This window comes from Cydia amplana, chromosome 9 (assembly GCF_948474715.1).
Source record: "Cydia amplana chromosome 9, ilCydAmpl1.1, whole genome shotgun sequence".
NCBI classification, from domain to species: domain Eukaryota; kingdom Metazoa; phylum Arthropoda; class Insecta; order Lepidoptera; family Tortricidae; genus Cydia; species Cydia amplana.
Window position 1 is genome coordinate 14,418,146 of NC_086077.1, and position 288,358 is coordinate 14,706,503.

At 37.5% G+C, this 288,358-nt stretch overlaps 7 protein-coding genes, 1 long non-coding RNA gene and 1 other non-coding gene across 13 annotated transcripts; 4 read left to right on the top strand and 5 right to left on the bottom strand.

Moving 5' to 3' along the window:
* Positions 1-1,925: 1,925 nt before the first annotated feature.
* On the top strand, positions 1,926-60,880 carry LOC134651186 (dihydropyrimidine dehydrogenase [NADP(+)]). 2 transcript variants are annotated; one of them, XM_063506229.1, is made up of 23 exons: positions 1,926-2,084; positions 6,076-6,186; positions 6,986-7,156; positions 7,440-7,601; positions 8,280-8,467; positions 9,143-9,269; positions 9,736-9,886; positions 10,540-10,709; positions 11,026-11,103; positions 11,417-11,549; positions 11,737-11,924; positions 12,433-12,639; positions 13,545-13,709; positions 13,966-14,118; positions 14,443-14,563; positions 14,869-14,952; positions 15,298-15,476; positions 16,296-16,472; positions 16,787-17,020; positions 17,458-17,522; positions 18,679-18,771; positions 21,212-21,305; positions 60,871-60,880. In XM_063506229.1, exons 1-22 carry the CDS (start codon positions 2,046-2,048, stop codon positions 21,300-21,302), a joined length of 3,087 nt encoding a protein of 1,028 aa, XP_063362299.1. In that variant the 5' UTR covers positions 1,926-2,045; the 3' UTR covers positions 21,303-21,305; positions 60,871-60,880. The 2 variants fall into 2 exon arrangements, with proteins under 2 accessions (XP_063362299.1, XP_063362300.1); XM_063506230.1 differs by lacking the exons at positions 1,926-2,084; positions 6,076-6,186; positions 6,986-7,156; positions 7,440-7,601; positions 8,280-8,467 and adding an exon at positions 8,536-8,655.
* Positions 21,561-177,193, bottom strand: LOC134651191 (alpha-(1,3)-fucosyltransferase 10). 3 transcript variants are annotated; one of them, XM_063506245.1, is made up of 4 exons: positions 31,531-31,645; positions 31,365-31,438; positions 30,395-30,610; positions 21,561-23,379 (listed from the first exon to the last, which is right to left on the bottom strand). In XM_063506245.1, exon 4 carries the CDS (start codon positions 22,944-22,946, stop codon positions 21,618-21,620), a length of 1,329 nt encoding a protein of 442 aa, XP_063362315.1. In that variant the 5' UTR covers positions 22,947-23,379; positions 30,395-30,610; positions 31,365-31,438; positions 31,531-31,645; the 3' UTR covers positions 21,561-21,617. The 3 variants fall into 3 exon arrangements, with proteins under 3 accessions (XP_063362315.1, XP_063362314.1, XP_063362313.1); XM_063506244.1 differs by lacking the exon at positions 30,395-30,610; XM_063506243.1 differs by lacking the exons at positions 30,395-30,610; positions 31,365-31,438; positions 31,531-31,645 and adding an exon at positions 177,181-177,193 and having other exon boundaries at positions 21,561-23,481.
* On the top strand, positions 25,574-25,681 carry LOC134651278 (U6 spliceosomal RNA). Its single transcript, XR_010097098.1, has one exon. It is a non-coding gene; the product is annotated as a U6 spliceosomal RNA (small nuclear RNA).
* LOC134651170 (uncharacterized) lies at positions 33,919-35,178 on the bottom strand. The gene is made up of 3 exons (XR_010097082.1): positions 35,099-35,178; positions 34,935-35,008; positions 33,919-34,250 (listed from the first exon to the last, which is right to left on the bottom strand). It is a non-coding gene; the product is annotated as an uncharacterized LOC134651170 (long non-coding RNA).
* Positions 36,308-44,062, top strand: LOC134651169 (DNA-directed RNA polymerase III subunit RPC5). Its single transcript, XM_063506206.1, has 8 exons — positions 36,308-36,440; positions 36,534-36,752; positions 37,113-37,275; positions 38,042-38,157; positions 39,047-39,187; positions 40,783-40,951; positions 41,843-42,030; positions 43,438-44,062. Exons 1-8 carry the CDS (start codon positions 36,411-36,413, stop codon positions 43,855-43,857), a joined length of 1,446 nt encoding a protein of 481 aa, XP_063362276.1. The 5' UTR covers positions 36,308-36,410; the 3' UTR covers positions 43,858-44,062.
* LOC134650853 (multiple inositol polyphosphate phosphatase 1-like) lies at positions 49,492-96,133 on the bottom strand. The gene is made up of 10 exons (XM_063505785.1): positions 95,908-96,133; positions 92,284-92,440; positions 57,848-57,987; positions 56,732-56,908; positions 56,114-56,233; positions 54,684-54,782; positions 52,996-53,124; positions 51,807-51,957; positions 50,902-51,100; positions 49,492-49,732 (listed from the first exon to the last, which is right to left on the bottom strand). The coding sequence occupies exons 2-10, from the start codon at positions 92,438-92,440 to the stop codon at positions 49,492-49,494; spliced, it is 1,413 nt and encodes a 470-aa protein (XP_063361855.1). The 5' UTR covers positions 95,908-96,133.
* Positions 105,585-123,656, top strand: LOC134651188 (eukaryotic translation initiation factor 3 subunit B). Its single transcript, XM_063506236.1, has 10 exons — positions 105,585-105,770; positions 105,975-106,290; positions 106,854-107,040; positions 108,370-108,596; positions 110,034-110,210; positions 111,764-112,343; positions 117,655-117,773; positions 118,634-118,787; positions 120,371-120,479; positions 123,207-123,656. Exons 1-10 carry the CDS (start codon positions 105,644-105,646, stop codon positions 123,296-123,298), a joined length of 2,088 nt encoding a protein of 695 aa, XP_063362306.1. The 5' UTR covers positions 105,585-105,643; the 3' UTR covers positions 123,299-123,656.
* Positions 177,194-238,871: 61,678 nt separating the features above from the next.
* On the bottom strand, positions 238,872-239,621 carry LOC134651206 (uncharacterized). Its single transcript, XM_063506274.1, has one exon. The coding sequence runs from the start codon at positions 239,546-239,548 to the stop codon at positions 238,892-238,894; it is 657 nt and encodes a 218-aa protein (XP_063362344.1). The 5' UTR covers positions 239,549-239,621; the 3' UTR covers positions 238,872-238,891.
* Positions 239,622-242,451: 2,830 nt separating this feature from the next.
* On the bottom strand, positions 242,452-247,429 carry LOC134651201 (uncharacterized). 2 transcript variants are annotated; one of them, XM_063506264.1, is made up of 5 exons: positions 247,153-247,429; positions 245,725-245,844; positions 243,578-243,728; positions 243,033-243,149; positions 242,452-242,877 (listed from the first exon to the last, which is right to left on the bottom strand). In XM_063506264.1, the coding sequence occupies exons 1-5, from the start codon at positions 247,273-247,275 to the stop codon at positions 242,474-242,476; spliced, it is 915 nt and encodes a 304-aa protein (XP_063362334.1). In that variant the 5' UTR covers positions 247,276-247,429; the 3' UTR covers positions 242,452-242,473. The 2 variants fall into 2 exon arrangements, with proteins under 2 accessions (XP_063362334.1, XP_063362335.1); XM_063506265.1 differs by having other exon boundaries at positions 242,453-242,877; positions 247,246-247,426.
* Positions 247,430-288,358: the final 40,929 nt, after the last annotated feature.

A 288,358-nucleotide genomic window follows, 5' to 3' on the forward strand; every position in this document is an offset into this window, starting at 1 on the left:
AACGCTGTCGAAGTAATTCTTCCAAATATTGTAAAGCCTCTGAATAATTCAAAATATATTTATATTAACTGTTCAGATGTTTGTTTTATTTTGTGACTGTGGCATACTTTAGGTACTTACGTAACTTACGCAAGATAATTTTGCTCATTAACCGTTTCGTTGCGTGTTCTATTGCCGAAAGTTTTTGGCTGAATAATTCGAACAACAATTCGATTGCGAACAATTCTTTCATGACACGACAGGCGTGCCGTACGCCATAGAATATAATGGCACGCCTATCGTGTCATACGCCACACGTTAAAAACATTGATGACACCAATCCGCACCGAATCGGTTAAGTCCGCCAAAAAGCTGCTCCCATTCGACATTAAAACGACATGGAACTTCATGCCAAGTTTCATTCATGTTATTTCAGCTTTTCGTTATTTTCCCCGCAAATGTGTTGAAAAACGTCGTATGAGACACGTGTGCATGGTCATTACACACACCGACTTTTTTATTACGCGCTTTCAACTCACGCGCCCTATATCGCCTCGAGTGTAATGAGTGTATTTATCAACTATATTTTTAGGCTTTTTAAAGTGTTGATTACGCTATGCGATATTGGGTAACATATAGATAAATATATTCGATATTGGGCGTAACTGATTTAAGATAAAGGCTCCACGTATAATATCAGAGGCTTTACCTATACCTAAGTAATTCAACTATTATCTAAGTACTTACTATAATATTTTAAACAATGGTTTGACCCGCCTACAGCAGTTTTATTTCACTTGGGGGCTGTTCATAAATTATAACTTAGTCAACCAGATCTTGACAGTAGAAAAAGGCGGCAAATTTGAAAAATGTAGGCGCGAAGGGATATCGTCCCATAGAAAATTTGAATTTCGCGCCTTTTTTTACTGACAAGACTTGGTTGACCAGCTATACGTCATCTATTTTTGACGATTTTGACCCCCCCTCCCCCCCAAAAATAATCCAAAAATCATGCATCGAATGACCCCGTTTCCTCCTACGTTATGCTACCATCATCCGATGTCCAGACCCCCCCCAATTTGAAATGACGTAATTTATGAATAGCCCCTTTTGCGTAAATTAAACGAATGATCGAAGTTTTATTTGTGCGTAATTTATCGAGAATGGGATAAGTAAGAGAATAGTATTGGTTAAATATCAAATTCTAGTACATTACTATAGGTACTAATAAGGTTAGGTATTTACATAATGTGTATAGGTAAGACCATACCGCAAGTACCCACCTATACCTTCCCTAGAAATTGATTTAAGGCCAAACACCTCTTTTCCAAAGGTACCAAGTAGGGTACCTTCTTACTATTCGCAAACCAAACTTCTCAATCACTTGCATGATCGTAGCTTCAGTGTGCTTCAGTGCAACAGATGTCCTGACCCCCTTATTTTGGCGGATAGAATCTAGCTATTCTATCCACCTAGGTAAAGTCGCCAACAGATATAACGGAGGAGTGAACGTGTTACAAAATTCTGAACATAGCATCTAAGTGATCTAAGTATTATAAAGCCGTTAAAGATCAAGTTCAGATCTTTTTGACGACCTTGGCCGCTCCCAGACAGACATCTGATTGCGACTATACTGATGACAGTTAACAGGCCATTCGTAAACCTTAATTACGACGTTATCAACAAACACTGCGCCTTGCGTAGTCGCATCGACATAATTCAACGAATTCCACTCCCACCCATTGTTGATAAAATACCGCTTGCAAACAGACGCACGTGCCATTATAACATGACCTTCGCTTAACAAGCCAATCGAACCAATCGAGGTCTCTATAAACCGGTCGTATCCCCTCAACAACAAAATGACGTAACTGCCTTTAACAGCCCGTCGCTTAAGCCCTTTTGACTTAATGCTAAAGAACCTAGTATAGTTGGAGAACAAATGTACGATCAGTCGTAACTGAGGCGCTGCCAGTGAGTAGTCCTCTACGATAAAATTGGATTTCGGAATTTACGCGTTTTAAAAATAGTTTTTATTAAGTTGCAATAAAGTGCAGTTTGGCATCATGGCGAAATTATTGAGCAGAGAACTACCGGACATCGAGGTCAGTTATTCGAGACTTGTTATATTTATATAAGTGCGTAGGTATATGGAGATAGTAAATATGTAGATAGCGCCATAGCAACCATTTGCGTGATATCGATCGAGATTGTAGATCTTACTCATATTATATCTAAAATATCTGGGTGAACATAAAAAAACTCGAAAATGCGCGTTTTTCCAGAGATAAGACCTAGCTAGATCGATTTTTCGCCCCCGAAAACCCCCATATAGCAAATTTCATCGAAATCGTTAGAGCCGTTTCCGAGATCGCCGAAATATATACTTATATAAATAAATAAATAAATAAATACATATATAAATAAATAAATCAATATATATATATATAAATAAACAAGAATTGCTCGTTTAAAGGTATTAGATATCACCTGTATTTAGTAGATTAGGCCATTTAGGCCTCTCCTAATATCAAACTATCCCAGTTTTTAGGGTTCCGTAGCCAAATGGCAAAAAACGGAACCCTTATAGATTCGTCATGTCTGTCTGTCTGTCCGTCCGTATGTCACAGCCACTTTTCTCCGAAACTATAAGAACTATACTGTTGAAACTTGGTAAGTAGATGTATTCTGTGAACCGCATTAAGATTTTCACACAAAAATAGAAAAAAAACAATTAATTTTTGGAGTTCCCCATACTTCGAACTGAAACTCAAAATTTTTTTTTTCATCAAACCCATACGTGTGGGGTATCTATGGATAGGTCTTCAAAAATGATATTGAGGTTCCTAATATCATTTTTTTCTAAACTGAATAGTTTGCGCGAGAGACACTTCCAAAGTGGTAAAATGTGTGTCCCCCCCCCCTAACTTCTAAAATAAGAGAATGATAAAACTAAAAAAAATATATGATGTACATTACCATGTAAACTTCCACCGAAAATTGGTTTGAACGAGATCTAGCAAGTAGTTTTTTTTTAATACGTCATAAATCGCCTAAATACGGAACCCTTCATGGGCGAGTCCGACTCGCACTTGGCACTGTCCTTAATCAAGTAAGTAGTGAAACCAGATGCATCATTAATTTGAAAGTAATTAAGTGCCTAAATAAGTAAGCTTCCGAAAATAGACAATAAATGACACTGGCCCTCGCTTTGTGGCATTTAATGATTCGCAACATAGATCGAGACAATTTAATATTCATTAAACTAGTTTCTCTATTCAAGGTTTTTCGATCTCTTCCTACGAGTAATATCTTTAATACGCAAGATTATGTTTACGCTTATATTTATAGTTACATAATATTATATACCTAATTGTAATTACCAGGGGTCGGACAAAAAGTGCGGATGACGTAAAAATGACGTAATCTTGCACACAGGATGATGTTTGAGTTTGTATTTAAACTTCCGTGTGACATGTAGTAACAAAGTAGTATTAATGAAGTAACAAAATAATCGTAAATAAATCCATGGAATTAATAATACAGGTGGTAGGGTGATGTAGTGAATAAAATAAATTTCACGAAACTTGCCACAATATTCGAGTAAAGATGACATTTTAGAGCGTTTTCTTATACATTAGTTTTAGCTAAATATAATCGTGAAGATACAATAGCTAAACAATAACGAAGTCAATTTATTGTTCATCTGATTGACAATGTCTGACACATTGTCAAAAACGTACTTACTCATTTCAAGTGGCGATATCGTTTAATAAAGAGGTTGATAAATGATAAGTGATAATTGTTTATGAAAATCAAAAATACTATTTGAAATCATCCTATAAGTGGTTTGACGTCATCCGCACTTTTTGTCCGACCCCTGGTAATTACCTACCTACTTTGTATAAGTTTATGATCATATAATATACCTACTTACATATTATCACAAATAAACTGTTTATATTTTATGTATTTTATATAGTGCCTACACACACATTTAACATTCTAAAGTCCGTCCGTTTTTCTAACTTAGTAAATGTAGGGCGAACTTGATCTTAGAAATCGGACAGGCCATACTTTACTGTCATTCTTTTGTTATTTACTGCAAAACGTAGATGTATTACATACCTAATAATTAAAACATTGTTACAATGCACTAGTATAAGTATAATAACTACAAACTACAACGTTGCACTTAATCGTCTTAACTAGCATAATGTAACGCGAATATGTTTATGATCTATACATCCATAGTATCCAACAGGGCTAGTATTATACGGCTATCGCCAATAAACACTAATCATTCAATCTGGTTCGAAGGACCAAAATTTTATTAAACCAAGTACTTACCTACCTACGTATTTAAGTAAATTCGATAAAGTTTCCCGAAACTGTTATTGTCCTATGTCAACATTGACTTGATCAATGTTGTAATTGGCGGTTGAGGACGGGCTGATTAGTGATTACCAGTGTGCAGCTTCTGCCGGCACAAATTCGTCTGCGTGGAATAATACAGACCTAAGTCTGTATCATTCCACGCAGCGTACCTAAGTACGCATTTATAATATTAGTAGAAATTGAGATATATCAATGATATAAAATCAGGGGCAATTGATACAATCCATTAATACTATATTCCTATACTTGGTCAACCAGATCTTAGACAGTAGAAAAAGGCGGCAAATTTAAAAAATGTAGGCGCGAAGGTATATGGTCTCATAGAAAATTTGAATTTCGCGCCTTTTTTTACTGACAAGATTTGGTTGACCAGCTATATATAAAAAGATACAGAAAATGATGTTATAGCGCACAACTTCAAATAGTACTTATTTTACGGCGGGGACCGGTGACAAATTGTCATGTTTTCCATTTTCTTTACAACTGAAAATAATTGCTATTTATTATCTATTACTACTACTTGACAAGTCATTTTGAAACAATATTTTCATAAAACCTAAAAATAATGTTATTGCTATTGTATTGTATTGTTCCGAATAACAAAGTATTGTAAGAATGAGAAATGAATGACACATTTAAACGTGCCGATTACAGAGTTTAATAGACAATTGTGCACGCGATAAGGCTTATAATAGTATAAAAGCGTATTATTATACATTGCTATTGTACGCATTAATTTACTGCTAGTTAGTGCCTGGACGAAAATTGAGCACAGTCAGTTAAAATTTCTCGCATTTTATCAAACTATATATATTTATACTTATTTCATTTGTAAATGCCTAAACGGTAATTCGTGACGGCAACCCAAGTATAGCACAGAACTGCTGTATGGTAGTTGAATTATTGTCCACAATAGAACCCTAAGCTGTATAAACCAGCTGAGGAAGTTAGCTATTGTTCCAACTTTATTGGAAGGTAGGACAGTTTCGTTAAATGTTTCATAGGTTGACGAAGCTAACAGCAAGCACGAATGTATATAAACGCAGACTTAGCTCAGACCTTGATAAATTTAAATAAATCTGTATTTTTATATCGATAACGCCGCTGATTGTCACTGCTATGACGCGATATATTAATAAACAATAATGGCAGTCTTTGTTTGCTTCGTGTTATCAGTTACTTTGGGTCTAAGGCTATCAGAATTCTGAACTTTCATTAGGTAATTTTGTATCATTGTTAAATCACTGTTATTTACAATAGTTACTCAATTAAACATATGTTTTAAACAGACAGCTAACTACCTACACACTCATTGGAGGTTGTGCTTTTCAAGTAGGTTGCTAGCCCTTCAGTGCCATACATCTTATAAATATTATACCTAATCTTAATCGACCCTTTCCCGACATCTTGCCACACTAAAGATCCTTTTCCAGGACACTTTCTGTTGAGAGGGAGAGCAATAGGAATGTATTGTTTCTCCGTCCCTTTTAGCAGCAAGATAACAGAAAGTGTCTGGCGAACGAAAGGATACTTACTTAGATGTAATATGTTAATAACCCCTTAAATCTTAATATATAGGCTAGTAGACTAAACTACATAATATTAGGATCTAGATCTAGACTCGAGTTGAGTCCCTAGGCAATTTTTGTAGGTTCATAAAAACTGCATAGATTTAGATAACCTTTATTTTCATTTTAGAATCTGCTGCGACTCAACCCTACGGTAAAACCGTACACCAACCTCGTGCCTTCCGCGCAGACCAAGAAGAACAAGCAGCACTGGAAGAGAAATGCCGACCGGAAATGCACCGTGAGTGGCTTTGCATACTTCTACCTAGCTGCTATCTATTTTCTTATAATTTGATAGGTATACTTGGTCAACCAGATCTTGACAGTAGAAAAAGGCGGCAAATTTGAAAAATGTAGGCGCGAAGGGATATCGTCCCATAGAAAATTTGAATTTCGCACCTTTTTTTACTTACAAGATTTGGTTGACCAGCTATATCTACATATACCTACTAAAGTAAAGTAGGCAAAGCAATTATTAAAATATCATATAAAGTAAACAATTAAACATTTTCAAAACATCACGTTACTTTTATGATCGAGTCGAATTTTATCGCTTATCGCTAAAGAAAGATACATTATTACCTGTCATATTCTGACAATAATAATAGCTTAATTTGTCGCCACTGCCCGGCAGTATTTACGTGTGTGCATGACGACCACATACGATAGTGACTCCTAGACAATACTTACATCGATAAGTGATATACAATCGTTCGGCACCAGTATCATGCTAATGTCATATCCGACTTAAATAATCTAAACAGGCATTATGTCAATTCCAATCAATCACACATCTACCTACAGATGTGCAAGCGGAAAGTTTCCATAAAATTCTATAAATTCTCGGAAATTTCATGAAACTTTCACTAGAAAATATGGGAAATTTAAATTTAAAATTGGAAAGTTTTAATTCTCATACAAAAAAAAAAAAAAAATGTAAAAAAAAAATCCCAATTTTTCCTACGTTAAATTTCCGAAACATTTCGCAATTTTGGAAAGTTTCCTTAGGCACATCAGTACACAAATCTAATTTCCCTCAGACATGTCCGACCCTGGAAAAGAACTTTGAAGACATCAAGCACACGACGCTGTCGGAGCGGGGTGCGCTGAAAGAAGCCGCCCGCTGCCTTAAGTGCGCCGATGCACCTTGTCAGAAGAGCTGCCCTACACAGATAGACGTCAAGAGCTTCATCTCCAGCATTGCTACTAAGGTAAACGTTACAATAAGGAATCGGTGGGACATCAAAAGTTCAAAACTGCTATGAATTTTCTCCCACCGGTCCCACCAATGAGGAATAAAGTGAAAAAAGAGTTTGCTCATCTAGAAGCTCCTACATTGGTACCAATCGATCCATTAAATTTTGTACTCACTGCGTATTTCGTGCTCGTTTTTCAAAACTTCACAATCGAGCAATCTGTTGTTCAATTAATAAACTCTAGCAATATTGAACGTTGTGTATTTGCGTAGGACCATGTATATATACCTATTTCCAGAACTACTATGGCGCCGCCAAAGCCATCCTGTCGGATAACCCGCTCGGTCTCACTTGCGGGATGGTGTGCCCCACCAGCGACTTGTGCGTGGGCGGCTGCAACCTCCACGCGAGCGAGGAGGGCGCCATCAATATCGGGGGGCTGCAGCACTTCGCTGTCGACGTAAGTATGAGAATGTCTTTGTGTAAGGCCTGAGTGGACGCTCGAAGCGGAGCGTTCGGCGGGGCGTGCAGCGTGGCGTCGGGCTCACAAGTAATTTGAGCAGCGTGCACTAAGGCCGCTCCTATACGCTTGCATTTGTTTAACATGCACGCCGCACGCCCCGCCCCGCTGCACGCCCAACTTGAGCGTCTACTCAGGCCTTACACTTTAAAGTTCACCATAGACTGATATATCAGTCAAAAGAAATCCACAGGGCACAAACAGAGCCCGATTTTATGATGCTTCAAACTACAATCAGTAGGTACTTTATGAACCGAGAACGCCGATTAAAAGACTCGATAAAATTGCAATCGCATCAACATTGGTACCTATACAAAATTGGAGCTTGTCAGCGTGGTGTCCAAAATAGTTCAAAATCTTTTCTAAATGTGAAACAAAGCGCCTTTTAACCTAGAATGATGAAAAAAGAATTTTCCAATAAATTATCATTTCGCAGGTGACTTATTAGGTAGGTCATGCATTAAAATTGGAGTATCATCAAGTTACATGTTAATTGTAAATTTATTAGAAAATGTTATTAAATTACAAATTGATTGTTTAAGATACAATGTACCTACAGTTCTACTTAAAATAGTACAAAAAAAAACATATAATGTTAATTGTATGTATTTTTAATAGATATTCATGAAGATGGGCATCTCGCAAACCCTAGATCCCAACACTAAGCCGTTGCCTCGCGGCGGTGACCAAAAGATCGCGCTCGTCGGAGGCGGCCCGGCCAGCATCAGCTGCGCCTGCTTTCTGGCGAGGCTTGGCTATAAGGACCTCACTGTTTACGAGAAGGAGGCGTATTTGGGTGGTCTGAGGTAAGACATCATCATATATCGTGAATCAAGTCCACTAGTTAATACACACATACCTATAAGATGATCAGAAGATCGCGCTCGTCGGAGGCGGCCCGGCCTGCATCAGCTGCGCCTGCTTTCTGGCGAGGCTGGGCTATACGACCTTGCCTCGCTGTTTATGAGAAGGAGGCGTATTTGGGTGGACTGAAGTAAGACATCATCATATCGTCAATCAAGTCCACTAGTTAATACACACACATACCTATAAGGTGATCAGAAGATCGCGCTCGTCGGAGGCGGCCCGGCCAGCATCAGCTACGCCTGCTTTCTGGCGAGGCTGGGCTATACGACACTCGCTGTTTATGAGAAGGAGGCGTATTTGGGTGGTTTGAGGTGAGGCACCAAAGTTTCTTGACCCCTATATGCTAAGAACACCATGACAGGCGAGCTCAAGATCACACATTGTATAATTTTGGTGAGGAGTAGCTGTGGTGGATGATCGTCATACATTTCCGTTGTCTGATAGACAATTCTTAACCGTTTTTTAATTTTGATATTCATCCTTTTGCGTGTGTTTATAAATATAAGTTACGAGAAATGCAATTCTTGCAGACTACACAGATTTAGCCCATCAAATTATCACTTTCCACATCTGAAAGCAAATAACTCATAACTTCTATGTATCTTGATTTCCAGTTCTGCTGAGATCCCACAATACCGTCTTGGCTATGATGTGGTTCAGTTCGAAGTGGACCTGGTGAAGAACCTCGGAGTCAAGTTCGAGACCGGCAGAAAACTTTCTACCAAGGACATCACGGTCGAGGTGAATCTCTTTAGCTCCCATTGTTTAAATCACCGTGATACAAATAAGGGTTTAATTTAAGGAGGCGCCTCAAACTTTAGGCGGCGTTTCTACCAGAGATGTGCGATAGGATGCGTAGCGAGGGATGTGTTTGTTAAGGGCCAATAGAATCACTTCAGCCTCGCTCAGCGTGAAGTGATTTTATTTGGTTCTGAACAAACAAATTCCTCGCTAATACGCATCCTCGCACATCTTTGGTGGAGACGCAGGTTAAGATTAAGATAAGATTAGCGCCGGGTCCTAATAACTATAGGTACTTGAAGTACCCATTATAAGGTTATAGCATAACTTTGGCATTTCGAAAAGAAAGTTGGCTTTGCAAGTTTGTAGGCGTACCTCTGTACCTACCTACATTATACGAGTACTCGCTCTAATAAATCACTTATCACACAACATCGCGTTCATATATTTCTTCATTAATTTCCAGGGTCTAATCAAAGATGGCCACAAGGCCGTGTTCCTCGGCATTGGGCTACCGGAGCCGACCACCGTGCCTATCTTCAAGGGCCTCACGGCCGAAATGGGTTTCTACACCAGCAAGAGCTTTTTGCCTCTTGTGTCTAAAGGCAGCAAGAAAGGTAAGAATCCATTTCATATAGAAATGTACTTACAAAGTACCACTTTTTCATTGCCCCGCCTGCGATGCAGCCTAAAGGTAACTGCATATGAACGCTACTGTACTCTCATCATACAGGCCTTTGCGTCTATTGCAGACGATTTACTTACTTACTGCTGTTGCTGCCGACACCAAAGACTGCCATGCTACTCTGTTCAAAGCCGTTTCTGTCCAGTCGACGGCGCCGAGTTCGCTAAAGTTTTTCTGCACTTCGTCTCTCCAGCGGTACTTAGGGCGTCCATTACTGTACTCTATTCGCGTGCTTTATTGTGTAACTAGCTTAATATTTTTTAACTGTAGGTAACTGGTTCCTCGCGATACAGGCGTAGCCTAGTGCGGAGACCCTTGACATATTCTGCTATGTGTTTTTTTGATAATAAAATTTATTCTTATTATTCTTATTTTTTAACCTGTGGGTCGTGACTCCCGGAGGCTTATGGTTCGGCCACGACATTGCGCGACTGGCGACAACCATAGGTGGGAACGAAAGGTCGATCGCCGTGTCTCGTTCCAGCCTATGGTTATCGCTGCCGCCGTCGCAAGTCGCTGAATGTCGTGGCCGAGCCTTTAGGAAGGCTAATTTGATACAATGATAACCAGCACGTTTGTCGCCAGGAATGTGCGCCTGTAAGTCCGCCTTGCCCGAGCTGCATGGCAACGTGATAGTGCTCGGCGCCGGCGACACGGCCTTCGACTGCGCCACGTCGGCGCTGCGCTGCGGCGCGCGTCGCGTCTATGTGGTGTTCAGGAAAGGCTTCGGGAACATTCGTGCCGTTCCAGAAGAGGTAACTTCGTGTTAACCAATGTCTGTATTGTAAGTCCGCCTTGCCCAAACTGCAAGGTAACGTGATACAGCATTCCAGATCACACAGCATTCGAGTGCACCACCACAGAATAAGTAACAGAATCATCATAGTACCACGTCGGCGCGCCGCGCTGCGCTGCGGCGCGCGCCGGGTCTATATGGTGTTCAGGATCATTCGTGCCGTTCCCGAGGAGGTACCTATAATCATTCAAATTGTACTACATTAAGTTTCTAAACTAATCCCAAACACACGAATCGTAACCAACAGATTTGTTAAACATTTTGTTTGTCCTTAGGTGGACTTGGCTAAAGAAGAGAAATGCGAGTTCGTCCCATTCATGTCACCACAAGAAGTCATCGTCAAGGACGGCAAGGTAAACCAATCTATCTCTTATCCAATCACCTACTTAAACTTAAATATAAAGCACGTATCTGACTCAAGTACCTATGGATACAAGCTGTGAGCGAGCTATTGAGGCAATTGAAATCCATCGGGATTTAGACAGGAAGGTATTATACGGTACGGCGGTACGGTACGGTACGGCTGCATAGACAATTATGTTACTAATAACTAATGGGGTTAGTCGATTTGTGAAAACCTGCCCGTTTATGAGTAGGTATATAGGTAGCTAATGTGCTCACAAATCTCACAATGTGCTTTTGTCAACGTGAATATTTCTTTTCCAGGTGGCCGGTCTAAAACTCTGCCACACCGAACAGCTGGATAATGGTGATTGGATCGAGGACCACGAACAAGTTCTGCAGCTGAAGGCCAACTTCATCATTTCAGCTTTTGGCTCCGGATTGTATGATAGCGATGGTAATGGTCTTCCACATATTTTCATAACCTTTGTAGGTTTGCCAAGATCTTTTAAAGAAAAATAAGACGTTCGGTGAGGTTCTGGTTAATTCCGACCGCAGCTGCACTACTGCGGCAGTATTACAGCGCGATCGTCACCTTTATTCAGTAAAACTTTGTTCATCATTCATGTTCATCTTAATTACAGTGAAGGAAGCTATGTCCGGTGTGAAGCTAAACCGCTGGGGTCTCCCAGAAGTGAACAGCTCGACCATGCAGAGCGTCAGCAACCCCCATGTGTTCGTGGGTGGAGATTTGGCTGGTGTGGCTGAGACCACAGTGGAGTCAGTGAACGACGGAAAGACTGCGGCTTGGTACATACACTGCTATCTTCAGGTCAGTCCTTATATGCCTACTGTAATGTCGATTAGATCTAGATGTAGTCAGGACGGCGGGCATATAGCGCACTACACTATAACGATACTCGGTCTTCGGGTCACAAAATTTAGACGCGTCTGTCTGTAGTGTCTGCTGTACTGTATCCGTGGCCATTGTCCTAAGTACTCGTCTCTGGTTTTGTGTATAATGTTTCTTCCTCAGATCCATTACTCTGTCATAAGAGGAGGCTAGATCGGACTGTTCGCAATATATTGAATGGGCCTGGTGTCATGAGCAGCCCCATTCAATATCTTGCCGGCAGCTCGTTCCGCCATCTGTGAATCATCAATCAAGATACTTTGATGAAATGTTGAAGAAGAAGCAATTCATATGGTAGAATGTATTTTTTTTTCGACCCTGATCTAATGTTAGGTGAAGAGTAATATACCTATTGGCTAATAGTTACATCGGAGAACTGAGAAATCACTTCCTAACCAAATAAAATACCTAACTCCATTTTTTATAGGGCATCCCATTCGACTCCCCAGTGGAGCTGCCCAAGTTCCACTGCCCCATCGACGACGTGGACCTATCAGTGGAAGTCTGCGGCATCAAGTTCCCCAACCCCTTCGGGCTGGCCAGCGCACCCCCTACCACCAGCTCAGCCATGATCCGCCGCGCCTTTCAGCAGGGCTGGGGCTTTGTCGTCACCAAGACCTTCGGTTTGGATAAGGTATATAAGTTGTCTCCTCTTCGGATTGGCCAGTGCACCCCCCACCTCCAACTCCGCCATGGTCCGGCGCGCCTTTCAGCAGGGCTGGGGCTTTGTCGTCACCAAGACCTTCGGTTTGGATAAGGTATATAAGTTGTCTCCTCTTCGGATTGGCCAGTGCACCCCCCACCTCCAACTCCGCCATGGTCCGGCGCGCCTTCCAGCAGGGCTGAGGCTTTGTCGTCACCAAGACCTTCGGTTTGGATAAGGTATATAAGTTGTCTCCTCTTCGGATTGGCCAGTGCACCCCCCACCTACAACTCCGCCATGGTCCGGCGCGCCTTCCAGCAGGGCTGGGGCTTTGTCGTCACCAAGACCTTCGGTTTGGATAAGGTAAGTTGTCTCCTCTTCGGATTGGCCAGTGCACCCCCCACCTACAACTCCGCCATGGTCCGGCGCGCCTTCCAGCAGGGCTGGGGCTTTGTCGTCACCAAGATCTTCGGTTTGGATAAGGTAAGTTGTCTCCTCTTCGGATTGGCCAGTGCACCCCCCACCTACAACTCCGCCATGGTCCGGCGCGCCTTCCAGCAGGGCTGGGGCTTTGTCGTCACCAAGATCTTCGGTTTGGATAAGGTAAGTTGTCTCCTCTTCGGATTGGCCAGTGCACCCCCCACCTACAACTCCGCCATGGTCCGGCGCGCCTTTCAGCAGGGCTGGGGCTTCGCGGTCACCAAGACCTTCGGGTTGGATAAGGTACGTAGATCCATATAGACTGTAACAGTTAGTACCTAATTCTTGCCACATAATTCTAACAGATGGCGGCCTACTTCCCGGCCGCACCTTTTAACCATAATGAGTAGTGTTTATTTATGTTCATGTTCTTGTATATTAAAGTCAGAATCATACGAATATTTCTCTACCCTCAGGATCTAGTAACCAACGTGTCACCCAGAATCGTGCGAGGAGTAACATCAGGCGAGAACTACGGCCCAGGACAGGGATGCTTCCTCAACATAGAGCTGATCTCCGAGAAGTGTGAAGCCTACTGGTGCCAGAGCATCCGCGAGCTTAAGCAAGACTTCCCTGATAAAGTGAGTGGCTTACAACAGGCTAGAAAAAACTTTGGCCGATACGTAAAGGCATCTCCCAGATGTGCTAACCTAACCTATTTAAAACAAACTTTGTTTATGCAACTAAGTGGATCTGTTACGACTAACGATAAAGACCATGCATGCAAAGATGGTCTGAACGGACCAGACCTCCCATGCACTTAAATAGGTTATTAATGATTTTGATGGCATTGTAAATTGTTTTTGTATTGATTGATGAATGTGCGTTACATTTCAGGTGATCATCGCATCGATAATGTGTTCGTACAACGAAGCAGACTGGACGGAGCTGGCTCAGAAGGCCGAGGCAGCTGGGTCTGATGCACTGGAACTTAATCTTTCATGCCCGCACGGCATGGGTGAATCCGGCATGGGGCTTGCTTGTGGACAGGTACCTATAATTTGAACCGTTTTTAATGGGTCTTTTGATGGACGTGAACTTTTGCACAGTGATTTATTTAGTAGTAGCCACTTGTTCAAACTAAGAGCAACCGCATAACATCCATCCAAAATCAGAGCCTGACTATCTAGATTCGTCTGAGGATCTACCATTTCCTTGAGGGTTGAAATTATTCAGATCTGAATTTATCAGGATCAATAGGGCAGGCCCTAAATTCAGATGTGTTCTTAAATTCCTTATGTGCCCAAGAATTCGCTTGTCTCGGCTTACCAAACGAAGTATCTTTAAGTAGGTTGGACTTTTCTTCTTCCGCAGGACCCGGTCCTAGTGAAGGGCATATCGCAATGGGTGAAGAAAGCCGTCAAGATCCCGGTGTTCATAAAACTGACTCCGAACATAACGGATATCGTCAGCATAGCCACGGCGGCGTATGAAGGTGAGATTGGACATTGTAGAATCCGTTTTGTAAGTTATGAAGATTATGCATAGGTTTGAATCTTGTTATACTGTGCTTGCACACGGAGTATGTTAGCTTGCGTATATGGAGCAAATATGGAGGCACTTGACATGGGTATATGATAGCGCAAAAGCGTGTCCTGTGACTCGGAGAGCATGCATCAGCATGATCCCACTCAAAGACCCGTGTTATCTGCATGCTCTGCGAGATTAAACCAAGGAGCGGGCTAATATGTACATACTAAATACTAACCAAACAGCCGCATTGAAGAAGTTAAATTGCAGGTGGCGCTGATGGCGTGTCAGCAATCAACACCGTGTCTGGCCTCATGTCTGTGAAGGCCGACGCCACTCCTTGGCCCGCAGTCGGTAAGCGAATTTCCAGTCCATATCTACTTAAAGGCCAAATTTACATGCTATGAGTTATGCTATGAGGCGAGAAAGCGTTTGATACTATATCGTAGAAGGGCATTTACACTTAACTGTGTACCTATCATTAACGGCCGGTTAGCAATCGATACAAAACTGACGGTTAATGTCAAATCCCATCCATTTTGTCAGACGGTTAGACGTTACTGCAACACAACTTAAGTCGCGCTTTAAAATTAAATTGCCCAGACGATAATCATCGCCTCAATTGGAATTTTTGGGGGGCTCGAAAGTACTTAGCAGATGCCCCTACCGATACAACTCATTTCATTTTCTCGTTTGCAGGACGCGAGAAGCACACGACATACGGCGGCGTATCCGGCAACGCCACACGGCCCATGGGCCTGCGCGCCGTGTCGGCCATCGGCAACAAGCTGCCCGGGTTCCCTATCCTCGGCATCGGCGGCATCGACTCCGCGGACTCAGCGCTACAGTTCATGTTGTGCGGCGCGCCTGTTGTGCAGGTATACTTGGTCAACCAGATCTTGACAGTAGAAAAAGGCGGCAAATTTTAAAAATTTAGGCGCGAAGAGATATCGTCCCATAGAAAATTTGAATTTCGCGCCTTATTTTACTGACAGGATTTGGTTGACCAGCTGTAGATACAAGTCTAAAGGCCGTAACAGACTATCGCACCGCACCGCGACCTTGGTGCCTCGCACCCATAAGTGAGAGAGAGAATATGATATATTTGTTCTCGCTCTTATTTAACCTCGTGCCGCCTAATGTACATTAGGATGTACAATTTCGATGCAATGTCAACCTTAATTAAAAACAAAGTAGGTAGCATTTCATTTGTCTCGTAAAATTTTTGAGCAAATGAAATTCAACCCAAATGAAAATGCAACAAGATTCAAACTTTCTTGGCTATAATGTTGTATGGTGGGCGGCACTGGGTGCAGCGCACCGTGACCTTGAACGGTGCGGCAATGTGTTACGGCACAGAATAAATAATAGTACTAAGTACAGAAGACTCACTCTCTAACAAAACGCGTCTGACGATCAGCACAGATATGGCCGCTAGGTGGCGACAGCGCCACGCGCGGCTTATGGCTTTCCCCAAAATTGGGGCCGAACGGATGTACTTTTAGCTACCTGTAGCAAAGCGACGAAATCGCGGAGTGAGACACGCCTGGTTACGGCTATAACAGAAGCAGCACACAGTGTAACGTTATACGCTTATCAGTCACCGGGTAAGTAATAAGCGCTTATGCTAACTAGTTTGCCCATCTGCTAGATGTGGTCGTACCTTTATAAGTTTCTCATATTTTTTTCTTTGGCAGATCTGCAGCGCAGTCCAGAACCAAGATTTCACCGTGGTGGAAGACTACATCACAGGCCTGAAGGCGCTCCTGTACCTGCGCTCCAAGGGGCTCCCGGGCTGGACCGGCCAGTCGCCGCCTACGTTCAAACACCAGAAGGGAAAGCCTGTGCAGACCTTGTATGACGAGAATGGAAAGGTAACCTCGGATGTCCACATTCCCTGTATTAACATAACATCCTCCACCGATAAACAGCTGCCAGACGCCCCCCATTTTCCGAGACTAGCTCTTAGTCTACTTAGTTAGTATCTAATACCTACGTTAAGACTAGTTTCATTAGGTTCAGATTTCAGACTGATCTGCAGTTCTGGTCGTCAATACCAGAATCTTTTTACCCCAGCGCGCAACGGCTAACAATTCTACGAACAACTAAGATCTACCTCACTAGGTTTTAAGTTTATTTCTAACTCGATCTTGCAAATAAACCCGCTAACAAATATTATTTCTTCCAGGTTCTAGCCCACTTCGGCCCCTACAACAAGATGCGCGAAGACCAGCTGCACAAGATCAGGCTAAACTCAGACTTATTAGCCGACAACACGGTCGACAATTACTTGGCAAACGGCACATCTAACGGCCACTGCCCAGTGTCCAGTATACGGGATGTGGTGGGCGAGGCGCTGCCCAGGATAGGGACTTATAAACAGCTGGATAACACGAAGCAGGTCGTCGCGTTGATAGACGATGTAAGTGCATGTTGATGACTGACATACTTATGTATGACTAATATATGTACTTACCTACCTATAGCTATTCTTCATTCTAGTTCTAAGAGCCCGGGCACACTTAGCGTATTTCGAACGTCGGCGTCTAGTCAGCGTTATGGAAAATGCCGTTACCGACGTTGCGTCGAGCAGCAGCCATAGAGTTGGCTAGACGCCGACACTCGAAAGACGCTAAGTGTGCCCGGAACATAAAGATTAAGTAACGTCCGTAGTTTAAGTGAGTTTAGTGTGAACACATAATTCTGGTAAATGTACCTAAATTGTAGGTAAGTATGGTTGAAATTTAAGCACCGGATTAAAGACGTAACTTACCGGTAATTTTCTGATCCTTCGAGATAGATTTTTCCAGTGAACGGATTTATAAGATATTGCCAATTCCTAATGCATTTTTTTTTCAGGATATGTGCATAAACTGCGGAAAATGCTACATGGCATGCGCAGACTCGGGATATCAAGCAATCGAGTAAGTATATTACCTACTTACGATATACCTAACCTTACTGAAGTAATGAAATATGGAATGAGTAGCTTGCGCGGTAAAAACTTACCCCAAACCCCAATACGGGTAAGTGTGGCTGGCTTTCACATTGATTAGTGTTTTATGGATTTTTTCAACCCTACTTATTCTAAAATAAAGTTTTTTGAAGTGAAAACTTCTTTAACGGCGCTGGGCACTTTTTGAGGTGGGGAAAAAATGATAAACTCGATACAGCGTAAGGCGATCACGTGACCGTAAGGGGCGTAAGGCGATCACGTTACCGTAAGCCCCGTAAGGTGGCCACTCATAATTTAAATGGCATTTAAATCAATAAAGAAAAACTCAATTTTATTTGACATTTATGTTGCGGACTCCTTTTCAAGACTCTTTACCTATGTTCAAATAATTTGACGTTGTCATGGCAGTATGTAAATAAACATGTCAATGAAAAAGTGTGATCTTATTTGAGAATGATAATATACAGGGTGCCCAGTAATTAATGGATAACCTTCTAACCACCAACAGGGCACCTTAGGCTGGCCCAGAAAATGCACTTATAGGTCTAGTAAAAGTTTCGTGGTTTTCGAGATAAAAGAACTTTTCTGTCTTTTTTAATAGACACCATACTTCAAATTAAGAAAAGTGCGATTATCTCGAAAACCACGAAACTTTTACTAGACCTATAAGTGCATTTTCTAGACCAGCCTAAGGTGCCCTGTCGGTGGTTAGAAGGTTATCCATTAATTAAAAAGGCGCGAAATTCAAATTTTCTATGGGACGATATCCCTTCGCGCCTATATTTTTCAAATTTGCCGCCTTTTTCTACTGTCAAGATCTGGTTGACCAAGTATATTTACGGCTGTAGCTGATGGTCAAACTGTCAATATGGACCGTATGGCCTTTGCTTAAAGCCGTAACACACTACCGCACTGTTCAACCTCGGTGCGGTGCGGTAGTGTGTTACACCACTTACGGCTTTTATACTACCTGCCTAAAGGCGCCAGTACACAATGGGCCATCGCCAGCCACCCCAAGGGACGCAGCCATGCCTAAAGCCAGCCTCTAACGCATAAATGCGTCCCTTGGAGTGGCCGGCGCTGGCCCATTGTGTACAGGGGCCTTAATAAACTTGTGTTGACAGATTCGACCCGCAGACCCACATTCCGCACGTGACGGACGACTGCACTGGATGCACGCTGTGTTTGTCCGTGTGCCCGATCATCGACTGCATATCGTAAGTAGACCGAGGGCCTACCGCGAGCCACGTTCGACGTGTTGCCTCTCTGTCGCACTTGTAAATTCGTACGTAAGTGTGACAGGGAGGCAACACGTCAAACGTGATTCGCGGTAGGTTGTTGTATGGTACATATATACTTTTTAATTGTTGGATTTTTATAGGCCATTGTTATACCATCACTAACTGACACTTGTGGTTTTCTAAAGGCCCCAGTACACAATGGGCCATCGCCGGCCATTCCAAGGGACGCAGCCATGCGGTAGAATGAGATAGCAATATCATTGGCCCCCTCTAACGCATAAATGCGTCCCTTGGAGTGGCCGGCGCTGGCCCATTGTGTACAGGGGCCTTATCAAAGAGTTGTAAGTACTTATAATACAGTATATTTTTCAAACAGCTGCGGTGACAGATGTCGTCTCAATACAATTTTGCGTTTTGAGGTTTGTAATGATATGGATACGACATCTGTCACCGTACCCAAGCTGTTTGTAAAATGCTATATATAGTACCTATATGTAGGACACATTGTAAATATCCTGCCAATACTGCCATATAGGTACAATTTTGTGTGAAAACTGGCAACACTAGCAGGCTTCATTTAGGGACTTTTTCTTTTGTCGGTTAAAGGGTTAAAGCAAGAACACATTTAGTTCGTAACAAATCTTTGAATAAGTACGTACTTAATTACTACATTACACATGTCAGGACTATTAAGTGAATGCAAGCCTGCAACAGAAGTTGCTAATAGGATGATAAGTAATTATGGTCAAAATTATCTACACGCTGTTGTTCTCTTCTGTTATCAATAACTAGCGACCCGCCCCGGCTTCGCACGGGTTAACAAATTATACATGAACCTTCCTCTTGAATCATCCAGATCATCCTATCTATTAAAAAAACCGCATCTAAATCCGTTGCGTAGTTTTAAAGATCAAAGCATACATAGGGACAGACAGTGACTTTGTTTTATACTATGTAGTGAAGTAGTGCTCAGATCATTTTGAATGCCTTATTCAGTTAGCAACTCCTGGCCTATAAGTGATATAACCGCGCAAATCGAGGTTCAAAAATTGCGGGCATCTTTCTCTGTCACGCCAGTCACTCTAATTACGCCTTCATTGGAGTAAAAGAGAAAGATCCCCGCAATTTTCAAATTTCTGTTTTCGCGGTAGCCCCTCTGACTATTCAAGACAAAAGAAAAAGTCCCTAAATGAAGCCTGCTAGTGTTGCCTTTTTTCACACAAAATTGTACCTATATGGCAGTATTGGCAGGATATTTACAATGTGTTAGGACACTATATATAGCATTTTACAAACAGCTTGGGTACGGTGACAGATGTCGTATCCATATCATTAAAAACCTCAAAACGCAAAATTGTATTGAGACGACATCTGTCACCGCAGCTGTTTGAAAAATATACTGTATTATAAGTACTTACAACTCTTTGATAAGGCCCCTGTACACAATGGGCCAGCGCCGGCCACTCCAAGGGACGCATTTATGCGTTAGAGGGGGCCAATGATAGCAATATCATTGGCAACACTAGCAGGCTTCATTTAGGGACTTTTTCTTTTGTCTTGAATAGTCAGAGGGGCTACCGCGAAAACAGAAATTTGCAAATTGCGGGGATCTTTCTCTTTTACTCCAATGAAGGCGTAATTAGAGTGACTGGCGTGACAGAGAAAGATGCCCGCAATTTTTGAACCTCGATTTGCGCGGTTATATCACTTATAGGCCAGGAGTTGCTAACTGAATAAGGCATTCAAAATGATCTGAGCACTACTTCACTACATAGTATAAAACAAAGTCACTCTCTGTCCCTATGTATGCTTTGATCTTTAAAACTACGCAACGGATTTAGATGCGGTTTTTTTAATAGATAGGATGATCTGGATGATTCAAGAGGAAGGTTCATGTATAATTTGTTAACCCGTGCGAAGCCGGGGCGGGTCGCTAGTTATTGATAACAGAAGAGAACAACAGCGTGTAGATAATTTTGACCATAATTACTTATCATCCTATTAGCAACTTCTGTTGCAGGCTTGCATTCACTTAATAGTCCTGACATGTGTAATGTAGTAATTAAGTACGTACTTATTCAAAGATTTGTTACGAACTAAATGTGTTCTTGCTTTAACCCTTTAACCGACAGAGTCTGATATATAAGACATTAGATATCCAGCTCATTTCGCCACAGTCTGATAAATAAGACAAAGATCTGATTTGGTTTTTACAGCACATTTATAACTCCCGTAACTATGCCATCTGCGTGGTACAATTACTGTCGGTGGCGACACGAGCACGCTCGATCAAAAATTGCTGGCGGTTGAAAGGTTAATACCCTCTGGTCATTGGTCACTGTCCCCTGGTTATCAACCACAGATCAAGGCTTCTTAACCAATTAGTAGATTTGTTAAAACAATATTTTAATTACAGGATGGTGCCAAAGACAATTCCACACGTTATCAAGAGAGGTCTCCATAAACAAGTGCATCCAGTACATCCCTTGGATGGAGTGTGTCAATAAAAATTTAAGAATATGCAAATAATATATTAAATATATTAATAATGATACTGCTGATGAAATATAAAGAAATTCAATATTGTGTCTTGGTTACTTTAAATTACCTTTCTTTGGCCATTATTCTGTGCAACTCGTTACCTACCTACTTAACTAGACCTCAAGTCCCTATGTATCCAAGTAGGTAATCGTTTCGTGGATTTTAAATAAGGCAAAAAAAAAAGAGGTTTTATAAAAGTATAAAAATATATTTAAAAAAAATACTGATGCTCTATCTCAATTGGTTTTTAAACTTAATGTCAATATGATCATCAGTTGATCTCAGTTCGTATTTGTGACCCTTTTATATATTTCATTTGCTCTCGTTTTAGCTAGTTCCCAAGAGAAGACCCAATCGTTCTGTGGATTAACATCCAATGACAACGCTGATAGTGGCTTTGGACAGTTGTAGTGTCTCTTGTCTACAATTCTCTTATCATAAATCCCTTTTCTTCGTTTGTGTAGTTTGTCGCAAATGAAACATTCAAATTCTTCAATAGTCTTCAATGAATCCATTTGATGGGGTCTCATTCTGAAGTCAATTATCAACCGTTCATTTGTTATTATTTGATAAATTTTATGTTCTAAATATTGCTCATACAATACATCATCTTCTAACAACTTGTTTAAATGTTCACTTAAAAGCTTTGGTGTGGGAAAGTCTTCCAGTAAAATCGCCGATTTTTTATTAGGTAACCAGTCTCTTATAGAAGGAGATCCAAAGTAAATAGGTACAGTACCAACTCTTATTGCTCTCCAAAACTTTTCAGTGACATAATCTTCACACACCCCGTTTTCTATAGCTATAATAAACTTGTATCTCGAAATAAACTTTAAAAATTCGTCGTCACTCAAATGGTTCAAATAATCATCAACAAACTTGGAAGGCAATTTTTTGTTATTCAGACAACTTCCGTAAGAATCAACTTCTATGTATTTCATTAGTTCTTTCACATAGGCATCTCGCTCAGTGGATGTCTCACAATCACTCTGTAAATACATAACACGAGCTATCTCATTCAAATAAATATTCTTTTCAAAAGTTGTTACAAAGTATTCTTCATTAGTAATATGTTCAATAGATTCCAGATGTTGTAAAGGGAAAGGCACATTGCTGTATCTACTTAAGGTAGAGGAGTAATTGAACATTCTTAGTATTTGTTCATGCATTAGCTCCTCTACATTCCTCGGGGATTCTTCATGGTACAAGCCCCAAGTATGCTCCGACTTCTTTGGTAAGGGTAAATGGTTAAAGTCAATGTTACTCCCATAGAACAAATAAGCTTCAACATTATTTCCATGTGGAACAGTTCCATTGCTGTAAATGGAACATCTTATACCTTGTGCACAGTGTTTAGTTTCCAAAGTGCCAGGAAATCCTTTAGTCCACCACAATATCACTGGATATTCTGACTGTTCAAAATTATTAGATCTTCTATAATCTTTTAAAGTCCAAATTACAAAACAAACACACAGTAATAATGATGCACATAATACTTCATTCAAAGTAATTCGCAATAGTCTTTTGTATATTTTTAAACACAGTTTGATGATGAAAAACATAGCAAATGTCGAGTACTGTTTACGTTTATCAAACTTATTACCACACATGTCTTATCACCCACTTGCTTATCAGTTAGCGGGGAGCCGTCACTTATTTTATCAACAGCTAGCTTCCTACCATGTTTCTATATTACAAAATAAAATACTACTTTTTAGGGAAACAATTTAATTACAAAATCCACCCTCTTTCCCGATGCATATAATAAATATCAAATGAAAGAACTATAATTAAGTCTATGTAGAATATTACATAAATGCTCAATACCCATCTGCCACTTGTAAAAACACTAAAAAGGCTCAGAGTGTTGAAAGCTATTTGTGAGATAGCATAATACATTTCAGCTTCAAATGGTACCTGGTCGACGAGGTAGAGGATTATGAATATTAGGGACAGCACAAGGGTGGGCCCGGACGCAAGGCAGTGCCAGAAGCCTGCTGACTCCACCAATAATGGTAATATATTGAGAATGATTGCCAATACCTAAAAGTAACATGACACTGTTCAATTTTAGTTTTTGGATACAAATTATGCAAAAGTGCCAGTGTCATAATAACCTCTAATGTCAGTGGAGGAGTTAATTTGCTTGTAGGTCTTGTAATAAACAAGGGGGTCAATTAATAATAGCAATCTTGTCTCTAAAAACATTATTTTAGCTTGGCCAGAGCAAACCCCCTCTCCCTAGTAATCCAATAAAGATCTATTGTCAGAATAAATATTAAATGACAATTTAACAGTCCAATCAATGCGAGTGACGCGTTGTTAGACATCAGAGTGGCTAAAATGGCTAACACATTACATGTTATTTGGATAATCAAGTATGACTGCTCGGCTAGATCGTGCACTTGGTCCACTAAGTAGAGTATGATGAACAGGAGTGAGAGGACGAGAGTAGGTGCCACAGCCAGGCAGTGAAACGTCGTACTTGCCGTAGTGCCGGAGATCATGAACGGCACTACCATAAGGGCCAATGATATAACCTAAAAGGAAATACCAATAACTTTCTAACATACGCAGTCCTAAAAGTCAAGTTATATGTGTCATATTGACTTCATCTAATATCAGACAGATTCTTAATAGTGATAGGTATTTTAGATTTATTAAAAAAATTGCTTCACTGCACTGGTTAATATAATAAGACATACATAAAATGAAATTATAAACTGTTCATTCAAATTGAGTTCTTGACAATCTCGACATTGACAATAAGACAGTGACATCCGTCAAAATATGTACGTTCGGATAAATGGTTATATAATGATAAGCAAACCTATTGGCGGGAGATGTTTAAATTTGTTGTGAATGTTGTGATCAAGTAAATCTTGTCAGTAAAAAAAGGCGGCACATTTGAAAAATGTACGCGCGAAGGGATATCGTCAAATAGAAAATTTTAATTTCGCGCCTTTTTCTACTGACAAGATTTGCTTGACCATCTATATTATTGTTATTAAAACAAAACTCGTGGCTATAGGTTTGCTCGGTTATATCGAAATAAAAAGAAAATACTTTAATGAAAATAAATACACATAGGTTGTGACCTAAGTTGTAGTAAAAACATGCAATGTACTGTCAGGTGAAGTTATTTTTTTAAATAGCTGGGGCTACTAGAAACCATAGGTTTTGTATGAATATATTTTACCTTTAATAATTTTATTGAATTTTTTGGTAAATTATATTGAAACATAACAAATGTATTAGGCCGCAAAGCTTTCTGGTTCCAAATACTCCCCGAGGTTCCAAATAGCCCCGTGTCATGATGTCTATCTGTTGTAATACTTGTAATTTGGTATTAAACAACTGTACCGATATTCGGAACCTAAAGTAATATATTGAGAGTGGCAACACTGTAGTTAGTCGTATTGTCCTTTTCTAGCATATACGTCCATCTCTCTCCCACACCCCCACCACTTCAGGCAGTTGCGTTTGACAATTTTGACAGTTAGAAATAAACGCAAATTACCTCATTGGCTTGCTGTTTTTCCATCTGGAAGGTCGTGAAGCTAAACTGCTGGTGAGTTTTTGAATTTGTACCCCAGTTTAGCTGACTATATTGAAAAACAGTTTCTAACGGCTTTTGCCGTTCGAAATAAATATTTAAATTTAGTTGTCCGTTAAACTATCTAGCAAATAAAAATGATCCGGAATAGTGATGTGCAAGTGTTTTCAAAGGCTGCCTGCGCGCACCGTGGCTATGCCAATGAAAATACTAAAACACATGGTAGAAAACACATCGAGCTGGTAAAGCGTGCACGTGTCACCATTATAATTTAATTTTATTAAGTCTCTTCCGAGTCTTGTTAGTTTAAATCTTTGTGTGGGTATAATAACGGTTGAAATTATATAATACTTAAATGGTGATGTGTGGAGGTATACCCTTTCAAGTGATTTGTGTTTTCGAATACGAATGGATCGGATAGTTAATATTACGTAGAACCTACGTATTAAGGTAGAAGCTTATAGACGTGTAGGTTTTTTATCTGTCCAAGTATCTATCAGCAATTTATCTTTTTATCCCGTTCCGGGTTAATATAATATTTCAAAATTAATTTTTTGGTAATAAACTTGCTGATAAATAACGTGTACCCGAATAGGAGTCGACGATATTTTCGCTCTAAGGGACACAAGGTAACGAACAAACCTACATCGCAAACATTGCATTTATTTTTGTGGAAAGTGAGTACTTCGGCAGTAAGTACATAAACTTAAATCTGACTAGACATAGAGAGAGATTAGCATGGCTCTGCGCAAGAATGACATGCGAATTCGTGAAGTATTTCACTCTGTATCTATCAACTTATATCTCTCCAACTAGATCTTTGATTTATGTAGGTAGGTACCTACTTAAATATATAACTTAGCAGGTACTTACAGCTTTAAAGGTTAAGGAAAAGAACTCTTGCATGTAGGTGCTATATGTGCTTGTGTTATTTTGAATTTGAATAACTTGATTATTAATTCTATACGTAACTACATACAAGAGGGTCAATTCTTAAGCCTACTTACCTACCTACATAAATAGTACACTTAAATTAAACGTTTCAAATAAAATCGGAAGCCTGTGACATGGAAGGGCATTAACGATACGGGAATCTTTAGATTGATTCATTGACGAAGACGCATGGTTTGGTTCATATTGTCAAATTATATTAGTTAACTGTAGAGTTAAAGTTTAGTTTTGGCAAATCTGCGCGTCACCGTGAATGACACTTTCTAAAAGTGCCTGTTAAAGCCGGCGTAAAGCCTTTCACCTTGTCGAGCAAGGAACCCGCAACTTAGGGAATATTACCCATAAACTCAGGGTATTTGATTTGAATGATACTTATTCTTAAACTTACGTTTGTTATGGTTCCACCTGCTAAGGTGCGCCTAAGAGAATCTTTTATTCGTTCACAAACTAACGTCAAGTTATTTGTGATGAAACCAATATATTATGTACCTATCTAAACCTGCGCAAGGCTGCCATGTTTACACCTGCGTAAGGTGTGCCAAAAGAATCTTTGATTCGTTCACAAACTAACGTCAAGTTATTTGTGATGAAACCAATATATTATGTACCTATCTAAACCTGCGCAAGGCTGCCATGTTTACACCTGCGTAAGGTGTGCCAAAAGAATCTTTGATTCGTTCACAAACTGACGTCAAGTTATTGATGATGATATTATAACCTATGTAAGCCTGCGCAAGGCACGTCAGACATATTCACAGAAATATAAATGATATGGTCATAACACAGGCGTGCGAGTAGACCACAATCACAAAAATATTACAAAGATTAAGTTGTAAATATCTCTTTTTAGAGAATGTAAAAATGGTTTAAAATAATGTTTTGGGTAAAAATCAGTCGAAATAGGCAAGGCTTCGTTATTAGAGTTTTCATTTTTGTTTACCAATCTATTTCAAGGGTCCCGAACACCCTATTGGCTAAACCCGAAATTGGGCTAATTAACTGTGGTAAAAGTGAAAACTGCTTTCCATTTACATAACATTTCTAAAATTATAATAGGTAAAATAAAAACCTAAGATTCCAGGCCTATCTCGACTCATTTTTATTTTAAAGATGGAAAAAATCTTTGCACCCTAATATAAAATTGTGGTCTGGAGACGCTAAGCCTCATAACTTGGGTGGCATAGATAATACTAAGAGATTTAGTCACCTAATTTCGACTATAAGCCCAGGCAGAATATTGATAATTAGAATAAGGAGTGGTCAATCCTCCAAGGTCCATACAATCTGTGGACTCTAATTAAATCAGGCTCGGTAAGCTCACGACACGACAGAGCTTACGATTCCATTCTGAAATAAGCTATGTTTACAATATATATTACCCATGGTGTGGAACAAACAGCCTGCTCAAGGTGTACAAAGGGTCCGTTTAACGGCCCTATAAACATCTACAAACCTTTGAAGTCTAGGCCTGCTACAATATGACAGACTAGAAATAAATACATATGATCCCAATGTAAGAGCAGCTCACAGTTGCATAAATTATATTTGGCTGGAGAGCACTTGTCTTTCAGTTAACATGTTTACGAGTACCTACCTATGTACACGACATGACCAAGGTTACCTACCTTTTTACATAATTATTATATCCCTGACTGCCATGGTATATTAGGAAAATTATCATGTGCTGGCGGTGCTGCACAAGCATGTTTGAAATAAAATATACAAAACTGGCCTAACGGGCGTTTATGAATTATGTATTTTACACCCTTGTGTCTGTATTGTGACCCTGGAAGTTTTAAACCACCTGTATCGTAAGTGCTCCTATGCACGGATTAAGTTTATAATAAACTACCCATGCCCTAACCTCAAGGGCAAGTGCTTCTATGCACGGACCAGATACTGTTGTCACTTATTTCACTTATCATGACTTGTCATAGTTTGATACTACACGTTTAATAAATTTAAGACCGTGGAATGTACCCACTACAAAAGGTTTTTAAAAATAGTGACTGAATGGTTTGCACGAACGGTTCTAGCACAGTTTCTGGGCGGTCACGTCTAGGGCATGACCCTCTAGTTCTCAATTTATACAAAATTATAGCATTGTGATACTGTTCGCTTTGCACAATAAAATAGGGGAACAGGAGCACGCCTTGCGAAAAGGCGAAGCTATTTTGAAACGCAAACCTTTCAAAAATAGATTGAAATATATAAATAATTATGTTTTTGGTGTGGAACATGTAATTGTACACCCAAACAAATGCAATCATTTATTATATGTTAGCAAAACTCTGCCAAAGTGTTAGTCTGTCTCTACAGTGTAACCTGAAGGCATGAATGCACATGAATCTCTTGAAACATGGTGGATTAACTAATTTACACCCCGTCTGTGTCTTGCTCCTACCAAATCCACAAGTTGAGGACCTCAACCTATCTAGGCACCCTTCTTGCTCGAGACCTGAAAAAATAATCTCATGCAGTCAAGTGTCGGAAAACCAGGTCCACACTCTTAGCACTACTGCCTTCCAGGAGGCGGGATGTTAATAGACTAGCCTATATAGTAGGCCAGAGATATAGTATACAAAAGCACATTGGCCCAAATCCAGTAATATTATATGCACTTCAGAATACAAAATAATTGACTATTCTGCGTATATTTGATATCAAAAAGTTACAACTACCTACTCTTAGGTCATAAGGAGGATAAATATACATAAATATCAAATATATTCGACAAAGTGTTGACCCTAGCATTGGATAAAATAGAGGTTCCTCTTAAACGGCATCTGCGCTGTTGGCTTTGGGCCCACGGGTGCCCGGCAAAAGGTCGGGGACCCCATGGTTCCGCACAGTTATTGCAAATAATGTAAAATCACAAAATAAACACAAATTTTCATTTTGGTTAAAAACACATATGCGATGAGCTAAGGTTTCGAATTAAGTACCTTATTCTTAATCTGGAAAGAGAAGACTGAATATTCAGAATTAAGCTATGTCTATGAATGGTTTACATAAATTAAGCCACTTTAGCGTTCAGAAACAATCAAGTTTATGTCTACTAGTAGGCACCAGATAAGGTAAACTACTCATACTGCATATATAGACAATAATGAGTACAATTAAGGTCACTTGATGATAGCTAAACATGAACATAAGCAGAATGAGCTGCACCTATACAAATATCATTGATAAAGCTCTGTGGCAATTCTACATTTACCATTTGAACGCCAAGAGCACCAAAAAGCGTCGTAACTAGTGCCCACATGAGTATTATGATATGGCTTAAGCTCTCAAAGTAACCTTCACAATTTTAAGTAAGGTTTGTTTAGGTCCATTAGCTCGCGTTCGCGTTAGTAAAGCGTACAAACGATTAAATGCATTTTATAGCTATAACCAAATAAATAGCTCACACTGGCTCACAGTCATTAAAAGAATTCAGTAAAATCATTAAAAGTATTCCCTATGATATTTTATTAAGTACCTACCCAATATTAACTTTGTGGGTAGTGATAGTGATATAACGAATATTTAAAATATTCGTCTACTTAATCCTGAGGGATTCTGGAAATAAGAAAGGTCTTGTCCTTGTTATATCCTGCAACTGCTTACCTTACTAGATAATTATTATCAAATTTGTCAATAATTGGGAGTTATAAATAAAAACTACTCGAGTACTTTATGATTTTTATCTTTTCATATTTTAATTACATCACTCCATATCACAGATGTTGTATGCTCCCTGAAGAGTAGACTGACTTATCTTCTTTTACATAGTCTCACATACATATAATTAAGTACTATAGCACCCTTGTGGTGACTCACTTATTTTCGTTGAAAATGTATAAGTACCTACATTAAATACGTATATAAAATGGAAAGTTAGTATCATAATATAATGGTATATAAAATTGTATGCTTTACTAAATACCTCTCTCCTCACATGTATTAAAATAAAGGGTGTACTACATAATTAATTAAACACTCCTAATATAATAATATTACATATACATAATATGTAAGTACATGTATAATCACATTGGCTTGGCGTCTTCCCACCACCAGGCGATAACAAACACGTCTCAATATATTACTTTAGGTTCCGAATATCGGTACAGTTGTTTAATGACAGCGTTTTACACAAAAATAAAACGCTAATTAAATAACTTACCATATTCGGAACCTAAAGTTTTAATCCTGCCTGGTGTAAATATGTATAATTTTGAGACAATGAGGTAATTTGCGTTTATTTCTAACTGTCAAAATTGTCAAACGCAACTGCCTGAAGTGGTGGGGGTGTGGGAGAGAGATGGACGTATATGCTAGAAAAGGACAATACGACTAACTACAGTGTTGCCACTCTCAATATATTACTTTAGGTTCCGAATATGGTAAGTTATTTAATTAGCGTTTTATTTTTGTGTAAAACGCTGTCATCTAAGCAAGACTGAAAGTACAACCCCTTTCCCTAGCAACTAAAAAGAAATCAATTGATAATACTACTAGTAAAGCTAAGTAGAATAAGCAATATAAAAACCATAGCCAAACTCTCACAAGATTTAGAATAAAGCATTGGACAAATGCACCAAATACGAATGCTATTTGAAAGCATAGGTATAGTTTTTCCATGAATATGGGTACTTTTTGTCGGACATACAGTATCACTAGAAGAAGCGATATGACGAATGTGGGGCCTGTTGCTACGCAGTACATGTGGCCCTTTGGTTTCGTTAGAAAAGCCGGTAAAGTCATAATTATAAGTGAAAGCCCCTACGACAAAATAAAGTCATAAGATTCATATTCAAAGAACAATGTATAGTTTTATTTCAAATAGATGAGGCATGGTAATTTCGAATAAACACCAGCAATATTGTTTATGATTTGTTATTTAGGGTTCCGTACCTCAAAACGAAAAAACGGAACCCTTATAGGATCACTAGAGCGTTTCTCCTAATGGGTCCATTAGTTTCCGAGAAACGCATTAAGTTGAAATTTGGCACACATATGTATTACTGAATCGCGATTAGAAAGAGATTGAGATAGCTGTCAATCCATATTGATTTTGACGTAAGCGTATGGAAATCTGTTATTTCTAATCCCTTTCTGATCGCGGCATGATAATAAGTTTGTGACCCAAAGACGGACGTTTTTTAAAATACCTACTTCATAAGGTAAGAATATTCTGTAGGTACCACAGAACAAGTTAGAATGGCGATGCGAGCAGGGTACGTGTCGCCGCGGGGTTTTGAGCAAACGCTCGCATGCTACTCGCCCGCGCTGACCGAAAATGAAGTAAACATGCCTTTTTGCGCTACAATAACGTTCAGATTAAGAAGCCAGACATCAAATCTGTCTAAAGGAGGCGTATTCATTCACCACGCACACAAGGCGCCAGCTAGTTTTTACTACCGTTGCGCGAGTGTTAGTAAATGTGGAGAAGAACGAGCGGCGACACCGGTTCCGATACTAACTGCGCGCGATAGCCATTCTAACCTCTTTAATATGTTCTGTGGTAGGTACTTACAAACTCGACCAGTTTCATTATAAATATATTATATTTAATAAGTTCATTCCATTTCTTATCTACTGGCACAGAATCTGGAAAAAAAGGCGAGATACTGGTAGTTTGAGACAAGATAAATCAAGAAGGTATGTGTTACAATAGATTGCTGGTTATAGTGGTTATTTACCATTTATAATCATGTCCGACATTTTGTAGATTTGTTACTGGCGCTTTTCTTATGCGTGAAAAATTTAATAATTATATCATTTGTTATGAGATTTGTACGTAAATGTATACATATCTTGCTGAAAAATCGTCAAAAATTTAATATAAACCTATATAATAAATAATACATCTATGATATAAACAAATATACACTTCTAAGCTTCATAATGACGTTGTAAGTTTTTTTGAGTGATATAAAACCTTATATAGATTAGTAATAAATAGGTTTCATTATATTAAGCGACCCGCCCAAGACCCGCCCCGGCTTCGCACGGGTTTAGTTATACAAAACTTTAGCAAATGATACACCAAAACCTTCAAGAATCACTCTATTGGTAGGTGAAACCCGCATGAAAATCCGTTCAATATTTTTATTTATCGCGGAATTTAATTTAACGCAGCTTCTTACATAGGCGAATAACGCGCGAAAGTAAAGCGACGCGGCGCGACGCGGATAAATCAATCCTTTGATACCCATAGGAGTGTCCTACGTAAGCAATCTAGTTGCGAACGCGGCGCGGGGCCGACGCGGCGCGAATTGCACGCGAATGTCGGGCGGCGCCGAAGAAGCAAACCGTGAGCGGTCTTGACGCGATGACGAAGCGGCGCGGCGAGGAGCGAACGCGATCAATCCATTTGATTTTTAGACGCGAATACGACGCGGCTAGAGTGAAATACCGGATTTGATTTGATTAGTTGACTCACATTTGATACTTTATAGGTTTTACTGTAATCGATAGGGAAAAGAAAAAAAAAATTTTTCAATGTATGGGAATTGGCATAAAGAACTTAGGGGCCAATGAGGTATATGGCACTTATGACTATTGTGAGTTCGCTGTGATAATGACTCGACAAAGTAATTATTTATTATTATTACATCTTTTAAGCTAATTGCGACTTGCGAGGTCTACAGCTCACAGACAACTAGTACTTTATTAAATACGAATAAGGTCGATATCTTTCTAACATCTCTCTAGCACGTGTATTATAGACGCGCCCACTTCGGACAAGGCCATCGCATCGCGCCGCGCTACGCCGCGCCGCGTTCGCGCGAAGAACGCTCACCAAGGACGCTATGACATTATGAGTAGGTATATAGTTCTCGAGAGACCTTGTAGAGTGGTGCCCTAGATATAATAAAAGAAAGAGTGGCCCACAAAAATTTAGATGGTCGAATGATTTAACAAGAATAGGAGGTAAATGGATGCAAACAGCAAAAGAAAGGAACAAATGGAAAGCTATGGAGGAGGCCTACGTCAAAGGACGAGTTGAAGTTAAAGTTGATAAATCAAATTAATAAATGTTATGTATCAGCTTCAATAATAAAGGCTAATTACAATTACAATATAGTTCTCGAGAACGGCACAACTATAAGTAGGTACCTACCTATACCTACCTAAAGTCTATTTTTTAATTCGGTAGACTAAAATGACATTTCTTAGTATGAAATGACATTTTATGTTCATACTATGAACTGTCATTTCAGTCTACCGAATTAGTGATGGGTAGGACATCAGTTTAAAATGAGTTTGTATGAGTACCTCATTTTCTAAAATGAGGTGTTACAATGTCTTACTTCAAATGAGGTGAGGTACTATATTTTCAGCGTCGACTATTCCATGAATTCCAACAGCGACATTTTTTTAAATGTATATTCATTTTTATGTATTCATCACTTCCTTTATAAATAAATAAATCTATCTATCTATATATTGTTATACGCTACAGTATTATAGGTAGTGGTTTGTGATGCGCGCGAGTAAATGAGTATAATGAATAGAGGAGTGAAGTAAGACATTTTTGCGGTACGAAGTATTGCGACAAATTTACAAAATGAGCGGTACAAATGAGGTGCCTCACGAGTGAGCGACTCAACACTATACCGAATAAAAAAATAGATTTTAATTCACATAACTGCCGGAGAAATTGCCAAACCTTGCAAACATCACTGTAATAAAGCTTAGCAAAAAAGAAAACGAAAATAATTAGAAAAATAGTTATATATTGGTTATTACACGTAGTTATCGATTTAACGTGTATTATAATTATAACATGATTAATCTGAAAGCAAATTGCTTTCTTCGCTTCACCATTTTCACCTTTTAAATTTGCTTTATCAGCCACACACCTCCCCCCTACCCTTACATGACCAGCCAAATTTCAGCAGACATGCATGCGTTAGAGTTAGACCGAGATAAGTCTGCAACAATTTTGATAGCACACGCAGTGCAAGTGTTATTTTAATCGTCAAACTGATATGAAATTATGACGTATAAATAACACTTGAAATGCGTTCGCCCTCGAAATCGCTGCAGATTTTCCTTGGTTTAACTCTGCATCTGCATATTACGCAATATTTATTGTGCATCCTCTTTCATTAGCAATCAGGACTAAATCCAGTACCAAAACCGCCAATAAAAACAAGTAACATGCGCCGTAGAACAAAAACGTCCACATCCGAGTTAGATTTAAAAGAAAACACTGAACAAACGCTCCAAACGTAAACCATATTTGAAAGAAAAGGTACATTTTTTCCATAAATAAAGGTACTCTTTTAAAAATGTACAATTCTATAAATAAAAGTGATATAATTAAAGTGGGGCCAGTTGATATACAGTACATATGCCCTGACGGGGGATTCAGTATGTTTGGTAAAATCACCAATATAAAAAAGGAGGTTGTCTGAAAAAAAAAAGGAAATATTAGATCTTGTTATGTCTTGTCTAGAATAACTTTATTATATGTCAGATTTACAGATCTACACATCAAAGTAACTTAAAAAAAACATACGATCTAAACTAACTAACGATACAAGAAAACTTAAAAAATAAAACACAAATTACACTTAGACTAAATTTAACTAGCTAACTGTCTTGTCTTGAAACCTGGAAAACTAATTAGAATTTTTAAGAATCTTATAGATTACAATAGCTTATACTCTCTCGCTATAGTTAAATATATAGCTGTTATTGATATGGTACGTGAGACTTCCCAAGAAGCCCCTGTTCTTAGTTCTAAGTAACCCCGCAATACGGTATTATTTGCTCCTTATCACGTTTATGATTATTACTCACATTTGAAATTTAAGAAACTTGAAACATGGTTGCATACTCTACTGTTTAACTGAATCGATTATAAGAAGGGCTTGTTAGAATAGATTTTTTATTTATAGTAAGTTACATAAACCAGTTTTACGTAGTCCCAAAACTCAGGTAGCTTTTACTAGATAATCTCTGTGCAACTTTTTTGCTAACCACCTAAAATAAATGAAAAACCTATACGTGATGTAGTATAGGTAATCACTTTGGAACTCCACTGACCATGTGATTCTGATTCACGGTATATAGATAAGATCTTAATACTTACAAATTGAATTATTTTGAGGATAAAAACTTTGTATTTTAATAGTTGCTTTACATTTATATTACGAGGAGCTTGTGCTGAAAAAAGAAAAGTAGGGAATATATAATGAATGTGGTGTATAGAGGTACATATTTAATTATTGTAAATAATAATACATAATTACATACTATTCATCGTAACTAACGCCTAATTTTATCTTAATATACTCGAAAATTAATTGCATTATCTATTTATTTTCACATTTCACACAATACTTCTAAAAATATAATAATTAAAATATTATATGTATGATACTTCTAAAAATAATAAACAATCCTAAATGACGGACCCATTTTTTGTGTAACGTTTATCCGACCGCCGAAGGGGATGCGAAGAGAGTGTTTTTTTTAAGCCGTAACACACTATCACACCGTACCAAGGTCGCGGTGAGGTAGTGATTTAAGGCCAAATATACTGGGTCAACCAAATCTTGTCAGTAGAAAAAGGCGGCAAATTTGAAAAATGTAGGCGCGAAGGGATATCGTCGCATAGAAAATTTGAATTTCGCACCTTTTTTTACTGACAAGATTGGGTTGACCATCTATAGTAGTATAAAGTGGCTAACACACTATCGCATAGTGTGTTACCCACTTTATACTACTCTTTAGCCCCCATTCGCACGGGAGCTTTTTCAACGCGCGTTAAAAAAGCGTTTGAATGACACAAATGGATAACCATGTATACATGTATTCACACACCAGCGGTGGCGCTTTTTATCAAGCGTTGTTGGATTTTCGACTTTAAGCCTTGGTCGTTAAATCGAATTTTAGAGTGCAGACGGATTCAAGCGCTTTTTTGATGCGCGTTGAAAAAGCTCTCGTGCGTATGGGGCCTTAGTGGAGTCCAGACGAGACAATTTTTCGCCAATCTGATGATATTGTCCGATCAAATCAGGACGTGCGGACGCAAACATCAATTTAATTCTCCGATCAAATCAGTAGGTGCGGACGCAAAAATGCCAATTTTCGAAGTTTCTATCTGTGGAATGCAAAGGTGATTAAATTTTTGTACGTGTGGACGCTAGATCAGATTGGCGCCTATTATTTTCCTGATCAAATTGGTCGATTTGCCCAGGTCGTCGCTCTTTTGTTAAGTTAAGTTAAGTTGTTAAGTTTGCTCTTTTGCTCTTATACGCTAATCGGCATAAAGTCCCTACTACACGGCTGGCTACTAACTAACCACGACTTTGGTGCGGTGCGGTAGTATGATATGGCTTTTACAAACGCCTGTGAATAGCTATTTGAGTTTATTATTCGAACGCCATAAAAAGAGCATAATATTATATTATGACTCAAACATCCACGAACCGAACTGACCGAACTGTCCAAGTTGTCCAACCGAAACGAATAGTCGGATGTAATTTGGGATATTTCTCTATTATATTTTCATTTAATTTCATGAAACGCCTATGTTATTTTTGCATTGAAAACATTGTTAACAATGGAAGAAGAAGATCCGGTTGTTCAAGAGGTAAATTCCCTTAAAAAAGAGCTTTTACAACGTGGTATGCCGTTAGGTTATGTTATTGTGCACGGACTCGGTTTCAAATTCTTTTTATTTCAGATCCCAGTGTTTCTATCTCAGGCGTTGGCTAGTAACTTGTACATATATCAGTACCCCGTGAGGCCGGCGAACAGAGAATGGAAGGATGTTAATGTGGTCAATGCATTTATCAAGCCTAATAACAAACTGGTACGGTTGGAAGTTGGGCTGGACACCTACAGCGATAAGTACTGCTCGTCCAAAGGCGAGCAGATCGCCATAAATACTGATGGCCAACAGGTAAGCTCTGGTAATACATAAAACGACTACACAAATATACTAACTCGTGTAGGTAGGACATCATTGTGGATTGCTGTTACTTCATAATTGTAAAAGTTGTGTTAAACAGAAACTTTAAAGAGTCGTTAAACATTTAACACCTGCACAAACTGCTGTGCTGTGCTGCAGTGGTCAAAATGGGTGATCATTTTCATATTTTTTACTAGTTTTAATTGTTTTAATTGTTAATTCCAAATCATTTATATGCTTGCAAATATGGTTTACAAGGTATTCATTACAACTTTCCAAAATATATCAGATAGAGAAAATTACAAGCACAACATCAAAACCTACTTTTATTTAACTATTTTGTTTGTCCAGGAATCCAGGTACATTAAAGACAAAGAGCGGGAGAAGGCTCAGTACTTCAACAGCGGGATTATGGATAAGATGGTATTTGAGAGCAGCGCACCCTGCCCGGACACACAGCACTACGCAGTAGCCATTTTACAGGACAAAGAGCTGCACTGCACACCAATTAAAGGTATTAGTTAGTTTGTTTTACTGGGCATTTTCCGCAATGCGACAACCATTGTTTTACTGGGCATTTTCCGCAATGCGACAACCATTGTGCCTATTTTGCGTGAAAAATGAGGTAGCCACCCCAGCTCCTCCATGAAACCTAGCAGTGTCTTCAAGTTGGTAACTACGTCCTTCAGTGTGCATGGAGTCCCTAGGTATTGGTTCCTGTATACTTCTACCTGTTAACATTGTAGGAGAATATGTTTTGCTGTTTCCTCTTCTTCCATGCACACTCTGCACATGATGCTGTCTGTGTTATCAATATTATGTAGGTGTTTGTTTAGTGTGTTATGTCCTGTTATTAAAGATATACAGTAGTGTGCAATATAATAGCAGTGTATTTATAAATAAATAAATATCAGGGGACAACTCATAAATCAACCTAATTAATGGGAGGGGGTTTAGGGTTATACTAAAGCAGTGTTTTTCTAGTTAACTAGTGAAATTGCTTTATGTAGTAAACCTTAGAGTATATAACCAAACAGAGTAGCCAATAAACAGGCAATCCCGTCTGTCGAAAATAGGCGGCCAATCGTCTTACACAATGTATGGACTGAAGTTTATCTGAGATGGCTATTTTGACGTTACGCATACATTTGACGTGCCCCTCCCCCGCAAAAATTGGCAGAATGGTTTGTACGGAAGATTACAGACAAGGCGTCTCTGTTTGGTTATATCCTTTAAGTAGTAAACCCAGCTCTGCAATTATAAAATATTGTAATTTACAGGGATTGTGCAAATGAGACCATCTTGCTCTTATTACGATAAGCAAGACAAGCGGAAGAATGATAAAAACAAGGCTGAAAACTCTGATGATGAAGAAAAAGAACCGGAAGCTCAACAGGTCGGTATAATATGTATTCGGTAATCTATTTTTTTTTATAGTATTTTAATAAAATAACGAAAACTGACGAATTTTTGAAGTGAAGAGAGAAAAGTGAGTTTACAATCTTAAATGTGACATTATTTTACACCAAACATTCAAATGAATAATAAATAAACCCAATCCAGTCCGCCATTTTGTAAAATGTTAATGATTTGAGGTTTGAGGGATGACAAAATTCAAACTGTTATTCTACGGGTAGGCCTCAAAGGCAATAAAACAGGTACATAATAGGGTATTTTCCTACTAGTCAAATCAGCTTCTTTTTTAGAACTGTCAAAACGATTTGCTAATATGGAATTTATATGAAACATTACATCGTGACGTCATGGTCAACTCACCTACTTTTTATATTTCTATCCGATTTATTAAATAGAACTTGTGTTTAAAAATATGTAACTACTATCTATGTTTTTCTATTAATTATCTGATGCTTTATTTCATGCATGGTGTAAAATAATTTATTTTATATACAGTCAAATACCCTATGCTTCATTCATAATATTTATTAGTGTTACAAGGGGGCATAGTTTTTGTTTAACTCATGCAATTTATTATTGATACCCGAGCAAGCTTAGTTTCGTTATTTAGTGGCCATACTGGCCTTAAGAAAAAACCATTACTCTATTGGGAGTATCTGGGAGTAACATCAACTTCTCTAAGTGCCAGTTGCACCATCCGCACTTGACAGACTGATGAACGTCACCCGTCGCGCCGCGGCGGTTTACTACGAAACATTCCATACAATAAAATTTAGCGATGACAAACAGTTTGGTGCAACCGACCCTAAATAAATCAGTTTTGCCAATGTGATTTTATATCAACTTTTTTGACATATTTTTACTAACAGGTAACAGTAAAATTCGCCCGGCAAGAAACGGATGTTGCAAAGAAGGCCCGGGAGAAATCTTACGAGTCCGTATCTCAGCGTATCGCCGAGGAGCCCTGGTACCACGCGCTATGGAAGCATGCGGACACGGACTATGCAGATGTGAGTAATGCTCTTGTAGATTGTAAAGCATGTTTTACATACACCTTGCTGTCTTGTAGGTTTAATAGGTTGTGTGTTAAGGGCGGTAAACAAGAATTTACGAACGAGCGTGAATTGAAGACCGAAGCCGAACGCGAGGGCTTAATTAACACGACTTCGTAACTCCTGTACCGCCCATGACGCACACTATGTTTTTCATCACACTTGTAAGGATAAAACGGAAATAATGGTCTGGTGTTTTTCAGGAGCTTGACTTGAAAGTTTAACAGTGTCAAAACAAAACAAATATCAACTTGTAATAGCTTTTTAGAAAAATAAAAATATTAATTCGTAAACGATGATGACGATTGATGAAATGCTCGAAAGCTTTCCTCAATGCCATCTGACGCGATATCGGGCTTACCGAAAAATTATCTGTAGTTTAGCGATTTTAGAACTTTTGAAACCTACACCACACTCCGAGAAAATACTGGTATTCGAGATTAAGGGCTCATTTAGACGGCGCGCGAACTCGTATACGATTTTAGTTACATTGCGGACCATTGAGGCTACATCGATTCAGCCGACCGATCAAACGACGCAATGTAATGAAACTCGCAAGAGAGTTCTCGCACCGTCAGGCGTGGCTCACTCCGCGATTTCGTCGCTTTGCTACAGGTAGCTAAAAGTACATTCGTTCCGCCCCAATTTTGGGGAAAGCCATAAGCCGCGCGTGGCGCTGTCGCCACCTAGCGGCCATATCTGTGCTGATCAGAACAGACGCGTTTTGTTAGAGAGTAAGTCTTCTGTACTTAGTACTATTATTTATTCTGTCACTGTGGCACCGTCTAAGTGAGCCCTAACCTAATGTGTGTCGTCCCAATTTCACCACGGTGACAGGTGCGACAATTGTAAAACATCACCGTTGCTGACGTCACAGGCATCCATGGACTACGGTTACCGCTTATCATCGGGCGGGCCGTATTCCTGTTTGCCACCATCAGTGTATTATTTAAAAAAAAATTATTATATGGGAAAAAACAGATATTTCTCTTACCAAGTTTCTGACAACTGTCACAAGAAACACGACAATTGTCACATAATTCCGACACAGAACTCATTTCCTGTCAAGAATTGCCGACAATTCTTTTAAATCTTGTGACAATTGTCAGAAACTTGGTAAGAGAAATGTCTGTTTTTATCCCATATAATAAAGTTTTTTTTTTAATAACACACTGATGGTGGCAAACAGGAACACGGCCCGCCCGATGGTAAGCGGTAACCGTAGCCCATGGATGCCTGTGACGTTAGCAACAGTGATGTTTTACAATTGTCGCACCTGTCACCGTGGTGAAATTGGGGCACAGACAAGACATCCTCTAGACTGAGCATAGTAACGCTACCCCCTCTGCCACTTATACGGTAGTTTTACTCCATCTTCGAGTCAATCCCGTGCCGTGATTGGTCCGTGTCTTTGAACGGACCAATCACGGCACGGGATTCGCTCACCTCGTCCCCCCGCACCCCCGTATTTTTGGCAGCATCGGTTTCATGAAATAATTGCTCTAAACTCCGTCTAGAGGATTCCTAGTCTATGAATTGGGTCCTGTTGTCAGCTGGAGCGCCTGAAGTTGTTCAGCGCGGCCACGGGCCAGGGCTCGGCGCTGGCGCTCCGCGCGCGCGAGTACGTGCGCGCGCTGGTGCCGCCGCCGCCGCCCGACGAGGCCCAAGCGGCCCCCAAGCGACCGGACCCGGTCGAGCAGCTTACTGACATACTTAACAACGGTAAGTGGATATTCTTTATTCAAACAAACACAAGTATATACAGCAACCTATGGCGAGACTTTTACTGCTAGTACATAGCAGGAATGTTGCGAACATCCGCATCCGCAACCGCGGAACTTCCGCATTATTTTCAACATCCGCATCTGCATCCGCATCCGCATAAAATCGATGCGGAGCTTATGCGGATGCGGATGTCAAACAAGTCGGTACAGGAACGTCTTAGCGGCGGCGTAAGTGCTAGGTAATTTCGTCATTACCTATAACGAAATCGTCTAGATCCAGAAAAGTCGGCCAAGTTACTGTTTATTAAATATAACGCACCTATATTCTTGCTCAAATACTAAACGTTTCGTTTTTTTTTTAATAAAAAAATACTTAAAATGTAATATTTGACGTTTTCTAAGTACCTAATCTTGACATCCGCATCCGCATCTGCATCCGCGGATGTTAGCCTTTAAATATCCGCATCCGCGGATGTCAAAAAATCTGCATCCGCAACATCCCTGGTACATAGTCATCAGTATTATAAACATGTATATAATTTTAGAACTATCTCTAAGAGGATCTTAAATTAAACATATCTACATATTACTAAGTTACATAGGTAGAGTTTCAATAAATTCTTATATCTACGTTGTAAGGTCGGCGACTTGACTGCGAATATGTCTGCGTTTCGGACTGTAGCTATGATATGGTTTGATAAATAAAAATATTACTTATGGGGCAATCAATCAAAGACAGACACTCAAAAAGATAAACGGGTATAATAATTAAATACTTACTATACATAGGAAACAGCCTTAACTTAGAAAAAATATCTGCAACCATCCTCATCACACAAGTACCTACTCCGATTCAAACTTCCAATATTTCCACCATTTCTATTTCCAGCCAAACTCATGACGTTTGACGACCTCCGCTCGCTGATCCGCACCGAATCCGGGCCGCTCAGTGAATCGGCCCTACTCTCCCTGCTCAGCGGGCACGCGTGCTGCGTCCGCGGGCTGTGGACCGCGCGGTCCGCGGCCCTCGGCGCCGGGGCCACGGCGGCGTTGTGGCGCGCTGCGAGGGACCATGTGGTGAGTGCACTTCAATCTTCCAGCTAGCCGTCATTGCCTATATATGTATTGCATTGTATATATGTATTGTGTATTGGCCTATGCCAATGAGTAAGCCTAAGTTCATTCGGACGGAAACCGGCCCGCTTATCGAATCCGCACCTTTGTAGTCACACGTGCTGTGTACGCAGATTATAAAGCCCTTGCTACACGGTCGCCGACAAGCCTTCAGACCGCGTGGCCTTGGTCCGTCCCGGACCGTGTAGACAGTTGTTTCCAACAAAATTTGACCAAAACTGACCAAGGACAGACCAAGGACAGACGGTTAGAAGGCTTGTCGGCGACCGTGTAGCAAGGGCTTAAACCGCGAGATCGTCGGCGCTTGGTGCTGTAAAATGTAATCGCATTTGTGATCACAATAAAAACTCTGAATTTTGCGTTTTTTCTACTGATGAAGCATTTTCCCGACTATAGTTTAATCTACTAGAGAAGCTTTAAAGGCTTCGTCACACAAGCGCGTTTTCCGGGCAGGGCGTGAGCGCGGCGCGCCGCTTTTACATATAAAACGCTCACGCCCCGCTCACGCGCCGCCCTTGCTGGAGCCTATAATATGGTAAAAAGTTTAGTTCAGTATAGGCTTCACTATCTATATGTCCAATGTCTTTTTTTTCTAGCTAGGTCAGTTAGCTAGTTCAGCTCCGAATTGTAAACTAGGTACCTATCATTTTTTCATCAGATTGAATACCTTTCTTACTAAACTAAAGACTCAGCATGATCAAGCTGTGAAAGTACATCCTCAAGTAAAAGTTTAGAGATGCCATGAGGTTCACAAGATGCCATGTTGAAAAGCAACTGTTAAATAATAAATGTTGTACCATTACGTTTAATCTCTATCGCTCATTTTGAGCCGTTTAGGTTTATCAAATTGTAGATATACCTCTAGGGAGCGTTCAAGTATTACGTAACGCAATTTTTGGACATTTTTGACCCCCCCTCCCCCCATGTAACGCGCCGTAACGTTTTTCTGTACCCCCCCTCCCCCTAGTAAAACGTTACGTAACCACCAAGTGACCATTTTTTTACCTATCCTGTAAAGCAAGCAAAGCAATTGCAAAAGCAAAATTTTGTGAAGGTAAAAAAATTTCAAGTGGTCATTCCATCTGAAATTTTGAGAAAAAAAAAACGTTTTAAAAAATGCGCGAGAGAATCTCTCTACGCGACCGTTCTGAAGGGTTAAAAAAAATGTTACGTAACGCGGAGTTCAAATCACCCCCTCCCGCCCCTGTAACGCATCGTAACGTTTTACAAGACGCATCGTAACGTTTTACAAGACGCATCGTAACGTTTTACAAGACGCATCGTAACGCCCCCCAAATTCGTTACGTAATATTGAACGCTCCCTTACCTATTATTATATTTATTTTCCAGCTTTACCTGTTCACCCAACACTCCTACATCGACCGGCGGAAGGTAGCGGCATCCGTCCGCCTCCCGCCACAAGACGTACTCGCCATCATCCGCTCCGTCGCCAAGTTCAACCCCAAGACCGGCTGGGAACTCCTCATCCCCCCCGACTCGGCCTTCGAGGCCAAACACCCCGAACTCATCCAACGACAAAACCTCTACTGGGAAGCCAGGCAAAGATTATTCAACGAGATGCTCATAGGAGAAACGGTCCCCAAGCGACAGCGGAAGAAATCACAAAGAGACTCCATCAGCTCCGATATCATGAGCCCGAAAGCCAGGGCCAATAGTGTAAGCGAAGAAGACAGTGGAAAGAGAAAGAAGTCTGTGACCGGTGGGAAACGGACTAGGAATGTGAGTTCTAGTAGTGTGCAGGATACGTGATTGTGTGTGTAGATAGGTTATCAAATTGTGTGGTGACGCGTTGTTTAAAGCTGATGGAGCTGGGCTGGATGCTTTAAAGAGGTATGGAATATACAAGTATTTAAAAGTACAGTAGGTCGCCATAACCATTGGCTACAGTTGCATTGTTAGTGTAGTTTTAGTTGACAATATAACGACTGAGAAATGTACCATGCGCAAAATGGTCTGTTTTTTCTCTGACAACCAATTTATGTGACTTTTGCATAACTAATGCTGCTGCTGCAATGTGAGAAAGACCTTGTAGGGTTTACAAGTAGGTCTCTATTTAGGCCGGGTCTTCGGTGCTGCTGTGTGCTGTGCATAGCACAGTGTAACATTGTATTTGAACTTGGGAACAGCAAAATTTCTATAAAAATTTACGTAGCATACGAGTCGACGGGAGATCAAGTAGGCCTGAGAGATCCAGATCGCCATCAAACATTTTACAACTCACACTGTTCATTGATGAATGATGTATTAACATCATCATTGATGTTAAAATGATATGCTCTAAAGAACATATGTTATTTGTAACATTCTAAATAGCTGGAATAACTGAATGTTGCTTAGGTAAAACCTTGGTGAAAGTAAATATTATCCACGTTTTTATCATGTGAATTTATAAATTTTATGTATGGTATAAAAATTTGCTTAAATTGTTAACCACCGGTATTCGAATCAGCCTTGAATATAAAATATATTTAAAATACAGTTATGAAAATCGTGTTAAATTGGTATTTTAAATTATATCAAAATGTTATTTTATTGAACACTTATTATTTTGACCTGTACTGTACCGTCTGTCTGTACCTAATCAAATTAACCTTGCCAAAACTGTGGCCACATTTCGATTTTGCCTCCTGTAGTAAATAATAATGTATTTTGTATGTATTTTCATTTTTATATTCAATTATAATAAAATAAAATCCATAACAAATGTAAATAAGAAACTGCAGTGAAATTAAGCTCATTTCTGTTCAATTGCATAAATATTAATTTTCTATTGTAGTGTTTCCAACTATTGTTTTGTTAGGTATTTAAGATACTTTTAGATAGTCTGAAAAAAACAACATCTGTATAAATTAGCCAAATACATTATTTATTAATTGATACAAAAACACCCAGTCTCCAGTGCAAAATATTGACGCTATTCTGTATTCAAGTCACCTAAATAACAACTATGTGATTTAATTTTTTTAGGTTGTTACTTTTTTTAACAAAAATAAACTATATTATTTAATTACAATGTTTTTCTAAATTATACCTGAAAGTTTTTATTAGCCTAGATTTTTTAAGCGTGGAAATGAATTTTAAGAATATTCCGGGTGGGCCACGACCTTTATGACGCAGGTTGTATGATACATGTTGTATAACAGATAAATTACCATGTGGTTAGGATTTTGCTAATTTAAATATGCTGGGTTACAATATTATAATTCGTCAATACTTACTCAAAAGGGTTGAAACAAAGAAAATTTAGTAACAATAGTTATTTATTTCTGCTTTGAACAAAAACATTGATTTCTTAATTAATACTAACAAAATATTAATAAGTGATGGGTAGGGTAAGTTATCTTAAAACTTCCACATATACTGTCATCAGCAAAAATACCTGATTATGATAAAATAACATGATACTAATCCAAACACTCAGTTTCAGTAAGATAATTTTATCTAAAACCAAGTGTTTATAATTTTTTTTCACAATCCGTTTAAATTTTATTCAAAGACTCAAATGTTCGAAAATGGATACCTACATCCAACGAAAAATGGACTAATGTCTATGCGAAAATAAAATCATCATATTAAATATGTTTTTCAACTATTAGCCATAATCGCTAATCATTGAAAACAAAACAATCTGTATGTAGGTATAGGTATAGAATACGTTACCAGAAATTTGTTAACCTAAGAAGCTACTTAAGCTAATCAATATTATTTAATAAACTATACATCAATAATGCGTGTAAACTTGTGATTTAGATTCGAAAAATATTAAGTTATGTTTTCCTTAATTTCTAGATTTTTTTTTCTATTTGGTGCAATATTCTCATAAAATATGGATCAATATAATTGTAACATTTACAGGACACAACTGTTGTAAAATATTAGTTATTTGTATTAATAATTGTTATATAAATGCTTTATTCAAATATAAAAAAAAAATAACAAATAAGAAAGACGAGGTAAAATCAAGTTAAATAAAAGTGTAGAAAATCAGTAATAAAATAAAATCTGATGTTACTCTAATTGCATAATTTATAAATCTGTCTATATATTTTTATATTTTTACGGAATTTCAAATAACTACTTTCTATTTTGGCCCTTAATCTAAATTGATACAGCTTTTACGTGATGACATCCATATCCAGTAACAATAAATATTACTAAATTCACAAAAGAATCGCATATTAAGAATATTAAGATCTATTAGATCTTGAATAATTTTACGGTTTAGACTCACTTGTTTTAAGTCACTCGCGCTGCGCTGCACTGTAAGTGCTTGAGAAAGGAGACCTAGGCTCTCCGAAACTAGTCGCGCGAGTGACTTAAAACAAGTGAGTCTAAACCGTAAAATTATTCAATGTTAGTATGTCTCACAACAGTTTAAATTCGATCTATTAGATCTAGAAGTTTAACATGGTTCTAATCTTGAGAGTAATTTTCCCCAACTTGTATCTACCTATCAGGTAAGTATACTCTTTTTTTAAAGGCCCCTCTACACTTAGTGCGTGAAGTACAGCGCAAAACGCGCAAAAGTGGATCCGTACATTATGTACGGATCCACTTTTGCGCGCGAATGCTATGTGCGGCACATAGCATTCGCGCGTTGGTACTGAGCTTTATTGGTTTTTTGTTCAGTGACATTTTTGATTCTCTTAAGCGAAATCTTTACTAAAGTAAGGATGCTAAGCACGAAGAATTTCGTACATTGGTCCGGCATTTCCCGTCTCTATTGCACGCGAATAATTATAATGCTATTGCTATATCGCTCGCACAGTGGCATTGACCGCCGGCATTATCGGAGGGACAATAGAGAGAGAGAGAGATAGGAACAGGCAGGTCAATGTATGAAATTCTTCGTACTCAGTGTCCTTACTTTAATCATCGTCTTCCCATTGGTGGTCGTGTCCATCCGTGGCTTTCGCTAATGATTAGCGCACAAAGTTGCAGCGGGCTTAACAAATTGTAACATACAAGCTTTGGAAAACTACGTATAAAATATTAACATTAACAAGCATAGCTAAACAATGGAAAACAGAATGTAAACTGGGCACGATCGGCGTTTATATGTATACAATTATACTCCTATATCTATAGACTATGACAAGTAAAAGAATAATACTTACACACAATTACGCTCACGACTGCTCTTAATATTTACAAAATATAACGTTAAAAACTTAATCGAAATTGAAAACGCTTAAAATAATAAAGCCTATGATTACATCGTAAGCGACCACAAATTACAGTTAAAATGCATGGTATTAAAATATTGAAAAATCTCACAGCAAAAACTATATCTAAGTACTAAAGCGACACTTATAGGTGGCCTAGAAATCTAGGATATCTAAGTATACAGTCACACCAGAATAAGCCAAGCGGGCGAGACGTTCAAAATTACTTATAAACGCAAGTTTATTGTGAAGACAATAAGAGCATGTGCGGATAATTTTGAACTCCTCACACGTTTAGCTACTTCTGCTGTCGACAGTACCTACATTCAAAATTAATATTAGCGACAAGAAATATACTTTTTACGTTTTTTCGGATAAACATCTAAAACTTCAAAAGGTGGTTCCATATTACTAAAACTAGTAGCATTATTTCAACTGTCTCAAAAATATTTGAATATGATACATTATTACCATGAATATTGAATTACATAGGTACTTTTGGTTCTTACAAAGTAAAATACGAATTTACCGACACAAAATGTGGTGCCTTTGATAGGTGAGTCTAAAAAGTTATTCTGTTAAAATCCTAACGTTTGTCCGAAAGCATGACACTGTTTGATTCATAGTGAATTGATAATTAACGGGACAATACATTAGCAATACAGGTAAACAGACTCAGTTATGGAAAACGCTGAAATTATACCTACTCGTATTATTCATACCACATTCATAATAACTGTGAAGATTTTACTAAAGCTTAGAAAATGCGTATTTGGTGTACTTGTACTTAAGTGACTGGACCGATACCTACATACTTAGGTATAATTGCATCAATCGCAACACACATGGCCGTTATCCTCAAATACCTACTCGTATTCGAGTTGCATCGTTTTCTTTACACAGCTGAAATCAGTGTTAGCCGAAACGTTAATGCAATTGAAAATGTTGGCCATTATCCATTATAAATTGAACCGTAAACCGTAACGGACGATTACAATTTACGGTTCAATTTATAATGGTGAATGGCCAACATTTTCAATTGCATTAACGCTTCGGCCAACACTGGCGGAAATGTTTGAACGGAAGTATGTTACGGAGATTAGTAGCCAGCGGTGATAAAATCAATCAATAGCTAAGCGTCGCGGGTTTTTTAACCTTTTGGACGCTAATGACCGATATATCCGCACCGTAGGTTCAACGCCAAAGACCGATTAATCGGTCACAGGCCACAGAGCAACATAGACCTACGTGCATATGCATAAAGTTCAATTTCAGTTTTGACACTTCGGTGACGTGGCGTCAGCGTGACGGCTTTTGTGTTTGACACGGCGTCGAAAAGGTTAACAGACTTCATTCAGGCCTAAGGTGGATTTGTTGTACTCATTACTTTAAGTACGGACGCTTCGCCACCTGCTTTCTCTCATAACATAGCCGACATTGTACTCTGGCAAAACTAATATATGTAGGTACTACAGATGTAGTGTATAATTGTTAGGAAAACGTTTGTATTTGTCATGCTACTTCAATCAACCTCAGTACTTTTTGTACCGAGGCTGACTGAAATAGCAAGACGCATTCGTACGTATCCATAAAAATACGAAGGAAAATATGCACTACATCTGTAGGTACTCAAGCATCACGTTCGATCATATTATCATGCCGCGATCAGAAAGCGATTAGAAATAACAGATTTCCATACACTTACGTCAAAATCAATATGGATTGACAGCTATCTCAATCCCTTTCTAATCGCGATTCAGTAATACCTGACTTGAGTGAAAAACACGAACTTAAACCAGACCAGCTATCATGGTCATATTTTTATCACCTGTCATGCCATGCGTCACTTTCGCACTGACATATTTGTTAGAACGTGACAGCCATGGTGACAATTGATAAAGAGTCGGCCATCTTAGCCCTACCATAGAGAAAAAAATACATAGAGTGCTCACTCCATATATCAGTTTTAGTACCAAAAAGACTATTAGCATCTAGCATCGAGTAGCGGAACTATCAGTACTGCTACTTGACAATAGATGTAGCACCGACCGGAAAGTCTTATGCTGTTGAGATAAGACTTTCCGGTCGGTGCTACATCTATTGTCAAGTAGCAGTACTGATAGTTCCGCTACTCGATGCTAGATGTAGGCACTGAAATTAATAGTCTGAACTGATGTATGGAGTGAGCACTCTTGTCTTACTATATTTCTCTATGGCCCTACAGATATCTCAGAAAGAACGCAAACAAACCAACAATTAAAGCCACAATGCTGCTCAGAGCCGGGGCTCCGCTGCAGAAGTCTAGGTTGCATTTGCTCGCGATGTCGCCAAGGCGGACCTTGAGGTCGGGCCACTCGCAGAGGCCCACCTTGCAGAAAGGCAGGTCCATGGTTTGCTCGTTCTGGAGGAAGAGGATCTGGTGACGGTCCTTGTAGCCGAATTTGCCGTTGGGGTTGCATCTGAAGAAATGAGGAAATGCACATTCACTACCAGACAAAAAAAGCGGCCAAGTGCGAGTCGGACTCGCGCACGGAGGGTTCCGCACCATCAACAAAAAACAAGCAAAAAAACGGTCACCCATCCAAGTACTGACCCCGCCCGACGTTGCTTAACTTCGGTCAAAAATCACGTTTGTTGTATGGGAGCCCCACTTAAATCTTTATTTTATTCTGTTTTTAGTATTTGTTGTTATAGCGGCAACAGAAATACATCATCTGTGAAAATTTCAACTGTCTAGCTATCACGGTTCGTGAGATACAGCCTGGTGACAGACGGACGGACGGATGGACGGACGGACAGCGGAGTCTTAGTAATAGGGTCCCGTTTTTACCCTTTGGGTACGGAACCCTAAAAACGGCGCACTACCCCAGAAACCGGTCGTCTATAGCTGCATATAAAACGACCCGTCCAGCGGGTTGTCCGGCATCTGAGCAAAGTTTACGAGCGCCCACCAGGTGGGTTCCTGGTAGTGAATGTGTTAAAGATTGTATGGTTTACGATGAAATACTTTTATTTTGCTTTTTATTGAGGTCGGATCCGGTTCATTTACGACTTTCTATACTTGTACTGCTTACAGAATACAGGTAGCTTAGTGGCCTGTAAAGGCCACAGGCACAGTTCGCCGGACGATATTAGCCTGTCAGTTAAACGCAAAAGGCGACAGTTCCGAACAACTGACAGGCTGATATCGTCCGGCGAACTGGTAATCTGTCGCCGCCGTAAAACTTCTAGGGGATTTTGGAAGGTTTTAATGACAAAATGAATTGGACTCCTTTTTAAAGGAGTGGCCAGACATAGCACTATAGTTCGTTTTTTTAGCATTAGAAAGAAGGTAAGCGATCTTAACAAGTCTTTTAATTGAAAAACGCTTTTTAAAAATCAATAACTATTACTTATGAAAGCAAAATATTATAAATGTTCGTATTAGATTAATTCATAATTGTTACATACTTGCCGTGACTTATTTTTAAAAAGTGTTTTTCAAGACACGTTAAGATTGTTTACCTTTTTTCTAATGCTATAAACTATAGACAGAGATTTGTGGAGAAATTGGGGGGAGGCCTTTGCCCAGCAGTGGGACACGACAGGCTCCAAATAATAATAATTTAATGACAAACGGATAGCTTACTTGTACAGAACAGCGGCAATGTTCCCGTTAAAAGGCGAGGCGGCAGATGAGCTCCATTTCCGACTCTGAGTCGGGACCGTGTGGAAGTTGTCCCCGGTGAGAGGCGCCTCGTCGCGGCGGCCGCCTAAAGCACCTGTCAGTAGAAGCAAGGCTGGGGACTCGCCGAACAGGATCTGCGAGACCGGCTGCTGGGGAACATCTGCAAAGAGAAAATTAAGTTACTTCGGCCACAAAAAAGGTGTATTATTTGACAAAAAAAATGGAGATAGACACAACGATGGAAGTGCTACCATCATCATTGGCCTTAGCGTCTATTGCAGACGATTTATGGTGTAAAACCGGAGGAATATATACACCGCCTGGGACGAAATTAAGAAAACGCAGGGATGCCCAGCACCTGCATTACCCTCTCGGCTTCACTGTCTTATCCCACAGGAAATGCGAGCCAATACGTGTGGAGACAGGTCAGCTGCAGGAATCTGCCGCTTATTTCAGGTTGGAGTGGTTGGACCCTACTCGCGCCTTACGGAAACTCCATCCCGGGTTTTATTTTGGAGTATCCTTCTCCTAGATGGATTGCAAACCAATGCTAAGAGGACGACCATATCCCCTGTAACGAAATACTTTCTTGCTTCGTTTGTGGACTTAGTCGCCTCGCCGTGTGCCGTTTGCCGTGTGGTGGCCGGCTTTAGAATAGCGCCAACCCTCACATAGGATAAGGGAAGTGCTATAATTAACGTTATATTTACCTACGTAATGTCATCATAATGTTCCCTTCGAGGTTTTCAATTACTTTGAAAGCCCGTTTGTTGAAATGAATAAACCCAAAACCTTTCTCTAATTTGCTGCTGACTTACAAAACCGATGCAGGTCGTGGTAATGATTGATGATGTTAGAAGACTTACTTGCGTTGACATGCTTATTGAAGAAATCCATCATATCCTTGATCAGCGGGCAGGCCAGCTTGGGGCTGGTTTCAGAACCGTAGCCATACTTGTAGAAGGTTTCCAGGTCTTCGGCATACTCGAAACGTCGGAGGTCTTCGCGGGAGAACGCCTGGAATGCCATCGTGTCAATCAATGAGCTGTGTTAAAAGTTTCCGACAAATTGAGAACCTCCTGTTTTTGAAGTCGGTTGTAAAGAAGCTTGGGAGAAATTGCGCAAAAACAGATTATCTTAAGGCTTATTCACACCAAAAAGACTTATAAAACACGGACACTCATCCACACAAAACAAACGCAAGGCACATTTTGTCATAGCACAAATTTTTTGTGGGTTTCATATATCTGAGGCGTTCGAGCTTTAAAAAAAAAGAAAAAAGTAATGTACAGACTAATTACAAATCGTGTGATTGTACGCAGAATAAGAATGTTATTTACAACGCTAAATATAGAACACATTAACCTATTGACTCAAGGGCCAGCTCCTTTAAAAATGAGGCCAGACTCGTTTGAAATCTGATGCTAATTGTTTTATTATTGGTGATCGGGTCGGAAACCAAAGGTTAGGGTCAGATCATCAATTCCTAGGCGAGCTTTTGGGAAATGGGATATGTGATTATGGTTAGTTCAAGATTTTTCGGAGTTCTGCAGTGTCATCCAATTTCACTTCAAAATTATTTATAAATAGGTACAAATATTGGCAGGGGTTTCACAGCGCGAGTTTTCAGCCGAAACCAAAACGGGACAAAGCCCTTTGGCCTCGCTATAATTTAGACTTTTGGTCATTAGTTCACGCTTAATAGGCCTGTGTACACCGAATGAGTGCGTGTAGACGTGCACGTGCGCATTATACAGATCTTTATGAGAAACAGCACAATACTTGAGTGACGTGTGCGTGCACGGCTCTAACATTTAAGAGCACCGCTTTTTCGCTCTTATTTCGCGGACATAAAGCTTTTTCCTATCGGCTTTTGCCGAATGCGCGTCGATATATCTGGGGAGACCCTTAAGCTCTGCTTTCCTTCAGCGTGCATAAGCCGTTACACGTATCTACTTCATTTGATATAATTAGGAAAGAAATGTCTACACGTAAACACGTTAATAAAGTATTGTTATGATCCTGAAATATTTTTGGCTGAGATAAGTGACTTACCGAGCACCAGGGCGATATCTGCGTGATGTCCCAAGCCTTGTTGTAGCGGCACATCTGGTAGATGTTCTTAATGATGCTACGGTCGATGTCGTACGTGAAGCCAAGGCGCGAAGATATGTTGCTCACCATCTGCATATTGAAATTTAAGAGCTTGGAGCGGTGGAAAGCGCCGAAATTTTAAAACGTAATAAATATAAGTAAGAAACCGAGGCTCGGTTGATACCATTTGGAGTTGAAACTCTAGGTCCATATGGGGTCCCAGCGCGCATAAGTAGTTTGCAGAAATGGCGAAGCGTCTGATTGACGTAACTGGTGACCGAAGAGCTGGCGGCTACTTCGCACAACGTATCAGCATTGTTTACAACGAGGAAATGCCGCCAGCATCCTTGGTACAATGCCTCTATTTATGCTAGTAGTTATTAATCTAGTTCAGTAGTACAACTGTATATATCTTTTATGTGATTTCATTTTATTGAGATGCTTTATTTTATTGCAAATGTAACGAAGTCAGTAAAATGAAAAGGAGCCCTTTTTTTTCGTGGTATAATCGAGGCAGTCAAGTATGTACTTTAATAGGTTATAAAAGGTTAGGTCACTTAAACCGATTATCCTAAAGGTCAGGAATTCAGTATAGAATTGTATATAATCGTTTTCCTCGAACGTGAAAATGTGCAGGTTATTTATTTGGATTTATTTACTATTTAGGACTTTTCATGGACCGGGTCCATTTCATTCTAGGTACCTACAACCGAAACAAACCAATCGACCTTATTAAATAACTGGCCAGTTAGTCCAACTACCTAATCCCGCATACCAGAACAATTCATTAGCTCCATTAATTGTGTTTGCGCTAATGACAATTTTTTTGACCCATAAAAACACGGACAAGGTTACAATATAATTAAAAATACAAATTAATTTGGGACATCTAGACTGGAATTCGTGACATCCGCAGAGGTTGGGTCATGTTATTGTCGTAGGACACGACACAAAATGTGTGGTCACGAGGTCACGACAGAAATGTAGGTAAGTTACAAAACATGGTCATTGTGTTCTACTAGATATTCATTATGCCCACAGACAAGACATCCTCTAGAGTCTACACTGAGCATAGTAGCGCTACCCCAAAGAATATAATACTCACCTCGCTACCCCCTCTGCCATAAATATACGGTAGTTTTACTCCATTTTCGAGTCAAAGTGTCTTTGTGTGACGTCCGTGTCTTTGAACCGACCAATCACGGCACGGGACTCGCCCACCTCGTCCCCCGCACCCCAGTATTTTTGGCAACATCAGTTTCATGAAATAATTGCTCTAAACTCCGTCTAGAGGATTCCTAGTCTATGATTATGCCTTAGCCACGAAAACTTCCGTAGGTGTTTATCAATAAGGGTTTTGGGGCGGGTTGGGGTTTAATTTTTTCCTAAAGGCTAAACTCTGTCTAGCCCTCGGGTGCTTAGGAAAAAACGAACTCGACTACGGTCACTCAAAGTTCTGTACTCTGAGGGTAGGTAGGTACAGTCAAAGAATTTATTTTCCGTACCATTTCGTACCTTGTCACAGTGACAATCACTATGAAAGTCGCTAGGGACCTCATACTATTGTCACTGTGACAAGGTACGAAATGGTACTGAAATTAAATTCCTCGACCGTACTAATAATGTACCTAAGTAGCTGAATGACTCACCTCCGCCCACTCGTGCTTGGACTCAAAGATGTCCCGCTGTCTGAGGGTCTCATTGCTGTCTCCGATGTCTCTGCTCCACGCTGGGCAGAATTTGTCCGGCTGAAAACAAATCGTATGTTAACCAAAAGTGAGGTGTGGACAGGGTGTTAGTGGCATTAAAAGGTACTGTAGGGTGGGTAATAGAATAAAAAACAATTAATCGATAGCTGATAAAAGCCAACGTTTATTTATTTAATCGTATGGCAAGATTCGAGTCGTTTAAAGTATTAGAAAGTAATAAATAATTAAAGAACTATATCCAATGTCTTGGCCCATAGGGCTGCGTCTTCACTAGAAGCGAGCAAGTCTTCATGGTTGCCAATAAACTTTCTCTTAGGGCAGTCGACTGTTATGTGGCGGATAGTCTGCTTTGGAGCTCCGCAGTCACATTCTGGCGAGTTCGAAGTCGGTTGATCTGGTACCATTCCTTTCTGGGAGCCGAAAAAAATCCTGGCTTTTTTGTAGGGTCGAAGTTCGATAGGGACTGTCTATGCGGATCTGACATCCATTCTCCATTCCTCATTTATATTGAACCCATATTCCCGCAGAATTTTTGCTGTTTCGTATGGTCGGTTCCGAGATTTCAGGCGGTGCTTTGGTGGGTGTAGGAACTCTTGATAGACGGGTAGGTTTGGGTGCTGGACTATTTTCTCGCTTTCCCAAGCTTACCAAGGCGTGCTGTCATCTGAGGTGAGGAGGTGCCAACGTAATGTAATGAAAGTCGTTAAGTCGCTCTTGAGGTTTGTCTCTAGAGGTCACGGTGCTGCTCCTAAATAAAACCGGGACTTGCCTGTATTTGACTGGCCCATCCCTGGAAGAGGTGCGGGGTAAAACACCTGAGGGGCCTATGGAATCTGCGCCGTATTTAGTTCAACGTTCTAACAACCGTAAATACTTATACGCTACTTTGCATTGAACAATAAACTTAAAGTGCCGAGCCTACGCTTTCGCCGTGAGCTTTCGCTGATTGGTTATATCAATTATATCTTTGCTACAAATTGGAAGAGATGTAAAGGCGCTACCCGAGAAACCGCGCAGTCGTCTATAGCTGCGTATAAAACAACCCGCCCAGCGGGTTGTCCGGCATCTGAGCAAAGTTCACGAGCGCCCACCAGGTGGGTTCCTGACAGTGAATGTGTTATGAATTTTTTCTGTGGATATCAGAAAAGAAACGGGACAACAAAGCTTAATTATTATTTTTTGGGCTCTTTACACGCCATGTTCAAACTTTGGCATGTCAAACCTTCCATTCTTTAATGCTGTATCAAGAAAGCCTCAGTAAAATGTTCCCAATCATCCATATGTAGATATTGTCCACATGAAAGATCCCCCTTTTCACTAAACCTTTTTGACCTTTGACCCGAAGTGTCTCAATTGAAGTTCATGCATACCTTAAGCAGTTCCTCATTATTTTCATGCGGCAAGTCGAGATCTTCGGGGCGCGATCTGAACAGGCCCGCAGTGAAGGCGTGGAAGGACTCCGAGGAACGCTTGTCTTTCGCGAACTTGAACTGAAATTATAATCATAATCTAAGTAAATGAATAACGACCTCTGATAACATGCAGATAGAGAGAAATCACAATTTGTCATGACAGTTACCTTTTGACTTGAAAGGAATATTGTGAATGTCGAGAAGCACTCTCTTAAAAAACTTAATTGCTCTGTTATACCTACATAAGCCGTATGCTATGCGTCGGTTCAGAATAGGAAATAAAATCAAGATGAGTCACGATGCTTTGATTCACAGAACTGCTTCATAGAGAACACTCAAGTAACGGTTGCTAAGGAACTCACCAAGTAATCATGCTTGTTGTCAGTCAGAAGACTAGGATAGGGATAACGGCTAACCCAGTTGTGTGCCAGCTCCTCAGTGCGCATCATGTAGCCGTTGGTCATGACGTCGCCAGCGAACGTGAGGTTTTATAGTACAGCAGGAAACAGTATTCCGACAGACCGACACTTCGATCCTCATCAGTTTGTGAATGATAACAGTTGCTGAAGAACTCACCAAGTAATCATGCTTGTTGTCAGTCAGAAGACTAGGATAGCGGGAAACCCAGCTCTGTGCCAGCTCCTCAGTGCGCATGTAGCCGTTGGTCGTGAGGTCCCCGGCGAACGTGAGGTTCTGCCGCGGATTCCACGCCCAGCGAGCGAGCAGCGATTGGTCGCCGAGGCACATTCTGGGCTGGAACCAAGATTGAAATGGGCGTTTTCTAAAATAAATATTGAAAACCTGATTCTCACAGATCCTGGTGTTTTTGGGTTCTTTCAACTCAGAATCACTAGCACAGGCAGGCAGGTTCAGAATTCAATTCTGATGATAAAAAAAATGTCCCAAAAATTTGTATGAAAATTGTACATTCCACAATTCCACTATGTCACGCCCATACAAGTGAATTTTTTTCTCATATAACGTGACGTAATGGAATGGACATTTTGGGACATCTTTTTTTAATGGCGGGATGGAGAATGCTGTCGATTCTGAGTAGAATGAGCCCAAGAATGTCCAGATCTGATAGAATCAGGTTTTTGATATTTATTTTAGAAAAAGCCCAAATATTGCATTAGAGCAGCTAGTCTCTAGCATGTCTTGCCGCGAGTTGACATAATAATATGGAGTCACGCGACTTTCGACAAAATTTGCCAGGCGTGCTGTCAGGCGTGGAGTGGAAGGCAAGATTTACATATGAACTGGATTGCGGATTTATCCAATAATTTAGTCTTGGTTGCTAGCAGAGAGTGTTGTAGAAATAGTTGATAAATTATAAATATAAGTACCTACAGATGTAGTGCATAATTATTTTCCATCGTATTTTCTCGTACTTTTTGTACCGAGACTGACTGAAATAGCAAGAATTTTTCGGGTGCCGACAATTTTGACAAACATTTCCTTGCTTACGGCCTTGTTCAGTGTCTCAGAACTCCTGAGAACTATTTCCATATCTCCGTAGTTTTAGATTTCGCTTCACACCTGCATTTTGGAATCTTGTACCGTCAAAGATTTTAAGTTCAGAATCCCATTTTGTACCTTGTCTCAGTGGCAATAGTATGAGGTCTCTAGCGACTTTCATATTGATTGTCACTGTGACAAGGTACGAAATGGGTCACTATAGCTTAGACCTACCTCCTTGTTGTAGCCATTGTGGTAGTTCTTCACAACGTTGTCCCGGAAGGTTGTCAAGTGCTGCAGCTGAGGCAGTTCACCCGCCTCTGGATTGGTAGCACCGTGCCGGTTCAGTAGCCAGATAGCTTTCGCCTCACATCCTGGGGACAACATTATTGTTGGAATATGAGAAATAAGGAAAATGTTACCTATATATTACACAAATAGAATGTAATTTCCCGTGTCAGTCGAGATTCGTACTCGTGCTTCTGGTATAATAATCCAATAATCCGGATAGAGGTAAGGAGCTAATAAGCCGTCCGCGGTTTAGCATGTTGCGTTCTCGCGCGCGAATCCATACCTACTTGAAGTCGCGCTTGATGTATCATACATCAAGCGCGATGTATGGAGTCGCGCGCGAGAACGCAACTCATGCTAGACCGCCTGATAGGAGTGATTATTTTCAACTGATTCTTTTAAGTAGAGCGATGGGCCGTTATCTCAGAAACGCGAGACCAAATCCCGCCCCAGACGGAATGTTGACTACTTAAAATTTGTTTTTCGTTAGCGGACGGTTTTGCTAATACATAACTATTAAAATACAAATAATTTGGATTTTAATTTGGCAATAAGTGGGTACTTCATCTGGAGGCCTAGCCGAAATGCTAATTTCATCTCGGGCGCAGCATGGTTCCAGTTTTATCGCCTGTCACTATGCCCGTCACTTTCGCACTTATGTCTTACTTATTAATAAAAGTGTTAGCCTGTCATGGCATGACAAATGATAAAAAAGCGACCGTGCTACCGCCGCTGATCTCACTTATTACGATTTTCGCGCGTTATTTCTTACAATTCAATAACTCAGATCTCAAAACATTAGATACCTTTAACAAAATATGTACCTACATACAGGATGTTCATAATAGATTACAGATATAATTGAATGAAACTTCATTTCTCTTATTTAGCGTCTTAGTATGAGGTGGTGATATTTTATTTCTTTTTACTATTAATAGGCGTTTAATATTCAGTTTAAGTTTCAAAAATTTCAAAATGATAAGGTTCTGATCGTAAGTAGGTATGCTCTGATGACTGTTGAGATGATGACGTCAATTCATTTTATTGGGAAACAAACACACGTAAAATACAAGCTGTTATTTCACTTTCAAAATCTTTAACAATATAAAGTTACTATCTTAATATTGATGGTTCTAATGTATCCAAGTTAGGTACCTCTTGAAAACCGGCTGTGAATAAGTACCTATTTTTTTTGCTTGTTTTTTTAACCCCCGACGGAAATAAATGTCTGTCTGTCTGTGGCATCGTAGTTCTCAAACGGATGGACCGATTTCGATGCGGTTTTTTTAAATGAATGCGAGATTCCTTGCTATGTTTGATAGAAATCGAACCAGCAGTTCGAAAATAATCAGCTCTTTACCAAAATAATGTAGGGCATTTTTGGCATAAAATGTTTTTTTTTGGCATAATAGCGTAGGTTTTTTATTTATTTTTAATTTAATAGTTATACTATACCTACCTAAGACATAATTTACACTTTGTAAACTATATATATGTACATACATATAGGTACGTTCATAACTTCATATACGAGTTCGTGGTTCTTTATAGAGTCTGTGCGGAAAGAGAAGAGTCGTGGAATGTAGGGGCCCTATACATTCCACGACTCTTCTATTTTCCGAACAGACTCTATCTGCTGTATGTGCTGCATCGTTCAAACGTTATTAAACAATGTAAAAGATGTTAAACAATGTAGAAGATTTACACTTCACAGTAATGTGTATACCGGACCGGACCAAGAAACTAAATCCACTTAGTTAAAAAGAATCGTTAGAGACAAACGAAACATTAAGGAGAACCGTATTTAACAATCTCGATTAACAATTAAAATGTTCAAGATTGCTCTGTTTACAGTGAGTGCTATATGTGTAGTAGTTAATCCAGACAAAGTACGTTTAAAAAGCAGGTCCATGAAATGTTGGGATAAAAGTAATACTCCAGTTCCTTCTTTCTTCCGGCTAGCTTTGACCACGCAACAGACGCCACGGTGGTTTAAAGAATCTGAACAGCGTACACTGCCTTCAATGACAACTGCAAGAAGATTATTCTCGTACCTGTATGGACCTATGATGGTAGTCTACCCCTCCGAGCGGGTAATATTACGAATCAATGTTGATAGAGACAGGGACCAGCAAAGATAAAATTACTATGATGACTAACAGTAATGATCAGCGAAATATATGTATACCACAGTCATCTTAGGCAGTTTATTGATAAGTTTTGCGGTGATTTTGTGTTTTGGGACTATACTTTTTGAAATTCGCTGGAACAGAGCCCTCATAGGAATAACTTCTGACTTTCAAATTATATAATATCTGCTGTAACCTATACGTATCCTTGTTTCGTATAATAAAGTGTCTATTACTTGTTCACTTACTTTTTTTACCAACTAACCAAATTTTAGAAAAGTAACATATGATAGTCAAATAGCCTTTCGTTTCACATGCACTAATCAGCGTGAGCGATCTTCGAGGTCGTATCAAAATATGATCAAAACCATAGCAAGTTATTAAATTTGAATCGGGGTCCAAGGCCTATAGCGATAGCGTAAACGGTAGGTTAGGTAAGTACCTACCGGAAAGTACGATTCATATCCGGTGCCAGTATTGTAAGCTTGTAACTGAAAAAAAAGCTCATAAAACTACGCACCACAGGAAATAAAACACTATTTCAAACAGATCGTAATACACATAACGTAACGTCCGCTCGTAATTAACGAAGGTATAAATAGTTCATGCAATCTGTCGGCCATAAATAAAGACTAAACGATGACCTCACGGTCCGCGTTTGACAGTGCTAAATGGACAATAGGTAGGTTTGTTCGAATTGATTGTCCTAGGGTGGCCCTAATCACCCTAATGAGTGTTCGAAACGGCAGAAATTCAGGCATTTTAGGTCGCGCTCTAGATTTGGGAATGAGCCAATAAGTTCGCATAGCCAACGCCTGACTATCTATTGTTTTTACCTATATTCTACACTGCCACTAGACCTACATTTGAAAAGTATCACCGAAGCATTAATTATTATCATAGGGCAGCGGTTCTCAATCTTTTTTTTTGATGGAACCCTTTTGGGAAGCGAAATACTTGATGGAACCCTACAATACGGTGGCGGCATAGTAAAATTTTTCGAGGCGACTAAAGCATAGTGTTCTAAATTCTTGCGGAACCGCTGCAGGGGTGTCGCGGAACCCTAGGGTTCCGCGGAATACACTTAGAGTATGGCTATCATAGGGGATTGGGCATAAAGTCTTCACGGCTTCACGTCTCTAGTACGCGCCAGAGCCTACCCGCTCGGGTGCTACCTACTTAAACTCCTAAATCGAAAACCCATGTACATGTTATGATGACTTTACCAACAAATGTAAAATACTTACAAAATAAGGTGGGCAGCAGATGTTTATTTATGTCTGTGGTCTAACACGCCTTGCCTATTAGCCAAAGACGTAGCAAATAGCAAACCCAATGCCTGAGGGTTCGGGGAAAGTCATGAGATTGCAATCGAATGTGATTTTTTCTTTTGCTTGACCGTAACTGGTATAATAATTATAATATATTTAAGTATTTGATGCATAGCGGTTGAATTGTGTGTAATTAGTAAAACTTAGAAAAGAAAATGATAAGAGCCCGTACCATGAGTCACAGACAGTGTCAAAACGGACATATACTTACGCTATCGAGAACGTATTTTACTTTCTATACATCTCGTTTGCACTAATATGCGAGTACGAGCGAGATGTATAGAAAGTAAATTACGTTCTCGATGGCGTTTATGTCAGTGCCAAGCTGATGGTAGCCGTACTGAACGTAATTTGAACGTGATTTGAACTAAAGGATGACTCGCGTTAGACCGGGCCGGCCGGCCGGCCGTTTTAACGTACCTATAAGATGTGATCTGATGTAAAATGATGTTATTTTTTTAATCAGTTTACGCCATAATCTACACGTTTATGACTGCCCTAGAAACATCAAAAATCGATTTATAAACCACATTATTCTTACACTCATGGGCACTTTATGAGCTCACCCCCGCAGAGGGTGGCATTTCATCACGATGCACATCTGGGTCAAGCAAAAATATATGCGTACGACCTAGACCGATATCTACTCAGGGAGATGAGCCTGTCAACTGGAAGCAATTGGGTCAGAATTGCCCTTTCAGAATCAGTTTCGATTGAAAAAAATAATTAAAAAAAGTTTTTTTGAACAATGATTTATAACTCAAGATAGGTTATAGGCGTTCCAAAATTGAAACGCTTAACTTGTGACAAATTGGACAAGTTGCCTTTAGACGCGGCTGGACAAGCGATAAATGTGCACGTGTTAACGAGCTCCCGCACACCGAAAGAGAAAGAGACGACCTTATGTTTAACAACGAGTGTGACAAAGATGGATGGAATGAGAAAATTAATCAAAAATAACAGATTTCTTCATAGGCACAGAAATAAATATGGAAGTATTTTTTGTGCTCCTCAAGTATGAGTATAACCTATCTATGGTTATATAATATCATGTCCCACAACTTAAAAGCATTCATAGGTTACATAGGTGTGGGTACTTAAGTCATCAACTCATCATGTATTCCGTACTGCGACTGCGTCTAAGGTTGCTAAAAGCGATAGTTTTAAAATCGCATATGAAACAATTTTTTATCAAGCAGATACGTCTGCAATCTGCAAGCCATACTACAAATTTTTAAATGCAAAAAAAGAAACATGGAAAAATTTCACCGTCTCAGACAAAGCTCGAATCCACGAAACTCATGAAAGTACTTAGAATTATTCCGACGTCCAAACATTGTCCTGGGTATGCAGCCTGGCTGGCACATAATTGGCGCGACAGTATCTCGCGGCGAGATAAACTACCCGTCCCTCTTTCAGAAAAAGACGGGTAGTATATCTCGCCGCGAGATACCGCGCCAGTCATGTGCTAGCCCTACAGCCCTAAGTACATAGCACGGTCGCATTTTTATCGTTTATCACCATGCCTGTCACGTTCTAACAAGTATGTAAGTGCGAAATTGACGGTCATAGTGATAGTCGATAAAAATGGAACCGTGCTGAGCCCGCAGGATATGTAATTTGTCGATGGCCTAATCACTAAGGCTTTATTGATGGTTTCATGTTAGAAAGAGCAGATTGTACCATTTGTACCTACACGTGGAGATGAACTCACGCCCGTGTTTGCCCGGCAAACATAAACTGGGTCACAATGCTGTGTTCTGTACCTAGTGACGTTATTCAGGGGTGACATACTTCCACAATCGGAAAGCTTTTAGTATTTTTCCTATTACTCGTGTCAGACTTGTTATATCGGAAAATATTGTTTACTACAGCAATAGTGTTGTCCTGTGTTTGTCCTTGCTTATTACTAAGACAATATTTTTTCGTTAGGCTTTGGATTGACGTCGAATGCTGCGCAAATCGTCATTCAGTCAGAAGGCAGCTTTCCATTGACGCTGCAGACTTACGCAGCGTACTGCCTCAGAGATCAAATTCTAAGGCCCACTTGCACCATTCCAATAACCCGGGGTTAACCGGTTAAACCTGGAGTTACCATGGTTACCAGTACAATTTGACACTGGGTTAACAGTTCAACCGTTTAACCCCGGGTTAGTGGGATGGTGCAAGTGGTGCTAAGGAAAATTATGAAGTTCCTACTTTTTTCATTCAATGCTCAATTGCTCAAAAAATGCAACAATAAAGAATATACTTATGTGATACATATAAACGAAGGTTTTAAACAAAAATAATAATAAAATCATTGTTTTATAATAGTTAAGTTCCTTCCATATATAGGCCGCAGTTGGTAGAGCGGTGGGCGTCGTATAGACCGCGACGCGATCAATTTTCCAATTTTCCTTCGTAGGTATCAACATTTCTAAGAAAAGAACCCATTCGTATTTAATTGCGTGTGTAGCCCGTCTATACTGTGCAATTAAAATATGCCAGCGCGAACCTATAACCCGGTTATATGGTGTACGCATGAGGAGCACGTTTCACCAAGGTTTACGATGCCATACGATGTACAATAATGAGTTGGGATGGCATCCAAACGACTCGCTGTCAAGAAAACTAGTAATAATTCAAAGTACCGTTTCAAGTTCTGATACCTAACTCATCTTAAGGCTGAACAGACGACATTCCAACGAAACCTCAGTTTAAAATTTTTAAATCTCTACATTTTCTCAGGCCTACATTGCGTAATTTACATTTACTGACCTATCTCAACAAACCATTTGTCGAAAAGTCAATAACTATTGAATAAAGTATCATCAATACACAAAGCTTAGTAGTGCGTAACCATTGACAAACCAAATATGTTGCACCGTGGAAAAGGGACCTATTAAGAATGCTTGTGCTTACGTTGCGTAAAACGTTGCTTCTATCTATACAAATGATACGACTTTTGATGAGCGTTAGGCTATCTCCATATATGGTACTTTTCCTAGTTTCCTACAGAATCACATACATGGCATTAAGTATAGAAAGAGAATTGTTTCAAGGTCACAAAACATCAAAACCTAACACAAAAATCTGCCTACCGCTCCCAGTTACATCAACACTTTTTAAGTGGTCACGATGACCATTAGTGGACTTTATGTATTTGCAAGAAGGTTTACGAATTGTCCCTTAACTGATGGAACACACCTTACTACAGATAAAAGGGTTTGCCGCGGCCGCTTTTGTCACGTAGGTATGCTTAGCTTAGCTTAGCCTATAAAAGCCGTTTTTATAACCACAGAACATGGCATTATAAATCTGGATTAAGAACTACAGGGTGCCCTGAAAACATGGTTCTAATGAGTGGTAAAGTTTTACTATTGGAATTCTAAAAGTATTACGTAGTATTTCTAAGATATTGAATAAGATAGGTACATAGAGTTGGCAAATATATTTTAGTAATTATGGTTGTGGGAACATGACGGTACTATTTTTATACTATGAACTAATTTAGCTAGTTGACTAGTAAATCCTAATTCAAAAATTGTAATAAGTACACTGCTGTTACCCACGTTCATATAATTGAGGAATATTCCTTTGTCCAAGGAGGGATACCTGTCCTCAGTTTATCCGACTTGACTGAAGGTAGTGCGTCCAGGGACCGGAACCGGTTACCTTAACCGGGGTTTTTCTTAGGGTTATTTTAGAAGTGGTTATAAAAACCCCTACCATAACGGTAACCGTCTGATAAGGTAACACTTTGATTCGGTAACCGTATCAGATCGAGTTAACCCCTGTTACCGGTAACCGAAATAAAAACCCAGTCTATTCTGTTACCTCATAATAAGGTTTTGAACAAGTTCAAACGATTGTAATCTTTACGCAGACTTAAATTCAACTTATTATTGAATAACCGTGGTTGGCATGGGCGGTCTATGAAGCCTCCAGCACAAACAAGTTTTTTTGCCGGTAACTTCGCTTATTGTCAATTCAAACAATATTGTACTTTGAGTCCTTAAGCTAAAATTGAAAACATAAGTGAGCGACAGCTGCAGCGCGGCCATTCCTTTGTTTATCTTTATACCTGTGTGTTCCTATTGTTTTTGTTAATTTCGGAGCAGTTCTAGTTTAGAAATTTTTAGAAAAGGGGTTGCAAGTAAACAACATCATATCCTAGTAATATCTGCTATTATTTAGTTATATTTTATGCTACTTAGATTATTATTTTTATTTTCGGGTTCACACTTGGTACCTACAGATTAAAGACTGATTTAAAGAAAAATTTTCACCTAACTAGTAATTTTACTGGTACCTAGTTAGGTATAATTTATCTTAAGTGATTAAAAAAAAAACACTTTGTGATAAAGATACATGCGTTAGCGGATTGTGGTAGATATTTTACCATTGTTAACAAATGACATATGTACTAGTTATTATGAGCTTATTTTATAATAAGCAATTAAAGTCTATTTTTTTATTCGGTAGACTAAAATGACATTTCATAGTATGAAATGAAATGACACATGATGTTCATACTATGAAATGTCATTTTAGTCTACTGAATAAAAAATAGACTTTAGTTTAAAATGTTTTCAGATGCGGTGAGTTGTATGAGCTAAAAGTCTTAATTTACCTTGTACCGCTTAATGCAGCGATCAGAAAATATATATCTATAGCAGTTATAAACTTATTTTAATACTACAAATCTTTCATTAATACCAGAATTCATTATACATATTCATTGGGTATCTATAACATTGGTAGGTGAATTAGTTTTGATTAAATTAAATAGATACATACATACTAAGTAAGCAGTGTTGGGCATTCAAGAATAAAATCATTATTTAAATAAGAATTCCTAAGAATAAAATCATGTTGATTTTATTCCCGTCAAAATTATTCAAATAATTTTGATCGGAAATAATTCGTATGTGAAAAAATTGAATAAGAATAATCTCATTCTTAATCAAATAAATATAATCATGATTTTATATTCTAAATAATATTCCTGGATTAAACATGTAGTCTGGGTGCCGTATAGGCGTTACGTATAGATAGAAGTAAATTAGACAAGAAACTACTATGTTTCTTGACTAATTTATACCTGATTTTATGCAATAAAATCTTACAAATTTAATTTACTGCCGCATAGTCTTGGTATTGGACGATACCCGTATTTATTTTAATGTGATAACTAAATCATCAGGTACAATTCAGCTGCTCTGAACGGATGGTGGATAGCGAAACTCTTCAATGGCTCACTGTGCCTAAATTAATGTAATAAATAAAAAACCGGCCAAGTGCGAGTCTGACTCGCGCAGAAAGGGTTCCGCACCATTACGCAAAAACCAGCAAATAAATCACGTTTGTTGTATGGGAGCCCCACTTAGATATTTATTATATGCTGTTTTTAGTATTTGTTGTAATAGCAGCAACAGAAATTAATTATTTGTGAAAATTTCAACTGCCTAGCTATCACGGTTCATGAGATACAGCCTGGTGACAGACAAACGGACAGAGGAGTCTTAGTAATAGGGTCCCGTTTATACCCTTTGGGTACGGAACCCTAAAAAAGATGTTTTTAAAGGTAGGATAAGGAATGGCTCGATATGGTGTATTCCTATTTCTCCCCGCCGGGCACAGATGGGAATAGGCGCTTCATTTGAATCATTCCCATATGTCCCCGCCTCATGTATCGCGGCGATCACGTTGGGCAGGAACAAATGGGAAAAATACTCATTTTCTGTTTTCGAATTATGTTTATAGTTCGTTTTTTTTTTAACATTAGAAGTATAATAATTATGGAGTACCGCAAGGCAGTATTTTGGGACCTCTGCTATTCTTATTATACATAAACGATTTGCCAAAATGCTTGCCCAGTCATGATTGTCTACTGTACGCAGATGATACATCTATTATTGTAAAATGTAAAAATGTATCAACTTATAACGATGACTTAAATACAGCGCTGATAAGCACTGTAGAATAGTTAAAACGAAATAACTTAAAAGTAAATGTAAATAAGTCTACTTATATCCAGTTCAGTACAGCAAGAGGCAACACACAGAAACTGCATATAACTCTAGATAACGAGCCTGTAAAAGAAGTGCAAAATACAAGGTTTTTAGGCATAATGATTGACAGCCACTGTAATTGGACGGAACATGCTGCTAATGTACGATCCAAACTAAATAGTTTTATTTTTGCACTTAGACGAATTAGCCAAACTGTTTCGACCCAAGCAGCGCTACTTGCTTATAATGGCTACGTAAATTCTCTCTTACGATATGGACTTGTAGTTTGGGGAAACTGACGCAATATTTATAACACAGAAGCGTTGTATAAGAGCCATATTTGCCATACACTATATGGGCTCATGTCGTACTCATTTTATAAAAAACAACATACTCACTTTTCTTAGCATGTACATTTTCGAAGTGTGTGTTTTTGTACATAAGTATAAATACTTGTTTGTGGAGTTTCAAACAATGGGTCCACGCGCGACAAGAACACAATATAAGTTTACTTTACATAAACCTTCTGTTAATTTGGCACTTTCCTCAAGAAACTCGTATATTATGTGTATTCGTATTTATAATAAATTACCTGACATTTTTAAGAATAATAATTTGAATATATTTAAATCACAAGTCCGTGCTTGGCTAATACAGAGATGTTTTTATAGTGTTAATGAATTTTTAAATAATGATTTAATGGGATTTGACTATGTATGACTTCGACTTTAAGATAACATAGGAAATATTCGTTTGTACACCTGTAAAGGTAGAGTCTTGGTGAGTCCATGAAATATTGTTACAATAGTAATTACCGGCAATGTAACCCATTTCTCACAAACAATAAAGATTATGATTATGATTATGATTAAGAACTTGAAAGAAGGTAAGCGATTTTGACATGTCTTTTAATTGAAAAACACTTTTTAAAAACCATAACTATTACTTATGAAAGCAAAAGACTATAAAAGATCGTATTAGATTCATAATTGTTACATATTTACCGTAACTTATTTTTAAAATGTGCTTTTCAATTAAAAAAGAGACATCAAGATTGTTTACCTTATTTCTAATGCTAAAAAAAATGAACTATAGTATGTGGTTTCAGTATCCGAGTTACTACCAAGACTTATGGTGTTTTTAAAAGCTCTTCTGATATTTAAAATTTGCATTTATTATTTAGACGGAAATTAACAGGTATTAATATCGTTTGACACAACGCTTGCCGCACGTGTTTAGCAAATTCTGACAAAGAATTCACCACGCCACGACTTAATCCTATTGTTATTGCCAATGAGTAATAAATGACGGTCTCAAGTGGAAACACGCCTGCAACTTTCTGCAAATCTATTTAATTATAGTGATAAGCGTAGGACTCTTTTCTTACCTGCAGTAATTTACTATCTCATTCACTTTCCGTAGGTGTGAAAGAGATAGCATACGTAAGACCTCAAGGCTGATAGGAATAATAAACAAAATACTTACTTAATATGCAAAGAAATATACATTGAACCATCATAATTATAATTTCGCAGTTTACTTTCTATGTAGCTTCATTATAAAATTATCATCACCGTTTCGATGGCTTCAAAAAATTCAAATCAATCCGACCATTGAAAAGAGGGGTGAAATTCATTTTACTATCTATATACATTGTACTGCATATAATATGACGTATAATATGACCAAATAAATGCCATTTAACCTTGTTACCACTAACTCATGTATCTACATTTACATCAATTAGTCATGACACGGCAGAGCACTGATAACAATACTGTAGTGTAGTACAATAATAAGGCTTTATTGTTGTCACTATGACTCTCACCGCATTCTGCTTAATCCTAAATATCCTAATACAATAGAAAATACCACGACCTTTAAACATTCGGTGCACTTGCGTTGTAGCGCGTGCCAGCGGAGCGCAGCGTTTCGATTTAAATACGCATGTTGCTTCGCCTGTGTAGGTATATTTATTATCTTCATGTTATTAGGTACTAGGAAGTGCAAATAATTGACTTCATACATGAAATATATTTTGCAGGTTTTGTTCAATAGTCACCTTCAACAACACGAGAGTAATCTAGAGCAGAATTTGGCAAAAAATAACTTGAATAAGAATAAGAATAAAAACAGAAATTTCATTCTTATTCCAATCGATTTGAATAAGAATAATTCTTGCACTCGTTATTTTAGAATAAATTGAATGTGAATAAATCATGACACTTTTATTTTAAATGAAAAAGACAAAACGGAATATTTATTCCAGATGTAGGATTATACTAAATAACGTTTTATTCAATTAGAATGTTATTCTAAATTAATTTAACTTTTGCAGTTACTACTACTTTTAATTTTGTAAGTTTCTAAAATAAATAAAACAAATAAAATAGATAAAACAAATAAAATAAATGAAATAAATAAAACAAATAAAATAAATTATATTATTTTCATCTATTTTATTAGTATTGCATTTTAGTTTTTATATAATATTATAAGTATTAGTTTAATTTTTAAGGAGGTTTATTTTAATTTTAGTTTAGGTTTTAAATTTTTAATTCATAGTTGTAATGTTTTTTTGTAATGTTTTTTTTATTATTACCTTTTAAGTTAAATAAATGAACTTTATCCTAATAAAATAAATAAGATAAATGAAATAAATAAAATAAACAAAATAAATAAAATAAATAAAGTAAATAAAGTAAATAAAGTAAATAAAGTAAATAAAGTAAATAAAGTAAATAAAGTAAATAAAGTAAATAAAGTAAATAAAGTAAATAAAGCAAATAAAGCAAATAAAGCAAATAAAGCAAATAAAGCAAATAAAGCAAATAAAGCAAATAAAGCAAATAAAGCAAATAAAGCAAATAAAGCAAATAAAGCAAATAAAGCAAATAAAGCAAATAAAGCAAATAAAGCAAATAAAGCAAATAAAGCAAATAAAGCAAATAAAGCAAATAAAGCAAATAAAGCAAATAAAGCAAATAAAGCAAATAAAGCAAATAAAGCAAATAAAGCAAATAAAGCAAATAAAGCAAATAAAGCAAATAAAGCAAATAAAGCAAATAAAGCAAATAAAGCAAATAAAGCAAATAAAGCAAATAAAGCAAATAAAGCAAATAAAGCAAATAAAGCAAATAAAGCAAATAAAGCAAATAAAGCAAATAAAGCAAATAAAGCAAATAAAGCAAATAAAGCAAATAAAGCAAATAAAGCAAATAAAGCAAATAAAGCAAATAAAGCAAATAAAGCAAATAAAGCAAATAAAGCAAATAAAGCAAATAAAGCAAATAAAGCAAATAAAGCAAATAAAGCAAATAAAGCAAATAAAGCAAATAAAGCAAATAAAGCAAATAAAGCAAATAAAGCAAATAAAGCAAATAAAGCAAATAAAGCAAATAAAGCAAATAAAGCAAATAAAGCAAATAAAGCAAATAAAGCAAATAAAGCAAATAAAGCAAATAAAGCAAATAAAGCAAATAAAGCAAATAAAGCAAATAAAGCAAATAAAGCAAATAAAGCAAATAAAGCAAATAAAGCAAATAAAAAAAATAAAATAAATAAAATAAATAAAATAAATAAAGCAAATAAAGCAAATAAAGCAAATAAAGCAAATAAAGCAAATAAAATAAATAAAATAAATAAAATAAATAAAATAAATAAAATAAATAAAATAAATAAAATAAATAAAATAAATAAAATAAATAAAATAAATAAAATAAATAAAATAAATAAAATAAATAAAATAAATAAAATAAATAAAATAAATAAAATAAATAAAATAAATAAAATAAATAAAATAAATAAAATAAATAAAATAAATAAAATAAATAAAATAAATAAAATAAATAAAATAAATAAAATAAATAAAATAAATAAAATAAATAAAATAAATAAAATAAATAAAATAAATAAAATAAATAAAATAAATAAAATAAATAAAATAAATAAAATAAATAAAATAAATAAAATAAATAAAATAAATAAAATAAATAAAATAAATAAAATAAATAAAATAAAATAAATAAATTAAATAAAATAAATAAAATAAATAAAATAAATAAAATAAATAAAATAAATAAAATAAATAAAATAAATAAAATAAATAAAATAAATAAAATAAATAAAATAAATAAAATAAATAAAATAAATAAAATAAATAAAATAAATAAAATAAATAAAATAAATAAAATAAATAAAATAAATAAAATAAATAAAATAAATAAAATAAATAAAATAAATAAAATAAATAAATTAAATAAAATAAATAAATTAAATAAAATAAATAAAATAAATAAAATAAATAAAATAAATAAAATAAATAAAATAAATAAAATAAATAAAATAAATAAAATAAATAAAATAATCAAAATAAATTATATTATTATTATAACAAAATTAACCAAAAAATAAATGAATAAAATTAATAAATGAAATAAGTAAAATAAACAAAATAAGTAAAATAAACAAAAACATTAAAATAAACAAAAACATTAAAATAAGCAAAATTAAAAAAAATTGACAAAAATAACAAAATAAACTATTAACTTTCTATTAATAAATTAACTATTTCTTTTAGTAGGTATTTGACTGACGGCACATCGCTAAATACGAATGTAGCAAACCAATAAGCAACCGATAATAAAGGTTACCATAACTGAATAAAAACCGGTTAAAAACCCCTAACAAAAACCCTAACGCGATGGGGTTTTGAGATTAACTCGGTTAAAGGTTAAGGTTACCGTTTCAATAAGCTTACCGTTACAATCAGGTAACAGTATGATAGGGTTACCGAATGATACGGTAACCGAATTGATTGGGTTACCGAATGGATAGGATTAAGCGTAAAGAGGGGTTTTCCGGTCCTTGAGTGCGTCATATTCGGTGCATAGTTAGCTTGGCCCGACTATAAACAATTCGTTACAATGAAGTCAGTATGATGTACCTACCGTCAGTCTTTCCAGGACGTTTCCATTAAGATAAATCCTTTTAATAAGCTTTTATTTTATTAATTAATGATTAAAAACACCAAAATAAACATTCTTTATAATGGTTTTCATTGTATTTCTATAGATTTCATGACCAATTCGATTTGGCTTATAAGTACGATAGCGATAGCGTAGGTAGGAAACAACCGTTTTCTGAACACACCCTGTATCTTTTATACTGGCGCGTTATGATACTTAATGTGTATTAACTATTGCTGGAGCGACCCCACACGCGCGTTTGTCATACTATGTCCTTACATCATAATTTTTAATTACTCATATTACTTAAGTGTAATTACTTAAACGTAAATGAACCAAAAACTTAGAATGACACGACAAAGTAACAAGGTACACCTGTCACTTTATAATGAAATTTCCATGACCCTTTTTAAATTCAGAATTTGACCCCTGATTAGTTTTCTGGCAAGTTATTGGTAAAACTCGTGCGTCTGTCTGTCCGACCATTCCCCCCCCTCCCCTTTTTTCTCCGTAATGTACAAAACCCTTGGCAGCTTGGAACGCGAGTCCGACTCGCACTTGACCGTTTTATTTTTCATAAAGTCTATTATGTGGATTCTCGGGTGAAAATTTAACATATTTGTGACTGAAGTAACGACTAAGTAGGTACCTAGTTAGGTACCACCAGTTAGGCAAACCAGTTGGTTTGCAGTAGGATTCAAGATAGACTGGGCTTAGAGTCTGTTCGGAAAGAGAAGAGTCTTGGAATGTATTGGGCTCCATACATTCCACGACTCTTCTCTTTCCGCACAGACTCTACCCACAAACGCTATTGCATGCGTTCCGCCGTTCCGCGGGCTTCCTTTATTTTATTTTATTTTATTAATTCATAAAATTTACACAGCATTACAGCGGACTAATACATAATATGACCTTGAATATGACTGTCCTTTAGGCACCTTCCGCCATTTTAATGAGAACATTGCGGCGTGTTGTAATCTTAAACGCGATGAGGGTAAACTGGTTTTTAGGGGATATTTAGATACGCTTATTCTCCACCTTAGTGACAGACGTCAAACGCCGAAAATGGCGGACACATGGCGGACAGAATTTGCTCGAGATAGCGTGTCTAGTTTACATATTATGTCTATGCCTTTAACAAAATATGTACCTACATACAGGTGTTCATAATAGATTACAGATATAATTGAATAAAACTTCATTTCTCTTATTTAGCGTGTTAGTATAAGGTGGTGATATTTTATTTCTTTTTACTATTAATAGGCGTTTAATATTCAGTCAGTCATTCAAAAATTTCAAAATGATAAGGTTCTGATCGTAAGTCATCACCGCCTCCCTGGAATGGGGTATCCTTTACGCATTTCGATATCTGTAAGCCGATGGGAATTGAGCTATATGAACAATAAACAAACGCCCTAAACTGGCCTAATTATGTTCTAGTTTGTAGTTACGTACACTGGGGGCTATTTGTTACAAATTGATTTCATTTTTAACCGACGAAAAAAACGGAGGAGGTTCTCAACTTTTTACAGATTAGTTCGATTTTGATAATTATTTTTTTATTGGAAAGGGTATATCCCGAAGTTGGTCCCATATAAATTTGAAAAATAACCAACCTTAAGGGTAGGAAAATAGGGGATGATTGATTTTTCACTCACCGATTGTAACGTATGACCACGCATAACAGTACTTTTTTTACAGAGTAGTCCGATTTTTTGTGTTTCTGTAGTGACAGGAATGATTTCGAAGTGATACGCATTATTACGCTTTTCATTCATGCGTCACGCGTCACTCAAGCTTTTAACAGTGCCTTAAAACTAAAAATGGAAAAAAATAACTTTTACAAAAAAAAAAAGAAAACTGACTTCAAAAAGGATAAAATAAAATATGATACGTTTTTCAGTATATGCGTGATATGTTTGAAGTCGGTGCCAAGACAAATACGTAACAATACCGGTCATTATCGAATCGCCCTAAAATAATGGTATGCTTCAAATTTGGCTTGGCACCGACTTCAAACATATCAGTTGGTAACGCATATACTGAAAAACGTATAATATTTTTTTCACCTCAGCAGCTCGAACAAGGGTACTTTGCTACTTAAAAACAGTGAGCAAAATCGCATTTTGCTCACTGAGTGACACAAAATGAGCAAAATGCGATTTTGCTCCCTCAGTGAGCAAAACGCGATTTTGCTCACTGTTTTTAAGTAGCAAAGTATCCTTGTTCGAGCTGCTGAGGTGAAAATTTTATTGTTGGTATATCTTAAGAAAACATGAGTGAATAGAGGTAAGTGATGAAGAAGGAATACATTTTTTGGGTTCTCTAATATGTTCTCACTGCTGAGGTGAAAAGTTTTGTGAACTACACGAGATCAAAGTTATTTACATCTCGTGCGCTTTTGAGTCCCTTACTACGCTCAAGATTCTAAATTAGATTCACTCGCTACGCTCGTGAATCTAGTATAGAATCTTTCGCTTGCACGGGACTCAAAATAAGCACTCGAAGAAATATCAAACTTTGATCTCTTGTTGTACAAATAACTAATTTTATCCTTTTTGAAGTCGGTTTCCTTTTTTTTTGTAATGACACCACTTATTGCAATGAGATTCGCGTGAATATATAAAATCTCAAAAAGCGGCCAAGTGCGAGTCGGACTCGCCCATGAAGGGTTCCGTATTTAGGCGATTTATGACGTATTAAAAAAAACTACTTGCTAGATCTCGTTCAAACCAATTTTCGGTGAAAGTTTACATGGTAATGTACATCATATATTCTTTTTAGTTTTATCATTCTCTTATTTTAGAAGTTACAGGGGGGGGGGACACACATTTTACCACTTTGGAAGTGTCTCTCGCGCAAACTATTCAGTTTAGAAAAAAATGATATTAGAAACCTCAATATCATTTTTGAAGACCTATCCATAGATACCCCACACGTATGGGTTTGATGAAAAAAAAAATTTTGAGTTTCAGTTCGAAGTATGGGGAACCCCAAAAATTTATTGTTTTTTTCTATTTTTGTGTGAAAATCTTAATGCGGTTCACAGAATACATCTACTTACCAAGTTTCAACAGTATAGTTCTTATAGTTTCGGAGAAAAGTGGCTGTGACATACGGACGGACAGACGGACAGACAGACAGACATGACGAATCTATAAGGGTTCCGTTTTTTGCCATTTGGCTACGGAACCCTAAAAAATGCTAGTCTCCATACAATTGTCGAAATTAACCTGTAACTTTAGTACCTATATGGAACACTTGTTCTTAATTTTTTGCAATTTCAGGGTGGTTCTTATAACAAAAGTAGCTTATAGTAATTAGTACAGTCGCATATAATATTATATCTTGTATTTGTATCACCAAAAAATTACACTTCGTATACCTACAAGCGGGATACACTGCGAATGCTGTCAAAACGACTAAAATCAGGTAAATTAGTAAAGTTGAAATTCGAATAAGCAAGCTACTATGTTTACTAGACTAGACATAACTCGACAGTGTTCTAGTTTCCGTACCTATGAAAACTGTGCCAAATATCGCCCATTGTTGCACAGATGCGCCGCCAACGTTCGAAATTATAGGCATTTGCCATACCTATGCACTAAGTAATACAGACGATTTATGGGCGTTAATTTACCTCGTCATATTGGATAAGGGCTATTCATAAATTACGTCATTTCAAATTGTGGGGGGGGGGGGGGGTCTGGGTCTGGACTGGACATCGGATGATGGTAGCATGACGTAGGAGGAAACGGGGTCAATCGAAGCATGATTTTTGGCTGTTAAAAAATCATGAATTGTGGGGGGGGGGGGGGGGTCAAAAATCGTCAAAAATAGACCCGCCCCGGCTTCGCACGGGTTACACATTACACAAAACCTTAACAAATTATACTTACACCTAAACCTTCTATTGACAGATGAAAACCGCATGAAAATCCGTTCAGGCGTTTTTGAGTTTATCGCGAACATATACACAAACAGACAGACGCCACGGGAGACTTTTGTTAATTTTATTGACAAGTGAAAAATTCCAATTATTGTGGCTTTGGAAGTATAGATAAATAAATTAAATAGTAGATTGTTAACCAAGGGGTGAAAGGCACTCATTTATGCCGAGGTAGTTTGCCGCGTGCTCGAACGCAGTGAGAGCGTGTAAAAATAATAACACCTTGAAGATATTTATCCATTTATTTTCTTGTCTTATTCCAATTCACAATAATCTCGTCTTATGACAACCGTTCGCTAGCAGGACTCAACAACCAAAAGAGAGCTGTCCGCCAAGTGTCTTTCTTTTTATACCCAACCAATAACAGTCTTCAATTTCAAACTACCCTTAACTTTAAAAACTTATTAAGTAGGTATGCTAGGTCTTATTTCAAACTACCCGTAACTTTAAAAACGAATTAAATAGGTATGCTAAATACCAAAAACCCTACACTCGTCCATCCTGACTCCGTGTATGTCCTCATACACGTGCCAGGTGGAAACCCTACACTTGGCCGACAGACTACGTATACTACGTAACAGTGGATACACTAATCGCATAGGATACGAAACAGTTTCAATCAGGCATCAGCAAGTCAAAATCTCAAAAACATCATCTAAATAACATTTCGTATGCCTGCCACACAATTTGGACTAGAATTTACAGTTTCAAGGTTATTAATTCAGTGGTAAATTTTGACTAAAGCATACGAAGGGTTAAAATTGTTACTCTTCTGCCGGAGACATCCTGCTGGAGACGGCTCGCACCGGACTCTGGCGGCGCGAGGCGGGCTCCTGCTGGAGACGGCTCGCACCGGACTCGCACCGGACTCTGGCGGCGCGAGGGGGGCGGCTGCTGGAGACGGCTCGCATCGGACTCAGGCGGCGCGAGGCGGGGGACGCCGGTAGAGGTGCGGCGCTCAACTTGCTAAAAATATCCAACATTGGGTTAATAATCACAACAGTGTACACCTTGACTAGTAATTCAGGGTAACAGATCATTAAGTGCCATTTATTATTCGATTTTCATGAGTAATGATCATCTCTATCTGCAGGTAGATAGTACACGAACCAATTCAATTCTCGTGACTGAAACAACAGAGTACACGAACCAATTCAATTCTCGTGACTGAAGCACTATCAATCTTCCTGCCATATATAATATGAACCAGTTCAAATCTTTTCTAAAATGGTAGTACTTAGCTGTGTCAGCACACGAATCAAATCAAATTCTCGTGGCTTCAACATCATTTTCCATTATCATGTCAAGAAATCTTCAATTATAAACCTCACTCTTGAAACAGGAATATTTCCCGAGAACCTTTCAGTAACTTTAACCCTGACTATAATTTATAAAATATTACTATGATGAATAACAGCGATAATTAAGTAATTATTGTGTACAACTTGACCTATTATGTTCCCATTATCAATGCATTAATCATCTGGTACTAAAAACCTATACCTAATAGCTCCCCTCCCAATGTTTTCAGAGAAGGTCGTATATTCTAGCTTGTTAGGATTTATCCAAGCTGACAAAGTACTTAGTCCATCAATTGCAAGACGCGTTGGGATTAATATGCATATTGTTTTATGAAAGACTTGAACAGTATATTAATTCACTAAACGTCTTTATAGCATACCAAATCCCGCAGTTCGGGAATAAACATAGCACCTAAATAGGCGTGTTTCCGCAGAAAAAGGACCAGTAATATTTTCTCTACACGTTGAATTAAATAAATTATACGTTTCAAATGTTACATGGCAGACATAAACGATAGAACTGCAAAAACCTGATGTTTTACCTATCCGTACCTTCAGACTTGTTCTAGAATACAATCAAAAATGTATACCATGGAATCGCATATTTTGTAACTGAAATATGGTATCATTTAACTACTGGGGTGATTACGACGACGTTGTAATTATGTTTAGGTTGTAAGAAAACTGCCCACGCAATATGTATCACCAATATCCACTCAGAGATTTCTTCAAGGAAATACTTGCGTTAATTGAGATCTACATACTGGAGCTTCGCCTTTTTGTAAACATAAAATATTAAGAATAAATCTTTTAATTACGATTTGCGCACTAGTATAAATATAATTATCAAATTTCAAGTTCGGCAATAAGTAAAAGTATAAAAGTGAATTCTTTACCGCAATACGTGTCTTTAATAACCTCCCAGTTGAAATTAATATCTCTTATTATTAAATTATCTCTTTTAAAAACTGCCTCAATGGTAATCTACTATTATTTGACGAGTTTTTTATAGTTCATGCATTATTTAATATATCAGCTTATCTAGTAATGAGATAATGTTTATTATTGTACATCTATTTTTATCAAGTCTTAATTTAAACATAATAATATAACCAATAAGAGGCCATCATTCCTCCTCGATCTCGGTTTAATTGTGGTGAGTTCTACAGGTTCAACCATGCACTCTTCATTATCGCTTATATTAAAATCATCATATTAAAATAATTTCAATGTAATGCTGCAACATTAACTGCAGTAACCTATGAATTAAAAATATGATTCAATAATTCAATGATTCAATAATTCAATAATTCAACGATTCTACAATTCAATAATTCAACGATTCTACAATTCAATAATTCAACGATTCTACAATTCATTAATTCAACGATTCTACAATTCATTAATTCAACGATTCTACAATTCAATAATTCAACGATTCTACAATTCAATAATTCAACGATTCTACAATTCAATAATTCAACGATTCTACAATTCAATAATTCAACGATTCTACAATTCAATAATTCAACGATTCTACAATTCAATAATTCAACGATTCTACAATTCAATAATTCAACGATTCTACAATTCAATCAACCAACGATTCTACAATTCAATCAACCAACGATTCTACAATTCAATCAACCAATGATTCCCCAAGCAAATGAGAGCCCAATAACTATAATTCAAGCCCAATGACTATAATTCAAGCCCAATGACTATAAATTATGACTATAATTCAATCAACCAATGACTCGATCATTCAATAAACCAAACGACTCGATCATTCAATAAACCAAACGACTCGATCATTCAATAAACCAAACGACTCGATCATTCAATAAACCAAACGACTCGATCATTCAATAAACCAAACGACTCGATCATTCAATAAACCAAACGACTCGATCATTCAATAAACCAAACGACTCGATCATTCAATAAACCAAACGACTCTAATTCAATAAACCAAACGACTCTAATTCAATAAACCAAACGACTCTAATTCAATAAACCAAACGACTCTAATTCAATAAACCAAACGACTCTAATTCAATAAACCAAACGACTCTATAATTCAATAAACCAAACGACTCTATAATTCAATAAACCAAATGACTCTATAATTCAATAAACCAAATGACTCTATAATTCAATAAACCAAATGACTCTATAATTCAATAAACCAAATGACTCTATAATTCAATAAACCAAATGACTCTATAATTCAATAAACCAAATGACTATAATTCAATAAACCAAATGACTATAATTCAATAAACCAAATGACTATAATTCAATAAACCAAATGACTCTATAATTCAATAAACCAAATGACTCTATAATTCAATAAACCAAATGACTCTATAATTCAATAAACCAAATGACTCTATAATTCAATAAACCAAATGACTCTATAATTCAATAAACCAAATGACTCTATAATTCAATAAACCAAATGACTCTATAATTCAATAAACCAAATGACTCTATAATTCAATAAACCAAATGACTCTATAATTCAATAAACCAAATGACTATATAATTCAATAAACCAAATGACTCTATAATTCAATAAACCAAATGACTCTATAATTCAATAAACCAAATGACTCTATAATTCAATAAACCAAATGACTCTATAATTCAATAAACCAAATGACTCTATAATTCAATAAACCAAATGACTCTATAATTCAATAAACCAAATGACTCTATAATTCTATAAACCAAATGACTCTATAATTCAATAAACCAAATGACTATAATTCAATAAACCAAATGACTATAATTCAATAAACCAAATGACTATAATTCAATAAACCAAATGACTATAATTCAATAAACCAAATGACTATAATTCAAGAAACCAAATGACTATAATTCAAGAAACCAAATGACTATAATTCAAGAAACCAAATGACTATCAATACTAGATACTCGATACTAGATACTCGATACTAGATACTCGATACTAGATACTCGATACTAGATACTCGATACTAGATACTCGATACTAGATACTCGATACTAGATACTCGATACTAGATACTCGATACTAGATACTCGATACTAGATACTCGATACTAGATACTCGATACTAGATACTCGATACTAGATACTCGATACTAGATACTCGATACTAGATACTCGATACTAGATACTCGATACTAGATACTCGATACTAGATACTCGATACTAGATACTCGATACTAGATACTCGATACTAGATACTAGATACTAGATACTAGATACTCGATACTCGATACTCGATACTCGATACTCGATACTCGATACTCGATAATCGATACCTACTCGATACCTACTCGATACTCGACCAATAAATAAACAAAGCAACAAATCAATCAATTCACAGAAAATGTGCCGTTAATGAGCTAATTATTGTCCAATTTTGTTTATAAACAGATGGCATTATAAATGTGGAGCTTCCTTGCAGTTCAAATAGAAATCACAAAAGTTGGTCAAAGGCCTGACCGGCTGAGAACCACTCATAGATCGTATCTATTATTTCGTAAGATAAGATATATACGCGTTATTATATCGCATTGACATATTTAGGCAAAAATTTCTCATAATTGGTACACAAGTAATAGTTTCTATCGGTTCATCAAATTTATTTTTCTCAACTTATCCTCTGGCAATATATTCATCTTATACTTATGTTATATGTGCTAGATGTCGATGAACGAGATGAAGTCAAGCAATTCACGGTATCTAACACACATTACCATATCAATTCATTCATAATATAATAGTAAAAGTAGGTGTACATGACCTGATGTCCAGTGGCGCGTGCCTCTCGCTAAGGCTGTCGAAGCGGGGTTACTCCTGACTTTCACAACAGGACTCTGCTTCGGTCTGGATTCCTTTTTCACTGCCGCTGTTATTCCAGCTACATTCCCTTTCGCGAAGACCGAGGCTTCTGGTGTTCGCAAGCGCCGTTGATCATCATGAGTCATCGTCAGCCATATTCTCCAACAACTCGGCATGAAACGTAAAAGTATCCGGTGTTACATATACCTATATACTATATCATAATACCTTATAAACTATAAAGGAATTATATGACAAAATAATGTTTAATCTATGCGTCGTAGCAAAAAAAATGACTGAAAATTCAATGCCCCGTTTGCATAGTAAGCCATCTACTTATATTCCACAAATTTTAACATTAAGGATCAAAATCAAAACTCAAAATCTTCAATTAAATTGCGAGACCTGGTTATAAATCATAAATATCAATTTATCTCTGAAACTATGCGCCGTAGTGAAGAAATAATGAAAATTAAGGCACCCTTGAATACTCCAACCAACACATATCAAGACCCACGTGTTGACATATTCTGCCTAATTCCCACATGTGTGTGGGTAAGTAAGTAGCAAAGAAGTTAATAACTACAGTCACGTATCTACTTATTAAGAAGAACACGTGTACTTGATTTTGTTAACTGAACATTATTATGCCTAGCTGTCGGTGGCATGGTGGTTAAATACTTTGAATTCTCGACAAACTGACGCATATATTCTTATGATTACACATTGATATTATGTCCATTTAATTACATTTATGGGTCAAACTAACCTAAGTTTAACTGATATGCAATTAGATAGCCTATAATCATAATCATCATAATATTATTAATAAATGATGCAGGTACTCATTTAAATTAAATAAAAATGTTACCAGTACCATATTTCTTACGTAATCCATTAGAATTTCGTATAGTTAATTAATTATCTCCAAGCTCAGAATAAGGGTCATGTTATCAGTTATCTCACTAAATCAATAAGTAATAGCAGTAGGCGTGTACTTACGTTCTGCACACTTCTGAAGTGTAAAAATAATAACACCTTGAAGATATTTATCCATTTATTTTCTTGTCTTATTCCAATTCACAATAATCTCGTCTTATGACAACCGTTCGCTAGCAGGACTCAACAACCAAAAGAGAGCTGTCCGCCAAGTGTCTTTCTTTTTATACCCAACCAATAACAGTCTTCAATTTCAAACTACCCTTAACTTTAAAAACTTATTAAGTAGGTATGCTAGGTCTTATTTCAAACTACCCGTAACTTTAAAAACGAATTAAATAGGTATGCTAAATACCAAAAACCCTACAAGCGTCAATAGTCCGAGGCTGAAATAATGCCTTTCACCCGAGTTAAACACTCTACTTTTCATTTCGAATACGAGGAAAGTAAAATGCATGTGATTTTTTAAAAAACATTGACTGAGTAAAAAAATTTATAGTAAATCTTGAGGGTACTTTCAATTTACAATTTAGTCAAAAGTATCGTTATTTATGGAATAGGGAGTTAAATATCAGAATGGAAATTGTTTAACAAATCCATTATAACCCAAATTTCAGTTGCTTATCGTAAGAAAAATCATAAAATCGTACTTGGAACGTTAAATGCTATAGTACCAGTATAGTACAGAAACGTATCATTTAGAACAACAATGACCCATTTTCAGAGCATGAGAAATGAAAAATATAAAAAACAACACCTAGGTACTTTGTACGTGTACGACTCTGACGCTTAAGGTGACGGTAGAGGTGGGTAAATTTTCAGATTCTGTCAATTTACCCCATTTCACACACAAGCGCACTTCACGCACACTACCTCACTTTACTGGGATAGGTCACTGACCCATCAAGTTTTTTTTAAGATAGCGTTTTGAGTTTAGTGCAAGTTTAGTGGCCTCCTTTTAGGAAAAGCGTTCCATTGAAAGAAGAAAGAGAAACAATACATTTAATCTTGCTTTCCTTGTCTGTTCATGTCACACGTGACGTATTTAAATTCTAATAATTCATTTGGTTGTTGACAATTTTCTACATTATGGCTTTGTCGAGATACGCGTTTTCTAAAGTTAAACCGAATAAAACCAGATGTCATTAAGTCAGATGTAAAATTTTATTTACTACTCTATACGACTTTTCATAAGGCTCAAAATCAATTAAATGAGAATTTAAATAAATAAAGTTCCGGCAGGGTGCAAAATTTAATTAAGGCGGACAAAATAAAATTTGAAAATATATGGAAACAGTGTTGGCTAATGTACCCCTAATATCTTTACCGATTTACTTTTATGTGGTATATTCGCCTTTTGTTTCACTATTAAATTAATACAATTAAAATAAAAAATATTATACCGGTATTCCACCGGTATTATTTCAGTGCTGAAGCGATTATCTTCGATCGTAGCCTTGATAATGTAGGTGTTGATAGTTACTTACGGCGGTAGGAGCGGCAATGAACCCCGTGCAGAGTAGAACGTGAGGTGCGTTGGGATAAGTGCATATATCTACTTATAATTCTTTGGCTGGTTGGTAACCCTCTATATTTTATTTTTTGTTTTACTGTTATTAGGTTAAGGGAGTTTTAGGGAGTGAAAAAAAAATGATTTTCGTTTTATGCGCTCGCGTGATTGCCGATGGATTATAATTAGACAAAAGAACTTGTTTTCCACGCATCGAATGTAGATCCCTATGACACTTCCTCCAAGTCTTCTCCAATAATGTTTATACCGTATTTTAATTACCTACCTTAAATGTTACATTTCTAAATATTTTTTTGTGCTATACATACTTCAAAAAATCGCTGGAGGCCTAGCGGTAAGAGCGTGCGAATTGCAATTCCGGCTCGTACCAATGAGTTTTTCGGAACTTATGTACGAAATATCATTTGATATTTACCAGTCGCTTTTCGGTGAAGGAAAACATCGTGAAAAACCGGACTAATCCCAATAAGAGCCTAGTTTACCCCCTATGGGTTGGAAGGTCAGATGGCAGTCGCTTTCATAAAAATTAGTGCCCACGCCAATTTATGGGATTAATTGCCAAGCGGACCCCAGGCTCCCTTGAGCCGTGTCAAAATGCCGGGACAACGCGAGGAAGATGATGATGATGTGACACATACTTCCAAAAAAATCTACAAATATTTTACGTGATAACTGCTTATAAGTAAATATTATGTAGGTACACTTATAAAGTATAAAGTAGAAAATATCTTATAGGTACATAATATAAAAACCGATCATGTACGAGTAGGATTCACTATGGGTTCCACAGTTACACATTTTTATTGCATATTTTTTGTTTAAGACCAACTCACCTATTATAGGACATAGGTCTTCCATTAATCTTTTGGCGTTGAACTATTTTTTGTATATGTATTTATGTAATACAATTCTGAGTTAGGTTATGGTACATTTTTGCTCACCTACTTATAATTATGTATTATATCTGATATGTCACATGATACCAAAAATCGCCGCAAAGTTAAAAGTTCATTTATTTACGTTACTCATCTTCGGATCACCGACTTACTACTTCCTTACTTGACATATGTGTACTAAATTTCAATTGAACTAGTCCAGTAGTTACGGTGAAAATTGGCTTTAACAAAATGGCAGACACACGAGTGATCTTATAAGGGAGATTATTTTCCTTGAGTGAATGGTATGCATTTACCCCAATGCACCTCACGTTCCACGCGGCGCGGCGTAATCTGGCCCCTATTTCACCACGGTGACAGGTACGACAAAAACATCACTGTTATTGACGCCATAGGCATCCATGGACTACAGTTACCGCTAACACTGATTTAAACTTTCACGATTTTTACATATTATTAAATTGTACAACGGAACCGCAAAACGTTCAAGCGGATAAACAAGACCAAGTGCGGGTAGTTCGAAAAACTCGCGCGGTTAGAAGATGCTGATGTCAACTTAAGCCAGTCTTCTCCGAGACCACGGGGACAACGCCGTCCTCGAAACGTCGGAGGTAAATCTTAAAACTTAGATACGCGATTAAGTCCCGTTGTACAATTTAATAATACAGTTACCGCTTACCATCGGGCGGGCCGTATTCGTGTTTGCCACCGTCATTGTACCTATTATTAAAAAAAAACTTTATTATATCGGATAAAACAGACATTTCTCTCGCGAAAAAATCTTGTGACAATTGTCACAAGATTTTTCAAAGAATTTTCGGTAAGTCTTGACAGGAAATGAGTTCTGTGTCGCAATTTCGATACAGTTGCCGTGTTTCTTGTGACAATTGTCATTAGCTTCGCAAAATAAGAATTTTTTAGTGGCAATATAATGGAGTTTATTTATTTATTAAAATGTTGGTGGCAAACAAGCACATCGCCCGTCCGATGGTAAGCGGTTACCGTAGCCTATGGAGGCCTGTGACGTCAGCAACAGTGATGTCGACAACTGTCGCACCTGTCACCGTGGTCGTGGTGAAATAGGGGCCAGTAAGTACCTAATAATCGCAGTGGTCTTAAGTGTCACAGACCCTACTGGCGCTTAAGTCCTTTATGACAATTTCTGCCTATTTTATATTGTTCAAAAAAAAAAAGAAACCGAATAATTATATCGGACTACCAAATTTTCACGAGAATCAGTTGAGAAATGTGATATGCAAAGGAGAAGAATTCGGACATACGAAAGCATTTTTGCCCAAGTTGAAACGGAGACCTTCGCCAACGCTCGGTCAATGATGGTTTAGGTACAGCTAGCTGCAGAGAAAAGGTACCACCCCTGCATACAATTATCTATCTGGTCGTACCTTTTCTCTGCAGCTGACTGTACACCTATAAAAATGGTTGTCCCTGCTGTAATTTTATACCGGTACCGTACTTTGTATTTCAACCGGTATAGTTTTACCTTCAAAACGAACCGGTATTGATAAATAATAACGGTACCATACCGCTTATACCGTAAAGAAAGCATGATGCAGTCTCTGCTTTGCACAATTATTGTGTGGACAAAATTCTTATAATCATCGAAACATACATACCTACGCACATAATGTCATTGAAATAAAACATTGTTATTTTATAGTAAATTTATATAATACTCGATATATACACATAACAATAACCAGACCGCAGCGGTATTAGCCTGTAAGCTTCATCTCTTGTCTCCAAATCCGCAAAAACTAGTTAGTACTAAATGCTGGTCTTGCTGTTATTTTATTCTTGAAGATTATGGCTTGTTTCTTGATTATTGAGAACAGCACGTAATCGCACACATATAGACGGAACGAACGGCAACAAAGTAGGTGTAGACACTAAGACTTTCAGGTATTAAACGAATTACGCTTCGTATTAATAGGTAAGTAATATTTAAATGAATATATAATATTCTCTAACGTAAATACAAGATTACAATTGACATCAAATGTCATTGACGTACAGAAGTCATATACTTTTTTTTAATGACGCAAAATTGATACCAGCATAATGAAAATCAATCCCAATCAGTAAAACGAGTCTTTAAACTTTTTTCATTTTAAGCGGGTTTTGAAGGAACAAGTTACTTAAATTCAATTGTAATCGTATTGTTTTAGGATAGTTTACTGCTGTTTTCGATCGTTACGACCTGTAAATAACAACAAATCAAATTTTAAATAAATTTATTTACCCTATTTTTTGAAATACAATTTATCTACTGGTATACATTTTCGTATGCGTATATGATGAAATGTCTAAATAATGTCAAAAACGAGCTACGACGTGGCTACGACGAAGTACACGTCTGCTTCGATCCAAGGCCAGCGGCCATCTGACTCGAAGAAGAATTTTGAGTGATGTCGTCAATGTATGGAAATTGTACGAAAGTTTACATTTGGGATTGAATTTCTGTGTTGTATTTGTGAGTAAAAATATAAGTAGATAATAATTTGCTAGTTTAGTTATCTAGCTTTCAAAATCACACAACAACTCAATTACTGTTAAAGGCAAAACTGTAATGCGTGTTGCTCAAACGGAACTCCATATTTTGATTTTTGGATACTTTTAGTGTCGATTTGTAGAGAATTACAGCAAATAAAAAATATTATGCCGTGAAGAGCCGGTACACGGCTTCTTCGTGAACAAATTTACGTATAATTTAATGCAGTTATTAAACATTTCTTGAACAAATTGATTGCACAAAGTGAGCTCTAAATCGAAAACGTCATATACCGTCCCCTTAATCTAACAAAATTAAATATTCGCGACAGTTACAATGTAAAATGTCAACAAAAATAATAACACCGGCGACGTTTTTAAACACAGCTAATTTTACTCGTCTGGCCACGGGAAATCTACCGTAATGATTAGGCATATAAATATTTATATCGCACCTTGTAACTTATTTTAGGGCTTACGCCCTTCACAACAAGGGTCATATTTCCAGTGATGTCACAACCGGAATTAACCGCTGGAATTGTGCCAATAGCAGATTTTTCATCGTTTAATAAATACTGTTTAAAATAGCATGGTGATGTCTCATGGGCTCATTATGGAGTTATAGGAAATCACATGTTGATAATTATTAATAGTTATTTTTATTTTAGTTTGGCTATCAAAATATGTAGGTAGCCGTTGTTTTGACTGTCCGTGCGGATCAAATTGCACGCATTTCATATGTTTGGCATTTATATGTTCTCACTTTTATAATAATAGTTTTTTTAATGTGGCCTAAGTTTATAAATAAATTTACAATTTTATTTCAAAGTACATAAGTGCTTGGTTGTAGAAAAAATATTGTATGCATATGAAACGTTGTTTAACCGAGTCAAAAAATACTCGTGGCGTCTTTATTAACGATTTAATGTTGACTAACATTGGCCCGTCTACATTCTATATAGGACTTCCTAAAAATATTTGACGCTCGGTATAAAAATACTTTCTACCTAATAAGGATGCTGCGATGTAAATCTTCCTTGTGAAGTTTTGCGAGGTAGGCAAGCGCCGTTCGCCCTAAGTTTTGCGAACAGACACAAGGTTAGATGGGATGGGGTAAGTGAAACATCGGGATAAGAGAAACATTTGAAGGGAATTCTCATATTGTTTCTATTGCCCCAAGCAAAATAAACTCAGTATATATATATATATATATATATATATATATATATATATATATACATATATATGTCTTATTCATAATAATCAGAAATTTAAGAACTGCGTGCGCTCTTGTCTAGTACTAGTGACCCGCCCCGGCTTAGCATGGGTTAACAAATTATACACCTAAACCTTCCTCAAGAATCACTCTACTGATAGGTGAAAACCGCATGCATATCCGTTCACTAATTTTTGAGTTTATCGTGAACATACATACAAACAGACAGACACGGCGGGGACTTTTGTTTTATAAGGGGTAGTGATTCTGATTAACTTTGGTACCTCTATACTTACAGTAGATGCCTGTGTATGGACTACTCTTAGTTCTTGCTTAAAACAATCAATGATTTATTAAGGCTTTTCCTTCCTCCTTGTACTCGGTTCTAGATTCATTTAGTATGTAAAACCGCATTTAAATTTAAATTAAACTCCGTTTGAATTGAATTGAATGGGAATTAGTGCCGCTGTCGGTTTTCTAATTTCGATCTTGATTCAATAAATTATTTATTATAGTTACAGTTTTTTCTAGATATCCGACAATTTTCATTAGTCTGAATAATATATTTGGAAGTGAATTAGATACGTACCTATGAGTACCTACGCATCAACCATATTTTTTACCACAAATATTAGATAAGTACGTGTTTCTAAATCTCTAAAAGAGATAAATGTGTACTTATCTTTTATTTTTACTTTGTTTTTTTTTAATGGACATGCAACCGGAAGTGATATGTAGGTAGCCGTTGTTTTGACACTTTTGACTGTCCGTGCGGATCAAATTGCACACATTTCATTAGATAAGGTTGTAATATCAAACCCATTCGGTGCGCGTATTGCTGAATGGTTTCCTGTATCCCACGCCTACACACCATCAAACATCTGCTTAGGTACTTAATAATATGGGGAATTGACTCAGTCAAGGATTAAAGCAAAGAGTAAAGTAAGTATATAGGTAAAGAGAGCCCTCTTGAAGCATTTTATGGAAACTCATTTGAAAGAGCCATCTCTGATTCTCCGCCGATACTAAGTATGTTTGTGTGCGTGCACAACTACATATGCATCCATACGTGTACTTTCGTTCCACATAATATTAGGTCTACTCGGGCGGTTTACAAGTCCATTTTTTGTTTGGTTTCTTGTAACAAAAACCTTTAATTATTTACAAGAAATCAAACAACAAATGTACTTGTAAACCGCCCAAGTAGACCTAACATTATGTGGAAAAGGTTAATGTTATCAATAATGGAATAAAGAAAAAAACAGAATATTAAATTCAATATGTTTATTGCATACATGTTTTACATCACATTATCGCTAGGAAAGTACAGTTTTAGGTAAACAATAGAAAAGAAAGCGAGTGTGGTGAAAAAGCATTCACACACAAGAAAATACATGATTAAGAAAATATGATTAATTTACTACGCACAATACAAGCACATAGTCTAGGCATTGTAGCAGATTTATCGATAGTGGCGTGCCTTATCAAAAGTAGGTACTTATTAGATACCTACCACGAAATAAATTTACTCTAAAATAGCGTCCATATTGCACAAAATAACACAGAACTCAACGCACTTTCTGGAGGTTTTCACAACAGGGCATGGCAGGGCAGGGCAGGCATGTGTTTTCATTCGGGCTATAATCTAATTTCCTCCAGCACCATAACCAAACCATAACGAAGAAAATGGCTCAACCATCACTAAAATATTTTTAATTTACGCTCTTCCAGTGACAGCTAAAAAATTTCATGTCTTGGCCATATACCTAGTATTATATACTTAGATGAGCTATACGCGTGCGCCCGTGAGGGACAGAACATACGTGATGCGACCAAATTAAAAACACTTTTTGACGTTCCTGACAACCTACCAAACATAACCTACGTAATTTGGTCGGGTTATTTCAAAAGCGCTTTCTCTGCTACTCCATACTAAAAGTTCTATAAGTGCATCTCGTTCGGTCAACTGGCTCCTCGCCCATTTCATCTATATAATTATGATTGTACATTGTAGATACCTCTATGGTCTTGGCGGTTATGCAATGTTGCCAGCATAAACAAACAGCATAATTAAATCACATTTTAACAAAACTCTTATTTTTTCGCAAAATTAATTGAAAATTATAATAATTAAAAATATTAATTCGTACTTATTTTAATATTAATGCCACCAAAATTATATGAATTTTATAGTGACATCTGGTGACGTAGTTTGTGTAATCGGAAGTCAACTTTACGCAATAGTATGTTGTCGGGAGCAAAATATAGAAATCGCCTGCATCTTTACTGACGTTAACTACATTCCTAGTGTCCCCCCCCTGGATTAAAGTAACGATAAAAGTAAAGGTAACCAATTTGATTATCGAACCAAAAGTGGTATTATTGAGTGTTCGATGGCAGGGCATTCAGTATGACCATAGAGAATTTCTCTATGGTATGACATAATAACATGACATGCGTTAAAGTGCCTGCGCCTGTTACAAAACTGACGGCGCTCCGTTCTTTTTTGATTAGGTATAGAAAGTGCGGTACATGCAATACAAAATTACAAACAAGAGGCATGCGAGAGACCAAGGCACACAGGCAGACCTACTGTATACCTACACGTATTTATATTACCTAACCGTGTCTAAAAACAACACCAAAATACAACGGAAGACGGAAGGAAATGAAAGACGGAAGACAAGAAGAAGGTAGTGTTTTACATGTTGCTAGCAAGTAAGCGCGTTTTTCCGAAATCCGAAACAACCAATTTCCTCGAAAAAAAATTTACTTTTTATTTAGTTTCAAGTGTTCAATAATTTGGAACTGGTGGACGTTTTTGTTCCTAAATTAAAGTTGTAATTTAGTTAGAAGTACCTACAATACCTATATATACCTACACTCATTGAAATAAAACAATTGTAGAGCTACATAAACAATGCATACCTATGGCGATGGCGTCTTTTCTTTATACCCGGAATAGTGTGGTGCTAGCTCAAATTGATTTTTAATTCCTTTGTCAAGCCTTTGTGCATTTGTCTATATGCATGGTTTTTCGCTTCGTAATGTTGACTTGACACTGTCACAGTCCGAGTTGCTTTTGTTTTGTTTACGATGTTTCACGCGTAGACAGGTAAAATTTTAATTTCAACTTTTTACTTATAATTGTATTAATTCATGCAATATCAGTTCTTATGAAACTTACGAAACCGATTTGTTTGTGTGATGTTCTTTTGTTCGCAGTTTTTTTTACATAATTAATAGTAAACAAAATGAAAACGAAAAGGTAAATGAATTCCATTCATAAAGTGGGTATGCAGCTGTGTTATATGTACAGTCGCCATCAGATCAGATATATATCGGAGCGGCCAAGATGTTCACAATATCTGAACACTCACCCTAACGCTTTGATAATAGAGGCGCGTTCAGATATTTGTGAGCGCCTTGACCGCTTCGATATATCTGATGGCGACTGTACATGGGAGGTGGGCGTTTTTTTTTGTTGTCCCCTACACTTTTTTTTCAAATTTGGGATTTTTTATGTTATTTCTACTAAAAAAAGTGTCCTAAGGTTTTTATTTCCATTCCGTCACCATTTTTCATAGACTTTGTATGGCGGTCGCGTAATGGAAAGATCGAAAAATGTATGGAAATTTTGGGACACTTTTTTTCTCCTATTAGGATAGAAAGAGCTCGTGATTCTGAGTAGAAATAACATAAAAAATCCCAAATTTGAAAAAAAAAGTGTAGGGGACAAAAAAAAAAAACGCCCTGGTACTTAAAATCTAGACACTCACCAGGTATAGTCTGCGGGCTCAGATTGGGCAGGTTCCTGTTGACGTAGTTGTAGGCGGTCTTGGTGCCGAAGAGCAGGTATTGGGGCTCGGGGCCGGACTGGCACGTGTCCTGCCCGCGGGCCGTGGCCAGCGCCACCAGCAGGATAAACCACCACATCTTTAACAATAACATGTTAGCTTTTTTGTCACTAATGTGCGTTTGTGTTTTTTTTTAAATACTATTATTATAGTTTTTTTTGTAATTCGACATTTAGAGACTTTATATATCTCTATGTAATACTTTAGTTTGATTTGATATTTGCGGCTTAGATGTATTTTATAATTGTTGATGTGTTTTTTTTTGTGTAAGTAGGTATGTAAATTCCATGTTGACGTGTAAAAGTGCCCTTGTGACCTATTTGCTGAATAAATGTCGATGTTGATGTTTGATGTAATAGCTAACATTATATGTTGATTTAAACATTTTAAACTATCACGAGTATCACGACTTTCACTCATAATTTTAAAACAAACACGAGACTTACGTTTATTTATGGCCTGACGTCCCTGGATTCGTGGAGCAAATTTAAGGGTAAAAAAACATCCCATCACATACTATCGGATGTCGTGAGTGGCAAAATGACAACCCTAGCGTAAAGTAAAAGCACAGAGAAATATAAGTCAAGAAAGAAGTGGTAACTCCATACATCAGTTTTCCTACCAAACCGCGAGTTATTTCGTAGTCGACATCTAACGTCAAGTAGCGGACATTATCAGATAAAAAAAAACTCTAATGCTCAACTATTTTCAGCTAATAGAGTATAACCGGATTCACCGGAACTCTATTTTCAAATCCTTCGGGCTTATAATATTAGTTGTAAGTAAATTGTTTTAGCAGTACATTTTTCGTCAGTAGCTACATTTGTGACATCTGGTGTCAAGTAGCGGTACTGATTAATTCCACTAATTGACGTTAGATGTCGACTACGAAATAACTCGCGTTTGTGTAAGAGAACTGATGTATGGAGTTATATACCAGTCTTTCTTTACTTATATCTCTATGCGTAAAAGTGAACAATCAAGATCAAGTGCGGGTAGTTCACAAAACCCGCGCGGCAAGAGGATGTTGGTACAATTCTTCGCCAGTCTGCCTGTGACCAACGAATCGTCACGTTCGAAACGTCAGGCAATAAATAAACTTACGTTTAAGCCCCGTTTTACTCGATTAAGTCCCGTGTTGTGTTAGTTCTAAAATTATAACTATGTATAGGTATATCATTTTACGATTATTAAATGAATGACCTGCTGTAGGTACCTGTATCACCTGTATTGGGCGTTAGATTAGAATCAAGAATTAAACCATTTCAAAATCAAAATAAAGCATGTCATCTCAAAAATCCACCTTGGATGACGAGTCAACCTTTGTTATTATGTAATAACTAATACTTACTATCAGGGGTCGGATACCGGTATTTTTGTATGGGAACGGAAACAGTACTTTTTCGTTCTTTAATTGCTAATTACTTCATTTCTAATTAGGCAATCTAATAATACGAAGTCGTAACCTTAAAACACAACTGAGTCCTACATTTTGAGTATAAAATAATTCGGAAAATATGGTTACTTCTAAGTTTTTGCAAAAAACCGGTTCCGATCCCTGCCTACTATTAAATCTAATTTGCTACCCTGTCAGGGTTCATGTTCACATACATGTTAGGTACCTTGTACCTACTATGTTGTACATGATGCAATTTATGAAATAATAATAAAAAATCGGGCAAGTCATCTCTGCCTTTACAATCAATAAATTAATTATGTTTTGACGAGCTATAAACCTGTCAGGAAGACGATAAATTTCACCTTTATTCGCCGGAAATCGTGGTTTTCCTGGGATTCATTTGTAATTCCTAACAGATGAGATTTTAGGTCAGTACTGCAGTAGCTATGAGTCCTACTTTAAGTTCAGGTACTTACTGGTTAATTTCCTACCTATGTAAATAACATTTTAAATGTTAACAATGATTAAATGTTATTAATTATTACGTTACCCAGTAAATTTGTTTTCAATGTTTTAAATTTATCAAGGGGGCGTGGTCTACTAATAATATAGGTGAACCAGGATCTATTGAGGGTGCGCCATGTTACGGAAATTTGTTGGTACTAATTTCTAGCAATGGCAACAATTTTAATAATAGACAACATCTACCCTCTATGATAGTTGTCAATATTGACAATGTAAACATTGCTTTGTCTAGTTTCGTGTGAATTATTATTAGACTGCAATAATCATGCCGAAAGTTTTAGATTTTACAGAGAAAAAAGTTGTAAATAGTGTATATAGTTATTTATTGGAAAAAAAACGTGCGGGAGAGAAATTTCTTCCATTAGAAAACATAACGAAATTAGCATCTGAATTGACGGGTAAGTTTCAAACTTATAGACAAATGTCACTATAGTCAGGTCGTCACGATTTGGTTGATGTCTTAATGACTGAAGAATATTTAGATCCCGATTTTGAGTATAATGTTGAGAACGAGTCAAATTCCTTGATGACTGAAGAATATTTAGATCCCGATTTCAACTATGCTGATTAGAACATATTTGGTACGTTAAATAATTTTATTTGTAAAATTATCTATATAAATTCTTACTTATACCTAACTCTTGCGTTACTTATTGACTTTACGCTATTCATTTTATCTAAATCGAGTCAGCTATTTAAGCGTAAAAACCGAAGAAATATCCAAACATCAAACTTCGCACTTATTAAAGTTGTCGGAATAAAACAAAAATCATCTGGCAATTTCCATTGTCCCCACTATACAAATTGTTGCTATATAAAATTCAAAACGAGCGCCCTCTTGACAATACTCCCAAAGTTCTGGTTTACCTTATAATTTACTATTTTATTGAGCATTTTCATATACCTATATATGAATATATGTACATATACCTATATATGTACATATACCCTATCTTGAGGGATCTTCAGTATAATTTTCAGTACAGGATTCCTGCTCCGTCTATAATCCAATTCGTTTCAAAAACATACATAGGTATATATTTCTAATAAGAACCTCGTAGTCTTGTTTACAAGTTAGACCAGCTGAATAACTTAAACGTTCGCAGAAATGAGGCCATCTAAATTCCTACGAGGCAATAGTACTTGTCAATATAATTTGCAATTATCTATGCTTGCCTAACCTTTTTAACACCTACGGATTTATTGTACTTCTTGGGTGATTCACTTCCAAAGATGCATAAATTAGATAGATTTAGGTTTAAAGTACCTATATCTATCTAATTTAAAGCATAAGCATCGTAGGTAATAATTATTTAGGCATTGAGTCTTACAGCTTACAGGTAAGAACACGTGTGGTAGTTTTATATTGTAGGTATATTTTATACAAACATAACTAATTCAATTATTATAATTTTAGATTATTAGAAGTTTGTAAATATTACAGTTACAACAACAATGAATTCCAAAAGAAACAACTGAGGGGTCACAACATTAACAACATTCATGCCGGCGCAACTTCACAAGCCACTACAACACTTTTAAAAAGTTAAAAACAAAACAAATACACTTCAAACAAATTCCAATTTTAAATCGAAACAGTGCAGGTAACATTGCGAAAATACCTTAAAAGCGGGAATCGGGAAACGTATCCGGGTCGTCTATAATGTCTATGGTACTCGCGACGCGGCGTCGTTGGGACGCGTTGGCGGGCAAACTGGCTGGCGAAGGCATGGCGCGCGTAAGGTACATCACTAGGGCACTCCCATGGAAGAACGAGATGCTAATAGTATTACGGTATCAAGCGGTTACCTCAATAGAAAAGTGTTCTACTAACATGAGGTACGGTGACATAACAATAAACATTTAAAAAACAGCTGAAGAAATGATAATGCAGACACGTTGATAATATGTAATTGCGGATATTTATTCAGTCAATTAAAGGTAAAGTAATCAGTCCAATGTTTTGACAAATAGCAGTGATTTACTTGTTATTTTTCCTCAAAGGCACGCCTTGGGACACCTATCACTTATTATACTTATGTTATGACTTACTTAAATTCGCAATTAATAATATAACTCAGTATGAGATCACGGTATTCTTCTACTACATAGCGGCTATAGCTGTAGTTAATCTGTCTATAGGCACAAATACCTCACTTGGAACATTTCAATTACTTACCTATTAGGTTGGTATTATGTAACACCACGCAATTTTGATTACCTGTAGGTATGTTTAAAAACCGGTTTAGTAGGATTCCCATAGAACTCTATGTAGAGCTATTCCGAAGTTAACGAAGCTTTGAAGTTCGAGTGCTCTAACTCTACCTACATAGAGCCTATTCAGCCTATAGAAAATGTGTTGTGAAAATATTTTTCACACTAAAGTACAATTTCTTAAAGAGTAAATTTAACATTTTATTTAATATCTTTTTAATATTACGCTTGCAGTGAATAGTCGATACATCTCGGATAGCTCTATTATATATTGTAGTTTATGATTTATCTTTTACTTTGCAATGTACAGTCAGCATCAATAGTTGCGGATAAGACAACGCGCTAAAAGTATCTGCCACCCTGGAATACTTTTTCAAATAGGGATACGGGAAACTTAATAGGTAGGTACCTTATCTCTACAGTTTACGTTCATAGATATATTTCACAGTCTAATTGTTGTACATATAGAAACATATCTCGTTAACTGTACTGTTTATCACATGCAGTTGCAGACTGCAGTCATCGAGACGATTCTAACGAGCCCAAACCCTACTGTGTTGTTTTGTCCCCTTTCGTCTCTAAACATCTTGATGGTTACGATTTCAGCTCAGTTTTCGGACTTAATGAACTTTTTCTTGTCACACGTTGCTATGGTTACGGTCTCCTGGGTCACTCTTAAAATTCTAGGTTTTTCGTATTTAAATGAAGGAACCAAACTTGCATTTTATGGTAGTAAGACCTGTCCATAATGGGACATCTGCTTAGCATGTTAGTAGAACAGTTCTTCTAACAATCTATGCTACTATTGTCTCCTCGCTAATGGGACAGAATAACAACAAGAAATAGTTGATTGACTCACAAGTACAAATTAATAAATATAAAGTTCAGTTAATTTGAACATGTATTTTCCGTGTCCCTATATTCATACCCTGCTGTGTTCATCACGAAAATGACGTAAACCATTCTATTTCGCGCCTCTGCTCTCATTACCGCAGGTACCGGCTCATTAATACTAATGAAACTGCATCACCATTATCTTTAAAAAAAGTCATTAAGGCGTGGAACAATTACTAATTGCAGTCATGCACTATTGTGCAATGGAATTGGTCAGCTTTTTACGATGTTTCCTTCATTCTTTTCAACGGAATACGAGAGATAAGAGATAATAAGAGAGATAATTCTGTAGTTAACTTTTAATGTACTTAAACGAATCGATACCTAGATGGTACCGATTATAAGTTTATAGACGAAAATTGACTGATTTGGTTTGTACCAATTAATATATTGGAAGTTTCGGAACTCGTGTTCGAAATATAATTTGATATCAGTCCCTTTTCGGCGAAAGAATACATCGCAACATTTGAAAGAAAACCGAACTGATCCCAACCCAATAAAGGATGATTCACGCTAGACCGGGCCCTGCCCGGGCCCAGGCGTCCGACATGTGATTTTCTATGACGGTTGATCGGTGATCACATGGTAGTTTCTATAGAAAACGAAAGCGCCGGAAGCTCCGGCCCGGCCTCGCACCGGTCTAGTGTGAGTCATCCTTAAGGGCTAGATTTTCGCCTCTGGGTTAGAGAGTCGGATGGCAAACGCTAATTATAACAACTAGTACTTACCTACGTCGCATGTTCTTGGGATTAGGCTGCCTAGCGAAATACAGACTTCCTAAGTAACCAGTTACAAAAAACCGTGACAATGCTAGGAAGATTGTACCTATCTATTCAGACAGCCGCCGGGCGTCGGGATCGCGCATCAATAGCTTGTAAATAATATTTAAGTTACCTATGCAAATTCATTATAAAGTTAGGTGGTAGGTACCCAAAGTAATTTTACCTCTACACATTTAAAAAGCAAGGCTTAGTAACAAAGCTTCAACGCGTGATCTAGATTTTTTGTCAGACCTCTACGTTACGCGTAATCTACGCGAGTACACTGATTATCATAAATATCATAATGCCCGCGCGCAGCTTCAGCGGTCACTGCACTTCGCGGGTCTGTCTCCACTCTACCGTAAAACAGGGTTTTACGAACTACGCTCTGCCCTGCTTATCGCGGGTGCAATACTTGCATGAAAACCCTCATACAAAGTACTGCGTTTGCGATAAGCAGGGCAGCGCTACGGTCCGCGGGCCGAATCCGGGCCCATTACCGTTGTTACGTAATCGAAGGTCAGATTTAGCCTAGTTCTAGTTCATCTATAGTTGGTAAATCCAATTTGTCAGTAAATAGTAACAAAAAAAACTATAATAGTCATCCTTTTCTTTTGGGTGCTAGTACTAGTGTAAGACAAAGATAGTATGATTATCTCTGGCTATGTTTGAAATGAGACAGTCCTTTGACACACTATAGTTAACGACATTGCGATTGTTTCACTCACATAGCCGAATCGTCAAGGGTTGTCAACAACACTAATATTAATTAAGGAGTAATTACACTAAATTAAAAATAACGTGGAGACTAATTCATTTGTAGAGCGCTATCTTACTCAAGTGTACTTTATATTATTGTTATTAGGAACCAGATAAAAGGGTACATGATATTTAACCGTGTGTGTGACGTGTGACCGTATCGTTCAAATAAGTGATAGGGTTTTAAGGCCACGTAAAAGGTTTGGTAATAAGTAGGTTCTAAAATGAGATGAGAAAACTAAATATTATAACATGGTATGGTAAGGTTCTTAGTTCCCGCGCAGCAGTAGTCACTTGGATGTAAAAAAGCGTGGAAGTGCGTAAACGACATACCTACTGATAATCCTATTATGGTGATACCTCCATCACGCTCTGTCACGGCAAGTCTGTGCAGAATTTGGTCTGTCTATAATTTGCTTACTCTTTAACCACAACATATGTTAAAAATATTCTAATTAGGGTACTTTTAGCTTTAATTTCTCTAAGATATTAGTAATTTGACTGAAAATATTAGGTAGCTAGAGCTTAAGTTTAAGAGTGCAGGTGCCTATATAAGTATACGGCCAAGGTCGTTGAGCACTCTAAGTCGTCTTAGAGCTCATTTAGACGGTGCGAGAACTCGCATGCGAGTTTCATTACATAGCGTCATTTGATCGGTCGGCTGAATTGATGTAACCTTAATGGTCCGCAATGTAACTAAAATCGTATACGAGTTCGGGCGCCGTCTAAATGAGCCCTTAATAACAACGATCTGCGCGATCTTTGACACCGCAGATTGAATCAATCAACTCAATGTTATATTAACTAAAAGAACATCCTAGGCCAGTGAATGGACTCATGGACACTTAGATTAAATTAAATGCCATCGTAGGTTGTTCTTCCGCGTTGCATTGCATATATGATAGGTATATGTATGTATGTAAACACTTTACTATAAGATAAGATAGAATTAAAAAGAAAGTATACAATGTACAAAGGCGAACTTATCCTTATGTTTGGTTATTCTTGGCATACATTTACTCGTAATATACCTACTACTTAGTACGCAACGCTTATGACGGTTAGTTGCGTTAGAGTCAGGTGGGTCCGTCTGGCTCTGGAACTCTTTCTCACTGTTTTGCTTTAGTGACAGAGTCAGGTAACCTTGTGAGTAGATGTAGGAATGGCCCGCGCAGTAGTAAAAACCCGAGTCCCGTCTCGGTAGCTAGCGTGGCCCCATTGTGAGCACCAGAGCACCGATAAAATATCCATTTACCTGCTCGTAATATGGGTAGGTACATACCTAATGCGCAATATTTATGGTATAAAGATTAGGTACCTATTTGCGTTTCTGGTACGTGGGTCCATGTGGAACTTTTCTTCTGTTAGATTAATCATCCGTTTCCTAGGAAATAATATAGGTATCGCTTTAATTTAAAGACAAAGGTAAGTCTTGGTAGCTCAGTTGGCAGAGTGATGGGCTGGTACCCCAGCAGAGTCGCGACTTCGCGAGTTCCAGTCTAGCCCGAGACAGTGAGTTATTCTACTTTTCCTTTATTTCTAATGATGTCGTTATTTCTAATGATAATGATGTCGTTTGCAGACAGTTCTACTTAATATAAAATTAATTACGACAAAGGTTGTTAATTACTTACACATCACAATAGGGATGTTTAAGCGGTTGAGTAAAACCAAAGATGAGTAAATAATAAAGACAACACCAAAGATGAGTAAATAATAAAGACAACGACTCTCTAGACAAACATACGGTATACCTAATCAATTCTCGAAATCGCCATCGAACGAGGAAGCACGGTGGCATAATACCAGTGCACGCTACTTGAATTTTAAAACAATAAGCAGTTATCGCCATTAGTATTCGAGTCGTTCCCAAATACTTGAAATTTCATTAGTACACCTGCACCTTAATAGTGATGTAAGACTTGGTTTATCAGTTATAATCATGTTTTAGTAAATTGAACCTTAAAACTATGTTTATACACCTAAGTCTAAGTTATATCAAGCCTTATGTCTTTATATAGCTGGTCAAGCAAATCTTATCAGTAATAAAAAAAGGCGCGAAATTCAAATTTTCTATGGGACGATATCCATTGGCGCCTACAGTTTTCAAGTTTGTCGCCTTTTTCTATCTACTGACAATGACAATCGATCTGCTTGACCAAACAGCTATCAGTTAGGAGATAGAAGTTAATATCGATATTCCATAATAATATCGCCTAAAAATAAAACAGTAGCACATCCAAGGCGGGTTTGCAAAAATGGACACGGCATAAACGCTTTAAAATCGAAATTTAAAACTGCTACTTTCAAGTCAATGCCCACTAATTTAAAAAAAAAACGGCCAAGTGCGAGTCGGACTCGCGCACGGAGGGTTCCGCACCATTAACAAAAAATAGAGCAAAACTAGCAAAAAAAAAACCGGCCAAGTGCGAGTCGGACTCGCGCACGGAGGGTTCCGCACCATCAACAAAAAATAGAGCAAAAAAATCGTGTTTGTTGTATGGGAGCCCCCCTTAAATATTTATTTTATTTTATTTTTAGTATTTGTTGTTATCGCGGCAACAGAGATACATCATTTGTGAAAATTTCAACTGCCTAGCTATCGCGGTTCATGAGACAGACGGACGGACGGACGGACGGACGGACGGACAGCGGAGTCTTAGTAATAGGATCCCCTTTTTACCCTTTGGGTACGGATACCGAACCCTAAAAATTGAACTGTCTATGGTAATTTCTACCAAAGCAATTTAGACTTTATTTATATATAGATAAGATACAAATTTGTGAATAATGTGCTACCTTTAGGGATGTGCAACCTATGCAGTAAAGTATTGGGCATGCGGTGTGCAGCGCGGCGTATTATGGCCTCAATTTTCGTGCGCAGTGACCCGAAGGCGCAAGCCGCACCGGTGACCCCGACGTCATCATTGGATTTGTGATGTGGAAAATTGAAAATGCTGACCTGACTCTTATGCAGGTTCATTACTTGCATTAGAGTAAAAGGGTGTCCCAAAAAGGACGCAAGATTTGAAATTGATGAAAAACACATTTTTTTTTTCGTTACAATATACCTATTTGTATATAAAATCTTGAAATACATAAAATAGGGTTATTCGTGGAATAAAAGCAAATGTCAGGCAGGCTTTGCTGGCACATACGCACTCTTTTGTCAAAATTTTCTATGACCATTTTGCATAGATGCGGCTGAATTTCTCCAATACAGCGTCGAATTTCCTCTTTTAAAGCATGAGTGGTTGTGGGTTTATTGGCATAGACTTTAGACTTTAAATAACCCCATAAAAAGAAGTCTAAAGGCGTTAAATCGCAAGATCTAGGGGGCCAATTCTGATCACCGAATCGAGAGATCACACGACTAGGAAATGTTTCATGCAGTAATTGCATCGTTTCTCTGGCTGTGTGGCAAGTGGCCCCGTCTTGTTGAAACCACATTGCTTCCACATCGATATCCTCTAATTCGGCTAGAAAAAACCTTGTTATCATGTCGCGATATTGAGCTCCATTAACAGTAACTGCTTGACTGGCCTCATTTTGAAAAAAAAAAATATAATGCCTCCAGCCCAAAATCCGCACCAAACAGTGACCCGTTCCACAAATAACCCTATTTTATGTATTTCAAGATCTGGGGGCACGGTAGTGCCCCCGCCAAGACGAGCAAAGCGAAGCGCAAGGGCACTACCTACCTTTTCTCGAAGCGCTTCGTCGTTTTTTTGAACCCTCTTAACTTGGGTTTGGATTATACCAGATAAACAAAACTCTCGGGATATGATGTCAATAGTGGACTTATTAAGCATAAAAATTTTCAATTGCATAGCTCTTATACTTAAGATTTTAATGATGTCTAAAAAACCCCGATTTCGTCACTGACTCACTCACTCACTGTTGATCATCAAAACCTCTAGGGTACTTCCTGAAGTCCTAGGAAGCTGAAATTTGGTATGTGAGATAGTATTAGTCCATAAACAACAAAAAAATTCAAAAACTTTAAATTATTAGCCCCTAAGGGGGTGAAAAGGGGGTTGAAATTTTGTATGGGAAATCAATAACCGCGGAACCGATTTAGTTGAAATTTGGTATGTAGATAGTTATTCTTATGGAGAAGGATATAAAATAGTTTCAACCCCAAAATCACCCCGTAAGGGTGAAAAGGGGTGGAAAAAGGCGTTAGGGGAAAAAGGGGGTTGAAGTTTGTATGGGGAATCAGTAAAAAGCAGATTGTATATAAAATATGTCCCCAGGTACGTATTTCAGGATTTTTAATAGTAAATCACCCGTAACCCTTTAAATCAGAAGATTGTCATAAGCAACTTACAAAAAGATGTGAAATCCCACCAAAAACATTTTCATGTAAAATGTTGCCAAGACGAAACCATAAGGCTCGCACTGACAAAAAGTTATCAGATCTCTTGTAGAGCCAAGCTTCTAACTCTACAGGCCCTACCTTCACAGACTCTACACCTTAGTCAAAATATGTGGCTTGGCCGTTTCATTATTACAAGAACTATTTTATAATAAAAAATAATGAATAGTGAATATATTTTTCACGTAACGCCCATGTGACGAAACGGTCAAACCACATATTTGGACTAAGGTGTAGAGTCTGTGAAGGTAGGGCCTGTAGAGTTAGAAGCTTGGCTCTACAAGAGATCTGATAACTTTTTGTCAGTGCGAGCCTTATGGTTTCGTCTTGGCAACATTTTATATGAAAATGTTTTTGGTGGGATTTTATATACAAATATATTAACGAAAAAAAAAATGTGTTTTTTATCAATTTCAAATCTTGCGTCCTTTTTGGAATACCCTTTATTTAGTAAATCGGTTAAAATTTAATCAAATATCAAGGAGTTAGGGTGGCTATATAGGTACACTGGCTAATCTTTGCTCTAGGTACCTACCTAATAACTTCTGGCTATTAAGAAGTTTAACCCACGCAAAATTTTATTTTAGGTAGTTACAGTAAAACTACCTAAAAATTTTAGGTAGTTACAGTAATTTTGTTTCAGAAGCGCTGGTGGCCTAGCGGTAAGAGCGTGCGACTTGCAATCCGGAGGTCGCGGGTTCGAACCCCGGCTCGTACCAATGAGTTTTTCGGAACTTATGTACGAAATATCATTTGATATTTACCAGTCGCTTTTCGGTGAAGGAAAACATCGTGAGGAAACCGGACTAATCCCAAACGGGCCTAGTTTACCCTCTGGGTTGGAAGGTCAGATGGCAGTCGCTTTCGTAAAAACTAGTGCCCACGTCAATTACTGGGATTAGTTGCCAAGCGGACCCCAGGCTCCCATGAGCCGTGGCAAAATGCCGGGACAACGCGAGGAAGATTATTACAGTAATTTTGTTTCAATATTTATTACAAGTATTGAGCCCGCCTACCCTTTCAAGTGGTATACGTATAATTTTTGAGTTGTTCGAATTTCGATTTTATTTTAATTGTAATCAAATCGAAATGACGTTAATTGTCCGGTCCTGCCACTTCAAGGGCTAGTAACCATGGCGTAGCCTATGGACGCTTGAAACTCCTTGCTGACCCTTTTACAACCTTGCCACTTCACCAGAGCACGGAATGGGTTACCAATTTAGCAGTAGTCTCTTGAAAAACCTAGGCAGGGAGTTAATTCGTTGCAATTGCGTCTGCGATATTGAAGAAGAATACAATGATTGCGGTAACCTGTCAATGTATAAATAAATATAAATATTAACATTTTATTATTATTTGAATACTTTCTTGCTTTCATGTTATTTTCTGTTTCCCGCTCAGGATCCTAACTTCTATGTTCCCGCCCCACTTTTATAAAGTAACGTTGCCAGACTAAAAATGTAAGTTACATTATTGCCACAATTTAAAGAAATATAAATATACTGGGTCAACCAAATCTTGTCAGTAAATAGGAACAAAAAAAACTATACTCATCCTTTTCTTTTGGGTGCTAGTACTAGTGTAAGAGAAAGATAGTATGATTCTCTCTGTCTATGTTTGAAATCAAACAGACCTTTGACACACTATAATATCCATATCCGTACAATCGATTAATCATCTAAAATATAATAAAATATTATATATAAATAAATAAAAGAGAACCTTAACATCTAGATAATCAATCATTCAGCATTGTTACTCAAACTATACTAATTTAAAAAGTAACAAGTAATACCAACTTAAGGACGTAACACATTTTCTTATAGTGGTATCAACTCAAATATCAACTTATATAAGATGGTCAAGCAAATATTGTCAGTAGAAAAAGGCGCGAAATTCAAATTTTAACCTTCGCGCCTGTATTTTTCAAATTTGCCGCCTTTTTCTACTGACAAGATCTGCTTGACCAACTTTTATACTGGGTCAACCAAATCTTGTCAGGAAATAGGAACAAAAAAAACTATACTCATCCTTTTCTTTTGGATGCTAGTACTAGTGTAAGACAAAGATAGTATGATTCTCTCTCTGTCTATGTTTGAAATCAAACAGACCTTTGACACACTATATATTGTTTGTATCATCCGTCATAAGATATGGTATGTAAGTATTAAAAATGTAATAAAATAACCCATAATAATAACCATTACTTTTAATTAAAAAATAATAATTTATTAGTTTATAAAACTGAGAAACAAAACGCTACTGGTGAAAGGCAAGCATTATTGGATCTATGGTCCGATTCGTTCATTTACTAATGGCGTGTCTTCCGGTACCACACGTTATAACGTCAAAATGGCAAAGAAAAAAGGTGATGATAAAGTGAATCCTGCTCCCCAAAGTGATAATGAGGAGCAAAACTTTGCCGAAGAACCCAATTTCGAGGATCCGGAAGATTACGTGGACGATATCCCAGATGAAGGTACGAGTTTTCGTTAATATAGGTTGGGCCGGCCATATGCGTCACCCGCGCAATTTTTGCTAATTTTGTAATTAATTACATTAAATTTGCTTTCGCGACAGGTTCTATACTATACTATTAACGAGTGGATTGGCTTTCTGCGTTGATATATCATTGTTATGTTAATTTGATGTCATGTAACATAACCTAACTTTGACGTTGCAGAATTGTTAGCGGACCTTCTTGAGCAGAAACCTCAAGAGTCCGACGGCTACGAGAATGTGGTCGTGGTGGACGGGTGCCCGCAGGTCGGGCCCGAGCGCCTGGAGAAGCTCCAGAGCGTCATAAACAAGATCTTCAGCAAGTTTGGGAAGATCGTGAACGAGTATTACCCCACCACGGAGACTGGACTGACCACAGGCTACATCTTTCTGGAGTATGGCAATGCTCAGAACGCCGCGGAAGCCGTGAAGGCCACTAATAATTGTAAACTAGATAAGCAGCATACATTCTTGGTGAACTTATTCACGGACTTCAAGAAGTAAGTACACTTGTGTTTATAGCATTTTTGTTAGTAAAATTTTGGTAATTTGTTATTGTTTTATGGATGGGCGACGTCATACTTTATACAAAACTATAAACACTAAATTTCAGCTTGATTTAAATCAAAATTAGCTAGAAGCTTCCTTAACTTTATGAACCCAATTTTAATTTTACAATTGTGTTCTCAATAAATAAAAAAGTAATATTTTGGATTATTCTGAACCTATTCACGCTCAAGGCTTCAGGAGGTTATTGAACTATTATTTAATTAGCATAGCTCAACTACTAATATGTCTGTCACAACTCACAAGACATTCAAGGTTTTTTGAAATGAAAGGTTTTCTTTGAAAAACTTATTAATCTGTCAGCTCCCACGGCTCATATATGAGCCAGAACGCTTATGGTGACGTCATATTGTGGGATTCGACAGGTTCAATAACAGACTACATTCCATAGAAATAGAAAGTCAGTAAGATTATATTAGCAAATAAATGGTTATAAATTGTATTCAGAAGTTAATGATTTATTCTGTAGTTTGTAATCAACATTTTTCAATTCCAGATATGCTGATATCCCCAAGGAATGGGAGCCGCCAGCGCCACAGCCATTCAAGGTGCAGTCGGACCTCCAGTGGTACCTTATGGACCCTGATGCATATGACCAGTTCCTGGTGGGCATCGGTACTGGTGTGGGGCTGCAGGTCTGGCAGAATGCCCTGCCAGAGCCACTGTTGTTGCAGGAGAGACCGGTATGGAATTAAATATGTAACTATATATTTAATATGTGACTTTTCAACTAAAAGGTACTATAGTTCGTTTTTTTTAGCATTAGAAAGAACTTGAAAGAGGGTAAGCGATTTTGACATGTCTTTTAATTGAAAAACACTTTTTAAAAATCTATAACTATTACTTATGAAAGCAGAAGACTATAAAAGATCGTATTAGATTCATAATTGTTACATATTTACCGTAACTTATTTTTAAAATGTGTTTTTCAATCAAAAGACACATCAAGATTGTTTACCTTATTTCTAATGCTAAAAAAAACGAAGTATAGCAAGGTATGGAAATGCGTCTTAATTGACAACCGATGATAAGTACCCTTTTGATTGGAAATGGCACATTTGGGAACAGTCATTAACCAAGTCTTATAATATAATTAATACTTGTACTATGGGCACTAGGGGATGGTAATAGCCCTCATTATTGCATTTATATCCATTTTATATTGCAGACAGGTTGCAGGGCAGTGTTTTGATAAAGTTTACAGAAATTGATAATTTTGTTCTTCCACTTATATGTTTGCTGATAAGGCAAATAGATAAGATAAGATAAGATAATAATTTATTTCATTTCTATCTTAGTATTACTGTTAATAATTTCTATCTTAGTATGCTATTAACAGTAATAATAGCCTTATTATTACTGCTAATAGCTCATCTAAGTACCAATGGAATGTTAACTGCACGTAAAGGCTATGTCAGCTAAATTGTCAGGCATGACTAAAGTCCAACAGCTACAATATTTAGCAAGCAATAATAATGTTTTGATTAATTGGTACATGAAAGATATTAATACAAGTTTTGAAACCTTGCATAAAATTCATTTGCTGATGTAGATCTAGATATTAAAACTGGCCTTTGTCACTGGTGTTTGTTTAAGAATTGGTATTTTACATTATTACTCACATTTTCATAAGGTTAGCATATATTTTAGTACAGAGTATGGGACAATTTGAGTTGGCAATGCTCAACAAAGTGTCATATATTCACGGATAATAAAATCCAAGTAATCCTTGACTACACTCGATTTAACTTGCAATGTTTTTATGTAACTGAATTATGTAACTGTCTTATCTCTGGTAAAATGCGCATTTTTGAGTTTTTACATGAGCCTTCCAGATATACATAATATGGAAATATTAGTGCACAATTAAGCTGGTCTTACCATAGGAACTTAGTAGTTAAAGCAATGCAACATCATTAAATTCGGGTTCCTTACAGTTGTCTCTATAGTACAGTCAGCAATAAAAGCTTGTTAAAATAAATATATTTTTGACAAATCTTTTTTTTTTTCAGAACTGGACGGAAACATACGCAGTATGGTCTCCCCTGGGCACCTACCTGGCCACGTTCCACTGGCGAGGCGTGGCGCTCTGGGCGGGCCCCAAGTTCTCCCAGTTCCAGAAGTTTTTCCACCCGGAGGCCCGCTTCATCTCGTTCTCGCCTTGTGAGAATTATATTGTGACCTTCTCCCCGACCAGCGATAGGGGCGATGACAAGAAACTTATCATCTGGGATATTAGGTGTGTAGAGTTTTATAAGGCCAGTTGCACCAATCAAATCTAACACTTAACAACAAACTACTCATATACAAATGTATTATAAAACCGATATGGACCTACGGATTACAGCTGTGGGGATCAGCCAGCAACTCAAACCTAGAAATACTTCAAAGATTCCAAAACAAAACCCTAAGAATGATCACGTGTGCACCATTATTGGTTAGAAGTAGTGAAATACATGAATACACAGAAATGCCAACTATAAAACAAGAGGTAAACAAATACTGCAAAAAGTACAAGGAAAGACTTCAAAACCACTGTAACGAACTAGCCAGAAACCTGTTACACGAACAAGACTACATACCGAGGCTACAAAGATGGCACATGCTAGGGCTAGATCAGAGACAATAAGCCCCCACGCAAACTGGTGATGGTGCTCAGTGGAACACCACCCTAAATAATAATTAAAAAAAAAAACCATCTGATTATGGCTAGAACAGCCGATTGCAGATTATACTTTGCACCAACCACATTTGACGGACTGATCAACGTCAGCCGGCGCCCCCAGCGCTTTACTATGAAACTTTCCATACATAAAAAATTTGTGAACTCTAACAATATTAACAGTTTGGTGCAACCGACCCTTAGTCAATTATAGCTAACATTTTTTTAACAGGTTGGTAACATAATAACATTAATAATTAGTTTTTCAATGGACAATTTATCTCATAATGATGACAAATCGATTTGTTTGTGTAGTGTTGTTTCTTCTAAACTAGTAACAAAGTCTGTTATGCCTTTAACCAAAACATAAAATTGCATTATTTACGAGTTACAACACAAGCAGTATTTTAATTGTAAAATTAGTTTCTCTTGGTAACGTTCGTTTTTACCGGTTTCTACTTTCCTTTCCGTATTTACGAAGTGCCTGTAAACTTTCATGTAATTTTCGTTTGTTTAGGTTTACATCAACAATAACCTAAAATGTTAGTTAGAACCAAGCACTTATCTTGTGTTAGCTTCTGCCCGTTACTATGTACACGCAGAATTAGTATGTCTATATCACTTGCATAACATGTCTGCTCGTTTACTGACTGACATAAAAAAAAAAAAATTTCATCACCCTTGTCACACCCTTTCCCAGGACGTAAATCAATCAATCAATCATTTATTTCTTGAATGCAGTACAATAAAGATGTAATAAAACAATTACCATTAAACTAAACTATCTCCATCCCAAATTTCATCTCAGTGACGTCAGCGGTAGTGTGAAAAGGTAACAGACGGATACTTTTTGCATTTATAATATTAGTATGGATTAACTTATGTTTTTTTTATGGAGGCTTTTACCCAAACGGGGTCCATATAAAACTATCATTCATGTCTAATAATGTATATAAAACTGTTAAAATTATGGAATAAATAAAGCTTTAATAATATGTTTTTTTTAATTTCCAGGACGGGTCAGGAGAAGCGCAGCTTCCCGCCGCCGGACGAGTACGTGACGTGGCCGATCTTCCGCTGGAGCAAGGACGACCGGTTCTTCGCACGTCTCGGCGCTGACGTGCTTTCCGTGTACGAGACGCCCGGCTTCGGCCTGATCGACAAGAAGTCCATCAAGATCCCCGGCATCAGGTAACATGTCAAACAGATACTTTTCCACCGGAGCAAGAATGACGGTTCACTCGGGGCTGACGTCCTGTCCCTGTATGAGACGCCCGGCTTCGGCCTGATCGACAAGAAGTCCATCAAGATCCCCGGCATCAGGTAACATGTCAAACTGAGTCTTCCACTGGAGCAAGAATGACAGTTCACTCGGGGCTGACGTCCTGTCCCTGTATGAGACGCCCGGCTTCGGCCTGATCGACAAGAAGTCCATCAAGATCCCCGGCATCAGGTAACATGTCAAACTGAGTCTTCCACTGGAGCAAGAATGACGGTTCGCTCGTCTTGGGGCTGACGTCCTGTCCCTGTATGAGACGCCCGGCTTCGGCCTGATCGACAAGAAGTCCATCAAGATCCCCGGCATCAGGTAACATGTCAAACTGAGTCTTCCACTGGAGCAAGAATGACGGTTCGCTCGTCTTGGGGCTGACGTCCTGTCCCTGTATGAGACGCCTGGCTGCGGTCTACTCGACAAGAAGTCCATCAAGATCCCCGGCATCAGGTAACATGTCGAACAGAGACTCTTCCACCGGAGCAAGAATGACGGTTCGCTCGTCTTGGGGCTGACGTCCTGTCCCTGTATGAGACGCCCGGCTTCGGCCTGATCGACAAGAAGTCCATCAAGATCCCCGTCATCAGGTAACATGTCAAACAGAGACTTCCACCGGAGCAAGAATGACGGTTCGCTCGTCTTGGGGCTGACGTCCTGTCCCTGTACGAGACGCCTGGCTGCGGTCTGCTCGACAAGAAGTCCATCAAGATCCCCGGCATCAGGTAACATGTCAAACAGAGACTTCCACCGGAGCAAGAATGACGGTTCGCTCGTCTTGGGGCTGACGTCCTGTCCCTGTACGAGACGCCTGGCTGCGGTCTGCTCGACAAGAAGTCCATCAAGATCCCCGGCATCAGGTAACATGTCAAACAGAGACTTCCACCGGAGCAAGAATGACGGTTCACTCGGGGCTGACGTCCTGTCCCTGTATGAGACGCCCGGCTTCGGCCTGATCGACAAGAAGTCCATCAAGATCCCGCATCAGGTAACATGTCAAGCAATTGTTTAATAACAAAATGTTCGTAAATTCGTCCTCAGGCCACGCCGACGTTTTTATAATTTTATATCGAATTATAAAGTAAATCCATTCAGATAATCCTTTCATGTGAGGAGAAAAAATACTAAACGGTATGTTGGTTGCTGTTAAGTTGTAATAGAGCCAGTGCAGACTAATTTATGCTATCGGTACGCTCGACTTTCCTGTTTTGCATTATAATGAATGAACTGGTTTTATGGTAAACTAGAAATCTATTGAGTTTCTGTGACTGTTTGGGGCTTTCTATTCAGTCGCCTAATTACTAAGAGGAATAGGCAAGATAAAAAAAAAGTTTGAAACACTGATATCTTCATTCAGTTTTGGAAATAATTTTGTCAAGACAACAGAGGATTTTCGTTAAACGGAGGCCCTATACATAGACTTCGACTGTCACTGTTGCTAATGTGTTAAGTGACCATTATTTCCATATTTCAGAGACTTCAGCTGGTCGCCCACTGACAACACCCTCGCCTACTGGGTAGCAGAGGACAAGGACGTCCCGGCCCGGGTCACTCTCCTCGAGATACCCAACCGCACCGAAATCCGCTCCAAGAATCTGTTCTCCGTCGCCGACTGCAAGATCCACTGGCAGAAGTCCGGAGACTATCTCTGTGTCAAAGTCGACCGCTACTCTAAAGTCAAGAAAGACAAGAATGACATCAAATACTCTGGAATGTACTACAACTTTGAAATATTCCATATGCGAGAGAAGGAGATCCCTGTCGACTCTGTTGAAATCAAGGAGCCTATTCAAGCGTTCGCTTGGGAACCCGTTGGTTCTAAATTCTCAATTATTCATGGTGATCCGGCTAACATCTGTATAAGCTTCTACCAAGTGAATACTGGGCAAGCGCCTACTTTGCTGAAGAAGTTTGAGAGGAAGCCGTTCAACCATCTTTTTTGGTGTCCGTCGGGCCAGTTCATCGTGTTGGCGGACCTGGGGCTGACCGGAGGCGGTTTGGAGTTTTTGGACACTAATGACTTTACCATCATGAATGTGTCTGATCATTACCAGGTGTGTAGATACGAGTGTCTATTAATTAATGATATAACTCACAGTTTAGGGTCCAAGCACATGCACTGGTCCAGGTTCGCGTTGACAGACTGGTTTTTCACAACTACCTCACTTTGTACACAACTGTCAAAACCTACCCTCATTGTCTATACATAACATACCTCCCCCATTAAGAGAGTTCACTATTTTATAAAGTTCACTAACACTACTACCTAACACTACACTATGCTACGGTTACACTACTCTAACACTTTTACTATTCCTCCTCCGTCTCTACATCTCTACATTCAGACAGCTCTGACTCACTTCCGCTATCTGCTAGGGCTATTCTCTTATAATCAGGTGAGTCTGGGGATGTGGTCTGTCTGGCACGCTTTTGGCTGCTGGATGCAGTATTTTGCAGGTTTCCGTGTATAGTGATGTCCTGGGGTCCGGATACACCTATGATATCCGCCCAACGATGAGGCGACGGTATCGCGATTCGGGAATCCTCGTCATCGTCATCGTCATCCGTAGCACCATCGGTTGCCTCAGGGACCTTCCGTTGTTCTTCCCCCCCGCAACCAAGCATTTGGTTGATGTGTCGTACTAACAGCTTGTCGTTCCATTTCACTAAGTATCTGCAGACTCCTAGTCGCTTTTCCACCGTCCCTTTCAACCAGCGTGGTTCACCGCAGTAGTTCTTTACGTACACTGACTGTCCAGTATTAAACTCCCTGTTTTTTGTCTCACTATTCTTCTCTATTACTTTTTCCTTATCATCACATCTGGAAGACAGGGGGTTCAATCTATCGAACTTAGTTCTAAAGTGCCTGTTGTTCAGGAGCTCAGCCGGAGTTTTATCATTGACGCTGTTTGGTGTGGTACGTAAACCATACAGTATCGCTGGTAATCTCGCTTCCCATGGTCCAGATGTTATTTTCCTTAATTTAGCCTTGACTGTCTGCACCGTTCTCTCCGCTTGACCGTTGGTCGCAGGGTGGTAAGGAGCGGACAGAACTTGTCTGATCCCTTGGGACTCTAAGTATTTGCGGAACTCCTCTGAAACAAAACTTCTTCCATTATCACTTACAAGTACATCTGGAAGACCTTGTTCCGCAAAAACATCACGCAATATTCTTATTAACGTAGAGCTACTCATATCTGGTACGATCTTGACCTCTGGCCACTTAGAATAAGCGTCAATTACAATTAAAAATGTCTTCCCTTGAAATGGCCCAGCGTAATCCATGTGTAGTCTAGACCATGCTTTATCTGGCTTTATCCAATGATGGGTAACTTTAGATGGCATATTTCGATTTTCTGCACACACGTTACAGCTCTTCACCATGTCTTCAATCTGTTTATCCATCGCAGGCCACCAAAAATAGCTTCTCGCCATTGCCTTTGTAATCACAATACCGTCGTGATTCATATGTAGCTCCTCCAGCACTTTCCCTCGCATCTTCTCTGGTATAACCACTCTATTTCCCCATAAAATGCAATCCTTATATATGGAAAACTCGTCTCGCTTTTGCCAGTAAACCTTATACTCGTCATCGCTCTTCCCAGGCCATCCGCTACGTATCCAATATAATATTTTACTGAGAAACTTATCCTTTTTTGTCAAGTTAGCCACTTCTATGGCAGAAAACTCCAATTCAATGGGTGTCTCCTCTATTAGTAGAATTCCTAAAAAATCTTCTTCCGGCGTTGGTGTACCTGCTGGACCCGGCCATCGACTGAGTGCATCTGCATTTCCAATTTTTTTTCCCTCAACATATTGTATTTCATAGTCATAAGAGTTCAGAAGAAGTGCCCACCGTAACATCCTAGGTGATATAATGTTGGGTATAGGTCTCTTTGAATCGAATATTCCCAACAGAGGCTTATGATCCGTCTTGATAATCACTCTTCGACCACTTATAAACTGATGAAATTTCTTCAAGCCAAATATTATAGCAGCCGCTTCCTTGTCTATTTGTGCGTAATTACGTTCATGTGCGTTCATGGTTCTCGAGGCAAACATTACGGGTCTGATATTCCCATCAGCCATCTCGTGTTCTAATACTGCTCCCAGTCCGTACTGTGACGCGTCACAAGATAAAATAAGTTTCTTTTTTACGTCATAATGCACCAGAGTATCTTTACTGGAAAGCATTTTCCTTAGCTTTTCGAATGAATTTTGATGTGATTTTCCCCATTTCCATTTTGCGTCTTTATCCAGTAATCTGTACAATGGCTCAGAAATCGATGCCTTGTGTGGCAAAAATCTATCATAAAAATTTATCAGACCCAGGAATGCTTGAAGCTCCTTCACGTTACGCGGTGCTGGCGTCTTCTCAATCTCACGAATTTTCTCCTCGCACGGGTGAATACCAAATTCGTCAATCATAAAACCTAAAAACTGCACACTCTTGGCAGCAAATTTACATTTGTTTTTATTCACTCGCAATCCAGCTTCCTGTAACTTCTGAAGCACTGCCTCAAGCCTCCTATTGTGTTCTTGCACTCCATTGCCAGTCACCACAATATCGTCTAACAGTACGGCTACCCCAGGGATACCAGCCAATAACGTTGACATGAGTCGTTGGAATATGCCGGGACAAGCCTTTACCCCAAAGGGTAGTCTCTTCATTTTATATAACCCCTTAGGGGTATTAATAGTTAGCAAATTCGCCGTCTCCTTATCTACCATAACCTGGGTGTACGCCCGTTCCAAATCTATCTTCGTAAATAAAACTCCCCCTTGTAATTCCGCAAAAGCTTCACTGAGAGTAGGTAAGGGGTAAGTGTCAGTATCCGTCACGGCATTCACTGTTGCCCTATAATCCCCGCACAGACGTACCTTGCCATCTTGCTTAAGTACTGGAACTATAGGTGTGGCCCATTCGGAATGTGACGTCGCCTCCAAAACGCCTTCGGCTTCTAGCCTATCCAACTCTTCGTAAATTCGGCCTTTTATTGCGAACGGCACCGGTCTGCTTTTAAAAAATACTGGCTTTGCCCCTTCTTTTGGCCTAATACACACGACAGGCCCCGTATATTTCCCTAATCCTTCCTGAAAAACTCCTGCATAGTGTTTCTGTATCTCTTTCAGTGTTGTGGCCAATTCATCATTATCAACCTCTAAACTATGTACTCCTTGGACATGTATCCCTAGATCCCGGAACCAATTCCGACCAATCAAGCTTGGCCCGTTGCCCTTAGCCACAACTATGGATAAGTTTTTCTTCATCCCCTTATTCTGGACTAAAACTGTCACTTGACCCATTATACATAGTCTGTTCTCTGTCCATGTCTTTAAAGAAATCCCAACATCATCAAATACTGGGAGCGAGCCATGCCAAACTATCTTAGCGGTCTGCTCACTTATGAGACTGAAAGCGCACCCGGTGTCCACTTCCATATCTATCCTAACTCCATTCAGCATTATTTCCATCATAAATGCTGGTACTGCACTCTCTTGCCTCATATTATTAACTGCAATTTCTTCATATAATCCATTAAAATCTGATTTTGGTGTATTATTTCCTTTTAACTTCAAGTCACAAACCGCCTCAATATGGCCCGTCTTGCCACAGCCATGACATTTGGTCCATCTAAACCGGCAGTAGCCTCTATGGGGTCTACCACAACGTACACACGACATCCTTTCTGTCTGCCTTTCATTCCTTTTGTTAGTCAATTTATTTACTTCCATTGGTACTTCTAAATCACCAGAAACTTGACTAGAAGAAGCCGGAACAATAATACTTGAATCAATCCCTGCCGCCTCATGAGACAAAGCAATCTCACAAGCCTGATCAAATGTCAATGTACCCTGTTGTAACAACTTCTTCTGTACTTCTTTGTCCCTTATACCACACACTAAGCGATCCCGCAGTGTTCGATCCAAATCTTTAAAGTTACAGTCGATGCTCAATTTCCTCAATTGTGCTATGAAATCCCTAATCTTTTCCCCCTCCTCTTGATACTTAGTATGAAATTTATAAGACTGGATAATTTCATTTGGCTTCGGGTGGAAATGATTGTTCAACTTACTAACAATTGTTGTAAAGGTAACCTCACTTATTTGAGTTGGTGCTGTCAGTGATATAATAAGATCATACAAGTCGGGACCACACACAGCTAATAAATTAGCTTTCTTTTTACTGTCATCTTCAATCTCACCTGCCTGCAGACAGAAAGCAAACCTTTCTATGTAATTTTTCCAGTTACCATGTGCCACATCAAACTCCCCAAACTTGATGCCCATTTTGCACAGTGTTTCCTACTTTTATGCGTTTTTCACTCAAATCACACACTTTACACTGTAATTGCACACTATTGTCCTAGTTTTTCTCGTCGCCACTGATATAACTCACAGTTTAGGGTCCAAGCACATGCACTGGTCCAGGTTCGCGTTGACAGACTGGTTTTTCACAACTACCTCACTTTGTACACAACTGTCAAAACCTACCCTCATTGTCTATACATAACAATTAATTTTGTATGTGCATCACAATTAACACATTCAGTGCCAGCGCGAGCTACGCGCTACGAGCGTAGCCGATAACACGGGAAAAACCGTATGTAGCGAAAAGCGCCTACAAACAGTGAACTCCCCTAGCGAGTCGCTGGCAGTTAATGTGTTAATCTATTGTAATCATATGAACCTTAAAAAGATCGAGAGGTAGTAGTAATTTTTGGTTAAAATCAGTCGAGCTAAATAACAAGGGAAAGTTATAAAGTGACGGCTTGAAGTCTGGTGACGGGTCGATCTCACTGTATTGAAAAAGACTTCGTGATTGTACTGTTTCCCTCAGATTCAGATATTTATTCATAAAATTTAGTATTTTACATGTCATTTTACAATAGGTAAACGAATAATTAAATTAAATTATTACTAATTAGTGACTATTTTAAATATACATTTTACAAACATGTCCTTTTACGGTACTTATCTGCTTAGATTCCGTTTTTTTTATGTGGTCGGGTTGTTAGCCTACTGACAAAGTCGTCGACTGCATAACACGCCAGTTCGGTTAAAAGTGCTTTGACTTTTTTATCGAATATTGCATCGCTAGATTCAATTATTTCAGCAGGAAGCGAGTTGTACAAAATGTTTTAACTTCTCATAACAATGTTTGCGAAATATACAGAGTGATTTTGTTATGTCTGACCATACTCTGAGGGGTGATTATGTAGGTCACACACACTATGATACCATTAATGTGCTATTTTCTAGAACTCATTATAATCCCAAAATTTACACTTAAAAATATATGAATATTATTAGAATCTGAAGTCATCGTGTTAACAGTGTTTACACGATTATGTTTTTGTGTAGATGTCTGGCATCGAGTGGGACCCGACGGGGCGCTACGTGGTGACGGGCGTGTCGTCGCTCAAGTGCAAGATGGACTGCGGGTACTACATCTGGTCCTTCCAGGGCAAGATCCTCAGGAGGTAACCAAACACGTATTTTTACGTTTTTTTAAAACAATTGGTTCTTTAAATACACACAAAAGCGACGAACGAAAACACTTTTTGTTGCTCTTTAGTATAAGTCGATTGCAAAATGTTTTATGTTATAGATTTAAAATGGATGCAGTCATTATACAAATCAGGTCCTTTTGAGTAATGCTTTATATATTCGAAAAGGAATATTTTATGTGTATCTCGTTAAATTGAATGCAGTTGTTTTAATTTAGATTCATAAGACAGTTTTAACTAGGTACTTTAGGCAAGACAATTTCTTCCGTTTTATCTTCATATGTCCGTAATACAGTTATAACATGGTACTTGCTAGATTTTATCAATAAAAGTTGCCCTGTCCCTAACAGATTCATGTGGTGCAACTAGGTATTTATTATTAATTTTCTTTATTCTTTATTCTTTATTATATTGCAGTCATGTTCATGTTACATTAGGTGTTACGATTTGAGGATGGTAGGTACATGACACCCTGTAGGGGCACTCAATATTTCTTAAGTCTAGGTAAGTATATGCATGCATCTTATATCAATAGCAATAAAATCTATTCATAATTTTGTACTTTATCGACCTTTATGTAGTATTCAATGTCACTCCTTTTATGAGAATAGTAAAAAATAATGAATTATCATGCTAATTAATATTAAATATAGATGTCCAGGTTAATATATAAATAGATTCAAACAATAAGCAATATGGTCACATTAATTTGATTATGATCATGATTAGCCGGGTCCACACAGAGCGAATTGCCTCGCGCGTATGCTCGCTCTGTATGGACCCGGCTAATCAATGCAAAAATGATAATAATGATCGATTGTTTCCTTGTTCAGAGTGATGAAGGAGGGGTTCGCGCAGTTCCACTGGCGGCCGCGGCCGCCGACGCTGCTGTCCGACAAGCAGCAGAAGGACATCAAGAAGAACCTCAAGAAGTACTACTCGCAGTTCGAGTCCAAGGACCGCATGCGCTCCAGCAAGGCTAGCAAGGTGACTGAGCATTATTTCTATTAGATTTCTAGACTCGAAAAAGTAAGTCAAAGAAAAATTCGTGGTACCATTTTGACAGCTCATATAATGATAATCATAATCATAATCATCGCATTTATTCGTGATAAACTATAACATACACAAGTACACAACAGAGAAAATTAAACATAATATAAATACATAGTTTACCACGAAATGGTCCCGCCTCAGCATAATGCTAACCCAGAAGTCAGCGCTGATCTTCCGGCGAGGCCATTTGTGGGTCACGAAACGAAACGCAGCTGTACGACACGGCCCCATCATAAAACCGAACGCGCCATAAAATGTACGGAAAAAATACCTTCTAATGTAAATTAGCCCTCTAGTACAGTCACGGAATTTAATTTCAGTGCTATTTCGTTTCGTACCTTGTCACAGTGACAATCAATATGAAAATCACTAGGTAACATACTATTGTCACTGTGACAGAAATGAAATTCCTTGAACTTAAAGTTCATAATCTGGTTCTTACAAGCTGCTGTTTAACAATCAAATCATCACAAAACGACGTCATTTAGCGTCATACTTCGTCTGTCACCTCGGGCACGATTTTTTCTTTGACTTGGCAACTCTTCTACAATGACTACAATTAATAATCCATAGAGGCAAAGGAGTTCTGAGACGCGTAAAGTAACGAAAAATGTCGTAGCCACAATTTTTACAGCTGCACGATTGACATCTCTAGATGTCAATGTACATAGAGTCTGTGCGGAAAGAAAAGAGTCGTGGAATGTATTGGGCCCCATACATACCACGACTCTTCTCTTTCCGCACAGACTCTATATGGGGCCATGCCATCCATTTCAGCTGTCAAAGACAATATTAATGAATACCACAGAATAAATAATAGTACTAAGTACAGAAGACTCACTCTCTAACAAAACGCGTCTGTTACGATCAGCACAGATATGGCCGCTAGGTGGCGACAGCGCCTCGCGCGGCTTATGGCTTTCCCCAAAATTGGGGCGGAACGGATGTACTTTTAGCTACCTGTAGCAAAGCGACGAAATCGCGGAGTGAACCACGCCTGTCAATACTATACGCGTTTCAGACTGCCTATGTCTGTAATGCCATCTCCTGACGTGACTTACATGAGACACGAGGAGCATTTTTAGGGTTCCGTACCCAAAGGGTAAAAACGGGACCCTATTACTAAGGCTTCGCTGTCCGTCCGTCCGTCCGTCCGTCCGTCCGTCCGTCCGTCCGTCCGTCCGTCCGTCCGTCCGTCCGTCCGTCCGTCTGTCACCAGGCTGTATCTCACGAACCGTGATAGCTAGACAGTTGAAATTTTCACAGATGATGTATTTCTGTTGCCGCTATAACAACAAATACTAAAAACAGAATAAAATAAAGATTTAAGTGGGGCTCCCATACAACAAACGTGATTTTTTACCGAAGTTAAGCAACGTCGGGCGGGGTCTGTACTTGGATGGGTGACCGTTTTTTTGCTTGTTTTGCTCTATTTTTTGTTGATGGTGCGGAACTCTCCGTGCGCGAGTCCGACTCGCACTTGGCCGGTTTTTTAATAATTTCGTTGTGTACAGGAATTGGTGGCGAAGCGCACAGAGCAAATGAAGAAGCACGTGGAGTACCGCGAGGCCAAGGCGCAGGAGTGGGCCGACCAGAAGCCGCGCCGGCTCGAGCTCAGGGACTGTGAGTATACTTTATAGTTTGTAGCTTTCTAGCAGAGCCCGAAGGCTTATCCTATTGTCTATTGTTCAGTAAAACCGCACGTGCTACTTACCTGCAAAAAAGGGTCCTAATTATTCTATTTGGCACCTGAGCGCGGGCTAGTCCAACGCTCAAAAAACCAGTGTAGGTGCGCTCTCCGATAACGCGCCTTTGTTACGCATCTCGATGACACATTTTAGACTGGTTCTGTAGCGTCCGACTCGCCGGCACTCAGTAACCGAAGTACCGATTTTTTATGCAGGTGGTTGTGGCACGTGGCACGAGCGGTTTTTCTTAACAATAGACAATAGGATTAGCCTTCGGGGTCTATTAGAAAGCTACAAACTATACCATAGAGAAAAAAATACATAGATTGCTCACTCCATACATCAGTTTTAGTACCAAAAAGACTATTAACATCTAGCATCGAGTAGCGGAACTATCAGTACTGCTATATCTATTGTCAAGTAGCAGTACTGATAGTTCCGCTACTCGATGCTAGATGTAGACACTGAAATTAATAGTCTAACTGATGTATTGAGTGAGCAAGCACTCTTGTCTTACTATATTTCTCTATGACTTTACATAGCTTGTAGCGGCTTCAAGCTAACGCCGATTTAGCTCTCCTTATTTCCAAAAGGGAAATATGATGAACTACCTGAAATTTAAGGTTTAGAAGACGATCCCAACCGGTTTGCCTAAAGATTCCGTCACACAGGTGCGTTTTGTATGACGGAACCTTTAGGCAAACCGGTTGAACGTCACTCAACCGATGACCAATTTTGGCAGTAGACAAACTTCTCTACTTTTTACTGCTCTAAGATCGTCTAGAGTTCTAGAGTGTGTTAAGACCTTTTCAGGCCTTGGCGGTCAAGGAATCATTGCGACATTATTAGTATTCCTACCTGATTGGCACAGATCATCACGTGCATCTGCGCCAATCAGGAAGAAGTAATTCACATTGCACCTTATAGCATTTCACATCATCAAACATCAAACATCAACATTTATTCAGCAAATAGGCCACAAGGGCACTTTTACACGTCAACATGGAATTTACATACAGCAAAAATAAAAAAAAAAACACATCTACAATTATAAAATACAACTTTCTAAGCCGCAAATATAAAATCAAACTAAAGTATTACATAGAGATGTATAAAGTCTCTAAATGTCGAATTACAAAAAAAAACGCTATAACAATAGTATTGAAAAAAAAAAGAACACAAAGATACAAAACTATAATCTAAAATTATTTAGAGATGTAAATGTCTCTAAGTGTCATCATAACTAAAAGATTACAATATATAGTAGTTAATCAAATTATCCTTAGAGATGTATAGGGTCTCCAAGAGTCAAAATCCTGTATACCTAATTAAAACATTCATTAAGTAAGAAAATGACAATAAAAATAAAATAGCATACGAGAACCGAATGATGTGTGTCTGTGTCCATGTAATTATCCTCAAAAATAGAGTAACTAAATATAATAGCTCGTGTTAGCTTAAATAGACCAGTCTCCACAAACAGCACCCGTTCACGAGTATGACGCGTATCTCAGCCATCGCCTCTCTCAACCTTCATTCGGGAAAGTGGCGACCCGATCAACAACGCCACCGTAAGCAAAGACTTTTAAGCGAGCATGACATATTCAAGCTGCCGGGCCATATTAATATTTAAATTGTAATAACGTATAACTGTGAGACACAACATTTTGTTCTTGTATGTTACATAAAAAAACGGTAAATCTTCACATAATTACCAAGCTAAATGCCCTATATTGACTTAGAGATGTATAGGTCTCTAAGTGTCGGAATCATTAAAAATATAAGTATGTACAAATAAAATAAAAATAAAATTAAAACTAAAACTTAGAGATGTATAAGGTCTCCAAGTGTCAAAAATTAAAATTAAATTAAGCAATATAAACAATATAATTAATCGAGAACATGATGGTCTCATGTGTCAATTCTACTGGACACTAGCATGATTAATTTACAATGAAAAGAAAAAAAAAGAAAACAATACATATTTATTTAACTCTTATTATACTATCGAAATCAAGCTGCCGGCTTAAAGGCATCTCTATCATCTATAAAATCATTTACAGTGTAGTACGCCTTACTCAACAAGGAGCGCTTAATGTGTGACTTAAATTTGTACTAATTACTACACTTGTAGTAATTCGTTAGTTAAACAATAAGGATGATGACACATGTTAAATTTTATAACAAAATCTAGTAAAATAGATAGCAAACGAGCAATTTATCACAATAATGTGGATATTAAAAAAAAATATTGAAAAATTACAAAAATACAGGACCTGAAAGTTTCAAAATTTAAGTTTTTTTTTTAACTTCCAAAAACGATATAAGGGTACCATTCGATTCCCTACATTTCATCCAAAAAATATTGTATAGCAACTATATACAAAAACGCAATTTTCTTGTTTTGTCCATACTACAAGATGGGCTCCCAGATACCTTGACGTCACGTTCCCTTATCATTTTGTATAGGGCGTTTCGCGAGTGAAGTGCGACTGTCGGCCTTTGACTACAATTTCTGACACACAAAAGTGTTACTTTAATGCAATGGGTCCCATATAGACATTTGATCCTAAAAAGAAACCCGATCGATTGATACCATAAATGAAAATTAATCATGTAGCCTGTACTAGATGTTATTAACCCCTTTTTTTTCTTCCAACAGATGTGGACACCGACAGTCTCGAAACTGATCAGAATACTGTAGAAGAAGTTGTTGAATTCTTTGTGAAAGAGGAACAGACCACCATCGAGTAGTCGCCATTCCGGCCCCCGTTAGAGGTCGGCCACCATCTGCTGTCCGACCTCAAAACCGGTTCCGTACCGGTGAAAACCGGTAAAAACCGACGAAAACCGGTAAAAACTGGTCAAGAACGCTCACAAACACATTTCAGCAAGTTTTTTTGTACCCCATACTGTCACAATTCAAACGATCATTATGTTAACCGGTGTAAGATTTCAGTTTTATACGATAGGCAATGTTTATAGAAATCATATTAAATTGATATGTTTCAAATGGATAATGGACTTTTAATAGTATTTTTGATTATTTATTTTGGACCCTGGCATTATTTAATTGTATGTTGATGGTATGAAATAAACTGTTGAAATTGAATGGGGAATTTGAATGTTTTAACCTGACTTTGGATGGGTCCACGGACAAAATTATTTTGCATCATTAGAATGTTAATTGCATCAAGCATGGTTTTGACAATATCTATAAAAACAGATCTTCAGTATTATAGCTGGTCAAGCAAATCTTGTCAGTAGAAAAAGCGCGAAATTTAAATTTTCTATGCGACGATATCCCTTCGCGCCTACATTTTTCAAATTTGCCGCCTTTTTTACTAATAAGATCTGCTTGACCAAGTATAGCTCATATTTTGTTTAGTCTACAAATATAACGTTGATGGCGCTGTTCTATGTAGTGAAAATCCTGAATCGCGCTATTAAGATTTTTCTTGGGAAAATGACCGTACTACATAGTACATTATTTGTTTAGTTCACAAATTGAACGCTAGGTGGCGCTGTTCCGTGTCGTGAAAATCCTGAATCACGCTATTAAGATTTTTCTTGGGATAATGATCCCAAATGCCCCTATTTAATAGTGTAGGTACGCATAGGTACAACATTTTGGTTAGTTTAGTTCATCAATTGAACACTAGATGGCGCTGTTCCATGAAGTGAAAATCCTGAATCGCGCTTATTAAGATTTTTATCTCTGTCACTGTCACTCCAATTACACCTTTACTTTAAGAGCCTGCGCAGAGTCGCAGACACAGACAGCGGTCTGGAGTTCTGCCTTCAGAGTTCTGCGTTCTTTTGGATGTAAGTGAGTCTTTACGATAGCGCACACAGCAGGCGGTCAGAACTCCGCTTTGGCCGCCGCCACAGAATAAATAATAGTATTAAGTACAGAAGACTCACTCTCTAACAAAACGCGTCTATTACGATCAGCACAGATAGGGCCGCTGCGGTGACAGCGCCACGCGCGGCTTATGGCTTTCCCCAAAATTGGGGCCGAACGGATGTACTTTTAGCTACCTGTAGCAAAGCGACGAAATCGCGGAGTGAGACACGCCTGGCGCCGCGTCCTGGAACGCGCCGCGGAACACCAGACCGCTCTCTGTATGCGCGGGCTCTATAGGGAATATTACGCGAAAGTCAGCGTAGGGGGCGCCATATCAACAACAAGTAAACAATCTAAGGTTCTACAAGTTCTCAAAGGAGAGAGTCGAGATTTTGTTATCTAACCTCTCTATCACTCTTGCATATTCGAGCGATAAAGAGGCAGATAGCTGAGTTTCGATTTCGCGTTCCCCGGTAGGCCCTTTGTAAGCAAACCGCCTTGATGTATCAATCAATGTCATATTTGATTGTCTGTGAAAATTTGTCAAAAACCAGTTTAAGGTACAGTATGTATAAGTTACTCTATGGTATACTTAAGTCACTAGTGCTGCAGTTTGGCGGCAAAACATTGCAGTAATACTCCCTATTGGAAAGTTTCAAAAATTGTACAAAAACAAGACAACACAATGTAACCTTTTTGAAGTCGTCAATGAAAATCTAAATTGAAGTTTGACGCACAATGCCGTATCATCGAGTTTTCTTACAGAAAAGATAATTTTATCGGGTGAAATAATAAAATTATACCTAATTTTTCTATAACTTCGACTTCCTGAATATCGCAAAGGCCCTAGAGGCCGCATTTATCTTTTACCCTGTAATGCACAGCAAGTTTAAGCGAAAAGACAGGTCTGTGATGTAGGTAAGCAAGGACAATTTCTGGTCTAACTTCTAAATGGAGAAGTTTCCTCAAGTTTTTTTATTAGGGTTCCGTACCTAAAGGGTAAAAACGGGACCCTATTACTAAGACTCCTCTGTCCGTCTGTCTGTCACCACGTCACCAGACTGTATTTCATGTGACTGTCTAGCACAGTTGAAATTTGCACAGATGATGTATTTCTGTTGCCGAACAAACAACACATCCTAAAAAGTACGGAACCCTCGGTGGGCGAGTCCGACGAGACCGACGAAGTGTGCATCTAATGGAGAATATAAAGGGCTCATTTAGACGGTGCGGGAACTCGCATGCGAGTTTCATTACATTGCGTCATTTGGTCGGTCGGCTGAATTGATGTAACCTCAATGGTCCGCAATGTAACTAAAATCGTATACGAGTTCGCGCGCCGTTTAAATGAGCCCTAACTTGAAACGCGTTTTACCATTCTTTAGTCACTACCCGGCAATCCATCGAGAGCTGTGGCTATTGTAAAATTAGCTATTTTACTAAAAACAACTACTGAACAAGTGATGCTCTAGTCCTACTGCTCTAAGTGTGGTTCGAGCACACTTTTGACAGTGGCGAAATCATCATACATTTGATGGAACTGGAAGCCATTTTTTAAAAGAAGATGTATTATAAGCAGTGTCGTTTCGATCTCGTTCAGGAAAATTCCATGCATCCAGTGTGATTGTACAATAAAAGTGAACACTAGTGAAATAGTGAAGTGTACGATAGTTCTCAACTAAGCTGCGTTGTTATTCAGATGTAAGTAAGGGCTGATTTAAATGGCGTGCGAAATCGCATGCGATTTTAGTTACATTGCGGACTGTTGGTTACGTCCAATCACAACTGACCGATCAAAAACCGCAATGTAATGAAACTCACATGCGAGTTCTCGCATCGTCTAAATGAGCCCTATTAAGTTCATTTTGTGGTTACCTAATACTCGTAAGTATAGAGGAATTTCTTCATGCCAGATACCTATTGTCATGTTCAAGTCAACTTTACACAAACTTTTATTCTGAGTTTTACTATTGAACAGTCGCCATCAGATATATCGGAGTGGCCGAGGTGCTCAAAAATATCTGAATACGCATTTTAACTTTAACGCCTTGACAATAGAGGCGTGTTCAGATATTTATGAGCACCTTGGTCGCTTCGATATATCTGATGGCGACTTTACATGACTAGGTGATACCTACTTTTTAAGGTTCCGTACCCAAAGCATCCAAAGGGTAAAAACGGGACTCTATTATTAAGACTCCACTGTCCGTCTGTCTGTCTGTCACCAGGCTGTATCTCATGAACCGTGACAGCTAGTTGAAAAATTTCACAGATGATGTATTTTGGTTGCCGCTTTAACAGCAAATACTAAAAACAAAATAAATATTTAAGTGGGGCTCCCATACAACAAACGTGATTTTTTGTCGTTTTTTGTGTAATGGTATGGAATCCTTGGTGCGCGAGTCTGACTCGCACTTGGCCGGTTTTTAACTTCTAACTGGCTGTATTTTTAAGTTAATAGGTTGTCTAACAAACAGGAAAAAAATAAACGAATTTTTTAATCGTTTTAAAATGAGACGGTACCTATAAATACCTAATCTATTTTTTTTTATGGACGATTGCATTTGCGTTGTATTATTTTAATGAATTCAACGCCAACATTGTTTTTGCAATTTAATTAAAAATGTTGATTTGATTAACACTGGGCAATGCAGGCCCAAAAAAGGCGCGGCCAAGCGGATTGCTAAACATTTTTCATCGCAAACGAGCGAAACATTAGGAAAGGGAAGGTAGTCATTATTAGATTGTAGCGGCTACCGCCGCTGCAGAATTTTATATCGCGCCCTTTACGACCCTCAGGCGGTAGACAAAATGTATTCGGTGAAAGTGTGAAAAGTCCGTTGGAAAAGATTCATTCAGGCGTCGAGCGCGCATGACAGTGTTCTTCATTCAAACCGCCCTTCAGTTCAGTCCCGCTGAAACTCTAACCCGAGCGCACGCTGGGGTCGTTCCGTCGCACGATTCGATTTTCGAACTAATTCAAATTAATCGCTGTCAGACAAGTTGCCGGCCGTAACTTTTTAAAGTGAAAAGTGTCGTGTTTGAGGAGCCGGATTGCTTTTTTTTAGTGTCTGTTCGATTTTTAAAGTTTTGTTTCAGTGTTTTTGTTTTGTTTTAGTTTGTTTTTCAGTGATTTTTAACTAGGGTGAGTATTTTATTGTGATTGTTTATGGTGCATGAACTTTTTATAATACTTACGACTACTAGAAACAAATTATACTTGGTCAAGCAGATCTTGTCAGTAGAAAAAGGCGGTAAATTTGAAAAATGTAGGCGCGAAGGGATATCGTCCCATAGAAAATTTGAATTTCGCGCCTTTTTTTTATTGACAAGATTTGCTTGACCAGCTATAAGTTACCTTTTTCAAATAATTTGTGTTATTTCAAGTTGACACTGACTAGCTATAGATGGTCAACCAAATCTTGTCAGTAGAAAAAGGCGCGAAATTAAAATTTTCTATGGGACGATATCCCTTCGCGCCTACATTTTTCAAATTTGCCGCCTTTTTCTACTGTCAAGATCTGGTTGACCAAGTATATGTGAATTACAAACTGAAATGAATTCGACCCATGTCGCTCTGTCACTCCGGGGGCTGATGTCGCTGATGAGAGGCTTAGGCGCCTGCGGCGATAGAGGCGACGCTGGTTCGGTTCCAGCCCCGGGCACTGGATAGGGCTTGGTCACATTTTCTTCGTAGGTATATTATGATTATTTATTTCAGTTTGTAATTTACAACTTTATTGACTACCTATATTGTGTGATTAAAATTTAAAAGTAAACATACCTATATATGAATGAATATTGTAATTATGTACTTAAAACGTTTTTAATAATAAGAATGTTAATTAAAAAATGCAAGGAAATTTAAAAGCGTAGACTCAAATCCAAATAGCCAGAGATGGCGAACCCTTGGTAACATTGCTATATTTTTTTTTCGAATAATTTAATAATCTGGTCACGACGTGCTATTAAAAAATCTTGTCTTAATACTTTAAAATCATTGAACACGCCCGAACTATTTTCCTCGTGGCATTAGTTGGCCATCCCTGCAATAGGTAAGGACAGGTTTAATTAAAGAAAAACCGAAGCAATCCGTCACGGGAAGTGTGTCACAGGTCGGGTGAAGGAATCCCCATTATCTTGTCCACTTCGAGGGGGCAATCTAACGTTTGTGGATGAACTTTGATATAAAAATCAATCGATTTAATGAAAATAACAATTGTGGGTTAGTTTAGTGACTATAGCGAATCGAAGGCAGTCCTCTCTGGCATAGGCTTGGTCAGAGGTCCGCAACCTTTTTTTCATAACCTTTTTTTGAGAACATTCAGGGCGCTAAGAAGTCGTAGTGAAACACACACAAAAACGTGTAGATACGATAACTCTTCCTGACGTTGGTCACAATAGAAATATCATGCCAAAAACACTTGACAAATGCTTATGTACCACTCCACCGACCCGGTTTTCTTGAGAGGAAAAAGCTTGCATAAAATAATAAGCATACTAGAAAGCCTCTCTAGAACTGCTATGAATTCCTTAATAAATAGGTTAAGTCCACGATGAGATAGCTTTTTATATATTTACGGTTGTTCAACGTTGGATAAAAACACATGGAAAACCAATGAAAGCGTGACCTCTAAATACATGTAGTTGTAACGGGTTGGGAGGTCAAGTAGGTAATGCTTAAGGCGAAGTTGTAGTGTTTTGTGAATGTGTTGGATGCTGCGTCCACCGTGTGTCTTCATTAGGGCAAGATTGCGTTGGAAAAGTGGCGTTTCTTCAGTAGGTACCTAATTGTAAGGCTTTTCCCTCTTTGTAACTGTTGGGGTCTCCAGTATGTATAATACATTAATATAGGGTAGGTATTAGGAGGGCCTAATTATTTAGTAGATCTAATTGATCTAGGTAAGTAAGGTAAGGTAATAAGGTAGGTACTTACATACTTACCTTAAATAAATTCTTATAGTTAAATAAATGCTTGTAAAAAATTACATATGTTGTATTATTGAATATTGAATAATTTTACGGTTTAGACTCACTTGTTTTAAGTCACTAAACAAAACCGTAAAATTATTCAATGTTAGCATGTCTCACAACAGTTTAAATTCGATTATGTTGTATTACTTGTAATGTACAGGCCTCGGAGTTTTTTTAGCACGGTAAGACAAAGGAGAGCTATGGAGTCTTTGTTAACATTAAAATTAAATTCATACTCATACTCATCCTCATTAATTAAGTTCGTCCGAATCGTTTTATAAATACTTAGACTACTTATATGTAATTAATTCTGTTTACATATATTTAATTAAATGTTATATTATAAAAAAGTAATAATATGTATATGTGTATGTTAATATTATTATATTACCCATATTGCATGTCTTAAGTACTTTTTTAAGTGATAGGCCACTTATGATTAAACCTCTTTACCTAAATATGTGTATGAGTAAATCAGATGTCACATTATGTCATGAATATATAGTTACGTATTTCGTTATTGTGATGATCGCTGATATTTATTAGGTCTAGAGCTGTACATAATTTACTTGTACTTAATTAATGAGGATGAGTATGAGTATGAACTTAATTTTAATGTTAACAAAGACTCCATAGCTCTCCTTAGTCTTACCGTGCTAAAAAAACTCCGAGGCCAATGTACCTAATGTATCGAATTGGACTTGAAATAAAAGGCTTTTTTATTTTATTTATTTATTTAATATAGATCTAGGAATTGGCTATAAGATTTATGTTGTTATTTAGTTCGTAGATCTATTGTTACCAATTCGCTGTTGGAAGCATTTACAAATTTATACCCCGTCGCCAAAAATAAAACTATACAATTTTTTTTAATCATCGTGTTACTAAACCGGATAATTTAATTGGATTTTTAACCGATAAGAGATACACTCAGCTGCAGAAGTTTGTACGGTCAAGGAATTTGTACCTATTCGTACCTAGTCACAGTGACGATAGTATGAGGTCCCTAGGACTTTCATATTGATTGTCACTGTCGTTTTTTCGTTTTTATGCGGATACGTATTGCGTGGCGAAAACGTAAAATTCCTGGCAAAACCCGTAGTATCCGTAGCAATAAATGTGGACGCGGTATTTTAATCAATCGGCTTTAGTAACAGTGATTGGCACGCGTCCCGACATAGACACGAGATATACACGGTTTTTATACGACATACGTCCAGATAAAACGTATTTGCTGACAGGTGAAATATCACTACATAGTATAAAACAAAGTCGCTTCCCGCTGTCTGTCTCTATGTATGCTTAGATCTTTAAAACTACGCAACGAATTTGATGCGGTTTTTTTTAAATAGATAAAGTGATTCAAGAGGAAGATTTATGCATCATTTGTTAACCCGTGCGACGCCGGGGCAGGTCGCTAGTAAACCAATAAAAAAATACACTGACCGATGTAATCCCATAAGTGTACCGCGAACAAAGTTTGTGCGGTACACTAAAAATGAGGATACCTCCCATACACATGAAGTGCAGCAACCCTTTAGTGAGTGTGGGGGGTTGATTTTGCGCTTAATTTCACACATGAATCTAGTATTTTAACTGAATCTGGCATGACGGGTGGGGGGAAATGACCGAACGGGATAGTCTTACATGTGTATCTTTCAGTAGGAGTAGCAGCGAAAGCGCTATTATTGTTTGTCCTTGTCACAGTCTCACATTTTTTTTTCTCCACCGTAAATTAGTATGGATTGTGGTGGGCAACAAATAAATAAATAAATATTATAGGACATTTTTACACAAATTGACTAAGCCCCACGGTAAGCTCAAGAAAGAAGATTAAATTCGACCAATCATATAGTGTCGCATTGCGTATGTTTTGTACACACATTATTTTATTTGTACACATGTTGTATTGTAGGCACGCGTATACCACTTCTATAGGATCCTACCTTCTATGATTTCACACTAAATCAATAGCCATATTAATCTCTGCCGTCGTTTCTGTTTTGCGTGTGAAGTGACAGTATTTTCCTGTGCATTTCAAATTCATTTATTCAGCTATGCGTACAAGTACGATTACCTATGTGCATTTATGTATGTGTATGACTTCCCTTAGGCTACGTTTTTTTACTTACATTGGTAAGTAGATCTAGTTTCCTGTTTCCGGGTGAAATCTTAAAATTTTCATTGAGTGTCAATATAATTACTTATGTACTTAAATTTTTAAAACGCACCTGAATTCGGTTCAGCGGTTTAAGCCCTTTCGACGCATAATGCCAAAAACGCAAAACGCCATTTTGTCATTTCGCGTACTGAAAAAAAAACACGCATAACGCCAAATACGCTGTATACCAAAAACGCTTTATGCCAAAAAACGCATAATACCAAAAACGCAATACGCCATTTTGTCGTTTCGAGTATTGAAGAAAAACATCCCCCATAATGCCAAAAACGCAGAATGACAAAAATGCTAAACATAAAATTATGTTAACAGGAAGAATTTGTACTTGCTCCTAATTTTGCACTAAAATGTAAGTTGTTGTTCAGTACTTTTTATCTAGTAGTGGCCAGAAAGCTCGCGAAATATGCATGAAACTGAGTTTAGCGGCGTTGCGGTACTATGTCGCGAAACCAGCATCACAATTACACGAACAGAAAGCTATGCAAGCTCAGGCAACAGGCACTAAATCGTACTACTACTACTACTATATATGTATTAATGAACCCGACTGGAATAAATCCTCATATATTAAAAAAAATTGCCATGTTGCCAGGGAGCATCCCTAACAATTTATTAAAATAGTATCGGGATATTGCGATAGTTAAATGAAAAAAAAAAACAATGTTATTTGTTACCAAGGCGAGATAGAAATTCTTTCTCACGCCGATCTCTGCATCATGGGAAAACAATAGAAAAATAACATTTAGGATAAATTCATCTATTTGCCTCAGGTAGGTGAAATAGAGAACATTATGATGATACAGCAATTTCACTTTTAATAGATTGTGTGGATATAAATACTGGCAATATACGTGTTTGTCATAGGTTAGCTTTTGGCATTATGCGTATTTAGGTTTTGGCATTATGCGTATTTAGCTTTTAGCACTGTGCGTATTTAGCTTTTATATAGTTTTGGCATTTGGCGTATTTGGTATTTCTACAGATTTGGTATTATACGTATTTGGTATTAAGAGAATTTGGTCTATTGCGTTTTTGGCGTTTAGCGTATGAATGGCGTTTTGCGTTTTTGGCATTATGCGTCGAAAGGGTTTAAGCGAGAAGGAAGAGGTAATAGTCAGAAAGACAGACAGATAGAGTTAATATCGCATTTATAATATTTAGTAAAGTGTCGTTCCATGGAACTTGCTAACTATGTAAACAAAAGTCACAAGTAAATTCATATTTTTTGGCAGTTTTAATATGGCGGTTTGTTTACATATTTAGCAAGTTCTATAGAATGACAATTTAGTTACACAATGTCGTTAGTGGTTACGTATAATAATATAATAAGTTAGCGTGTATTTGTGGTCTGCGGCATGTAGCTCGATTACAGTTAGCAAAACCACTATGCCAGTGTCTCGGTCTTCATTTGTACAATACCCTTGAGTCCAATTATAAGTTACATTTTGACATCAAAATGATGTCAGTGTACGTTTTTCTGTTTTTATAAACCTTGTATTTTGCATACATATATTATAAGTAGATATTAGGTATGCCGCTGCTGTTATTCACACTAACAAAGACGGCGACCAAAAACGAAACAAAAAAAAATGTATATGTATAAAAAATAGTATTTTATGCAACCGTTGTTTAAGAGAGGTCAAAAAAGGCGAGTGGCGTGAGTAACAATTTGAGGCGAAGCCGAAAATTGTTAATAAAGACGCCACGAGTATATTTTGACTCAATTAAACAACGTTGCATACAGTACTTTTTCTACGACCAAACACTTTGAAATAAAATTGTAAATTTAACAAATAATTTTCATGTCATCTAGTGGACTTCTACCTACGGTATCTACCTGTTTTTAGTGATTCTTGTGCTATTACTGATATTTCTTCAGGCGTAGACACTAAGTTTTTGTCTTCATCCATTTTAACTTGAAAGACACACTGTTTTTTAACACAAAAGTTAAGTTTTCATTTGACAGGCACAATAGTATTCATATTCAAGATTCACAATATTCAAGAAGTAGCAAAGAATGGAGGGTACGAGCGGGAAAAGAATGAATGAAATTAAAAAAATAACATGTCTATGGTTCACTTATTTGTCAGATATGACATTCACACCCATAAGCGAGAGCGAGGAAGATATATTTCTTTCTCGCTCTCACTTATGGGTGCGACGAACCAAGGTCGCGTTGCGGTGCGACAGTGTGTTATGACTATAAGGTTGGCAACAATGTATTTTTTAAGTGGCCATTACACGAAGTATTGTAAAAGAGCCAAAAAGATACTGCGTGTATGCAAAAATGCTTTTTTAGGGAATAGACTAGACTTGTCTTGACAACTTTAAGATAGGGTTTTAAAGATGTGTGCACGACCCTTTAAATGACAAATAAAAGTACGGGAGTAGAAAAAGTACATATTGTGACGACATAAAATATTCGCTTGTACCCGGTAGAATCCCTTGATTATCGTAGCTCTAAACGGCCCCAGAACTTTTAGATCCATGCAAAGCTTTAGTAAAATATCGGCTGTACCTAAAGTACGAGGGGTATTCAAAATATTCTCGGTATGAGAATGAAAACAAACAAGTACGAAAAGTTTGATATTTTTATTTTTCAATATACTCCCCCCCCTATGTTCATACACTTAAAAGATCGATCAATTATTTTTATTAATCCTGCATAAAAATATTTTTTATCTTTGGTGTAAAAATGCTCCTCCACTGCCGCCTTCAATGCTTCATCATCGGAAAATTTATTTCCACGCAGATCCTTTTTAAGATTGGGGAACAAAAAGAAGTCGCTGGGGGCTAAGTCCGGACTATACGGTGGGTGAGTAACAGTTTCAAACCCACATTCAACAATAGCTGCCTTGGCAATATGAGCAGTATGGACGGGGGCGTTGTCATGCAGAAGCATAACACCTTTGGTTAACTTTCCTCGCCTCTTTTCTTTGATTGCATCCTTTAATTGACGTAGAATGTTAGCGTAGTACTGTCCTGTGATATTTACACCTTTTTCTTTATAATCGATCTGTAATACTCCTTCACAATCCCAAAATATCGTGGCCATGACCTTGCCAGCTGAAGGGATGACCTTGAACTTCTTGGGATGAGCTGAACCCTTAATGTGCCACTGCATGGACTCTTGTTTACTCTCTGGGTCATAATGATGAACCGGTTTCATCTCCAGTAACTATTCTTTGCAGCACCTCATCAGGATTTTCACCGCACAGGTCAATAAAATCGAAACAACAAGCTACACGCATGCCTTTTTGAAGCCGAGTCAGCATTCGCGGAACCCATCTTGCACTTACTTTTGACATATTAAGATGGTCATGGATAATATCATGTATGGTACCAATAGTGAGATTGGTTACTTGTGCTATAGATTTTACCTTCACTCGACCATCTTCCAATATAAGTTTTTCCACTTTATCAATATTTTCTTGTGAAGTAGCTACTACAGGCCGGCCAGGTCTAGGGTCGTCTTCAACACTCTCCCTTCCACGTTTAAACTCGCTTGACCACTTTTGAATGGTAGATAAAGAAGGAGCAGACTCACGGTAAACACAATCCATTTCCTCTTTTATGGTTTTTTGATTTTTACCCTGTTTTGTCAAGAATTTTATCACGCATCGATGTTCTAATTTAGTTAACATTGTCAATTCCCACTAGTGAGGGTGTTAAGTGAAATGACCTTTTTTTGCTTGATTAAAGCATGAAACTTGGCACAGTTGTTCCTTATATCAAAATAAGCCGATTAAGATCGGTAGCCCGAGGGACCCCCCGCTTAAGCCCGAGAGGGGGGGGGGGTCAAGTAGCGCCCCGCCCGGCTTCATTCTAAAAATTCTAACAGGCCCCGTTTAGCTAATAGGTCATATTTGGTATCAATTTCGGATAAATCAATAACGTAGAATTCATTTCTGGTATAAAAAATTGCAATTTGTTGAAAAAAATAATAAAAAAACACAAAAAATCTAATTTTTCAAGTGTAATTTTTGTTTTTTATTTATTGTCAAAATTAAACTGCTTGGTTTTTCTACATACAAAAAATATGACAATAAAGCCTATTTAATGCAGATTTTAAAAACATAACTTTTACTAACCTTTATTAAAAGGAAATTGCATAAAAAAAAACTTATATCGTCTCGCGCCGGTGAATATCTTTTTACCGACATCGGCATCGATATAGACAACATCCGAAGTGCACACTCTGGAGACCGATTAAATGTATTGTTTATTGTTGTAGATTCTATTATAAAGATAGAAAAGCGTACAATTTTTTTTAATGTGTCGTTCAGTGAAAAAGGGACCTTATAAAAATTATCACAGCCAGCCTCGTGTTTGTATAGAAGCATACTCGTATTTAGTTAGTGACAACCACTCCATGGACTCCATGGTCCCTGTTCTCAATTAATAAGAAGTAAACTGTAAGTATTCTTTAATATACTTGCTTATTACATTATACCACACTTTAATTTTGCGTCTTGTGTATTAATACAGTTCCTTCCCCCGACACATGAATGGGTACATTTCGTCATTCACGTATATATGTCAGTTTCAACCATATTCTGGCCACAGCAGGGTTGTCAGAACAGTTTGGAAACAGTCGTCTGCTCCTTGCTTTCATTCCCAAGAAGATGGACTGAGCAAGTTTAAAGAGGAACTAAAGTCTGACCCCAAACATATAATCCTATCCTGATAAGGCTGCTTCTATTTCAGTAGTCGATTTTTAATTATTTAGCAACGGCTTTATCTGTAAGTATCACTTTACTTTGCTTTACAAGGTTATTTCACCTATCATCATATAAAGGTATAATAAAGTTTTGGCGAATGCTACTTATTTACTGCTATTGCTCCATCCTGTAGGAGCTTGAATCCTTGTATCGGCCAGGCTAAAAAGGGTCCATGCTTAGATCTCACTTTTATACACCTTATATTAAATGGGGAACCCGGGTTCAAATTCTAGAAGGCATTTATTTGTCTGTTTATCGTGAATACTTGTTCCTGAATTACCTATGGATGTTTTGAGTATATGTATCAAATATATATGATATATATCATGTAGTACCCACATCACAAGTCTTATTGAGCTTACAGTATTACAAGGTCGATCGAGAGAATGCTTGGAATACGAGTACGACTCCTGGTTTTTCAGGGCCCGATAGAAATAAATTAGAGTTTAATTTACCATGACGGTAAGCTTCACTTATAACCACTGATCTTTTAGTGAAACTCATTTCTTTACCACTAGGTAAATCATTTTGAAACACTGTGTTGACAAAACTTCGAAGAGTTAAAAGTCCTTATTTATGCCATCGCGAAATTGTGTAGAGAAACATGGCACAAGTAATGTTCCTCGTGAGATTCCGAATACTCCAAGAACCATGAAAAGTCCGATTCATTTAATATGATGGCCCTAGTTGCAGATGCTGTAAAACAGTCATTGCAAGTTATTGATACGCACAGTAGACACGAACGTAGTCATAGCAGCTAGACTAGATTCATGCGTACGAATATTTCCCCAACTACAGGAATTGTGGGCTCACGTTGACACAGTGGAAAACACAATTATATCACATGACACACAATTGCATCCAGGTCAGGGAATTATATTTTAAGCTAATAAAATTATCTATTCTATAAGCTAAGTAAACTATCTTTTATTTACCCTAAAAGAGCGGAAGTCTTACCCCTGTTTCGAGCATTCAGTGGAAAGGGGAGAAAAAGTGAATTCGAAGCATGGAATCTGTTCAGAGTTCAACCAAACCACTACAAGGATTCAAGCTCTTACAAGATGGAGCAATAGCAGTGGCTAAAAGCATTCCCCTAAAATACTAAAATGTTATTATATGATCGGTAATAAGTGCAATATTGAAGAAGGCAAGTTATACCGGGATATTGAAATGAAGAGTTGTATAATGTTATACCTGTTCTATGAGATTAAGTCACTGCTAAATTATTTTATTATTAAATTCCATAATGTATACCTACTTCTAACAAAAGGGAGCCATATAAATGCCCTATTACGCGCAGTGTACCGAGGGGTTGATGTTTAGGTTCAGACGTTAGTTCGTCGTCAAACTTGCTCAGTCCGTCAGACTTCTTGGGAATGGAAGCAAGAAGTCTGACGGACTGAGCAAGTTTGACGACGAACTAACGTCTGAACCTTCTTCTCTTCTGACGTTTCTTTGCTTTGGTCAGAATATGGTTGAAACTGACCAGAAGTAAATGCAAACCGGAATAAAAAACGCGATGCAACTACATGAATGATGAAATGTACGCATTTATGTGTCTGGGGAAGGAACTCTATTACGACACAAGACGCAAAATTAAAGTGTGGTAGGGTAATTCGCCAGTAACTGGCCACTTTTAGTAACTGGCCACCCAAAACCAAAAATTCATTTTAGGCTAGCCAGTGGCCAGTTATTGAAATATGGCCAGTTTTTGGAACCTTATACTAAAATGAATTCTGTTTATAGGTGAATAGAATTCATTTTTAGTTTAGAGCGGCTAGTTATTGAAGCGGCCAGTTACTGGCAAATTATTCTATAATGTAATAAGTAAGTAGATTAAATAATACTTACAGTTTACTTCTTATTCATTGAAAACAGGGACCATGGAGTCCATGGAGTGGTTGAAATTAACTATGCTTCTATACAAAAGAGAGGCTGATAAATTTTTCCAAGGTCCCTTTTTTCACGGAACGACACATTTTTTTTCTAATCAAATATTATGTACGGCTTTCTATCTTTAATATATGATCTACAATAATAAACAACACATTTAGTCGGTCTCCAGAGTGTGTACTTCGGATGTTGTCTATATCGATGCCTATGTCGGTAACAAGATATTCACCGGCGCGGGACGATATATGTTTTTTTAATGCAATTTCTTTTTCATAAAGGTAAGTAAAAGTTATGTTTTTAAAATCTATATTAAATAGTCTTTATCGTCATATTTTTTGTATGTAGAAAAACCAAGCAGTTTAATTTTGACAATAAATAAAAAACAAAAATTACACTTGAAAAATTAGATTTTTTTGTGTTTTTTTTTATTTTTTTTTCAACAAATTGCAATTTTTTATACCAGAAATGAATTCTACGTTATTGATTTATCCGAAATTGATACCAAATATGACCTATTAGCTAAACGGGGCCTGTTAGAATTTTTAGAATGAAGCCGGGCGGGGCGCTACTTGACCCCCCCCCTCTCGGGCTTAAGCGGGGGGTCCCTCGGGCTACCGATCTTAATCGGCTTATTTTGATATAAGGAACAACTGTGCCAAGTTTCATGCTTTAATCAAGCAAAAAAAGGTTCGACCTTTTTTTGTTACTTAAAACCTTAACTACACATGATGTTCATGTTTGTTCAGCAATTGCAGAAAAACAAAAGAACATCTCGCTTCGAATTATACTTTTTTTTAATGTCAATGAATAAACCTTAGCGGCCAGTAACGAAAGAAATTTTAGAAGAGGTTGTAAGATATCAATACCGAGAATATTTTGAACGCCCCTCGTATAGTCTGGCAAACAAATTTATCAGCCATAATAGAATTTTAAAAAACCGGCTAGGTACTCATGCCTTGGTGTTTATAATTGGCACAGTATGATTCTCTATTTCATGCTCTCTGGCAACCCCACATTGCGCTCTGGCATTTTGTATTATATGAAGATTATGTATACGTAACTAAGTACAAATTAAGTACCAAATGTGTACGAGTATAAACAGCAACACTCCTAACTGTACATCGGTTGACCTATTACAAAAGGCATAAGGTCCACCGATGTACAGTTAACAGTGTCACACAGTGTGGGCGATGGTACTCGTAGTAATAGGTACTTATTTATAAGTTTGCTTTACCTTTAGGCCCTGTCCTAAGTTCTCGGCAGGGGATCGGTACGGCAAGTATTTCATCGTAAACCTGATTGCCGCGAAAGAAAGCGAAGTTAGGAAATAAATCCGAGGGATACCGAAGTTAATAAAAAAACCGGCCAAGTGCGAGTCGGACTCGCGCACGGAGGGTTCCGCACCATCAATAAAAAATAGAGCAAAACCAGCAAAAAAACGGTCACCCATCGTGACCCATCCAAGTACTGACCTCGCCCGACGTTGCTTAACTTCGGTCAAAAATCACGTTTGTTGTATGGGAGCCCCACTTAAATTTTTATTTTACTCTGTTTTTAGTATTTGTTGTTATAGCGGCAACAGAAATACATCATCTGTGAAAATTTCAACTGTCTAGCTATCACGGTTCGTGAGATACAGCCTGGTGACAGACGGACGGATGGACGGACGGACGGACGGACGGACGGATGGACGGACGGACAGCGGAGTCTTAGTAATAGGGTCCCGTTTTTACCCTTTGGGTACGGAACCCTAAAAATGCCAAAACGCAATGTGGGGTCGCCAGAGAGCATGACATGATTCTCTCTGCCTAATATGCTTCACTAACAAGCAAGTCATGTCGTAAAAATCGAAAATCATTTGATGCTAACTGCTGACTGTATACTCGTATGTGACAAAGAGACCAACAATGTTCAAATAGTGGATAAAATTAATTAAACGTGCAATTTATCTTCGAGCACGTCCGCGGTCGCGGCGCGGCGCCTTAATACCCTGCGGCCGGGAAATAATTACGTAGAAGGATTGCTACATACTCGTGAAAATAATTTACTATAGTGTAGGTATAGTTTGTAGCTTTCTAATAGACCCCGAAGGCTAATCCTATTGTCTATTGTTAAGAAAAACCGCTCGTGCCACGTGCCACAACCACCTGCATAAAAAATCGGTACTTCGGTTACTGAGTGCCGGCGAGTCGGACGCTACAGAACCAGTCTAAAATGTGTCATCGAGATGCGTAACAAAGGCGCGTTATCGGAGAGCGCACCTACACTGGTTTTTTGAGCGTTGGACTAACCCGCGCTCAGGTGCCAAATAGAATAATGAAGACCCTTTTTTGCAGGTAAGTAGCACGTGCGGTTTTACTGAACAATAGACAATAGGTTAAGCCTTCGGGCTCTACTAGAAAGCTACAAACTATAATAGTTTATTTCATTTGAATCTTAATTTTATTTCTCGTATACATTCCTAAAGTGTCATTCAATAGAACTTGCTAACTATGTAAACAAACCGCCATACTAAAATTGACACTGAATGTCAATTTACTAATAACCCTTGTTTACATAATTAGCAAGTTCTATTGAATGACACTTAATAAGTATATATACGAGGGGTATTCAAAATATTCTCGGTATGAGAATGAAAACAAACAAGTACGAAAAGTTTGATATTTTTATTTTTCAATATACTCCCCCCCTATGTTCATACACTTAAAAGATCGATCAATTATTTTTTTAAATCCCTCGTAAAAATATTATTTATCTTTCGTGTAAAAATGCTCCTCCACTGCCGCCTTCAATGCTTCATCGTCAGACAATTTATTTCCACGCAGATCCTTTTTAAGATTGGGGAGCAAAAAGAAGTCGCTGGGGGCTAAGTCCGGACTATACGGTGGGTGAGTAACAGTTTTAAACCCACGTTCAACAATAGCTGCCTTGGCAATATGAGCAGTATGGACGGGGGCGTTGTCATGCAGAAGCAGAATACCTTTGGTTAACTTTCCTCGTCTCTTTTCTTTAATTACATCCTTTAATTGACGTAGAATGTTAGCGTAGTACTGTCCTGTGATATTTACACCTTTTTCTTTATAATCGATTAGTAATACTCCTTCACAATCCCAAAATATCGTGGCCATGACCTTGCCAGCTGAAGGGATGACCTTCAACTTCTTGGGATGAGCTGAACCCTTAATGTGCCACTGCATGGACTCTTGTTTACTCTCTGGGTCATAATGATGAACCCAGGTTTCATCTCCAGTAACTATTCTTTGCAGCACCTCATCAGGATTTTCACCGCACAGGTCAATAAAATCGGAACAACAAGCTACACGCATGTCTTTTTGAAGCCGAGTCAGCATTCGCGGAACCCATCTTGCACTTACTTTTGACATATTAAGATGGTCATGTATAATATCATGTACGGTACCAATAGAGAGATTGGTTACTTGTGCTATAGATTTTACCTTCACTCGACCATCTTCCAATATAAGTTTTTCCACTTTATCAATATTTTCTTGTGAAGTAGCTACTACAGGCCGGCCAGGTCTAGGGTCATCTTCAATACTCTCCCTTCCGCGTTTAAACTCGCTTGACCACTTTTGAATGGTAGATAAAGAAGGAGCAGACTCACGGTAAACACAATCCATTTCCTCTTTTATGGTTTTTTGATTTTTACCCTGTTTTGTCAAGAATTTTATCACGCATCGATGTTCTAATTTAGTTAACATTGTCAATTCGCACAGGATGTTCATGTTTGTTCAGCAATTGCAGAAAAACAAAAGACTATCTCGGTTCGAATTATACTTTTTTTTAATGTCAATGAATAAACCTTAGCGGCCAGTAACGAAAGAAATTTTAGAAGAGGTCGTAAGATATCAATACCGAGAATATTTTGAACGCCCCTCGTATAGCAAAAGTATGTGTAGTAGTAGATACTATAAATGCGTATGTGACTCTTTCTCACAAGAGATAAGAGGCACAATAAAAACCTATAGATTAAGATGAATTTAAGTATGGAGGTACTTTCAGTCCCGGGAAAAGACAGGGTAGTTTTGACCTTGGAAATAATTCTTAAAGGGGTGAATGGGGATGGAAGTAGTAATTTTACACAGCGTCGTATAGTGTAGTAATATTTAGTAACAGATTTAATCATGGATCGATGTATGTATGTTGCAGTGGCGGAGCGTCCATAAAACTCGATTCCCATCGGCTTGCCTATTTTTAGAGACATTCTGAGCCTTTATTCTAGAAATTCTAAAGAAACAGCAAGCCAAATAAACTTCGGCTTACCTACTGAACATTTTTGGCACGCCGCTAAGTCATTATTTAGATAAAATAAGTCTTCATACACAATTTGTTATAAAATAAATAAAATAAAAAGCCTTTTATTTCGTTGCAGATTACATAAATAAGAAAAAAAGAAATCTGTTTGATTTCAAACATAGACAGAGAGAATCATACTATCTTTGTCTTACACTAGTACTAGCATGGTATAATAATATACTCCGCCTGGTACTCTCTTCCGAGATTCGCGAATGACCTAACTGTCACTTGCCTACGTCATCATGCTGTTTACAGGTTCTCAAACTTTAAAATGTGGGAGAATTTTAACCAACGGTGAAAATTATCTTAACGGCATTAATTTTAAGTTATTCATGTAGAAACATAGTAAAATAAAACAAATCTATACTGCACTTTTCACTCTTACTCTTACAGTTCCGAATAGAGCAGCCAACCATTTTCGTAACAAAACATTAATTACCAAGCTTACGACGTGAAAAGTTTGGATAACACTGCGACTGCTGACACTGAGCGAGAAGGAAATAACAATTAACACGTGTTCGACAAGGATGACGGTCAGGGACAAAATGGCGGATTGTCAAATGTGACAGCGCTATCCTGTGTTGCCAGTAGTGTAAACAGAATTACCCGAACGTCTGAAATTTATTTCGTGAATCGGAAGATATTGCTAACGAATAATTAAAAATGACGTGTTATTGTAAAATTTAAGATAAAATACATATAAATGAAAATTATAAAATTATAAAGAAATATTTTAACTTATTACCATACCATAGATATAATGTACCCATGTAACATGTTATGTTGAAATAAAGTGGCAATGTTATTGTGACGTAGGCAAGTGACACTCTGGGAAGAGAAGACCATGTTTTATTAGACCATGAGTACTAGCACCCAAAAGAAAAGGATGAGTATAGTTTTTTTTGTTCCTATTTACTGACAAGATTTGGTTGACCCAGTATAATATGTTAGTAGTATTAATTTTTTACATTTAGTATAATTGGTATTAATTTTAATCTGCAAGAACCCCTCTGCAGGTGACGGCCTCCTCCAAAGATAGCCAGTCCTCTCTAGATTGGGCTACTTGAAACCAGTCGGGGTCGGCTGTTTTTTTCAGTCGTCTTCCCATCTATCTACTGGTCTTCCTATTCCCTTCTTTTGCCTTGAGGACCTGCCCCACAATTTGTTAAATGCTTATAATCGAAAGAAATCAAACATAATCGTGGTTAACATACATCAAATAAAAAAAAATCTATGATCAGAGAGGAAAATGGAGACTATGTTTGTATGGAGAAACCGCTCACGTGACTTCGTCCCCTTTCCTTTTAATTCCCGATCGTAATTATAAAAGCCACATACCCTTTAAAGATTATATATGATAGAAGAGAGAAGCTAAAAAGGGCTTACGTTATAAGGCGATGAAAACACGTTTAATCCCTAGCGGTCTAATTTACTTACAATTGCAAAAGTTAGTAAATTATAAAATAAACATTGGGTTGGAATGGACCCTTTTTACTGGAACTGTCACACGCAGGGACACGGTGGGTTAGCAGATATATTATTGTAATGAAAGGGTATGGAGAAATAAGGAATGCAAAAAGCGTTACAGGGTGAAATTTAGATCGTGTGTCAAAAATATTTTTTAACTTCATAGACTCTGACCATGCTACGCTAACTATCTATAAGCTCAATACTGGAATTAGCATCAAAACTTAGCGTGTTCCGACCCCAGTTGATCAACAATTACTACTATACAGGTGGATATCACGATTTGCTCGATTTTCCTAAAAAAAGTAGGATTAAACTTTCAATAATATCTACGAGTCACGAGGTCAATGGTAGGGTGTCCATGCTTATTGCTAAATAGGGAATTTTATTTGAGAGATCGATAATTAATTAGGGCTGATTTAGACGGCGCGCGAACTCGTACGCGATTTTGGTTACATTGCGGACTGTTGGTTACGTCTAATTCAACCGACCGATCAAAACCCGCAATGTAATGAAACTCGCATGTATGAATTCTCGCATCGTCTAAATGGGCCCTAAGGGAGCTAATGGTAATGACCGTTGTGCCACAATATAACATTCCAATATGTGACAAGATGAAACATTAAATTTCCCATCAGCGATTGTAATTAAAATGCCGTGAGTTTTATAAATTGTATGTATTCAATTCAGCCTTTTCTCCTCTGCTTGTTTATTTGATTACAATGGCACCCGCTTGCGTGCGCTTGCTCCGTGCACCCTTGCCAGCTAGCGGTCAATCAAGGTCGTATAAAAATTAGATGAAAACCATAACATATTAAAATAGAATCGGCCTCTCTGGCGACACTTTTAAAATTGTAAGTAAACAATCTCTCAATCAATCTCGAAATAGAAATTTACGTAATATCAATTTAGCTTTTTCTCCTCTGCATGTTTATTTCATTACATCATAAAAGACCCAGTATGAGTGAAATGGCCACAGTTTAGAAATCGCAGGCCACGATTTCCGACGATAATATGATTTGCGCAGAGGCGCTAAATTTTGCACCCGCTGCCGCTGACATACCAAGGCCGCGCTGAATTTCCCCAGAGATGGCGGTGGCTTGCGGTTTTTTCGTTGGTTTTTAAACTTTTTAATTATAATATAGGTAAAGCTACTGTTACTCATGCTCTAAAATAGCATGCTAAAAAGCGTGCTATTGAGTATTCTCAATACGAGCATGCTTATGAGCAGTTCACATTTGCTAGCGATAGGCATACTAGTTTTAAGTATGCTCCTGAATAAGCATGCTCAAAGCAAACACTCCAATACACATGCCATTTTATAGCGTGCTCTCTCGCTCTCTGTCAGTTCAAACAAAGCCAAAAACAAACAATCAAACAGCAATCCGTATGGAGCTGAATAAGATCATCCTTTTGCTGGCGATGCAATGCATCCAGAAGCTTTTATCAGCTCTGCAAAAAAAGAAAAGAAAAAGAAAGATTTGGGTCCGTGATTGGATATCTAGAAGACAGGACTTTGGAGCAAGTGCTCAATTGCTTACAGAAATGCGAGTAGAACATCTTCTACAGGTTATAAAAACTATTTGCGGATCCGCATCTTTTATGCGGTAGCCCGCATCATGACTTTTTACTCTCTCAAGTTGAAAGCGCTATACAGAAACAAGATACACACATGCGAAATGCTATCCTAGCTAAATACTAGCATGCTCAATACGCAAACCTGTTTACACGCGCTAGAAGCACGCCCCCCTCCACCCGCGCTGCAGGTAGCATGACCAAAACTCGCACGACCGTGGATTTGTGAGCAAACTCAAAATGAGCATGCTCATTATTAGCAATGTTTTGACACACATACTACTAAGTATCAATTGCTCAATAGTGGCATGCTTTCGTGCTAGTAATCAGCATGTGTAACAGTAGCTTTACTATAGATGTTGCTCTTGTACCTATGTATCTTTGTAGGTATTCGTTTTGTTAAAAGAGAAAAACTTAAACGTTTTCCACTGAGTTTCTCACCACGCTGGGTCACATTTTTATCGCCTGTCACGTTCTTACAAGTATGTAAGTGCGAAAGTGACGGGCATAGTGACAGGAGCCATTTTGCGACCGCAGATTGTTGTCCCACCTTGCAGTCATTTTGGTAATACTGCAGGAATCCAGCAGGACCCATACCTATAAGAAGGATTTTCGGCTGGCTTAATATTGACGGTACAGGGAATGTAAGCTAATATAATTATAATTTCAAGTTTCGCAACAATGTTTCAAAGGAGCTACATATACAAATACCCACATCCTGTAAAAGTTCCAGACTTGAAATATGGCTAAATAAGACATGACTTGTAAGGCAGCATTCACATAAAATAATTATTGATTGTATTATAAGAACTATTCAGGCTTTGAGTTTGACAGCTAATATAGATGGCGCTGTACGTGTACGCCTTTGTATATTAAGCAGCTACTATATCTCTGTTTATCAAAAGTTGTCGTTTAACAATTCAATTAGCACTAAACATATATTTTCCATACTGTGCTATTATCTTCAGCTGTAAAACTCGAGCGCACAATTTTTTTAAACTATACATTTATTAAATCGTCGTAATACCTACATATTATGTATTACCAACATCAACATAAGTACTACAATATAATTTTATATTGCACTTAGAATTTTTTAGCAAATCCTGGAGGAAACTAGGCACAGCTAGGCACACCCAGACCCAGATACACACGCTAATCGTACAACCCCCTGTTTGCGTAGGGGGTTAAAATAACGTATTTACCACGTACCTGCCTACACAAACAAGATAAGTGACAGCTTACATTGTCAATAATAATCATCCAACAATAATGCGTGAACATTTTGTCTGATACCCGATGGTGTATTAATAATTTGATAACTTTGGCTTCGTGCCAATGTTGTAGGGTTTCCATTTATACGTTTATTTACGCAGGACGATACTGACACTCATATTGGTGCTGTTAACTGTGCGAGTTGGAGCTAAAAAAAGTTTTTTAATCTAATTTTAAGTAAATTGATATCTTTATTTTATAAATATCATAATTAGAAAAAAAAACACAAATCAAAAATACTTTTATTTGTATCTTAGGTTAATTTCAGTAAAGGTAATTTAATATCAATTTAAAAGTTATTAATGACAAATCATTTCAATATTTGTTCGTTTTTATCTTACTTTGAGCGATATGTTATGAAAATGATTTAGTTGAACCAAAAACTACCTCTATTTGAAGTTATTGAAAAATATTACTCGTAGCTGTAAAATCCGAGGCTTCATTCATCAAGGAAAAAATAATGTGGTTAAAATTAGAGCGTATAATTAAGATGGTCCTCGAAATCTAGGTCGTGTAGTCACCGTAGAATGTGAGTTATAACAGGAAAACTTTGAATAGCTGGAACTTAAATATATTTCGCTAATTAGGTACCTACCTACTGCATAAATGATAAAATTTGTCCTTAGGTATCAACTTGCATGGTCACTTTAGTAGTATTTGCTCGCAGAAAGTTGGAATATAATCTGATATTATGCAGACATAGAAATACAAATATACATGTAATATCACCATTTATTCACCCCTAGTGGCCATAACGGAATAGTACACAATCATGTTACGGGTTGAATATGCACTCGTATGATTACTCCTGGGAGTCAGGGGTGTTGTTATAATAGAGATACTTTTTCAGGAAAATACCGCTTATTGTTTTATAAATATTAATAATAAGAGTTGTAATATGTTAACCCTCCTAAAGGGGTGTCTCTTAACTCTTACTTCCCCGACTAGGATAAAAATTATCCAATGTTCTTTTCCAGGTTAAGAAAGAAGGTCAACCCTATAACACTTTAAACTCTCGCGTTTTGTACACATATTTAATTACACAAACGGGTCTACCGCGATATAATTTAATTGTTTTTACTTTTAATTCCGACGTTTCAGCTGAGTAGCACCAGCTGTGGTCACGGAAAGACTGACGTCCCAACAAATGTCAACGGAGATATTAATAAAACACCACTAAACTACCCGAAATTAGTTAATAAAAATGTTCGGGGTAGACAAAGAAATTGCAGCTACCCGTCAAAGTTTAATGTTTATTGTCCACGGCACGACACGCAACACTCACAGTATCCGTACACTGGTCCGAAGATATATCCGCGGGTTTCAACATTTGAATCACTGGTCCCCAAGTAGATGAAACAACTGAACTCAGCTGAAACGTCGGAATTAAAGGTAAAAACAATTAAATTATATCGCGGTAGACCCGTTTGTGTAGTTAAATAAGGTCAACCCTCCCTAACGTTTCATCTTTTTCAAAAAATTGCCCTAATTTCGCTGCGTGTGTGCTTCGTCTTTGACCCGCGCTGACAAAGCCTGAAAGCGTAGGTATTGCGACCGCCAAATGCCACGTGTTCTTTGATCCGGGTTTATTTTTTGTGCCAGTTTTCCGGCGCGGTGTAGTTTATAGTTGTTATGTGTATTTCAACACGTCAGCAATTTACGAGGATATTTATATTTATTAAAGTTGTGCTACCTATTTTATTAGAAAGTAGAGTCTGTTCGGAAAGAGAAGAGCCTTGGAATGTATTGGGCCCCATACATTCCACGACTCTTCTCTTTCCGCAGTTTCCGCACAGACTATAGTAACTATTTTAAATTTGGGTAAACAAGTTTTTAAAAGCACCTCAAAAATTAAAGGATTGTACATATTTGGACAATTTGGCATGAAAACGATTTATTCGCGTTTTTATATTTATTCTTAAATAAAATACTAGCAACTATTACTGTATACATTTCTATCATTAGCGGTATTGTTTTGCCATGTTACTTGATTAATTCTCCGATCCATACTTTATAAATGCAAGCAAAAAAAGTTGTCTAAAAGATAGCGATAACATCGTTGTTTAGCTACTTTCTTTTCTGTCTGTATTTTCTATTTTTCGCCAACGAACAGAAAATATTTGAATTCCTATTTGAAAGTAAACTGTATCGCAGCACGAAACGTCCCTTTACCGCTCTGTTTATAGAACAGCAATGCAGCTGACGTGGCATTCCAGCGCAACTATTTGGAACGACGATGACACTTCGATATTTACGATCAGCGATCCGATGACGAAAATAAACAAGAAAAAGCGACGTCCAAACCAAACGGTGTTGATTTTGTTTTATGACAGGTGACATGGAATGTTTCATGGGATGAAATGTTGTTGCTTCGTGGTGATATCGCGTTTGGAAGCTACGCAGATGGTTTAATCCATAATTTATTTATTTTGATCGTAGTTATGCAGAAAACGACCAACTTAATTTTTTTATCAACGCAGAAAGCGACTAAAGCCACTGAGTTAGGGTGTAAGCCACTTTGACAAAAATAAAAAAATGGTCGCTTTCTACAGAACTACGGTCCGATTGTAAGTTATCTGCTTACCAAAATGTTAACTGAACTTATTCATTCGTTATTGGTTTGTCTTAAAATTTAAATGTCAAAACATATAATTCGTGTAAGATTGTCCTATAATAAAACTAATTTAAACTTTCACGATTTTAACACATTAAATTGTAATTTAATTGCAATTTAATAATGTCCTATAATATTTATTTATGTACAGTCAAGTGTAAAAATATGGGTATTTTATTTCATTTCTTTCATGTTTAAAATACTTATAGTAGTTAATATCTTATACTGCTTTTACATTAAGTATCTTCACGGCATTATCTAAGTAATATGTGGTTTTGCTAACTCCGAATGACACCAAGCGCAAAAATAATTTTGACCTCCCCTTTATGAATGTATGCTGTTAATATGATTGAAAGTGCAAAAAGATGTTTGATATTGTTTAGTCAGTGTATTATCCTAAATCTCAGGACTACTGTAAAACAATTAGGTAGTTATAGTAGGTAAGTAGCATATTCTAAATGTCTAAATCAGGATCTCACAGAAACCGCTAAGCCGACATTAACACTCACTCAAATTCCTGGAAATGCCCGTGAATTCAGGGGAATTTAAACCTCTGTCGTAAATTCCGTGACACCTACAGTAGGTACAGTGAGACACAAAGAGAGAGTTTAGGTACTGAAGCTATAATGCCTTTGGCCGTGAAATCATGTCAAAACAGAAATACGAGAATGCTCTTATTCCTCTGCTTGGTTTGCCGTTCGGACTAAAAGACATACAGACGTAAGATATTACATTCGTATTTATGATATTCGTTTGTATTATAATATAATGAGAGAAATACTTTTTCTCTATTCGAAATATAGGTCTTATCTCTGGGTAAATGCGCATTTTTGAGTTTTAGGGTATGACATTCTCAGGTCCATTACGAGTATATTATTGGCAATCATATTATGTATTACTTTGTATCATCTTTTTGTACCTTATGGAACGATTTCTTTAGAAAGAAAAATAAAGATCCCCAGACGCTACCTCACTTCACCCGCCATCCTGCAATCAAGTCCAACTGTAAATAAAACCAAAATAGGACGATTCAAGTTCATTCAAATACAATTCCCATAAGTGTGGACCCTTGTAAATGTCCGTGGAAGGGACCTTTCGGCGGGACTCGGGACAGACTTTCATTAAAACCTGGTCAAGTGTGAAACTTGCGGGTTCTATATCGATAAACGTTAGTGTTTATACTGTGGAGTCGCCATGTATAAAATCTGTAACCCGAGGGCCATAGGACGTACATTCTAAGCATGGCGGTGGGTGTCAGCGTCGAGGGTGAACTCCCGAAGACCCACCGCGAAACACGAAAATGAAGATTTTGTCATCTGCCTATCTGTCGCTCGATTAAGCTGGAGTGATAGAAAAGTAGATGATATTTTGATTTTCGTGGTTCCGGACCGACACGACCTTAAAACCTACAAGAAAAGAGCGTACTTTAAAGGCATGGTAACGGCTAATGGGGTTGGCAACTGTCAAAGCTTTGCATAGATGGCGCCATCATAGCTTGCCCCTTTTTCTATGAGATTTGGCTTAAAGGGCTGGCATTCAGAACATTAAAAAAACAAAAATTTGACACAATTCTAGGGATTAACAGGGCAAGCTATGATGGCGCCATCTGTTAAATACTTCGACCGGCTCGTTTGACTCCTCCTACATATTTAAGTCGTAAAAATATGATACGAAGGACAATTCGAATTAACAAGTTCTAATTGTCCCGATTAAGTGACACCGAGAATGTATGAATGTACCTACTCGTATCGCATAAACTTCTTAGGTGCTGTTAGTAGTAGTATAAGCTAACAGTACCACAGTGTACTTATAAATAATTCAGGGTGATATCTCTAGCTTTATGCATTTGTAGTGCTCTGGGAGCTCGGCTCTCCGAGTGGAATTCCAGCGAGGTTTCTTCGATTCCGAGCGATGCGGTCTAAGTGACAAGATGACGAGTTGACAGTGCTTGTGGGTGTTAAAATATTACTGCAGAATAGTGAAAGAACTGCATTGTTTTGGAAACAGGCACTTGGTGACCAGAATTTCATTTTTTAAAGCTATATGTTACTATTTCACAGGTGTGAAATGGTGTTTGACCCGTACTTTACTAACACACGCAACAACGAGGCGAGGGGCGTTTTGAACAGTTTGCATTGCAACCACACCCTTCGCATTTGTTAATACCTATTCTAAATCCGGAAAATGACTACTTAATAGATAGACTAAGGAAGAAGAATTTTTATTTATTTCCCTTTTTTTCCCTCACAAGTGTGATTATAAACCTGTGTGCCACGGGCTGTACAGGAATTAAGAACTCTTGTTAATTACCTAAGCCCTCGCTTCGGCTTCGGGCTTCAATTCAAATTCGTTCAGAAATTCTTGTTTACCGCTCTTAATACATAATGCACTATACGTGCACTGTGTGTTGCTATATATATTTGGAACGTTGGCTTGAAAAAATGTTTGTGAACTCGACTGTACAGTGTACCAGGCCACTTAACTGTATTTATCTATTTTTCGACTTCTAATCGCCGCCATTTTTTCCCTTAGTCCAGCCCCTCCAAGATTCAATACGCCTAAATAAATATCTGACATAACTGCGCACCTTTGTGAGACGGAAATGAGGGCTCTCACACCCACGCTGTTCACACAAAATGACGATTCTTGCTCGGAAATTATCCGTACTTACGTTCTTCTACGAAAGGAAGGCAGGTATTTGGAGTGAGTCTTTGGCACCTTTTTAATTTCCGCCAAAACACGGAACGGAATCCGGTCCTTTTGTAGGAGGATTTTGAGCAAAGAATGCTTAAAAGTCAAGCATTCTCTGCTCAAAATACTTGTGTGACTTGGTTTTATAAATAAGAATGATGAAGCGAAAGTTGGTTGCATGCGTACCTGCAGCATTAAAATTTCGGAAGCCTAGCTCGTCGTCATGCGAAGCACAATGTCCGTGTGATTATAACAACGTTACATTACCTGGATGACTAACGGGCTCTGGAATGTGACTTAGAAGGGAAATAACGCGAAGGGAAATGTCGGCATTAACATTGTCGTTGCAGATTTTGTATGCTCGAGAGTGGGCTTTAGAACTTATAAATCTATGTCATTTTCTCAACACTCGCCCGTTAATTCTTTCCCTTCTATACCGATTATTTTACATTTCTGAACTATGCCGGATGCCACTTCAAAATTGGTTAAGAATGCGTCCCCTTCTATACCGATTATTTTCATTTATGAACTATGCCACTTGTCCAAACTTGAAACCCCTCTAAGACGTGGTCTCGGTTTAATCTGCATAACTTAAACGTTTACAGGCTTGAGTAACATACTGGTATGTTGTTCAGCAACCTTTTAACCGCTGGTAAATGTTCCAAGAATTCTGACTTCATGGGAATTATATTCGAGGAGTCCAATTCAGATTTAACAACATGTTGCGGTTTCGATTATTTTGATACGATCTTGAACATCACTCACGCTGGTTGCGAAATAGAGTGAAAGTCTTGCGTGATATGCCCGAGTCAATCACCAAGATAATTGTCATGGTCGTATCAAAACCAGTTCACAACCGTAACAAGTTGTTAAATCTGAATCGGCTATGGTACCCCGGACGCACACCATGACGCATCCGTTGAATTGCCAAAGAGATCTGTTGGACCAGGTACGATCCGGAGCAAATTTGACTTCAATTTCAGAATAAGTGTGTTGTTATGTATTTTTTTTCCTTATTTTCTCGTAATGCATGTTAATTATAAGATGTATTTTTTTTAGAAAATGTGTCCCGCCGTGTTTGTTGCCGGTCCCATATTGGAATACCCTCCTCCAATTGAGGGGGGATTTAAATCTTCTCTGGGCAGAGGTGTAGGGTTGGAGCCGGTGTAACTTTATTTGACGTTCATAAGCGCATTGTAATTATGCTTACTTGAATAAACTATCTTTTATCTTATCTTTATCTTATCTTATGGTCTTCTACAGGTATTCATTTGGGTTGTTTAAATTTGATTATGTCAATAACCCTAAAAAAGTATTATCTCGTAAAGTGTAAACACATTGTAATCTTCACCTCATGAATCTCTGCGACATCCGGGTCGAGTCGTTAATATTTTATAGAAGCGCATTAACCAATCGCATTTACGACGTGCAGTTTGCACCCCCTCGCGGTTACATTAAGGGCAGTTTACGACTAACATGTTTTATCAGTATTATGGAGTGGTGTGACAAATCTTGTATAGTAGGTAAGAAAGAATACATGATGTATTTTTTTTTATATCACGTCGGTGCCAAGTAGCCCTAGTAGCACGGTCGCATTTTTATCGTTTATCACCATGCCTGTCACGTTTTAACAAGTATGTAAGTGCGAAAGTGACGGGCATAGTGATAGTCGATAAAAATGGAACCGTGCTGAGCCCGCAGGTATAGGTAGTGGCTGATGGTAAGCAGTCGTAGCGTAATATAGACGCCTGTATGTAACATGTGCGTTACCGACCCTTTAAAAACACTCCTTTTTTGGAAAACCCCATAGAAACTGCAGTTTAAGGTCCCTTTTTATAGTTTTTCGTAAATAACTCTTAAACGGTGGCCCGTAGCAAAAAATGTTGTAATATTCTTTCACATAAGTAATCTACATAAAATTTTCTACAAAAAATATTTAGTACACTATTGCGCTAGAATCAATATTACGGGCCACCGTTTAAGAGTTATTTACGAAAAACTATAAAAAGGGACCTTAAACCCCCCCCCCCCTACCCGTTAGCTTCACCCCCATCCCCCGGTACTTTTAGTATCTTATTTAATACATCATTACATACACCCATGCTAAAATTGGCTTACACATGTATTATTTCCGCTGTAATTCCTTCGTTTGGTGGCCTATAAATACAAAGTAAAACATAATCATACGACTAAGATTCCAACAAAGTTAATAGCTTTCTTTTTTCAGAAAGTCCGCGACTTGAAAGGGGTTGTTAATTGTGAAAGTATTTTCATCTAACTTCGCCGGTAAACCTTCGTCATTTCGGTTGCCGTCGGACAACTTCGGGCAACTGCGGACTGTTCAGGATTTCGACGCCATTGAAGTGCATCTGGTGCATAATGTGCATTAGTGCGAAAGTTGCGGCTTTGAGAGTAGCTAGTTGTGGTTCATTTTAATTTGAATTTAATTTTGCTTTTATACATGCATTATCAATGTGGAACATTGCATCAATTTTAATTGGGTCGTAGCAAAACAAAGAAATTAATTAGTAATTTTTTTAAAGTAGGAAATTTAAAAACTAACAAATCATAAAATAAAATGTAAACGGATTATATCGCGTATAATTAATATAAAATACATCCCTACATACATTTCCAACCCTTTACAGCGTTCTCTCGTTGACCACGAAATCTGTAAAGGATTCAAAACGTACAGAGTTTATTTATTTATTTGTAACGGTCGCGGTAACCGAAGACAATTTTAAATCAAATCACCTTTTAAAGGAAATCACACCGTAAAGTAATTAAATCAAACCGTGTACCAGGTGCGGGTTGCCTGCGCTAATTCGACGTTCCGTCATCCCCTGATATGCTGGTTGTCCGTCAAGCGACGTGACATGATAATTGGTTTAATTGTATACCTTATTAGAATTAGACGCGGTTGGAATTGGAATGTGGGTATTGCTGCGTGATTTTGATGAAGCATGACAGGAGTTTAAATCCAGTACGGCTATGATGGTCGTTTTTGTCTACGTGACAACGTGATAAAACGGTATCCGTCACTTTCAGTTGCGCTCTGTTAAAAAGTGACAGATATTTGGTCATGTGGATAAAACCATCCATAATAGGCCTGCAGGAAATTATTGTTTATTTTTTCTGTTACGGATGTCCGCTCTGGATGACATACTGCCTCTAAGTATAAAAGCTGTAAAATGCATTGGAAAACCAATTAGAATCGGGATTTTTTTGCAATTGTATGAGTTTTCCAATGGCTACTATAACTAAAAAGGTACACCTAAGTATAGGCAGAATAATTGACCTATATATGGAAGCGATTGTTTTTAGATGAAAAGACATTCAAAAGTGTTTTTTAATAGTTATAACTTATTGTAGTATTTTTGGTGTAGTAAAACTAACTCTTATTTCTTCGAAAATGAGACGTCAATTCTCTTATAGCGTGCGTCGCAGGTGTTAGTATTTTTAAATTTACGTATAAAATTCTATAACACTCTACTAACATATTTCTAATATATGTGTCATAACCAGGTCATAACATAAAATTACGTCATAAAAGCCAATGTGAAAAAAAAAACTGTCCAAGTGATACAATATACAATAAAGCCTAGCGTAATCTCGGTCCCTTGAATATTTATGTTTGCAGTAAAACAAATACTCCAATGAATTAATATGTTCCATCAACTATACACCAACTTCCTCCTACCTTAATCCCTCGGCGTGACGATTCTCGCTTCATTTTCCCTCGAAAACGTCCACAAAGTCAGTCTACAAACAATATTAGCCGTTATTTCTTACACATAAGAATGATTGTTGCGTAATTTACCGAATCGCCGTCAGATATATCGGAGCTGCCGAGGTGCTAAAAAATATCTGAATGCGCACTTTAACGCCTTGACAATAGAGGTGTGTTCAGATATTGGTGATCACTTTGGCCGCTCCTATATATCTGATGGCGACTGTACCACGTGCGCATAGAATAATAGACCTTAGTGAGAACTATTTAAGTGTGGTGTTAGTTTGTCAGTTGGTCGGGTAAGGTAGCAATAGAGGTAAATGTGGTAATAAATCTCATAAGCCAGAATTAGTGGTTGAATCAATTACCTACTGTTACGATAAATGTGTTGGTTTCTTAATTATTGATTACCTACTTAATTTGGTGTGCGTGTAGGAAGTGATTCTTCATAGATAGTACGTATGTCAATTGTAAAAATATGGGTGCACACATCATACTCAAAAATATGTCCCATAGCTCTTATGTCAGCGAATTAAGAAGTTAAGAACTATGGGACAAATTTTTGAGTAAGTTATATCCCACCAAAAACATTTTCATGTAAATTGTTGCCAAGACGAAACCATAAGGCTCGCACTGACAATAAGTTATCAGATATCTTGTAGATGTAGAGCCAAGCTTCTAACTCTACAGGCCCTACCTTCACAGACTCTACACCTTAGTCAAAATATGTGGCTTGACCGCTTCGTCACATGGGCGTAAGGTGAAATATGTATTCACTATTCATTATTTTATATTATAAAATAGTTCTTGTAATAATGAAACGGCCAAGCCACATATATTTTGACTAAGGTGTAGAGTCTGTGAAGGTAGGGCCTGTAGAGTTAGAAGCTAGCGGGTGATTTACTATTAAAAATCCTGAAATACGTAAACTTGGGGGGCATCTTTTATATACAATCTGCTTTTTACTGATTCCCCATACAAACTTCAACCCCCTTTTTCCCCTAATGCCTTTTTCCACCCCTTTTCACCCTAACGGGGTGATTTTGGGGTTGAAAATATTTTATATCCTTCCCCATAACAAAAACTATCTACATACCAAATTTCAACGAAATCGGTTCCGCGGTTATCGATTTCCCATACAAAATTCCACCCCCCTTTTCACCCCCTTAGGGGCTAATAATTTCAAGTTTTTGAATTGTTTTGTTGTTTATGGACTAATACTATCTCACATACCAAATTTCAGCTTCCTAGGACTTCAGGAAGTACCCTAGAGGTTTTGATGATCAACAGTGAGTGAATGAGTGAATGAGTCAGTGACGAAATCGGGGTTTTTTAGACATTAATAAAATCCAAAGTATAAGAGCTATGCAATTGAAATTTTTTATGCTTAATAAGTCCACTATTGACATCATATCCCGAGAGTTTTGTTTATCTGGTATAATCCAAACCCAAGTTAAGAGGATTCAAAAAAACGACGAAGCGCTTCGAGAAAAGGTAGGTAGTGCCCTTGCGCTTCGCTTTGCTCGTCTTGGCGGGGGTACTACCGTGCCCCCAGATATTATTACACTGGATTTTACATTGTACAAGGATTTTAATAAGTATCTACTACTATTACGATTAATTAATAAATCAACAAATTTTTTATTTAAATAAGACCTACTCTAATTTATTTATTTATTAATCCTTACTTGTATACATACCATCATACAATGTACATACATACTATCCAATCCTTTGTAAAACGGATGTTAATCATATTATGCATAATTATTTTCGTTACACTAAGAAATCTAAAATGGAAATGAATTAAGGTTCAGTTAAGTAGGTTCAACAGTAATGAAATTGCAACGTCATCAATTTTTACGTTCCACGCCACAGAAGTTTGTTTTTACCAAGCTTTTATTAGGTCGATCTGTATGTAACTATGTAATGGAATCTAAGGTAACTAATTTAACCATCTTCCAAGGATCGTAGCGTCATGAAAATTGGCAGCTGTATATAGTTCTGATGACAATACAATAATATGGTACTGTCGAACTGATCTGATGATGGAGACAGGAGGTGGCCATAGGAACTCTGTGATGAAACAACGCAACCTAATTGTGTTAGGGGTTTTTAGAATTGTCTCGATGAGTATTAGTTGTCTGACGTAAGAAAAGTACAGTCAGCGATAAAAGCTTGTACCAAAAATTATTCTACAATATACCATACAACCATACATAAATAAATAAGTTTAAAAGTACTTTTTTCTCTATGAATGAATATAAATACGTATACAATAATGTTCCAAACAATTTGGCAGTAAATATTGCCAAATTTTGTTTAATTTACGGGTTGGCGTTCATTTAAACTTCATATTGTAATTATTTGTTTTAATCAGTTTAATTTGTGGTAAATTAATAAACTCGAGATGTAAAGCTCCTTCAGAGCATTAAGTCTTTCAATAAAGCAAGCTTTTAATATCTTAATGCAAATATTGACTGAAGTCAGAGCTAGATTAATAATATTATAGAATCTAGTCTTATCTATGCTTTTTATCATCTTTTTGTTTTATCTAGTCATTTTCCTTCACTGGAAGCAAAGAGATAACTAGATAAGTTATGAAAAATTAAAATCAAATTTTATTTTCTTGCAGTTGTCTTTTGAGACGTTATTACACTGAATACAATTTTAAAGGTCAAATTTTAGTCAAGAAAAACCTCCACTTTAATGTATGGGGGCACCACGGGGGCACTATGTAGCTACTTAAAGCTGAGAAGCATTTTTAAAGATTCTTTATTCTTCTTCTATATTAGTTTATTACTTATTACTACCATTACTTAGATGTCACTTTAGTTATAATAATTTTTGGTTTGGCACTAACAATGTTGTCGCTCGTTAGCGGCGCCTTAACTACGCTTAGAAACAAATCTATGAAGTTAAATATACGGAACTGAGGTCTAACTAAAAAAGAACGATATATGTAGTTTGAATGAATAGCTATGTTTAAACCACTTACTCTTTATTTCCATTTTTCTTGTTAAGACGCCATCAGATATATCGGAGCGGCCAAGGTGCTCACAAATATCTGAACACGCTTCTATTGTCAAGGCGTTAAAGTGTGTGTTTAGATATTTTGAGCACCTCGGGCGCTCCGATATATCTGATGGCAATTGTATCAAAAGAGTACAGTATTTTCAAGTAGGTTCTATTTTTTTTAAATTATATTGTAATTGTCGTCACACGATTATAGGATAAGTTGGAAAATATAATTGAATCAATTATTTACTTAGAATTATTAGTCAAAAGTTAATAACTAATAATGCAATTTTATTTTTTACAGGTAAGTACATCAATTACAGAAGCAGGTAAAACATAAATGATCAAAACGATATTTTTTCGGAATTCAATATTTTATAATATACATAAGTAACATTGGTAGTATTGATATTTACTACCACTAAGTGCAACTACCTGTACCTACCCAAATCATATATAATTTCCTCAATGAAAGCTCAAAAACATTATTAATTGGTAGTTAGTACATAACTATCGAATCATTCGGTAAAAAATATCGTATTTTGCTCAAATTATGGTATTATGCTAACAATGATAACTTTTTTTAAATGCCTCTTTATTTGGAATATTGGTCTCTAATAAGGCAATGTGGCTTTAGTCCGTACTTGTCCGGTAGTTGGGTCAAACTTTCTTTTCGTTGTCTCGTTTTTTGGTACCCAAAAATTGTGACGGATTGGACCTTTTTGTATGAAATAGCATGTCATGTAAAGTATAATCTATAACTAGAAAAACATAATACAATAGTACTTCACTTTCATTATTTATTTGATAAAAAGCCCCTCATTTTTATAATGGCATACATAATGAAACTTTTGAGCCAGTGATACAAATTAAGACAATTTGGCTCGTGATATTTTTTCATAAAATATAACACCAAATATAATTGTTATGGTAAGTTATATTATAATACCTAGGTAGGCAGTAGAAAGTCTAATAAAATAAGCTTTTGGCAAGAGCCTACAAATCGCATTTCATTCGGAGTAATTGTTCGAGCTCCATTTGCAATATCGCCATCCAGTATTCATGCATTTAATTGAAGAGTCTGTTGGTTTAATTGATTTGGAGCCAAGCTTCGCTCTAGTTAAATGAATTTCCCTGAAGATACGAACTGTTTGGAAATTCTAAAAATTATTGACTAATATCACCTACGTTACCTATATGACACCGTGACTGTGCACCCGTTAGTGTAAGGCCTGAGTGGACGCTCGAGTTGGGCGTGCAGCGGGGCGGGGCGTGCGGCGTGCATGTTAAACAAATGCAAACGTATAGGAGCGGTGCTCAAATTACTTGTGAGCCCGACGCCACGCTGCACGCCCCGCCGAACTCTCCGCTTTGAGCGTCCACTCAGGCCTTACACTTAGTTTACAATCTAAAGTAGGTAAGGTTAGTTTGTAATCTCCCTGCCGTCAGTTTAAATATAATTTAACTTGCGAGATTGTAAACTGATGAGTGTTTACAATTTTACGGTGACATGTGTAAAATAGTCTGTTATAATATACCGACAGGTAGGTAACAACTAGGTAAACCACCACAACCAAAACCGCGCTGAAATTTAGAACAAATTCAGAAAATGTGTACAATTTACTTTTTTTCGAAATGGGTTATTTCGAATCACACGAAAAAATTTACAGTTTTGTGACACATTTTCAGAAACATTTTGTATGGACCGTCACGAAACTGACACCAAAATGTTGAATGAAAAATTGTGGTCAATTTTTTCTTTTCCTAATTTAATAATCTTCGTGACTCTGAAGTCAAAATATCCCAAAAGTACGTTTCATCGAACTATAGGAAATGGTACATTTTTTTCTGAAAGCCCCTTGTGAACTATCATTAGAAATGGTTACATTCTAGAATTGGCCTTTACGTGTCTAGACTAACTATAGACTATAGGTAACCGACATTACGGGCACTAAAAATGCATCTAAAATTCAAATTCAGCGATGCCATCGCAAATGTCACCTAGGTCGAAAGATAGGCATAAATTTATGGCGCCCTGAAGAATGAGCTTATCAGACACTGATGTCTCGGCTGGGGTTAGCAGCATTGTAAATCAATGTCGTTTTTACGGTTTCTGTTCATATACCCCATGGCTCTTACTCTTGTAAATATGACTAATTGCTTATAACGTGAGTAAATAACAGTGTGTATGTATTTATCTCCTATACGTTTTACAGTTTTATTTTTGGCATTTATTTTGTAAACGTTTAACGGGAGACGAAAATTTCTTATTCTTAACAATACGTCCTGATACTATGCCTAGGTAACTATTGGTTGTCTGATATTGGATTTTTATCGGAAAACAATATTTCCAACAGTTTTTTTTCCATTTCTCGCCAACGTACCTAGCCGCAATTGCTTTGCCGTTAACTAGATTTCTATGTCGCGGGCACACTTTCGCTCGACTTGCCCACGACATCCCAGTCCAGTCAACAAGAGTATAAAAGGCACAAGATTTTCTAAGTCGATAAGCTATTCTGTATCTGCTATAAAAACCGTACCGTACCGTCTAACGATTTAAAATCCAGCAAACTTAGCCTTAATTCCATAGCAGCAAGGGTCGTGCCTGTAGAGGTTGTGGGGTTCTGAGTAAATAGGATTATATCTTATATCCCGTTTTTATCTAGGCTATGACCTGAATCGGCTTGTGGCAGGTGGTAAGAGTTCTAAAACTTTCTTCGCTCAGGGGATTTACTGGAGAAAAAGCTTAACTCTCGCACAGACAGGCTTGCATACAAATTAAGACAATAGGGTACTATTTCTTAATATATTTTTTGGAAACTTTGTACTCTTTCTGAATATCGGGATCTAGATCTACACGTGAGTTTATTCCGCTTGTCAGTCACCTTTTCGCAGTTGTTCAAGGTCCTTGTGCAATAAATACGCCGTAAGCAGATTTATCACGATGACTTGCATGTTCTAATCTTTGGAGCATTAAACCTAATGTAGTGCAGCCTTGCTTGCTTCAGCCGGCCCCGGGCCATTAATGGATTAAATGTTTTCTTTGAGGTCGATTCTAATTTAACAATTTGTCATGGTCTTAAACTGGTTTTGACACGACCTTGACGACCCTCTTGGTGATTGGCATGCACCAATCAGGGCGAGCGATTAAATGTCGTATCAAAATACGGAAACTGTAACGAATTATTAAATCGGAATCTGTCTCTTTGTCTTATCATTTCGTTTCATATTTCGTACCTATTTTTTATATAACCGATAAACTTGATTGTCCTCTGCCTCCATAGATGAGACTCTGGACTCCGATCCAAACTTTATTGTCTTTCGTCTCAGTTTAGATACTTTAGATGGATGTGGATCTAAGTACCTACATCTTATCAGCCTTTAGGTTTTCTAAGGACACAGCAAAGTCGATCCTAAAAATGTTTACGAGGACGCTAACTTTGTAACATCTTCGTGGAACAAAAATTACTTTGTAAAAAGATATCTTGGTATTAAATAGGAAAGTACATATTTACTGAGCACTTCAAAAGTTGGATGGAAGTTCGAGGCGCAATTATATCATCGTAACCTGGCACAGTTACGCCATATCGGCCGTAGAGAAACTTACAATTAGTGCTTAGATAATCTTATCCTCTATTCAACACATATATTTATTTGGTGGTATTTTACCCGAGTGATAATAAAGTTAGAATAAGAAAAGTCTGTAACAATTTTGATAGCACAAGCAGTGCAAGTGTTATTTATATGTCATTATTTCTGAGAAGTTTGACGTTAAAAATAACACTTGCACTGCGTGTGCAATCAAAATCGTTGCAGACTTATCTTGGTCTAACTCTATCACTTATTGATAAACCCTAATGGCGTTATTCATATGTAACCGTTTGAGAAATCTAACAAATCGTTGATAATCGTTGGTCCCTAACCGTCATCTTGACATTTCTGTTTGTTAGAAAGAGACGAAATTTAAGAGATTTGTAAAAGGTTACAACATTTTATGAAAAAGGCGGTAAAAGTATGTACGCTATAGTACCACTATTACTTATTCTGTGGCACTAGGAGTCATTCAAATGTGTTCACAACAGATTTTTATCAAATTCACGCAAGCCATATTTGCATCCAGACCAGCTATCATGGTCGTATTCTTATCATCTGTCATGCTATGCGTCACTTTCGCACTTACATATTTGTTAGAACGTGACAGCCATGGTGACAAATGATAAAGAGCCGGCCATCATAGCCCTACAGGGGTTGGTTCGCTAGCGACGGGGCTTATCGATCTACTATTGGGACCCTTAAAAAAAACAATTAATTAACACTTAGCGGACTTAAACCAGTCAAATCAACTTTTGTGGCGCTTTGACATTCTTGAAACTAATGATTTTCCGATATATTATGGTCGGCTTCTCTTCAAATGTTTACCGATCCCTGGCATAAACTAACAGACTAGACTAATAGACTAAATTGGCATAAAAAGTTGGGCATAGCATAGATAAGGCATGCGGCCACGCTACTATACTACTATACTAGAAAAAGGCGGCAAATTTGAAAAAATTAGGCGCGAAGGGATATCGTCCCATAGAAAATTTGAATTTCGCGCCTTTTTTTACTGACAAGATTTGCTTGACCAGCTATAATAAAGTAATTCAACTAACGCAAGTGTAGTAAGTACGCAGACTGATTAATGATTATAGTGATAATTAATTGTTGTAGGCTTTCGTTTAAATTAAATCTGGTACGTGGTTTGTGGCAATATATACTAATATTGAATTAACAAAATTGTTCGATTACGAACGTTGTGTAGGTATGTATTTCATTATTATTATCTCTTTATTTATCTTTTCTCTTAAGTTAGGGTTTTTATAATATGAATATAAAAGTAAAATATAAAAACACTTACAAAACAATAAAAAAAAAAACATATAAACACATTATAAAAAACCTAACCTAGAATGCCGCCGGCAGCGGGGCAGGGCCCAAGCTACCGGTGGTCAGGGCCGCAGAGAGAGGAACCGGCGGACTATCCGCGCCGTGTCCAAGATCACCGCCTTCTGCATCCGGCCCTTGATCCAACCACCTAGCGAGAGTCTCTCAAGATGTTGGTCGAGACTCTTCGCTATTAGACCGTTCGCTGAAACAACTATCGGGACAATGATCGTCGAATCAACATCCCACATGGCGGTTATCTTGTGAGCCAAGTCTAGGTACTTACTGGACTTGTCCTTCTCGGCTTTCACGAGATTCTCATCATGGGGGATGGTGATGTCAACGAGCACGGCCCGGCGTTGCGCTCGATCTATTATCACAATGTCAGCAGTGGCGGATTTGCAGTCTTTGCCGCCCTAGGCTCCAGGCCTTGTAGCCGCCTCTTTCTCAGCATCAGCACCCATCATATTGACTACATTTAGGTCAGGCGACGAAAATGTGTAGAGGGAAATGCTTGGGACACATTTTTAACTTAGTAACTCTATTTGGACTCGTTAGGAGGTTAACATATCAAAAGTCCCCTTGAGCGGGGGTAGGAGGGTTTGGTTGAAGGTCCCATTTTTCGGGTTTATGCTTATTATATCTCAGTAACTATGCGTCCTTGTGACAAATTCATTATACAAAATCAAAGCTAATTAAATTTGCTACAAGTTTTATTCGTCGAGTCAGTCGAGTTTTTCGATAGGTATTTTGTTTAGTTTTTGAGAAATCCGCTCTCTGTAATTTTGGATTAAACATTCAATTCTAGTCAATTTTATTTTACTTATTTATTACATATTCATGATTCCAATTAATTTTAATTTTATTATAAATCTTGATCTCATTGTCAAAATGTTGTGTTATGTTAATGATTAATTTTATTGTACTTACTAACATGTAGCTGTAATGTATTACTAACAATATTGTATGGAATTTTTAATTTTCCGAAATAAAGATATTTTTTTTGATTAGATTTCCTTCAATACATAATATGTAAATATTTACGGTACAACTACGTACAACCTATAAGATTTTAACAGTGTATTCCTGTAGGGCTAAGATGGTCGGTTTTTTATGATATCATGCCTGTCACGTTCTAACAAGTATGTAATTGCGAAAGTGGCGCATAACATGACAAGTGATAAAAATGCGACCATGATATCGCCGCTGATCATATTTAATTTAAAGACTAAAATGTCCTATAAACTTTTCTGGAACTCGCCTAGTTTCAGAATTATTACCAATTAAAAAACAAAACATCTAAAATGCATTTACGGTGGCGATGTTGCCACTATGCGACGTAGTCTACATATTATCCTTATTGATAAATGTCAGAAAGTAGTAACGCTTTGCAAAAAAATAGGTTTTACGAAAAAAAGGAAATACTTATTCATTTTAAGTGACAGTTTTACCAATAACACTTACTTTTTATGTACAAAAACATTCAAAAAATCTAAAAAGAAACATAAGAAAATCTTTTTGTTTTTGCCAAAATTCACCTATAAACACTCATATAACATTTTTTTTCCTTATTTTGGCCTCCAGCGAATTCCAGAGAAGTTGAAAGGACATTTTAGTCATTTAATATGATCAGTAATAGACTGTTAAAATTTTTCGGGTTCCTTTCCTCGTCAATATTATTGAAGAAAATTTAATGCAATATTTCAAGAGCCACTGGGAAATCGACGCCACACTCGCGTTCGGGGCTTCGCGACGCGATTCGCGCACAAGTGTAGAGGGCCCTCAAGATATCGAAAAACTTGACTGAGTAAAATTTGTAGCAAATTTAATCAGGTTTCATTTTGTATAATGATCATGCTTGTCGTTAGAACGCATAGTTTCCGAGATATAAGCGAAAAACCGAAAAATGGGACCTTCAAACCCCCCTCTTTCCCCGGCTCAGCAAGGGCTACGGCCGGGGACTTTTGATATGTTCACCTCCTAACTAGTTCAAACAAAGTTACGAAGCCCAAAATTGTGTTCCAAGACTTCCAAGCATTTCCCTCTATGGGTACCTTTTTTTGAGAATTCGTTGCCTAATTTTGAATTATTTCTTGTTATAATCAGCGAATTTTTTGTCACAATTTGCCGCCCCTAATATCTCGCCGCCCTAGGCTCGAGCCTACTGTGCCTTATGGGAAATCCGCCACTGAATGTCAGGCTTATTGGCTACAATAGATCGATCGATCCCAATAGAGCGTGGCACGACCATTCTCGAGAACTGGCACAGGTGAATACTTGTAGTACGGTACTTCGCGGTCCACAAGACCGTATAGAAGAGCAAGCAGCTGGTGAATAATCCTGGCTACGAGATTATGTCTGTGCAAGTACTCGCCGTTAGCAAGATGAGAACAACCGGAAATGATATGCCTGAGTGACTCTCCGGGACGGCGGCATGCCCGACAAATGTCGACCGTACCGTCCTTCAGGATATATTTCCGATAGTTGTTCGTCATCATTACTTCGTCCGCAATTGCACAGGCAAAACCCTCGGTTTCTCCGAAGAGATCCCCGAATCGTAACCAGTTCACCGACGCGAGCAGGTCCACATCGGGTCCCGTGAGGGCCTTGTAGAACCGCCCGTGTAGCACCTTACTCTCCCATGCCGTCTTGCGATCCGCAGTACTTAGTACCACAGGTTTGCGCCAGTTCTCGTTTGCCAAGGAGAGCGGCGTGAGGTTCCTGTCTACTGCCACCACATCACGATGCATCCCACACTGGTTGTTAAGGAAATAATTCCTGAGATTGTACACCTCGCGGTTGTGGAGATCCTTGGCGTTTAGGAAGCCTCGGCCTCCACATTTCCGTGGGATGTACAATCTCATAACTGACGAGCGTGGGTGTAGCATGCGATGCGCGGTGAGCAGTGATCGGACCCTCCGATCCAGGGCGTCCAGCTCGGTCTGAGTCCACCTTAGTATGCCAAAGGAGTATGTGAGTAGGGGCATTACCCAGGCGTTGAAGGCGCGCACTTTGTTGCCTCCTGACAAAAGACTGTTAAGAACTTTTGTGAGCCGACTGAAAAAGCGCTCCTTCACCGACCGTCTAATACCCTCGTCCTCAATACCCAACGACTGTGACATACCAAGGTATTTATAGGTTTCTGATTCAGAGATAGATCTGAAAGACATTGTCTCAGAAGGTTATAAATTTGTTGAATTTACAACCCTCCCCCGCTGTACATGCATAACCGCACATTTATCGACACCAAACTCCATGTTGATGGCACTACTGAAGACTTCGGTGGTTTTCAGTAGCTCCGTCAAGTCTTGGTTATTTGGTGCAAATAATTTGAGGTCATCCATGTACAGAAGGTGAGAAATGACTTCACCCTCTCTCCGAAGCCGGCAACCTAGTCCCAAATCCTTCAGCAGGGTGCTGAGGGGATTCAGAGCTAGGCAGAACCATAGGGGACTCAGACTATCACCCTGAAATATTCCTCGCTCAATCCTTATGAAATCCTGCGGGCCAGGGCGGTCATCCCCGCCTCCTGGTTGACGAAGGACTGTGGTCCACTGTGACCACTGTCTCATACACGCGCTTAGAAAGGCTCTCAAAGCTGCATCAACTTTATACAGCTCTAAGACCCTCCCCAGCCATGAATGAGGCACCGAATCATAGGCCTTCTTGTAGTCAATCCAAGCGGCTGAGAGGGCCTCCTTGTTCCGCCGGATTTGTTGGCAAATGGTCATGTCTATGAGGAGGAGCTCTTTAGTACCACGGGACCCAACCAGAAGTTGTGCAATCCATCCGGCCCAGGACTTTTCCAGTTCTGTGCCGTGCGGATGGCACATCTTACGTCATCGGGGGTGATAGTGACTACCCCCATAGGTTCGATGGACTCGCACTCACGCTCGACAACATTCATCCAACCCCCCTCGGTGTGTCCGACAGGCACCGACCAGATGCTACGCCAGAAGTCATGACAGTAGGATCCGGCGGCCGCGTGTCGGACTCACGAAGGTTGGTTTCCTCCCACTTTCGGTACACCTTCCTTTGGTCACTCTGGAAAAGACGATTCTGCTGGAATCGATCCACACGCTCTCTGTAGCGGCGAATACGGTTTGCCCATGCATAGACTTTCTGCTTTAGAAAGTCGATGCGCTCCATAACGTTGGCCATGTAGTCGCGGGGCCTGATATCCGTCCCCGCAAACGCCTGGTTTACAAAGCGCATTACTCGGGGGCGATTGTTGCCCCCCCCTGAAGCAGATCAGCTTTGCGATAAGAGTCCTAAAGGAGCTGATACGTCGCTCGATCCGTATTTGCCATGCGGGGGCACCTCCGGCGGTCCTAGGTGCACGTTCAGAGTCCGGAAACTTGACTCGTGCAACACGGCACGCCGCGATGGCTCCGCAATACATGATCGCGTGCGTATCATCTAAATCTTTACTAGTCCGTAGATATGGCTCTAGTAAAGCATTTAGGGCTCCCATTAGCGCTAGATTGCGTCTATTCATAGGCAAACGTGGTGATTATTATTATTATTATTATTATTTTTATAATATGTATGCTAGTTTTAAGGTATTTATGTATGGGCCACTAGTTGCCTGAAATAAACGATTTCATTCATTCATTCATTCATTATTACTAAGGAACTATAGTCTGTCAAGCCGGATATGTCAGTAGCAATGTAAAGCATAATAAAGTTACTAAAGTATGAACTAAAGTTACTACTTACTCCGAAACGCACAAAAAGCAGCAATGTATCGAACAACGACGAAATGTAAACAAAACAGTTCCACAGATAAGATATAAATGACACGCGATTTTCGAACAATTCAAACGTAGTGTAGCTAACCCAGGATTTTTCAAATTTGCCGCCTTCTTCTACTGAAACGATTTGCTTGACCAGGTATTAAGCTCGCTCTAGTTCGTATTAAAAATTAAAATTATGATAGCTTAACTTCGATTGTATGATGGGAGTGTTTTTTTTGGCGGCAGGTTCGTGTGAATCATAACTATAAGAGCCTATCATATATTTTTGCGCGCTTCGTTGTAGAAGATATTTTACGTCACCTTAGGCCCGTAAGTGGGATTTTCTCCCCGCTACGCGAGGAGAAAATCTCACTTCCTGGCCAAGGCAAGACGTAAAACTTCAGACAAACCACGGGCGGTAATTCGTAAAGCCCCAGATCGCATATTTATGGCCCTTACCTTCGGTTCGGGCCACAAACACCTGCGATCTGGAGCATTCATTCACCTCCCTAGGTATGTAATTATATATAGGTATGTATATTATTGCAGGTGACAGGTGACTATGTATGACTCAGAAAGGGCTATCTAATTTATACCTATGCTATGATGTTAAAGTTTAGTTTATTTAGTTAACCCGCTAAACTTAATCTAAACAAAAAGAAACTTGAGAGACTTGTTCTTAATTATAATAATTATTCTTGTTTAGTTTGTTCAGAATTTAAAAGATAGACCAGCCAGACCGTATAAAATTAATAAAGTATAAAAAGTATTTTTAGGAAGGTTAAATAGGTTTTCACGCATAGCTGAATTAACTTTTGCAACTTAGATAGAATGTTCTTAAGAGTGTTTTACTTACAGTATGTCGATTGGGATTGAGACCATACCTCAAGGGGGTCTTTATTTTGTTTTCCTAAATACGCCCTGAAGTGATATGACGGGTGACGCGGCACGTTAGGGCTGAAAAATGTTTTAATTACCCGCCCAAGGTCATCTATTTTGGGGTCAAGCTGAACGAGACCTTTTTCACTCGGTTCATGGCGCCCCTGATTATAGGTAAGTGGAGATGAGTCAAAATAAAAATTAATTTCGTGAATAACTGTGGGGTTTTCTATAATTACTTTGTAAGTGTTCGTTTTCGGAGTTTGGGGTGTTAATTACTTGAAACGTAATTGAATTGTAATTAAATATTATGTCTACTTGATTTCGTGCTTAATTTATCTACTAATTACTTATTTTTGATAAATCTGTATATTATTCTGAGTTTATAAATTATATTATAATATAGTATGTATGTAAGTATTCGTTTAATTTTTTAAGTAGGTTTATTTTAATTTTAGTTTAGTTTTTAAATATTTAATTTATAGTTAGTTATTACCGCTTACATGCTCAGTTTACACAACCGGAGCCAATGAGCAAACAGTATCAGATAATTTTGAACAACCCTTAGGTGAGATTTCTTTACATATAAATTATGTTTTCTTCATTGAAACCAACTTTCAACCTTATGAGTATTTTGACTGCCTTCTGATCTTTAAAATCTTATATCAGATGAGACTTTCAGCAAAAAAATCGATTTTCTTTTTTCTGAGCTCATAAATATCTAACTAAAAATATGAAAATCATAGTAACATTTCTTTAAGTTACATATTTTTCCTTTCTGAATCAGTCTGCAACACTAAAATATACGAGATTGCAACGAAAGTCTTCCAATAAGATCACTTAGGGCCACTTGCACCATTCACTAACCCGGGGTTAACCGGTTAAACCTGGAGTTACCTTGGTTACTAGTACAATTTGACACTGGGTTAACGGTTTAACCGGTTAACCCCGGGTTAGTGGGATGGTGCAAGTGGCCCTTAGGAAGTTAACGTCCTAGGAACTTCACTCAAACTTCAGAAGTTCTAACTTGATTTGATTTGACATTTCTCGCGCGCACCAATATTGAATGAATGTATGAAATCTTTATTTCAGGCAACTAGTGGCCCATACATAAATACCTTAAAACTAGCATACATATTATAAAAATATAATTTTAACACTAAAAAACACATTATGATTGCGATGCATTACGCAACCCCGCAGTGTCAGGGAACCGGCCGCGGAACCGCCGAAACTTGACACCCTTGGGCCAAAACTCCTCCTTGGTGAAGGTCGCTAGATGTTCAGTAGATGTTGTGTTGTAGTAGATATTATAGGACACGAAAGATGCACCCGCAAGTAAATCAATATCTGAATTTTAAACTTGGAACGCCTCTCGACCGCTATTTGAAAGACGGCTGAAGGGCACTCAGTCAGATCAGATAGGGTTATTACATCCGGACCGCGGTCTCATTGCACGGTCATATTGATCGGTCCGGACTGATCTTATTGTACAGCTATTGGTCAGGTTTCATGGATGTCAGTTTGAACTGAATCTGATTTGAGTTTGGCCTTTTTTAACCGACTATGGGGTTTTAGCAATCAGTATATAGAAGGACGTTTTTGTCGTTGTAAGTTCATGCATTCTTATGGTGCTTACACACTGGCAGATAACGTTATACTCGTACATGTAAATTCGTGTGACAAGATTCAAGAATAACATGATAGTATTGCTAGTATAATAATGTTGCATTCGAAATTATCCCAATAAGTACACCATATCTATTTATAACGCTGAAGTTACGTCGGAAATTTTGTAAAATGCTGAAATTTTCACATTGAATATGAAAATTTGGAAACTTTCTCATCTTTTTGCATGGGAATCGAATTCATATCCGTTTCAAAAATGGAAAACTTTTATTTTTTGGAATAATATCCTGAAATTTCCGAGAACTTTTCCAACGTGCAACTATCACAGTTGTAATTTTCAAGTAATTCTGATACCATTAAATCTTGAGGTCATCTTATACTGTCTCCTCTCACTCCAACTTTTCAGCGATGGTGAAGCAGGCCCTGATCGCCACTTTTCCACGACATTTGCATAAATCCACTCTGTATACATGAGATGCAATGCCGGTTTCGGGCAGCGAGACGAAGATAGGAGCCGACTTTAATTTTATTAAACAGAAATTTGCATCAAAATAGTTGTGAATCAAAGAAAGCTTGTTTTGATTTAAGATAATTTTAATTTTAAATCTGCAGTCTTGTACTTAGTTAAGATTTTTAGCTCTGCGCTATTATGTGGATTTGTTAAATCCTTTAATAGACGTATAAGTCTTCTATATGTTTGACGGTATATTTATATAACATAGTGGTAGTAAGATGGTGAAACCGTTAGGTTACAATCTAACGTAGGTTAGGTTAGATAGTAATTTTCCTACCGTCAGTATATAATTTAACTAGCGAGATTGTAAACGGGTGCTTGCAAAGGTACATGACGTGATCTGAAACGTGGCTTCTCCTTACAGTTCCATACCTGTACACAACTTGCTGGAGACCGATTCAGATTTAACATCTTGTTACGGTTTGATCTTACTTTGATACAACCTTGCATATCGCTCACGCTGATTGGTGCATGCGCGCCAATCATCAAGACGATGGTTTAGGTTGTATTCTCGTATCCAGTTCAAAACCGACAAGTACTTAAATCTGAATTGGGCCCTGGATTCTTAACAGGATAGATAAGTAAACTGTTGAATAGGCCCTTAGTTTTGTGGCCTTGTATAACAATACTACACATCTGCGATTTACGCAGCGTACTACGTAGGCAACACGCGAACGCGAAGCGAAGCGGTGCGGCGCGGGGTGAATCAATCCTTTGATACCTATAGAAGTGTCCTACGTGATGGGCGATCTCGTTGCGAACGCGAACGCCGTGGCACAGTACACTAAGAAAAGTAGTGAATCTAAGGCCGTTCGGTAAGGTATTTACCTACTCTTGCGTTGGCGCTTAGGGTTGTCAACTTGTCACTTTTATTTTTAGTTAAATATTATTTGCGTATTATGAGTAGCACTAGGTTTCTATTTATATAATATAATGAAATGTTCTATCAATTCATAAATGAGGTATAAATTAAGGCCGGTAAGAGCAGGCAAATGCGAGCGTACTCGAATGCGCGCGATCACAGTCGCGGTACGGCCCACACTGCCGCCACCGTATTCCCCCGTATATTTTGCGAATGTGTGCGTGGCAGCGTGTGCGTACACGGCGCCCGGCGCGCACGCACACATTCAAGCCGGCAGCGGCACATTTCTATGAAGATTCACTACTGTTCTTGTACTGTGGCCGTGGGTCCGCCGCTTTCGCGAGTTGTTCGCTTACATAAGACGCAGTGTTTTATAGCAAATTGTAACCGCCTCGTTCGCGTCGTGATCATAAAGCAGACATGACAATCCACTCATGTTTATTGCGTTGTAAACCACACGAATAACTTCCATACAGTCCGGGAAATAAAACATTATTTATTATTTATTTAGAAATTTAAATCAGGCAACAAGGCCCATATTACAAATACCTTACAGACTAACATAAGTATGTATTTTATAAACTTAAAACTAAACACTAGTTATTTAGTCGACAAAACGGCGGGGATGGCGCAGCCGTCATAATGAGCGTGGCTACTAATTGCCTAATCCTATAGCAAATTGTCCAGCACTGAGCTCGCGTGACCCGTCTGCCCTCCGAACATCATAGGAAAAACGCGGTTTTGTAGTTCTCTTAGACTATCCAAGCTTAAGAGCCTAAACTTAGACTTTCTGTAAGTACTAGACTAGATCTATTAACTGTACGTAGCAAATGAGCGAGCGATGAACTCGCGTGACCCGTCTGTGTCGCGAGTGAATGTCGTTTATGGGAAAAACACAGACTGTTTTGTCGTGGATTCTTAGACAACATAATTTATGGGCTATTAGTTTAAATCCCAAAACACGGTAATAGACAATATACTTTATGGCTATGAATACTTTTAAATTATTTGAGAAATATGAAAAATAAGTAGCTGAATTGCGTCGTAACAAGGACATTCTATTAAGGTTGTCGCCGGTGACTGTTATTTTTATTTTTGGCTGAAAATTGTTTGTTGAAAAGTGTTTATCAGAGACCGTTAAAAATAGTTTTTTTTTCTCTAGCCTATTTTGGTGTCCCACTGCTGGGCAAAGGCCTCCCCTCGTTTTCTCCACTCGACCCAGTCATCGGCATTTTCCCACCATTTGGGGTAGAATGCGTCCAAGTCGTCCCGCCATCTCCTTTTCGGTCTGCCTGAACTCCGGCCTGCACCGTCTATTGCAAAAATAGTATTAATAAAACAAAATACTTAAGTTTATTTTTACAAGTATTATTATGTTGCTTCGTTGTTTTCTTTTCAAAATTTCACAACGGATGTTTCTTTTCATGTAAAGTTGTGAATCTTTTAACCAATAACTTTAGAATGGACAGAAACTTTTTAACTCAGGATAGAAGTGAAGCGTTCATGAGGGTAGCTTTTAATTTCCGAGCAGAAATTTTTAATTAAAAATGTTCAAGTAGTTAACGCTCTTATTACTTTTCTGATACATTTATCAGCTTAATAGTTTACTAGCATGGCGAAGTATAAGCAGTAGTAGTAAAAGTAGGAGTACCTAAATCTCTTTACTGTACAAAGACAGGTTCACATTAAATTCAGATAAATTTAGGTACAAATAAATAGTTAGGTGTAAATTTAGGTTTAAGTAATTTTCATATACATTTTCTAGTTTGATGCCGACAGATATTTTAAATGTAACAAATGTTTTTATACGAATGCAGATTTCTCTTCTAATGGAACGAAAACAGGACAAAATGCGTGCTGCAGTCAAATATTTATACTTAATAAATAGTTTGGAAGTGTCGTTTTTCTTTTAATTTAATTAACACACTTTACCGAAAAATCTGTGTTTCTGATAAGTATCATGAATTTTTTATTCGTTCAAAGACAGACAAATCCAATAGCCATTTCCCAGTGCAATATCACACAGAAAATATTCCACGGATTTACATGATACGAGTATATGTCTTAGGTACTATTATCCAATATTGTGCATAATCTGAGCTCGTATACGAGTGGTATAATCCAATATATTCACGTTTACAAAGTATTCTCAAAAAAGTTTAATCCGGCGAAGGCAATATCAATAAATCGCGATCTGAGGCTTCGTTCCAAACACTTTCAAAGTTCATGTAAGGCTCAGAGAAACCAGTATAAGTACGCTCTTGGCTAACGTATAGTTGTCACTGATCTGGAGGTCACGCTACAATGTTTTGCCAACATGGGAATGGGAACACGACCTGATAGGCGTTTTCACACCAGTAGCCGGGAATCCATTCAATAAGGGTTGGTACTCACGATCACCGGACCGGATACACGTAGGTATCAGTCTGTCGCGTGGAAAATGGGTAACAAGGAATTGTCTTTTTTTTATTTAAACAATTGTAAGGTGCAAGGAAGTTAGTTAGTCAAACCCGAATTTTAACATTTTAAAACTTTGTGGTACACGACTAGGAATGTTACATTGTACAACGGGACTTAACGCGTATCTAAGTTTTAAGATTTACCTCCGACGTTTCGAGGACGGCGTTGTCCCCGTGGTCTCGACAGACCGACACAGGTGTGTCGACAGAGTGGCATCCCTAGTGCGCAAAACGTTCAAGCGGATTAAGAAGAGCAAGTGCGGGTAGTTCGAAAAACTCGCGCGGTGAGAAGATGCTGATGTCAACTTAAGCCAGTCTTCTCCGAGACCACGGGGACAACGCCGTCCTCGAAACGTCGGAGGTAAATCTTAAAACTTAGATACGCGATTAAGTCCCGTTGTACAGTTTAATAATGTGTAAAAATCGTGAAAGTTTAAATCAGTGTTAGGAATGTTACCTTATTTAAGGTCGATTTTCCGGTTCGCCGGATGCTGCCAAGTGCGTCGCCCTCGCGTTCCACAAACTGACATGATTCCTAATTAATTTACGTCATCTCTGTTTTCTCGATAAAATATGATTATTATTCTAGAGCCAGACATAATATATTTAAATTAAGAGGCCTGACATTCTTTATAAGTTTCTTTTTAAACTCGTGTTTTAAAAGAATTAATCAAGTAATACCTACACTCTCTTGTAAACAAGTAGTTACCATTACAAAAAAATAAAAATAACTTTAAAAAAACAGAACAAAATGTTGTCTTAAGATCACAATTAAAAATATAATTACCTATATTATTTTACTGAACGAAATGCTTACACTATTTTCACAAACCTAACAAATTACGCGTACGTTGAGGCTTTTTTTCAGAATTCTTTTGTTGGCGTAATTAAAGAAACGTTGCAATAATTACGCCAAATCACAAAGAAAACCAATTATTCTGTAATGACTATCGAAAATAGAGGCGTCTACTAATTACTAGTAGAAATTCAGACTGTTTAAGGGCCACCCCACACTAGCGTCTCTCGAGCGTCGAGGCAACGTTGACGTAACTGCGCAGCGACGCCATTTTCCATAGCGCTGACTAGACGCCGACGCTCGAAAGACGCTAGTGTAGGGTGGCTCTAAATAGCAAACAGGCAGTTTTGTGATTTGAGCCACAGACAAGACACCCTCTAGACTGAGCATAGTAACGCTATCCCCTCTGCCACTTATACGGTAGTTTTACTCCATCTTCGAGTCAATCCCGTGCCGTGATTGGTCCGTGTCTTTGAACGGACCAATCACGGCACGGGATTCGCTCACCTCGTCCCCCCGCACCCCCGTATTTTTGGCAGCATCGGTTTCATGAAATAATTGCTCTAAACTCAGTCTAGAGGATTCCTAGTCTATGATTTGAGCACTTTAGATGAAAATAATGAAGGATTTTGACAAACATGGATTTGTGTTTATTAAAAGATTTGAATTTGTTAAAAGGTTGTTTTATTTTGAGAAAGTATTTAAGAGATTTGTGGCTAGCAAAATATTTTACAAGCATATTAATTCATCCCATTATCCCTTTGTTGCTTTAATATATGAGCTATGGTTTTAAAAAGTTTTCAGTTGTGACATGGTCGGCTTATATATCATCAAAAAAGCAGCGTTGTGTCATACGTGCAATCGTAAATTACGTACCTAGTACATATTTCTTTAATTCCTAATGTAGGTACAATCAAGGTACGTAGTTACAAGTAACATTATCTTTGGCACTTTTGGGCTGGGTGGGGGTCGGAATGAGGGTGATAGTATAAGTAGGGTAGTATGTTAGGTAGTAATGTGCATGTGTATCTTTTAGTTAGTTTTAGTGTGTTTGTTTGTACTTTTTGTACAATAACGTACGTACGTATATTAAATAAAGTTTAATTTTTCATTAAAAAAAAAAACAAGTTAAGTTATTTTCATACATATTATATCAGTGTCCGTTTTCATTTCTTGTGAGCGGGTACAAACTCGTACAAAGTCGTGCGATTAAAATTGTTTCAAACACAAACATTAAGCAACTTTGTTAAGGACTTGAGGCTGTTCTTTGCTCAGTCAATTATTCCAACAACTCTTCGTTCTTATTTCTTAATCCTGTATTACCCTCTGTATTCTGATAGCTTCACTTTCCAAGCGAGAGCTTTCATCTAATCCAGTGTATGCAATTATTAAGACCTCTAGAATCTCGACATCCGAATATAACTTATAAATACAATACAAAAGTTACGAAGTCTGTGTCATAAAACGAATCGATTGACACCCATTTACCAAAGTCGGCTTAGTAATCTTGACGCTAGGGCGAAACACTATACACAAATACATTTATAATATACATAGGTATGTGTAGAATATATTTTACAACTACATACATATATAGACTGATAAAATCACAACCCTTTCCATAGTCGTCTAATGAGACCAAAAATCTCAGCGAAAGTTGACACTTTTAACCGCAATCCTTTCAATGAGGTCCTGCCGCGTTAGTTTTAGCTGTTCTAGTATATACCATAGTAAATAAAAACCCTACAACCCTTTTGTTTCTTCTTCATCTTCTTGTTGTTAGGGGCTATATAAGGCTCCAAAGCCTGCGACCATCCCTGATCTATTGTGATCGCCACCTACTACAACTCTGGATCCAAACCTGCAACTTCAAACACCTGCAGGATCTTTTTGATCTCGAGAGACTTTAACTCCTCCGGGCGCAATGTGTGTCCGCCCAGGATCAAGTCACCAGTACGCATTAGGCAAGGGCACTCCGCGAGGATGTGCAAGGGCGTCTCCTCTGCCTCCATACAGAGTCTGCACCGCCCCATGTCACGTTTCCCCATGGTGTGCATATGTTTATTTAGGCAGCAGCTTTTGCTTTGTCAAAGTTTTAAAAAAATGACCTTCATTTATCTTCAGTAGCTACTTATACTCTCGTAACATTAGGTTAAGGGCTCAAGTGTAACGGAGTGTGAAAATGGATTTACCGAGCGAAATAATGTTGAAAATTTGTGTAATAATACCTACTCATTTGTTATTCTAGAGGGGTGTCACTGAATTCTACAATTTTAGTAAAACTGCTTAATACAACACAACTCTTTTGCTTAAAAAACTTTACTGAAAGTAAAACTACATTAAATAACAAGTTAGAAAATTCAGTTTTAAGTTTCATTTCACGACGATTATACAAGTTTAGGTTTTTGGAATAAACGAATACGGTTTGATGTATTTTTATATAAAGAAAATGTATATATTCTTGATAAAAATAAGAACGAAAAAAGTTCTCCATTTTGAGGAGGAGAATGTATCCTTAAATTCAAAGCCATTGATTAGTATGTAAATGTATACTTTAGTTCAAGGTACTTACCGAACACCCAGGCGGTGATAAATTGTTATGCGTCAGCTGCTATCGGCTAATCGATCCGTACGACCAACCGAGACGGGCCATAAACTCATATTTATTGGATGGAATCTCACATGATACATCAGTGCCGATAAACAACCTGCAAAAAACCCTAAGGGTCACTTGCAACATTCACTAACCCGGGGTTAACCGGTTAAACCTGGAGTTACCATGGTTACCAGTACAATTTGACACTGGGTTAACGGTTTAACCGGTTAACCCCGGGTTAGTGGGATGGTGCAAGTGGCCCTAAGGTCAATACGGTCAAATCCTTCTGCGGGGTTTTTTCAACTGTCGGCTACAGATGTTTCCAATTGCTGGAACTAAAATCTGTCGCTGCTTATCGATGAAGTTAGTTTAGTGCATTGACGTTTGAATGATGCACTCGTTTACGAAATTTCCCGCAAACGAATTTTGTCCCATTGACATTATACAGTGTGTAAGTCGAATATGGGCAATAAATTAAACCATATAAGTATGTAATATCATTTACCCGTGTACTTAATCATTAATTAAGATTTTTTTATGTTTCACTTAATTATGACACGGTAATTATTATTTTTCTAATTTACCGAGCAGCAAGGTCCCGTGCTAACCACCGTTTAAGGTGGTTCGATTTTCATACAAAATTCAATCGACTTTCATTACGTAACTACACACTATTACTACATAAATATTTCCGCATTTATCTTCTTTCGAATATTCATTTTCGCTAAATGAATAGGAAAACAATGTTTCATACAGAAATCATGCAAAAATCATAGTTAACTTTTCATCAATTTTACGTATGTGTGCGTCACAAATGTCGTGTACGGATACATTTGCGACGTTGCCATACCATTTCCGACGTCGTTGCCGGGCTGACCACGGCGCGAATTTGAAGTGCCGTCATGTTTAGCGCAATTTTGTTGACCTACCCGATTTTGTTGAATAAGTACCCGAAGTTCGTCAGCTTAGCTAAGAACTAGAGACAAACCAAAGAAAGTCTGCAGCGCAATAATTTGACATGGAATTAAAAAACTACATATGGCAATATTTTTTAAGCAGTCAGTAAACGTCATGCACTATGGTATGTGTTTGTCAAAATCGTTTAAATATTCATTGTGTTTTGTGATGAACGGAATAAACATGGTGAAACCTTACAAAACCGGCGTGCGGGAGTTACTTTTCCGCATGACGAATAATTTTACACTTGTAAAAAGTCAGCACGAGGCGATTCAAGCTGAAAAACGACAATGTTTACAAAATTTGGAGTTGATGACGGGTAAGTGGAATGAAACATCTTAATACTTCACCATATGTACCTACTTAGATAATATAATATTGGTTTAGACTAAGGTTTCACAGCAAATTGAACACACCTAATAGGTATAGGCATACTTATGAACTTTCTCTAACATTTCGAGGAACTCATTGGTACTAGCCGGGTTTTGAGCTCGAACCCACAACCTCCATGCTTATGCTCACGGCATGGGTACCTACTAGTTAAAGCTAAAATGAATTTTTAATATATGTGTATTGTTTTAATGGTTTATTTCGTTTTTCCGAAAACTTTAGTTCGCAAATTGCGGGCAATTTCTCTGTCAATCTAATTACGCCTTAATGGGAGTAAAAGAGAAAGATGCTCGCATATTGAGAACTTCGGTGTTCGCGGTAGGCCCTCTGTACCTATTTACCGCCGTCGCGGATATTACAAAAGCTTATTAATTTTGATGAAGCCAAATGTCACATTCTCCCAATATTATTTATCAATATTAGTATATGTCTACATATTAATAGTGACATCTATTGTTGGAATGAAATTTATTTTACCATAAAAATTAAGCTGTGCATACAGCTTAATTTTTTCATAGACGGTAAATATGGTAGAAATTTCACAAGTATCAAGACTATTTAATCCATTTTCTGTGGTGTTGTCGCATACTGATTTTTAAAAACTACTTATAATCTAGCGCTGCAGACTTTCTTTGGTTTGTCTCTATCATGGCGCGTTTTGTAAACAGTCGCTTTTTTGCTTACAAACGGAAGGTTCCCGGTTCAATCCCCAGTCATTGTATGCTGGGACATAACTTTTTGTATTTTTTTTTACACCTAAATTTCGTGTTGTGTTTTTTATTTTTATTTAATTTTTCTTATTTTCAAAAATCGATGGATTAAGTATGGACTAAGCGTATTCGTTTAATTTTTACAAAGATAATTAGAAATTATACTCTACCTAATCTCTTTGATTTTTACAATCAGGACATCCTCACAGCAATAAAAAAGAAATGTATAAAATTTCCTGTGGTTGAAAATAATGGAATTTTGTATATGAATGAAAAACACAATTATTACTAGTTACTACCAGGTATGTAAATTATAACTTGATTATAACTTTATTAGAATCCATATTGTTGCATCATCTTTCTTCCTATTACATTAGATATTTTTTTCTATCATGATTCATGATATTATATTTCTTTCAGGTACAGGGACTACTACGGATAACAAATATAAAAAAATGTACTGTAGGTACTTGAATTAAAAAAAAAAATGTTTTCCTTTTATTTTATTTTACAATTACCTACTACTTTATTAGAGGCTGGGCAGTAAGGGATTGCTTTACTTGTACAACAAACTATTAGCGCTTTAAAAAAAACTGATACCTGACACTTACAAACTGGACTTTCTTGGGCTTATTCTACTAAGAATCGTCAGTAGGTATTCTCCATCCTAGCATAAAAAGATATCCTAAAATGTCGGTCATCACGTCAGGTTTTAGTATCAAAAATGTTTCCCAGCCTGCGTGACGTAGCGGAAACTAAAACTTCTATACAAATATTTGGGACATAGTTTTTATATTAGCTTCAGGATTCAACAAGAATATGCTAGTGATTCTGAGTTGGAAGAACCCAAAAAGATCATAATCTGTGAAAATCAGGTATTGATATTTTTTTTTGAAAACGTTGATAATGTAATTTATTGATAATAGCTACCCGCCCCGGCTTCGCACGGGTTAACAAATTATACATAAACCTTCCTCTTGAATCACTCTATCTATTAAAAAAAACCGCATCAAAATCCGTTGCGTAGTTTTAAAGATCTAAGCATACAGACAGACAGACAGAAAAGCGACTTTGTTTTATACTATGTAGTGATAGTGATGATGATGATACTGAATATCTGGGGGAAGCGCTGGTGGCCTAGCGGAAAGAGCGTGCGACTTGCAATCCGGAGGTCGCGGGTTCTAACCCCGGCTCGTACCGTCGTACCAATGATTTTTCGGAACTTTTGTACGAAATATCATTTGATACCTATTTACCGGAACCTATTTACGTATATACCGATACCTATTTTTCGGTGAAAGAAACCAATGTGAGGAAACCGGACTAATCCCAATAAGTTTACTCTCTGGGTTGGAAGGTCAGGGCAGTCGCTTTCGTAAAAACTAGTGCCCATGCCAATTCTGGGATTAGTTGCCAAGCGGACCCCACGCGAGGAAGAAGAGATTGAATATCTGGGAGACCGACCAAAGCTCAGAAAACATATAAAAACCCAAAAATGCGCGTTTTCTCACAGATCAGACCTAGCTAAGAGATCAAACCCCTTATAGCAAATTTCATCGAAATCGTTAGAGCCGTTTCTGATATCATCCAAATATATAAATAAATATATATATAATAATTGCTCGTTTAAAGGTAAGATAACACAAAAAGGACAAAAATAAACAAAAAGAAATTACCTACTCGCACCAGTCTTGAACGACAAACCTCTTGCACGTATTTCCACGAACATACCGTAACGCTATTGCAGTATACTTACGTTGTGTGAAATTGTCTACTATAAGCATCACGGAAACACTGTTTGCATGTGTGAGTTATAGTAGGAAAAAGCATGACAGCAACACTCCGTCGACTTTAAAGGGTGACGAGTCATAAACAGGCATTATATTTAAGCCTTATGGAATTAGAAGGTTGATATTGAAGGGCATTTCAAGTACAATAATGTTTTTGTACTTCAAGTCAATCAACTTACAAACTTTTAAAAATAAAATTCATTTATTCATAATATACTTTAATTTAACCTATATACCTAATTATGCCTGCCAAATATACTTACTAGAGGCAAATCTGATGAATGCTTAGATATTGATATATAGTGACAGTTGGTGGAGTATTTGCGCAGTGGTTTTCAAGTAGGTACTTATATAGGTTAGTATTTTAAATACTACAGATATTTTACTTACTTAACTCAATATTTTAGTGATTACTGATTACAGTTGCGCACCGGTAATATAGGTAACGTACCGTATTCACATCATAGTCACTCATATTAACTTATTACCGACAATCTGAGTTCAGTCTCGCTTGTACTAATAAGTACGTACATGTACGGACATCGGTTTGATGTCAGATGCACGTTCTAATTGGCCTGTATGTGTTAGGAGTTTATTTATTTACATACATATTTAGGTACAAAATCACTATTTTTAATTAAATATCGAAATATCTTCTTACATCAATAAATGCAAATCATTGAGCATGAACCGGGAGAGCCTATCCCTTACCAAAGGGAAGTTTGGTGGCAGGCTTTACAAGTTATGGGCGCTGTGACCCCACCGCCACCGTACATCGAGTGGCCATATTTATTCAGTGCGGGTCACAGTTGCGACGGTCAGATTAGGTACTCAAAATACTGCGCGGAATCTATGTGACAGGTTATATCACATAATAAACAATTACACATATAGGTAGGTATCCTATTCGATAAATAAACTCCGATTATTTTTATCGGTTTTAGTAATGGTACTATTAAGGTTTTTTGTAATTATGTTAAAACATAATATAGCCGGATCTGTACTTGTATTCTAAACAATATTTGATTGTTATCTTATCATAGCTAAACATGGCTTTAGATAATGGTGATGACATAAGTTATTGGTAGGACGATGATTGATACTAATAATATAAAACACAATCAAAGTTTTATTTTACCTATTTTTGTAAGGGCCTTATATCGCTATCATACCGATAATGCGTAGGAGGGCATCCCTTCTGCCCGAAAAAGCATTATTTCTAGCAATTGTTGTTCCAAATCGAGAAAAATGTTTTTAACCTAATATAATGTAATGTTTTACCTATATTTTATGTACATATTAATTTTGGTGTCCAAAATCCATTTTGTCTTTTAATTAAAACATCAGTCTCATTAGCAGCCGTTTGTTCAATATGAGCTGTCTGCCCCACCAACTGTGACAAGGGTCTAGGCAAGGATTATTGTTCTTATGTATGGCTACTTTACTCGCCATAAATTCTCCGGCCGGGCGGGCCAGGTTATGAAAAACCTAGCTTATTTGTCAATGCTTGCTTGAAATGTAGCCTTTGCCATGTTCCATTTGGTAGAGTTCTGTTTGGTACGTTAGAGCTTTCTCGGGCACATTCATCATAGTCAGCGTCATTACCAAACTAAAATGGAGTTGGGCGGACCATGTTGCTAGGCAGAGTGATGGCAGGTGGACTAAAATGTTGCAGCCACCATTCTGTTTTCGGACGAAAGAAGCGCCTGGCGTCCGTTGGCTCGTTGGGTGGAAGACATCCGTAAGATTGCGGGTCACTTCTGGATGAGATTAGCTCAGGACCGGAACAAGTGGCGTATTAGAAGAGAGGCCTATGCTCAGCTGTGGGCGATAAAGGGCTGATATGATGATGATAAATGATGATTCTTTGTAATAATGGTAGCAGATAGCGTTGACTGAATTTAAAGATGCCCCTTCTGTGTAATTAGAATATATTATATTGTTACAATATATTATATTGGCGCCGACAACAAAGATATTAAACTAGAATACGTGAGAGCATCTGGTTTACAACAGTTTTATGAATGCAATCTGTAGTAAACTCCGCGTATATGGCTTAAATTAAGCTGAACCATTCTAGTAACGATGAATAAATTACCTTTTATCGAATTCTAGATACGTCTAAGCTTTTATGGACACTTCGGAATAGTGCCTTATATTTTATTAAAGACTTACTGCAGTTTTATTTGAATTTAAGACTTAGCTGGCTGTGGTTATGGTTTAAATTGCGATGGGATTTTGTTAACAATCATTTATTGTGAAGTAGAGCCGTGTTCTACATGACTATTAATATTATATTTTACTTCAAATTAACGCGTTGTTTATTGTTTTGAAGCCCTTGGCCATTAGGTTTGTAATTACATGTTGTGTGATGGTTTGCTCGGGATTTGTATTTTACAATATAAGTATCGATTTTATACTATACTAGCGACCCGCCCCTGCTTCACACGGGTTAACAAATTATACATAAACCTTCCTCTTGAATCACTCTATCTATTTAAAAAAAACCGCATCAAAATCCGTCGCGTAGTTTTAAAGATCTAAGCATACAGACAGACAGACAGGGAAGCGACTTTGTTTTATACTATGTAGTGATGTACGTATGGAACGAACATACGGATTATTAAATAATGTCATAAAACCACGAGACGCGGTAATTCAGCCAATAAGCTACCATATTTTGTTCAAGAAATGCTTGGCTTATATCTGAGGAGGGCCTACCTACCGCGAAAACCGAAATTCGCAAATTGCGGGAATCTTTCTCTTTTACTCTCATTAAGACGTAATTAGAGTGACAGAGAAAAATGCCCGCAATTGACGAACTTCGATTTTCGCGGTTATAGCCCTGATCCAGTGTTAACCATCTTACACTATATTCGGACACATTCTATCCTTTTTTGCAGCCAGTACGAATATGATTAACGTATTTGTTTACGTGACAGCGTGATAATGACAGTGTTTGTCTCTTTTAATCGCGTGTTATTAAAAAGTGACATACATTTTACATGTGGATAAGCTGGATAAAGTCATCCATAATACGCATGTCTTTATATTCAGTTGAATTCAAAACCTTTTTTTATTGAAAGCCTTTTATATATATGTCTGGTAAAAAATACCGTTTTGTTATAAATGGTGAAGTCACAAAAGAAAATCCAAGACGACATAAAATTCAATACTACAAGAAATCCAGCTCATCTATGAGTTGAATTCAAAGGCAAATAATCTGCTAAATCCAGACAATGGCTAATATGTGGCTCGGATTTTGTGAAAAGGCACTGATTTTGTGAAGATTGGATCTCATCACGTCTAATTGGCTACGATTGTATATATTACTATTTATATAAATTGATAGGCCTTTTATTTTAACGGCAGTGTAGACATATTGTCGATCTTGTTTCTCGCCGATTTATTGGAAATCGGATGGAGTTAACAAAAGTTGATAACGTCTTTTTGGATATGGATATATATTTACTTTTTTTATTAGCAGTTCCTACAGCTGTGTGCAATATTATAGCAGTCATTAAGAAAATGAAAATTAAGGGAAACCCCTAACTCTAGATCAATCATATTGAAACTTTGTTCTTCTGTATTACTTACTTAAATTTACTTAAATACTCGTAATACTGGAAGTATACTTACTTCCTATCAGAAATTCATTGATATAAAACTGGAAAATATGAAAATGAAAAATGAAAATGAAAAAATCGTTTATTGGTCACAGTGATTATTGTGTAACAAATTTAGAAAGGATTGGGACCTCCTAGTAAGTATATCAATACTTGTGACAGGAGACCCCGCTCTTCCAGCAGCAAGTTAAGGGTATACAAACCAATAGAATACTCGTTAATTATGTAGGTACAGAAAGTAATACATTAAAACATATAATTAAACTAAAGTAACAACAGTTAACAATTCAATGTAATGTAAATTATCTGAGAGTACTTTATATAGGGGTAATAATTATTTTAGTATATAGTACGAAAGTTTTGTTTTAACATTAGGAAAATAATAGGCTATGCTTTGTTACGAGTTATGTTAAATTACCTACATTAATAATGCGCGCGCGCGCGTGTGTGTGTGTGTGTGTGTGTGTGTGTGTGTGTGTGTGTGTGTGTGTGTGTGTGTGTGTGTGTGTGTGTGTGTGTGTGTGTGTGTGTGTGTGTGTGTGTTTGTGTGTATATGTGCGTGTGTGAGAGACCGTATGTTAATGATAGGTATTTTGATCAATTATCAATAAAATTATAAAATGAATTTAATTTATATCTATTACCGAGTATTAGAATGTAATAATAACTCTGTTTGCTCATAGTTTAAATTATTTAACCAATTCCGGACTCCTTTTTTACATTTATATGTCTGGAGTGGATAGATGGATAGTGTGGCATCAACCGAATTATACAAGTGGGCTGCTTGTGAAACATATTGCCGCTTCGCGAACACAGATTTTAGCTTGGGAATGGGGGCAGCTTTAGGTTTTCTCCTACGTGTGGTATTTGGTTCTTCATATTTGAGAGATTTGTGTAATCTTAATATAGTATTTAAAATATATAGTTTACGCATTGAGAGAAGATTAGATATTTGGTACAGCTCAGTTGTAGGGAATCTGTAGGGTTTTGAGTACATGAGTTTTAACAGGCATCTTTGGCCTCGTTCGACATCAATAAACTTGGTTTTGCTTGATCCTCCCCAGATGGTAATGCAGTATGTCATAATGGATTCGGCCAAAGCAGTATATATTTGTTTTAATAAATCAAGAGACGCGATTTGTTTTAATTTCTTAAATAACCAGGTTAACTTTCTTATTCTGCCATTTACATATTCGATATGCCCATACCAGGAGAGACGCTGATCGAGAATAACGCCAAGGTATCTAATGGATTCAACCTTGTCAATGCAATTACACTGACAAAGTTGAGTGTTTGTTAGGTTACATCCGTGGATTTTTAGTGATAGGGTGTTAGGTGGTTGCGAGTTGTTGTATTTAGTGAAGCACATGTATTTTGTTTTGGACTCATTTAGTGTAAGTAGGTTGGATCTTAGCCAAGCAGATATTTTATGTAGACCTTTTTCTGCCTTTGCATACACTTTGTCCCAAGTGACGTCACTAAAAACAACAACAGTATCATCTGCATAAGAAATGATGCTACCTCCGTCAATTTCAAGATTTGTCAGGTCGTTGATGTAAGATAAAAATAAGGTGGGACCAAGGACACTTCCTTGAGGTACTCCAAAAGAAATAGACTTCTCGTCACTAATATAAGGACCAATTTTAACTTTCTGGGTTCGACTATGGAGATAGCTATTCAATAGGTCGAGTGGTTTTCCCCTGATTCCCATAATCTCAAGTTTGTGAACGAGAGTGGGGAGAGAGACGGTGTCAAATGCCTTTTTTAGATCAAGGAATATAGCTAAGCATTTACGGTTTTTGTCAACAGTTTCAGTTATTATCGACGTTAGTGCCATAACCGCATCCTCCGTGGATTTACCTTGTCGAAATCCAAATTGATTGTCAGATAAAATTTTGAATTTGTTAAAATAATTAGTAAGTCGCGTGTTTATTAATTTTTCGATTATTTTTGAAATAACTGGAAGTATAGATATAGGCCGGAAGTTATTGACATCATCCCTCTCTCCACTCTTGTGCACAGGAATAACAATAGCTTGCTTAAGTAGTCGTGGGAAGACTCCCTCGGCAAAGCTAAGGTTTGCAAGTCTACATAATATCGGGACTACAATGTTCCTAGCGAGCTTTAAGAAGCGGGTAGGAATATCGTCCCATCCAGAGGCGCTATTAGATTTTAAATTCATAAGTATACTATCTACTTCGGATTCATCAGTATCAAGCCAAACGAAAGATGAAGGATTAAAGTAGTTTGATAAGTTTGGGGTATCGTTCTGAGCTGGGTGGGTTAAAATATCTTCTGCGAGGTTTTTACCCATGTTAGCAAAGAATTCATTTAAGTTGTTAACAGCATCCAGAGGGGTTAGGTTGGAATTTAAGAGCGCGGAAGTCTGATTATTTGTTGATTTATAGTAAGTTATGTTCTTAATTGTCTTCCACAGTGCTTTTGAGTTGCCCTCTGCTTTAGTCAGTAATTCTCTCTCATATTTATTTTTTAGTTTTTTTAACAAATTTGTACAATAGTTTCGATATCGCTTGTAAGTGATCCTCAGGACTTCGTTATCAGGATTATGGCGTAGTTTTAGTTGCATCCTATTTCTATTCTTGATACATCTAAGTATACCTGGTGTAATCCAAGGTTTGATAGAGCGTAATTTTTTAGGAATGCGTTTTACCTCTTTGCTTTCCATTAGGGATGTTTTAATTTTTTTAATAAGTTGTTCAGTAATAAATTCAGGGTCTTTGCTTGCATGTAATGATTCGACATTATTATTACGCAAGTGAAGTAAAGCTTTTTCGTAATCTATTTTTTCCACTGTTTTTGGGCAACTGACTTTCGTACTACTTGTCAAAAGAGCCAAGAATATCATATGGTGGTCAGTTACCGAAGTGTTTAGGACTGCTATATGAGCGGTTAGTTTACTTATGTCTAGTTTCAGCATGTAATGGTCTAGACAGCTACTTTGTCGAGTTGGTAGAATATGACCAGGGAGAAACCCAAAAGAGGAAAGCATATTAAGGTAGCTATTTCTATTAGATATTTCATGAGATGGTTCATGTGCCCGTGGAATAAGATTGATGTTTATGTCGCCAGTAATAATTATGTTGGTATAAGATTTTATTGTTTCGAGGTAAGCGCAGAGTGAGTCTATAAAAATGGAGGCATTACTATTCGACGGTGAGCGATAAATACCCAATATCAACAGATTATTTATTTTTATTTGCACACATGAGGCGTGTTCAAGTTTAACCTCTTTGACCGTAGAATTAAGGTGGCAACTTGTATAACATACGACTCCATCGTTTTGATTGAGATTGTTAATAGTAGCTAAAGAGTTATAGTTTTGGACACAAGGTATAGGTTTAAAAGGACTAAGTCTACATTCCGATAATATTAGCACATCTATGTTGTATTTAATGTCACTTAAGGTTAATTGTAGGTCATCGAAATTGCTGTAAATGCTTCGCATATTTTGTGATATAATCGTTATATTTTTATCCTTATTAATTGGTATATTTTTATGCAAATCTTGAATGTCACACATAATCGAAGTCGCTGTCTCAATACGATCTAGGTCAGCTAATGTAGTTAAATGACTACTCATAACGTCCCAGTAACAATATACTAGCAGTTTTCAAACTAGGGGAGATATAAGTTTTATTATTTAACAAAACGGCAGTGTAGTATAGACGAGAACGCACACATTTATTATTTAAGTAGTTTGTGTATTTTGTGTATAGGTTAGTTAATGTTTGAGAGCAATCATGCGAATACAAAGTAAAAATTACACTCATTAGGTTAATTACATTATGAACAGAGTAGGATTGTGTAAGAGCAATATTGACATTATAGCTAGTTAAATTTACAATTGAAAAAACAATTACCAGGCAGAAATAAAATAAGTCTAGTCAGATTTGTTCAGACGGCAGCGGCTGGGTCTCTGAGACCCTGGTCAGTGGTTCAATGGTGAAGTTCGAGTTGGTCGGCCACGCGCTAGAGGTCGCGGCAGGCGCTGCGGGGTTCAGGGCAGACGAAGCAAAATGTAGACTTGGGGTCCTTTTGTCGTTGTTTGTCGTAGCGATAGTTTCAGTATTACCGTGGTTTTCCTTACTTAGTCTTTCTATTTGGGTTTCATTATATATCTGTATAATTTGGGAGTTATCATCTTTACGCACATACACTCTTCCGTAACTGGTCCAACAGTATTTAAAAAGCATTCGCCTTTTAAGATCGCGTGCTAAGAAATATAAGCGAGACGCGCGTACAGTCAACTGTTCTGCTACAAACACAGGGGTGTCCGCAGAGGTGCGTAAACCCAGGTGTTTGGCACATAAGTTCATCTTATTCCTAATGTTATGCGCTTTACACATTTTTAAAATATCATTTTTTATAAAAGTTGACGATGTTTCCACGATTATGGGAGTATTCTTCACGTGTTTCTCTTTGGGGCGCACTCTGTATATGTCTTTTATTTCAGTTTTATTTATTGGGCAGCTTACGGTTTTAGATAACGATATTATCATGTTCACGAGGTCCTCCTTAGTCTCATTCGGTAATCTTGGGACATTTTTAATTTCCAGGTTTGTTTTGCGGCTCTCACGTTGCAGGTCTTCTATTTTATATTCTAAATTTTGTACATATGACCTATCCTCAGCGATTTGATTTTCAAGACTTGTTATTTTTTGCTGAAAGTCTTCGAACTGCGACGAGAGGTTTGCGACGGAGGTCTCAACATTTTTATTTGATTGCTGAATCTCCTTAACTGTATTGGTGTTGTTTTTCATAATTTCAGTCAGTTGTGTAGCCAACATTTCAGTCATCATAGCCCTCATTTCCTCTTTAAATGTAGAAAAATCGCCGGCTGGCTCATCTTCCCGTTTTCTTTTAATGACCCTGCTATTTACATTATTATTCGGCGGCGTAGTCATGTTTTCTGTCCGTCTCAGATCGGCCTCCGATAACGCCCGTTCTCCCAAACCTTCCATACTAGGCGATTAGAAGCTAGCGGTGGAGTTGAGAGAACCAGTTTTGAGCGCGCAACCGGTAGGTCGCTGTAGCGCTGTGGCAGGGATCGTATTGTTTTTGCTGGACCAATAACAACACACGAACGACACAGTCACTGATAAGACTTCATTGAGTATTATGAACTTACGCGTGCGATGTACCAGGAGGTCAGAAGTTATAGGCGTTAAAGGGATCACTTAGAGCGAACGTCTTTAGTTTATGCACTCCTATTTTTACGGTGGGATTTATTTACGTGTAAATTGAATAAAATTTAATTAAATCACTTAAATAAAGACTGTGTGTACACTTGCGCACCTTACGGTGGTCCGGGGGGAAGAGGAATATATAGAATATATAGAAATATACTTTGTTGTTTACTTATATTTGACCTTGGTTTGTTTGCTTTCTTGAGGCTCTAGTGATAATACCCGCCCACGACAAACCATGACTGTCTACAACCTATTTTTAGAAATTATTTACTCAAGTTAAGCCTCTAGGCCCACCATACAAGAAAAATTGTCTGGCAAATTTGAATTAATAGTATTAGAAAATAGAGCTGATTTTGCTGTGTTTTAAAATCAAACGAAACAAAGCAAAAGCAACTCTGCTCCGTTTAGTAATGATTCAATCAAATTTCATTAGAGTTAATTTGTACTAGTATTAGAACATTGAACTGCAAGAGGCTAGTACTTATAAATAGGTACACAGCTATTGCCCAATTGACCAACAGTAGGGTTATTTCGTTTGCGGGAAAATCTGTAAGTACATCTTTTTTGAACCCGCGACAGCGTACCGCCTTTTCACTGCTGGAAATGAAAGCATTCGCTAATCAATGAACTGTTATACTTTGGGCCCGATTCGGATTTTGTAATAGACATCTATTAGATATCTTTTAGACATCGCCAAGATACGATAACGATATGTTTAAGGTCTAACCTGTCAAATTTGACATTTCCGCGATTCTTGAGATACTCTTGATCGATTTCCACAAGATATTACTTAGAGATCTAATTCACATCTAATAGATATCTAACACGATCTATAGTAAAAGTGACATTTGTTGCCCGAATTGCGCTGCAAAAGAGAACTAGTTGAAATCTAAACTATAACGTATCTAGAATGGATCTCGTACGTCTCGTCTCTTGTGAATATCTTGAAGTTCGAATACGGCAGTTAGGTATTGCATTAAACTCTAATTTGTATTTAGGTATTGCATTAAACTCTAATTTGTATTTAGGTATTGCATTAAACTCTAATTTTTTGAGGCCCAATTTGCTGAGGCCCAGCGGGCTCAGCACGGTTCCATTTTTATCGACTATCACTATGCCCGTCACTTTCGCACTTACATACTTGTTAGAACGTGACAGGCATGGTGATAAACGATAAAAATGCTACCGTGCTACTAGGGCTGGTGATTTGCGAGTGAATAATAAATGTTGTTATCTGTAGCATGACAAGTGAAACTTATAGACCTGCCGCGAAAACCGAAAATCGAAATTTTGTTATCTCTCTCTAGTGTCAGTATTATCTACTCTTACCTACATATTCGATAGAGTAACAGATTTTCGTGGTAGACCCTCTGTGTAGAAACTTCGGAATTAAAGGTAAACAAACTTATTGGCTATTAACCTTTTTTGGCATACCGACTTATAAGACTAAAAAGTACTTACATAGTAATACGATAGATTTGTTGGTTTATGTCTACATTTGTCATTTTCGAAGGCTCCACGAGTTTAAGACGTATGTCATACTAGCTGTTGCCCGCGACTTCGTACGCGTGGATTTGTACATTAGCTTAGAACTTTATGCAGCAAAAGATAGCAGTAGGGACGGTTAATCATTTGTTAAGTATTATACAACTTAATTATTAGATTTGTCTTTCACAACCTGGCTACGAAGTTTCAAGCTGAATAAAATTGTTCTCGATATAATCCCTCTCAACCCCCAGGAGATTTTCAAGTCCACTATTTAATAAAACCTACTACGTAACTACCTATTTACGAAGCTAGAAATTCCTAGCTTTAAATAAAATTTGAACCCTCTACCGGTTGGTAGAGGGTTCAAATTTTAAGGTTTTATAACCCCTTTTTTAAACCTTTTAGGGGATGATTTTTTAAAAACACTAAAATCACTTTTCTTGTATTCTAATAATATGCCTTTATACAACGATTCAAGTCCCGCACTCAAATAAATGTTTGACCTCCGAACAAATTTTCAACCCCTTGTTCACCACTTTGGGGGATGAATTATCAAAAATTCTGAAATTAGTTTTCTTTTCTTTTTATAAAATACCTTTTTACGAAGTTTCAAGTTCCTAGTTTTAAATAAAATTTGAACCCTATACAAACCTTCAACCGTTTTTTAACCGTTTTAAGGGATGAATCTTTATAAACGCTGAAATTACTTTTCTTATGTTCTAATAATATGGCTTTGTACAAAGACTCAAGTCCCGCACTCTCAAAATATTTGATTTCCATACAAACTTTCAACCCCCTTTTCACCACCTCAGGAGATGAATTTTAAAAAACGCTTAAAAGTAGTTTTCTTCTCTTTTGAATGAAATAACTTTTCACGAAGTTTCAAGTTCCTAGCTTTAAATCAAATTTGAACCCTATACAAACTTTCATCCCCTTTTGGACCCTTTTAGGGGATTCGTTTTTAAAAACGCTGAAAACACTTTTCTCGTATTCTAAAAACATGTCATTATACAAAGATTCAAGTCCCGCACTTAAAAAAATGTTTGACCTCCATACATATTTTCAACCCCTTTTTCACCACCGTAAAGGATAAATTTTGAAAAACGCTGAAATTAGTTTTCTTCTCTTTTAATGAAATAACTTTTTGCGAAGTTACAAATTCGTAGCTTAAAATAAAATTTAAACCCTTTACAATCTTTCAACCCCTTTTTAACACTTTTAAGGGACGATTTTTAAAAAACGCTGATATTACTTTTCTTGCGTTCTAATAATATGGCTTTATACAAAGATTCAAGTCCCGCACTCTCAAAAATATTTGATCTCCATACAAACTTTCAACCCCTTTTTCACCACCTTGTGGGATGAATTTTTAAAAACTCTGAAATTATTTTTCTTGAGTTCTAATAATATGGCTTTATACAAAGATTCAAGTCCCGCACTCTCAAAAATATTTGATCTCCATACAAACTTTCAACCCCTTTTTCACCACCTTGGGGGATGAATTTTTAAAAACGCTGAAATTGTTTTTCTTGATTTCTAATAATACGGCTTTATACAAAGATTCAAGTCCCGCACTCTCAAAAATATTTGATCTCCACACAAACTTTCAACCCCTTTTTCACCACCTTAAGGGGCGAATTTTTAAAAATGCTGAAATTAGTTTTCTTGTTTTATAATTTAATACCTTTTCACAAAGTTTCAAGATCCTAGCTTAAAATAAAATGTGCACCCCAAGACAAACTTTCATCCCATTTTTAACCCCCTTAGGGGTTGAAATTTTAATAACGTTCAAATAATGTTATTTTGCTATCTTATGTTATGCCTTTATAAGAAGTTTCAAAGAATTTGTAATGGATTCCATCTTTCAACCCCTTTTTAACCCTGTTAGGGGATGAATTTTTAAAAACGCTAAAATTACTTTTCTTATTTTCTAATAATATGGCTTTGTACAAAGATTAAAGTCCCGCGCTCAAAAAAATGTTTGATATCCATACAAACTTTCAACCCCTTTTTCACCACCTTAGGGGATGAATTTTCAAAAACGCTGAAATTAGTTTTCGTGTATTTTAATAATATATCTTTTTACGAAGTTTCAATTTCCTAGCTCAAAATAAAACTTGAACCCCATACAAACTTTCATCCCCTTTTTAACCCCCTTAGGGGTTGAATTTCTCAATATCGCTTCTTAGCTCTTATACATTTTATAAATGCAACCTAGTGTCCAAATTTCAACTTTCTAGCGTTTGTAGTTTCGGCTCTGCGTTGATGAGTCAGTCAGTCAGTCAGTCAGTCAGTCAATCAGTCAGGACACGTGCATTTATATATATAGATAGATAAATCTTTGAGTATGATAGTAAGTAGCTGACTGTCAGTAACTGCTTTGATATTGTTTTGACATTAGGTACCCGTATTGCACCTTGCTCTAAGTCATCCTGTATTAATGTTTATATACGACTGAATTACACTGCAAGTAATATACAAATCAAAACCAGATTTTTATATTTTGAATGCCGCTCATAAAGTTAAACTGCAATGAAATGTATAGACTGTTGCACTAAAATCTTCTTGTAAAGCCAGTGCAGCAATATATTTTACGACACATATATACTATCACTTTATTTTATGTCCGACTATCGCGAGGCGTCACATGCGCACCATTAAACTCTGCGGGAACACATTTAAACGCATTTAACACTCTTCCTTCTACACACAACATGAATTACACTGCAAAATATACTTAGAATCAAGGGAAGAAGGCCCAAATTCGCTAGAATTCTATATAGTCTGCCTTCTAAGACTCATCCAATTTACGTTAAAAGCAAATAAGCCGAGGGGCCAATATTGGTTCCTTTTGACGTAATCAAGTTAGAATAGGTGCCGGCAGTTTTATGTTTTCGTTAATGGAACTGATTTTTAACGAAACTTTTTTTAATAAAATTATACCTACGCAAAAGTTCTTGAGAACAAAAGGCGACTTAACTTTGGCGAACAGATACTTCTTAAGCAAATTGTTATTTCTTGGGGCTATATCGGTTTGAGCTAATTCACAAAACATTAGGTAATCAATTTTGACACTTAATTATCGGCATATAAATAATTGATATAATTTAGGTACGTCAAAATAGAAAGATGCGTCCATTAATGGAATTTATTACCAACGTATAATGATTTTGTTGATAACTATTCGTGAAGATAGTGTTATAACCAACTGAAACAGAAACAACACAAAGTGAGAGATAAAAAATAGTATTTTGGCGTTACTGCGTCTCATTTCCCGCAAAACACTTTCATAAAACAACGTGCACTTAAACTTCTTAATATCAACAATTATTTTAACCTAAAATAAGTAAAACTTTACACCAAAATATTTACAAGCCAAAATTATTTCAGTTACATTACGTATCATGCGGTGATGTCGGAATAATTATCCACTCAAAAAAATTCTTAAACGGTTCCGTTGTATCTTGGTCTCTCGTTCTATGAAGTTTGCTCCCTCGGGCCATTCCTTTTGGTAAAAGGGCTCAAACTTGAGTGGTCGGAAAAACCCCTTAATATATTTTAATGGTGTACTTACAAAACGTCCACCCTCGTCAAGCGCATTCGGGTTTAATCATATTTGAATTATACATCGTTTTTCAAGTAATTTATTAAAATTTGGATCGTTATGCTGCCTAAATATAGCCTGAAAAGCTTTTAGTCACATAAGAAGAATCTAAAAATATAGCTGTCTGATTGTAGCGCAATTGATAGCTTTGACTGATAAAGATATAAAAAAATCATTTCTTTTTTTAAATAGGTATATTTATAAGTTCGTTAAACTAATATTAAAACTAACAATTGTTTTTCAATTTATAAAGTATTTTAACCCAACGAATGTTCCATATACCTAAGTAGAACTTAAAGATAATGTCCAGTCTGTTATTAAAATAATCTACAGTTAACTAAGAGAATTAGTCAATTGTATTATTGGAATTATGGAAAAAGATCAAATGCAGCGATATTTTATTCCAACATTTATATTATCTTTCTTCATTGTCTTTTATCTTTCTTTTCTATTTTTAAGAGCTACCTTGTATAAATAGACGTGGGACACCTATTTTAATGAATACGGAAGTAACAGAGGCTCATAAAAGTAGCCGTCAAGGTAGCAATTTCACATAAAACCCACATATAGTGTGCTAGCTAAGACATAATAATAAATTAAACGAAACGGAACAATAACACGAACGACATTAACAAGTTTGAATGTAAAATAATTGCTTTTGAGGCTATTTATGAAACAGATATACATATTCAAATAGGTCTTCAGTTAGGTTTATGTATCCGTTCGTTGAATGCTATAAAAAGACTCGCTGGCAGTTTTTGCTGTGTATTTAGTATGGGTAGACAAATTGTAGGTACCTACTGATAATTTCTTAAAGACTTGGTACTTTGTTGTTAAGGTGAAGTTCCTTTTTCGGTAGATGTTGCTACCTAAGAGTGTTGTCTCCCTAAGGAGTGTAAACAAAAAAGAAAGGGATGGGAAGATTCGGGGGTTAGATAAGCTTCAGTGGCTCAGTTGGTTACAGCTATCGGAGAGGTGTTCCAATAGTCGCAAATTCTTGCCAGAGGCGGTGAATTACCTATTCAATATTTTTTTAGTTTAAGATTAGGACCTAAGAACTAAGTTTAGGCTTGGATAAATATAGGCGAAGTCTGAAATTACAAATTTCCGGTGCGAATGTTTCTAATAAAACTACACAAAGTAACTAAAAATTAAACAAAACAAAAATAAACAGCACAAAGTCGTTCGTCCCCAACTAACATTAGGCGCTAAATATAAGGGTTAAAAGAGATCTACATAAGCGTTTGTTTACTCCAGAGGTTCTATTGATGTTCTAAAAATAGGAGTTATAGCCGGCTATAACTCCGTAATACCCCCGGATTGGGCACAAATTTTAACACCTTGAGTAAAACGGCGCTACAATAGAGTTATAGGATGAAATAAGAGATAGAAGAGCGCTAAAGTAGTGCTATAATAGCGTTGATTAAGTACTTAGGATTTAAAAGGGTGCCAAATAAGGGACTACTAACTATTTGAGTAGTAGTGTAGGGCCATATAGATGATACTTTCAGCTTTAGATGGTATATTAGCATTTAAAGTCAATATTTGTAACACTCAAGAAGGTAATTGCACATTTTTTCCTTAGCCCTATCTGCTTTGGTTGCAGATGTTTCCATTTTGTTTTATTATTCGTAAGCTTGCCTGGGACAGCTTGAAGTGAAATGTAATGGCGGATAATTAAAAACAAATAATTATTTTCAGTTCACTGATGCCGGGTGTTATCTGGGGATTTATGATGGCGAAATTAATTACACTGTCAATAACTATATGTATTACTAACAAAATTTTAAAGGGCCTCTGATCCTTTGCATATTTATCTGAATATAGTATTTTTTTATTTGTGGTCCACCGTATTTAATTTTCGAAAAATTACTCAATATACGTGAAGTCCGGGAAGTCCGGTTCTAAATATAACAATACTAACATTAGGTAAATATTGAGTAAAAGTATCGATTTTTATTGAGTATTTATACGTTTTAATTAATAGTTTTTGTTTTGCTTATTGATTCATCGGTCATCTTAACATGGCGCTATAGACTTAGGTTGTAAGTAAGACTCTAATAACAGTATAAGATGTACTAAGGTATTGAATAACGCTCGTCTGCGACTTCATGATCTATAATGGTAACTCATAACTTCTCTTTTCGACTGTAAGTGATACAAGAGAGTTAAGTAGCGATACACAGAGCTATAAAAGACTTTTTATCGCCCGTTTAGAACCTTAAGTGAAAATTGCAGCTGCTTATTACTCATATAGATGCTAAGGTGGTAGAATTCACTTTGAGCTATAACACTAGCGGCTTAAGATGCGTTATAGCGGCCAAAGCGGCTACTGTGGATCTTAAAGCTATACATGGACCTCTTAAAGACCTTGATGTCACCAGAGCCTGTAAGCTTAGAATATGTAGCTATTCTACAGCCGATCTATGTCTTTAGGTGATAAAATAAGTGCTAACTGTCGCTTAATTGTTTGTTGGGTCGTCTAACCTAAAATAGAAATACGAAATGATTTTATATTTCTGGCCGCCTTTTTCAAATATGAAGCAAGGAAATGGCCTATTAAAACTCCCGGCACTATTAACTATGAGATGACAAATTTAACTGCAACAGAAGCATTCGTTAACCTCGAAATGAATTCTTTAATTTAACATTTTACATCAAAAAGCGTAAGTTATGTCATGTTTGTTATTTTTAATTTATTTATTTTCAGCTATCTTATGTTTTTGGTTTATGGTTCCACTCCTTATTAATGTTTTCACGAAAAAACCCTAAGACACTAAATATTCTTTGCACCCTCAGCAGTTTGAACAAGGGTGTTTTGATGTTTAATAAAAACAGTGAGCAAAATCAGATTTTGCTCACTGCGTGAAACAAAGAATTTCAAACTGAGCAGAGTAATTAATACCATTTGGAGTAGGTACGGGTCTACGAGTGTTTGGTGTATGGGTATTTAGGTGAATAGGTGTTTAGGTGTCCAGTACGGCTACCATCAGTTTGTCACTGACATAAATGCCGTCCAGAACGTAATTTACTTTCTATACATCTCGCTCGTACTCGCATATAAGTGCAAATGAGATGTATAGAAAGTAAATTACGTTGTCGATAGTGTATATGTCAGTTTTGACACTGTCAGCAGTAACTCATGGTACGGGCTCATGTGTATGGGTGAATTAGTGAATAATTTTTCCTTACTAAAATATATGTTCTTGCTGCTTAGGTGTGAGCCACACGTGATCAAAGTTAATTGGCGTATCTTACATCAGAAAAAGTTATCACTCGAAGCAAAAACTAAGTTTGATCTGTTATCGCACACACAACTGTTTTTAAAGTCCTGTCATTTTGCTCTATCTAATGCTGTAGGTATATTATTAGATTATCACTTTAGAAGTCCACGTCACTTTTTGATTATGTCATATACTTAGTGGGCGTTAAATGCGTCCACGCGGACTTTTTGTTTTGGTATGTCGGCAGTTCCGTGGGAATCTGCCAAAATAGGTAATTCTTATTTTTCAAGATGTTCGCTTGCATGTATGTTAGTTTGTAAGGTATCTATGGGCCTTAGTTGCCTGAAAATAAATGATATTTGGTTTAATAATACGCCTGAGAGTTCGCTTGAGGCAACTGCTCGTTTAGCAACAGTAATATAGGGCTTGGCCAGTCGCGTGTCTTGCACCTAATCCCGGCCATAATGGGTTAAATTTACTGCCATAAACTGCTCAAGGAAATTGCATATTACCTAAAGCAATTTCAGGCGGTTATAATTTTTCAAAAGCTATGAAAAACTGAGGTATTTTGCCTTGTGTTGAATATTAAATAAATTAAAACCTAACAGTTTTGAATGATTCATGGTTAGTTTCACTACACTTATATCGACCGGAATATGGATCGTGATTACCTTTTGTATTGTTTTGAGCTCCCTATATTTCCACGCAGTGAACAAGATGCATATTGTATATGTAACTACGTCGAAATATAGGGAGTTCGAATACCATACAAAAGGTAATCACGGTTCATATCCCGGTCGATATAAGTCTAGTGAAATTAAGTCCTAAATTATGGACTTATATTGGTCGCTCGTAAATAGACTTAATTTCATAGGGGCATTCCACCGAAACTTTCTTGTACGAGAGCCTATTTTCATGCATACAAGCCTTCAACAAGTCCGTGGCTAAACATTATAACTTCTTACCAACTGCTTTAGTTAAGCGGTAGATTTAAACTTGGAGTTTACACTATTTTATATATTGTTGTATTTAGCCCTACGACCCATGTTTAACCCTTTTAAGTCAATGTTGGTACAAACTTTGTGGTAGTAGTAACAAACAAAGCAGCCGTAAGTTTAAATGCATAATTCACAAGTGACCTATGAAATTTATGTTGGTACTGTTCTCTTCATATTAACACCCTATATTTGTAGGAAGATACATTTTTGCCGTATGATTCGAAAACTGCTAACAATTTACTATCTGTTTTCTTCTGGAAATCCCGACCCGATACATACAAACAAATTGCTTTTGTGAAAGTGTTATTCTACACCGAAAAAGGTCGTCTGGATTCGAGCTAGACAAATATTCTGTTAACACCAGTAAAGGATCAGATGAAGGATGAAGGGATTGACAAGTCAGAAGCTAAGGATCTCGGGGCTCGCGTGACACATACATAATGGGGTTATTTATAAAACGAATTACGGGTTTATATTTGACCTAAGAAGAGGTTCTTACGATTAATGTTTAGATGTTTTGGGTTTCATTATAAACAGTAACATTTAATATGTAATGGTTAGGTATAGCATTTAATATAATTCTACCTAATGGTTTATTCTAATATTGCCAGGGTATCTATATTGGGCTGTGTATTTTTGTCTAAATTAACTGAAAATATTGTTTTGGGCGATCTCTTTTTATAGGTATTAAATAATTATATCAGGCACGTTATTATTTGATTAACAAACTCACAAACAATAATACCTTTTTGATTTTATTGCCATAAGTGACCTTAAATGTTACTGACAGTTAAATTCAAATACCGTAAGAAAAGCGGAAACGCTTAATTGATCTTAATACTCCGAGTAGGTATAGGACTTACCAGACCAGGGTATTAAGCATAATTACATTTTCCCTGGAACACCTAAGATTTTCCTTAAAGAATATAATTAATATTAGAAATGTAGTTAATAAGATTTGTCCAAAGTGGCAGCCCTAAGTCAGGTAATTAATGAAATGGAGCTTAGGTTAGATTTATAGCTTTTATCTCAGGGCTGCCACACGTTAGTGATTGATAGATTTGATGAGATGCTATTTTTTATAGAAAAATCTGCAGCTTATACGGCTGCGGTTGTTAACAGTTAGATTTGTGCAAATTATGCCATACGACACGCTGAAGTTTTGCAAATAATAAATAATGGTTCGTAATAAATATACTTTAATATAAAAAAATTTCACATGATATAAACGCAAACGCGCCGACCGCGAACATATTTATGAACTGTCGCCTGCGGTATTTCCGGACCGATACGACCTTCAAAGTTCAGACTTCCAATAAAAAAACGTACTCACATTTAACGCAACGTACTTACAATACAACCCCTCTGGTGTTGCGGGTGTCGGTAATCGTTTAAGTACCATCAGGCGATTCGTCTACTTATTTTTGCCTCCTATATCATAAAAAAAATCAAACTAAGTATTGGCCACATCGTTATTTTAACGCAAGACGACATAGGTACTCGTAATCCACTGTTGCATGTTGTATTCACTAGAATCTATATGAACCGAAGGTACCTATCTGCTTTTTGTGGCCTAATAATTTGAATGGCTTACAGCTACTTGTTGTTTCCAAACAATAGAAAAATCGATATAGTACTCGTATTAATACCATAGCGACTTATGCCTGTATGATAAAACTTTCGCGCCAGGCCCCGTAGATAACATGCCAATCCCTAACGCTACGTAGCGAACGAAACGCAACTGTCACTGTCACACTAATATGGAAGTGTGATAGAGAGACACTATTGAATATAGAAATTTGATATTGGCTGATTTGGCTGCTGTCATAGACAGCACTTTAGTTTTTATGTTTAGTTCCAAAACTGACCATATGGCGCTAGTTGTACGATGGTGGACGTTCGGTCGTACACGTTTACTTACCGGTGTTATTCGATTTAATATATTCATTATTTACGAAAGTCTTCTTGTTTTTCTCATATCGCCAAGTGGTTATGGGCCGTCTGCTCACGCGAGTGATAGTTAAACAAAGAAATAGTTATACGGTAAAGTAAATTCAGTGAAAAAGTGCCTCGAAGAAAAAACAAAACACGGCGGCGTGTGAACAAAAATGGAGGTTACAGGACTTACTGGAAAAGTCGAAAAATTCGATGGAACGAATTTCAAGCAATGGAAGTTTCAAATTATGTGCGCATTACGAGCGAAAGGTTTAGATATAAATGAGGTTAAGCCGGAATCGAATGCCACAAAATGGAACAAAGATGATGGGATGGCGATGTTTATCATGACATCGGCTATGCATTTTGACCAAATTGCGCTTATTGAAAATTGCGAGACTGCACTAGAAATATTGACCAAACTAGAATCAATTTACGAACAAAAGTCTGAGCTTACGAAAATGATGATTCATGAAAGATTTTATCAATATAAAATGAGCCCTACGGATAGCATAGCTCAGCATATCGCTAAAGTTGAAAGCTTGGCCAAACAGCTCAAGGAAAGTGGAGAGACAATCAGTGATACTGCAATTATGACGAAGATTTTGAGTAGTCTTCCTCCGAAGTTCAGATCTTTACGTCAAGCATGGATGTCTCTTGATCCAAAGTCACAAAGTATAATAAATTTGACTGCTCGTCTACTGGACGAGGAGGCGAGCTTAAATGTGGAAGAAAACGTTGAAACCGCCTTATTTGTATCAAAACAGATAAAGAAAAAGGTTACCACTTCTAACTCAACTCCTAGTTCAAGTAAGAAAGATTCAAGTAAAGGACAAGGTCATCGTTACCCTTGTTACAATTGTGGCATTCGTGGTCATTTTGCAAAAGAATGTCGAGCTCCGAAGAAAAGTCAGGGAAAAGGTGACATGTTAGCCTTCAATGTTACTCACTGTGAGTGGAAAGAACCTGATGTAGATGATAAGTGGCTACTAGACAGTGGCGCTTCTGGCCATATTTCTTTCAAAAAGGAATATTTTACAGAAATTCATGAGTACAGAGGTTCCCCATTGAAATTGGGCAATAAGGAAGTCGTAGAAGTTGCTGGACAGGGTGACATCTTGTTGAATAAATGGGTTGATGGTCAGTGGGAGACCAGTATCTTAAAAGGTGTTTTATATGCCCCTAAAATGCATCGAAACTTGATCTCTGAAGGTGTGATAACAAGACAAGGTTATGAAATTGTTAAAAAAGACTCTGATGCGTTTATTTATCTGGACAATAAAAAAGTTATGTGTGCTTCTTTAAAAGGAAATAACTTATATGAAGTGAAAGTGAAGACTGTGTTAAATCAGTGTAACTTAGTGCAAAAATCGGACTTGCGTACGTGGCACGAGCGTTTAGGTCACATGGACATTAAAGAAATACAGAAAATGTGCAAGAATAATGTGATAAACGGTGTGGACTTAGCTAATTGTGACAGTTTTGTGTGTGAAGGTTGTGCTTACGGAAAACAAGCCCGGAGACCATTCCAGAAGTCCAGCAGAGGTCCACTGCAGCCAGGTGACATGGTTTATAGTGATCTCTGTGGGCCCATGAGCGAGCCCTCAGTACAAGGTATGAAATATTTCATATTATTCAAAGATGCTGCCACTGCTTATAGACATGTGTACTTTCTTAAGAACAAGAGTGATGCTTTAGAATATTTCAAGAAGTACAATGCTATAATCAAGAACAGATTCTTGCATAGTGTGCGTGTGTTGCATACAGACAATGGCGGTGAATTTAAGAATAAAGCTTTTCAAGAATATCTTGATAGTGAAGGCATCATGCATGAATTGACTGCACCATACACACCAGAAATGAATGGAAGGGCCGAACGTGAGATGAGAACGATTATGCAAAATGCTCGGTCTATGCTATATGCTCGTGATATATCCCTTGATCTGTGGGCAGAAGCAGTTAGTTGTGCTGTATATATATTGAATCGTACATCTTCAAGTCAAACCCCAGATGTCACACCTTATGAACTATGGACTGATATGAAACCAAGTTTAGATCATGTAAGAGTGTTTGGATGTGTGGGTTATGTTCATGTACCAGATCAATTAAGAACGAAGCTAGAGAGTAAAAGTCGGAAATTGATGTTAGTGGGATATGAACACACAAATTACAGGATGTATAACCCAGAAACGAAAAGAGTGACTGTGTCAAGGAATGTTATATTTGATGAACATAACACACCAAATTTTCAGAAAAGTGAAGCTGAAGTGTCACTTCAATTTGGTGATGATGATGAAAGCGAGAATAATTCCGAACAAGTTGAAAGGGTAGTAGTAGAAAGGGTGGCACAAGAAGAGGCTGATGATACTGTGGATACCTCTTATGATGATGCAAATGAACAGGATGAGACTTATATACCACCTCATGAAATTGAACAAGAAAGTTTAAGCCATGACATGCCATACAACTTGAGATCCAGGAGAGATTGCAATTTTGAAGTGAATCTGTCAGGTAGTTTAGACGTACCAGTGACTTATAATGATGCTATCAACAGCCCAGAGTGTAAAGAATGGCTGAAAGCTATATCTGAAGAGCTGGAATCCCATCGTGAGAATAACACCTGGAGTTTTGTTGACCGAGAAGATCATAGAACCATAACGTCTAAATGGGTTTTCAACATTAAGAGAAATAAAGATGGTGAAGTAGAGAGATATAAGGCCCGCCTTTGCGCTCGTGGCTTTACACAAATTCAAGGTCTTGATTACTATGAAACTTTTTCACCGACCACCAGATATGAATCAATTAGAATATTGCTGAGCATTGCTGCTCAATTGAATTGGAATATAAGACAATTGGATGTTAAAACAGCTTTCTTATATGGAGTCCTAGAAGAGGACATATTCATGGAAGTCCCTGAAGGTGTTAAAGCACCAGCTCCTAATAAGATATGCAAATTGGAAAAATCCCTCTATGGGCTGAAACAAGCGTCCAGATGCTGGAATAAGAAATTTACAGACTTTTTAGTGAAATTTGGTTTCAAACAGTCACAGGCAGATAGTTGTGTTTTTGTAGGTAATTTTGAGAAAGTGAAAGCACTGTTAATCTTGTATGTTGATGACGCTCTGGTTATGTCTGAGTCCACTAGAGTTTTGGACCTGATTGTTGGCCATTTGAAGACAGGTTTTCAAATTAAAGAAATTGATTTGAACAAATATGTAGGATTAGAAATAGTCAAGAACAATGGCGCTATCTGTGTCCATCAGAAAAGATATATCGAGCAGATAATAGGTAAGTTCAATTTGAATACTGCTAATGCATGCAATACACCTGTTGATGTTAACGTGCCTATTCAAAAAAATGAAACTGAAAATGATAGGATTGATTTTCCATACCGTGAAGCTATTGGCTCGCTATTGTTCTTGGCAAATGCAACTAGGCCTGACATATGCTTTGGTGTTAATGTTTTAAGTAGATATATTAACAATCCAAGTTTGCAGCATGTAGCTCAAGTAAAAAGAATAATCAAATACCTTATTAAAACAAAAGATGTTTGTATTAGATATGAAAAGCAGTCAGACTTAGTTGGTTATTCAGACTCAGATTATGCCGGGGATTTAGACACTAGAAAGTCAACTACGGGTTACTTGTTCATGTTAAATGGTGGGCCTATTTCTTGGGCTAGTCAGAAACAGCCCTGTGTGGCCTTATCAACATGCGAAGCTGAATTTTTGGCTGGTTGTGAAGCAGCCAAGAATCTTTTATGGCTAAAGCAGCTTTTTAAAGACATTGACTTTGACATGAATTGTACAACTTTGTGTATGGATAATCAAAGTGCTATAAAGCTGATAAATAACCCAGTGTTTCATAAAAAAAGTAAGCACATAGATGTAAAATTTAATTTCATTCGTGAGAAGGTCCAACAAAAGTTGATTGATATTAAATATGTGCCTAGTTCAGAACAACTTGCGGACATTTTTACCAAGGCTTTACCGGCTGTTCAGTTTATGAACATTAGAGATCAGATACTTTCAGTGTTGTAATTTTCTTTGTTTTGACAGTCAAGAAGTTGTTCTGTTGTTGATTTACAGTTATGTTTTAGTTAAATATGTACTGTGAGTAATTGTACTACTGATTGCTGCAATATCAGTCATTTCAAATTTAGTGGGAGTATTGAATATAGAAATTTGATATTGGCTGATTTGGCTGCTGTCATAGACAGCACTTTAGTTTTTATGTTTAGTTCCAAAACTGACCATATGGCGCTAGTTGTACGATGGTGGACGTTCGGTCGTACACGTTTACTTACCGGTGTTATTCGATTTAATATATTCATTATTTACGAAAGTCTTCTTGTTTTTCTCATATCGCCAAGTGACACAAAGTGATTCGATGGCGAAGCGCAAGCGATTGTCACCTTGGCTAGATCGCCAGTATTGTTATGCGTAGTTCGATATAATCTTAAATCACGTCATAGGTATAGTCACTCTCTCATCATCACGAATTATCTTCATCAATCAAAATCTCCATCTTCTTCTTCTTCTTCCTCGCGTTGTTCTGGCATTTTGCCACGGCTCATGGGAGCCTGGGGTCCGCTTGGCAACTAATCCCAGTAATTGGCGTGGGCACTAGTTTTTACGAAAGCGACTGCCATCTGACCTTCCAACCCAGAGGGTAAACTAGGCCCGTATTGGGATTAGTCCGGTTTCCTCACGATGTTTTCCTTCACCGAAAAGCGACTGGTAAATATCAAATGATATTTCGTACATAAGTTCCGAAAAACTCATTGGTACGAGCCAGGGTTCGAACCCGCGACCTCCGGATTGCAAGTCGCACGCTCTTACCGCTAGGCCACCAGCGCTTCAATCAAAATCTCCATCTACATATATGTGTAAAATTCGACATTTCGCACAATATGGCCGTTATTTAACCCATGTCACGCTAGTTACCACCGCCATAGAGAAATATAGTAAGACAAGAGTGCTCACTCCATACATCAGTTAGAATATTAATTTCAGTGTCTACATCTAGCATCGAGTAGCGGAACTATCAGTACTGCTACTTGACAATAGATGTAGCAGTACTGATAGTTCCGCTACTCGATGCTAGATGCTAATAGTCTTTTTGGTACTAAAACTGATGTATGGAGTGAGCAATCTATGTATTTTTTTCTCTATGCCACCGCAGACGCGTTACGTTTTGCATGAATTTCCATTTTATGTCGCGAATTAGTACGGCTGATCGGGCCTGCCAACATTACTGACGTGATAGGTGCGCCACAGAGTATGCAAATAGAGTACTTTGCGATTATAGAGTTGACAATTTATGGGCTGTAGTGATTTTGAAAATACTGCGGAAACTGTGGTTGACAAAAAATATCCCGTAATTAATACGTAGCTAATTCGTTGGGTCAATTTTTACGATGCAATTGTAGTTACAAAATATTTACCGGCCGATTTATTTCATAATCAGATTTCATTATAAATTTAAGGTAGGTACCTATGTCAATCTACAAATTTATTGATGAAAAAAACTACAATCACTATATTTATGCCTGTAATATTTGAAGAGTTTGCTCAATTTATCTTAGATCCCATCATCGGAACTAGATTTTGACAAAAATGGTACCAATCTGTAGTTTACTTTCAAACAAAAAAAATAATCCAAATTGGTTGAGACATTACCGAATTCTGAGGTAACAAACATAAAAAACAACCAAATTGAGGACCTCCTCCTTTCCGAATTTTGAAGTCGGGAAAAAACATCTCAAAGGCCGGCAACGCGCTTGCAACCCTTCTGGTGTTGCGGGTGTCCATGGGCGGCGGTAATCGCTTACCATCAGGTGATCCGTCTGCTCGTTTGCCTCCTATATCATAAAAAAAAAAAAAAAAAAACATAAATCCAATGAGGAGTCGAATGACCACCGTTTAAAAAAAACCCTTATTAATTAACGAACTGGCTTCCAAACCAAACAGCTGACGGCGGCATAAGCCCTCATCATCTCCTATAATTCGGCTAAGCCCTTTCGTTATTTAGTAGCGAGAATTCGGTCCCTAAGATAACGAAGGACGATGATGATAACTGAGTTGCTTGCGGTTTTGGCGAAATATGTTATATAAGTAGTACCTAACTCAACTTTTTTACTGTGAATGTTATTCTAGGGTAAGGCATTTTTATGGTTACGTACCTCAAAAGGAAAAAAAATAGGATCACTCGTGCGTCTGTCTGTCTGTCTCCCTGTCCGACCATTCCCCCCCACCCATAGAACTTGCTAACTATGTAAACAAACCGCCATATTGAAAGTGTCAAAAAATATGAATTTACTAGTGACTTTTGTTTACATAATTAGCAAGTTCCATAGAATCTATCTATAGTTGACCATAGTGTTTTAATGATATGATTGCAAATCTAACTAAACTTGGATTTGTCCACGCCAAACGTGCCTTATTTTATTATCTTACTTACTTACTTAGCCTACGCTACACCGAACGCACCGCTCGTGTGTCTGTCCGAACTTTGCTAGCAGATTGCTTATTTTTTTGGTTCCGTACCCAAAGGGTAAAAACGGGACCCTATTACTACGACTCTACTGTGTGTCCTCAGACAGACGTGTCTGTCCACCAGGCTGTATATCATGAATTTTCACAGATGTCGTATTTCTGATGTCGCTATAACAACAAATACTAAAAAATACGGAACCCTCGGTGGGCGAGTCCGACTCGTACTTGTCCGGTTTTGTACTGCTCTACTAACATTGTCTATGAAACGATTGGAAATCTAGATGATTCCACTGATCAATGTCAAATCGCAGCAAAAAGGCTCGCTCATGTATACTTATCTTTAGCCAGTAACAATAGCCTATCTGAGCCCTATCTCAACGACTCTCACGAGTACCTCCACTCTGTGACAAAAGGACGCGTGCCCGCACAATGACTCTTATATTAGAGGGACAATTATCGGATGCGTGGGCATAATATTGTGAAAAAAAAAGACGACTGGTCTGGCCTAGCGGGTAGTGACCCTGCCTGTGAAGCCGCGGTCCTGGGTTCGAATCCCAGTAAGGGCATTTATTGTGTGATGAGCACAGATATTTGTTCCTGAGTCTTGGGTGTTTTATATGTATTTATGTATTTGTACATATATTATATATGTCGTTGTCTGAGTACCCACAACACAAGCCTTCTTGAGCTTACTGTGGGACTTAGTCAATCTGTGTAAGAATGTCCTTTATGTAATGGTAGGGGAGCCCACGATGCTAAATGTGTCTTACTCGAGCGTCGTACAGACCTATTGGAATCGAAATATTAGATGATAAGAAGAAAAAAAAGTTATATAAAGTTTTTTTTCCAGCGAGCCGGAAAGCGTCTACAATTTTTTTTAAATTTCGGGAGGTTGGTGGAGGGTTAAAAAAATGTTGAACCCTCCACCAACCCCCCACCAACCAAGGGCTCAACATAGATGGCTAAAAGGGGTAAAGGTAGACTACACGGGGTAGCAAGATATCACTCATATCTTAATCTGACGCGCTCGAGTAAACACAAAAATCCCCTCTTGGGCTCCCCTACTATAATTAGATTTTTATATGCTATTTATTGAACTAATTGTTTAACAACAATTGTAACTGTTTCCTTAGGGTTTAATTTATATATTTTATTAACACAATTTAATTTATCTATATTTAAAAATGAAAATATAATATAATATATATACAGTGAAACCTGGATAAGTGAGACTTCAAGGGACGAGCAGATTTGTCTCACTTAAAGAGGTATTCCACTTACCCAGGTTCTCAGTTAGCGAGGTACAAATAAATTTCTGTCTCATTTACAGAGGGTCCCATTAATAGAGGTGAGAAAAGAGGATATATTTCAGGTATAGAGGTGGTTAATAAGGTATTTTGTAATTATCTTTAAAAATAAACAAGGTAAAATAATCCTTGTCCCTTAACATTTTTTAAGTCTGTATATATAAAGTTATTCTTTGAATTTATTTTGAATGATTCTCCAAAGGATAGATTTTTTCAATTAAATTTGATACGGACTTCATTGCGTCTTAGAAATTTATTAAATTAAATTATGTTTAATATTTATTCGTGTTACTTATCAAGATTTCAGCTTTCGTTTCGATAGTTTTCGTCCATAGGCTACTTTGACCGCTTACCACCAGGCGGGCCATGTTCTATTTTGCCACTGACTAGCTATTAAAAAAAACAAACCCCCTAAAAATATTGCTACATAAAGTATCTAAATGAAACTTGAAGTCGTTTAGACACAATTAAGCAAATGCGGAATTTGTGGATAGACTAAGAGTTTAGTAAGAATACGGAAATTGATCAATAAAGTCCAAGTTAGAGAGGTCATAGATTGACGTTATTTTAGTTACAGAGGTCAATGTCAGAAGTCCTATAAAAAGTCCTATGAAATGTCAGAGGTCCTATAAAATTCTAAATAAACAATTAGAAAAATGTAATCTTATAAATATAGTCTCAGTAAAAGAGGTAAAATACCCTCTCTGTCTCAATTACTGAGGTAAATGTGACTATAAAATCACAACAACTAATCCCCGTTATAGAGGTTCGTTTTATCTCACTAACAGAGGTAATTCAATGCTAAAGTGTCGGGACCGCACCATGAGTCCCAGCTATAGAGGTTTCTCACTTATCCAGGTCCCACTTAACCAGATTTCACTGTATATCATAATATATTTCTCTCTCTGCACCAATTATAGGTACCTATGTCTGTTTGGCCCTATGGTTGACTGGTAGAGAATGCCATTTGGCATTAAGTTCGCCATTTGCACATTGTTGTCATATATTTTGTGCAATAAAGTTTAAATAAATAAATAAAAATAGAAACTGATGAAAAATAATTAGACACCCGTATATTTGGTGAGATATACCTATGTAGGTATACTAAAATGATTGTTAAAATAAAATGAGAATACGATCCGTGCCGAGTTATTTTGGAGGCAAATTTTCAGTAGAACATATAAAAGTTAATTAATTAGGGCCCATAATAATTAAGGTATTCTTAGAATACGTATGTGGACTATTATCAAAAATATACGCAGACTGTGTATACATACAATTAATTCGCTCGACTTATTACGCAATCTACTAATTTCAGTATTCGCAAGAGAGCACTAAACTAACACTAAAACAACGGCTAATAAAATATTTCTAGGCCGGGCAACATTAACTCCAACACCACTCTGTATCGCTCTAGGCCTCTAGTGCCCACACTATCACAGAATAAATAATAGTACTAAGTACAGAAGGCTCACTCTCTAACAAAACGCGTCTGTTACGATCAGCACAGATATGGCCAAGTGGCGACAGCGCCACGCGCGGCTTATGGCTTTCCCCAAAATTGGGATCAAAATGTGTACTAATGTGAAATAAGGGCGCGGGTTTTTGTTGCATCCTATGGTCACTTGTTAGGGTTCCGTAGCCAAATGGTAAAAAACGGAACCCTTATAGATTCGTCATGTCTGTCTGTCTGTCCGTCTGTCTGTCCGTCTGTCTGTCCGTCTGTCTGTCCGTCCGTATGTCACAGCCACTTTTCTCCGAAACTATAAGAACTATACTGTTGAAACTTGGTAAGTAGATGTATTCTGTGAACCGCATTAAGATTTTCACACAAAAATAGAAAAAAAAAACAATTAATTTTTGGGGTTCCCCATACTTTGAACTGAAACTCAAAATTTTTTTTTTCATCAAACCCATACGTGTGGGGTATCTATGGATAGGTCTTCAAAAATGATATTGAGGTTCCTAATATCATTTTTTTCTAAACTGAATAGTTTGCGCGAGAGACACTTCCAAAGTGGTAAAATGTCATGTCAGCCACCTTTGGGATGGATCCGCCAAGTATCAGCTAGCCGCCTTAGATTCCATAGACAAGCGCGCTAGGAAGCTTATTGGAGATGCGGGATTGGTTGAGGCTAGACTGCAGAGCCTTGAACACCGTAGAAAGGTAGCTTGTTTATCGGTATTCTACAGGATACATTTCGGGGAGTGTGCGATGGGATTACATAATCTAATCCCCCCATCCCCGTTCTGCCACCGTGGGACTAGACGCGGACTTGCGTTTCACCCCTACGTTGTTGCTCTGCCACTGGTTCGTACCAAACGCTATGCATCCAGCTTTATCATGCGAGCGGCTAAGGAGTGGAATTCACTTCCTGCAAATCTATTCCCAATCCACTATAACTTGGATCTTTTTAAATCGAGAGTGAATAGACATCTTTTAGGTAAGCATGTTCCATCCTAGACTGCATCGGCACTTACCATCAGGTGAGATTGTGGTCAAATGCTTACCTATTTCTAATTAAAAAAAAAAAAAAATGTGTGTCCCCCCCCCTAACTTCTAAAATAAGAGAATGATAAAACTAAAAAAAATATATGATGTACATTACCATGTAAACTTCCACCGAAAATTGGTTTGAACGAGATCTAGCAAGTAGTTTTTTTTAATACGTCATAAATCGCCTAAATACGGAACCCTTCATGGGCGAGTCCGACTCGCACTTGGCCGCTTTTTTTTATGTGTAGGTATGTAACCTGTGATGTGCTACGATATATGAATACAGTTAGGACCGAAGATGTTCTAAATATACAGGATTTATTAGAATACTTGTAATTTTAGCCGCTGATTATGAAAGCAGTACAATAATATCGATTCTAAGAAATGAGAAGAGACTTATTTTATCGGTTGCCAACCAAAATTACTGTGATAAATAAATACCTGGAGAAAAGTTCGAGTCCTGAGTATCGATTGAGTAGGTAGGTACTCGTTCTCGTAGATATCCATCTTGCATACCTATATGTACCTAATATTTATTTATTTTATTTATATTTTATTTTATTTTTACATTTTATAACGCTGACAATATGAATATGATATGAGATTTATGATTGATTTTCATTCTAACATTTTGACCAATTGGACGTATTTAATTAGTGATAGTTTCCTCACTTGTTTAAATTTGCCCCTGTTTCAAACCCATCCGGTATCTGGAATTACACTTAACCGTAACGTCGGAAGTGTAACCACGGCTAAGTACAGGGAGAACTAATGTCGGGGCAATTTGTCGTCGGTCGTTTGCGGCAAGCCGGTGGCAATTGCTGACGTCATTATATTGGTTACTTCGATACAGGCTGCTGGGCTACGTAATGACGTGCCTTTTATGAGTATAAAGGATCCTGTAAATTATATAGGTCATTCTTACATAGAAATGAGTCTTAATGATGTAGGTACTAAACTAAATTATTTTTTATTGTTTTAAAGAAATTTTAAATCAAATTGAAATTCACAACAAACAGCTACGGTATGATTTGATAACGCAGTTCTTAAAAAATATTTTAGGTACTCACAATCGGAATTCGTTTAATACTTTGACTTATATCTCAAAATTATACAACCAATACCATGCGTCAAATGGCCCAAAAACCAACAGAGCTGAGAGATATTTAATACCTAAGTCTTTTTTATCTAATAAATAATCTTTCAGTTCTGCAATGAAATTCCGCTTGGGGCCTATAGAACGAAAACTCCGGTTGTGCTACGCCGCACTGAACGCCAGACTGTGCTCAAAATGTGAACGTCCCCTTACAGCTGAAAGATCGACAATAATAAGGGAACTACGGGCTCGTATCGGGATTTGGATTCAGTCAAGCACATTTGTGACCCTTAGTAGTGATTAGTATTATGTCTCGTCTACTATAAAGATTAAAGAAGGCCTTTGTTGGTGACTACTGGCCGTGCATTATGACTTGAACGAATCCTGCCTGTCTGAGAGCCTTGAACAAGAGGATGAACTTGTCAAAGCTGCTCTTAGTTTAAAGTTATTTTCAGTGCATTCTGGGAGAAACTAACCTTTCCTACTATGTGGGGTGGTTAAAACTCGTGGGTTAAAATTTCGGTTGTACTGTATAGAGCAGAACAATATACCTAGGTACATTTAAAACTATCGCGTTTTGAACACATTAACTCACATTTATAGACGTGTCTATGACGAATTAATTTTATTACCTTTATTTACCGACGTTTCGACACAGGTTTGACTGGTCACTCTGGTGGTGGCCTGGTGGTGGTGGAGTTAGCCGCGACCACGACCAGTGAATCCTGTGTCGAAACGTCGGTAAATAAAGGTAATAAAATAAATTCGCGATAGACCCGTCTATAAATGTGAGTTAATATACCTACAGGCAAGATGTTAATAAGTTAATCACTCAGTTCTTGGGTTAACCGGTGGCTTCGACATTTATGTTTGTTATAGGGGAACGATCTTTTACTAGTTCAAATATTTAATTAAGCTTAGTCTTGGAACTTATAAGAGCCATCCACATTGTAATTAATGAATTGACGTTCACTTTTGAGCAATCAGAAGAGCCAAAATTGTATATTGATTTAAACTAACACGATTCTCACTCATATTTTTATAAATACCACGGGACTTAATCGTGTAAGACTTACGTTTATTTATGGCCTGACGTTTCGAACGTGACGTTACGTTCGTGGTCACAGGCAGACTGGTGAGAGTGGCGAGGAATTGTATGTCGAAATAGCCACGGTTATCCAACCTTTGAACTATGATACATTTGTAATACATGATAATACATGATAGCTTTCAACTCGCTTGTTTTCGTTGAGCTATCGTAACGCCACCCTTGGACACATGTGATCCCATATTGGGATTATTGGGGGGTCACGAGACACATTATTCTGACGCTGCCGTTGACTCGGGATCCGGATTTGTGGATCTGTTTGTCCGTAGTTCGATATTGTTGACGGATCTGGAATTTAGATGTTTGTGAACTCGCTGAACTCACATCACCAACAATATAAAATGAAAAGATTTAGCGGAAAACTCACTTGGAATTGATTCCGACAAAGACACATAAATCTGGCTCGGAACGTTAACGTACGTTGTAATTTTAAGAATAATACAACACAGACCCTTAAAAAAATACACTGTAAAATAGACTATGTATTATTTTTGCGCTAATTTAACGTGGGTATTTGATTAGTGCGAATTATAGGTACGTATTGATAAAAACACAGTGATGCGTTTTACGAAGTGAATTATTTAGGTAGTTATTCTAATGTCGCAAAAATATATAACATAGGTATAACAAAAGATACTGGTTTTATAGAAAATGTGTTTAATCTGTGGCATAGTTGTGGCATGAGTATAATCCTTAGATATTTATCACTGCATATCAAACAGATTGTAACAAACTAGCCTCCAGTTTGAAACAGTTAGTCATGTATACTTCCTTTTCCGGTTTCGAAGCTTCATATTGCATAACTACCCTCAACTCGCTATTAAATGTAAACTAGTTTATTACCCTGCTATTATGTTACCTAGATATTTTACTACGCAAGGGAAACTATTAATACAGTGTAATATTAGTAATTATTGCCTATCTATATAGAGGTAGTAATGGTTTAACTTACAGATATATGCTGAATTATGCATAGTACATCTATACATATTAAAAAAAATCAATTAAAATATTTATATATTAACATACAATACATTAGTTACACCATACAAATTTATGTTTCCACATCTTCCCTCGAAAACGCAGCTGGACGGCCGGTCAAGGCACGCCAGAGGCATAGAATCCTGTGTCACCCACCCACCTTCGGGTCACAGAACTCCCTAGAACAGAACAGAACAGAAGTGACAGAACCGGGTGCACTACTCCCTAACAAATAGCCACAAGCTGCCCTGCGTCTACAATAATAATTATTCATTTATTAGGCATCATTACAAAACAGTTGTGTGGGTGGTGTCTAAAACGATATTAGCATTTTAAAAATAGTATACTTAAATATTATTTATCATTTTCCACAATATGGATTCACACTTCGTAGTAAGATCGACCTCTACAACGCTCAAGGTCTACAACGTAGAAGGCCTACGGCGTAGACCGTCTACAACAATAAAGAGAATGCTCAAAGTGCAAAGCGACCGAAATCGGTCAGACGTGAACATACGGGTTATTCCCACTAGTTACCACCGAGTTGTTACCAAAATTTGTTAGAGTGAAATACTAATAAAAACAGTATAAATAGTATAATATAAATTTAGGGTGATTTAATAAATAATTATTAAGTCGATTAGTGTTTTAGTAAACTGCCTTAAATGTGACCAAAAATATTGAAACAGTTTAACCGGTACTAGTACAAAAACTAAATTGAAGGATAAATTAAATCCATTTAGATTATTTTTTCAAGTGGTTTTATTAGGTAATTCAAAATCACTCTATATTTATACTGTTTTTATTTTTTGAGTATTTAACTCTAACAAAATTTTGGTGGTAACTACTGGGAATTATTTTTCCCAGTAGTTACCAGTGGTAAAAGGTGGGAAAAAAATTCCCAGTAGTTACCACTCGTAACAACTTGGTGGTAACTAGTGGGAATAACCCGAACATACAGTGATATTACGCGGCCGTCTGATAACTTAAAATCTTGCTACTTTAGGAAACTACAAAGATTTAAAAGCAACTCTAAGATCTAACGTATAAAGTCCCGTTTCGAAATCTGAGTTAAAGCAAGATACGAGGTTAGAAAAGATGTCGAACAATTTTCGATGTTCTGCTGGAGTTTGCGGTTGAATTCAATTAGGACTGTGTCAAAGTGTTTGTAATTGTAAAGTGCGTCAAATTTTATATGATAGCAGCAAGTTGGGGTAAAAGCGATACGTTGCCGATTGTGATTCAAACATTTTGTTTTGATATTGATATATTTATCGATTGTTCGTGCTAGGGTTTGCACGACGACGGATCCGAAATGTATGGGAATATCTGCGGATCCGGATCCAGATCCGGATAATTCCATACATTTCGGATCCGGATTGCAAACCCTAGTTCGTGCTGACTAAATGTGTACGTGATGTGTTTATTTATTTATTTAAAATTTGTATATATGTAGGTATATTTAAAATATATATTTGTATAAGTAAGTATAGTAGGTATCATAGTAGTCTCGACTTGTGTCTATTTTCATATCCACTATTTACAATCCTGCACCAAACAAGTCCGCCATTTGTACTCTTTTTGTGTAAATTTATGCAATAAAGTTTAAATAAATAAATGCCTCTCACAAGGTTTTATTGAAGCAAAATTAGTTACATTTTTAACTCCGTAATTTCCCTCTAGGCCCCACATTTTTCACCCTATGTAATCAAGAACGAAAAAGCTTAATCCTGGAACTTGTTAAGTACAAGTAATTGGTGGAATTACCACAGGAACACGTTCCAGCTCGGATTACGATTCATTGTTAGTTCCGCACACGTGTCGTCACTCGACTACGTAATTGTGGACGTTTCTATAGTCCAGCCATACTCAAAGTGTGCAGGGGTTCCGCAAGAATTTAGAATTATGCTTATTTAATAAAAAAATACACTTCTAAAAACTATTGTTTTATTGTAGGGTTCCATCAAGTATTTCACTTTCCAAAAGGGTTCCGTCAAAAAAAAAGATTGAGAACCGCTGCTTTATTGTTAGATAAGTTAGTTGTTCATTTCCTAATGGAGAATCGCAGTAGGGTAGACAACTGTATTCTCTAATAGCTTAGTAAAAAAAATACATGTCTGTATACATAATATATAGGACAATTAAGACTGTAAAGCGCGCGGTTTTTTTATGAGATAAACGTAGCGAAGATCGATGAGATGCGAAGACATGCGATATGTGAAGCGAGGGAGTTATAGTTTTTTTTTTTACAAATTTGAACTCCCGCGGTAACAATATAGGCCTTTGTCATTCAGTACACCTGCATGAAATAAGATCTTTTTTGACTTTTTTTCTTTTTTGATGACACTCAAAATTTGAACATATTTGTATAACAAAGGAATTTGATTTGACCTCATTTCTAGTATCAGTCGAGAAGACGTTTCATTCGAAATAAAATATCAATCGCAAACACTGCAATCAAATGCTGCAATGGCGGTCGTAAAATGCGTTTCATAAACCCACACTCGTATTTTAATGCCTTTCAATATGTAGCAGTCACATAAACTACTATTATATGAGGGGTTAAACATCACCGAGTTAGTTCTGTTCTGACTGGGTCAATTTAATAAGTCTAACGCGGAGGAAGTCACGAGCAAGGACAGTAATTAATAATTATATGTAATCTATTGGCATGGCGCTAGCTGTCAGGCGTAATGTACGGCCAAGACGAGTTTGACCCAACATAGTAATTTATAATTTATTGTAATGTATTTTTATCTTATTGTTGTCTTTATCTTTTGTATGTTATATATTAATTTTGTTTTGTATTCATGTTACCTGTCGTGATTGTTTAATCGGATGGTCTCATAGGAAGATCAGCGCTGGAAGTCGCCAACAACATGCTGATGTGAGACCATTTCGTGGCACTTTATCCTTTTATGTTTCTCTGTTATGTATAATTTTCTATTTAGTATTTGTGCTCATGAATCAAATTATTTCTATTATTTTTCTACTTCTATTCTATTCTATTCATTCGTCCCTATTATTGGTTATGTTTTAATAAAGTAAGTTAGCAATACTTGCTTACTATTTTGACTAAATGTAAGGTACAGACGGAAAACTTGTAGTATCAATAACCAATATAAAATCGTCGCTATACTTACTCAACCTCATATCTGCAACAATCATTTGATGGAAATGTCGCTTTTCTTTCATTCGGAATACGGGTGTGTTGCAGATACGAGGTTGAGTAAGTATAGCGGCAAAATTACCTCTGACTACTTAAAACTTTTAATGGTCGCTTCTCAAATTTACTTACGCACTTGATTGGGCCCGTTTGGATCCGGTTTAAACATAGAATTAGAATAGACAAGAACAACTGTCAATCTTCAAAAGTGCGACCAAAAATGAAATGCAAGTGTGTGCGTAAATTGTCTATGTGAGATCAAAAATAGTGTTGTCATGTTACAATCTGTCGGTGTTTGATTGCTTTATCGACTACTTTTTCAAATGTGTTATTTTAAACGTTAAAATTCTACGACATTATGATGTATAAAATAACACCTGCACTGCGTGTCCTATCAAAATCGTTACAGCCTTATCTTAGTCTAACTCAGCGGTTCTCAATCTTTTTTTTTTGACGGAACCCTTTTGGAAAGCGAAATACTTGATGGAACCCTACAATAAAACAATAGTTTTTAGAAGTGTATTTTTTTATTAATAAGCATAATAATTATGCTTATTTTATTATTCTAAATTATTCTAAATTCTTGCGGAACCCCTGCAGGGGTGTCGCGGAACCCTAGGGTTCCGCGGAACACACTTTGAGAATGGCTGGTCTAACTCTTACTGTGTTGGAAAGTGAAGTTTAAATTTACTGCTAAACATCTGCACCTTCAAAAAGGTATAACAATCGTTATTATTTGAAGTCGGTTATAAAGGTTAATATCTTAATTATGTCTTGTGAAGAAATGATTACATAGCTATTAATATACCGACAAGTTATCGATACTGTCATCTGAACATTTTGTCAAGCCCTAGCGTAAAGTAACAGTTTATGTTTTTACACAAAATATTTTAAATTATTGAGTAATATGATAAAATATTAGCACACAAAGGAAGAAAAACTTATAATCAACTGTATAAACCGGCTTCTTACACTTTTTATGCTGTTAATTTGACAAAATATCGTTAAGAAAATTTCGCTCGGAATATCATTATTCCTCTGAAATAAGTATTTGCCAGGTTTATTTGGCCCCGTGACACTGAAATCCGGTACACTACAAGACACTATCTTCATTGTATTACTTTATCAAATAATTTTCTTCCGAATTTGTGTATATTTTTCAAATTGAAAATTACGGTGATACGCTCTTGGCCGTCCGCGGCCGTCGTCAAACTCAAAAATGGTCACGTTTTCTCATTTGTAGTCTGACTCTTTCGCACTCATGCGATGTTCATATACGTGATGGCTTCCCTTTCGCACACTTCAGCTGTCTGTCAAGCGCGAGCGCGAAAATGACAAGTCTGTGGGTTTAAAAGAAAAAAGTTTCTCCGACGACTGTTTAGACTTCGAAAGCAATTCAAAGAAATCAATTAGGGTCTCGTTTATTTAAGCATTAATTTGTACAAGATTAGCCAATTTAAACTTAGGAAACAGCCCAGCCATATACGAATACCAGAACCTCGTCTTTTTTTAAATGGAAGTTGGTTAAAAATTGTGTCTTATGTACCTAAATACTGACAGACAACGCACAGCCGTGGACCTATTTCATCGAGTTTATGTAAGCAATAAATTATCAAATTTAAGCACCTTCATAATAACTCGGCTTACAAACGTATGTTTTACCCCAGATGTCACATAAAATAACCCGTTTAATCTGGGGTCTCAGAGATCTTTGATCGGCCGGCCTTATACCAACTGCCTTCATAAAACATTTTCTAATCACCAGCTAGGTAATTACCCAGCCGGGCTAGCACATGATTGGCTCGACAGTATCTCGCGGCGCAGTCCCTCTTTTACTAACAGTTAGAAAAAGACGGGTAGTCTATCTCGCCGCGAGTTGCGCCGATCATGTGCTAGGCGTATATACAACCCTTATAAAGATACGAATAGGTAAGATTGGCATGACAAAAGATTTAGCTGGGAATCTCCCATAGCTTATCGGTCCGGAAACCGATTCAGATTTAATAATGTGTCACGGTTTTGATATTATTTTGATACAGTTTTAAATATCGCTCACGCTGATGTGCTTGCGCAAAGAAGTGAATTCGTGCATGAGATGTGCGCCAATCACCAAGATGATCGTCAGGGTCCTATCAAAACCAGTTTCAAACTATAACAAATTGTTAAATTAGAATCGACGTCATCATAAACATTTGACTGCCCGCCGACTGCTGCTGTAATTTTCGGCCTCATAACGACAGGGAGGCACTCAAGTTTACGCTTCGACGGGGATATTCGCCTCTTCATGATGGTTGAGCTTAAGCTTGAGTTATGCGAGGTAAGTTAAGAATGAAGTTATTTGTGAGGTATTTGTTTAAGTGTTGGTAGGAACTCGAGTGTGTTGAGTCTTAAGGGCCTGGCCGGAATGCCATAGTAAAAGCGCCCTTGGCTGAAAATAAAATTTTCTTATGTGTTATTGGCGCAGTCGACAGGATTTAGGATATATAAACTTATAGATAAAGAGTCGATAGAGGTAGTAGTGGACAAGCGAATGTATCGATTCGCACCCACTTACCTAATTTAAATAAATAAATAATAAATAAATAAATATTATAGGACATTCATACACAGATTGACTAAGCTCAAGAAGGCTTGTGTTGTGGGTACTCAGACAACGATATATATATATATATTATACAAATACATAAATACATTGAAAACACCCAAGACTCACAACAAATTTATTTTATTATTTATTTATAATAACAGTACAGCTATCATGACAGTTGCCCAATGCGATAGTGTAGCAAGTATTAATATGATATCTGCGTTAATCACACAAATAAATACCCTTACCAGGATTCGAACCCAGGACCGCGGCTTAACAGGCAGGGTCACTACCCACTAGGCCAGACCAGTCGTAAAATTTGGGACACTTAAATATCTTATACATTCTTATAAAGAATCATCCCAGCCTGCGCAATGTTAGACCCCCTCCTGCTATGCTAATGTGAGTTACGAGTGAAAAGAACGGCTTGTATAAAAGAGCTTAGATTTATGAAACTTGTACAATATTAAAGCGTGCTATCTCGAGTGCCCTGGTGTATTTAACGTAGAAATATAGCTTGAAGAAACTAATACATACTCGTATTTTCTTGTTATAAAAGAAAGCGTAAGATAATAAATGGGTATGCTAATGCTAAAAGCTTTCACTGAGAGTGAAGATGTACGTACATAATGAGTTATTCTGCCATCAAGGTTTTATGTTTACATGTAATTCAAAATGTAAACTCTTATTCTGCTGCTCTGCATGTAAATAATGTACCTAACTGTCACTGTACTGTAAGTCTGTAACTGTAATTGTGTATTTGTTTCAGCTGAGTTTATTCTGCATCATAATTATCCACACATGTTTTTATAAACCTGGTATAATTTAATATTTACTATTCTTTGTCGGACTCTTAAAAGCATGGATTTATTATTTATTTAAACTTTATTGCATAAAAGAAAAACTTATCGTACAAAAGGCGGACTTAATTCCAAAAGCATTCTCTACCAGTCAACCATTCTCTACCATGGATGGTTATTAGGGCTTCCAAATACCGGACTTCTCACAATACCGGTATTAATACCGAAACTGTCTTCATCAATACCGGGACCCCGGGATCCCGGTATTGGATATGAATCGCTTAAAAAAATAAAGTTTTATTAAAAAGGGGAATTAGAAAGGCTCACTGGAATACCAGATATGTCCTAAAAGCTATTACAGCAATAAACAATCAATGCCGCCATCTGCAATAATTTTATTTCACACTCCAGGTTGGCAATAATTTTATCCAATTTGTTGACTTCACCTCACCAGTCACATTTGTAGTCCAACTTAACCAACCAGACAACATTTTTTCAAATTTCCGTCATAATGGTTTGCCATTATTACAGTTATCCTTCCTCTTTCGTTTAATTATTTGATAAAATTATGAGAACTAATTATGTTAATGTTAATGTCACTATCATCATATTCATCACTAACATAACTTCAGGATTCATCCACCACCATCACCAATCACCAAATATTTATCTGACGCATAGGCATAGGCAACGATCTTGTTTCAATAATAAAATGAGGGCTAGAGACCAGTTAGAGTTAGACCAAGTAAAGTCTGCAACGATTTTGATAGCATACGCAGTACGCAGTATAATTTCATAGAAGTTTGACGTTTAAAATAACACTTGCACTGCGCGTGCTATCAAAATCGTTGCAGACTTTTCTTGGTCTAACTCTAGATGCGTCTGACGTTTAGTAAGCTTTTTGATACAGCCGAATATAATGGATTTAAAGGGTTTATACTGCGCATTTCCCTCCCGGGATCCCGGTATTGCCTTTAAAAATACCGGTATTGAAAGATGCGTTTAAAAAGACGGGATCCCGGTGTTTCGGGATCCCGGGATGCCGGCATTGGAAGCCCTAATGGTTATTAATTATCTTCAAAATAACCTCCTTAAACGCTCATGTTTGTGAAATTTACATGCAGCAGTGAAAATTAATGTTCTGTCAAAGTAGTTTCGAGGTAGTGCTGGTTAGAACGCAATCGCCTAACATGCCCAAATAATTTAAGGATCTCGGCGTGAAACATCTGTAGATGGTTGAAAGACGACTGGTGATTTTACAAACTTATTTCTATTTACACTCCAAATTCATCATTGCGTCGTCCCGGTTTTTTTCATGACTTGCTTGGGGAGCATAGGGTCCGTTCAGCCTCAGCCTAATCACTAGGCCAACAACGCTTCTAACACTTCAAGTTCTGACATAACATCAATATATAACCTGCTTCAGTTTTTCAAGTGACGTGTGTCGGTAATCGGGGCCCTCCGGGACTGATTGTGGACATTAGCATAAAGACCCGGTTCTCAGCGAACCCACTTAGTATGCAAAACCAGTCTTTTTGCTGCCGCCTTCAAATGAGCGACGAATGTAAATGAATCGCTAATTTTATTTAGGATTTAGGAATCATTGGACTATTTGGAAAAGTTTAAGTGATATTTAGCGTTTAGTTTTTTAACAGTATAAAATTATGTTTAGCGAGTAAGATTATGTTGAATTGAAATATGTCTTTGATTTTGTTTTTAACTATTTGCTCAAAATGAATCAGAATTCCTAAACATAATAAGCAAAATGATTAATTATTTAGCTACTTCTTCATAATATGAACTAGCTGAATAATTAATCATATGTCGCGCAGGAATGCACTCAGTAGAAATTTAATGTAAATTTCTTGATAAAATTACCTTAATAATGCAGTCGGCAGTACTGCCGCTGCAGTAGTGCAGCGCGACATTACCGCAGAATGCATTCTTACTGCTGAAAATGTAAAATTCAATATTTATGCCCGGATTTTTGACATTTGCGGCAGCAATATCGTAGTGCTAGTGCAGTCTACATCCGAAAAGTACCATTTGTCTAACCCTTAGGTAAGACTTTCTAATTTACACAGTCTAGACGTCGCCCGCATACAACCGAGTCTCGCCTGATTGCAATCTGCGGGGGTAATTAATGTAGTAATGTTTAATTAAAATACCTGACTACTGTGACGTAGGTACCTAAAATAAACTTGACTCAGCAATGCGGTTAAAAACTAATACTTATCTAACAACAACGTCGTTTCATAAGGGGTCTAAGGTTATTTGATCGTTTACGTGAAATACTCTATATCATCCATACCATTTCAATTGTAAAACAGTTACAGTAATATGTTTTAAGTAAAATTTTGGTAAGCTATTTTTATACTACCTTCACTGCCAATCATTATAATTAGGGTTTGCAATCCGGATCCGAAATGTATGAAATTATCCGGATCTGGATCCGGATCCGCGGATCTTGGCATACATCTCAGATCCGTCGTGCAAACCCTAATTATAATTTAACTCAGTTCTGAAACAACTGAATTGATTACATACTAGAACAAATTAAATTATTTTCAGAAAATATTTTAATTTGTTATTATTTCGAGTAGTCACACTACTATATAAATTATAAACTGAAATAAACAAATTTTCCTGAGTGATATGATTTTTCTGAGTATATGACATTTATTTCAGTTTATAACTGAATTGATTATCTTTAATTCTATTTACTAGCTTTCAAAGTATTTTTATCAGTTAGCTAAGTATTTTCTTTGTAACGAAGCTGAAAAGCTTGAAAGTAATTTATTAGGTCGTATAACATTACATTTATTTATCCCAAAGGATTTTTACTTTGTATTTTTACTTCATAAAAGACAGTTTCAATAAAATAAAACGACAAAATAAATAAAATGCACAAAATTATCTCCAAAATTCTCGTCAAATAATATCTCAGGATTCTCAGTGTAAGGCCTGAGTGGACGCTCGGAGCGGAGCGTTCGGCGGGGCGTGCAGCGTGGCGTCGGGCTCACAAGTGATTTGAGCAGCGTGCACTAAGGCCGCTCCTATACGTTTGCATTTGTTTAACATGCACACCGCACGCCCCGCCCCGCTGCACGCCCAACTCGAGCGTCCACTCAGGCCTTACACTCAGGGTTACTCAAGACACAAAACGAAGAAAAGGGTACGATGTCACATGGGTTACATAATATGTTACGTATGATTTTTACAATGTACCTATGCTATATTTATATTTACACTTTTGAACTATATTCCGTTGTGATAAGGTGTTTTTGGAGGCGACCGTACCCGAAAACGAGGGATAAGCCGGTGTAGGGTTGATAACAGGCTTGCCGCTGCTTGACATCTGTCTTGGGTTGGGCTAAGGTGACCAAAAATCCCTGTTTTTTTGGATTTTGTTTATAACGTTTGGTTTAATCATTATAAACATGTTGAAGAATGTTCGAATTAAAACCCTTAAATGATGTTTTCATTGCAAATTCTGTTAAGTGGGTTAAAGCTTAGTTGGTATTATCTGTTAAGTAGGTATTATCAATGAAAAGTAAATCCAGACAAGGCGAAAGGCTTTACACGTACGCTACGACAATGTAGTCTTAACTGTCATGAGATACAGAGGTTAAAGGAATCTAAACTGTAGGTCGTATGAAGTAAAGTCGAATTTTGTAATTTCATTATGAAGATATGAGTTTGCTAAAGATTGCTCTTAAGCTGTCGCATGCTTGAAATAGAAGCGATAAGCACCGCTCTACCGCTAATTTTCAAAACGGCGTAACAGATGCCAGTTTACGACTAAGATACACCTTTTTCGACCTGTGGCTGTACTACTGCTATTGTCGTGTCGTCGCTTATAAAGTGCAGGCGAGTATCGGCCTCAATTGAAACAGTGTAATTTTTGGAGATTTTTAATAACTGCATGTATGTTTTCCAAGATCACAAGGCGTGCGGCTTTCAAACCAAACTCAAGGACTTCAATTTCGGTTCTAACCAATGAGTTTGTTGGAAGTTACCTATGTACGAGTATGTAGGTATAAATTATCATTCGATCCGAAACAGATTTAGTCATTTTTTACGGCTTTGATCTTATGTTGATCCAACCTTGTAGATCGCTCACGCTAATTGGTGCACGCGAAATTAAGTGAAAGTCGTGCGTAAGATGCGCGTCAATCACCGAGATGATCTTCAAGGTCGTATTAAAACTAGTTCAAAACCGTAACAATTTGGTATATCTGAATCTGGCTCCATTTGTTTTTTTATTTCATTTTTGTTAATTTTTTGATAATAAGAATAGTAGGTATTCATACAGTCGTGATGTAATGGAGAGCTTATCAGTCGAGTTATCGTGTTTAGGCCACGAAGCTTGCTGAGTGGCCTAAGTAAGGTACGAGATTAAAAAACTTGATTATATCACTATTATAAACTGAAATAGATGTAATATATTAAAGAAAAAGTGACGAAGCCCTCCAGTGGTGAAGGCCGGATACGAACCGGCGTCTTTAGCAATTCGGGCTAACGCCTTGAACCCCTTGGCCTGGGCAAATGGCGAGACCTTGGTTAGCAGTGAGATTAGGAGACTTGATTTATGAAGCGGCTTGCGTGTGTCTGTGGTGTCATACCGCATACGATAGTACACTAACGATCAATCTTTACTATTCTGTCCAATAAAGGCTGACGAGTGAGTCCCCTTTATTCATCAGATGATAGTGAGATCAAATTGTAGTAGGTGAAATAGGACAATATTATAGGACAATTTCTAATTATATTCTTAAACAATGGTCACTCTACTAAAATAGCTGCAATAGGCCAGAGTGAAAAGGCCCGTTCTGAAAAAAAAAATTAAAGGGTAACCACACGTTAGCGAGTCTCACAATAAATAAACAGCTCCTGACACATCTCCATGGAGTAAGTGACAAGTCTCGGACGAAATAGCGTATTTCGTCTTAAAATTACTTGAATAATAAATTTTAAAAAGGATAAAATAAAGTATATTTCCAAAATAATAGCATTTATTATACAAACAGGTATTTTAGATAGGAAATGAAGAATCACTCATTCAGCAAAGTAAACAAATTATAGACTAGTTTCTTGTAAGTATAAATATAAAGGTACAAAATATATGAACATATAGATAGATGAAACAGTTTTTCAAAGTAAGTAAAGGTTAATATTTATAGGTAGAAAATAGCTAATTAAATAGGCTTAGCAGAATCATCATTTTCATTGCAGGTCATTGCATTTCAAGATTTTCAAGCTACAGTATTCTTAATATTTGGACACGAAAATTGTCCGTTTTGTGTCCAAATACCTATTAAGAATAGAGCTTGATTTCGATACTCTGTTTATAGAATAGAAATATAACACATAAATAATTATGTACCTACTAAAAATATATTTTATTTTGTTACAGGTATTCAGCTCAAAGTGTAAAGAAGTGAAACGCAGTGTTAGATAGTAATTTGTGAAAAAATTCCTAAAAGTGAAATTTCTAAGTCAACATATTATTTATTTAGCTAGTTTATTTCAGTGATTTAGATAATTTAACTAAATCAAGTGTTAATCCGTGCTCCTCGTAATTACTTCAATAATAAAAATAGTTTTAATGCCGTGCCGGTACAATTTTAACTAGTGCCCTCCATTTTGAACAAGTCAATTAAGTTTAATCGTGCTCAAAATAGTAAACTTTAGTACATTCGATAAACTCTCAAAACAACAGATAACTCTCAAACTTGTGTCTTAAAGTCAAAGTCAAAGCTCATAGAAAAAAGAGACTCGAACAAGTTAGTGCAATGCTCATTTAAAAACGAAACTCGATCAAACCATATATATCTCAAGTCTGAAGTGTGTTTTGTGAGTTGATGCCGCCACCATTTCTAACCTCTGCGCGTCGGGCAGCGCGCGCTCAGGCTCGCTACGATGGCTCGGCCTGAGGTTATGCGATGAGGCCGAGATGGACGAGCCCAGCGCTGCCAAGCGTCCGTCCGTGCTGACCATCGACCGCGCCGCCTTTCTACTGCTGCGCGTCAAGCGCGCCTTCAAGAAGAAGCGTCAGCTCAGGAAGGATAAACAGTAAGTGTTCAATATTTACGTTGGTTGGACCTTACGTTCGTACAAACTTTAATCAAATTTAAAGTATCGTGAGTCAAAAAATTAAGCTATTTTTATGGTTTAACTCACGTATTACACCTACGTATTACGTGACCTAGGCTCACCGAAACATTTCGCGCCAGTGACTATAAAATACGCGAGTTGAACTGTAAAATTAGCTTAATGGTCACTGTTTACTTGTTTAGCCTAGACTCTAGAATAACAACAAATACACATAATACAATGACAGACTGAAGCTCGAAGGTGGTAAAGAAAGCAAAGCTTTACCATGTCCTGCCATATCATAGCGACAATCAATATGAAATTCGATAGGGATCTTATATATGTTATCATATCACTCACTGATACTGTCAATGGTATCATTGGCATCACTGTCACAAGGAAAGAAGTAGCATATTGCAGTAGCAAATGGCTCGCCTAAAGTAAGGGGACAGTGAACACTGGGTAGACGTTCAAAAAACAAAAGTTGAAATGCTGTTAATAGTGTTTTGTTCACAGCAAAATTAACTAAGAGGGTCGCACACACCTGTAAAATTGTAACTTATACCTTATACTTAATATCAAATATTAATGTCGTCCTGACATGTCGGAGTAAACATTACCTTTATAACTATAGGAGACACTTACGTCACCCCGTGGATATTAGTTGAGTGAAGCCTCAACAATTTCATTAGGCGGTAATCATTTAATCGAATCGACGGACTATCTGACGCCGTTCTCTGTCACGGCAACCATTAGCCGTATTCTTTAACGTCACATGTAGGCTAGGAGCTGAAGGTGAAATTATTTATGTCATTGAGTATGAGTACGTTGATGTAATAATAAAAATGCTATATTATTTATAATATCATTATTCATTCGTTTTCAAGGTAAATTGTGAACGTTTTGTTTTAAAGTTTGTGACCGTGGTCAAAAATAATGTGTGAAAGTGTGAAAGAAAGTTATTGTGTTTTTTAAGAAGTTTCGTTTGTAAGTATAAAAATCCTTGTGGAGGCACATCTTACGCGCTGAACAAGGGTTATTTCATAAATGATGACGCATGTTGGAAAATTCACAGTTATTTCTAGACATATAATAATTTTATTTCACTAGCTTATGTAAAATATTAAAAGGAAAGAATTACTGATTTTGATCACTTATGTTTAGTTTTTATAGTTACGTGATATTTAAATGCCAGATTCCAAATTACTAACAGAAGGTATAGTGACAATTTTACACTCGACTCCAACGCACACCACCCGCTGTGGGGAATGGAGACCAGCAACAACAGAGGTAAGACACTTGTTGAATATCTTGTGACTACTAATCTAAACATTCTAAATATAGGCGCTGAACCAACATTTGTAAACAAACGATGCAGGACGATTATCGACCTGACTCTGGCGTCGGAGGAGGTCAGCGAACTAATCATGGGATGGCACGTCTCCCAGGAGGCCTCCTGCTCAGACCATAGATGGATTCGCTTCAATCTACTAGCATCTGGAGACACACCAACCGCCCAGAGGAATCCCAGGAAAACGGACCGAACCACTTTTAGGAAGGTCCTAGGGGAAAGCCTTGATCGGCTTCCACCGAGGGATGACCTTCGGGAACCGGCACAGATAGAACAGCAGGTAAACATCTTAACCGATACCCTCGTCGACAGCTACCACAAAGCGTGCCCCTTAAAACCACCGGCAAGAACTGCCATAAAGGGGCACCAGTGGTGGGGCCCAGAACTGGAGAGACTCCGGCGGAAAACCAGGAAACTCTTCAACAGGGCCATGAACACAACGGCCGAGGTGGACTGGGATAATTACTACGAAGCCAAAGCCAGGTACAAAAAGAGACTGCGGTATTGGAGATCCCTGTCATGGAGGAACTTCTGCAGTAGCATCGAAACACTTGACCACGCCAACCGGGTAAGGAAAACCTTAGCGTACAAGCCCACATCACAACTGGGCTCACTGCGTAAACCCGATGGCACATACACATCTACCCCTGCAGAGACCCAACGCCTTCTCCTGGTAACTCACTTTCCAGGATGCGTAAGTCTCGCCGATGCAGATCAGCAGGACGAGGAATACAGTATAACGGACAACAATTGGCAAATGGCGCACAGAGTCGTCACCGCTGAGAAACTCAGGTGGGCCATAGACAGCTTCCATCCCTTCAAGGCGGCTGGTCCGGATGGGATCTTGCCCGCTCTCCTACAGTGGGGTCTAGGACTCATCCAGGAAACCCTGACCGACATCATGGCAGCCTGCCTAGCCTGGGGGTACGTGCCCAGGAGATGGAGAGATGTGAATGTGATATTCATACCAAAACCAGGTAAGAATGACTACACAGCTGCGAAATCCTTTAGGCCTATCAGTCTCACATCATTCCTGCTGAAAACCTTGGAAAAACTGTGCGACAGGGACCTGAGGGACCGAGCGCTAAAGAACATACCGATGCACCACAACCAGCACGCGTACAGCTCAGGTAAATCTACGGAATCGGCTCTACACATGGTTGTAAGCCGTGTTGAGAGAGCCATCCATGGCAAGGAAATGTGTCTTGGCACTTTCATTGACATAGAGGGCGCTTTTGACAAGACTCACTTTACCAGCATAGGGAATGCCTTGGAAAGCCACGGCGCTGAACCCGGACTAATAAAGTGGATCACGAACATGCTAAACCAAAGGACAATAAGGTATGTAGGTGAACCGCAGGCCGTAGCGGCGGTGCGAGGATGCCCTCAAGGGGGAGTCCTGTCACCTCTGTTATGGAACCTAGTAGTCAACAACCTCATAACCAAACTGAACGAGGAACACTTCTACACAATAGGCTACGCTGATGATCTGGCAATATTAATATCGGGTAAATTTGCCAGTACAGTATGCGACCTCACCCAGGCAGCTCTTCGGATCGTAGAACGCTGGTGTAGAGAATTTGACCTATCAGTTAACCCCACCAAAACAGAAATGGTAATGTTCACCAATAAAAGGGCACTTGGCAACTTTACCAGACCAACACTCTTCCAGACTGAGCTACAGCTGACCGACGAAGTTAAGTACTTAGGACTAACTCTCGACAGTAAACTCAACTGGAACAATCACATCAACAAACGCATAGACAGGGCGGGAGTAGTCTTCTGGCAGTGCAGAAGGATGATTGGTAAGAGGTGGGGACTCAACCCGATAATTACCCTTTGGCTCTATAAGACTATAATCCGCCCCCTACTCTGTTACGGTGCTCTGGTTTGGTGGCCAAGAACAAACCTAGGCAACGTACGAGACAAGCTACAAAGACTCCAGAGGCTCGCATGTGCGGCCACCACTGGCTGCACGAGGTCTACTCCGACTGCAGCCATGGAGGTCATGCTAAACCTTCCACCGCTGCACCTACACATACAGCAAGAGGCCAGTCTCTCAGCGGTAAGGTTGCGAACCCTCAACATATGGTCTAACATCACAGGAGCACTTCACACAATATGCCTGGATAGGGTATACAACGAATTTCCAGTGCTCAGGGCGGGCACGGATAGAATTCACAAACAAGCCATCTTTGACAAAAGGTACAAAATACAATTATATGAGGACGACAACTACGAAGGACTCAATCCCCGGGAGCTGAGAATCTTCACAGATGGGTCCAAAACAGACAGCGGATCGGGCTCTGGAACCTTTTCAGAAGACCTGAACATGTCAATCACCACTCCGCTAGGAGCCCATAACTCGGTATTCCAAGCTGAGTGCATGGGCATCATAAACGCGGCGGCTGCCATCGCTGCAAGGAAGGTAGTAGGATCCTCCATCCGCATACTCTCCGACAGTAGAGCAGTCTTAATGGCCCTAAAAAGCCATATAATCACATCCAAACTTATACACGAATGCCACGAACGACTAATGGAGGTATGTCAGAACAATAAGATCACCTTACAATGGATCAAGGGACACAGCGGATCCCGAGGTAACGATGCCGCGGACGAGCTCGCCAGACTAGGATCGGGTGCGGGGGCGATTGGCCCGGAACCGATTCTCCCGATACCGTTCAGTAAGGTACGCTCAATGCTGCTGGCACGTACGGGGAAACTACACACAGAACACTGGCTAAACCAGACTGGATGCAGACAGGCCAAACAAGCCATGCCTGGCATCAACGGTAAGCTCACAAGGGCGCTCCTTCAACTAGGAAAGGTTCGACTGAGTATGGTAACCAGTGTCATAACAGGTCATGGACTCTTTAACAAACATCTTTTTACAACAGGTGTCACAGACAGTCCCCTATGCCGTGGATGCATGGAGACAGAAGAAACAGCCTCTCACGTGGTGCTGGAATGCAGCGGAGTGGCCCCATACAGGGCAAAACATCTCGGATCCCCGAGAGACCTCCCCGAGGTCCTACTCAACATCAAAGGTTTGATAGGATTCCTCGAGGAGCTGGGCTGGCAGGACTAGCCCACATCCCCATCACGCAAAATAGGCGCAAGACGTCGAGTTGCGGAAAATCGCCCGAACTACAATACAATACAATACACTCGGATCTCAGAGTTGCAGAAAAACCATTTGTTCTTCAAGATATCTGGTTGGAGTCGACAGGCGATTGAGGCGATTCCCTTTGACGCATTCTTTTGGTCTTGACTGTATCTGACTGTAATCGTAATATAAGTATTAATATGTGTGGAATATTTAAAAAATATAGGTATTATTATAGTTATATTGTATGGATCTAAAATTTTATTTCATTATTTTATAAAATCCTATACAGAAATCTGTCCTAGGCAAATTTAAGTACCTGTAGGTAGGTGACAATGGTAGTTAAACAACCCTTTGAGATTTGAATTTTTAACGTTACGAGTCCTGTGACATTTTATGGTAGCTTAGAGTTACATTTGGTTGAAAGTTGATATAAATTAGCTACCTACCTATCAATGAGACATTCCAAAATAAAGCCACAAAAGCTACTCTGGGATATTCAGAGCATAACAATTAACATAAGTAAGAACAAAAAGAACTGCGAGTAATATCAGCAATCAATAACAAACCAAACACAGATTTTATAAAATTCGAATGCAGTTTTTAGGGTTCCGTACCTCAAAAGGAAAACAACGGAACTCTTATAGGATCACTCGTGCGTCTGTCTGTCTGTCCGACCATCCCCCCTATATCTCCGAATCTACTGGGTCTAAAATTTTGGAAATAAATACACAAAATAGTTCTTTACCTATAGATGTCAGGAAAACCTATTAGAAATGTGCAGTCAAGCGTGAGTTGGACTTAATGTACGGAACCCTTGGAACGTGAGTCCAACTGGCACATGGCCGGTTTTTTATAGGTACTTATACTCTCATATCATAAGAATACCGAACTAATTTAGAGTTCTTCTCATGAAGCATTAGTACTGTTCACTGTATTATGGACCCGGTTGGGTAATCCGGTACCGGAATGGCTGTTGCATACTAAGCAGGTGGAGGAAGGAAAGTTAAAACGGAGAACAAACAATCGCATCTCGTTACTAATTAGAAATGATGAAAACAAAATAATACAAAATAAAACAAATAAAATTGTATCTACTATAAACTATAGCAATAACAATATATTATCTTTATTTAACAATAAAAGTTTAACAGAGACACATTGCAGTGAACCCCGCACGAGGCATGGCCTGTATTGCAGGGCCAAGGTCATCACGAGTTACCAAAATTATAATATTTATAATTATACTAAGCATAAGCATAAGGAAAGAAAGAGGAGTGTGAACTTGTAGGTACCTATGTGTGTAAGCTTGTTGTGAGGAGGGAGTGAAGAGTGTGTGAATGAAATCTAAAAATATAATGAATGTAAAAGTTTGTTTAGATTTAAGTGTGTTCGAGCGTTATGAAAAAGTGAACACAAGAACTCTAAGAGGAATGAAGAAGTAATCCTATGAATGTGACTAACGTTGCACACACAACGAATAAACTCACGCCACAAGTTAAAACAAAAGAAGCAACCTTTTAACTTCAAATAGTTTCGTATTTAAAAGCTAGTGGAAACCAGTGTGGAAACTCGAAGCTCTTGAAAATCTTCCCTGAGATCTTGTTCTCATTCATCTCAGCTTCATTTTGAAGTCACTTGGAAACTTTAGCTGATTCGTCATTTTAAATTTGATATGGTTTTCACCTTATTTGATTCTGCCTTAAGTGGTGTCACCAGACACCTCACGTGCACCAAGAAGTGCGAGCAAGATTGAGCTTGATTCAGATTTAATAGTTTATTATGACCTTGAACTCGTTTTGATACGACCTTTAAGATCGCTCACGCTGATTGATGCATGCAAAATGAAGTGAAAGTCGTGCGTTAGGTGCGCGCTAATCAGTAAAACGTCCGTCAAGGTCATATTAAAACCAGTTAAAAACCATAACGACCTCCATTGGACTACATTAGCACCAATCAACGACAGCGGCTCACGCTGATTGGTGTAGCAGCGCACGCTAACTCAAGGTCGTAAAATAAGACAAAAACTATATAAGATTGTTAAAACAAAATCGGCCTCCTAGCGACCATAAATAAGTAATGGCAACTCGACTTGACGCGAGCGCTCCCGTGCTTCCAAATTTCATTTAACTGAATTTAGCTACGCAATAACTATAAAATGTGGAATAACTTTTAAAATTTGTCTTGCGGAATGAATTCGCTGGCGTTGCGTTGGCGTGGCGACCATCTGTGACATTTATCGACCAGGAGCGGCATGGAGGTTTTAAAAATAAGTTATTGATTAGATATTGATATGGTATTAGTGATAAATCACAGCGCTTCTTGCGGTATCATCATCGTTCATATAATTCGTTTATTTCTTATTTCGTAACATTCTGTATTCGTCACGAACTTTCATTTTGTCTCTTGTTATTATTTGTATCACAAAGCATGTACTTAAGTTGTGGTTGAATAAAGATTTTATCTATCTAATTATCTATCTATTTTTACTCCTCTTGTTTGCTCTTTGTCATTATCTTCTTTGGTCATATTATCTAACTTGTTTCTCTCTTTTAGTCTTACATATTTGTTGTTTGCCTTCCTCGTCTTCCGCTCCTACTTATGCAGCAGACACGATACAGAAAGTTATATCATTCACCTGAATTTCAAATCATATTATATTTGTTTAATCTGTATGCCGCGCCTGCACTCTTCTAGTTTTTTTTTGTTTTAGTCATGTTTAGCAAATTCGGAATGAAGTTTTTCAAATTATGTTTAGCAAAATTCGCTATTTAGTGAAATAAACTCGTCATCCGAAATATAAAGTTACCTATTTTTTTAATAAAACATTTAATTAGTTTCTAGAGCACATTTTATATTTATGTTGTACCAAAATAACATAATCTTGAAACTTTGCTCAAAATTAATACATACACACACACACTAATAACGGCTTAGTTGCTTAATTATTATTCGTTTGGTGAGTAACGTTTTTGTACCTATATTATAGGTAGGTGATCGTCAAAATTGTAGATAACTTTATTCCTGGCCTAGTAGCACGGTCGCATTTTTATCATTTATCACCATGCCTGTCACGTTCTAACAAGTATGTAAGTGCGAAATTGACGGGCATAGTGATAGTCGATAAAAATGGAACCGTGCTGGCCCCGCTGGTCCGTATACCGTGACCCTACTCTAGCACGTTGTCAGCACTTTTCAAAGTGTTCGGCCGTGTAAATGAAAATCAAGTAGGCTTTTTGTTTTCACCAAGCTATCAGCTGCTTCGGTTTGGCGCGCTGCCAGACCGCCGCTGAGCGAGGCAGTTGTTTGAACGGCGGCGGTCAGCGAGAAGCGAGTTGCGATTAGCCAGTTCTTTCTCCACGGTCGGGTGTCCTGTAGTCTGTTTCCTCCTAAAACAAGATTCTGTTAAAAATACATATAATTAACTAAAACTAATTCATCATCATCATCATCATCTCAGCCATAAGACGTCCACTGCTGAACATAGGCCTCCCCCTTGGACCTCCATACGTACCGGTTGGAAGCGACCCTGAAAACTAATTAATAATAACATTTGCCGACTGTACTTCATACTAGGTTATTGTAGTGTCATTTGTATTCTATAGAATACAAATGACACTACAATAACAATATACCTGGAGCCCTTTTCTCAAAAGCTTGTAACTTGTAATACAAGTGGAAGTCCTTTTCTAACAAAAGCTGTCAAACAGTGACATCCGCTTGTATTACAAGTTACAAGATTTTGAGAAACGGGCCCCTGGGCCGGATTGCATTTTAAAATACAAATAAATACTATGGGTGATTTTACATACAAAATCACGAAATGAATACGCGGAAAAATAATCGACCGCTAGTCGCTTGGTCAGACAGTTGCCTTAGTCGGTGTAGGATCGGTGTACTTACATGGCCTCATAATAATACTGAATGGAAAAGTCTTTTACGACTTTTTCGGCAGCTTAAGTGAATTATCATGATAAGTACCTACTAGGAATGGGTGTTTTTAGTCGCTTGGTCAGACAGTTGCCTTAGTCGGTGTAGGATCGGTGTACTTACATAGCCTCATAATAATACTGAATGGAAAAGTCTTTTACGACTTTTTCGGCAGCTTAAGTGAATTATCATGATAAGTACCTACTAGGAATGGGTGTTTTGTCTTTCGTTTACAGTACGACTTTTCTTAAATTCGGGCTTGATCGTTTGGTATGTTATGCTTGAGTATATACTGTGTTCTCTTAAGAAAGTCTAAATTGTCTTGGTAAATTTTTCTACCAGGTTTGTCTGTTCGTATAGATACCTTCTTAATTAATGTTTCCTTCACCAGAAAGCTAGTGGTAAACATCAAATGATATTCCGTACATATTTCCGAAAAACATTGGTATGCGTCAGGATTTGAACCCGCTCGGGCGCGCCGGGCTCCCCAAAAATAAGGTTAAACTTATTTGTATAGAGTGTAAACAATCCTATTGTGGACAACCCTCAATATTGTGGGTGGAAGTAATCCTATTTCAATACGATTGTGGTGACAAGCTTGTTAAATCAAGGAGCCAATGGTGTTTTGTTTGTGTGGAAATTATGGGATTGCTTAAATTATCAATTAATTATTTGTCTTTCACACTGTTGAACAGCTATGACAGAGCACATTATCTCTCACAGCAGAACATAAAAATATATGTATATGGCATTAATAAATATTGTTTAACAAGGACAGTTATCTGTAACTATGATTTATATCGCAATTTCGACTGACGAAGGTGATATGAAAAACTTGAATATTTAGATCTAACTATACTCATGGACAAACTTAGAGGACCGCAAAAAAAGGGTTTAATTACTGGATTACAGTACCCAAAATAATTTCAAAATCAGTAATTAAACTTTTTTTTGCTTCCACTAATTCTTTCCATGAGTGTAGTTAGGATGGCGCATTGAACGAGTATTTACAGCAGGACCGTTGTATCTGACCAGATGCAGAGTTATTGGAAAAATGAAAACAACCGCAGCACTTGATGTGGCCAAAAGTGGTGTAAGTGACGGCTGTGTTTCTGTCAAACGTCATACGCATCAGTTATTCTGTTCACGCTTTTTGCTTTAAAATCAGATTAATGATAATGATTAAGGTAATATGTCCCTATGTAACACGTAATTACGATTCATAAGTGCTAGTAGGTCTACATGAATAAAATTAATTTTGAATTGAATTGAATTGAAAAAAAAATGTGTCAGTATAGCAGTTGTGGTAAACTGCAATAATACTAGACGAAATACCTAGTAATTGTAAATTTTATAGTTTTCTGAAACCTAGTTGGAATACTTGGAATTAGACCAAAGAATTAAATTGATAGCTGCTTGACACGACGTCACATCGTAACACGGTACGACGTCGCAACGTGACACCATGTCGCATCGTGCCGCGACACGGCTTTGTATCGTGTTGTGTTTTGGCCCTTAGACAACCTGCATTTACTTACACGCTTATCTTTATGTTTTACCATCTTTACCTACTGTTTCTGCGAAGTCTACTACGACTCGGCAAATATTGTAATCACGTACGGGATTGTCACGAGCCGCTGAATCTGTTTGTATTCAAATATAGCGGAACTGGCGGGAACATGTTCGTTACCCCTTTACTGTATGCGTTGGATGACTTGGATGTTTTATTTAACGTTGGTGTCGGTAAGTAGCAATTACAAGCGCTTTTTGCTTATCCTGAGTTAGTAGAGTATCATAATTATGTAGTTCATGAGTAGAGTTATCTGAACATTATACTCGTCAAGACAAATGAATGACAAGCATGTAAATATACAAGATGTGATGTAAGTGGAATTGTAAGTGAAAAGCAATTTTTATTTATTTATTAGAATTGTCCAATGGAGAGAACGAGCCACCAGGTATACTCACCGAATTTTTTGTTATGGTTGCATCTGAGTGGCATTTTATCTAATGAAGATAATATAGAGAATGTAAGCCAATAAAATGATTAAGGTTACATAGGGCAACAGAAATACTTGCAGCGAAACCTCACACAAAATAAACTGTTTCCCTTACCCCACATGCCCTTAGTTATTTAATTTTGGAGTAATTATTTATTATAAATCAAACAGTTCTTTAACCTTCAAGCAACAATTTTAAATTCAAAGTGTATTGCTTTGGACTGCACTGGTGGTTTTATCAGTATCAATCACAGCATCCATGTTTTTCAAATGCTCCCCAACTTCTTGCTTTAAATCCTTCTTTACAGAAGAATTTGCTGCTAATAAGTCATACACCATAGTCGTCTTCTTTTCTCCAACTACTTGGATGTCTGATTCTGTTGTGACCTCTGTTTGCTTTGTTGTTGGTGTTGTTGTCACTAGTTTTCTCGTCGGGAACATAAATATTTCAAGCGTCTTGGCTTTCGGCCTCTGTGGACCTTTATTTGGGAAAAAGGTATCGAATATAAGTGGCAGATATTGCATTGGTTTCGGGTAAGCCTTATCAATTGGCATTATTGGCACTGGAGGGATACTCGGTATTAATGGTGATCCATGTGAAATGATAGGCATATTCTGGCGCAGTGGCAGAGATTGCGGACCTGTTTTGGGATTGTATTCCACATAAAACTCCTCTTGAATTTGCTCATGTGATGAACAACAAAGAGGCGAGCTCATGGTGTCTCTAAATGAAAACAAGTCGTCGTTCATAAAAATTTTGCTGAACATGTCTTGTGGGCTGTGTAGGTCTCGGTTCCTGTTCCTAAGACGATTCTGCTGGCAAGGACATTCAGCGGATTCTGATCGAATAGTGTGCATGGGTTTCGTGTCATGTATTAACTCGTATTCATTATTTGGTAACCCTGGAATTAAGAAAGAAAGTATTTTTATTTTGATGACTGACCTGAACAAAAATACCAAGACATTTTAAATATCATACAAAAGTTTGAAAAACATTATCTAGATTGCCTGCGTTTAAAATAATTTCACCCATCAATTACACCACTCTGATATCCTGTACGTATGAGTATTAGATAGTCTTGACTCGGGTTTAGATCATTTAACATGTTGACGTAAGATCAAGTTCTTAGAATGCACACACTAAAATTTCAGTTTTAAATAAAGCTTTATAGTGAGAGACATTTCTCCGTGGCCTTAATTTTGCTACATAGCATTTACATTCGTTAGATTTTACACAAGTTTGCGGGTTCTGTAACTCTTTTTGCTTTACGTAATTTCTTTCACTATACGTTAAGCAAAAAAGAGTTTGAAACATTTGCATCGAATGGCGTCAGTTATTAGAGTTAAAATTGGGGTATTTTAATTTCAAACTGAAACTTGGCAAACTGACCAACTTCGGGTAATTAAACAGAGTGCTATTCCCATTCAATGTCGATGCATTTCGAATGACCGCCATTTGGGAAAACTTTGCTGCGAAATCTGTAATTTACGTTCACCAAAAAGCTATTTATTTGATTAGCTACTCAAACCTTAATTTAGTTGAGTAGAGTTATAGTTGTTATACGCAAACGAAATAGCGCTTTCATCCCTGGATTAACACGTAATTTATCATGTGGTACTGCTGTTTAAATCGCAATAAGTATGTACCTCAAACAAAGATTTGACAAATAAACGATTTATTAATAGTTTATTGAACATAAAAGTAAATATAAACTATGCATTATTCGTATACTTAGTTATGTTGTAGATTACTTCGATAAATGGACATCAGTTCAGCCAAAATTTATGGGATAGCCAAATTTTGTTTCGACCTTTCGAGTTGACCCGCTGTCTTACCTTTTCCTACTTAAACAATAATTCTCTTCACTGCCTACTTAATGGTCTGCTAAATCGACAATTTTATTATAAATGTATTCAAAATATATGAGTTACCAGCAGTTTTCTGATTCATGTACACGTTGAACTCCATCTTGCCGAGATTCACGATGGAGTGAGACACGCTCGGGGTGGCTCTGACCCGGTAGTCTCGCCCGCTGACGAGCGAGCACGCCGCCAGTAACACCGTGAGTGCGAACATTATCTGAAATGCTGACTGGGAGTTAAATTTTGGGGCTTAGTACAGTCCATGTACATTCCTGTAGACTCTGTAAGGCGCAAATGATATCTAAGTAATATGGAAAAGGTCGCAAACACAAATGTGTTTTAAATTGTAGAAAACACTTAGGTACCTAGTGTCTAAATAAATTCATGAACCAATATGTACAATATAAAATATGTACTTACATCGCAATACATTTAAAAAATATATATATATATTTGTTTTTATCGAAGTCCGTCAATAATGGTTAAATTAGAAATAAAGAAATAAAATACATTTATTTAACATCTTAAAAATATTGGACAATACTTTAAAATAATACATACAACATAAACTAGATGCCAAGTAGGATCCCATAATGCCACGGCAAACCATGACGCAGATTTTCAGTGGGTACCTGACTTAAAACTAAGCTACAACTAAACTAAAACTAATCGAGTGATAACACACACAGTATAATTCAATATATGTGGACGTTCAAAAAAAAAACAAGAATTCTCTCAAATAAAAAAGAAATACTCGGTATTTTAGTAGCTTAACCTCAAGTTTTTCTTTTACAAAGCGTCCAGTCAAGCCCGAAGTCCGGAAACTAAATCCAATTTGATACAAATCAGTTTTCTACTTTTTATAAAGTTGTAATAGACTTACCTTTGTGGGTGCGTACTTCACAATAAAGTGTTGTAGAAATTCGGAGCAAATCAAATATTGTTACGCAAGTTTTATTGATTTCTATTTTATAAGTGGTATTGCGAAATTCAATCAAGTGAAGGATTTTTTGCTCAGGAATGTGAAAAAGTAAAAACAATACGTTTGTACTTTGACTCCATTATGATTAGTTCAATTTCAGATTGTACCTAGGGAATGGAATTCGATTTGTTACGTTTCCAAACTTTTAATGGTTTTTATTTTGATACTAGGTGAACTATAGGTCATTTTCGTAAATCAGTATAGTACAAAATTCTGCCGCAACAGAGGAATCGTTAATAATTTATAAACGGAAATTAATAATTTGTTTTACATTTGATATACGTCATGGAAAGCTTAATAGCAAAGTTTTTCAGGAATATAATTATTTAACAACCAAGGTTACTCAACTTCTTTAATATAAGTAATTTTAGCGTTTATTGCATAGATTCATTTATCGGTATTTAAATTACTGTAAATACAGGCTGTAATCTAAAACGTGATACAAGATAATCAAACCTGATCTTTTCATGATTTTGAACAACTTTTACTATGGGGTCAACTTTGTAAATTAACAATAAAAAAAATATTTGCCATACATTTTGTAAAATATTATATCATATCATATTTCAGGTGTTAAAATAATATGAAATAAATAAATCTAAATCTATACATTTTTCTCCACCTCTCCTTGACTATTTCTATGGAACAGCTCAATTTTTTTTTAATATTACAAAATTGACCCCATAGTAAAAGTTGTTCAAAATCATGAAAAGATTCAGGTTTGATTATCTTGTATCACGTTTTAGATTACAGCCTGTAGAATACGAAAGTAATACATTAGTAGTACTGTGATTTTATGCAATTAAAGCATACTCGTATTTCTAAGTCTTCTGTATTAGATTTCATTATGATAATATTACATTTTGGAAGTTATCAAATTAAAGTAGTTGTACATTGAAACAAAGAAAATTTTCACAAAAATATATATTTTTGATAATTTACTTAACTTTGTTTACACTTTCTCCATTATTTGCCACATCGTTAACAGAAACAGTGTCACTTTTAAAAGGAGGATCCGAGTTTGCAACGGGGCTGCTACTTGCAACATTGGCTGAAGTATCGTTTGCTTTTGGTACTATCGGTACATAGTCGCCTTTAGCTACAACCGTTGTTTTGTATATTGCTGTATCGTTTAGTGTTTCTGCTTTATCTTTTTCATCTAATTTTATAGCTTTATCATCTTTTACAGCATCAACTGTTTCTGCAGCTTCATTTACTTTATCTTCAGTATTATTACCACTTGAGACGTTAGTTTGCCTTCTGAATCCAAAATTAACATCATTCTGACTGAGAAGTTGTAGCTGATTGTCGTAATTTTTATCTCCGGATCGGACTGATGAACCTTTTGAATTGTAATAAAGAATGTAAGCATTGAGAGAACATTCTATTAAAATAATAACAAACAGTAAAATTTACTGGAAAAAATCAGACGTATGGCTGAACTGAAACCTATTGACTGTCTATTTTCTGTAAAATGTTGGTATTGACTAGACTTACCAGAGAACAGATTACTGAGACCAGGTATGCGTAAGCCATTATCACCAGTTCCTAAAAGAAGCTGCACTCTTCCCACGTTGGATATGCCTTCGGCAGTCATATTTACTAGTCCTGGGCCTAAAAAGAATTTTACCTTTGTTTTTTAAATCATTTCTATGAGGAGAGGATGAATGCCATAGGCAAAAGAATGTTGATGGACGGATAGCGGATGGTTGACTCAAAAAACGATGGATGGTTTGTGTGTAAGAGGATATGAGAAAGAAAGGAGTGAGTACGGAGGTGACGCAAGATAGAGGAGAATGGAAGAGAAAAACATATTGTGCCGACTCCACATAACGTGGGATAAGGGCAGGAAGAAGAAGAGGAGGAGAAATAATTTATTTCTCATTCTCACTGAGCTCACTCTTACAGACATCATGTTATTCACTTTACATTTACTCTTGCTTGAGCTCCAATGCACCATTAAGTGTAGTAGTAGTAGAAGTAGTAGTAAATCACTTTATTGTACAGAAACAGGTTCACATGAAGTATATATATGTTTTTACCGTTACTGCCGTATCGCAGAAGCAGCTCAGCTTCGCCAACAACACTAATTCCATTAGATTTCAGATTGAAATCTACGTTCTTTGGCAAAACATCACCGTTGCCATTTTTTAATTTCTTGTGTTCTTTAATTTCTTTTAATTTCTTTTCTAGCTGTAACTCAAAGATAGCATGCAATCAATTAAAAATATGGAAAAAGGTGTACCTAGTTGTTGTATGTATGTGTACAGTGTACAGTGTATGTGTGTGTGTTTCATTTTTATTTGTAAAATGTATGTAGGTAAATTATCAACCGCGAATAAATCACCTGACAATGTATGAAAATTAGGTACTTATATAGAAATATGAAATTATTGTCAAATTATTGTAAGTGACTTTTTCGTATGGTATAATGGTACGTGTTTTGTACAGTCGCTACGAGTAGAGTCTGTTCGGAAAGAGAAGAGTCGTGGAATGTATTGGGCCCCATACATACCACGACTCTTCTCTTTCCGCACAGACTCTTGGTCGGTTGCTAGTGAAATATATCCTTCCTCCGTCGGTTGCCTTGTGGACCCTTATTTGTCACGGGTGTCTCACATTATGGTTTGTTAGCTGTACGTCCAATACGCAGTTCGTCCAAATGATATTTCAATTCGCATTTCGTCCAACACGTATTTGGTCCAACATGCATTTCGTCCAACAGCGTTTCGTCCAACGCGTATTACGTCAACACGTATTTCGTCCAACCGCATGCCGTCCAACATGGATTTAGTCCAACACACATTTTGTCCAGTAGGCATTCCGTCCAACTCGTATATGTAGAAGTCTTGTCAAGAAAAATATAATTATGCGTCTCTCATTACTGCAGCCACGGGTCATTTATGAAAATTCGAACCGTTTGTCTGAGTAACGTACGCCTTTGTACGACACACCTGTGCGTGAGCGGCGCGTTTTCGTGAACCTTGTAGGAAGACACGAAGGTGGACGCGTCAGTTGACGTATTTGGCGGTCAAGGGGTTAATGGAATGGAAACAAAGATTCATTGATTAGCGAACGAGCGAGCGAAGCGAAGTTCTACCAATCAACTTGGAACACACGGCTGGCTAGAGAGAGGCACGTCCCGGCGTTTCTATATTTCTTGACTGAACTATCAGAGGATAGTTTGTTACGCTATAACTAAATATAGTATATTTGTTCTAATTCAAACGGTAATTTTACTCAAATGGTACCTTTCCCTGTCACTGTCACAGATATATGCCGCGTTCACACAACTTATTTACATGAACGCGACATTTCCAAGCATTCCCTGCGCAAAGTTGTCAGCTCGCTCGCAAACCAAAGAGTCTACCGCGAACACTGAAGTCCGCAAATTGCTGCATTTTTATGTTTAACTCCAATTGTACGTAATTAAAGTGACAGAGAAAAATGCCCGCAATTTGTGAATTTCGGTGTTCGCGGTAGACCCTCAGGATGGAACTGTCGCATATTTGTTAATCAACATTACGTAACGAACGTCAATGAGGAATTTCACATGCTCAAATGTGTGTTGTGTGGGTATTTATTCTTATCCTAGTCTTCCTTAGTCTTGTCCCAGAGAACGGGACGAGCTTCCACTAGTGAAATAAAAAAGTCGACATCTAAATTGTCAGCCATTTTTGTGCATTAATTAGCACGTGAGAACTATGCAACAGCAAAACAATAACTGCGCCGTCCGCCGGTGTGGCGGCACCGTGCCGTCGCACCGTGCGCGGCACCGTACACGGCACCGTGCCGCGGCACGACGCCGTGCCGTTACACGGTGGCCGGCGCCGCACCGTGGACATGTGGCCGGGCCCTAACAACAGTAACAACCCGTTAACGGCTCCGACCGCGGGTCCCAGTAGCACCATATCATCGGCGTAGCTGATATTATTGACATTTTCTCATTTCCCATATCCTTTTAATAGACGAATCACGAAATGGACGAACTCCGTAATGATGAATCGCGAAATGGACGAAATGCAGAGTGACAAATCGCGAAATGGACGAACTGCGTATTGACTAATCACGAAATGGACGCATCATTTATGGACAAACTGCGTAGTAGACGAATGGACGAAATGCGATTTGGACGAACTGCGTATTGGACGTCCAGCTAACAAATCGACTAGTATTATTTCTTACCCACCATTTGCAGTAAAACATCTTTACTTTCAAGGAATGATGCTTCGTTCGGTGCTATTGGAATTTTTTGTATTGGCATATCAATCTTATCACCCAATGATATTATAACCACGTTCAGTGTCAACTGAAAATTATTATAAACTAGCTGAGGTACCCGGCTTCGCTCAGAGAGTAGACATGTGACTGTGTGGTAGTTGCAAAAATCAAATGGTGCCCAATATTCCAGAGTTCACAACATTCGAGAGTGTTCTGGAACATTCGACAACACTCCAGAATGTTCTTAAATGTTGTGGAATGCTCTCGAATACTCTCGAACGCTCTGGAGTGTTCTAGAAATGTCTAGAGGGCGAAATTATCTACCCTTATATCTTCAAAAGCACCACCCTTCAGGTAAAAATAGGAACCTTCTGCATGGAAATATATTCCAGAATATTCTGGGATGTTCTCGAACATTCGAACCTCACGACGGATCTTGCTTTATATACCCCTACCAATAGGTAGCTCCACTCGGACCCTATAAAAAAGCCTTCGAATGGTCCAGAACATTCGAAAGTGTTCTGGAATGTTCCACAATGATCTAGGCTGTTCTCAAACATTTGAAAAAATTCCAGAATATTCTGAAATGCTGTGGAATGCTCACGAATTTCCCCGAATGTTCTGGACTGTTCTAGAAATGTCTAGCCTCCGAGATCCGAGACACCACCCCAGGTACAAATTTTTGAAGGTATATGTTTCACGATCGATTCTGAACTTTCGTCTATTAAGTTAAGGTTCAATATTCAATAACAATATGACTTCTTCTAAGTCTGGGTGTGGGCGAAACTTTCAGCCCTTATATCTTCAAAAGCACACGCTACAGGTAAAAACCAACGGGAAACTTCTTCGTGGACGGGAGATAGAGGGCTACCACACCATATAACTTCATCGATCGTATCGGGGCTCATTTCTGAGTTTTAGCGGCACGCACATTGTACACTTTCTTTTATAATATGTATTGATTCCAAATTGAATATTGTAACGATACGTAACCTAGGTTTCATTTATAAAATTAAATTAGATTGTATAAAATAAGATGCTGCCGATGATTAAGATGATGTTGCTGATGATTAAGTAACTTATTGAAGAATGCGTTAATAGATGGAAATTGACACATTTAGTCAAAATGATTGTTTAGTATAAAAATATAGGCATCGGTACAAACATTTTAAAGACGTTGTTGTAATATACCAAGAACGATGTGATTTATTTCCGATGGTCTAATGAGGTCGTAGTTTTTAAAACAATTTTTTCTGACTTTCTAACTTATATGACGTGAAATTTACTACATTTTAGGTTTTAACTGAATTGTGGGTACCGAGTTCCATTAAAACTATTAGATAATGTTAAATTGAATGATAGCGAATCATATTTAAGTAAATACAGAGTGTATTACCAAAATTATGACACTCCCAAACCATAAATACGAACCCAACAACCCCATAAACCGCACCAGGAATGCGAAAACACATAAATCCAATAAAATTACCAGAACAGTGAGATCCAAATGTGCCAGCATGTTGGAGTCAATAGGGATTTAACGGCCACGTGGGCTGTAAATAAATACAATCAACTTTACGGCCGCTCTTGCATAAACCCAAATGCATTTCCCTGAAATAGAAACAAATGAAATTCGCAAAAGGAACTTGAGTACTGAACGTTTGCAATGTGCAATGTCTGACTGCTTATTTGCGTTGTCGCGCGCGACTTCAAGTAGGTATAGACTCGCGCGCCATAACACAAGTTATGGTAGGCGGTCTATTGACTTAAATTTAAGCTGGCTCATGTAGTAGCCATGCAGTTTCACAAATGTCTAATTTTCATGATATGTAGATACTTTTTATGAGGAATAATTCAATAAACCAGGACGGAACGCTTTAGTTTCATTTTAATAATAAAATATATAAGTAACATGAAAACATAGTACTTAATTTAAAAAAGTCGTTAGTACTTATAAGTACGTAGTCGTCTTGTCGTAGTCTACAACTTAGCGTTAAATTCTCCAACTTCCAGTGAAATGGTTTTACAATAATTTTCGTTTCGTCCGTGTTTCTTTAAAGTTCTAACTATGTACCTCTCATCCAATTTATTTATACCACGTGTCCCAAAATTCAACGATAAGCTGGCACCAGAAGATGGACCTGCTCATGACTACTCGAGGAAAAAAAGAAAAAAAAATATATCTCAATTTATTATGGAATTACAAAAAAAATGAAAATTGACACCCCTAGTGGTATTTTTAACGACCATGTCTACAATTTTTCATTTTCTTTTTATTTTTCCTCGAGTAGTCATGAGCAGGTCCATCTTCTGGTGCCAGCTTATCGTTGAATATTGGGACACGTTGTATACCTAGTAAGCTTATTGTTATGACTTATCTATTTATTGTTTGTTACAGTGCTGCGGCGGCCGCGGCGGCGGCGGAGGCGCTCAGCTCGTGCCGGCGCGCCCCTCCCCCCCTGCTGCGCTCGCGCACCCTCCCCGCCATCGTGGTGCCCGGCCTCTCCATCCTGCATGCGCAGATCGACCCTGTTAAAAACGGTGAGTGACGTCAATGTAGCAGTAAAATTCTCATAATCATAAGCATAATATCGTTTTTCTACTCGTCGACTGCAATGCTTGAATTAAGACTTCGTATACCAAAGTGAAATCGCATACTTTTTCCACTATGGGACCCCAACTCAACTATAATATTCATTTCGATACAGTTTAGTCAACTATAATGAAATTGACCAATCGAAAGCGCGGAGCAAGTACCAGGGGCCTCATGAGTTACGAGAAGGTGTCGTTGACCAACCGGCCGGGGGCGCGGGGGCCGGGTCGCGTACGAGTATGAAGGTATCGCGGCTGCTCGCGCATCTTAGCTGTATACTTTTGATTTTTTTACCTACATATATGATTCTTCTACTAGTTTTAAGTATTTTTTTTGTTGAATCGTAGAAAAAGTATTGTATGCAATAGTGATATAATCAAGCTTTTCAATCTCATACCTTACTTAGGCAACTCAGCAAGCTTCGTTGCCTAAACACGGTACTCGACTGAAAAGCTCTCCATTATATCACGATTGTATAAAATACTATTATTGCACCATGGTAAAGAGTTCTTACAAAAATAACAAAGTATAAAAGTGTCTCATGGACCCCAGAAGGGTATTGCATATTTCCTTAAGCTCAGAATTCGCCTATGGCCTGTTTCACCACGATTACATGTAAGTGACACCCCTAGATACCCTAGAAATGACTTGAGTCCAATAGAAGAGAAGCATATTTTTATGAGTCTTACAAATATTAAGAAAGGATAAGATTCATAATCTTTTGTAATTTTGACCAGCCAAACTGATACAGCTGTGAAAGTAGAAGCAGGTGTAAGTACAAAACAAATGATCTGCATAACATTGTGTGCAGGTCATTTTAAACTGCTACTATAATACTAACGGTCGAGTACCTACATTTGTTTTTTTAATACCTAGTGTCGGCATCTCTATTAAACATGCAGCTAGCGTTTTAAACATACTCGTAGTTGTAGATAACAAACAACGCGCGAACGTTACAAAAACAGCGGAATATTTTCCTACTGTTCCCACGCTAATTTTATGTAGGTATAATATTGAAAATGCTAAAGAAAACCGATTCAAACTACCTACGAAAGAAGGCTAAATTAACCAAATGATAACAGAAATTCACAGTGTTAGTACCTAGTAGGCCGTTTTTAGGGTTCCGTACCAAAAAGGTACAAAAGGAACCCTTATGGTGCGATTGAAAGTGTACCTAATTTATTTATTTATTTTGTTGTGTTTTTTTTCTTCGTCAGAGCTCAATTAAATTTGGAGGATGTATAGAGTTCCCTATTATGTACAATATAAGCGCAATTTTACTGTATATCCTACAAAATCTTCCTCTGACTTACGAAAACACATGGTATTTTTGTAATTCTACGAAAAATGACATAGGTATTTTTTTGTTTCCAAATTAGAATTTCGTATTTATTCCATCCAGAATGTCCTCATGGATGTAATAAATACGAAACGCTCTTCAAACTTACCAAATTTTATTAAAATCTAACGAAAAAAAATACAACAAAATAAATCGCCCCAGTAGGCGGCGAGATAGACTACCCGTCTTTTACTAACTATATAAATTAAAGAGGGACGGGTAGTCTATCTGGCCACGAGATACTGTCGCGCCAATCATGTGCTAGCCCGGCAGTTATTTCCTTTTCACTGCAAAATTTGTGCAGAGTTATCTTAGACACTAGACTAGAAAAGTCATATTTTCACAGGATTTTGACGTTTATGGTAGCGCGTTCACCTTCTCTTGCTTACCATCGGTGCAGAATTAGCTCAGATGGATATTACATTTTATGAGTAAAAGGTAATAAAAGTAAGTCGGTTCTATTTTTAACTGAGATCGCGTTTTAGACGGTCATAGTTAGCTACCGCTTTAGGAAACTGTTAGCAGTTAACATGACGTGCTCACTTGTATAGTTGCTGCGACCCTGGCCATGGTACTTAGGGTTGCTCGAACTCGAGGGTCTCTGATGTATTTACTTCTATGTAACTTCGGCATGAGACACAGGGAAACCTACTTTGAGAGCCAGGTACCCATGTTATGTAATAACTCAAAGTTGCAATAAAGATTATTTTATTTATTATTTATTTTATTTTATTTGTAAAATATACTATTCTATTTTATCTGATTTCTTGTTCTGAAACTATTATAGATAGCAGTTTTGTTATTAGCAGTAGGTAACGAATTTGTGCGAATATAGTACTTCTATAATTATGATTGTTACAAATGTGGCTCCTATGAAAAGTAAAGGTTACATTCGGAAAGCAACTACAGCCGCTGGTCCGTCGTTGAAGCAGGCGATGTCACCAGTTAATTGATTAATTAAGTTGCTGTCGTTGCTACATTGCATTGCGAACATTCAGTACGTATGTATTACTTATTTCATCAAGAAGATTGACAATCTGCCGTATTCGAACTTCAAGATATTCACAAGAGACGACACCTACTAGATCTATTCTAGATACGTTATAGTTTAGATTTCAACTAGTTCTCTTTTGCAGCTCAATTCGGGCAACCAATGTCACTTTTACGTTAGATAGTGTTAGATATCTATTAGATGTGAATTGGATCTCTAAGTCATATCTTGTGGAAATCGTTCAAGAGTATCTCCAGAATCGCGGAAATGTCAAATTTGACAGGTTAGATCCTAAAAATATCGTTATCGTATCTTGGTGATGTCTAGATGATATTTTATAGATATCTATTTCAAAATCCGAATCGGGCCCAATGTCGTCACCAACGGGTGATGCAGCATTACCGTTGCCATTCAAATGTCACCTTTAGTATGCAAAGAAAGAGGTACCTATTCATGTAAAACAGACAAAAAAATAGTCAAGAAACGAGTGAATAACAAAAGTAAAATTTGTTACAATGTTCTTTTAGGGAAATTTCCGCACAGGAAGTTTGAAAAGTAATCAAATAACCCTTTGTAATATTGAATTGCTGAAACGTACCAAAACGCCAGTACCACCGCCCACATTGTTAACTGACAGTTTGTAAACCTTATTACAAAAGGCATAAGGTCCACCGACGGACAGTTGAAAGTGTTGCTATTTGTAAAATAAATTGCTTGTTTCGTTAAAAGTTTATTTTTAGAATATAATATGTATTAATAATATTTTTCTACTCCCGTACTTTTATTTGTCATTTAAAGGGTCGTACACACACCTTTAGTCTATTCCCCAAAAAAGTATTTGTGCATACACGCAGTATCTTTTTACCACTTTTACAATATCTCTGACACATGAGTGAACCATAGACATGTTTTTTTATTTCATTCATTATTTTCCCGCCCGTACCCTCCATTATTTGCTACTTCTTAAATGAAACATATTTGTTAAATTTACAATTTTATTTCAAAGTAAGTGCTTGGTCGTAGAAAAAGTATTGTATGCAACGTTGTTTAACTGAGTCAAAAGACACTCGTGGCGTCTTTATTAACAATTTTCGGCTTCGCCTCCAATTGTTACTCACGCCTTTTTTGACTCAGGTTGCAACGGTTGCATAAAATACTATTTTGTTGAGGCTTCATATCTGTTATTTAAAAATAATTTATTATTTAACGGCGTCTTAGCTTAGTCGGGAGTGCTTAGTCCTGCCTACAAATCAAGAGGTCCAGGGTTCTAATCCTGGTAAGGGCATATTATTTGGTCCTGGACTATATATGTTATCTATGTAACTAAGTATATATTTATCTACATAAGTACGTATATCGTCGTCTAGTACCCATAGTATAAGCTTTGCTTAGTTTGGGGCTAGGTCGATCTTTGTTTGATTGTCCCTAAATATTTATTTATTTGGATATCAAATAAGCATTTGTTTGACATTTGGGATAGGTACATCACCCTGTTTTCAAATAAATGTAGAGGCTGTAGATAAATGTCGAGTTTGTCTTAGATATGGCGTGGAAGTGCACTGAGCTCTCAGACGCATTCAGAAGTGTTTTACGCTATATTACTCTTGCTATTGTAGGGGTTAAGTCACAAGCGAAAGCGGCCTAAAGCCTTTTGAATATAAGCATAAAAAAAGAAGGAAAGCCTTTACTAAATTAAATAAACACAGCCGTATATAAAAATGTCACAAAGTATCTAAAACATATAATACAAATTTAACTAATTTATGTAAAATTATAACAAAAAAAAAACAAAGTATATCCCTAATCATTTTGAATCTATCTACGGTCACCAAGACAAATAATCAAGGTGAGCTATTACAACTTAGATTGTCTAAGATCACATAGGTATCCTATGTGTTATCCTGGGAAAAACATAACCGCGGCCAGCGGGGATAACCCCCGTGGTCTTTATACCAACGCCGCATCTCATCACATTACCGCGATATCTTCTATAATATATTAATATCTGGGTGACCGAGCTTCGCTCGGAAAACATATAATAACTCGGAAATGCGCGTTTTCCCAGAGATAAGACCTAGCTAGATCGATTTTTACCCCTCGAAAACCCCCATATAGCAAATTTCATCGAAATCGTTAGAGCCGTTTCCGAGATCCCCGAAATATATATATAAATAAATAAATAAACAAGAATTGCTCGTTTAAAGGTATTAGATGTACAATATTAAGCCCGTTAGCTAGCGATTTGTAAAATTTAACCGGCAACTACCAACGGCACAGTTTTCTCAATTCCAGAAGAACTCAAAGCTAAATATAGTAAATATAGACAAACTTATACAGAGCTGGCGCGAGATTGGTACTGTACTGTCAAGTGTCAACGTTGTCTTAGAAATTGCGCGCCAGTATCGTAAATCGTCCCAAAGTTAAATGTATGTTTTACAGCGTCGACGATTGTGTTGCATCTCATACGTGTTCTCATAGAAACGCCCGCCGAGACATATTGTGGAGCGTTTTCCGTCCTATTACTCCCGCAGCTGCTGATTGTCGGGCCCAAAGTATGAGATGAAGCGGATTCAGAATTACGTATTTGGAATCAGCAATCAGACGAACAAAAATCTATGTAATAAGTGTGAGCGTATTGATAAGTTATGTTATGATAACGCTTTAATAACACTTTTGAAATTTGATACATAGATTGCATCTTGACATCACTCTCTCAGGCGGTCTAGCATGAGTTGCGTTCTCGCGCGCGACTCCATACATCTTGCGCGACTTCAAGTATGGAGTCGCGCGCGAGAACGCAACTCATGCTAGACCGCCAGAATAGAAAAGACAATGCTCGTCTATCGCACTATAGCAATCAGATTCTTATTTCTTGGCCCTGTTGTAGAGAATCTCAAGTGTTGCCCCGCCTTGCAATGCAAACTCTTTATAACGCTCATGCCAAGAAATTGCGACAAAAATAGTGTAATGAACAGGTTAAAATTTCCGCTACCCAAAGGTTAATTGTCTGGAAGAGATCGCTTTTTAGCGATAATACCGCCTGTTGTTTACCTCTGCTTGCGTTTATGTTTTCTTTTTGTAATGTTTTATTTTATTGAGGTGTATACAGGGTGCTTCCTGTAACAGGAGCAATAAATTAAACTAAAGGCTGTACTCCTCAAACTGACCAACATTTGTTCAGCAACTTTTAAAAATTATGAATCCTTTAGACTTCCTATTTTTCATACAAAATAAATATTGCCTTCAATGTACGCTGACATTAGTGTGTTTGACGTTGCTTGTCACACTTTAAACATAACAAAATTTGTAATACATTGATTCTTAGAATAAACTTTAAAGTGTAATAAAAATCAAAACATCAGTTATTTTCAAAAGTTGCTGAACAAATGTTGGTCAGTTTGCGGAGTACAGCCTACAGTTTAATTTATTGCTCCTGTTACAGGAAGCACCCCGTATAATAATTAAAGAGTATTTGTGTAATGTATCGCCGGCTGAGAATACGTTTGTGCCATATCCATTTTTAAGCAAAATCATTTTTTAATGATTTCTAAAATAACAAAAAATATGCTATAATTGACACTAATCGGTTTTTGAAAAAACATATTTTTCAAAAATGTTGTGCCATATCCGCATTTACTATAGGATAATTACACGCTGTTAACAGAAAATTATCACAAAAATGTGACATACCTACCCCAAACTTTTGTGTCATATCATACATTGTACGTACGTTTAACATTTACTCATCAAAAACGGATATGGCAATAATAATAGTGCTTTTATTTCATGACTACCACTGTATTCACAATATTTGTTTAGTACTATAATAAATAGTAAACATATATGCCTAAATGATAAATAAGTTAAATATTTCCTAAATGTAACATTTTTTAAGAATTTTTTTTTTGCTTCTTGTCGCTCTCCTGTAAACAAATGTAAATGGCGTATTGCACAAACGTATTCTCACCCAGCGGTATTGTAAAATAATTCAAATGACTTATCTCATCAAGGAGATCTAAATAATTTATGAATATTTTTGCTAACAAAAATAGTGGTTTAATCATAACAAAAGCGCAAACTCCGCGAATTTCTATACGCCATCGCTTATCACTTACACTTACAAGCCGAGGTTGGATGTTAGCCAAAATTGGATTCGTTTTAGTGCACTTTTCTCCCGTGATGTATTATTTCTCGGCGCTAACACACGGAGACTGCTGGTAATGCACCTGCCTTGCGATTCGCTGAAATATAGGGAATAAAATGTTTTGAGATGCTAGAACGTGCTTGCGAAACAGTTTAAATACCTATATTTTTACCTGTGCCTCGGTCTCTAACACAATTTATGGCTATTTGGGAGTGCAGTAAATGGATTTGCTATTTTATATACAGTTACAGTTTAGATGTTATGAATTATGATGATACGATCCAATAAGTACGAGCGAGATGGCAGTGCGTATCGCGCACACATGGAGCGCGAGCGAACGTAGGTATCGTATCTGAGGCTGGGTGCCTAGCCAAAAAGATTGTTGATAGAAAACTTAAATGAAGTATGGAAATAGTCACTTGAATTTTCGTACCATCTATCATTCCGGTACCTATTAATACCGGAAGCACCCTAAACCCTAACCCCTAAGCCTAAACGATTAATAATTTTAATATCATTAACATAATTCTATTTCTGAAGTAGTATTTCCTTGTTAAGGATTATAACATTTATGGATTATTATATGGAAGGATTATAACTACATGAGTTTAGTAATTAAATAAGCCTTCGTTTACCGGAATCCATACAAACCAAAGACTACCAAGTTTCAAACCCCGTTCAACGTTCAACTGACCGCGAACCTCGGTCGCGTGACAGACGGAAATGCATCGTTTGCGCGGAGGAGCTCAACACGCGATGCTATGCGAATATTAAAAATAAGGGAAGATAAAGAAAAATGTTTTACAACGGTTCGTGTTAACGGTTAACTCCGAGTTAGTGGCTAACCCTGGATGGTGCAAGGGGCCCTTAGAGGTGTAGATTAGTCTTACTAGGGTAGGGCCACTTTTAAATTCCCAAAGTATAACATTTTACATAATATCAAGTAACTACTTTATCGAAACGCGCTTATCGGTTATAGTAAACTAGCGACCCGCCCCGGCTTTGCACGGGTTAACTAAATATACATAAACCTTCCTCTTGAATCACTCTATCAGGGATGTTACAGAGCTCCGTTTCCGTTTCTATTAAGTCGGAACTTCCGTTTGGTATTACACATCCGCTTCTGTTCTGGTTCCGTTACTTTTGAAACGGAAGTTATATCGGATGTCAATGCTTAGCGCGGCAGCGGGACATGAGCGGTGTACATCAAAAATAAACAGGTTTATACCATTCATTCGCTCATAGCCCCGCTTGCCACGTGCTGCAGTAATTAGATGTTCTGGTTTATCCGTGTTTTCGAATTTAAAGTACCTATTCGTATGTGTTGTGTTGTGTAATGTATACCTACTGATAGTACTGACTCAGGCTCCGGTTCTGGTTCCGGTTCCGTTTTCGGTTCCGATTCCGTTTCTGGTTCCGATAAACTAAATTTAAAACATCTGGTTCCGCTTTCGGTTCCGATAAAACCACATCCGTTACATCCCTGCACTCTATCTATTAAAAAAAACCGCATCAAAATCCGTTGCGTAGTTTTAAAGATCTAAGTATACATAGGGATAGACAGACAGCGGAAAGCGACTTTGTTTTCATACTGTGTAGTGATAGTGATAATACCATCACATTTACCTAGTGTGCTGCTTCTCTTCCAAAATGCTTAAAAAAATTAGTAACGACTACCGTAACCATATTTTTATACAATTCGAATAAATATATTGGTATAAAACAGCGTTTCCACATCAATAAAGAACTCCTGACAGAGTTTCGAACAACAATTTGCTAAAGTAAACTACATTGCAGTTGCTGTCAGGATAGTTTAGAAAACACTTTTAACACCAGCTATTGGCGCTGCTATTTCTCTTTCTCAGTGTGAACGGTAATACTTACCTACTGTTATACCTACATAGTCTATCTAATCTAATCTATCTATCTATCTATCTATCTATCTAATACCTTTAAACGAGCAATTCTTGTTTATTTATTTGTATATATTTCGGGGATCTCGGAAACGGCTCTAACGATTTCGATGAAATTTACTATATGGGGGTTTTCGGGGGCGAAAAATCGATCTAGCTAAGTCTTATGTCTGAGAAAACGCGCATTTTTGAGTTTTTATAGGTTTTCCAAATAAAGCTCGGTCTCTCAGATATTAACTATAACTATAGTGGTTGGATCTTATTGAAAAGCATATCAACTTAAATACTGTTTAGACGACAACAGTTTCACTCACTTAGATTTTTTAGTTGCTATTGGCGACATGTTTCGGGCCCTTCGGGGGTCCTTGTCCTCTAAACAGTTTAAAATATGTCTCACGAAAGTTTAATTTCGATATCAATTAACTTATATTTATTCTAAGTTCAACCTTAGTCTTCCAATCCCTGTTCAATGTCCGAAGAACGGCGTTATTATTTAAATTTGTAATCCAGTCCGATGAGACAGAGGTAAAGTAACCTTAAGTTACTTTCACATCGATCGGTATCAGAATGGACATACCACACTGCATGTCGTATTACGACCTTCTGATATCGATTATACAATTTTTAGGGTTCCGTACCCAAAGGGTAAAAACGGGACCCTATTACTAAGACTCCGCTGTCCGTCCGTCCGTCCGTCCATCCGTCCGTCCGTCCGTCCGTCCGTCCGTCCGTCCGTCCGTCCGTCCGTCCGTCCGTCCGTCCGTCCGTCCGTCCGTCCGTCCGTCCGTCCGTCCGTCCGTCCGTCTGTCACCAGGCTGTATCTCACGAACCGTGATAGCTAGACAGTTGAAATTTTCACAGATGATGTATTTCTGTTGCCGCTATAACAACAAATACTAAAAACAGAATAAAATAAAGATTTAAGTGGGGCTCCATACAACAAACGTGATTTTTGACCGAAGTTAAGCAACGTCGGGCGGGGTCAGTACTTGGATGGGTGACCGTTTTTTTGCTTGTTTTGCTCTATTTTTTGTTGATGGTGCGGAACCCTCCGTGCGCGAGTCCGACTCGCACTTGGCCGGTTTTTATTGATGCTATCAAAATACGAGTATCTGACAAGTGTGGAATAATGCTCGTAACTTGTCTATAAAAAAAACCTCAAAATCCATGACTCAAATCAGCGGTGTGGACTGTTGAAAAATAAAAATCTCATGTTAAAAAATATATTAAAACGAGTCACTGACGTATTTTAGGTCGAAGAAAGTTTTGTTATTAAGAAATGTACCTACCTACTTATGTTTTATTTTAACCTATCAAAACTTAAATTCAAATCACATTGTTAAGTAATTTTGTTCACGAAATATACGACATATTTAATTCCGAAAACGTGCTGAGGGGTTGTCTTAGGGCCACCCCACATCTGGCGTCTTTCGAGCGTCGGTGTCGGTCAGCGCTATGGAAAATGACGTCGCTGCGCAGTTGCGTCGACGTCGCGTCGACGTTGCGTCGAGCAGGGCCATAGAGTTGTAGACGCCGACGAGACGCCGACGCTCGAAAGACGCTAGATGTGGGGTGGCCCTTAAATATCATTGTTGTCTGTTATTAGTTCGAATATTCGATGTTTATGATGATAGCATACAAAGCATTGTATTGTCCAATATTTAACCAACGGAGAATCGTATTGATGTTGACCGGCGGAATCCTTCATGGTGGAGCGAAAAAAAAATCCTATTGTCAGATTTGATACCGCTACCGCATCGAATAATGTAAGTAGGGTTTGCACGACGGATCCGAAATGTATGGGAAGATGCGCGGATCCGGATCCAGAATCCAGATCCGGATAGTTTCATACATTCCGGATCCGGATTGCAAACCCTATGTGCAAGAGCTGTTAGCTTTTCTTGAAAACTTTCCGTTCCTTCAATCTCCGCAGCTCGTTGTATAAAATTCGCCGCCATTGGCCGACTCGTGTCAATCCTGATTTTGGCATCAGCTTAATTTGATTTGAAAAGTCTCATTTTGTTTATTTACCGAAGTAATTAGATAATTGGATGAAATACTGAGTTTGTGCTCGTTTTGTAAATGGGCTCAAAAGTAAATTTATAAAGTCTGTTATTTACCTACTCAAAGTAACTAGGTAAGTTAAATTAATACCTAAATTATTTGTTTTTAGTAAACTTTCACTTGAGAAATTATAGAAATTTCCAATCTACTAATTAATATTATGATTACAATTTTTGTTTCGCGTCCATCTTTATGAAGTTTAAACATCATAAACAAAATTATTTGTATGTAAAAGTTTTTATAATAAGCTGGGCTCAGCATTTCTTAATATGTTTCACCTTTTATTAGAATTCCTTACTTGTTTAAGAAATTCTGTAAGGTAACGCGAAAATATACAATGATTGATTTCATACACAGTGTAGGTATATTTCACTTCTTATTCCTTTTTTAATACTCAATAAGCAACATAAATTAATTAAAATAATTACTACTACAAAATGATATCTTGTGGAAAATTCAAACGTAGGTAGGTATAATGTATGTGTAGTTTAAGTACAAGTGGGTTTAAAAATACGTAGACTTGACAATTAATTTTAGAACTCTTTTCTTACATGTTTTTTTGTATACAATGACACTAAAAAAACATTCAAAATATCCTCCTTTAGCTTTGATTCACAAACGCACACGTCTGTGTAAATTATCAACAATAATGAATGACGTATTTTTCAGCTATCCTGTAAACATCACTGTAGGTATAGCAAAGAAATAAAGCCCACCAAAGGCCAAAGTGTTACCATTAGTAACTAGGGACAATGATACTATTCTCTTGGCCCTCATAAGTTTCCACAGATCTTAAGGGCTCATCTGATTTAACCCGAAAGAGCAATGCGAGAATACATCACTGGAAGCTACACGCGACTTTATCTACCAACACATTCACGTTGAAATATAAACCTTATTGCGCACACCTTATAGGTATATATTGAAATATATACCTATAAGGTGTGAATCATTTATTAAAATGTTATCAATTGAGAAGTGAATGCCGATATTGAGCGTGTCGGTTCTCCATTAAGAACCATTTTACGAAAATGATATGCTCTTATACGTGAAGGGAATTACAGAAAATGTATACACGCAATTTACTCGAATGGAAGTTAATTTACCTGTAGGAAATTGAAAAGCAATTTGTGTTGAAATGGAATGAAATAAAAGTAAGATGGAATTCATCGATTACGTAAGTCGTAATAAATACACGTGTTTGTCTTTTAACATTGAAAACAGATCGTTTTCGTGGGGGAGTATTATTCGGTTATATTTCGGGTAGGTATAACTATAGGGTGAATCAACTTTTTGTTGTCATTCGTTGCCATGGTTACGTTCTCCTGGGTCACTCTTTAAAACCTGATTTGTAGGCATTTAAAATCACCAAACACGCTTTTTTGTGATACTTATAAACCCTTTTCCATTGAGGATCGTCTACCAAGCGTGTCAGAAGAAGGGGTGTACAATGTCTTCTAACAAACTATGCTACTATTGTCTCTTGGCAGACCGGACAGAATAACAACAAGAAATAGTTGATCTACCCTATATATTAAATGATACCAAAGCTTACGGAGCATCGATCACTAAATTTCCGAAAATCAATCGTAGGAAAAAACGACGTTCCGTATTTTCGGACAAATAGTTGAGTCGAGTCGAGTCTAGGTTCTAGGGTCTAAGGTCAGGGGTCTGGAGCCTATGACCTATGGCCCAGGGTCCAGGGTCCAAGAATTTTTATGTTCATTTTCAATGTCATCCGATAGTTGCAAGAAGTGCGAAATCTATAAATTCTTTAGTACTTATTACCTTTTGATATTTAATTTATCAGTTTGTGTCTTCTTCATTGTCCACTTTTTAGTGTTCCGTGCCCAAAGGGTAAAAACGGGACCCTATTACTAAGACTCCGCTGTCCGTCCGTCCGTCCGTCCGTCTGTTACTAGGCTGTATCTCACGAACCGTGATAGCTAGACAGTTGAAATTTTCACAGATGATGTATTTCTGTTGCAGCTATAACAACAAATACTAAAAACAGAATAAAATAAAGATTTAAATGGGGCTCCCATACAACAAACGTGATTTTTGACCGAAGTTAAGTAACGTCGGGCGGGGTCAGTACTTGGATGGGTGACCGTTTTTTTGCTTGTTTTTTTGCTCGTTTTGCTCTGTTTTTTGTTGATGGTGCGGAATCCTCCGTGCACGAGTCCGACTCGCACTTGGCCGGTTTTTATTATGTGCGGGTCAAATGGGTTTACTACAATTTTTCAAGCAGTTCCGCCATCTTTTGTATTTAGGGCTTTAGTGACAGTATTTTTTAACCTGCGTGGCTACTTCTAAATATTTCTGAATATGAAGCTGTTAATTAATTATTTCTGATATTCCGATTTACTAATCTCTCAGGTTTATTCATTTATAATACATAATTATCTCTCAGTAATTATTTATGTCAACGTTTGAAATTTACTCGTGTTCCATATACCTATCGATTGTATTCTCAGAACAATTTAACAGGCATCGGGTTTGTAATTACTCGCTGATTCAAAATATATTAAACTAACAGTTTAATATTTTAGATTAAAACTGTTAACCTATTTCAAACCCAAGCTTCAAGGTTAAAATGAACAGGCATTTTTGGTAAACTATGATCCATTCTACAAATACTATTTTTAAACGCGAGCCTATCAGTCTTAAAACCATTTATACCTGGCAATAAAAACACGAAAACAATATGTCAGCTTTTATTGACACAAGGAAAATGTTTTCCTGTAACTAATCCGATTGTTGCTTTACCACTTATTCTATGTTTTCCATTGAATTGACCATCGTTTATTCCCTAACTGGTGTGAGTGTCCAAGAGAACAATTACTTAGGAATATTATTGTAAGTACCCAGTACCTTAACCTTTTGGACGCCAATGACCGATATGTACGCACCGCAGGTCCAACGCCAAAGACGTATTAATCGGTCATAGACCACAGAGCAACATAGACCTAGGTGCATATGCATAAAGTTCAATTTCAGTTTTGACACTTCGGTGACATGGCGTCTGAGAGACAGCTTTTGTGTTTGACACGGCGTGGAAAAGGTTAAACGTAGGTACTGTTTTAGATGTATTGTATCATGATTACGATTACCATATACAAATGTACACAGTACTGCAATAAATCTTTCTTATTCTTAGAGGTATATTAAAAGGGAAACTAAGGTTATTTGCGCTTACGTTTTAGCCCATCCCATTTGTACTAGACTATCGACATTAAAGACGTAAACAGCAATTGCTCTAAGGTCCTTTTTTGTCTGCGGCACAAATATGAAGTCTGTTTTAGTAGCACTCAATAGTTATGAGTTGTGTTTCAGTAGTCGCAACTGCAACAACGTCAACACATGAAACGGTGCAAGTGACATTTTATTACCTGCATATTGCGATGTTTATTCTTGTGCTCGTAACTGTTTTACGGGCATGCGTAATGCGCAAGCGTCATATTTATTTGCGTGTTTATTTAAATTTAAATAAGTAGGTAGTTCTCGAGATATTTAGCGATTTGCCAGACAGATAGATGAATAGAGTCGTACCACAAGGGTTCTTTTTTATCTTTTTGGTACGGAACCCTAAAAATACGCAATATCACACTCGTCCAGCCTCAGTACGTCACGGAGGCCGTTTCCAAGTATAAATTGATACGACAGAACGATGACTTTGGATAGGCCTTATTATCTGTTTAAGCTTTATGTGTAAAAGGAGTACACACATATATACTTATATATTTACCGTGTTTAAAAAAGGTATGGTTATGTAAGTAAATAATTTCAAAAGGAGCGAAATGCAAATTGAAGCTAACGAAACGAGAGGAGCTCTAAAAATAAGAATAATTGAAATAGAAGAAAAGGGAAATGTGAAAGTAATTGACCAAGGTCGGAAATTACGGAGAAGTGAGCGTAGCAGAATAATTTGAATTTTGCAGGGACGAGTTTTCTTCGTAACGATTATTTACTCAATAAGGATGCTCATGATTTGTATGTAATTTATTTCGGTATAGTCCATTTCCGAAATAGAAGGAGGAATTTGTTAGTATTATTATAAAAAAAGCTAATATTATAAATAAGAAAGATATTATGGTGAGGATCTGAAGGTTATGATGTTATTATTATGTTTTTTTTTCTCAATAAATCATTGTTTTATAAATAAGAAAGTAACTTTGCCTGTCTACCCCTCTGTCAGTATGTCTGTCTTTCTGCTTAGTGCCTTTTCTTTAGATTCAGATGAACTTTAGTATGGTGATATTTTGTTTTTGATAGTTCATCATCATCAATCATCATCCCAAGCTGGTGAAGTCGCGGGCAGAAGCTAGTCCTTTATTTATTGAAACTTTATTGCACAAAATATATACAACAATGTACAAATGGCGGACTTAATGCCAAATGGCATTCTCTACCAGTCAACCATAGGGCCAAACAGAGATACCTTCAATTGGTGCAGAGAGAGAAAATATATTGAGTGAGTTAAAAAAAGCAAACTATACTTATAAATTAAGTACATAAATAAATAAAATATAATATATAAACTACCACATACTTATAAAATACATACTATAAATATAATAAAGATGAATATTATTCGAAGTCTTGCTTTAGCAAATGCTTACGTAACATCCGCTTGAAAAAAAACTCACTAGTATATACTTCATATTTTTTTCCCAGGTCCCCAGGCCTTACTTACTTAGGCCTACCAAAATGCAATGTGCTATTTTTCCAATATTGAAATAGGTATGATCTTTTTGTATAAACCTGATAAAATAAAAGCAGAAGCTGAAAAGTCTATGAACGTAAAATAAATATTCCCACCAAGAAAGCATAATATAAGTTTATTTTTTCAAATTCAATATTTTTAAAGGCAAACGCCTGCACGTGAACTGTTTTCATACTTCGCCTTTGAGGCTGAGCTTTTGAAGCCAGCTATGAAATCTAAGAAAAATCATAAAATTCACTTGGCATTTACTCTTGAAATAGGTACGATAAATTGTTTTCATGAGAAAGTGTGTTCGTTTTTTCGTGTTCGTAAATTAGGAATTCTATTGTTTTGTAATTTCTAAAGTTTGTAAACTACGTGTATCTGAGTATTGTCCTAAATTATTCGTTGTAGTTGGTATAAAAATACTTACAGAGAAAGGTTTTTTTTGTGGCGCTGGTAGTGACATTTTCATAATTCTTAATTTTCTTGATTGTACTGTGGTTTAAAAATTACAAATGGGTAGTGCCTTATGGACTTGTCGGCACTAAATGTAACTATTGTGTGAGAAGCCCTGTTTGAGCTAAGTCCTTTGGCGTTTATTTTCGTGGTTTGCATTTAATTGTCAGACTTTATTATAAACGTGATTTAATTCTAAGAAATAAAATAGAATCGCAATTCCCATGTAGTAGTAGTAAACACTTTATTACACAAAACAAGTATACAGAAAGAATACAGTAAATGTGTACAAAGGCGAACTTATCCCCTTAAGGGATCTCTTCCAGGTAACCTTTAAGTACCTAACTGAGAGAGATACATACGAAATGGTAGTCAAACTAAGAAAATATGTACATGACGGCAAGACCCATAAAAGTGAAAAGATTAAAATGGATATTATAAATAATGAAATATTGCGTTTTTAATGTTTTATTGATTGAACAGAAAACCATTCTGTTTTTACGTCTACTTGTTATACATTCTTCGGGTAAAATGATATTAAATTATTTAAGTTAAAGGACATTTAAAAGTTAAAAGTATATTTAAATAGTCAATCCAAGTCCAAATAAACGTCATTCATTTCTAAACTAAACTTTATCATTTCCATTTAACAGACTTGAAACAAGGAAAATCCGCCTAAAGAAAATGCTAGAAGATTACCAATACCTGCAAACGTTTAAGTACATAGTAGACATGTTTTAAAGAAACTTGCACCTAGAAGCTGGCAAACGAAACGGTTCCATATTTCATTAAACTCATGAAGCTTGGAATTCTCCACACATTAAACAATAGGTTTACGAAAACCCAATGCTAATTTAATTTCCATCTATTTTCTATTGTGTTAAGCTTAAATTTTGAATGCAGGCTTAGAGACTTACGTCTCTTTAGTAGTAAAGTGTCGTCGTGAACAAAGAAGTTTCAGTCTTCTGGCGGTCTAGCATGAGTTGCGTTCTCGCGCGCGACTCCATACATCTAGCGCGACTTCAAGTATGTAGTCGCGCGCGAGAACGCAACTCATGCTAGACCGCCTGATATTGTTTCATACGAGCTTTATGAGCAGTTATTAGACTCAGGTCTTACGGCAAAGAGTATCGTAAAATAGTTTCGCATGCGTTAGAAAGAGGTAGCAGCCAATATAATGAAATAACCGACTTTTAATTTTTTACCGACTGTACAATTTGGAAGGAGGTTAGGTATTCTCAATTGGTTGGGTGCTTTTTTTAGTTCCCTGTTTTCTCAAATATGGCTACACCGATATTAAAGAACATGGTATGTAAAGTACCTACTACATTTCACAGGTTGTAATGATGGGAACATGTAGAAATCGAGGGAATTCTTCAAATATTATAGGCCTAAGTTCATATATATTATATGTTGTCACTATATGGGTATTTTTATCGCAACCGTTTTGTGACGTCGGCTATTTTCTGTTAAAAATTATTTACGATATGTTAATGTACTTAGCCGGCTGAATTAAATTAATGTTCCTATTGATGTGGTTACATTTAACCAATGTTGATTTACGTTTTAAATTATTGTTCACTTTATGCCGTTACAATAAAATTGCAAAATGCTTGCAAGAAAAAGTAGATTTTGACTGTACGCGTTAGTGACGAGGGTCGTGACAGCAATCAACACGTGCATCAGATTAATGTGTCTTATTTCGTGAACACAATGTGTTTTATCACGACAAACAGTCTCAAGTCAAAGTAAAATGTATTATTTATAGTACTTACAGTGGTAAAATTATCTACGAGTGAGCTTTTTTTCTCGTAATAATTATGTTGAATAATTGAATATACACAAACACATTGCTCAAAAAAAAAGTATATAGGTACCTACTTAAGTTGAAAGGGAGACAGTTTGTATCAGTAGTTTCATGCAATTTCTAACTAAGTATCTAGTTAATTTTAAAGAAGTCATGGCCGTATTATGTCAATGTGCTGTACTTTAAAACGAGCAATTCTTGTATATTTATTTATTTATTTATATATTTGTATGTATATATATTTCGGAGATCTCGGGGACGGCTCTAACGATTTCGATAAAATTTGCTATATGGGGGATTTCGGGGGCGAGAAATCGATTCAGCTAGGTTTTATCTCTGGGAAAACGCGCATTTTTGAGTTTTTATATGTTTTCCGAGCAAAGCTCGGTCTCGCACAATGCAAAGCTACTTGCGCCTAAATTCGACAGGGTATCGAAGACCTACAACTATATGTATATTGTGATACAATATACAGTTATGTAAATTGATAACCTCCACCTTTTGATTTTTTGAAGTCAGTTCAAAATCGAGTGAAATAAGTAAATTCCTATCATAAAAAAAATCTTATTGGAGGTATTATTTTCAACATTTCACATTAATAATTATCTTCCCTTGTATACCTTGATCTCACCCGCTTTGAAATTTTTTGCCCCAATATTGGATTTTTTAAAGGAGGCCCTACGACTTCAAAGTGGCAAGCGATCCGTAAACTAGTGTGGCGGGGGCGAGTGGCCGCATATTTTTTTATAATAATTGAATCAATCTCATTTTATATCACCAGACTGGAGAATCGGGTTTCGCTTCAAAGTCGACGAAAGTTATTTCAAGTCGAGCTTGACGTGAAATAACTTTATCACATAACAAACGTGGCCTAATAAAATCAGAATAATACACATCTATCAGCGGAAGCCTCAGAAAAGCCAGCCGCTTAGACAAGTTCATTGACTCGATTTTACTACCGTCGATAAGGCTAATAAAAACGCCTCTGAAGCAGATGAGACTAGCTTCATATATCACCCTTTATGCCATTTCTCCAAAGAGGCAGAAATAAGATCTCACATAACCTTTACCATAATGCGAAACTTCGGGCCTTTGTCGATAAGAAAATATTAAGGGTCAGTTGTGCCATAGAGAAATATAGTAAGACAAGAGTGCTCACTCCATACATCAGTTTAGACTATTAATTTCAGTGTCTACATCTAGCATCGAGTAGCGGAACTATCAGTACTGCTACTTGACAATAGATGTAGCAGTACTGGTAGTTCCGCTACTCGATGCTAGATGCTAATAATCTTTTTGGTACTAAAACTGATGTATGGAGTGAGCATTCTATGTATTTTTTTTCTCTATAGTTGTGCTGAGTGTGAATATATGATTTAACATGCAGTTACTTTTTGTGAAATATCAGTTTTTCTTAAAGGATTGCAAAGAAATGCCGAAGCCCAATTTATTTTTAATACATTCGCTGCCAGCTACGCGCTAGGCGCGTTCTCTGTTCGTAGGCGCTTTTTGCTACATACGGTTTTCTCGTGTTACAGGCTACATTCGTAGCGCGTAGCTTGCGCTGGTACTATTTAGTACTGAATTTGTTAATAGTGTTGAAACAATCTACCGTACGCCGTACTAGAACTGGACTACAGTTTGGTTGTTACTGAACAAAAACGTCGTTAGATGTAAGGAAATAGGAAAGTTGGGTCGAAGTGGTTGAATTTTTTCACATAAGCCTCCGTATCTTTGTTAAATAAAACGACTTTACCGAATTTTCTGTCAAATCGGAATCAAGAACTGAGATTAAATAGGTACAATGCATAACAAATAAAAAACTTACCTAGTTTTCGTTTTTTTTTTTAACTTATTTTCACGAATCTTCACAAAACATGGATTTATTATGACAGATGTAAAGCGTGAATGTGCCCGTCGTCCGTTGAATGCAAAGGCAATACAGTACCTAAAGTTGGTTGAAAAGAATCTTACGTCTATTGGACTTCAGCTAACACGTACAAACCTGCACAATTGAATTGCTGTCCAAGCCATCCGGAAAACCTATTGAATTAGGCCTGACTCGCGGGCCAATTCTAACTTTAAGATACTTACGTCGAATACTAGAGATTGAAACGATAATATGGATTGGATATGTCAGTGTCAAACAAGTGTCAAAAGTGACGTTTCTTCAAACAAACACGTCATTTTTGACACTTGTTTGACACTAACATATCCAATCCATATCGTTTCAATCTCTAGTATTTGACGTATCTTAAAGTTCGAATACAGCCGTGAAGCTTCGCTAACACGTACCAACCTGCACAATTGAATTGCTGTCCAAGCTATCCGGAAAACCTATTGGATATTAGGCCTGACTCGGACCGGTCGGTTCGGCTCGAACACGTCAGCGGAAATAGGACCCCGCATACTAGACAATAAGGTCAGTCGATTTAATTTAATCAATGTGACATTTAGGCGACCTATATCCGAAGTATTATTAATGTTTTATGCTATTTTTAATAAGCTTGAGGAATATTAAATAATATTGGGCGTGAGCGGAAAGCAAAGTTATTTCAACTCCACACATGTTTATTTTTACTAGGGATCATCCGTTAATTACGTCACATTTCTAGGTGTTTTTCCCCTCCCCCTCCTTGTCACACTTGGTCACATTTTGCAAACTGGTGTAACGTCACATTTTAGGCAATTTTGTTTTCAACGAAATCGACAATATTAACTCGGCATTATTTTTTTAATAAAAAAATATTTTTGATATATAAGTTAGTAATTTTATAACACAACGAAAGTTACATCCAAAATCTCATTATTTAACTGTACAGCGAATAAAAAAATATAAATTAATTTTCGGTTACTGATGAAGTTAAAGTGACATCACAATGTTTGTGACTCCCCCCTCCCCCATGTCACAACATGTCACATTTTCTTGACCCACTCCCTCCCCCTAAACGTGTGACGTAATTAATGGATGACCCCCTGGTAATTATTCGAAAAACGGATTTTAGTTTTTGCTAATGCTCGATGTGCATTTAGAGGGGGCGTAAAGCCAGTAAATTAGAAGGGAATAAAAAACATGGCGCACTGCGGGAAACTTGCGACAGAAAATGTGTCTATGCGCAGGTTTTTACCTTCTATGGCTAATAGAAGGTACCTACTGTAAAAATATAAGTACCTCTGTTTAAAATTTTGTTTAACTCCCTTGTCTACTCATTGAGCAAAAGGATCCTTCTCTGATATAAAGCCACATAAACTTGTATAGGTACCTACTGCTATATATTGACAGCTCCGTAGTTAGGCAGTAAACATCAACAAGAGTAAAAAACTCGGCATAATAATGCCGATATTCTACTAAATTGATTGCTCTTTACTAATATAAGATTTCTTCCCCATTTTCTTGTTTGAATGTTCAGCCATTTGTGAACTAACTTGGCTATTACGCTTCAAAGTTCGAAGCCCCAACCCAATTATTAAGACGTACCAAAGGTGAATTACCCTGAATAATATTTATGTTTGATTATTGTAAAAAAAGGTTTATGTATATTGATACCGTTTACAACTTGATATACGCAAGCTATTTACATAAAGTATTCGTATATTTAAGTACCTACAGAAACTTTCTGTATTTTTAATAAAACAACATGAATCTAGTATTTTAACTGGATCAGGCATGAGGGGTGGTGGGAAATGACTATCTTATGTCTTTTAGTAGGAGTAGCAGCGAAAGCGCTATTATTGCTTGTCCTTCTCACAATCTCTCAAGTCTCATCATCATCATTCAATTTAAGAGCCAACAGGAGTGGTCATTTCTCCATACAAACGTACTCACTGTTTCCTCCGTGGGTTTTGAAGCTAGAGCAATGATTTTTTCAACACAGATTAATATTGTCAATATCTGTGTCGGACCGTTTTGCTTTTTTTGATATTTTTGTTTTTTAAGGCGCTAGAGCCCTTCAGAAATGGCCAAAATGGCCTAATTGACTATGCCGCAATGAGAAGCGTGGTATTCAAAACTGATATCAATTAGCCAAAAAATCAAAACGGTCCGACACAGATAATTTCATAATCATTTAGATTTCCAAATTTGGTTACGATTGGTTAAGTTTTGGAGGAGGAAACAGTCGAGTACGAAACCTCGATTTTTAAGATTTTTACGCAGGATTTTTCGCCTTGTCCTTATCGCACTAGTTTTAGGAGCCGCTTCCGTTAGCGAAACGGGTATATTTACCTAAAATATTTAAATCTCAGCTCCTGTTTCGTCTTAAGAGCTGGGCTCTTGTCGGTGCAGCGTGATGAAGTTGTCTCCACCTTGGTCGATCCGAAGCCGCCAGCCCCTTAGTGTCCTGGTACGACACGGCCCCTACATGCTCCTTCACTTGGCTCATATAACTTTTTCTTGGTCTTCCCCTCCTTCTCCTTCCATTTATTTTCCCTTCTGTTATGTTTCTGATGAAGTGGTCGTGCCGTCTCAAGTCTCACATTTTTTTTTATTCCCGACCATAAATTAGTATGGATTATGGTGGGCAACAAATAAATTCGACCAATCATAGTGTGGCATTGCCTATTTTTTGTCCCTCACGGACGCACGCGTATACCACATCTATTAGATCCTACCATCTATGTAAAAAAGTAAAAGTCACGTTTCAGTCATCAGTCCTCAGCAGCACAACTCCCTGTTCGGTGCAGATGCAAGCGTGAAATTTGAATAATATATCAATTTATCTTCACCAAATTGAAACAGATTAATTCGGAGAATCGCCTCAACATTTTCCATTAGATTAAAATTCCGAAAATAAAGTTGATTCCCTTTTTAGGGTTCCGTAGCTAAATGGCAAAAAACGGAACCCTTATGGATTCGTCATGTCTGTCTGTCTGTCTGTTTGTCTGTCTGTCCGTCCGTCCGTATGTCACAGCCACTTTTTTCCGAAACTATAAGAACTATACTGTTGAAACTTGGTAAGTAGATGTATTCTGTGAACCGCATTAAGATTTTCACACAAAAATAGAAAAAAAACAATAAATTTTCACAAACCCATACCTATCCATATTATAGGTCTTCAAAAATGATATTGAGGTTTCTAATATCATTTTTATCTAAACTGAATAGTTTGCGCGAGAGACACTTCCAAAGTGGTAAAATGTGTCCCCCCCCTGTAACTTCTAAAATAAGAGAATGATAAAACTAAATATACTAGTAGTTCGCCCCGAACTGAGAACTCGCGGTTAACCAAAAATTATATAGCGATTGACTTTGTTGCACCTACTTAGGTACTCGTATAGTGCGACATAAAATAATAGAAAATAAATGAGGGCGCGCGCCACTTTCTACGTACCTGTCACATTTTTGACGTAAAATGCTTACACATGACAACAATTTAGTATGGACATTTTTGAGTTCCATTTTATTTAATTTTTACTATTTTATGTCGCTCTATAGGCGGCAATGGATCAAAGATCGCGTGGATTTATTGCAAGGTCTGTGGAGCCTTTAACTGATTGATTTAAGCAAAGATTAATATGTATATATAGTTGGCCAAGCAGATCTTGTCAGTAGAAAAAATGTAGGCGCGAAGGGATATGGTCTCATAGAAAATTTGAATTTCGCGCCTTTTTCTACTGACAAGATTTGCTTTTTTGCATCAATTTTGAAGCGCCATTTACAAGTTTAGCGTTAAGTAATATAGATGGCGCTATTTTTTCGAATAAAGGGCTTCGTATACGGCTGTCCCTCCCCTGGATTTAAGTCACCACCATAGAGATTAAAATAAACTGTATCTGTGCTAAGCCGAAATATTTCTTGTCAAATGTCACATACATATATTATGTTTATTCTATTTTATTTTTATCTTGCTAATTATTTCAAAATGGTAAATTTAAAAACGATATTATAAAAGTGTAAGTCGAGCACTTTCATTTGATACTAAACTCGACCATGTTTCTTGCAAAAAATTGACCAGAATAGCAAGACCCCTCACAAACAGCTTTTTGGCCTTCTAAGCTCTTCTAGCTCAATAACCTCTTGATCGGGCCTGCTCATAATTTAATGACTAAAATATAATGCCCTCGACTACACGTTTACCCAATTTAATTTAAATTAGAACAAATTTACTTAAGTTATTGAGTATCAAACTATCTTCTGACAGTTCAGCTTAAAAACATCGAAATGCCGAGACGTGCCGCTAGCCAGCCGCGTGTTCAAAGTCGAATGTAAGAACTTCGCTTCGCTTCGCTCGCTCGTTCGATTATAAATGCGAAAGTGTGTCTGACTGTCTGTCTGTCTGTTTGTTACCTCTTCACGCGTAAACCGCTGAACCGATGTAGTTGAAATTTGGTATACAGACACTTTGAGTTCCGGGAAAGGACATAGGATACTTTTTATGCCAGAACTCACCCCTCAAGGGGGTGAAAAGTGGGGTGGAAATTTGTATGGAGAATCAATAACCGCTGAACCGATTTAGATGAAACTTATTGATATGTGGATAGTTTGAGCTGTTGGGAAGGATAGTTTTTATACCCGAAATCATCCCTTAAGGGTGTAAAAAACGGGGTGGAAATTTATAGAGTGGACCAATTTGGGGATGAAAAGAATTAAGGATTAATAAAAACAGATTTATTTGAAAAGTAAGGTACCCAAATTACTTATTCCATGCAGACGAAGTCGCGGGCAAAAGCTAGTCATCTATATTTCTCATACCTAAATATTAGCAATTTATTTATAACCATCCCAAAATAAAATATAAGCGGCACAAATCAATTAAGTCACAACAACAGCGGTTTATTGAGCAAACAGAGCCGCCAGACATCTGCTGGGCGGTGTGTTTGTCAAACAATCCTCACTGCCACGACACGTGTACCTGTGGGGGGTAAAGGGGGGCTATTTGTCAGTGACGAGAGAGTCGCGACTTGGCTTCCGTATGTGCAATCCCTACTAGATAGAGATATAAACTTTATTCAACCACCACTTACAGTGCTTCACAAACAATTGAGAAGAGACAAAGAAAATAAAAAAATAACACTAATAACGATTTACAAAACTACATACTCGTATATACTAATATTATAAATGCGAAAGTATCTCGTTTTTCTGTCTGTCACCTCTTCACGCTTAAACCGCTGAACCGATTTATACGAAATTTTGCATGGTGGCGATAGTTTTTATCAATTATCACCATTATCTCGCGCAGATAAAGTCGCGGGCAGTAGCTAGTTTTTACCACCTATCGACATACTAAGTAAAATTAACAGGGGCGAGGGCATGGCATGAGTGGTGGGGATAACTGACAGAACGGGATAGTCTTATGTATCTTTCACTAGGAGTAGCAAAGAAAGCGCTATTACTGTTTGTCTTTGTCAGAGTCTCATATTTTTTTATTCCCCACCGTAGTTTATGGTGGGATACAAACAATGCGTAAACGTCAAATTGGTGTGAACCATATGAACAGTACAAAGATTATCAGGAAAAATATTGAAATCAGTGTTTCGTGTGCATGTAGTAGTACTTAACAATTCAACAAATATGGTGAATTGCTCAGTTTTGCGCTGTACAAGTGACTGCAGGCAAAAACAGGACAACGTAACATTTCACAGGTAAATACAGTATTTTATACTTCGGTCACATTATCATGCTTAGTAACAGCATCCTACAATCTATATCAATTAAAATCTGAGTAGAAAAAGCATTTACAGTAAATAATAACTCGGGTAAAAAAATTAACCTATAAATATTTCCTGGTAAATTAACCGACCAAATTACGTACGCATATTGACAGTAAGCCGTCACCCTTTTAATAACGTGTATTCAATTTAGTCGCATTGCTATTATTCGAGGGATACCAGCCCGTGATGCATACAATTACCCCAAAATTCGGGTATTTTGTATTTTAATAACATTTTTATAAATAATTTTGCTGTAGAACTAGACATATACGAACAATAAAATTGAACTGTGTTTAAATTAGAATGTAAATTATATTTATTAAGCATTACGGATTCTTTCTAACGTTATTGGGGGTTTTGCCACGACTCAGAGAATCTAATTCTATGATATTGATATTAATTATTATTTCACTAATTCTTAATTTTACAATAAGAGTGACAGATTACAAAATTAATATTTCGTTTATTATCTCCAGATTTCCACAAGATGCAGGCACGCGTGCTAAATGGATTTTAGCAACCGGAAGGAGAAACTGGGCACCGACGCAAAACTGCCGGATATGCTCAAAGCATATTACGAAAACCTACCTTTTCTATTTCTTCCTGTGGCACACAGTATGCTAAAAATTCTTTCTTTAGGCGTACTTGTAATATGTATAATGAATCGCTTAATGATATAGACATTTTTGTTCATAGTTTGTCCGTTTTCAAGAACAAAGTTCGGCATATTTTGTTTACTAGTAATTGAAAAATTGTTTCAAGTAAATATTTTGCATTGTTTGTGTTGTACTCACAACTATACCTACGGGTAATTTATAATTAAGTAACCTATTTACTTTTCATTGTAATAGTCAACTTAGTAACGTATGAAACTTTAGGCCTATTTTTAGTAATTTTTGTAAGACTTATTTGTAAAAGGCTGTTTGTTTTCTAAATAAATAAATAAATAAATAAAGAAAATTGGCCCATTGATATTTTATTTATCGCTGCGTCTTACGTAGGCGAACAACTCGCGAACGTGATTAAAATTACCCCAATATTTGATAATATTGGGGTAATTTTTACCTATATGGTATCCCCGGGTTTGTGACGTCATCTATGTCTATCCCTTACGGGGGCACGCGGTAGGCCACATCTATAGAAATACTACCATCTATGAACAGGGGTCAACAAACTGCCAGTAACAATTAGGTAGGGTCGTATTGAGCCCCAAACTTGGCAACACCGGGGCCCTCGTGATTACAAACCATAGACTAGGAATCCTCTAGACTGAGTTTAGAGCAATTATTTTATGAAACCGATGCTGCCAAAAATACGGGGGTGCGGGGGGACGAGGTGAGCGAATCCCGTGCCGTGATTGGTCCGTTCAAAGACACGGACCAATCACGGCACTGGATTGACTCGAACATGGAGTAAAACTACCGTATAAGTGGCAGAGGGGGTAGCGTTACTATGCTCAGTCTAGAGGATTCCTAGTCTATGTTACAAACGGAAGCTAATTTCACCCGCGGTTTGTACATATTTAATTTGACTATGCATTGATATTATACAACCGTGGATAAATTATTTCACACAATAGGTACCTAATATTTATGGTCAAATACGATAGTAGTAATAAATGCGAACTTAAGGAGATTTTTTAGCGTTTTTCATCCACCTACAGTAACCAATATCAAATCATGGTACTATAACATTATTATTGTACCAAAATCACTGACTTCCCTGTTAAACATCGGGGAACTGTAAATTTGAAACTTGCTTAAAATATGACCTTAAGCATATATAGCATATCTACTTAACGAAGATATAATTATTTTCCCTCCCATTTTATGCACAAACAATCAAATATAAATGATTTGAAATCTATTCCTATAATGAAATTACTTCAAATCGAATCAAGGGCTCTCAATGCCTTCAAAGACTCTCTACAAATTGCCTTAATAACAAGAAACTTGATTCCCGCCCTAAGAATCGAATCTGATTTCGTAATTTGTTCGAAATTTAATAACAATCTTAGTGAAGAAGAATAATAATGGATACTTCCGTGTTTCATGTTACAGTTTTTCTACTCGTCGACTGCAATGCTTGAATTCAGTCTTCGTATACCAAAGTGAAATCGCATCATTTTTTCACTATGGGACCCCAACTCAACTATAATATTCATTTCGATACAGTTTAGTGTGGTTTAGTCAACTATAATATTCATTTCGATACAGTTTAGTCAACTATAATGAAATGACCAATCGAAAGCGCGGAGCAAGTACCAGGGCCTCATGAGTTACGAGAAGGTGTCGTTGACCAACCGGCCGGGGGCGCGGGGCGCGGGGGCCGGGCCGCGTACGAGTATGAAGGTATCGCGGCTGCTCGCGCATCTTAGCTGTATACTTTTGTTTTTTTTTACCTACATACATGATTCTTCTACTAGTTTTAAGTTTTTTTTTTGTTGACTCGTAGAAAAAGTATTCTATACAATAGTGATATAATGGAGAGCTTAATTGTATAAAATACTATTAGAAAAGTAAATGGTGTCAAGATTATTATTGTGGCGTAAATTGAGTAAATCAATCAATTGAGTATGTCGTTAGTATCTACTCAAATAAGCGGGGTGCATTTTATAAACGAACAACTTACAACTATTTCACTTCTCATGCTCGTAAAGTTGGTGTTCTAATCGCGCGGAAGCGGCATAAAGTCCCCTTATTGACTAAGCAATAAAGTCCAAAACCTGCCAGACTAACTGCCACTGATGCAACTGGTGTAGCGCGTTCCCCCTCACGCGCCCGTGCGCTAAGGGGGCTAAGTACTAATTTCTTTAATAGTCTTAAATAAATACGGTAACACAACCTTGAATCTATGCTATTTGTATATATTTTCCCCGCAATCGAAAAGCAGAGTAGGTATATAACTCGGGGATAGATGCCCATTTTATCCTCGACCTATATCGGCCCTCGCTTACGCTCGGACCGGTAAATTATAGTTACTTTTAGACTAAGCTGTAATCACGCCGACAAAGTAATAAAATGAAGTCTTTAAAATATGTTTTAGGGGCAGAGGCTATAACAAAATAATCTTTATAAATGTTTCTCTTACATATACCTAAATAATTAATTATTTAAAAGAACGGCTCATTTATTTAACGAACCTGTCAATTCGGGCAGAGTTAGGTAAGCTGCCTTAGACAGATCTAGGCAAAAACAACATCTGGCTAAAGTCGAAAAAGCAACTTTTTTTGAGATGCCGTTATACTGGCAAAATGTGAACTAATAGTATAGGAGGCAGCTGCATTTCATATTAAACTAATATATTTTTACATTAACGGAGCTGCATACCATCATAATAGTATTTCATACAATCGTAATATAATGGAGAGCTTTTCAGTCGAGAACCGTGTTTAGGCAACGAAGCTTGCTGAGATTGAAAAGCTTGATTATATCACTATTGTATACAATACTTTTTCTACGAGTCAACAAAAAAAATACTTAAAACTAGTAGAAGAATCATATATGTAGGTAAAAAAACAAAAAATTACAGCTAAGATGCGCGAGCAGCCGCGATACCTTCATACTCGTACGCGACCCGGCCCCCGCGCCCCGCGCCCCCGGCCGGTTGATCAACGACACCTTCTCGTAACTCATGAGGCCCTGGTACTTGCTCCGCGCTTTCGATTGGTCAATTCCATTATAGTTGACTAAACTGTATCGAAATGAATATTATAGTTGACTAAACTGTATCGAAGTAAATATTATAGTCGAGTTGGGGTCCCATAGTGAAAAAAGTATGCGATTTCACTTTGGTATACGAAGTCTTAATTTAAGCATTGCAGTCGACGAGTAGAAAACGGAGCTGCATACCATAATAAACGCTATAATAAAGAAAATATTAAATCTATTGTTTGCATAATTCCAACAAAAAAATACAAATAATTTTATACCTGCGCGCTTGTTTATCAAAAGTCCAGAACATTGAGAGCAATTAAAAACTGTATACTACACTCCTATAATTCCCAGACCAAAACGACTAATCATTTAACATTTGTCGTAGTTCCAAAGCGCTTTGGTAGGTACTTTTCCTTTTAGCTTTACCGTCGTCAGATGGAAATATATATGTATGTATGTATGTATGTATGTCACTTTATTGCACATAAACAGGTTACTATACTGTCAAGACAACCTCCAGCTCTCAGACTATAGACTACCAACATACGCTACTTATATCACATAGCTTGGCACTTGCCCTCGTTACATCCCGAGGCACTTTTTTACCGAACTACCATTCCTAAAGGCCGTTATTAGGCAGCTGCCGCCTTCCTCTATTTAGCGCTGTTTTTGCCAAATATTTGCCCAGCGCCGTCTGAGGAAAAGGAGCCTGGGAATTTTATATTGCTTCCTATCCTAACGCCGATTCCCTTCGTGTTAGCTAAATCGTCGTATAAAACAATAATTTGTAGTACCGTTATGACGTATTGGATTTGAAACTGTAGTAACATTCCAGTCCCATCAATAAGTAGTAAAGATTTTATTGCCTCAACTATTTTGCGATAAAATTATAGAGTTATTGGGAAATGGTTTATTTTGCTTGAACACTCAGGTATTCAATTACAAAGGCCATATTTTAGGAAGGATTTCTAGTAAGTTTTGTCTTTCGGAATATTGAAGGTTGACCTTGTTTCCGCTGTTTACGTTGAGGCTTACACGGGTTCAGTTTTGTGTTACCGAGGCATAATTCAATCATAATATAATATGGGAAGGTTGTCTGAAGCTGTTTATGTGTTAAGTACTATTTTATTATCTATTATTGGTTTACGTCTTTTATTTCAAAGATATATTTACAAAATGAATCTACCTTTGATGACAATGTCAATTAATTTATGTAGGCCGATTATGTGACCCTTAGGGTAAAATTCCATTTCTGACCGCAGCTGCACTACTGGTACTGAACGCGTCGCTGTTACTGTCAATTTCCATAGTAAAATGAACAGTAGTGCAGCTGCGGTTGGAAATTGACTGTCATCTTTAGGGTGTACACTTGCGAAGTCCTTGTAATAAACAAAGTATAAACATAAACATATACCGGACGGATGACGGACATATGACGGACGGACGGACGGAAGGACGGACGGAGGGACAAGCGGTTGTCAATGGTTTGTTAGATTTGACATACGTTTATTAATAACGTCACTAAGCATGCCTATGCTGCTCGTAGGTAAGCTATCTTGGTAGATCTAGTTTTGTCGGAGTTAGAGTTAAATATTTCATCATTTGTTCCAGACCTAACTCAAAGCCAGCTGCTATGCCGCGGCGTGTCGACCCACAAAGTGTGCGGGCTGCGCGCACAGACGCCGCGCATCTCGTTCACGAGCAAGGACGAGGATGCGCACGAGCTGCGTCGGAAGAGTGCGAGCAGCCGACTCGGGAGCTCGCCACGCTCGAGCATAGCGAGCGACGAGCAACATGGGACCGTGCTAAGGTATATCTGCAGCAACTTTTAGCATGCTCTTTATTAACTCATACTGTCGAGGTCTTAGAGGTCTAACTCAAAGCCAGCTGCTATGCCGCGGCGTGTCGACCCATAAGTGTGTGCGCGCAGCGCGCCCAGACGTCGCGCATCTCGTTCACGAGCAAGGACGAGGATGCGCACGAACTGCGTCGGAAGAATGCGAGCAGATTGGCAAAAAACGTACAATAATCCATTAGTACATAACTTCGCTTTTTTTAACTTTAAAGATTACTTTAGGCTGCTCTATTTATTTAAAATTCAATGGATATCTTCTTAAATTATTAATTTATTATTTTACTTGGGCGAAAAATATTTGTCAACGTATTTTTTACCACCATGTATAATATTAGGGATTTTCTTAACTACAGTCATCAACACCGCGACAGTATAATTAATGATACTTACATTTATAAGGTGTAACTTTTTCTCTGACAACAAAGTAAACATTAGGCTCATTTTCGTTCAAATACAAAATGACCCAAATCTTCTTAAATATTCAAGGTATTCTAGATTGTATCCTCCTAGCAATTAGGATCAAAGTTCCTTTTAGTATTTTTATGAGGTATTTTTCCGGAATTGTTAATGAAAGGAACTGCCAAGTTACGAAGCAGGGGGCGTGTTGACGCCGACTTGATTGATAAGTCTTGATTCCTTAACGATGATTCAGTGAACTTTCTTTTCTGGGGAGTAGGGCTCAAAATCCAATAGCAGAGTCATCTGTTTCTATAAAAAAAACAATTATGGGTTTTTGTGACTTGGAAAGGTGATGTAACTTGAATTAGTTAGAACTGTCGGCCCGATTCGGATTTTGAAATAGACATCTGTTAGATATCTTTTAGACGATAACGATATGTTTAAGATTTAACCTGTCAAATTTGACATTTGCGAGATTCTGGAGATACTCTTGAACGATTTCCACAAGATATGGCTTAGAGATCCAATTCACATCTAATAGATACCTAACTCTATCTAACGTAAAAGTGACATTGGTTGCCCGAATTGCGCTGCAAAAGAGAACTAGTTGAAATTTTAACTATAATGTATCTAAAATAGATCTAGTACGTGTCGTCTCTTGTGAATATCTTGAAGTTCGAATACGGCAGTGTGTATGTTTACTTATTTAGTAAAGGATAATTAGTGGAGCTTGCACTATTGGTAGTTTGTAACAAAGTCTTTAGCAATCGCAATCGCGTAACCCATTGAATTATAATTCGAAAAAGATATCTGATTAAGAAAATTAATAATTGAATATATTGAGTATAAATTTAATATGAATCAAACTAAGGTTAAACTACTCATTTAATATTAAATCATAAAATATTTGTGACAATGCCCACGGTTTATAGGATACATGTTTATAACGTTCTTAACTTACGTATTACGTCAATGATGTAAGACATAATAATAAGACATAAGAAATAAACATGAAATATGGCACAATAAATTCGAATGTACACTGAAATTAGAATGATATCTGAACCGATCTCCTTAATACTTATCATTCCATAAACGTGCATTTCCCGGATCCCTTTGTCTGGCATAACTATCGAAAGTCATAATGTAATTTATGTAATGACTGTCATATTATCATTTGTTATAATTCTGAAACCGTTAATTTTTCAGGATTTTTGTAAGGTTATCCTATAGATAGGTTAGGATAGGTTTGTTTAATGGCTATCCTGAAAACCACAATACCAAATGATGACTAATGAAAATGTGGGCAAACAATTATGACTTAAAACTTTATGGGAAACAATAGGCCGCGTTATTCGGAAAACAAGATCCGTTCTAGAGAAGAGAACGATACGATATGTACTAGATACCAATTAGTTTAGATTTCAACTAGATATCTTTTGCAGCACAATTCGGGCAACCAATGTCACTTTTACGTTAAATTGTCGTTTCAAAATCGTTTAGAGATCTAAAAATATACAACGAGACGTTATAGACATTGTGAAAATCGCTCAAGAGTCGCGGAAATGTCAAATTTGACAGGCTACATCTTAAAAATATCGTTGTCGTATCTTGGTGATGTCTAATAGATATCTTATAGATGTCTAGTTCATGATCGGAATCCGGCCCTTACCATTAAACATGCATTTCCCTACAAAATGGTCAGCCCATTGCATTCGCATTTCCCTACAAAATGGTCAGCCCATTGCACTCGTAGCACTTCTACGGCGTAGCACCGCTACGGCTACGGTGCTACGAATTGGAGCAACTATTTTTAGCGGCCATTGTGAGCGCGGCGCGAAACCGAAAAGATATGCATCTTTTGTCAAGGCTCACCTGAATAAGCCTAGTCGACGGTTTTATTTATAACACTGATTTACACTGATTTAAACTTTCACGATTTTTATACATTATTAAATTGTGCAACGGGACTTAATCGCGTATCTAAGTTTTAAGATTTACCTCCGACGTTTCGAGGACGGCGCTGTCCCCGTGGTCTCGGAGAAGACTTACTTAAGTTGACATCAGCATCTTCTAACCGCGCGAGTTTTTCGAACTACCCGCACTTGGTCTTGTTTATCCGCTTGCACGTTTTGCGCACTAGGGATGTCACTCTGTCGGCACACAACACTAACGATATCCGATATATCGACTGTCGAAGTCCCGTTGTACAATTTAATAATGTGGTTTTATTTATTTCTTATTTTACAAAACTTTTTAACTGTGGACGTAAACAGTGTTAAAAACGTGAATCGGATGTTTCTTGCCTCTTGCCTATAATATTATGGTTGGTTGGGTGCAAAACATAAACAGCCTCTGACCCATAGGTACATATACCGTCCCCGCTCCGTCAGGGATAGAAATATTGAATCCCGTTAAAGTCGCCGTCATTAGAACTTGCAAACTATGTAAACAAACCGCCATATGATATTGTCTCTGAATGATGAATTTACTAGTGATGGGCAAGACTCTTACTTACTACTTTACTAATGTCAAACCATATCGAATAATAAAATACCAAAATTAAAAAACAAGTAGTTACTTATTTTTAATTTGTTTAATCACGATCAGAAGACAAATTGGTACTTAAGAATGATGTATTGATGTATTTTACAACCGCGGCGGTAGGTACAGAGCGTGAGTTGGGTAGTGTGTAGCGGGTTTATATCACAAACTTCAGTCACAACACTACCCATCATAGACAATTGTAGAATTTCAAAGAAACAAAAACGTCATTCCATCAGGTCCTAATAACCTAACTTATGAAACCATTTTAAACTTTTAATTAAATATCCAAGATACAGTTATATATTTATGTATTTTACGGAACGGATCGTTTCAATAGTGTATATGTGTATAGTTTGAATTGTGTTTGATGGGGTAGTGTGAAAATTCAAGGAGAAACAGTCACAAAACAAAGTTAAGTACATTATTTGTTTACATAGTTTGCAAGTTCTATTGACGGCAACTTTAGGGATGAATACAGACATCATCTTGCCTGGGGTCCGCTTGGCAACTAATCCCAAGAATTGTATTAGGCACTAGTTTTTACGCAAGCCATTACAATCTAATATAAAGAGAAAAGGGAAAACTAGACGTAATTGGGATTAGTGCGGTTTCCTCACGATGTTTTGTTTTAGACTGTAAAATATACATGGAAGTCTCAAAAAACTCGTTGCGAGCCAGGGTTTGAACCCGCGACCTCGAATTGAAAGTCGCACGGCCTTTTTTGCGCATGGCATGATAAACACAGTCCTATATTATGTATCATAAACATGTTTATTGCAGCTATAAATGTTTCTTTTTCTGTTAAATCACTGCATAATAAACTATCCATATTCCACTTTAAACAACAAGCGCTGGTGGCCTAGCGGTAAGAGCGTGCGACTTGCAATCCGGAGGTCGCGGGTTCAAACCCCGGCTCGTACCGATGAGTTTTTCGGAACTTATGTACGAAATATCAGTTGATATTTACCAGTCGCTTTTCGGTGAAGGAAAACATCGTGAGGAAACCGGACTAATCCCAATAACGTCTATTTTACCCTCTGTGTTGGAAGGTCAGATGGCAGTCGCTTTCGTAAAAACTAGTGCCTACGCCAATTCCTGGGATTAGTTGCCAAGCGGACCCCAGGCTCCCATGATCCGTGGCCAAAATGCCGGGACAACGCGAGGAAGAAGATTCCACTTTAAACAACATTTTGATCAAATAACAAAAAACATTCTCGATACGACTTCGCCATTTTGAATTTCAACGGGAAATCCCAGCCATAAACTACACTTTATGACTTTACTGTCATTCTGCGCTGACAGTTAGTCATAAACTGACACATTGTGTTTGAAATATGCAAATTACCTATAGACGTCAGACGATGAAAGTAGAACAATGTAAAGTTAGCTTCAGTAATGCATAAATAATTGAGCTGGTGCCTCGCAATTTGTTGAACGTGCATTTATCTACTATGTAGTTTATAAACTCTACTACTGAAGAGAAGAATGCATAGCCACAATTTGTAGATACTGCGGAAGACTTTTGAGACTGACAGATCGGTATCGTACCGCTGTGACTTCTTAAGCCGGCTTCCCACGGCCCGTTTTTTCACAGATCTGACCGCGCCTCTACAGGCCGAAGATCGTGGGAACGGTCGCATTCGACGAGGCCTGTCGTCACCCGTCCGATCCGTCGGGAGTCGGTAACTTCAAAGGCGCGTCGCGGCGCGGCGCGACGGTGCCTGTAGGGGCGCGTCTGCGTCGGTTCATTTCACCTAGGACAGCGCACAGGCCTCGTCGGATGCGACCGTTCCCACGATCTGTCAGCCTGTAGAGGCGCGGTCAGATCTGTGAAAAAACGGGCCGTGGGAAGCCGGCTTAATCAACCGCACAGGCATCCACAGGCGTGGCGCGATCCGGCCTGGCCTGTAATAAACACGGGCCGTGGGAAGCCGGCTTTATAAAGCAGGCCACTGACGAGCCTTCCAAATGGATGCCGTTACAATGGATTCATCCAAATGGACGGCATCCTAATATTAAACATTGTACGTTTTTGACATTCACGGACCGATTTTGGATTGCAGCCACGCTATTTGGACTGTTGGAAGGCTCGTCAGTGGCCACCTTAACTCTTATAAGCATTGTTCAATTCGCGCCCTCAGTGAGTTCACCTTCAGTGTAAACCCAGCTTTAAAGTAAACATGGTTAGATGCGTCACGGCGACGACGATAGATTAAGATTCTATTAGATGCGGCGGAGCCCCTAAGTAGCCCGGGATGAGCTATTTCTGGAGGTAACGTACTGGCGGCGCATTCCTATTGGCTCGCGAGTCAAGGCAACTGGAGCTTAATTAAGATTTAACAACTTGTTAGGGTTTTAGAACTAGTTTTGACATTGTTGGGGTGAATCAATTTAGAAAGTTTTCTCCCATACAAAAATCAGGGACACACCATTTTTACCGTTTTCTGCTGCGCTACCGTACACAATGTAACTTTTATCTGATCAAGTTGTTAATTTAATGTGTTAAGTATTTAAATGCTTACGTATCTAATAATGCCCGTGTGAACAAAAAAGTAAAATCATGGTTTTTGAAAAATCGATTTTTCCTTGCTAGGGAGTCTAAGACACGAAATCAGTGTTTTAAAAGTTGATTCACCCATTGACGATCGTCTTGGTAATTGGCGCACAAAACGCATGACTTTCAATTCATTTTGCTTGCACCAAGCGTAAGCTATCATCAAGACTGTGTCAAGATCACAGCATAAGTTGTTGAATCTAAATTGGGTCCCAATAAACTGTACATAGACTGGAACGGCACATCAGTACATATAACACTCGCATATGCTGGTAATGTTATGTTATAACACGTTCTGCATGCAAGAAATAGTATTTAATTGTATTTAGCAGATGGCACTCAAGCAAATTTAACTATGCAATGTATCTATGCAATTATACACGAACTGTTTTATAATCTACTAAAATCAAATAAATATTAAGTCTAGGTATTAAAACTACGGGTATTTGTCCAATGTCCAATCAAAACATTCATAATAACTCATAATTTTGGAATATAAAATAACTTATTACTAGTATTACTAGCTGTTCTATTCTTATCGAAGTTTTCATAACATGGTTTTTTTTATACGACTAGGTAGTACATATGTAAGTAGGTACCTTCTTCCATTTAGTAACTAAATTAATAATAAATAAATTTTAATAAAACGAGGTTTAATACACTGTAAAACACGTTATTATATTTTTAATAACCAAGACTGCGTTCGCTATTATATTGCTTAGTAACAGAATTATTGCAGAAATAATACAAACCAGATTTTTTACTGTATATGCAGGATCTATAAAAGTTATGTATTTATGTACATAAAATACATTATATATGTATTTTGGTTTAGACCTACGCTAAAATACATTATTTTGAATAATTTGTTTAGTCCGCTTACTATAAAATGGTAGATTAATACGCCAGCTGGTAATGATCAATCTTTGCCTTAACGTTACCTTTAACATTAACGTTAACGTTGACTTTGGTTCGCCGGCGGACATCCTCTTTTCTCACTTGATTAAGCAGAGATAACACAATATGGTGAATATACCATATAATATAATGCAGTAGTACTCGTATACTTGACATACCTACCTGTGTTGCTCTCATGCAGCACTTACTCGCTATACTTGACATACCTGTGTTGCCCACGTCAATAATTAGCGATACCGCCGTTGCACTACAACAGACAATAGATCTCGGGAAAGCCAACAAAGAGGTGCTTGCGATCAGGGATGTTGCGAACATCCGCATCCGCAAGCGCGGAACTTCCGCATTATTTTCAACATCCGCATCTGCATCCGCATCCGCATAAAATCGATGCGGAGCTTATGCGGATGCGGATGTCGAACAAGTCGGTACAGGAACGTCTTAGCGGCGGCGTAAGTGCTAGGTAATTTCGTAATTACCTATAACGAAGTCGTCTAGATCCAGAAAAGTCGGCCAAGTTACTGTTTATAAATATAACGCACCTATATTCTTGCTCAAATACTAAACGTTTCGTTTTTTAAATAAAAAAAGACTAAAAATGTAATATTTGACGTTTTCTAAGTACCTCATCTTGACATCCGCATCCGCATCTGCGGATGTGAGCCTTTAAAAATGCGCATCCGCATCCGCATCCGCGGATGTCAAAGAATTGGCATCCGCAACATCCCTGCTTGCGATATGCACTCGGTATAGTACCCGGTAAAACAAAGACCCAAGTTAATAATTAGCAAATCCAGTTTTCAATGTTACAGTTCATTGAGAAAGGCATACGTAACTTACATTCACTTCTAGTACATAGCTTCGCCTTAACTAGCATTAAATCACAATTCTAATATTAAGTATCAAGGGATTGGGCGTATGCAACATTTAGGAGTTGAACAAAGTTTTAATATGACTTTCATTATAACAATAGAGAGGCGAAGTATATAGAAATATTATGTTAATGTGATATTTGTAGAATTCAGTTGCGCCTATTTTAAGGGGCCACAGTACTGGCAGTAGATTTAACCCTGTCAAATTTATATTCGATAGCAACCGTTCTATGATTTTGTTGTTTACTTTTATCATAGAGATATATAGTAAGAAAAGAGTGTTCACTCCATACATCAGTTCAGACTATTAATTTCAGTGTCTACATCTAGCATCAAGTAACGGAACTATCAGTACTGCTACTTGACAATAGATGTAGCACCGACCGGAAAGTCTTATCTCAACAGCATAAGACTTTCCGGTCGGTGCTACATCTATTGTCAAGTAGTAGTACTGTACTGATAGTTCCGCTACTCGATGCTAGATGCTAATAGTCTTTTTGGTACTAAAACTGGTGTATGGAGTGAGCACTCTATGTATTTATTTCTCTATGCTTTTATGTACGTCAGTCGATCAATAACAGTCCTCATGTAAACTCTGAATAAACTTCTAATATACTTAGGTACACTTTCGTAGTTTAACTGTGATATAAATCTCTGCTAAATAATGATAGGTTTATCCCCCACAAAGTAGGCATTTAGTACGGTGGTAGTTTGAGGAAGCACATAGCCAATTTAGACTCTCGCGCGAGCCCTGAGACGAGCCGCAAGCCGCGCCACGAGACGCGAGTCCACCGCTTACACTCGCGTTCGGCTTGTCATTCGGTTATAAACCTTATACCGTGCCGTTAGTGTTTAAATTATATTAGCTCGACGAGCTTGCGAGCCACGAGACGAGCCGCGAGCCCACCGCTTATACTCGCGTCTCGTGGCGCGGCTCGCGGCTCGTCTCGTGGCTCGCGCGAGAGTTTAAACCGGCTAAGAGATTTTATCAATCATCATCGGCACTATCGTTCTACATAGACGAAGTCACGGGCAGAAGCTAGTATACTATAATTTGGAAACGCGAGGTTGTCAAACGTGCTGTAATCGAAAACATGCTTCAATTTTAAAGAGCTATACTTATACTTGACTGCCTATAGGGCGTTCAGCGTGAAACAATTAAGCAATCTGTCAAAAACACGCGCACTTTTTTAAATTTTATTTACAACCAAAAGGCGTCACCTGGCAATCCTGCCGAAATAAATCAGCAACGCGCTGAGGTGCGAATTTTGTAAATTGGAACGAACTTTTTTAAATAATTTGCACGGGGCTTACACCCGGATTCAATGATCATTTTTAACGACTTTCAAAAGTTGAGGGTTATTCACACCGTTTCTAACCGACGTCAAATATAAACTTTAACGCATTTCATAACGCCCCAATAACTTTCTAAATTGTATAGAACAATTTTTTAGTTCGTACTCGCTCTAAAACTTTAACGTGTAAACGAACAGAACGTTTAAAAAAGCGCTTATAGTTTTTCAAAGGACTGTCTCATTTCAAACATAGACAGAGGGAATCATACTATCTTTGTCTTACACTATTACAACCACCCAAAAGAAAAGGATGATTATAGTTTTTGTTTTTGTTATTTACTGACAAATTGGTTTGACCAACTATATAATGTAAACATAATGTTTAAAAAAACGTAAACTTATTCAATTTGGGATGATACCTACTAGGTATTACCTAGCTATATCACCTTTTACAGCGTCAACGTAACACCGGTCGAGTTTACAGCCGCGTTAAAACAACCGTTAAGTTTAAAGCTATTTGCACGGTAAATTGAGTGCGAGGTAAAGAACTTGGGGCCATTAAAGCCATGTTTACACAGGGTAACCACGCTACTACTTCAAACAAATTGTTTTTTATACAAACACATTTTGATCTGTTGTGGATTAGACTTGAGACTTAATAATGAATACCTTGTCAGTACCTACTTATTGATTTCTTGGTAAAATTAGGTAAGTTTGTACAATAGATCGGTAAAGTACTGTCTCAAAATTTTATTTATTTATTGTATTTCGGCACGAATAAAATACATATTAGCAGGCACGCAAAGTTCGCAAAGTGTAAGCAACGTTATTTGTGTCGTGT

Coding starts and splice junctions, on each gene's coding strand:
- LOC134651186 (XM_063506229.1), top strand. CDS start 2,046: ATGGCGAAATTATTGAGCAGAGAACTACCGGACATCGAG. Junction 8,468..9,142: donor GCGTATTTGGGTGGTCTGAG/GTAAGACATCAT, acceptor CTTGATTTCCAG/TTCTGCTGAGATCCCACAAT. Junction 13,710..13,965: donor AGCAAGACTTCCCTGATAAA/GTGAGTGGCTTA, acceptor GTTACATTTCAG/GTGATCATCGCATCGATAAT.
- LOC134650853 (XM_063505785.1), bottom strand. CDS start 92,440: ATGTGGTGGTTTATCCTGCTGGTGGCGCTGGCCACGGCCCGCGGGCAG. Junction 54,783..56,113: donor ATAATGAGGAACTGCTTAAG/GTATGCATGAAC, acceptor ATTTGTTTTCAG/CCGGACAAATTCTGCCCAGC. Junction 51,101..51,806: donor CAATAAGCATGTCAACGCAA/GTAAGTCTTCTA, acceptor TTCTCTTTGCAG/ATGTTCCCCAGCAGCCGGTC.
- LOC134651169 (XM_063506206.1), top strand. CDS start 36,411: ATGGAAGAAGAAGATCCGGTTGTTCAAGAG. Junction 36,441..36,533: donor AAGATCCGGTTGTTCAAGAG/GTAAATTCCCTT, acceptor TTTTTATTTCAG/ATCCCAGTGTTTCTATCTCA. Junction 37,276..38,041: donor GCACTGCACACCAATTAAAG/GTATTAGTTAGT, acceptor TGTAATTTACAG/GGATTGTGCAAATGAGACCA.
- LOC134651201 (XM_063506264.1), bottom strand. CDS start 247,275: ATGCTGGCACATTTGGATCTCACTGTTCTGGTAATTTTATTGGATTTA. Junction 245,845..247,152: donor TTGGGAGTGTCATAATTTTG/GTAATACACTCT, acceptor AATAATTTTCAG/TTGACACTGAACGTGGTTAT. Junction 243,150..243,577: donor TCTGCGATACGGCAGTAACG/GTAAAAACATAT, acceptor AATTCTTTTTAG/GCCCAGGACTAGTAAATATG.
- LOC134651188 (XM_063506236.1), top strand. CDS start 105,644: ATGGCAAAGAAAAAAGGTGATGATAAAGTGAATCCTGCTCCCCAAAGT. Junction 117,774..118,633: donor CAGGGCAAGATCCTCAGGAG/GTAACCAAACAC, acceptor TTCCTTGTTCAG/AGTGATGAAGGAGGGGTTCG. Junction 120,480..123,206: donor CCGGCTCGAGCTCAGGGACT/GTGAGTATACTT, acceptor TTCTTCCAACAG/ATGTGGACACCGACAGTCTC.
- LOC134651191 (XM_063506243.1), bottom strand. CDS start 22,946: ATGTGTGGTAATAAGTTTGATAAACGTAAACAGTACTCGACATTTGCT.
- LOC134651206 (XM_063506274.1), bottom strand. CDS start 239,548: ATGCACACTATTCGATCAGAATCCGCTGAATGTCCTTGCCAGCAGAAT.